This window comes from Lutra lutra, chromosome 2 (assembly GCF_902655055.1).
Source record: "Lutra lutra chromosome 2, mLutLut1.2, whole genome shotgun sequence".
NCBI lineage: Eukaryota > Metazoa > Chordata > Mammalia > Carnivora > Mustelidae > Lutra > Lutra lutra.
The window spans coordinates 89,247,910-89,485,674 of record NC_062279.1 but is presented as its reverse complement, the minus strand read 5'-3'; the positions used below and the strand labels follow the sequence as shown (position 1 = coordinate 89,485,674).

General features: G+C 38.9%; 4 protein-coding genes, 2 long non-coding RNA genes and 2 other non-coding genes across 15 annotated transcripts; 7 read left to right on the top strand and 1 right to left on the bottom strand.

Annotated features, from left to right (window-relative positions):
- Window positions 1–14,310: 14,310 nt before the first annotated feature.
- On the bottom strand, window positions 14,311–37,727 carry NUDT9 (nudix hydrolase 9). 2 transcript variants are annotated; one of them, XM_047717932.1, is made up of 8 exons: window positions 37,334–37,725; window positions 32,144–32,383; window positions 29,599–29,694; window positions 26,639–26,725; window positions 21,540–21,651; window positions 17,568–17,714; window positions 15,655–15,739; window positions 14,311–14,826 (listed from the first exon to the last, which is right to left on the bottom strand). In XM_047717932.1, the coding sequence occupies exons 1-8, from the start codon at window positions 37,438–37,440 to the stop codon at window positions 14,642–14,644; spliced, it is 1,059 nt and encodes a 352-aa protein (XP_047573888.1). In that variant the 5' UTR covers window positions 37,441–37,725; the 3' UTR covers window positions 14,311–14,641. The 2 variants fall into 2 exon arrangements, with proteins under 2 accessions (XP_047573888.1, XP_047573889.1); XM_047717933.1 differs by lacking the exon at window positions 29,599–29,694 and having other exon boundaries at window positions 37,334–37,727.
- An 8,800-nt stretch (window positions 37,728–46,527) lies between these two features.
- On the top strand, window positions 46,528–82,624 carry HSD17B11 (hydroxysteroid 17-beta dehydrogenase 11). The gene is made up of 7 exons (XM_047717935.1): window positions 46,528–47,098; window positions 54,749–54,856; window positions 57,653–57,784; window positions 59,911–60,017; window positions 64,713–64,850; window positions 76,433–76,549; window positions 81,764–82,624. The coding sequence occupies exons 1-7, from the start codon at window positions 46,889–46,891 to the stop codon at window positions 81,852–81,854; spliced, it is 903 nt and encodes a 300-aa protein (XP_047573891.1). The 5' UTR covers window positions 46,528–46,888; the 3' UTR covers window positions 81,855–82,624.
- Window positions 82,625–90,598: 7,974 nt separating this feature from the next.
- HSD17B13 (hydroxysteroid 17-beta dehydrogenase 13) lies at window positions 90,599–109,275 on the top strand. Its single transcript, XM_047717931.1, has 7 exons — window positions 90,599–90,924; window positions 94,423–94,530; window positions 95,544–95,675; window positions 97,835–97,941; window positions 99,785–99,922; window positions 102,972–103,088; window positions 108,198–109,275. Exons 1-7 carry the CDS (start codon window positions 90,715–90,717, stop codon window positions 108,286–108,288), a joined length of 903 nt encoding a protein of 300 aa, XP_047573887.1. The 5' UTR covers window positions 90,599–90,714; the 3' UTR covers window positions 108,289–109,275.
- A 6,204-nt stretch (window positions 109,276–115,479) lies between these two features.
- Window positions 115,480–115,642, top strand: LOC125094421 (U1 spliceosomal RNA). The gene has a single exon (XR_007125500.1). It is a non-coding gene; the product is annotated as a U1 spliceosomal RNA (small nuclear RNA).
- Window positions 115,643–118,690: 3,048 nt separating this feature from the next.
- LOC125093148 (uncharacterized) lies at window positions 118,691–138,007 on the top strand. The gene is made up of 3 exons (XR_007125166.1): window positions 118,691–118,868; window positions 119,364–119,502; window positions 137,913–138,007. It is a non-coding gene; the product is annotated as an uncharacterized LOC125093148 (long non-coding RNA).
- LOC125094424 (U1 spliceosomal RNA) lies at window positions 125,331–125,494 on the top strand. Its single transcript, XR_007125502.1, has one exon. It is a non-coding gene; the product is annotated as a U1 spliceosomal RNA (small nuclear RNA).
- A 1,674-nt stretch (window positions 138,008–139,681) lies between the features above and the next one.
- Window positions 139,682–144,986, top strand: LOC125093147 (uncharacterized). 2 transcript variants are annotated; one of them, XR_007125165.1, is made up of 4 exons: window positions 139,682–140,027; window positions 140,175–140,778; window positions 140,869–140,941; window positions 144,184–144,986. It is a non-coding gene; the product is annotated as an uncharacterized LOC125093147 (long non-coding RNA). The 2 variants fall into 2 exon arrangements; XR_007125164.1 differs by having other exon boundaries at window positions 139,682–140,778.
- A 29,792-nt stretch (window positions 144,987–174,778) lies between these two features.
- KLHL8 (kelch like family member 8) lies at window positions 174,779–237,542 on the top strand. Of its 6 annotated transcripts, XM_047717926.1 has the most exons (12): window positions 174,779–175,015; window positions 184,973–185,120; window positions 193,102–193,202; window positions 205,950–206,309; window positions 214,421–214,969; window positions 216,414–216,600; window positions 223,391–223,534; window positions 224,751–224,862; window positions 231,670–231,838; window positions 232,049–232,208; window positions 234,278–234,479; window positions 234,722–237,542. In XM_047717926.1, exons 4-12 carry the CDS (start codon window positions 206,088–206,090, stop codon window positions 234,843–234,845), a joined length of 1,869 nt encoding a protein of 622 aa, XP_047573882.1. In that variant the 5' UTR covers window positions 174,779–175,015; window positions 184,973–185,120; window positions 193,102–193,202; window positions 205,950–206,087; the 3' UTR covers window positions 234,846–237,542. The 6 variants fall into 6 exon arrangements, with proteins under 6 accessions (XP_047573882.1, XP_047573881.1, XP_047573883.1 ...); XM_047717925.1 differs by lacking the exon at window positions 184,973–185,120; XM_047717927.1 differs by lacking the exon at window positions 193,102–193,202.
- The last annotated feature ends 223 nt before the right edge of the window (window positions 237,543–237,765 follow it).

Sequence of the window (237,765 nt, the reverse complement as noted above, 5' to 3'; positions counted from 1 at the left end):
GAGAAATTTTGTTTTCATTTGAACTCTTTCTTCTTTGATAACTATTAATACAGTAAAGGCTAGATTGCAAAAATAATAAGATACCATGATAGAGCTTTTTTCAAGGTCTGAACCAAAGCAGTAAAAGAACCTGACACCTTCTATATTCTACTTAACAATATTTAAAAGAAAATAAAATGGTTTTAGTTACATATTTTCCTATCTGAAATGGAAGATGATCAATGCAATTGTCTTTTTTTTTTTTTAAATAATCAAAAATGTGTCATCGTGGTTGTTAAGAGCTTTGTCTATTGTAGTCACTGAGAGAATCTGCCCAAGAAATTTCATCTGAAGGAACTCTTGGAAAAGCTTGCTTTTTAACAGGATAATTTTCTCTGATTAACTTCAAAATCATATTATCTATTTTCTTAGCTTTGTGAGTCACTTGTTCTTAACCAGACCACATCACACCCATCATTTCTAAATAATTAAGTTCAATTTGATTAATCAAAATCTAAATATTATATATAATTTTCTCCAGCTACAGAAATAAGTTTAGAAATTATTCCAAAATTCAGAATGTTTTTATTTGCAGCTGCAGAGAAATGACATGAGAAGTCTTAATTACAGTTGTAAATTTATGCATTTGCTAGGAACTGTGAAATTATATTTGGAGGTATTAGAACTAAATTACCACTTTAAATGTTTTAGAATAGTGAAAAGTGATTTTAATTATAAAGACACTGTTTATTTAAAATGTTTTATTTGAAAATAAGGTCATTTTGGACTGACAAATATTATTTAATAATAGAAAATTTTAGAACCTTAAATTTTCTGTCAACTAAGTCTCCCTTGTATATTGCTGCCCTACATGATATATTATAGACATACTTTAATATTCTTGATGGTCACAATTTTTTTAAAGATTTTATTTATTTATTTGACAGAGAGAGAGAGATCACAAGTAGGCAGAGAGGCAGGCAGAGAGAGAGAGGAAAGCAGGCTCCCTGCCGAGCAGAGAGCCCAACACGGGGCTCTATCTCAGGACCCCGAGACCATGACCCAAACCGAAGGCAGAGGCTCAACCCACTGAGCCACCCAGGTGCCGCATTGTGGTCACAATTTTTAACTGTGGTTTGTTTGTGATAAAGACATTGCTCTAATCCCAACCAAGGAGATGAAGTTATTTTCTCAGTCATCAGTCTTTAAGCCCTATCTCTATGTGAGATACTTTAGAAGTTGGACTTCTAGTCTGAAACTAGTTATTCAGTTTAGCTTTAAATCTTGTGACTCACATTACCCATGACCAGAAAGGCATTAGTAATATGACTTAAATACTAGATGGGGATACAGATTCTAGAAGATCACACTGCTCCTTGACTTCATTGCTCCGAGGGCCATTTGAAGCAAAGGTAATTAAAAAGATACAAGGTATATTCTGGACTGCTGCTATTGCACTAGGTAAAAGAAGGTAAAATTTTCTCGTGTCGTGTCGGGTAACTTACGATTTCTTCTTTTTTTTTTTTTTTTTAAGATTTTATTCATTTATTTGACAGAGAGAGATCACAAGTAGGCAGAGAGGCAGGCAGAGAGAGGAGGAAGCAGGCTTCCCGCTGAGCAGAGAGCCCGATTCGGGGCTCGATCCCAGGACCCTGAGATCATGACCTGAGCGGAAGGTAGAGGCTTTAACCCAGTGAGCCACCCAGGTGCCCCTAACTTACAATTTCTAACAAGCCCACTTATCGAAGAAGAAAATTCTAGGGTTTAGATCCCGAAGGAAGAAAGATCCAAAGGAGAAACCTGAAAAAGACGAGAAAGGTAAATAAGTTGCCTAATTTCAGGCAAAGTAAATTAGCATGAAGATAAGTCATAGTTGAGTTTAAAATAAATATATATATATAATAGTTGATGAGTGACTTTTATAAAGAGATATACCTTGCTTCAGATGCTGGTGAAGTCTTAATGAGAGTGTGATGAATTTGATTTTTCTTTCAAAATTCAATTCCAGAGCAGTGTTTTTTGGTTTGAAACTCACATGGTAAGTCAATTTGAATTAAATGTGATTTAAGACAGTAAAAATGCTTGCTTTCTGAATCTGCTGGCCAGTAAAGACCGCACTGATTTGCTTTTTTGAATTACTCATATTTACTCATATTGTACTATTGTCTATCAACCCACTATGCCTTATAAGATTTTCCCCCGATCGTTTTCTTCTTGAGAAATTATAATTGTCAGTAACAGCATCCAGCCTATGTAAAGATCTAGTAAGTCTCATGTGGGTAGAAGCTCAAGGTGGATTTATTTGTATATTATATAAGAAATCTAATTTGAGGAGTACTTGGGTTAAGTGTCTGCCTTCAGCTCAGGTCATGATCCCAGGGTCCTGGGGTTGAACCCCACATTCGGCTTTCTGCTCAGCAGGAAATCTGCTTCTCTCTCTCTCTCCCTCCCATTCTTCCTCCCTCCTCACTGCTTGTTCTCTCTCTCTCTCTCTCTCTCAAATAAAGAAATAAAATCTAAAAAAAAGAAAAAAGGAGAAAATCTCATTTGAGCCAGTGATGATATGTCCCCAATACGAAGCATGATGAAACGCTGGTGTTTAAAGATTGGTGGGTAGAGGTTACAAATTCAGATAACTTCAGGGACCAAATAGGTATAGGTTAAACTGTGAGATTATAGGGAAGAGTAGGAATTGTATGCAATGTTATCAGCCAGAGAATGCATGTCTTCTCTAAAGGCATTCGAAGTTTTTTAAAGCATTAGTCTAAGCTTGACAAAACCTGAATCTGGAGGCAGACTTTAGCTTGACCACTGTTTCAACCCCTCTAACTAAACAGCCTATTTACAACAGGAATAGGACTTAGAAAAAAACTAAAATGATTTTCTAACCCTTCAATTCCAGACTGTTCCTTCAGAATGCAATTTCTTGTCTTGGCGGGCCTTTTGAGTGCTGCCACTGCTCTGCCCATCCCCGTGAGTACACCTCCTCCATTGTCCACTCCATTTCCAGTCTAGAGAGAGTATTTCTGGGCTAGTATTTCTGGCTAGCATTTCTGAGCCTTTCCTGTATCTTTTCATTTCATGAAAGAGAAAGGTAGAGTCCAGGAAAACTAGAGTCAGGAATTTATCACTCGTCTTCAGCCCAGTGGTCTTCTCAGGACAAATCTCAGTCCCATGTGCCATCTGCCGTCTGACCTTGAGCAAGGGGCTGACCCATGGCTTCCCCGTCTGTAAAAGGAGTTGTAAGAACGACCTCAGAGTAGTGCAAAGATAATAAAAATGCATATGAAGCCAGATTTCCTCTGGCTCATGTTAGGACTAAAAAACAGGCAGCTCTCAAATAAACTTAGCAAGATAGAACTCCTATTTCACAGTGACCTAAGTCTTAATTATGCAGCTTGAATTGAGTTTCATTTACAATATCTTTACCCCAAACCGTCTCATGTTGACTATAGCCATGCCTTGCACATCTATACTAATGATTTCGACAAGTGTCATTTGTGTCAGCTGTAGTCTGAACATGTAGGACACCAAGTAGACAAGAAATCCTCTTTCCTGCACTCTTTCTAACCAAGGAGATTTCAAAGTGAGGGAGCATTCAAAATTTGTGTTTGGGGATACAAAATTTAAATTTACAGTACCACACTCCCTTCGCTTTTAACTTCGGAATGCTCAGAAGGAAGTTGAGAGCACTGTTGATTCAAAGGTAAAGAGACGCGCAACATGTAATGACTCTTACGAAATGTAAATAAAAACATTATTCGGAAGTAAGTTTAAAGGCAAAAAGTACACCTTTTAAATCACTGGACAAAATTAATTCGACCTTTCCCCATTAGATAGGCAACTGCTTTTCATTTCGGAAGTGAAGGTGCACCACTGGTGGGCATACTGCCAAATAGTGGCCTGTTACTGACTCTCATAAAATCTCTTTATAACGAACACTGCATTACCACATGTTGCCTCACCTTGTTGCTGTTGTTGTTTTACAAGCTTGAACAATTTGGAGGAAGTACCAGTGAACAGGTAAACTTCTCATTGTATTTTCAAATGCCGTGTTCATCATTTTTAAAGTTGACAGTTGTCTGAAACCACTGACAGCATGTTTCTTTTTACAGAGATTTGGCTTTTACCCACTGCCAGAACCGCCATTTTTTCCTCCGATCCTGTTTCCCCCACCTCCACCTCCACAACTGCCCTTGGTAAACATGGGTTTGAAGAATCTCAAATTCCAAAAAAAAAAAAATGTATTACTTAGATAATGGTTGTTAAATTTCCCCAATTTTCATACACTAATATGAGGCTTAATTTCAGGTTGCCAGGCATCATCAGCTCTTTACACCCTCACACAGCATAGCCTGTGGCCGAATGTGACAGGAGCCAGCAGATTTCCCCCTATGAATATTCAGTGACTTCTTCCAATGGCTCTCTCTCTCTATACTTGCCATCAAAAAGGTGCTCATACTGAATTCCTTTGACTATGGAGAGCCTAGTTGCTCTTCATGAAGAAAATACCTCTTTTAATATTTTCTTCTAAATCATCTTGCTTTTTTTCTCAAAAGTTGGTTTTTTTTTTTCTTTTGAGCTCTTTGTAACTTCCTCTCCACAGGTGAAACAATATAATTATTTTGCTCTTCCTGTTAATTCCTCTCCAATCTCTCCTAATATCTGGATTCTTTTTTTTTTTTAAAGATTTTATTTATTTATTTGACAGAGGGAGATCACAAGTAGACAGAGAGGCAGGCAGAGAGAGAGAGAGAGAGAGGGAAGCAGGCTCCCTGCTGAGCAGAGAGCCCGACGCGGGACTCGATCCCAGGACCCTGAGATCATGACCTGAGCCGAAGGCAGCGGCTTAACCCACTGAGCCACCCAGGCGCCCCTAATATCTGGATTCTTGTAACATTTGTAAATAAAGGCCGGAGAGTGCTAAATACGTACTAGAAATTCCTTCACTCTCTATGGAATAGTTACACTGGTACAGACAGGTAATGTTCATTTGATCAATATTTAGGCGTGTCTACTGCATGATAGGGTCTCTGGAGGGCAGAAATATAAAAACTATGAGATATGTTCACAGTAGGATGAGAGAGATGCATCAGTGTACAAATGTATGTTGATAAGTGCTTCTAGATGTAAATACAAGAGTTGATTTGGGCTGTGGATCAAAGACTTGATTCACAGAGGAGACGTGATCTGAGCCAGGTCACAAGGGCTGAGGAGTGGCTGGGATGCTGCAGGCAGAGGGAACAGTAAGTGTGCCCAACGGACCTGAGAGCACAGGACAATTTGGGCAAATGATCAGTACAATGAGGCTTTTGAAAAGTTAACACACATTTATGGGGCGCCTGGGTGGCTCAGTGGGTTGAGCCGCTGCCTTTGGCTCAGGTCATGATCCCGGGGTCCTGAGATCGAGTCCCGCATCGGGCTCTCTGCTCAGCAGGGAGCCTGCTTCCCTTCCTCTCTCTCTGCCTGCCTCTCTGCCTACTTGTGATCTCTGTCAAATAAATAAATAAAATCTTTAAAAAAAAAAAGTTAACACACATTTTAAAATAGCATCTTGCTCAACTTCTTGTCTACCACCTATTTTGAAAACAAACATGATTTTGTATAATTTTATATCTAAATGAAATGAATTTTATATCTAAATGAAATAAACACCTTCCTTTTGCTTATATTTAATTTCAATCTGTTTATTTTGCAACTTTAAGTAGGCTTTTGGAAATTTGTCACTGAAGTTACAGTCCTCAACAAAACAGTCTTTCCCTTTAATGTTTTTACATATCCTAAATTTCTAAGTACTTGCATTTATCATTAGTTGCTAATTAATTGCTAATTTTGGTTCAGTCAAAGCTAGAGCATTGTTTTCCTTTTCGTTTTTTGGCTGAAATTCAGTAAGATTTAAGTAATGCAAGATCCTGAAGTTTGGGGTTATAATCAGAATGTAGGAATCTCTGTTAACATCTTATGGAAATCTGTGCGGCAACAAATCACTAGTATTTGAAATGGAAACTTCCTTCCACCAGATGGCAGAGTGGTATTAAAAAGCAAAGGAAAAACTAATCCAGAAAAACTGGTAAATTTGCAAGCACTATCAAATGCGTAAGATTCCTTGGCTTTCAATTTAACTAAGCAAAAACAAAAACAAAAACAAAAACAAAACAAAACAACATACCTCTTGAGAGAAAAAAATAATTTAAAATCCATTAGACTCTAAGCTCCACCAAGTTGAAAGTGGGCTCCTTGAGAGGATAATTGCTCAATAAGTACTGATGGAGGATGGATGGATGGATGGATGGATGGATGGATGGATGGATGGATGGATGGATGATGGAAGGATAAATGAGTTAATGAGAAAAAAAGCTAAAACAAAATTTTGTTTTATTCACAATTCACTTTCTTCCCCCTCTTTTTTTGTAGATTCCAATTCCTCTTCCTTTTCCTCTTCCTCTTCCTTTTGATCCAAATCAGGTAAGTATACTTAATTTCCTTTAAGAAAGTATTTAAATGAATGAAACAAATGAAACAAAACAATAACTTGAAAATTCTTTAGATTTAATTGGAGAGAAACCTGATACCAAGGATTAATAGTCATCATACTCTTTTGGACCTTCAGTTATTGGCATTTTATCAGGTTTGGGTTATTTTATATACAAATCTCATATACCCTTGCAGACTGAACTACCTAAGACCTGAAACTTTCCTTGATAGTGTGGAAGGAACCCAGGAAACTAGTAGAAAAAGCATTTGAAGTCAAATAATCTAGGGATGCAAACTCTGTCATTTCATACTCTGGAGTGATCTTGAATTCCTTTGAGTCTTACTTTCTTCTAGAATATAAAATAATGAAAATGAATGACTTACAAAATCCATTTCCCCTCTAAAATCTTATGCTTATATCTACCATTAATGAGAGGAAAATGCATTCTTTTGAAATGAAATCCTTTAAACTGGATTTAAGATTATGACCATGTTATAAAAGGATTATTTAAATTTCACTTTTGACAGAATTTTGCTGGATGGGAGGACAATTACATATCATAAGATTGATTCAGTCACAAACCAAAAAATAAGTTATCTAAATTAAAACATATTAAAACTAAATTTGTTAATGATACTCCTATTACAATGATGGGAAATGACATTCATTAAGGTTTTCTTTCATAAAAAAGTGATCCTAAAATATCATCTTTTTCCCAACCTAGTAAGCATAAGTTTAATGACTTTTTCAAGAAGTCCCTGCTATGTTTGGAGACCACAAAAGAGAAAATGTGGACTCTATGCTTCCAGAGACAGTAGAGAAGAGAGTGGGGGGAGTACTCACAGGAAGAGAATGGGGGGAGTACTTAAGATATTAAAGAATATGATTCTTAATGACAATTTTTAGAAATGTAAGAATTCTAAAAAGCATGTTTTCATTAATCAATCTAATATAAAATGATTAACATAGACAAGATAGACAAAATGCTGAATTACAATTCCTTCATTATTTGATTGTTTCCTTTATTCTAGGTCCTGACACTTAATGATCTCATAAAGGTAAATATATCTGCCCTATTAATGTATAAAGTTCAAAAAATGCCAATGCAACTCCTTATATAAGATGAGAATTACTATCTTTATTAGTCTGATTCATTTGGAAACAAAATAAAGCCCAGCTGTTAAATTCAAAGCGAAAAAACAATCTCAATGCATATGGACAGTTCTACAGTCAATTCTTCAATTCATCCAGACTATAAACTGACAAAACCACCTCTTTGATCACGGATGAGGGTGAAATTGAAGAGTCAAAAGACTTAGACCTACAGGGTAAATTGCTTTAGAGAAATTAAATAGACTTGATTATTTCTTCATTAACAATCACTAGCATAAACACATAATACACTAAAAATTATCAAATCTAAATTCCAACAGATAATACCTTTTTAACTGAAATGCACAAATTCAACTTTTTTAATGAGGCCCTTTATTGATACAGTAAGTTATTCAGAATCTTAGTTTATGAAAACTCAGGAGAAATACTTGAGTGGATTTTATAAAAGAGAACACTAAAAAATTCCATTTCCTCTAAAAACATACTTTTCATATTTAACCATTTTCTGAAATCAAGACAAACCTTGCAATAGATACATACTTTTATTCTAAGATCTTTTTCTTTAAAATGCCATCATTAACTAAAATGTACATTATACAATCGGTGGTATATTAGAATCAAGGACATGCATGTTTTGTAAAAATGTCAAAAACTTGGGCCTAAATCATTTGTGTGCCTGAGAGAAAAATTTTCCAAGTTGAGACTATTTAAAGCCAGCCAACTTGAGGAATATTTAAGTGTCCCAGAAACGAGTTCAAACAGCTTCTGAGTCTAACCAATGAGAACTTTAGTCTCTTTAGTTCAAGTGCTAGTGCTCTCCCCACAATCCACTCTGTTTAAGCAACATTATAGTCCATTTCCAAATGGCAAACAATAAAAATTCTTGCATATTTCTAACTAAAAATGTTTTCGGAAACTATCTTCCATGATTAATTACTGATGATTACAAAAATAGTAAGTTCACCTCTACATCAAACATGGCTGAAAGACCACTGGCCTGTGGTTAGAAAGCTTCTAAGCCCACCTTTGCAATTAAATTATCTGTGTGACCGTGGGTAAAAGTATAGTTTACCTCTAAAGTCTCTCCCAGTGAAAATACTGACTCCTCAGACACATGACTCATTCAGATGACCGGATCTGAACACTTAATACCTATTTATATTTCCTTTACTGAACTTCTTGAAAGTATTATGGGCTGGGACATCTGGCTGGCTTAGTCAGTAGGGTGTGTGATTCTTGATCTCAGGGTCATGAGCTTGAATCCCATGTTGAGTGACTACTTGAAAATTAAATCTTAAAAAAAAAAAAAAGTGCTGTTGGCCGCTACTCATCCTGTGAAGAATTCTGACAGAATAACTTATAGAATTGCCTTATCTTCATAGCCATAAGAATTTTTTTTCTCCCAGTGTTCCTAGTTAAGTCAGAAAGCAGGAAGAGGCCCCCTAAGAGAACAAACACTACCTCAGGTATTATTCTTGCCTAAGAGAAAATTGGAATAGTTTTTAGCTTACATGTCTTGCATATGCGCTGGGGTGGACAGCTCTGCAAATAGAGGGATTAGCCTTCTTTCTGTGGTCAATTCCTTCAGCAAGCTGCCGGTCTATTAAAACAGAAGGAACTGTGGAAGCTACAAAGCGGTACTTTTCCAGTGAAACTGCTCGTCTAAGGAGACCCTCAAAGCAAAGTATTCATAGTTGTCCTAAAATTTTGGTTCAAGTATCATTCACATAGGGAGCTTGCATAATTTAAGAAAAGTAGCACTTGCCTGGATGTGTACACAGCGAGGATTTTTTTTTTTTTAAGATTTTATTTATTTAAGAGAGAGTGAGTGTGTGTGTGTGAGAGAGAGAATGAGAGGAGAGAGGTCAATGGGAGACGCAGACTCCCCACTAAGCAGGGAGCCTGACGTGAGACTCGATTGCGGGACTCCAGGATCATGACCTGAGCTGAAGGCAGACGCTTAACCAACTGAGCCAACCAGGCACCCACACAGCAAGTTTCTTAACCATTCACATCAATCCTATCTTTTAGATATAGTGAATATAGTTACAAGAAAATAGTTTTTTGAATTAAGGAAATTTATATCTAGATATTGTATATTTATTTTAACATTTACATCATATAAATAAAGCACTAAAAATGGAATTAATTTTTCAACAAAACAAAGATTTTTCATATGGAAAATATTTTAGCTTACATGTGGACCAAGTTAAAAATAAACCCACTGACAGTTCTAGCACTGATCATTGACTTTTCCTCTTTCAGTTAATCACTTCTATTTTGAACCAACTCGGGGTAAGTTCATATTAACTTTTAAGCTATTGTAAACTACAAACCTATTTAATGGACTGAAGAAGTCTTTTTTTTTTTTTTAGGGTTTCATTGGGGTAAGACTTTATTTCTATGATTTTATTGATAAAAGTAAGTGACATTTAATCTCAGAAAAGGTAAGAATAATTCTCCTGAACTATAAAAACATATGGCATAGTCAAACCCAACTGACTTACCCAAATTAGAACTTCTGAATTATAAACTCTAGGCTCTTTAGATCACAATTTCTGTATGTCTAAAAATGTATTATTTTCATAATGCCCATGGTATGTGACAAAATTTCAGCTTACAGAAATATATGCAATAATAGGTTAATAAATTTCAAACAGTAAATTTTACCTCAACCTTGTTGTTTTATGGACAATTCATAGTAAGCAGTGAGAAAAGTCTGCTGTGAAACTACCACATCTAGAAATGGCCTGATTTCAAGGCAAGGCAACACATCTCCGTAACACAAAAGCTTCAGCTTGCTGGATGGCAAGGCTACAAACCTTGAAACTTCCCACTTTGATTCTCATCCAAGTTTGTTTTCATTTAAAATACATATAAAAAGTAGGTATGTTCCTTTTTTAAATATCTGAATTAATGTCAATGAAGTCTATACAGTATTTATTTATTTTAATCTACCTTGAGAGAAGCGGAGTCAAAATAGTCCCAATCCCAATTTTGAGAAAGAAATTGGATTTCACCCAAGTTTTCCTTCTGACAAGTTTCACTGCCCTAAAACATAAATTTAGTATTTCTTACCATTTCAAATGCTCTTATCAGGCTATCGGAAGGCCAGATGGGAGAAGTTAAGCCCTTTGTTGCAGAAAACCCAGTTGAGGGTTCAATTTATCAGTGCTTCCGGTGTAACAGAACCACATTATTTTCTACCTCCCAGTACATGTGATTACACCAATACTAACCCAACAACAATAAATTAACTGTAGGATGGGAGACATGAGTGGAAGCAAAGAAAAAATTATGGCAAAATACCTTCATATAATAACTGTAGTCTGTACTGTTTATTTTGGCAGAAATAATTCTCTATGTCAGAAGTTCTATACGGTAAGTACAATCTCCAAATATGTTTCAAGCACTATTACACATTTTAAAAATATTTTTACCTTATGAGTTTAATAGTCTCAGGTCATGTCCATATTGATAAATTAATAGTTTGAGGAAAGGTGTACTGATGAAAGCAGGTAATTAATTAACCTAGTCAAATTCATTACAAAGGCTTTCTTCAAAGGATGCATTTTTAAATCAGTTTATTAAAACTTCACAAATATGTTAGAGTGTAATACCACCCACCATTTCTTATACTATAAGAAAATACAGCATTTAGCCTCTAAAAGTGGTTAGAATTTTCAAGTGCCCTCTTTAGCTACCAAATATTTAGGTTTTGGATAATTACGGTCTTACTATGTAAGTCCAGCATATTGCTTCCGTTTGAGTTTGAAACGCTTTCAAAAGCTTCAGAACACCCGCTGGCAAGACGAATACTGGTTGCTGCCACTTATCCTTAAGATGTTACCAAATAAAATGTCTCTGAGCCAAAATTTCAATTTCAACAATGCTACTAGCTAAACCACACATGGCCCTAAAGTCAAGTCATAAACTCTAACTCTATCAATATGGATAAAGTGAGCAGTCCTTAAGTAATGTATAATCTTCCGAACTGCATGCTTAAAGTAACAAAGCTTCTTCTCCTTAGTAAGGAATACAATACAGAAGAGCTTTATGAACAAGGCAGACCTGGATTCAAATCCGAGCTCTGTCCCTTTCTGAATTAAGCTTGGGACAATTTTTCTAAATATCATTTTCATCTGTGAAATGGAAATAATACCACCTAACATCATGATTGTTGTGGAGGATTGATGGATAGAATGTAGATACTCAGTAAGTGGGATCTGTTAATACTTTTTTGCTAAATATCTCTTTTAGACAGAAGTATTTCAATAGTATTCCTTATACCTAAAATATAAGAAAAGCAAATATGGAGGTAATATCACCTAGTAATATAGGAGCAGATATTCCTCCATAAATGTCTTAAACTAAAATTTTAATCTGGTTTTTCTTATTATAGATGATGCTGGATATTTAAAACACTTATCAGAAGATTATCTGCTTCTATGCTATCTATAGTTTATAGGAGTTTTATAATTCTGCATACTTTGTATGTCCCAGAGAAAACTCCAAAATGCCATGAAGAATTTATCTACAAACCATGTGCTTTAGTATTTCTTTAAATAAAGTGTTGTATTATCTAATATCTTTTCTAATGTCAATGTAAATGTTTCAACACTATTACACATAAGTAAATGTTGATCTTCAGAGAATTGCTCAAACTTTCTTAAGAGCCTTAGTAAGCAGCTTCAATTTAAAGAATTCCATTTAGTGCCAGGAAAAAGCAATCTCTTCCTGCCAAACAGTAAAAGTAGAATCCAAACTGTTCATTCTAGAAGAAGGTCATCCTACATACCACCTAATGAGCAGGTCATCCTAGTCAGCACAAGTCCCTCATTACATAACCAGGGACCAGGATTTTATGGATTTTAGAAAATTAATGTCATATTGAAACCTTATAATGCTTCCGGAACGGTCTGAAACAACACCCTGAAATCAAACATTCTAATGTTTCTCAGCAAAACTTATAGTCACAGGAATGGGGAGAAAGCTTCCTGTCAGTTCAGCTCAGGTTTACCACCAAAGTAGTTTTGATACTAAATTGGGGGGAAAAAAACCTTTTGATTTAACTTAGCCCAGTTTTGTCCTCAAGCTACTATAATACTTTTTCCAAATATGTGAAGAAAGGGAAACAACCATGTCTTTTTTTTTTTTTTTTTTAAGATTTTTTTATTTATTTACTTGACAGAGAGAGAGAGATCACAAGTAGACAGAGAGGCAGGCAAAGACAGAGAGGGGGAAGCAGTCTCCCTGCTGAGCAGAGAGCCCGCCGCTGGGCTCAATCCCAGGGCCCTGGGATCATGACCTGAGCTGAAGGCAGAGGCTTAAGCCACTGAGCCACCCAGGTGCCCCAACAACCATGTCTTTATCCCCTAAACCTCCTTTTCTTCAGAACCCCCCTCTGTAGTCCAGCTGGAATAAAGGAATTATGATGGTCCCCACTTTAGGTTGACAGGACTAAATACCACAGGACTTTCCCAATGGACATCGTATAGCCAGAATGTGATATACCTGCCCACTCAGACAAGTATTCTTTTCCTTCCTCTTCCCTGCCTCCATGAACACCCAGACCATCAAGAACTCTTTCCTTTCCTCAAATCATATTAACAGTAGGCCTCTCAAAAACCTATTCAAATCCTTATCGTTCCCTTCCAAAAAAAAAATTAACTCTTAAAAGACCTCCGTCTGTCTCATTTCAATTCCTTTCTGAACATTTATTTATTAACATATACTGTACTGTTTCAGGGGTACAGGTCTGTGATTCATCAGTGTTATACAATTCACAGCACTCACAACACATACCCTCCCCAGTGTCCATCACCCAGCCACCCCATTCCTCCACTCCAGAAACCCTCAGTTTGTTTCCTGAGATTGAGTCTCTTATGGTTTGTCTCCCTCTCTGGTTTTGTCTTGTTTCATTTTTCCCTGCCTTCCCCTATGATCCTCTGTCTTGTTTCTCAGATTCCTCATATCAGTGAGATCTTATGATAATTATCTTTCTGATTGACTTATTTTGCTTACCATAATACCCTCAAGTTCTAGCCACGTCATTGTAAATGGCAAGATTGTCTTTTTGATGGCTGCATAATATTCCATTGTATGACCATCTATTCTTAATTCACTTATGATACATGCAGTTATAGTAGAGTGAAATAAACATATCATTTTACGATTCTCTGAACATATCTTTTAATTCAGAATTTTTGGGGTTTTTTGGGGTTTTTTATTTATAAAGATTTTTATTTATTTATTTGACAGGGAAAGAAAAAGAGCACAAGGAGAGGGAGCAGCAGGCAGAGGGAGAGGGAGATGCAGGATCCCCACTGAGCAGGGATCCTAATGCGGGACTTGATCCCAGGAACATGGGATCATGACCTGAGCTGAAGGCAGGCGCTTAATGGACTCAGCCACTCAGGCATCCCTAATTGAGAATTTTTGAAAAGTGAGAACATGAGCTCTTGTTCATTGACTCTTGATCTTTACTGACTAAAAGAGTGACTGAAACTTCCTCAAAACACTGATGATTCTAAAGTCAAGAAAAATATATAAGGTTTCCATTTTGAAAATTCCAAGATTACATAAAACAAAATATGAGGCAAATAATTTAAAGATAGATTAGACAATGGTGATGCTCCTCCTAAAGGAGCCTGATGTGGCAGGAACATCCTTCAGACACCAGAAGATCAACAGAAAAAAAAAAAAAAAGAACTGATGAATAAGAACTAGATGAAAAACAGAAGTTATGGCTGACCATAAATTTATCTTTATTCAGATTATGATTCTTGAACGAGCATCCGTTGTTTAGACTTGGTTTAAGCTATGCTTAATTAGAACACATACAAAATGATTATTTATATTTCTTTTGATTGGAAAGCAAAAAATTCTGTATTGCATTTCACCATATTTACTAATTATATTCTGATACGAACTTCTAAATGCAAATAGCTTTGAAAGTGAAAAAAATAAATTCCAAGTGACCAACCCTGCCCTCTTGTAGGACGAGCTCTGAGATGCCGCCTTCTTTTCAGCACATGCCCCGTTGCTGGCTCATGGCTCCCACAGTGATGCAGGCTACAACCCGTGGCACTCAGTTTCAGTTTCAGAGTCCTCGCTCCAGTGTGCATCTCGCTTCTCGGCCACCAGTTTGATGAACTGAGAGTGACTGGCATAAAGCTGGAGTTGATCACTGATGTCCACCCATTTCACTTTTCCAGCATCATCACCAGCTTCTAGGGTAAGGTTATCCATTACCTCACCTGTTACCAAAGAAAAAAAAAATCACCAAGAAAAAGTAATTCATTTATTTATTTACTTTCAACATAATTCTGTAGCTTCAAGTAAATGTGGCCCAGTCCATTAAAAACTAGAATGTTCCAAATCTTCAAAATGCCCCAATTTTAATCAAGTTTCTAAATTTTTTAAAGAAAGATTTTATTTACTATTTACTTGAGACAGAGAGAGCACGAGCAGGGGAAAGGGCAGAGGGACAAGCAGACTCTGCGCTGAGTGCGAAGCCCGAAGTCAGGCTCGATCCCAGGACCCTGAAATCATGACCTGAGCTGAAGCCACTTAAATGAGCCACCTAGGCACCGCCCCCCAAGTTCCTAAATTTTAAGTAAAGGCACAAATAAGGAAGCTTTTCTCTTTAAAAAGAATATCAGCCTTTAAAAAAAGAGTTCTATTAAATTAAGTATGAAAACTTATGTCAAAATAAATTCTAGAGGGATTAGAGATTTAAATGTATAAAAAATAAAACAAGTATTGGGAATTCATTTTACACTATTAAGGTAAGTGGGCCTTTCTAAGCATGACCCAAACCAGAAATTATAAATGAAAATATTTATAACTGTATTTACAAAAAAAATATAAATATTAAAATAATATACTTATCAAAAAATTAAAAGTAATGCTGCTCTCATTCACTATTGTACATTCATTACATATGAATGTAAATGGCATATTTCTGTAAGAAAATTTGCCAATGCTATCAAGAGCTTTGAAAGAGCAAATGCTCTTTGATGAGCATTCATTCCACAAGTATCAGGGTGCATCTTACCCAGTCTAATGAACATAAGTCAGTTTACCTGTTTCATCATGGTAGTTCACAGCCTCTGTCTCCATCCACGCATTATCAGTGTTTCGAGGATCATCAACATATCCCTTATATATCTATTTTTAAAAGGAGGCAGAAAAAAAGTGTAGAATGAAACACAAATGGGGCAAGCAGATGTGTGTTACCTTCATTGGAATCAGAAATGTAAATATCCTGTTGCAAAACAGTGTGCAGAGTCAGGAGGCAATAATTACGCATTTATTTAGGATCAAAGAACAGCAACTAAGGGTACACAGATTTGGGTAGCAACCCACTGTCCCACTAGGGAGCAAAGTCGGGTTTTTTATTTTTTTATTTTTTTATTTTTTTTAAGATTTTATTTATTTTGACAGAGAGAGAGAGCACAAGCAGGAGGAGCAGCAGAAGGAGAAGAAACAGGATCCCGGCTGAGCAGAGAGCCCAAAAGGGAGTTCGATGCCAGGACTCTGGGATCATGACCTAAGCCAAAGGCAGACGCTTAAATGACTAAGCCACCCATGTGCCCCAATTCAGGCTTTTTTAAAGCTAGAAAGAAAATGCTTGTAGAAGTTGTTTACAAGGAATTCTGACGCATTGGTACAGAAAACCAATCGTGGCTGAATATAATCGGTTGCTGAGCCTATCACTAAGCAAGTCTGTTCTTTAGCAAGTTGCAGGTGTTTGTGTAGTCTTTGGAGTATTTGTGGTTTGGCCCAGTTTAAAAGTTCAGGGCTCCACCTGGTGAAGTGCACAAGGCCCAGCTCCTAAAGGCCTCTTAGCTCCATTTTAAAACCCCTTGACGTAACTGACTCCATTATTTCACCTTTCATAAAGAAATGTAAATATCACAGAACCTTTCATGTAGCATTCTATATGCTTGTTTTAAATTTCCCAGGAAACAATATTGTCCAGAACCATTTGAGTCAGCTTTAAAATTCACAAAACCCTCAGGGCGCCTAGGTGGCTCAATTGGTTAAGCATCTCACTCTTGATTTCAGCTCAGGTCATGATCTCAGGGTTGTGGGACTAAGCCTGGCATTCTGTCTCCCTCTGTCCCTTCTCCCACCTCCCACCCACTCATGTGAAAATAAAAAATTCACAAAACCCTCAACTCCACAGACTTTAATTTCATAATTTGGGAATTATGAAATTCCCAGTCACATTTGGGCCGTATGACTTTTTTAAAGGCTCTATAAGTATTTTTCTGTTTTAGTAATTTCTGCAATTATAGTTTCAGACATACAAAGATTCTTTTAGTTATAAAGAGATCTATAAATAAATTTGGTAAAGACTAATATCTAAGCTCTTAATACATGAAAAGATTTGGATCTAGCCATCTAACACAAATGTGACCAAAAACCTGAACATAAATAAGAAATCCCAATTCTAGAAAGAAAACATAGCAAGTGGAACAAAAGCCAGCATAAAACAGAAGAAACTCTGTAGTACTTTTTCTTATCATCAGTACACATATACTGATGTGTACTTTTTTTTAAATTACAAAGGGTATGTAGACAAAACAGAGGTAATACTTAAATGGTTATCCACCAAAAAAACTCTAAATAATATAACTTAAAATGTAAATGTCTTTGTAAACAGCCAAGCTCATATAAATTTTTTTTTAAAGGTTCTCTGATGGATGGGTGAGCTCAGGGTCACATTAGCTCACATGTAGTCCAAAGAAAAACTCAGAGGAGATAAATGTATTCTAATGTAATTGACCTAAAGTTGGGCTATAAAACTTTAAGCAGAACTGTATTTCGGTGAAGATCTACTGAATTTAAGTTGTGTTTAGGAATATGTATTTCAAATACACAGGTAATTCACTTTATTCAGAGAATAAACTACTGGATTTCCAGGTGAACTTTTAAATAATTTTCACTCATCCATGGGGCTAAGTCCCTTAGAGGAACTACCTTTTCTTACCACTAGATGTTCCTGGTTGAAGAGCTTGTGCAACTGTTCCTCTAATTCTCTCTTTTCCGCTCCAGATTTCTGTAAGGAGTTGAGAGCTTCTTCGCCAAACTCTCTTTTAAGTGTAGCACTAATCTTCTCTCCAGGATCCACCATCCCCTAAGAGTCACATTTTAAGGGGAAAAAAAGTCATACGCTTTAACTCATGCAACAAATACTTACTGGATGATACAGTAAACATTGTTCTAGCTGTCCGTAATCATGATCCCCATTCTCTTGTGCTATGTTCTTCTATAAACCATTTGATTCTATGAGAAGCAGCCAGTCAGGGTATCCCATGTATTTGACCACAGTAATTGGTTCGAGGTTAGCCTATGGTAAACTGAGCCAAACAGACCTCATTCCTGGTACCTTCCAAACTCAAGCTAAGGTGGAAGGCCTGGAGGCAAGGAAGAATACAGCAAGCTAATACTTCCCCATTGTTCATTCCAAACCATTTTTGTCCTACAATGGAAAAAACCCTTCTTGCAGATAGCAGTATATGTATAAAGAATCATCCTCTTACCAAACTCTCTCCATTTCATAATATGGCATAAAATATAAAATCCTCTACTGCTAAAAAAATTTTTTAAATGTAAAAAAAAAACTGCTGGGGGCACCTGGGTGGCTCAGTTGGCTAAGCTACTTCCTTCAGCTCGGGTCATGATCCTCAGGTCATGGCATGGAGCATTGTGTTGGGCTCCCAACTCTAGGGAGTCTGCTTCTCCCTCTGCCCGTCTGTCTCTCAAATAAGTAAACCTTAAAAACAAAACAAAACAAGGGGTGCCTGGGTGGCTCAGTGGGTTAAAGCCTCTGCCTTCGGCTCCGGTCATATCTCAGGGTCCTGGGATCGAGCCCCGCATCGGGCTCTCTGCTTGGCGGGGAGCCTGCTTCCTCCTCTCTCTCTCTGCCTGCCTCTCTGCCTACTTGTGATCTCTATCTGCCAAATACATAAATAAAATCTTAAAAAAATAAAAATTTAAAATTAAAAAAAAGAACCTCTGTTGTACAAACACCCATTTTACTTTTTTAATAATTTTTTAATTTTTTATTAACATATAATGTAGTATTAGCCCTAGGGGTAAGCTCTGTGAATCACCAGGTTGACACACTTCACAGCACTCACCATAGCACATACCTTCCCCAATGTCCATAACCTAACCATCCTCTCCCTACCCCCCTACCCCCATCAACCCTCAGTTTGTTTTGTGAGATTAAGAATCTCTTATGGTTTGTCTCCCTCCTGATCCCATTTTGTTTCATTTTTTTCCTTCTTTACCCCCTAAGCCCCCAACTTTGCCTCTCAACTTCCTCATATCAGGGAGATCATAATTGTCTTTCTCTGATTGACTTATTTCACTCAGCATAATACCCTCTAGTTCCATCCACGTTGTCGCAAATGGCAAGATTTCATTTCTTTTGATGGCTGCATAGTATTCCATTGTATATATATAATGCATCTTCTCTATCCATTCGTCTGTTGATGGACATCTAGGTTCTTTCCATAGTTTGGCTCTTGTGGACATTGCTGCTATAAACATTCAGGTGCACGTGCCCCTTCAGATCACTGCATTTGTATCTTTAGGGTAAATACCCAGTACCACCACTGCCGGGTCGTAGGGTACTACTTTTAACTTTTTGAGGAACCTCCATGCTGTTTTCCAGAGTGGTTGCACCAGCTTGCATTCCCACCAACAGTGTAAGAGGGTTCTCCTTTCTCCGCATCCTCGCCAGCATCTGTCGTTTCCTGACTTGTTAATTTAGTCATTCTGACTGGCTGAGGTGGAATCTCATTGTGGTCTTGATTTGTATTTCCCTGATGCCAAGTGATATGGAGCACTTTTTCATGTGTCTGTTGGTCATCTGGATGTCTTCTTTGCAGAAATGTCTGTTGATGTCTTCTGCCCATCTCTTGATTGGATTATCTGTTCTTTGGGTGTTGAGTTTGGTAAGTTCTTTTATAGATTTTGGATACTAGTCCTTTATCTGATATGCATTTGCAAATATCTTCTTCCATTCTGTTGGCTATCTTTTGGTTTTGTTGACTGTTTCCTTTGCTGCGCAAAAGATTTTAATCTTGAAGTCCCAACAGTTCATTTTTGCCCTTGCTTCCCTTGCCTTTGGTGATGTTTCTAGGAAGAAGTTGCTGCGGTTGAGGCTGAAGAGGTTGCTGCTGTGTTCTCCTCAAGGATTTTGATGGATTCCTTGAGGTCTTTCACCCATTTGGAGTCTTTTTGTGTGTGGTGTAAGGAAATGGTCCAGTTTCATTTTTCTGCATGTGGATGTCCAATTTTCCCAACACCATTTATGGAAAAGACTGTCTTCTGTCCATTGGACATTCTTTCCTGCTTTGTTGAAGATTAGTTGACCACAGAGTTGCGGGTCTATTTCTGGGCTCTCTATTCTGTTCCACTGATCTGTGTCTGTTTTTGTGCCAGTACCATACTGTCTTGATGATGACAGCTTTGTAACAGAGCTTGAAATCTGGAATTGTGATGCCACCAACTTTGGTTTTCTTTTTCAACATTCCTAGGGCTATTCGGGGTCTTTTCTGGTTCCATACAAATTTTAGGATTATTTGTTCCATTTCTTTGAAAAACATGGGTGGGATTTTGATAGGGATTGCATTAAATGTGTAGATTGCTTTAGGTAGCATAGACATTTTCACAATATTTGTTCTTCCAATCCATGAGCATGGAACATTTTTCCATTTCTTTGTGTCTCCCTCAATTTCTTTCATGAGTACTTTATAGACTTCTGAGTACAGAATTCTTTGCCTCTTTGGTTAGGTTTATTCCTAGGTATCTTATGGTTTTGGGTGTAATTGTAAATGGGACTGACTCCTTAATTTCTCTTTCTTCTGTCTTGCTGTTGGTGTATGGAAATGCAACTGATTTCTGTGCATTGATTTTATATCCTGACACTTTACTGAATTCCTGTACAAGTTCTAGCAGATTCGGAGTGCAGTCTTTTGGGTTTTCCACATAAAGTATCATAACATCTGCAAAGAGCAAGAGTTTGACTTCTTCTCTGCCAATGTGGATGCCTTTAATTTCTTTTTGTTGTCTGATTGCTGAGGCTATGCTGAATAGCAGTGGTGACAATGGACATCCCTACCGTGTTCCTGACCTTAGCGGCAAAGCTCTCAGTTTTTCTCCATTGAGAATGATATTCGCTGTGGGTATTTCATAGATGGTTTGATGATATTAAGGTATGTACCCTCTATCCCTACTTAAGAGTTTTGATCAGGAAAGGATGAGGTACTTTGTCAAATGCTTTTTCAGCATCTACTGAGAGTATCATATGGTTCTTGTACTTTCTTTTATTAATACAAACACCCATTTTAAAATACCACTTCAAATATACACGGACATGAACATAAAAAAATACACTATTCCTAATGATATTATGGAACTTTTTTAAAACTACAAGAAACAGTAAGTAATAAAAGTTATCTTTTTTTAATGTCTAAAGTTATCAGAATTCAACAAAAGAATGCTCTCAGTTTTACTCGGACTTGAAGTAGAGGTTGAATTCTGAAATGGGATCCACCATTTATGAATACCTACTTTACGTCAGGTGCTTTATCACTAGTAACCCCATGAAGTAGATACAATTATCTTTATTTTAAAGAGAAGGGTTTGAACTCCAAATATTCAGCTCAGAGTGGAAAGACCAGGATACAAGCCTATGTCTAACTCCAAAGTCCATGCTATTTTCCAAAGGTTTTATAATTAGACTCAAATTTTAACAACTTTGATGCATCATCTTACACTTGCTGTTGACAGTGAGACTTCACTGCAGTGAGGAATGACAAAAGAATTCCTAAAGTGGGGAAGGAGGGAAGATAAATGAAGGGTAAAGATCCACACACAATAACCTTGCAGCAAATGAAGCAACTAAGAAGGACTTAAAACATTAATTTGATTTAATTTTAATTCTTACCCCTGGGATTGCCCATTCTCCACAGTCTTTCCTTTTTATTGCCACAAACTGTAAGATGTTTTTCCCAGAAATGGGGTGGGTGATTTTATTTCCACTACTATCCCTTTTCCACCTATAAATAGTAATAGAAAATCATAACTGATTTAGAGCAAAGAAAAGGAACTGTCTCAAGCTTGAGACAAAGTTATAAAGATATATTTTTCTTTATAACAAGACATATTTAAGTTTACCTCAAAATAGCTAGTTTTACCAAAAAATTATTTTATAATAGAAACACTCTGTATTTACGAACCAAGCCGGATATCTACTTTCCATAAAAGATACTGTATTCTCTGGAATAAGAATTCAGAATATAAATAGTTTTTACTACTTAAGTACTGTCAAAAAAAGAAGTTTAAAAGCTGAACAGAATTTAGAGACAGGGGCGTAAACTTAAAAAACAGTCCAAGGACATTTTTTTAAGAATCACAAGTAGTATATGGGCAACTGGGTGGCTCAGTCAGTTAAGTGTCCGACTCTTGATTTCAGGTCAGGTCATGATCTCAGGGTCATGGGATTGAGCCCCACATTGGGCCCTGCACTCACTGCAGAGTCTGCTTATCCCTCACCCTTTGCCCCTCCCCCTGACTCTTGCTCACTCTCTCAAATGAATAAAATATTTTCAAAAAAATTTTTAAATAGATAATTCCTTTCAGAATGCACTTCTTCTAACCATATCTTCTTTGTCAGAAATGCTGATACATCTCCCCTTTCCCTTCTCTACCCCCACCACAGCCACCCTCAACACCCAATTTTAAGAATTATTCTAATACCAACTTAGGCAAAGATCAAGACTTTGAACTTCCAGTACTAAACCAAAAAAGAAAGCCTAGTATCTAATCACTGTATGGCATCAGATTCAATGAAATAAATGAAGTGGGTTTTTTTTTTTTTTAAGATTTACTTATTTATTTTTTAAAGATCTTATTTATTTATTTGACAGTGATCGCAAGTAGGCGGAGAGGCAGGCAGAGAGAGAAGGAAGCAGGCTCCCCAATGAACAGAGAGCCCAATGAGGGGCTCAATCCCAGGATCCCAGGATCATGACCAGAGCCGAAGGCAGAGGCTTTAACCCCCTGAGCCACCCAGTAGCCCTACTTATTTATTTATTTAAGACAGAGAGACAGATAGGGACAGAGGTAATGGGAGAGAGCACAGGCAGGGAGGGGGGGGAGAAGCAGCCTCCCACTGAGCAGGGAGCCCGACATGGGGCTGGATCCTAGGACCCTGAGATCATGACCTGAGCTGAAGGCAGATGCTTAACTGACCGAGCTACCCCGGTGCCCCTAAAAAAATGAGTTTAAATACGAGCTTCCAAATTTATTTATTCATATATTTATATATATATATATATATATACCAATTCCATCCCATAATTCCTGCCTTGAGTGAGCTCATAGTCTAGCAGCAGAGCTAGACATGTAGGTGAATAAATAATAAGAGAGAATGACAGTTTGAGGAGTAAATAGAAATGAAAGAACAATTAGTACAAGACAGCATCAATTTTTTTTTTTTAAGATTTTATTTATTTATTTGTCATAGAGAGAGAAGCGAGAGTGAGCACAGGCAGACAGAGTGGCAGGCAGAGGCAGAGGGAGAAGCAGGCTCGCTGCCAAGCAAGGAGCCCGATGTGGGACTCGATCCCAGGACGCTGGGATCATGACCTGAGCCGAAGGCAGCTGCTTAACCAACTGAGCCACCCAGGCGTCCCAAGACAGCATCAATTTTTAAGGATGCCAGACACAGGCATTACATGAGGAAGAAAGAAAGGTGTAAAATAGTATGTTGTATAGGTGGAGTCTGGCTATATATGGCCATCAATGGGGGCAAGAGGTGTGATGAGGCTGGAGGAGTAGGCAAAGAATTAAACAAGGTCAGCTGCTTAGAGAGCCAGAGAATATTTTCAAGTAGAGTAAAGCCATAAGCAACTGGTATTTTAGAAAGTTCACTCACTCTGACAAAAGTATGGAGGCTGGTTTGGAGGGAAGCAAGACTGGAGACTAGAAAAGTGTTAACCATGATCCAGGTACATGATGATGAGGATAGGACTGAAGGCAGACATGGTAAGAACAGAGAGAGCACGGGTTTTACTTTTATCTCTTAAAAACCATTTATACACCACTTATTATATACCTGATATTGTTTTAAGTCTAATGTATTTATTCATTTAGACCTCAAAACAACCCTATAAGTAGCTGATTACCTTTAATTTACAGACAATGATATTTCTACATACTGATATTCCCTCCCCACTTCTGATAGCCCACACCTTCCTGTCTCACAAACTACAAAGAAAATGTTAACACCATTAACTTTTGATCTGATTTTATTCACAATAATATATTAACGCTTCCCAACACATTTTCATTTTAAAGGATCTAAAGGAATGTCAGATAGTTGTACACGTAGAATCCTAGGAGAGGCATCTGGGAAGAGAAAAATTTAACACTTGCCCTGGAGAGTATGGACAAGAACATTTGTGAAATTCTATACTATACAATGCTGTTCTAAACCATGAAGTACTTGAAAAAAAAGGGAATGGAATCTTTAAAAGTGACTAGGTGACTCTTAGGATTACTCATTAGTGAAAAACTGGTATAAAAGAGAACACGCACAATATCCAAAAACAAATATCCCTGATTCAAATTTCAGATCTATAAGATTTAGGTGAGTCACTTAACCTCAGTGAGTCTTCATTTTCAGATCTATCAGATAGGTTAATACCTACTTTGAGGAGTTTTGTGAAAAACAAATGGACAAACTAACTTTCTACATTCTTCTCTTCCCTCCATTTCTACTGCCCTCTTCAATTTAAAGGGACTCGTTGGTTAACAGATCCATTACCTAGGCAGCAAAGAGCATCAACCTAACAACACAGCTGAAAGCTAGACTCTGCCATCTGTGGGCTCTTTCACAGCTGTGGACCATCTCAAAGCCTTCAGGCGTCTCATTTGTATAAGGACAGAATTAAGCTCAAAATGTCTATTATTTTGAAACAATGCAACACAATCACCACCTACACTCCGTATATTTGTTCCACCAAAGATAAAAATAAGCTAATGAGAAGCTAACTTTCTCTAGCTTCCCTTTTCTTCCTGGCCCCTTATTAGCATTCCTGCTTCAAATGTTTCACACCTTCCTCATTTTAGCTAGTCTCAGCAAAACTGGAAAGACTGTCATTATATTTTTTACTTACATTCATTAATAAAAATGTATTAACTCTTCCCATTTCATTTGAACCATAAAGCTTCTAAAGGAATTTGAAACTGATAGGTAGGTTGGCAGGTGGATACGTAGGTAAGCAGATGGGGAGGGAGGTAGACTGGCAGGTGAGTAGGTGGATAGATGGATAAAAGGTAAGTCTGGGGCGGGGTGTGGGGTAAAGATCTCTTTTGACAGGAAAACTGAAAGGGCAAGCAGGCAAATAAGATGGGACAAATATTGGTGCCTCTTCCAGTAACTTGAAAATAAGGGAAATAAGCTACTTTCCTACAGTTAAACTATGAAATCATATTCTTAGATCAGAGAAAAACAAAGTCTCCTGAAATAAAGAAAGGCCCTTAAAATATCAAAACTAAAGAAGTAAAAATATTGAGGGTATTTGCATTATTTAAAGGGAAGTAACGGGCACCTGGGTGGCTCAGTGGGTTAAGCCTCTGCCTTCAGCTCAGGTCATGATTCCAGGGTCCTGGGATTGAGCCCCGCATCGGGCTCTCTGCTAGGCAGGGAGGCTGTTTCCTCCTCTCACTCTCTGCCTGCCTCTCTGCCTACTTGTGATCTCTGTCTCTCAAATAAATAAATAAAATCTTAAAAAAAAGTAAAATAAAGTAAAAAAATAAGGGGAAGTAACAATTACATGTGAGAAGGGAATTGGTAAGTGAAGACATCCTAAAAATAAAGAAATTAAAAGAATGACAGAGATGATACAATATTCCAGATGTGCATGATCCCTATGGAGACAGTCAAGTACATATAAACACTGGATTCACCTACCTTCTTTATTCTGATTCATGCTCACCAAGGGGCCTTCTGAATACAATCTGGCTTACCAGACAGACCTCCCTCAGGAAGAGAATGCCTGTCCCCTGTTCTGAAATCTTCATTGGCTCCAGTTCACACTCCTTAACTCTGGCATTTAATATTCTCCACAAAAATTAAATAAGCTTAATTACCCACTATTCTACAAAAATCTTCTGCTTCAACCAAGCTGGTCTTTTCACTGGCCCTCAGTACTCAGATACTACTATAAGCCTTCTTCTTGGCCCTCCTGCTGTCCTGCTATCCAAGCTTCAAGCTCAGCTCAAGTCCCCTTCCTTAACAACACCTTTCTTGGGTGCTCCAGTGTACCATCATCATGACCCACATCTAATCTAACGGCGGAGGGGGGGCATAGGAGGAGAAGGAGAGAGAAGAATTTAAGCAGGCTCCAATGCCCAACACAGAGCCCAATGCAGGGCTTGAGCTCAGGACCTGAGATCATGACCCAAGCCAAAATCAAGAGTCAGACACTTAACCTATTGAGCTACCCAAGCACCCCTCATCTAATTTTTTTTTTTCTCATCTAATTTTCTAAAGCATCCTGTTATCACCCATGTTACCTGACATGTTTTCTTTTTTTTTTTAACCTTGACATGTTTTCTTATTTCATATTTTTCATCTTGCAAATGAAACCATAGCTCTTCTGTGACAGGGAACTGAAACTTAAGATTCTTTTACTTTTTTATATCCTCCAAAACACCTACTCAATTCTGTGAACAAAGAGATGTTCAGCAAATACCAGGTGAGTTAACTTTGTTATGCCTATGTTATGTTATGTTTGATAATGCCTAAAACTATAGCTTCACACTTTTATCAGTATGATTTCACATGAAGTCCCTTTAAAATACAGATTTCACAAGTATACCTATATACATACATGTATATATACAATCACACATACTTATGCAAGTATACATTATATATACACAAACATACATACATTTGTATATGTAAACACGTGGTTACAGTCCGTATTTCTCCAATCACTTGGCTCTCTGCTACTGAAATGTTTTCATTCTTACCTGGTTATGATGGGATCCGCAGCATGATTTGGGCCCCATCGCCCCAAAAGCCCCCGGCCAACCAATCCTGTCCGTCCTGCAGGATTTCTGGGGCAAAAAATGTAAAATCAATTGAATGTGTCCATCTTTTTAAATGTAACTTGATATGGCCCAGAAGAAGGCAGTAAGTACAGTAAGAGGGAAATAATATCTCATCTCAAATCCACTAGCATTATCACATATCTGGCGCTAAAATTACATATTTCCTTATACTGTTATTTAACTTTTTTGTGTGCATGTCTGAGCTCTGAGCTTGAACCAGGAGAAGATCTCATTTTCAAAGTTGTTCTCAATATGAGAACTTTTTCAGTTTTCATCTATATTCCTAAATTTAAACCAGCACTTTTCTGGACTCGTACAACAGGGCAAACGAATGGTCTGTACCTAGTCATCATCTATCTCTACAACAGTGACGATTTATCTTTCAAGATACCCATTCTCATCTTCACTTTCTCACCACTCCCTTAACTCCCATCTCATACAATCCTTCTCATGAAGTAGTTTTGTTACTTTTTTAAAATTCATTTTAAGTAATCCTTATGCCCAATGTGAGGCTCAAACCCATAACCCCAAGATCAAGAGTCACACATTCTTCCACCCTTATTTTTGTTACTTTTAAAAGTCCATTTATTCTCAGTGGATTCTGGATGTTTATTACCAATAATATATATTTTGTTGCATATAATGAGGTATTAGTATTATTGAGGGTTTCAATATTTTTAAAGAAAACAATTTTATAGGGGCACCTGGGTGGCTCAGTGGGTTAAAGCCTCTGCCTTCGGCTCAGGTCATGATCTCAGGGTCCTGGGATCGAGCCCCACATCAGGCTCTCTGCTCAACAGGGAACCTGCTTCCTCCCCCTCTCTCTCTCTGCCTGCCTGTCTACTTGTGATCTCTCTCTCTCTCTGTCAAATAAATAAATAAAATCTTAAAAAAAAAAAAAGAAAACAATTTTATAAAAATGCCAACTTACTGTTTAACCAAATAGCACAACCCAATGTTAAAAAATCTATCAGGTAAACATGGCAGCCCTCACGCGTAATTGTATTCCAGTCATTATTCCTTAAATGTTCAACTTCCATTATGTACCAGTAAAACACTGTAACCTACAGTCTTACCTTATTATGATTTTATCTTTTGTTCTCCCAATACATGAAGGTAAATAAACAAAGAGCTCAAATTTTCCCTATCGTCCATCTCTTTTTATTCTGGTCTTCCCTGTGACTATTATTCAAGTTGAATGAGTTTTGCTATTGTTTCTGTACCAGGCTCTGAAATATTTCAGCAAGACTTACAAATAAAGACAAGACACCTGGCCAGGTGACAACAGTTTTACTTTTCAAGCTCACAGGGGGAGGGACAAGGCAGCCAACAACTATGTTTTATTCCATGTAACCAGACACCCCTGAATAAAAATGATCAAAACCAGTATTAAGAGAGAGAATGTTAGATTTGTAGATGGCTAAGCCTCTAACTTGCACATCAGAAACTATGGAAAATACACATAGACTATCCTGTAGCCTGAGAAGCAGAAAAAGTTGTTTGCAGTGAAAGAGAAATAACTGCAACATGTAAAGAAAGCAGAGATGGATTTTCAATTCCACCCTTTCCTAAAGTTAGCTGCATTTATGCTTCAGGCTCCTTGAGATGATCCTATCAACCTAAAGTTCACCTGTTACTCAGGCAAGCTAGAATTGTTTCTATTAGTCAGACTCTTGGCTAAAACAATATGCTATCTTGCCTTTGCTGCCTTTCCTTTTACATGGGTATGTATCTTTTAACATATATCTTTTAATATATCTTTTAATATATTTTACCCAGAAAAAGAACCCAAGGAATAAGTCAAATGCAATGTTATTAAAAAGATCCAATAAGAGGCACCTGGGTGGCTCAGTGGGTTAAAGCCTCTGCCTTCGGCTCAGGTCATAATCCCAGGGTCCTGGGATCAAGGCCAGCGTTGGGCTCTCTGCTCAGCAGGGAGCCTGCTTCCCTTCCTCTCTCTCTGCCTACTTCTCTGCCTACTTGTGATCTCTGTCTGTCAAATGAATAAATAAAGTCTTAAAAAATAAATAAATAAATAAATAAATAAATAATCAAAAGATCCAGTAACACAGAAAAGTGAAGCTATGACCAAAGACTGAATTTAGCAGAACTGAAGGACCAGGTTATGGTAAGAGGAGCACTATCACTGCCTTATCCTTGAGAAACTAAGAATACAAATCACACTTTTCCAAGGTAAGAAGTGTGACTATAGATCTCTGCTCTTTTTTTTGTTTTAGTTGAGGCATGCTAATTTTCACAGTTCTTCCTAACTTTTTTAAAGTAATACCTACACCTAACGTGGGTCTCCAACTCACAACCCCCAAATCAAGAGTCACATGCTCGGGGCGCCTGGGTGGCTCAGTGGGTTAAGCCACTGCCTTCGGCTCGGGTCATGATCTCAGGGTCCTGGGATCGAGCCCCGCATCGGGCTCTCTGCTCAGCAGGGAGCCTGCTTCCTCCTCTCTCTCTGCCTGCCTCTCTGCCTGCTTGTGATCTCTCTCTGTCAAATAAATAAATAAAATCTTTAAAAAAAAAAAAAAAAAAAAGAGTCACATGCTCTACTGACTGAGCCAGCCAGGCACTCCTCCATTCTCTGTTCATTAACTCAATTATTTCCACCTTCAAAGTGGAGTTACAAAAAAGTGCATTCAAATCCTGCTTCTCCCACTTACTGTATGCAAACTACTTACATTCTCTCTCCTTATCTATAAATGGAACTAAAAATATCCACCCACAGGGTTATTGTAATGTTTTAATTAGATCACACGTATAAATTCTTCTGTACATTGTCTGGCACATACAAGCACTCAATAAATATTAACTGGGTTTTCTACCCTTTGAAGACCCATTATTGTAAGATATCCATCCCTAGTACCTACCTGGGTCTTCCATTTTCAATCTCATACAAACCATTCTGGCTTTTTCTCTCAACATGCCCATCTTTCTCATTAAACTTGGGAGAGAAGTTACTTTCACTGGAATGAGAATACCAAAGCAAAATAAGAAATAATGGCCTCATACTACCAAGAGCTCACTAATGCCAGTCAATCTGTTATTTATAATAAAGTATGCCTGAAACTTAATTTAAGAGCCAGTTTTCATTTACAAATCCATCTTATTCCTTCGAAACAGGTTCTTAAAAAAAGTGTTTACCAAAATACCTTATAATACAAGGATGTGTATTATAACCCCTCCAGGAAGGACTATACAGAAAATCTGCAGCTCCTTCCACAAACTACAAAAAAAAAAAGTCTACGTTACTATTAGCAAAGAGGAATTGTCTGTGGGCACAATACGGCAACTGGTGGTTCCTATGTGGTCCCCAAAATAAGACCCTTTCTGATATCTTGATGTTTTTACTGTCTCAAAGTAATTTTAATTTCCTCAAATATATACTAGCTAATATTTTCATCAAAGTAAACCCACAAAACAGTGAATTTACCCTAAAACTTAGTAACAACTATGATGTAGACTAAAATAGATATATGCTGGAAATGTTCTAAATCTTGATCTCCATGGTAAAGCCATATAAACATAAAATCGTTCTGAGCTATGGAAGCATACATAAGAAATGTGCACTCTATTGTATCCATCATTCCTCAATAAAAATATTTTTAATGTAAATGTAAGTAAACTACTTCCCTCACCATTAGGAAACCAGTGACATAACTGCATTGATAGTAAATAGTTGTACAGCACTACATTGTTCATAGGCAGTTTTGACCTAAGTTTTGGGTTTTTTCTTGCTTTAATTTCAGTAAGTGAACAAAGAAGTATTTGTGCTCTATTATGGAAATAAGTTCCAATTTGAATGATCAGACATTTTTTCAGGACTTCTAACCAATCTTCCATCTAACACACAAACAAAAAGAATTAAATGGTAAAAATCATGAAATTATAAAACCAGTGTTACAATGCTTTTGGGACTCCAGAAACTCACCATTGGGGGAAAAAAGCATGAAACTAATCATAATTGAAATATTAATGTTAGTAATAAAGCTTGACTTCTATAGATGGTGATATAAATTCAACTCTTAAAAAATAAACTGAATGAAAATGTAAGAAAATGTATTCAATCTTCCTCTGTTTACACTATATAGCACCCTTGCTGACAACCATTAATTTTAATTGTACATGATGTATATATAAAATACTCTAAAATGGGGGAAGTAGAATTCCCTGAAGCTAATGATATCTCCACAAGTTAGCTTCATGATTAATAATCCAAATACTATCACAAAGTTACAAGTACATCTTCAGATAAAATTAAAAAATTGTAGGTCAACGGGCGCCTGGGTGGCTCAGTTGGTTGAGCGACTGCCTTCAGCTCAGATCATGATCCCAGACTTCCAGGATGGAGTCCCGCATCAGGCTCCCAGCTCCTTGGGGAGTCTGCTTCTCCCTCTGACCTTCTCCTCTCTCATGCTCTCTCTCACTCATTTTCCCTCAAATAAATAAATAAAATCTTTGAAAAAAAAAAATTGTAGGTCAAAATCAAGTCACAGCAGTGAGACCATGGTAAAGTTTAACCTAATGAACTAACTAGCAACATTTTTTACTTATCTGACTAATAATCCCTTGGGAAACATTTATAATAAATTGGCCCATTAAATCAAATTTATAAAACTGTTCTAAAACCACGGTAGCAGTTTAGCAGAGTGGTTAAAAAGTTCAAGTCCAGCTTGAGTTCAAGTCCAAGCTTCACCATCTACTGGCTCTGTGACCAGATGTAAAGGGCAACCTTTCTGTGCTTCCATTCTTTGTGTGTGTTTTTTCTACAAAGCAGAAATAACAACCCTGTCTATCTTCCAGAATAATTATAAGAATAAAATAATGCTTATAAAACACTTAGTGCAATACTTAGTTCATAGTACATTAAAAAGCTCTATCATTATATTCATTAAAAGAACATAAACATAAAATGTGAATTGATGTACTTCCATGAATTCAGTCAAAGGATTTTTGCTTGAGTGTTTGTTTTCTTTTCTATCCTTTATCTATCCCCTTTTATTTTTGTCCCACTGCTCTAATTTTATCATCCTCCTGTTCTTAGTAATCTGAAAAAATTCTGAAAAATATTTTCACTACTTCAATGGTGCAAAATAACCACAAAAGATATTCTACTGATAACCTAAACAGAACAAATGAAAATAAGTACCACCACTTGCCATTCTATAAAACAACTCCATAATAAAACAGATTTACTTTTTTGGAAGAATCATCATAAAACCCCCAAGAGAACAGCAAACATGGACTATCTTGCTTTAGCAAGAATTCAAGCCAATGTGGAAACTGAGTTCTGACAAAGTCAAACACTAGGTAAAAATAATTTTTCAGCTCTGTCAAAATGGTAACTTACAAATACAACCATTCTCTTCACCATCTTACACCCAGCTACCAGCTAATGCCAGCAAATCTGCTCACCTGATCTGAGGATCTGCCCACCTCGGTCCTGCCAAGACAGAAACTGCAGTGTACTCCACAGGATTATAGTCTTGCCACTCAACAAACCAGCCTACTTTCTCATTAGGAACCTGGCTGCGTTGGACTTTTGAACCCGGGTAAGGAGATGTCCGAGCCTTGTTGTGGGAACTCTCTTTGGCACCATTAGAAGTAGACATGATGTTCGAGCTAAGATGAAACCCACAAGATGAAAATGCGTTTCTGAAAAGAAAAAAAGAAAAAAAAATATTTTACATAAATACCAAAAAAAAAAATAAAATAAAGAACCTAACTCAAAGACCCAAAAACATACTTTTCAATTTCAAAGTATACAAGTCTAACATCTATGAGAAAATTATTTTCAAATATGAAAATTGTTTAAATATTGCCAAATTTTATTAATTGGAACCAACTCACTGTATTTCTTTTAGCTGAGAAAAAGGAACAGAAGCTTACTTTTTTTCACACAAAAGTTGGGGAAGTTTGTTATGAAAATTCAACCATAAAAACAAATGTAAAAGACTTTTTTTGAAAATAGCCTGTAGTCTAACACATGTATAAAATGTATGGCAAAAATGGCACAAAAAAGAACAAGAAATACTACTGAATAATACTACGTAATACTACATAATACTACGGAAAGTCAGACTATGATAAATATACGAGTTCTAAACTGATGACAGCATCCCTGCCCTGTTCTCACAATATCAATGATCAGACAAACACCAACTGGCTAGGATGGTGAAATGAGTCAATATGCTGTGTCTCCTTGTATCATACACTGGTAAGTACACTGTCATCATTTCTGAGGTTTTCCTTATCAGAATGTATGACCAGAATCAAAAACATGAGGAAATAATAGAACAGAACCAGTTCAAGGGACAGCTTGCAAAATAAATATGTGTACTCTTTCAACGGGTAACAACATCATGAAAGACAGAGGAACTCCTCCAGATAGATGCAGACTAAAGAGACATGAAAACTAAATGCAATCAATGATCTGGGATTGGTTCTTGAACCAAAAAAGGAAAAAGAAATTTTTTTTGCAAGACAGTCGTGAAATTTGAATGGGGTTATATAAATACTATTATTTTTTTTTAAGATTTTATTTATTTATTTGACAGAGAGAGAGAGAGAGATCACAAGTAGGCAGAGAGGCAGGCAGAGAGAGAGAGAGAGGAGGAAGCAGGCTCCCCGCCGAGCAGAGAGCCCGATGTGAGGCTCGATCCCAGGACCCCGGGATCATGACCTGAGCCCAAGGCAGAGGCTTAACCCACTGAGCCACCCAGGCGCCCCAAATACTATTATTTTTTAAAGGATTTTATTTATTTGTCAGAGAGAAAGAGAGAGCACAAGCAGGGGGAGCAGCAGGCAGAGGGAGAAGCAGGCTCCATTGTGGGGCTCAATCCCAGGACCTCAGGATCATGACATAGGCCAAAATAACAGATGCTTAACCGACTGAGCCACTCAGGCATCCCTATAAATAATTTTAAAAGGTGATGCAAAAACCGTATTTATTTACTCCTGACAAAGAAACACTTGGGAGACAGCGGCTTTGTTGGTGAATTCTATGAAACATGTAAAGAATTAACAACAATCCTCCTCAGATTCTTCCAAAAAAACTGAATATATCCAAATTTTTTCTGTGAGGCCACCATTATTATCCCGATATCAAAGCCAAAGACACTACTAGAAAACTATAGACCAATATCCCTGATGCATATCGATGCAAAAATCCTCAACAAAATAATAGCAAACAAAATCAAGAGCACATTTAAAGGATGAGAGATGATGACCAAGTGAGATTTATTGCAAAGATGTTTAAACATATAAAAATCAGGGATGCCTGGGTGGCTCAGTCAGTTAGACCGCTGCCTTCAGCTCGGGTCATGATCCCAGGGTCCTGGTATCGAGTCCCGCACCAGGCTCCTTGCCCGGCAGGGAGCCTGCTTCTCTCTCTGCCTCTGCCTGCCACTCTGTTGTGCGCTCTCTCTCTCTCTCTGACAAATAAATAAATAAAATCTTAAAACAAAAACAAAAACAAAATCAATCAACGTAATACACATTAACAGAACAAAGGAAAAAAACACTCGATCATCCCTACTTATACGATAAAAGTCTGCCATAATCCAACACCCTTTCACAATAAAAACATTCAAAAAACTAGGAATAGAAGAAAACTACCTCGAATAAAAAGCAAAAAAAAGAAAAAGAAGAAGAAGAAGAAGAAAACTACCTCAACATATTAAAGGCCATATACAAAAAGCCCATTTTTTGGTGTGATAGTGAAAGACTGAAAACTTCCCAAGATCACAAAGAAGGGACCCCAAACAGTCCCTTGAAAACGAAAAAGTTGAAGTGACATACTTCCTAATTCCAAAACTTACTACAAAGCTATAGTAATCATAACAGTGTAATACTGGCATAAACACAGACATATAGATCAATAGGATAGAATGGACAGCCCACATATAAACCCTCACACAGACATTCAAACGATTTTGACAAGGGTGCCCAAACTATTTAACAGGAAAGGACAGTCTTTTCAACAAATGGGGCTGGGAAAATTAGATATCCACATGCAAATGAAGATGGTCCCTTACTTTATAGCATATGTAAACCCTAATGCAAAATGGATCAAAGACCCAAACATAGACCTAAAACTATAAAACTCTTAAAAGAAAACATATAGGGAAAATTTCATGTCATTAAACTTGACAATGATTTCTTGGATATAACCAAAAGCACAGGCAACAAAGAAAAATAGATAAATTGGACTACAACAAAATTAAAAACTTCTGGGCATCAATAAGCAGTCACTGGTTTTAGATATACCTTCACATCACCCGGGGTTCCCAGTATTATAAAAATGAAGAGTAACCGGGGTGCCTGGTCGGTTAAGTGTCAGACTCTTGATTTCAGCTCAGGTCATGATCTCAGGGTCCTGTGATGGAGCCCCTCCTTGGCGCTGTGCTCTGTGGGGAATATGTTTGAAGACTGTTCTTTCTCCTTCTCCCACTGCCCTCTCCCCCCATTAACACACAATCTCTAAAATAAATCTAAAATAAAATAAGTAAATCTTAAAAAAAAAAAAGAGAGAGAGTAACTGGTAAGCAATTTTACATTGTTCTAGTGGCATCTATCAAATATAGCCCTCCTAACTTCCAAAGAATATAGTTTGGTTTTTTAACTTGGTATATTTGTTTATTAATTTTTTAAATTTTTACTTTAATTGGAATTTGGTTGACATTTGATGTTATATTATAAAAAGCATAGATGTTTATTCCTTCCCTCCCAAATCCCACTGAAAAGAGATAAAGATGTACAAAAGGTAACAAAATCCACAGCAGGAGAGAGAATAGAACACTCTAAATAAGAGTGTTCTGAATAGAACATCTCTGAATAAGAGATTGTAACCAACTCTGGAACACTGAAAAGAAATTTAAAAATTAAATAAAAATTTTTAAAAAAAGAGATTGTAACCAATTTTAGGTAGAAAGTGGATGGGTTTATACTGACCTACAAACCAAAATACAACAAATTATATTTGAGAATATGCACAAAAAGCTGGGGGAGAGATGCCATTCCTAAAAGAGGTGGCCTGAGTGGTTTCAAGCTTGAACCAGTGGGCCCAACTGTCCTAAGTGGGCAGTGGGGCAATAACCATGGAAATTGGTCACCCTCCTTCCCCAAATAAAAAGTTGGCATTAGTTATGTCTGCCCCTAGAATAAAGCCAAAAAGTTAAAATGGAAGACTAGAACCCCTATTGTGAATATTGGTGTTATAGACTACAGCAGCAATTTAGGCTTAAAATCACCACAGTTCACACGAGGATACACAGTTAAGGCAGCTATGCTAAGCAGAGAATCCGCTCCACTAGTATAAAGCCTGGAAAGGGGAAGGCGAGCATTCCCAGGTGTGCACTGGCCACCTGCTCACACACACTCACCTGAAACCTTCCAGTCTATGTGCCAATGTTCTATCAGTCCTCCCATTTAGAAAAAACAATGTCTATTACCTACATTAATCAAAATATAAACCAATAACTGGTGTCCATCAGACGTTTAAGAAAAAAACAGAAGGAAAAAGGACTGAAAAGTAACAGGACCATTGACACCTAACAGTTAATTCATGAAATAGAAGATAATTTATTTTAATTATCATTTTTACAGATTCAGAAATTTTTATATCCATAAAATACGAAAAGGCTGCTATTAAGAAGAGCAATTAGAGAAAAAGAAGTTCTTGTCAAAATTGGCAACTCAATAGAACAAATGACATAATAGACGAAGTCTGAATTAGTAATCTGGAAGATAAATTTGAGTAAAATCTCTAAGAACACCGTACAAAAAGGACAAACGAATAGAAAATGAGAGAAAAAGAGAACCAAGAGGTTCAACCCAGAAGGTCCAACAGTTATCCCAAGAGTCCCAGGGTGGGGGGAGGGGGGAGACAGGACAAAAATGGGGGGAGAGGGGGGAACAGAAGAAAATTTCCTTTTGCTCAAAGTAAACATGACATGCCAAACGAGAAGAATTTCTTGAAAACCATTCCTAGAGACATCAAACTCGTTCGTTACTCTGTACCTGGCATAATGTCTAGGACCTCGTGTTTACTGAACAACGAATTAAGAGAGGGGGAAAAAAAAAACAATATAAAAGTAGGAAGCAGTATGAGATACCATAAATCCCTAAATTTATCCCGGGATAAAGAGAGAGATGATAAATATATTTTTAAAACTAGAGGTGGTGAGGAGGAATGACGACTTATACTTTTCATTTTACACCATTTATACTGTTCACATCTTTAAACTATATGCATGTATTAATTTCCATCACAATGTTTTAAGTATCAACCCGGGGGGAATGGCATGGGACACCACCACAACCGAACAAGTGCTATTTAAACTCTCGGAAAACAGTTAATACCGTTGACTTATGGAGGATGACATATTTCAGCATCAGAGACGAAGAAAAATTACTACCACCATTTTTCCTCAAAAGGTAAATAAAACATTTTGGAGCCTTTGTGAGAACGTGAATACCGCGATAAAAACTCAGGATGCATCAAAGCCTTCAGGATGCAAGCAAAGCCTACAGAAGCCGCAGGACGGGACGCTGGCTCCACCCACAACCCGAAGACTCAGAAGGCAGCACTATGAGAGAAAATACCTGCACACCGGAATGCTGCAACAGCCCGAGGACTTGACAGTCACAGAGGCCAAGGCCACAGAAAGAGACACTGTGGCTAAAGTCTTTCCCAGGATGCGTTCAGCCATCAGCTGCCCGCGGGCGGCTTCGCGGAGCGAGGTCACGCTTAGCTGGTGCCACAGCGTCCGTCCGCCCCACGCACGGCCCCAATTATCTAGCGGGCACTAGGACCGGGCCGCCCTTCGGGGAAGGAGTATCTACGCCTTTCACAGAAACACAGAAGACCGGGAGCTCTCCCCAAATAATCCCCCGCTGGCACCAGTGAAACGAAGGGAACCAGAGCCGCCGGCGACGCGGACGGCACCCGCGCCAGCAGCCGCGGACGGCACCCGCGCCAGCAGCCGCGGAACGGCGACGCGGATCCCGTGACCTCCCGCGTCCGTAACAGCGCTTTACAACCACGCCGTAAAGCAAGAACAGCGCCGGCTTCGCAGCGCTCTGCTTTTTCGACCTCCCAGTGTGCGCAGGCGTACTTGGGGTGGAGTGGGGGAACTGTACCGAAAAAGCGCCCGAAAAAGGAGAAAGTGAAAGAAGGGGAGCTGGAAGGGGGGAAATGGGGAAGGAAAGAAAAGTGATTGAGAGAAGGTTGTTTACCTGTTTTTATTTTTGTTTATCGGCAGGAAGGAGTTACAGGCCCCTCACCCGTAGTGAACAACGGGTGTCCTAATCCTGTCTGAAGAAGTTGGTGGCAAAAGAGGTACTTAAGAGGTTTGCAATCTACTTAAGGCTTTTCTCTTCCTCTTCTACCAAGTCGCTAAATTTGACAGAGCTTTGCCGGATGTGGCCCTGGCAAACCCTTGGAGGAGCAAACCAGCTGTGAGCCAGCTGCTCAGCTTGGAGCAGGAATGCAGAGCAACACCCAAGACAAACAAGGGGCAAAAATTAACCAGACCTCCAGACTGAAGATTAGTAATTCATATCTGTAAAAAACAGTTTGTAATCTGGCTTTTTAATTTTTTATGTTCATTATGTTCTTAATGTGGCAAATATTTAACTTTTAAGTACATAATCCAGTTTTTCAAGCGTGTGGTATAGACAAACATTATAAAACTTTGACTATCTCAAAAGCCAGATTAATCAAACTTTGGGAAGAATTGTTCTGAAAACTGAAGAATGCAGAACTTTTGGCATATAACAGCTCCATCACAACCTCTACATTAAGAGACTTGACAATACTAATAGGATTTAAGCACTTTGAGGCCTTGTCCCTACACTTGTCCCAGAATAACCCTTAAAATGCCTGTGTGGAAAAGCTAACAGTGCAGGAGAATTGACTGTTTCAGGCAAAATTTCCTGATAGGCAGTACCTACACCTCTCTCTCAGAGCAGTTTCTTTCAAAAGTTGCAATTATAAATCCTTTCTCTGCCCTTTGTGTTAAAAATCTGCTATGCAGAACTATTTCCTCAAGGACCTGAGAGCCCCTCACTTTAAAATGCAATCATTCAGAGAGAGAGAACTCCCCAGTCCCTGTGGGAGAATATGGGCTTAACTTTAATGGACATCTTTCTTCATCCTGGACTGCTGCCTCTTGTCATAAAGATAGAAGTTTTTTTCTCTGACAGGCACCAGCTAACAAACCAGATGGCCTACTCATGTGAATCAGCAACTCACCCCCTTAACACCCCTCAGTGCCTTTCCCTTAGCACACTCCAGGCTTTAAAAGTCTCCAGCCTTCTGTTTCAGGGAGGTTTTTATTCACACAGTAGTTATTACTGAATAAAATGTGTCCTTAGCTAGTATCCAGGTTTGTTTATTTTTAACAGTTCTTTCAGATAGTAGAGTACTATTATTAAAATGAGTTTGCTTTTTAAAAAATAAATTTCTGAATTTGGCTTCCTCTGGTCAGATACACTTTGCCCTCATTGTTGACAGCCATTAGCCTCTGCTTAAACCAGAAATCTAATTAGGTGGGCTCTGTTTAAAATGTTCAGCTCTGGGGTTCCTGGTGGCTCAGAGGGTTAAGCCTCAGCCTTCAGCTCAGGTCATGGTCTCAGGGTCCTGGGATGGAGCCCCACATCCGGCTCTGTGCTTAGCGGGGAGCCTGCTTCCCCGTCTCTCTCTGCCTGCCTCTCTGCCTACTTGTGATCTCTGTCTGTCAAATAAATAAATAAAATCTTTAAAAAAAAATGTTTAGCTCCCCTGAAGTATGCTGACAAATGAGTCATTAGGAAGAAGAGAAATAAGGCAGTGAGCCACAAAACATTTGACCAGAAACAGGAGAGAGACAGTTATTCTCACAGAACTTTCCTCAAGATCTAGTTTTCTAACTACATTCCATAAGGAGAGATTGGAATGGACTTAGCTTAAAGAATTAATGCAACCGTGCAAACAAAACCAACTCCTCGGTAGTAGGATATACCACAGTTAGCTCAGACAGCAGGTCTCGATGTGGGAGGGGGGAGTTTCCACCCTTTGGGAACATCTACTAGAGTGTGCTAGAGTGTAGCGAGCATGGCTGTTGCCCACTCGTGGGCAGAACCGAAATGCCTTCTCTAATATTTACTGTTTTATACTACCTTCCACTTATCTAAATCCCAAAGAAAGTGGGTATCATTAGAACATAAGTAGAGAGAAGTGAGGGCTTTTGTATTTTATTTAATTTTTTTATTTAGTAACCACAAACTATCTTTAAGGGCTTCTTGCAATAGTTTGTGAGATAGGCAAAAGATGCTGCCTAATGAATGTTTCTAAATAGGAAAGCAATGTATGTGACTACCGGAATTGATTTCAGGCATACTAAAATTGAAAGTGATTAATAATTTCAACTGTTTCTCCCTTGTTCTGTTCATTTCATTACATAACAATATTTATGGATTGCTATTTACCAAGCAGTGGTCTATGTTCCAGGAATAAAGTTGTGAAAAGACAGACAAGGTCCTGCTCTCATGAAACTTACTGTCTAGGGAAGGTAAATGAACTATAAATAACTAAACAAACTAGGAATTGGCTATTAGGAAAAGTGTTATGAAGGGAGTAGACAACTTGCTGCATAAAAGAATAATAGAAACTGGAGTAACTATATTATAGGAGAAGAGTGTCAGCAAAGACTTCTCTGAGGAGATCACTCTTTTTTTAAAATTTTTTATTAACATATAATGTATTATTAGCCCCAGGGGTACAGGTCTGTGAATCGCCAGGTTTACACATTTCACAGCACTCACCATAGTACATACCCTCCCCAATGTCCATAACCCAACCACCCTCTCCCTACCCCACTACCCCCAGCAACCCTCAGTTTGTTTTGTGAGATTAAGAGTCTCTTATGGTTTGTCTCCCTCCCGATCCCGTCTTGTTTCATTTATTCTTTTCCTACCCCCCAAACTCCCACGTTGCTTCTCAACTTCCTCATATCAGGGAGATCATATGATAGTTGTCTTTCTGAGGAGATCACTCTTGAGAAATATTTAAGGATATGAAGCCACCAGCCACTGGAAAACCTGGGGGAAAAGTATTCCAAGCAGTGAGACTGTAAGTGCAAAATCTCTAAGGTAGAAAAGAGCTTGGCCATAATCAAGGAACAGACAGGTCAATGTGCTAAAGCATAGTAGTAAACCAGAAAGTGTGATCTGCAATGAAGCCAGAGAGGTAGCCAGGATGTTGGATGCAGCAGTCTGTTTCCCAATACCCATTTATTCATTCTTCTTTCTTCCATGTCATATGTAGAAATGTGTCCAGTTGGGGCACCTGCATGGTTCGGTCAGTTAAACATCTGCCTTCGGCTCAGGTCATGATCCCAGGATCCTGGGATGGATGGAGCACCACGTCTGGTTCACTGCTCAGTGGGGAGACCGATTCACCCTCTCTCTCAACCCCCCCCCCTCACTTTCTCTCTCTCTGTTGAATAAATAAATAAAATCGGTGTTTGGGTTTTTTAAAATCTTAAAAAAAAAAAAAACCTTACCCCCTATGGCAGCTAAGGGGGCCACATGACCCTTAACTGGCCAATGAGATGAATGTGGTAGCCTACCATGTGGGTTTTCTGGGAAGACTATTATTTTCCTGGCCAAAAGAGACTGGTGATTTATTAACTTTGCAATTTCCCCTCTCTCCTTTATTCCACTTGAAAGGAGGGCACATTTCCTAGAGAAGGAGCAGCCGTCTTGAGATTCTAATGACAAAAGCCATACACATGGATGACAGAATAGGGTACAAGAAAGAACCTGAGGATTGGGGGGGGTTGTTTGTTTTTTTTTATTGTTGTTGTTGTTACTTCCTCAAGTAGTTGCACCAGACCCGCGTTGGCTGCTTCTGGGCTGATAAGGAAAATAGACCCCTTTATGACTAAGCTACTATAGGTTTATTTTCTGTAAAAATCTTGACCCAAGAACCAAATCATAAAAGGTCTTATAGGCTAGGTAAGGAATTAAGCAGTTTACCCCAAGTGCAATGGAAAGGCATTAACATTGTACCAAACTTTATTCCTCAAAACATGGAGAAGTAGACATTATAGAAGTTAGAACTGGAGAAACAGCAACATAGCAATAAAGGTTGGAAGGAGAAGTCTTGTTACTAGACTCTTAATACTTGCCTCTACTGCTGTCCTCTCTCCTTTTCTATAATCCCCTGGGTCAGAAGTAGCCTACTTTTCTCTTTCCCTTATGGTAAGGCTTTTCTTAGTATCTTTTGTGTTCTTTCAATCAGCCACTGGTCCTGTCTCAATAAGTTAATGCATGTTGAAGGAAATTTAAACAAAGAATTTAAATGACTTGTTGAAAATCACACAACTAGAGAGTGACAGCTGGAATTCCAACCTAACTTTAGAGTTTTTGCTTTGATGTTATGCTGCCTCGGTCTTCATAAAGGTCAAGGATGAATAGTTTTGAGTTGACTCTGATTTCTTCTAGTCCAGTCTGCCCCAGTTCGTCTAATGACAGCCTCCTGCTGAGGAAGGCCACTATTTAGTCATAAGAATGTAAATGCTATCTGTTGATTTTTGCTTTCAGAATCAACATAGACCAAGCACTGAAAATGTTACAGTTACAAAATATAGATATGATCAGTCCTGAAAATATGAAAGTAAACCAGATATGACTAGGTAGGAATGGACAGCTGAGGAAAACAATAGGGCTTACCCTACATTAACAGAATGGGAAGTCAGAAGTTTCATCATACGGGGGCAGGAATAAGACATAAAAAGTGTACAAGTTTTAAATATAAACAGGGAAGGCTGGTGGCTTAGTCAGTTAATCCTCTGCCTTTGGCTCAGTTCAGGATCCCAGGTACTTTTCCCTCTCTGGCTCCCCCTGCTTGTGCTCTCTCTCTCTCTCTCTCTCTCTCTGCTAAATAAATAAATAAAATCTTTAAAAAATAATTTAAAAATTTTTTAAATATGGCCAAACAAAAGTAGTGAGAATAGTGACATAATTGTATTGGGAATATATAGGGAGAAGGGTGTTAGGAGTGGAATAAGTGAACTATATCCTCAGCTGTCATGGAAGAAAATCAATTAGTCATGTCTAGTATTAAGAAATGACACTGTAAGCCTTTCTTAGGAGCATAGATGTCAACTGTACAAGAGACAACTAAAAGGGTTGCAAGTGTTTAATCTGAAGAGCTAGACAAGGGTGGGACTGAGGACTATTGGTTTTTATCATCGACCCTGCTGAACCATGTTTTTTAGATTTTATTTATTTATTTGAATGAGAGAGCGAGAGTGGTATTGAGAGAACAAGTCGGGGGAGAGGGAGAAGCAGACTCTCCTCTGAGCAGGGAGCACAATGTGGGACTCGATCCCAGAACCATGGGATCACAACCTGAGCCAAAGACAGACGTTTAACAGACTGAGCCATCCAGGTGCCCCTTGTCAAACCATTTTTATCTTATATATTTACATATATATAATATATATGTATAATAATTTATAAATATATAAAAATAGTTATATATGTATATAACTATATAACCATTTTTATTTTACATATTTTTATATATTGAACCAGATATATTATTTACTTTGAATTCATAGATTCATTGCTTTTAAAAAAATGTGGTTGAACAAGCTAATATTTAAATCCCTCCAGCTCTAAAAATCAGACGTCAGAGCCAAGTATGAAGGTCATTCTATTCTAGAATGACTGAAAAACTCTTGGAAGACCTCCTTTAGCACAGTCTGGCAATCATTTCTGAATATTCTTCCTCAGTGTTCTTTAAAGTAACAGGGAAAAGAAAAGTGACTGTTCTTAACTGGCCTATGTAATTGCAAAGTATGGTGGCCTTTCCTTCTGAATCCACTAGGACTCTACAGAGCCAGCCTGGCAAACATAAATCTCTTACTTATGATTGGTTAAAATACAGTAGTAACTGTCATTCATTAAGTACATTTGTATGTAAGATGTCAGCTCTGTGCTTTTTAAATATCTCATTTACTCAACCAAGCTGCTAGTGTATCCATTTTACAGATGAATTAACTGAGAACTCAGGAAAGGGTAAGTAATTAACCAGCTATCACGTAGCCAATAAAAAGTTGGCAGGAATTCAAAATCCTAGTTTTAAGGGTGCCTGGTGGCTCAGTCAGTTGAGCATCCGACTCTATTTCACCTCAGGTCGTGATCTCAGGGTCCTGAGATTGAGGCCCAAGTCAGGCTCTGCACTTAGGATTCTCTCTCTCCCTCCCCTGCTACAACACACACACACACACACACACACACACACACACACACACGCACGTGCTTGCTCTCTCTCTAAAAACAAATAAAAATCCTTGTTTTAACAGCTATACTCTATTGCCTGTTAATTAGGAATTAAGTTACCTAATGGTATGAGGGGGAGGTGTTATGAATGCTGTAGAAGTTATGAACAATAAAAGGTATTATGAGTAATAGTTTTTATCCTTTTGAATTTTTCAAAGTGATTTAGCGGTGGCTTGGCTTTTCTCCTTTGCCCTAAGAAAAAAGGCAACATAGCATAGCGATAATGGCCTAGATCTAAATTCAGCTCAACCATTTATACTATGACCTCACGCAATCTACTTATTTCTCTTAATCCTTTGTTTCTTTATTCATGAAATAGACATCCCATTGAAGCTACTTCTTTAGAGTGTTGAGAGGGTAAAATGAACTGTGACTATATGTGAAACACTTGGCATAATGCCTAGTCATAGTGAGTGCTCAAATCATATTGAAGGGCTCTTTATTATCTTTACCTACACCCCCCTTTTTAATGTCACTTCAACATCTGGGAGGGCAGCATGTAATTAAGATGCTCCACACAGAAAACATTTTAAACTTTCTCAATGAGAGGTATTTTTAAAAACCGCAAATATGTAAACTTCCACACGTCGCTCCATGTCAGTTTAGTAGCTAATTATCATTTACAAAACCATCCACATTATAATTTTATTAGTGCTAATTATAACTTACATTATAATGGATGGGTAGTTGATAGAGCACTGTGCTTAATGCTAACTCATTTGAGCTTCACAAGAATCCTGTAGGGTAAGTATTAATAACATCCCAATTTTACAAATTAAGAAATACCCTCAGGGAAGGAAGTCACATACCCATATTGGATTCAGGTGTGACTGTTTTCAAACACTGCATTCTTTTCCTAGACCAAGGGAACTGTGGTCAACTTAGTGGGTCAAAACTACATGGTTCTCTTTAAATACAATTTTCTTTTTCTTTCTTTTTTTTTTAGGATTTTATTTTTTTATCCATTTTTTTTTTTTAAGATTTTATTTATTTGTCAGAGAGAGAGAGGGAGAGTGAGCACAGGCAGACAGAATGGCAGGCAGAGGCAGAGGGAGAAGCAGGCTCCCCGCCGAGCAAGGAACCCAATGTGGGACTCGATCCCAGGACGCTGGGATCATGACCTGAGCCGAAGGCAGCTGCTTAACCAACTGAGCCACCCAGCCGTCCCAGGATTTTGTTTTTTTAAGTGATTGCCACACCCAAGGTGGGGCTTGAACTCCTGAGTCTCATGGTCTCCCAACGGAGCCAGTCAGGTCCTCCAAATACAATTTGCTTAATAAAAAATATTAGAGACAGAATTTACATATGTGAAAGCAAACACACATACACATATAAAGTGTATTTTCTTCCCATAGATATTGGACAAAAAGGTCTGACAAAGGCTGAACCTGTCTCTAGCCCCAGTTATGCATTTATTTGTTGAGGGAGCTTTAAACTTTTTTTTTTTTTTAAGATTTTGTTCATTTATTTGACAGAGAGAGATCACAAGTAGATGGAGAGAGAGATCACAAGTAGATGGAGAGAGGGAAGCAAGCTCCCTGCTGAGCAGAGAGCCCAATGCGGGACTCGATCCCAGGACCCTGAGATCATGACCCCAGCCAAAGGCAGTGGCCCAACCTCACTGAGCCACCCAGGCGCCCCTGTTGAGGGAGCTTTAAAAAGTTAATCCAACTGATCTATTCATTTATAAGATAGGGAGATAAACAGTTTTCTTCTCTACTTCCTAAGAGACTTTTTTAAAAAAATCTAATGAGATAATATATGTGGGAAAAAGCTCTGGAAACGGAAACTTTCTATGCAAGTATTTGTACTATTGTAAACTTGGATTTGAAAACCATAAGAAAAAGTTGTAGATGATAGATGTATGAATTCTTTGTGAACTTCATTTTCTTTGTGATTTTCCTGCCTCTTAAAGTGACCGTCAGTCATCCACATGGTAGAAATCTCTTTCCAAGCACTGTAGTGTCACACAATTTGAATTACTATCAAGATAATCTTTATGCAAGGTGATTTTCTATTTTATTATTCATTCTGGAAGCAGTGATTTATTAACCTGGATAAAGATACAATTACATAAGTGTCACATGTTGTGTTTTTTTTTTCCCACAAATTGCAACAGGTTGAGTGAAAAAGGTTATCCAAATATACTGCTCTTCCTTGTTCAAACAAGGGTCGTTAAGGATGGTATGATACGATTTTTCCTGGCCCTTGATTATCGCTGCCCTTGAAAGGACAACATTTTCTCTGCCCTCCAGAAATCGCGTTTAGTTCACACTAAAATGTGAGACATAATATCTCGGGGTGGGGGGGCGGGGGCGGGGGCTTGTGGAACAACTGACCTTCTCCCCACGTTCCTTTTAAGACAGGAAACTGCATTTGCATCCCTTCGCTAGTGGTGAGCATCAAGTTTCAAAGAAGCATCTGGACTGCGGACACTGTCAGCTATCTTTGGAACTTGGGAGAGGAAATACATTTAGGAAAACAAGCGGGAGCTGTGCCCCGAAGGTCGGCTCGCATGACCCCGAGGTGGTGGGTCAAAGAGCAGCCGACCGCGAAGCCGTGCCCTCCTCTGGACTTTGTCCCTCCCAGATTTCTGAGCCGGCGAGCAGCCACTCCGCACTGCAGCCCGAACCAATTGTGAAAGACCTAACCAAGCCCAGCCCAGCGGAAGGAACGGTGTCAGAGTTGTTTGTTTCTCTCCGATAAAAGGAGCCCTTCCTCACCCTGGCTTCTGTGCTCGCCCGCGTGTGACGGAACCACCCCCCAGAAGCAGTTTGGAGGGACTGGGGGAAGGAAGCGCGCCCACAGCTCGTGGCAACGAAAAGGATGAAATTCTTTCTGCAGTGCCTCCAGCTTCTGCCTTTACTCGTCATCTTCACCTTAGAGTCTCTCCTGAAGCGTTTTATTCCTAAGAAGAGAAAATCAGTTACTGGGGAAATCGTCCTGATTACTGGAGCTGGACACGGAATTGGGAGACTAACTGCCTATGAATTTGCCAAACGTAAAAGCAAACTGGTTCTTTGGGATATAAATAAGGTAATAATGCTTCTTGTGTTTTACCTTCTGGCACCTTTAATTGTAGTCATGGATGCATTCTGTAGGCAACAAGCCCGTACAGCATCTCTATGAAGTAGGGAGAAGAAAATGACTATTGGCATTTTATAGATCCGTTAATGTTTATGATTACAGGATAAATGGACCTAGAGGACATAAGATTCGCGGTTACTACCCATCACTAATTTTGCATTGTAAATGTCTTACTTTTGCCCAGAAAAGAATTTGTGATCTGCTCCAGAGCCTGATTTCACTGATCCCTCTCTCTTAAACAAATGGAAAGAATAATGGTTTTAAGTTAACCTATTAAGAACTTTGAACCTATTAAGAGAAAAATTCTACTTGCCGTTACTGAGCTGAGTGGGTTTAAAAGATACCCAACAGAAAAGAACATTACTGTATCATAGCAATTGCCAAAAAATAATTCTTAAAATCATGTTTTAAAAACAATAAAAAAAAAACAAAAAAACTCTTTGGGGTACCCGGCTGGCTCAGTTAGGAGAGTGTGGGACTCCTGATTTCGGGGTCATTGAGTTCCAGGCCTATGTCGGGCATCAAGTTTACTTAAAAAAGTAAAATTAAACAAAACAATTTTTAAATAAAAATAAAAGGAAACACTCTTCAATACACATAATGTTTTACAAGAATAAAGGTGTAGGCTTAAGGAAAAGAGGAGGATTTAGAATCTAACCTTTTACATGGCCAGTGTTGGATGGGCAGAGGGATTTCTGCGAGGCACCTGAAGGCCTGAAAAGCCATCTCTTACCCATTAGTCAATATCCAGCACTGTAGCTGTAAACAAAAATTCGGGGAATGTGCCATTAATAAGAGTTCTCCCAGTGAGTGGATGATTGAGATAGCAATCAGCAAGTACTTATTGAGTATCTGTTGCGGGATAGTAAGTACAGAGCAAACAGGCAAACAATCTTGTAGGGAAAATAGACTTTAAATAATTATACATGCAATGGAAGATACAAAGGAGGCCCAGTCTAGTCTGATGCGGTCATCGGTGGTGAATGTCAGGCATGGAGGTAGGTCACAGTTGGAGGAGCCCTCCACCTCTTCATAAGCTGCCTTCTGACTTCTAGAGCTTTAGATTCCTTTTCTGCAAAATGGGTAAAATAACAGTACTTACCTTAAAGGTGTGGGAGGCTTATACCAAAGAGTACCCATAGTGTCTAGCAGTGTTTAGCAGTGTCTGGTATATGGTCTGGATAATAACACGTTTGTTACTATCCATTCACAAAGTGAAGTTTAAGCTAACATTGCAGGACTTAGGGTTAAGAATTAGGTTACACATCTGTGTTACTGGCTCCCAATACTCTCTGCTCTTTCATACAAAATTTTCTCTGATTTGAAGTGGAGTGCATTTATTCAACAAGTATTTATTGAGTGCCTACTATGTGTCAGGCACTGTTGTAATGCAGAACGAAGGACACAGCAGTAAGAAACACAAACTTCATGAACAAGGGACAGTAAACAAGATATGCTGTATAATAAATTATGTAATTGCTAGAAGGTGGTAAGTATAAAGAAAAGTAAAATATGAAAGGGGGTAAGGACTCTGTATGGTGGTGGCTGGGGGTGGGACAGGGAGGAACATGTTGATCTTATACAGAAAGCCTCCCAAGATGGAGATAGTTGAGTCAAGATCAGAAGAGGCAGGCAGCCCCTCGCATATCTCTGCAGGATCAGCAAATTCAGAGCATGGCACAGAGTGAGGGAAGGGAGAGAAATAAAAGAAAAATCTAGATCTGTGCTTTTCAGTATAGTTGTGGCTACTAACCACTGAATGGGTGTTGAGCCTTTTTTTTTTTTTTTAAAGATTTTATTTATTTATTTTACAGATAGAGATCACAAGTAGACGGAGAGGCAGGCAGAGAGAGAGAGAGAGAGGGAAGCAGGCTCCCTGCCGAGCAGAGAGCCCGATGCGGGACTCCATCCCAGGACCCCGAGACCATGACCTGAGCCGAAGGCAGCAGCTTAACCCACTGAGCCACCCAGGAGCCCGGTGTTGAGCCTTTGAAATGTGGCTCCTCTGAATTGAGATGTGCTGTCGATGTTATTACACCCAGGATTTCAAAGACCGTATGGAAAAAAGGAATGCTGAGTATCTTACGAACAACTTTTATATAGATTACATGTTGAAATACAGTATTTCATAATAATAACAAATATTCCAAAATAATATTTTGGGTATATTAAGTTGAATAAAATACACTTCTTAATGCTATTTTTTCAAGTGTGGCTACTAGAAAAATTAAAATTAAGTATGTGGCTCACATTGTATTTTATGAGACAGCACAGGTCCAGAAACTTCTGCAGCACCTCCGGATCATCAGGGTTCCTGGCAGCTTACTGTTTGTGCTTCTGCTTTTTATGGGGGAGCCAGTGCAAGGTTTGGAGCTAGATTCTAGGGTGTTGGGTTGCAGGGAGAAAGAGCAGTTAGGAGACTGGTGGTAATCCAGGCCAGAGATGACAGCTGGTTTTGCGGACCAGGAAGTAGTAGAGGAAGTGGTCAGAAAATTAAGGACAGTGTAGTGAGTATTTATTATGTTAAATTCATCTCATTTAAATAAGCCATCTATTATTTTAAGGTTATATCCTCCCCGCTTGTTTTGTGGGTGAAATACACCATATATTTCGTGAAATTACAACGATATTAACTGGTAGTTTCTGTGTTGGTGTTAATGTCCTTACTTGGCTAAATAAAAAGATGGGCAGTCCTAGTTCAGTATATATACTGCAGTCCACTGGTACTGAAATTCTACAGGTTTAAAAATTATGAAAGTGTGAGAACCACTAAACCTGACTGGGGAGGGAGAGTAAGGGTGGAAATTTCAAGCAGTCCAGGCAGCAGAAGCTAGAGATGTCCAACTTTGGGGCTGGTGACGAGGGAGAATGAGTGAAAAAGAGGAAAGCTTCAGATTGTTTTTAGATCCTGCTGGAAGGGCAGGGAGGGGCCAGTTCAAATTCTTCCCCTCCCCCGCCTCTGCCCCAGGGTTCAAAGACAAATTATCTCCAGAGACAAATTTCTCAGATTAAGTCAGGCTGCAAGGATAGTAATGCCCAAAGATACCCTTCTCGGGAGGTCGAGGGCAGACATCTTCCTCTTCATCAGGAAGTCCACAGAAAAGGAACATGAATTTAGGGAGGGATTCATGGTAGCTTCCTCTTCGTTGTTCAACTGAGACGGGCAGCATGAATTTTTTATTGTTTTATGTAGATAATCACATTTCTTGACCAGTCACCCCCATGCCTGGTTAGTTGAATTTGTGAAGATAAATTTATAGCAAGTGGTGAGCACCTATAATATACTCAAAGACTATTTATCAGATGGAAAAGTGAATTAATGAATGAAAAAAAGCACTGGAAACAATCAGAAAAACATGTAGACGTTTAGTAGTCTAAGTAATGGGCAGAGAGCTTTAGTTGCGGGGATAAGAGGGCAAAGAAGGGTAAGTAAAGACTTCAGAGCGAGCCCAGGATTAAAAATTGAGACTAAGTACAGCACATTAGGGAAAAGGTTAACAAGGCAAGTGTTGAAGAATGGTGAGCAGGTCCACTGTGCTGAGAAGAATTTTAAGGGTCCACTTACTTTTTATTTCTCACCAAATGAATATGGAGACTGTCTAAAATTTTTCGTGGCAGGATTTCCAACTTTAATTTGCTGCATAGTTCAGGAGGTATGGAGTGCAGACTTTGGCCCTAAATGAGGAAGACCAGGGGAATAGGCGAAAACGCATGATTGCAGATGTAAAGGACAGGTATGTTTGTTGCTACACATTCTGCCCATTGACAGAGACCAGTACTAAGCAAATCTCCACCAATGGAATAAAGGGCAAATGGAGCTTTATGTAGACTTTGTTTCAAGTAAGGATTGAATTTTGTGAATACCCAAAGAATCAGTAACATATACTTTTAAAACTTTCTTTATTGCAGTAAAATATGTATTACATAAACCTTTCCATTTTAACATTTTTTTTTTTTAAGATTTTATTTATTTGTCAGAGAGAGAGGAGAGCGAGCGAGCACAGGCAGACAGAATGGCAGGTAGAGGCAGAGGGAGAAGCAGGCTCCCCGCCAAGCAAGGAGCCCGATGTGGGACTCGATCCCAGGACGCTGGGATCATGACCTGAGCCGAAGGCAGCTGCTTAACCAACTGAGCCACCCAGGCGTCCCCATTTTAACATTTTTAAGTTTCAGTTTAGTTGTGTTGACTACATTCACATTGTTACGAAATGACCTCTGCTATCCGTCTCCAGAACTTTCTCGTCATCACAAAATGGATCTTTGCACTCACTAAAGTTACTCCCCCAGTCCTGGCAACCACCATTCTACTTTCTGTCTCTGTGTATTTGACTATGCTAGGTATCTCACACAGCTAGAATTATGCAATATTTGTCCTTTTGTATCTGGCTTGTTTTACCAAGCTTAAGATCATCAAGGTTCATCCATGCTGTGGAATGTGGCAGCATTTTGGTCCTTTTGAAGGCTGAATAACATTCCATCATGTGTATATACTACATTAATGAAATTATACTTTCAAAGGAAGGGGCCAGAAGCTGCCTGTCAGGTACAGGAGGGCAACATAAGGTTTACTTGAGATGTTCCAATGTCCTTTGGGGAATAAGGGCTCCTCATCAGAGGACAAACAGCAGTTTGTGGGAGAGATTTCAGCAAAAGGGAAAACACCCTATTTCCTTTTACTGTCAAACAGTAAGTTCACTGAGCAAACTGAATTTTTTCCATAACTGTCCAGATTTGGGTTTTTCTGCAAGAGGAGTTCAAGTTTACCAGCAAATTCGCACACTAGTGTTCTGCTCTGCCATTCTCTCTGTGGGTAAATGTAGTAAGTCTGTCCACTTGTGCGTTAGTTGACAGTAATTTCTTGGCTTGCAGAGCTCACGGACTAACCCTCAGTCCAAGGTATGGTTTGAGGCATTCTTTACAATGAAAAAGCTACAAAACTGGTGAAGGCAAACCAACAAACAAGCACAAACGGAAACAAAAAAAAAAAAGAAAAATGAAAACAGAACCCCTAAGGTCTAATCATGAGCTTCAGGTGACAAAATCAACACTCCAGACTGGGCTTGTCATCATTCCTTTTCTCAGATCCGCTCCCCTTGTGACTTCCATCTGACTGTTGCAACACTATGTCACCATTTCCTCCAACTAAAAAGGAAGCACTTCAGCTTCAGTTCTTCCCACCTTCCTCATCTAGCGGCCAAGACCTGCTGAGTTTGCCTCCTGAAGATAGGTTGTAAGGCTCAGCCTCTTCTCCTCATTCTTTCCAGTTGTACCACAGCTCAAGCTTCTACCATCTGTTGGCTGAATCATTGTAGGCTCCCTACTAATGTTTATCTCTTCCTGCAGTGTTGCCCCCTAAAATCTGTCCTCCATACGTTAGCAAAAATAATCAAGATAATATACAAATCTGATTCTGTAATTCAGTCAGTGCCCACCCTCCCCAACTTTTTGGATAAAACCTAGTATGACACACAATGTCCTTTGATCTGGACTCCTGCTGGCCTTGAACTTTATGACTCAGCAACTCCAATCTGCTAATATTTTCCCACTGGACCTTCCTACTGTCCATCCCTTTGTTTACACTCTGCCTGCCTGCCCTTGCCTCCCTTCTCTTTACCTGTCTGTTCTACTCACCCTGGTACCTTTTGTTCTAGAATTGTATTTCATGCCCCTCCTCTGTGTTCCCATAACTCTCTGTATATTGTTTTGTTATTATACTTATCATGGTGTATTAGTTTGAACCATATGAAATGGCCAGCATTCAGTCCTTTATTCCGACATAAAAACAATTTCATGTGTCCTACCTACCTATGCTTCCTTTATGTATCTGCTAGACTGTGAGCTTGCTGAGGTTAATACTCTGTCTCATTCATATTTCTGTCTGTAAGGTTGTTCTTTTTTTTTAATATAATTTTTTATTTGTTTAATTAACATATAATGTATTATTAGCCCCAGGGGTACATGTCTGTGAATCACCAGGTTTACACACTTCACAGCACTCACCATAGCACATACCTTCCCCAATGTCCATAACCCAACCACCCTCTCCCTACCCCCATCCCCTGGCAACCTTCAGTTTGTTTTGTGAGATTAAGACTCTCTTATGGTTTGTCTCCCTCCCAATCCCATCCTGTTTCATTTATTCTTTTCCTACTCCCCAAACCCCCCAAACCTCTGTAAGGTTTTTCTAAGCACCATGACTGTGACCTACACATTAAAATGTTAAAAGAATGAGTGAATGAATGAATGAATGAGTTAACCCCTTTTTATCTTGCAGCTAGAAAATTGATACTTGTGAATAGTTTTTATTGACCGTTTTTTTTTTTTTAATTTTATTTTTTATAAACATATATTTTTATCCCCGGGGGTACAGGTCTGCAAATTGCCAGGATTACACACTTCACAGCACTCACCATAGCACATACCCTCCCCAATATCCATAACCCCACCCCCCCCTCCCAACCACCCTCCCCCCATCAACCCTCAGTTTGTTTTGTGAGATTAAGAGTCACTTATGGTTTGTCTCCCTCCCAATCCCATCTTGTTTCATTTATTCTTCTCCTACCCCCTTAACCCCCCATGTTGCATCTCCTCTCCCTCATATCAGGGAGATCATATGATAGTTGTCTTTCTCCGATTGACTTATTTCGCTAAGCATGATACCCTCTAGTTCCATCCACATCGTCACAAATGGCAAGATTTCATTTCTTTTGATGGCTGCATAGTATTCCATTGTGTATATATACCACATCTTCCTTATCCATTCGTCTGTTGATGGACATCTAGGTTCTTTCCATAGTTTGGCTATTGTAGACATTGCTGCTATAAACATTCGGGTGCACATGCCCCTTCGGATCACTACGTTTGTACCTTTAGGGTAAATACCCAGCAGTGCAATTGCTGGGTCATAGGGTAGTTCTATTTTCAACATTTTGAGGAACCTCCATGCTGTTTTCCAGAGTGGTTACACCAGCTTGCATTCCCATTATTGACCGTTTTTAATGGAAGAAAAAGCTCAATATTTTTTAAAATCCTGATAGTATTTATCACACATTCACATTCATTCATATGAATGTGTCATATCACAATGTGTGTCATACCGCACCTATTCACAAAGTTAAAATTCGTGATGAATACAAAACCAGTATTTTAAGATTTTTATGTTCTTTTTAAATTATTTTTTAAAGATTTTATTTATTTATTTATTTGACAGAGAGGTAGAGAGAGAGAGCACAAGTAGGCAGAGCTGCAGGCAGAGGGAGAAGCAGGCTCTCCGCAGAGCAGGGAGCCTAACATGGGGCTCGATACCAGGACCCTGGGATCATGACCGGAGCCGAAGGCAGCCGCTTAAGCCACCCAGACACCCCAGATTTTTCTGTTCTTTTAAAAAGCTTGCTTTAACTTTGGTTCCAAATAAAAAACTAGTCAGAGTACTAAGAGCAAAGTGTAACCTATATCCCTGCCAAAGATCTGTCCAGTTAAATTCTTGCCCAACGCTAGTTCAAACAATCTGACTGTCCTTAATTTATTTTCAGCTGTTGATATAATATGTTCATGTCATTTACGTTGTTCTCTTTATCAAATTTTTGTTGCCTTTTCTAGCATGGAATTGAGGACACAGCTGCTGAATGCCGGAGACTGGGTGCGAAGGCTCATGCCTTTGTGGTAGACTGTAGTAACCGAGAAGATATTTACAGCTCTGCGAAGAAGGTGAAATTTTGCATTTGGTTAGAATTGGATCATGTCAGAGCCTGGAGGGATTCTGGAGCTGACAGGGTCACGATGCAGACAAAGTAGCAGAAGTTTTGTCATTTGCCCACGATTGTGCAGTCAGCTAGTGGCGGACCCACAACTAGAACCTAGAACTGAGTTTCCCAGACTTCAGTGTGTTCTAGAATCTTCCAGAGAGCCTGTTAAAAAATGACGCCCCCGAGGTTTGCTTTCGTGGATCAAGCCTTTGGCCCAGGAATCTGCCTGTTTAGTACCCCACATACCCACACCTCACCCATGTGATTCTGCTACAAGTAAATTCTTGGATGACACTGCAAATCACTGACAGGGTCTTCAGACGCCCAAAGAACTGGGTTAAGGAGTTAGGATAAATTTAACTTTATCAGGCTCTGATCATAGATAGATTTAACTCTGTAAAGCAGTATTTGCCTCTTTTATATACAACTGAGATGTGCTGTGTATATATAATGGTGCCTCACTCCGAATGCATTCATACATGTTCTTGTTAACTGAATGTCAAAATAGTAAGAAAGCAGTAGGATTATCTGAGCAAATTCCTTAAAATACACATTCCTGGACCTTATCCCTGGATAATCTGATCCATTACAGTATAAAGATTCTGACTGAACCAGCCTTGAGAACCTCCTTGCTTGGGGACTTTTAGATTTGCAGACATTTTTAACTTCTAATTTTGAATTGTAACCTTGTATCTCAAGCTAATGCCTCTCTTACTGGTGAGGCCCGAGCTAAGTAGACAAGAAACATCTGCATTTAACCGTCACTATTTTACTTAAATTAAGGACGATTTTCTTATAGAGAAATGTACACTCTTCCAGTTACTACTGGCTATATGAGTGCAAGTTACTTAACCTTTCTGTGCCTAAGTTTTCCCAGTTATAAAATGGGGATCACAGCAGTACCCGCCTCAGCGTTGTTAGGAAGATTAAGTGAATTAATGATGTAAAGTTTTTGGATCAGTACCTGGCACACAGTGATCCCTCCTCAACTCATCTAGGAACAGGCTGTTCTGGAAAAGGCGATTTCATTATTTGAACCCATTCCATGTGTTTTAACCCTACAGATGTTTTTACTGAAATTGCTGAAGGAGAAGCGATATGCTTAAACAAAATATGCCCCATGCTGTGTGATGATCAGATATTTGGAAGTTATTTTGATGTGGCCACTTTAGTATCAGGACATTTTTATGTCACATTGTGGAGAGACAATAGGTGATGACGGGGAGCTCAAGGACGAAGGAAGGGATAAGTGTTTCTGGGCAGATTCTTCAGCAGGATAAAGGAGTGGTTTATATTTTCAGTCGTGCTAGTTTGGACGCATTACAGCAGCTCCATCACGTCAGCCACACACCCTGTCCTGTTCTTCTCCATATCTGAGGGGCATGATTCGGAACAATGGTTTTCAGATCGTGCTAGAGATGCGGCTATAGGTACAGATAGTGTTGCTCAAGGGCCCAGTATCTTAGCTTGACTCTTCCATACCTTCAGTACAACCTGATGAAGTTCATTTCTGGCTGACAGGCCTTCAGCATTTGGCACACTGGTGTCCTGATGGGTTTTCCACCTCCCGGCTTCCTTTCTGTTTGAGCTTTGAGGTTTGTCTTGGCTTCTGAGGTCTGAAGATCTGGGAGAGTCTCAGCTCCAGGGGACCTTGAATAGTCATGTGACCTTGGTCAAGGAAGAGCCATTCTGTGTATCATGTTCCTCCTCTCTAAAGTGAGCATACCCAGAGTTGCCAGCTCATAGAATTATTGTGAGAATTAAATGAGATAAATAATGAAATCATGCAAAATGCTTAACACAATGAAAACCTTTAACAAGCGATTTGCTACCTCCCCCTCAGTCCCCCAGCACACCCCAGCACTATCTAAATATGATAACTCCTAACAGAAGTTAGCTTTTATTTGGAACACAATGTATAACAGAATGCATTGTAACTCTAGGGTCTATCCATCAGGAAGCTTATTTACCCAAAGAACCGTAAAAATATCAGATAAGATATTCCAGTGTTGCCAACTGCCACCTGCAGGAGGAAGGCTGGCGAGGAACAGAATGGAGTGACTACAAAAATAAAGAAATAGAGGGTGTGACCAGCTTGATGGTATAATCAGTTTTACAGAGACCCCCAGATAGTCCATGCATTTACCAACTCATTAAAAAAAATTTTTTTGCTGGGGCGCCTGGGTGGCTCAGTGGGTTAAAGCCACTGCCTTCAGCTCAGGTCATGATCCCAGGGTCCTGGGATCGAGCCCCACATCGGGCTCTCTGCTCAGCAGGGAGCCTGCTTCCCTTCCTCTCTCTCTGCCTACTTGTGATCTCTGTCTGTCAAATAAATAAATAAAATCTTTAAAAAAAAATTTTTTTTTTGCTTACTTTTTAAGTAGTATTTAAAAAATAAATGCTGGGGGTTTTTTTTGTTTTGTTTTTTGGGGTTTGTTTTTTTTTTTTTTTTTGCCACTGATTACATTTTTATTAGCCAAAGGCCTCTCAAGGTAAAAATCAACAGAGCAAAGTCAAGAGACTAAATTGTAAAAGAAAACTTCTACCTTAACCAAGACTTAACCAGACTTACAGGTAGAGCTCTTTTGAAACTAAGTAGCTAAGATTAAAAGGTTCTTTTTTCCATATTGGCACATAGATTACAGAACTACTTTTCCCCCCACATCTAATAGAGGAACACATAGTTCTTTAATAATCCTTGCATGCAAACCTTCCTTCAGTGTTCTTCATGATGCAGACAATTGTCTTAATTTTAAAGGTGAAGGAAGAAATTGGAGATGTTAGTATTTTAGTAAATAATGCTGGTGTCGTCTACACGTCGGATTTGTTTGCAACACAAGATCCTCAGATTGAAAAGACTTTTGAAGTTAATGTACTTGCACATTTCTGGGTAGGTATGACTTCTTTTATGAACACATTCCCTTTTGTAAAACCCAAAGACTATGTTTAAAGTGGAGAGTTCAGGACACCTGGGTGGCTCAGTCGGTTAAGTGTCTGCCCTGGGCTCAGGTCATAATCCTAGGGTCCTGGGATCAAGTCCTTCATCGGGCTCCTGCTCAGCAGGGAGCCTGCTTCTCCCACTGCCTGGCTTTTCCCCTGCTTGTGCTCTCTCTCTCTCTCCCTCTCTGACAAATAAGTAAAATCTTTAGAGATTTCAGCAGACATAAAAATGTATCAGATTAATACTGAAGTTTTTTCTAGATACTAAGGATAATATGCAAAGAGGTCATTTTTCAGGGTGCCTGGCTGGCTTCTTTGGAGGAAGAACATGAGACTCATGATCTTGGGGTTGTGAGTTCAAGCTCCACATTGGGTTGAGATTATTAAGAGAAAATAGACTTTAAAAAAACAAAGAGGTCATTTTTCATGCTCTGACAAAATCTCATCAACCATTCTTCTTCCACCCTTAAAAATATTAATAGCAGTAATTAATTAACCATAAACTTTAGGTGTTATATTCTCACATCTATGTGATCTTGTTTATGAAGAAAAGGATTGGGGGTTATCTGAGTCCTCTTCTGTGGTTCTATTAAAGGTGAGCCGGGTTTACTTTCAGATTCTCATGAGACTCGGGCCTTGAGTATTGTCTGGCCCCATAGTTGCAAACTTTATCATAAACCTCACCAGTTAAGGTCTATAGCTACAGATACATATACATATATATAGAGAGAGAGTTTCTGAAGAGGCTAAAAATTGCCCAAATAGTTAGTTCCTGAAAGGGTCCCTTAAAGTTTTGTTGGATGTGAGTTTGGAATACATAATCTCTAAAGAATATTGGAGTTAGTGAAATGTGGTATTATTTATGTCAATATTCTCAAGTTATTAGCATCTGTCTTTATATCTTCTTTTTGAAGATTTTATTTATTTTTTAAAAGGTTTTATTTATTTATTTGACACAGAAAGAGAGATCACAAGTAGGCAGAGAGGCAGGCAGAGATAGAAGGGAAAGCAGGCTCCCTGCTAAGCAGAGAGCCTAATGTAGGGCTTGATCCCAGGACCCTGAGATCATGACCTGAGCTGAAGGCAGAGGCTTAATCCACTGAGCCACCCAGGCGCCCCTGAAGATTTTATTTTTTATTTGACAGAGAGAGAACACAAGTAGGCAGAGTGACAGGCAGAGGGAGAGGGACAACCAGCCGCCCCCCAAACACTGCCAAGCAGGGAGCCTCATGCAGGGCTTGATCCCAGAATCCTGGGATCACGACCCGAGCCAAAGGCAGAGGCTTAAGGGACTGAGCCACCCAGGTTAAAGATACCCAGTGCATCTTTATAACTGATGAATCTGCCTGTCTTTCTGCCTTTATTAGGATGTAGGGCATTGCCTTAATGTTTTGAATCCCCGTCACATAGTAGGTGCTCAATAAATATTTATTGCATGAACCGTTCAGTGACTACTGGAAGATTGCTATTCATTTCAGTATTTTAATGACATATCCAAACTATTTTCTAACAATTTCACATTATACATAAATTCTTTGATAAGTCTAGTTACTATATCTATTCAATATATGAAATGATAGAAAACATCAGTGACAAAAGACGTAGAGGCTCAGGGGTTATTAGAAGTTAACAATTGGGGGCGCCTGGGTGGCTCAGTGGATTAAAGCCTCTGCCTTCGGCTCGGGTCGTGGTCCCGGGGTCCTGGGATCGGGATCGGGCCCCACGTCTGGCTCTCTGCTCAGCGGGGAGCCTGCTTCCCTTCCTCTCTCTCTGCCTGCTTCTCTGCCTACTTGTGATCTCTGTCTGTCAAATAAATAAATACAATTTTTTTAAAAAGTTCACAATTGTAGTGAAATGGATTCTCAAAGTTTTCAGTATCCGTTGCTTTGCTTAGTTTTTCCAATCTAGGTATCATATCCAGGTGCCTTAATTTGCCACATTTGGCAATTAATTGGGTTTTTTTCCCCCTTTAGGAAAAATGTTACCAAAATATAGTTTTGTTTGGAAATATTCCCAGTGGGTCTGCAAATGCGAAATAACAGTATATCTTTTTTTCTTCATAAACACTATTGCTAGACTGCAAAAGCATTTCTTCCAGCGATGATGAAGAATAATCACGGCCATATTGTCACTGTGGCTTCAGCAGCTGGGCATACTGGGGTCCCCTTCTTACTTGCTTATTGGTAAGTGAGCTTGTGTTCCCTTAACTTGTTTCTGTGTTTAACTTGTGTGTGATTTCTTATCCTGTCTAATGAAAACTACCATTAATGATGATAAACTTGAAGTTGCCCAAATAGAAAGTAGCACAAAGTCTCTTGCACAGCAGCATTATCAACCGTTAATCCCCTCCAGGCTGACCGTTCTAGAGGTGGCTGCAGGGAAGTTATCCAATTAGAAGCCAGCTCTTTTTTTTTTTTTTTAATGTTTTGTTTATTTACTTGAGAGAGAGAGAAAGAGAGAGAGCACTAGAGAGAGAGCAAGCACAAGAGGGAGAAGCAGGCTCTCTGCTGAGCAAGGAGCCCAGTTCGGGACTCTATCCCAGGACTCTGGGATCATGACCTGAGCCAAAGGCAGACACTTAATGACTGAGCCACCCAGGGGCCCCAAATTTTACATGAACATTTGGATGTTAATACATATATGTGCAATGTCATTTTCATTTTTTGCATGCTATGCCGCTGCACATATGTACCACTGTTTGTGCAAATTATCCATTATTGTCGCGCAGTTCATCTGTCAGGACTCTTTCGGTTGGGAGGGACACAACACTTACACTGCTTCGGACCAGAAGAGGGTGTCGTTGCCCCCCCCCTGTGGTTCCAGAGTGTCAGGTAGGCTCTCTGCCTCTGTCTGCTGGTGAGGTAGCTACCAGCAGTTCCCAAGCGATATCCTCGCAATAGCCAGCAGATGGGGGAAAAGCCGTGATTTCTCAGCAATGCCTTCCAATGCTCTAGTTGCAGAGATCACTCCAGGTGGACCCAGCCACTGGACAGGGGCCACCTGTGGCAGGCTAGTGACAGAGTGAGGTCTCCAGAATAAGGAAATAAGAATACCAAAGGGCAGGGGCCCCTGGGTGGCTCAGTGGGTTAAGCCACTGCCTTCAGCTCAGGTCATGATCCCAGGTCCTGGGTTCGAGCCCCACATCGGGCTTTCTGCTCAGCAGGGAGCCTGCTTCCTCCTCTCTCTCTCTGCCTGCTTCTCTGCCTACTTGTGATTTCTCTCTGTCAAATAAATAAATAAATCTTTAAAAAAAAAAAAAAGAATACCAAAGGGCAAAAACAAACAGCTGTCCACTCCACACGGTTTTTTGGGGTTTTTTTTTTTGAGATTTTTATTTATTTGACAGAGATCACGTGCAGGCAGAGAGGCAGGTAGAGAGGAGAAAGCAGGCTCTCCACGGAGCAGAGAGCCCGATGCGGGGCTCGATCCCAGGACCCTGGGACCATGACCCGAGCCAAAGGCAGAGGCTTTAACCCACTGAGCCACCCAGGCGCCCCCACTCCACACGTTTAAAATGGTCTCCACCTATTGGCCTTCATGAACTATATATCCCAGAGACTAACCTTGAATATAAATCTTTAGGAACACGACCGATTATTTCTTTGGGATAAATACTTGTAAGAGAAGGACTAGATCTAAGAGCATGGTGTATTTTTAATGAATTTGATACCGTTTGCCAAATTGCCTTCCAGAAAAAGTTGCCAATTAGCCTGTGCTTTAGAAAATAGAAAGCTGTGGAAAGTCCTCTCTCATCGTTTTGTTATTTGTTTTCATTTTTATTTTTAAGCTTAGACATATATTGAAGGCTTAAAGAGAAAAGATTCCTAGTTCAATGATTTAAAATGAAAACATTCTGTACTTTGAAAAGCAACTCTAACAAATAAAAATTTCTTCATATCCTCACCATTACTGCTAGGCAAAAATCCCATCTTATTTTATTTATCTTTTCAAATTTTTTTTTAAAGATCCTATTTATTTATTTGACAGAGAGAGAGAGAGAGGCAGGGAGAGAGAGAGCACAAGCAGGGGGAATGAGAGAGGGTGAAGCAGGCTTCCTGCCAAGCAGGGAGACTGATGCAAGGCTCCATCTCAGGACCCTGAGATCATGACCTGAGCCAAAGGCAGATGCCTAACGACTGAGCCACCCAGGCGCCCCCCCCAACTTGTTTTAGTTTGTGTTTATTTTATTCCTGAAATAACACATTTTTATATGCATACACCCATTGGTATTTTTATATTGTGAATTTCCTGCTAATGTCCTTCAGCCGCTTATCAACTAGAGTACTGTCTTACTCATTTATAAAGTTCCCTGTATTAACCCTTACCCATGGCTTACCTGTTGCAACTGCTTTACCAGTTTGTCATTTGCCTCTCAACTAGGGCGGGAGCTAATGAAGTTTAGAGTACATCTTATAGAGGCCTGGTTTATTGGCCCAATTTAAAGCCCGATTCTACCACTTTGTTTTGTGTCTTTGGGCAAGTCCTGTAACCCTGTTGAGGGAGCTCGTCCAGAAGACGTGACCTGCGAGCTGGACCTAGGCAGTTATAGGCTCCTCCCCACCGCCCTGTCCTTGGAACAGTATCCAACTGCCTTCCCAGTTCCCAAAAGCTGCCCCAGGGACACAGCCTTGAGATAGAAGTGTGGTGTTGAGGGACGTCTGGGTGGCTCAATTGGTTAAGCGTCTGCCTTCGGCTCAGAACATGATCCCAGGGTCCTGGGATCAAGTCCCACATCGGGTTCCCTGCCCAGCGGGGAGTCTGCTTCTCCCTCTCCTGTCATTCTCCCTGCTTGTGCTCTCTCTCTCTCTCACACTCTCTCTTGCAAATAAACAAGTAAAAATCATTTAAAAAAAAAAAAGGAAAGAAAAGAAAATTGGTGTCAAGACTATCTGGATGGTATATATGCTGAACCCAATTAAGGCCTCTATATCAAATTTAAAGATTCTGGCAGGTGGTGTGGGAATCTACTCACCTTACAGCTGCCCAAGATGAGTGTCCCAAGTTCCCTTGCTTCTTAAGCCTGCCACCCACCAATACGGAGTGGTCCGCCTCTTTCTTTGGCCTCCCTACCCTGTGTGGGCAACCGGGGCAGCTTCAGATTATACCCAACCAGCTCCCCCACCCCAGTGCCTCAATTTCCTTTCTGGTAAATGGGGATCATAGCCACAGCTATTGCAAAGAGTCATTGTGGAGATTCAATGCAATAATACATCTGAATAACTGAGGACAATGTCTGACAGGTAGTGATCAATTTTACATATGATTATTTTTGTGTCATTTTCAAGGTAAGATTTATATCTTAACGTAAGTAAATCTAGCCATCTTTTAAGCTTTCAGTATATGTGTGAGTTCTAAAAAAAAAAAAAAAAAAAGGTTGAGGGAACTTTCCACAGGTTTGCATTTTCCAAAGCACAGGTTAATTGGCAAGAATTTACAACTACTTTGTATAATCGCTAATAAATACAGACTTACAGAAAAATAATCTGGTAATTAATGTCCCCAAACTGCACACTTAAAAGTGGTTAAAATGGCAAATTTTGTTATATATATTTTCACACAATTTTTAAAAATTAAAATAATGTCAGATTCCAAAAAACATTGAATTGTACATTTCAAATGGGTGGATTATGATATATGAATTTAATTCTCAATAAAGGTATTTTTTAAAAACCTAATTAGAAAAATAATATCTGCTTAGAATATGATTAATTTTCTTCTCTTCCCAAATGAAGGAGCTGTAATGATAAGAAGTGCTTTGCATTTTTTTTTTTTAAAGATTTTATTTATTTATTTGACAGAGAGAAATCACAAGTAGGCAGAGAGGTAGGCAGAGAGAGAGGAGGAAGCAGGCTCCCTGCTGAGCAGAAAGCCCGACGTGGGGCTCGAACCCAGGACCCGGGATCATGACCTGAGCCGAAGGCAGCGGCTTAACCCACTGAGCCACCCAGGCGCCCCAGAAGTGCTTTGCATTTTGATTCATTCATTTGACAAATATTTATTGAGTAGCTATTATAAACCAAGCACTGTGTTAGGCCCTGGGGATTTATTGGAAACCAAAATAATCATGAAGCTTATAGTAAAAGTATGAGGGACAGATGTTAAAAAAAATTCACCCCAATGAATATTTAATCACAAACCCTAAACAGGCTATCATGAAAAACAGAAGATTACTATATAGTGCGGAAATAATTTAGTCTAGAGGTCAGGGGAAGGCCTCTTTGAGGAAGTGAAGTTGAAACTTAAAGGGAAAAATAAGAGTTGTCCAGGGGAGTTTTCCCAGGAATTCCTGGGTATGTTAGATAATTAACAGGCTATGGTGACATTAACTTTTAGGGAAGCAACAACAAAAGCAAACACTTTGCCAATTTTCCTAGCGAGACCTTTGAACCTACTCAGTTCTCACTTCAGTAAGTGGTGTGGGGATGTAGTAAGTGTTCTTTGCCAATGCTTCTTAGACTTTAAAGATTGATTTATTGATTTATCTTTGAGAGAGAGAGATCCACGCACTTAGCACAAGCAGGAGGGACAGAGGGAGAGGGAAAAAGAATCCTAAGCAAGCTCCGCTCTGAGTGCAGAGCCCAACCTGGGCTCCATCTCATGACCCTGAGATCATGACCTGAGCCAAAACCAAGAGTCAGACGCTTAACCAACGGAGCCACCCAGGCGCCCTCCTTCTTAGACTTAAATGCCTATAAATTTACCTGAGACTCTATACTGCGAGTTCCGATTCTGTAGGTCAGGGCTGGACCCTGAGATTCAGCTGATGGCCATGAGGCCAGACCCAGGAGCACACTTAACTTGGGAAAACCGACAGCGGAATTAAGTAGATGCAGCAGCTTCCTTGACTACTTTTGTGACCTCTCTCTGTTTATTTCCAGTTCAAGCAAGTTTGCTGCTGTTGGATTTCATAAAGCTTTGACTGAAGAACTGGCTGCTTTAGAAAGAACTGGAGTCAAAACAACATGTCTCTGCCCTAATTTCATAAACACTGGCTTCATCAAAAACCCAAGTACTGAGTAAGTTGAGACAAGAGGGTTGGTGATTACCATGAATATCAGCCATTCTGTGGGTTTTCTTAAATATTTTAATCCTTTAAACCTGATATCTGATGCCCTTAGCTCATCTCAATTTCAGCTCCTATACAGTGTGGGAAAACAGGTGGAGAGACAGAGGGAGGGAGAGAATGTATATAAACAGATATGAGTTAACTCAGGTGAACTTGCTAATCCTCCTTTTTTTTTCTTTTCCTGGGCAGTGGTTCTCCGACTTAAGTATACATACATTTCCCCAGGAGTGCTTGGGAACCATGTAGAGGGTCCCACCCCCAGAACGGTTGATTGCCTGGATTTGGCTGGGAGAGGGTGGTGGTAGGGAGGGAGCCTTGGGGCTCTCTTAAACAAGCACCATCAGCAATTCTGATACAGATAACCCAGGACCAAGGTGAAAAACACCTTTCTTTGGTAATAGAAGTTATCCTCCAAAATGAGTACCAGTCTTTACTTGGTTACAAAATAAAATGACAGGGCCGCCTGTGTGGCTTAGGTGGTTAAACTTCTGACTCTTGAATTCAGCTCAGGTTGTGATCTCAGGGTCAGGAGATCAAGCCCTGCATGTGGCTCTGAGCCGGGCATGGACCCTGTTTAGGATTCTCTCTCTCCCCACTCCCTCCGCCCCTCCCCCACCCATCTCCCTCTCTAAAATAAACAAATGAATAAATAAAACTATAAAGGATCAGTTCTGAGGTTAACTTTTAATTTTTCTCCTCTTTGGGAATAGTTTTAATGTCTTTATAAACATGATACGTACTTTTTGAAAATTCCCATACATAAAAAAATACAAATAAGTAGGAAAGTTTCTTTTTGAGTTTCCTTGAAACCCTCTATCCAGTGCAGAATACTCAACATTTTGGTGAACTTCCTTCTAGACATCTCTCTGTATACTGTTTAAATGTCTGAATTTTATGTAAATGGTGTATATTACAATGGGGTTCTGAAGGCTGTAAGTCAGGTATTTAACTTCCCTCAGCAGTATGACGTGGATGTCATTTCCTGTCAGTAAATACAGAGTTTTACCATAAATTGCATTGATTACTTAATCTGAACTGTTGTGTCTACTAGTGATCTTTTCCCCTGGCACAGCTGTTTTTTGTTTGTTTTGTTTTGTTTTGTTTTTGACACAAAGCTTAATTTAATAGAAATTTTGTATGTAGTTCTTACATTCTTGATGTGAGCCAAGCTGGAACCCACTGCTCCATCCAGAAGTGGCCCAGTCCTGGGCACAGAGGAAAAAGGGAGGTGGTGGGAGGGGGGGGGGGGTCAGAGTTCAGGGGTTAGGAGCCCTCTTCTTCCTCAGTGCTGGAGGCTGGGGATGCCACCCTCTTTTCCTGCCCCCACTCTGGGATCAGGAAGGAAAGCAGATGGAATCTTGGGCCTGGGGCTTCTCTTCCACACTTCCCTGCCCAACCCTCCCCCCCCCCCCCCAGGTTGGAGGGGAACTAAGGGATCTGGGGAGAGAAGGGGACAGAGGAGGGCAGAGATCTAGTACCACATCCTAATGCCACACATTTTCACATTTTGGTACCATCTCCTTCAGGTAGACTGGATTGGATTGAAATGAAATTTTTTTTAATTTTATTTATTTGTGAGAGAGAGAGAGAGCACGAACGGGGTAGGGGCAGAGAGAGAAGGAGACTCTCCACTGGGCAGGGAGCCTGGCATGGGGCTCCATCCCAGGACCCTGAGATCATTCCTGAGCTGAAGACAGACGCTCAACCGACTGAGCCTCCCAGGCACCCCTCCTTCGGGTAGATTTTAGAAGTGGGGTTACTGGGTCAGAGGGTAATACAAATTTTAATATTCCTGTCTACTGCCCAGCTGCCTGGGGAGTGCTGCACGAGCCTGTACCACGGTGCGGGGAGAGCACCTCCACTTCCTGCTTCCTCACTGGTCTGCCTGCTGTGCATGTTCTGCCCTTTTCCCTCTGTGAAGGATCGTCTTTGTTTCCTGATGACCTAGTAGCTAGATTCAGGTGTTTTCTTTGGGTTTTCGGTAGTTTGACTTCTTCTGTGAATTGCCTGTTTCATGGCCTCTGCTCATCTTTTCTACTGAGCTATCGAGTTTTGAAACTGGTATCTAGGAGTGTGTTGTACATTCAAGGTGCCCTTTTATATGTCATAGATGTTGCATATATTTTTCCCCAGCTGGCTATTTGCCGTTAAACTTATTTTTATTTAGTTTTAAATTAAAACTTCTCAGGTTTTTTTTTCCCTTCATGGCCTTTAGGTTCTGCGAGGGGTTTATAAAGGTCTTCCTCTTCCCAAGCTTATGAAATTATCCACCTATATCTTTTTTCTAGTACTTTTATGGTTGCATTGTCACATTTAGACCTTTGCTCCACCCATATTTACTTTAAGAAATAAGGTCATGGTCCTGCTTGTTTTTCCCAAATGATTAATAAGTTATTTTGTACTATTTATTAAATACTATATCATTTATTTCAGTGCTTTGAAATGCCATCTTTAGAATAAACCTCCATATTTATTTGGATCTACTTTTAGATTATCTATTGTGCTAACATTCGATTTTTTTTTAAGATTTTATTTATTTATTTATTTGACAGACAGTGAGAAAGGAAACGTAAGCAGGGGGAGTGGGAGAGGGAGAAGCAGGCTTCCCACAGAGCAGGGAGCCTGATGTGGGGCTTGATCCCAGGACCACCAGGATCATTACCTGAGCAGAAGGCAGATACTTAACAACTGAGCCACCCAGGCACCCTTAGATTCCATTTTTAAATTTTATTTTGCCTTCTCAAATTTTTCCCCTCTTTCCCCCCATTCATCTACCTTTAATGGAAATATATTTTAAGTTAATGAAAAATATGCATTGTGGCACTTAGGGAAAATAGCAGGTTCTATTTAAAAACACCTTAACCTAAATATGTCTATCCACAGGTAGAGTAGAAAGTCAACATCGGTGGAAATTTGGTAGCTGTCCAAAGATCTCACACCCCCTGAAGAATCTATCAAATTGTCCAAGAGCCCATCTTTTAAAATTTATTTATTTTAGAGAGAGAGCATACAGGGAGAGGGGCATTGGGAGGAGAGAGAAACCCAAGTAGACTCCAGGCTGAGAGTGGAGCCCAGTGCAGGGCTTGATCCCATCACCCTGAGATCACAACCTGAGCAAAGCCAAGAGTTGGACACCCAACCGACTGTGCCACCCAGGTGCCCCCAAGAGCCTATTTTTAAGATACAATTTTGTTAGAAAACAAAAGTGAGCATATTTACTTCAGAAGGCCAGTGTTTTAATTCATCTGTATTAAACAAGTAAACCCTAATGGGACTCTGAAGAAAGAACATATAGGACAAATTAATATGGGGGTCTGAGGAGTAGAGCTGACCAGGAGGAGTAGAAAGAAGATAAAACTTCACTAACCTGTCAGACAAGTACTATATGATCTCACTTATGTGTGGATCTCAAAAAGCTGGACTCATAAAAACACAGAGTAGAACAGTAGTTGCCAGAGGCTAGGATGGGAGCACTGGGGGGTGGGGCGGTGGGTGGGAGCACTAGGGAGCTAATCATTTCAGAGCATAAACTTGTAACCAGTAGATGAATAACTCCTGGAGTTTCAGTATGCAGCATAGTGATTGTAGACAGCAATACTGTATTATAAACATCAAAGTTGCTAAGAGGCTAGATCTTAATTGTTCCCATGACCCCCCCACACAATCAATCATGTGGTAGGGGTGTTAGCTAATTCCATGGTAATCATATTGCAATATATAAATGTATCAAATCAACACATCATACACCTTAAAGTTATATGTGTTATATGATGTGTTGATTAGCTCTCAATAAAAATAAATAACTTTTTTTTTTTTTAAAGAGTCCATTATAATTAAAAGGAAGGGTGAAAGGAAGAGGTGAGTTCCATCCTCAAGGATAAGATTTGCCAGTTTCCTCCATTATTTTCAGGAGGAAAACCCTCATGGCGCCCTGATACATTTGGGTCAGTTTTTTTCACCCAGGCTGTTTTTTGGCAGTTAAAAACAGACACCATATTTCTTAAAATTGTATTTGAGTTTTTTAACCTTGCTCCCAGGACAGGGTTGCCCAAACTAACCTTCCTTGTGGGCAAGAGTGCCCTCTTCTGGCAAAGCTGTACTAGTGACATTTAAAAAAATAATAGGGACCCCTGCAGTGTATATATGTAGATGTGCGTATGTATCTTTGCTCACTTTTCTAACCATTTTGTTACTTTTTTTTTTTTTTTAATGAAATTGCAAAGAGTAGGAACTTACTTACTTTTGATAGATTTATTAGATTGCCCTTCAGGATTCTCCTGAGTACTTTATACCCCATTCCCCTTACCTTTGCCAGCTTTGAATATTAGCACAAGTTTATTTTTTTTTAAAGATTTTATTTATTTATTTGAGAGAGAGAGAAAGAGAGAGCAAAAGCAGGGGGAGGGACAGAGGGAGAGGGAGAAGCAGGCTCGTCACTGAGCAGGGAGCCCAATGTGAGGCTCCATCCCAGGACCCGGGGATCATGACCTGAGCCGAAGGCAGATGCCAAACCAACTGAGCCACCCAGACCCCAATACACGTTTAATCTCTGTCAATATGATGAATAAAAAAGTACTTCTGTGTTATATTAATATATTTTTAAAAGATTTTATTTATTTATTTGACAGACAGAGATCACAAGTAGGCAGAGAGCAGACAGAGAGGCAGAGGGGAAGCAGGCTCCTTGCTGAGCAGAGAGCTGGATGTGGGGCTTGATCCCAGGACCCTGACATCATGACCTGAGCCGAAGGCAGAGGCTTAACCCACTGAGCCACCCAGGCACCCTGTGTTATATTAATATTCTTTGATTATTAGAAAAGCTGATGGTCATCTTTTCATATTTAATAAGTCCTGTCATTTTCTTTACTCCACTCTGCTTATGCAAATCAAGCTGCAGCGTACAGGCACTTGCGAAATCAGCTTAAGGAAGTGACCTGTGTTCCTAGTTTGTTGAGTGCTATTTTTTTTCCCCCATGAAAGCATGTTGGATTGTATCACATGCTTTCTCTGTGCCTATTGAGATGATCATGTGGGACTTTTCATATGATACATTATAATGATTGATTTTTATATGGTGAACCACCTAGCATTCTTGGAGTTTTTTGTGTGTTCTTTTTATTTATTTATTTTATTTTAGAGAGAGAGAGAGAGAGGAGCTGAGGGGAGGGCCAGAGGGAGAGGTCGAGAATCTCAACAGACTCCTCACCAAGCCTGATGGCAGGGCTCAATTTCACGACCCCGAGATCATGAGCTCAGTTGAAACCAATAATTGGACGCTTAACCAACCAAGCCACCCAGATGCCCCCACCTTGCATTCTTGCAGTAAATCTCATTTGGCTATGGTATATAATGCTCTTTTTTTTTAAGACTTTATTTACTTACTTGAGAGAGAGAGAAGACAAGCAAAGAGGGTCAGAGGGAGAAGGAGAAGCAGACTCCCTGCTGAGCAAAGAGCCTGACACGGAGCTTAATCAGGGACTCCAGAATTATGACCTGAGCTGAAGGCAGATGCTTAACCAACTGAACCACCCAGCAACCTTTATAATCCTTTTACTATGATGCTGCATTTGGTTTGTTGCTGGATTTTGTTGAGGATATTTGTATCTATACTCATAAGAGATACTGTTATTTAGTTTTCTAGTGATACCTTAGTCTGGCTTTAGTTACAGGGTAATTCTGGCTTATAACTTTAAGAAGGACTGGTGTTAATTCTTTAAACATTGAGTAGTTTCTCGCGAAGCCATTTGGTCCTGGGCTTTTCTTTGCCGGCAGGGGTTTGTGGGGTTTTTTTTGTTTTGTTTTTTTGGGTTTTTTTTGGTTACTGATTCAATCTGTTATTAAAGGTTACTCAGATTTTATATTTTTTCCTGAATTAGTTTTAGTGCTTTATGTGTTTCTAGGAATTTGTACACTTCTTCTAGATTATCTGATTGTTGGTATACAGTTGTTCATAGTATTCTCTTATAACCCCTTTTATGTCTGTAAGGTGGGCAATAATGTCCTCATTTTCATAATAATCTATCTTCTCTCTTGGTCGGTCTAGCTAAAAGTTTGCTAATTTTGTTAATCTTTTCTCAGAGCCAACTTTTGGTTTCATTTATTTTTTCTACTATAATCTATTCTCCATGTCATTTATCCCTGCTCTAATCATGATTTCTTTCATTTTGCTTGCTTTATATTTAGTTCTTTTTTTTAGTTTATTAAGGTGAGAAGTTAGATTATGGACTTGAGATCTCGGGTTTTTTTAAATGTAGGAACTTATAGCTATAAATTTTCCTCTGAGCACTGGTTTTGCTGCATCCCATAAATTTTGATATGTTGTATTCTTTCACTCATCTCGAACTATTTCCTAATTTCCTGTGACTTCCTCCTTGTCCCACTGGTTAATTTCCACATATTTGTGAATTTTCCAGTTTTCCTTCTGTTACTGATTCCTGATTTTATTCTGTTGTGGTTGGAGAATATATTTTGTATGATTTTGGTCTTTTTAAAAAATTTCACAAGAATTGTTTTGTGGTTTCACGTACAGTCTGTCCTGGATGATGTTCTGTGTGCCATTAAGAAGAATGTTTTTGGATGGAGCATTCTCTAGATGCTGTGAGGTCCAGTTGGCTTATACTATTGTTCAAGTTCTCTGTTTCTTTGCTAATGTGTCTAGTTGTTCAAGTCATTGTTGAAAGTAAGATTAATGTCTCCAGTTCTTATTTTATTTTATTTATTTCTTTTCAGTGTTCCAGAATTTATTGTTTATGTACCACACCCAGTGCTCCATGCAATACATGCCCACCATAATAGCCACTACCAGGCTCACCCAACCTCCATCCCCCTCCCCTCCAAAACCCTCAGTTTGTTTCTCAGAGTTCACAGTCTCTCCTGCTTCGTCTCCTCTTCCAGTTTCCCCCAACTCCCTTCTTCTCTCCATCTCCACATGTCCTCCGTGTTATTCCTTATGCTCCACAAGTAAGCAAAACCATATGATTCCAGTTCTTATTTTTAAACTGTGTTTTCCCTCAATCCTGTCAATTTTTGCTTCATGTATTTTGGAGCTCTGTTATGTATATGAACAATTTTTAATTAAATAGTCTTTCCTCACATAAGTTCTCTCCCTCCATTCCCAACAGTGTAGCATAATCTGAATTTTTTAGATTTTTTGTTCAACATCCTTTTTTTTTTTTTTTTTTTTTATTTGTCAGAGAGAGAGAAGGAGAGAGAGCAAGCACAGGCAGACAGAATGGCAGGCAGAGGCAGAGGGAGAAGCAGGCTCCCTGATGAGCAAGGAGCCCGATGTGGGACTCGATCCCAGGACGCTGGGATCATGACCTGAGCCGAAGGCAGCTGCTTAACCAACTGAGCCACCCAGGCGTCCCTTCAACATCCTTTTAAAAACATCTACTCTCCTACATGAAATATACATAAAAATTTTTCTCTCTCTTTTTTTTTAAAGATTTTATTTATTTGACAGAGAGAGATCACAAGTAGAGAGAGAGAGAGAGAGAGAGAGAGAGAGGAGGAAGCAGGCCCCCCGCCTAGCAGAGAGCCCGATGTGGGACTCGATCCCAGGACCCTGAAACCATGATCCGAGCCGAAGGCAGAGGCTTAACCCACTGAGGCACCCAGGCAGCCCCGTAAAATGTTTTAAGAGTTTAATTTTCGTCTGTGCTACACAAAGATAATAGTTTTTGTAGCCTAGTACCATACAAAAGAAAATGTTATGTAAGAAGGTGACAACATTTGTATAGTATGACTGTGTACAGTGCTTCCATGCACATGAGCAGTGGCCTGCTGAAGCCAGCTTATGTTCATTTAGTGACACCGCGTTGAGAGCTTGAAATCCACCCTGATGAGAGTATTTACACCACAGAAAGGAAATGCTACAAAATGGGGAACTCTGTGCCCTAGAGAGCCAGTTGCAAAACATTTACTAGCATATCACTGCATTAATCCCATTTTCAGATTAGATACAAAAACCAAAACCTCTAAATGTTGAAGAGTAGAAAACTTACTCAACCACTTAAGTGGTAGCTAGATAAACATAGTCCTTCTACCTGAAAATACTCTTTGTCCCTAAGGATCCCTGTACCCCCACATGCATTCTCCTTCCCTACACCAACAGAGAGGCCTGGAGTATTTTGGGACAGTTTCTACAAAATCCATCATGGGCATTTATTTAATAAGATTTGCAACTCTTATTAATATTAGACTGTCAGGGAAAAACAATTTTCCATGTACTGATATTTTAATGATTAAGATTTTATTCTGCCAAGATAGTATTTTCTGAAAGCCTTTTCTTTTTGGCCTTTTAAAAATCGTGGTATTGGCCAGCCATTAAATTCAATGAAAATTTCTTTGGCAGAGGCTGAGACTTTGAGTAAAGCGATCAAGTACACTAAGAAGAGTTTAGTCAGTGCAACACCATTTGACCGGTAGGCTCACAAGGCCACAGTGTGAGTGGGGAAGTATGCTGTATTGCACACACAGGTGTCTGTGCGTTTTCATGGAGCGTGGGAATAGTGAAGTCTGGTAGCAGTATGCTAGGAAGTGAATTTCCTCCTGAACACTTGAAGGCACAAGCATCTTTCAGTTTCTGAGTTCATCCTTGTTGGCACTCTGCTTATACCACAGGCCAAAGGAGGGCTTAGTCTTCTTCAGGCTTCGATTGCCTTTCATTTTTACCTCCTCTGGACCAAAAGCTGTCGTCTTTGTTATTATATTTCCTCTTCTGTTGCATCTCCACATTTTTCCTATGTAATACTTCAGGATCCAGGAGGAGCACAGTATTTTCATAAATGACTGCCCTATGCTGAGAATGAAAGATCATACCATATATATTTTAAACTCTGCTCTCCTTCATATATTTAATTATCATGCTCACTTTTTAACTGAAATTCAATTAGCCAACATATAGCAGATCCTTAGTTTTTGGTATAGTGTTCAATGATTCATCAGTTGTGTATAACACCCAGTGCCCATTACATCACGTGCCTTCCTTAATGCCCATCACCCAGTTACCCCCATCCCCCCACCTACCTCCTCCACAGCAACCCTCAGTTTGTTCCTGGAGTCAAGAGTCAGTCTCTCATGGTTTGGCTCCCTCTCTGTTTTCTTCCCATTCAGTTTTCCCTCCCTTCCTTTATGATCCTCTGCATTGTTTCTTATATTCCACTTAGGAATCATGCTCACTTTTAAGTACAATACTGTAGAATTTTATATATATATATATCACACACTAATACTATATAATACTATATAGTACTATATAATACTATACTATATAACACTATATATACTATATAGTACTATATAATACTATACTATATAATACTATATATACTATATAGTACTATATAATACTATACTATATAATACTATATATATACTATATAATACTTCTCAACTGTCCTGATCTTACTTCACCGCATATTTTTTCTCTCCAAATGAACTATTCTATATTTGTTCCTAACAAATCTCATCCAATTCTTTCTGTCTCAATTCTCTTAACTAGTCACACACATTTAAAAATCTGCCTCCCCAGAATGTTTACTCAAATAGTTTGGTGATGTTGGCAGATTTCATGAGTGTAATTAATTATGTATCTTTTTTTCTAAGTCACCACCAAAATTTTAAAAACTGAGGGCCAATTCTTGCGTAACACCATCCTAAGTGCACATGATCTAACCCGCAGATGGCAAAGGCCACCTTTTCGAGACCTCCTGCTACTCCATCGTTAGTATGCCAGTGTGATTATACAGTGAGGATGCAATACGGAACTAAGTAATAAGGCTGAAAAGTAAATCAAGACTTAGTAAATATAAGGGCTCCCTATGGAGATGAAGGACCTAGAGCTGGGCACATTTTTGTTTTGTTTTGTTTTTAAAAATATTTTTATTTTATTTTTAATTTAAATTCAATTAATTAACATATATTATTTGTTTCAGCGGTACAGGTCTGTGATTTATCAATCTTATATAATACCCAGTGCTCATTACAATACATGCCCTCCCCAGTGTCTATCACCCACTTAACCCATCCCTCCACCCCTCTCCCCTTCAGCAACCCTCAGTTTGTTTCCTAAGATTAAGAGTCCCTTATGGTTTGTCTCCCTCTCTGGTTTCGTCTTGTTTCATTTTTCCCTCTCTTCCCCTATGATCCTCTGCCTTGTTTCCTAAATTCCACGTATCAGTGAGGTCATGTAATTGTCTTTCTCTGATTGACTTGTTTTGCTTAGCATAATACCCTCTAATTCCATCCATGTTGTTGCAAATGGCAAGACTTCATTTTTTTATGGCTGCATAATATTCTGTTGTGTATATATATACACCACATCTTCTTTATCCATTCATCTGTTGATGGACATCAAACTATAGACATTGTGGACATTGCTGCTATGAACATTGGGGTGCAGGTGTCCCTTTGGATCACTACATTTGTATCTTTAGGGTAAATACCCAGTAGTGCAATTGCTGGGTTGTAGGGTAGCTCTATTTTCAACTTTTTGAGGAACCTCCATGCTGTTTTCCAGAGTGGCTGCACCAGCTTGCATTCCCACCAACAGGATAGTAAGGTTCTCCTGTCTCCACATCCTCGCCACCGTCTGTCGTTTCCTGACTTGTTAATTTTAGCCATTCTGACTGGTGTGAGGTGGTATCTCATTGTGGTTTTGATTTGTATTTCCCTGAGGTTGAGTGATATGGAGCACTTCTTCATGTGTCTGTTGGCCATCTGGACGTCTTCTTTGCAAAATGTCTGTTCCTATCTTCTGCCCACTTCTTGATTGGATTATTTATTCTTTGGGTTTTCAGTTTGATAATTCTTTATAGATTTTGGATACTAGGAGCCAGACACATTTTTATATTTTAATTTTCTCTGACACTTTAGAAATTGTTTGCTGATGAGTCTTGGTATATAATAAAACTTGTATAATGATATTTGACTTTTTCCCCAAGATTTCTAAAGATTCATTTTAAGATTTCATTTATTTATTTGAGAGAGGGAGAGAGAAAGAGAGCACAAGCAGGAGGAGAGGGAGAGGAAGAGGGAGAAACAGACTTCCCACTGAGCAGGGAGCCCACCGATATGGAGCTCCCTCCCAGGACTCTGGGACCATGACCTGAGCTGAAGGCGCAGATACCTGATTGACTGAGCTACCCGGGTGCTCCAAAACTTCTAAAGATTTAGAAGTGAATTTGTCAGTCCTAACCCAGTTCAGTTATTTTTGACTCCTGGTTACTTACATAATTCTCATTTGCAAAATAGGGACTGTAGCCTCTCTGTCACAGGTTGTTGCAAACTTCAGTGAGAGGACCTATGGAGCGTGTTTAGTACAGTGCATAGTACATGATAAGCACCAAATAAGTGGATGTTGTTACTATTCATGCTAAAGCAGCTACTATTTTTGAGCACTTCTAATGGGCCAGATGCTACAAGGCTGTTACATTACGATTCCTGTGGTAATTAAACTTCTTTGTTCAGCACCTAACTGAACTAGATGCTTCCGTGAAATGTTTTCTTGCTGACGACTGCTTCTGATTTCAGTTTGGGACCCACCCTGGAACCTGAGGAAGTAGTAGACAGGCTGATGAATGGGATCCTGACTGAGCAGAAAATGATTTTTATTCCATCTTCTATAAGATTTTTAACAGTGGTGGAAAAGTAAGTGACATTTACATTTATCAGCGTTAGAAGATTTATGTATTACATGTTTTTATTTAGATTTAAACCAGACATGTGATAAAGTACAATTAAATGGAATTAAGTTTTTTAAAAAAAAAGGTAAGTTTCAACGTCTATCAGTTGTTTTTTCTTAAAGATTTTTATTTGTCAAAGAGAGAAAGAGAGAGAGAGAGCACAAGCAGGGGGAGCAGCAAGAGAAATAGCAGAAGGAGAAATAGACTCCCCTCTGACCAGAGAACCTGGTGTGGGACTCAGTACCAGGACCCTGGGATCATGACCTGAGCCAAAGGCAGACGCTTAACCAGCTGGGCCACCCGGGCATCCCAATCCACATCAGTTTCTAAAACCATGTTTGTTAATCCTTGAAGCAGCGTTTGAATAGCAGTTGAGTAAATGAACTCAATAATTTCCACAAGTTTTTAAGTGTTCTTTCTAGAGAACGAAAGGTGTATATTTCTGAAAGTCTTGTCTCTTGGATGAATGACTATAGAGAAGTATAGTTTTTAAGCATTATTACATAATGGAATCCTAGAACAACAATATTGGAAGAGACCATAGTTAGGTTTTAGGTATTCATCTAAATACACAACGATAATCATCAAGCTCCTATTTTGTGCAAAGTCACACTGAGGGATAGGAATTGTTAAATACACTTTTATAATTTTAAAGATCCTTGAGCCTTACTACTTGCATGGACCAGTGGCATCAGCATCACCTGGGGGTTTGTTAGAAAAACAGAATCTCTGGATATCCTGAGTCAGAGTTTGCATTCCTGTAGGATCCACAGCTGATTTGAATGCATATTCAAATTCGAGAAGCATTTCTTTAGGGCAGTAGTGCTCAGCTTTGGTCATGTTGGAATTCGCTTCGGAGTTTTCAAAATATTAAGGCCTGGGACCTGCTCCCCACTACTGATGTAATTGGCCTGGAGTGTGGGCTGGTCTCTGAGAGATACAACTTTCCAAGTGATTCTCATGTACAGCCAAGATTGGAACCCACTGGCTTAACTACCTTCCTGATAACACATTGCCTTGTTACATGGGAACACTGTGTGGCACCTAGGCTGGTGCAGGTCGTGAGAGGAATGTGAAGAGGTGACTTAGGTTAGAAGAGGGAAGGAAGGAGAGAAGGAAGCCAGCCAGCCAGCCAGCCTCTTGTTCTCTGTTACTACAGTTGGGCTTCTGCAACATGGTGGGATATCAGGATCGCTTGGGAAAATAATTTTTTTTTGAAGATTTTATTTATTTATTTAAGAGAAAGTGAGAGAGATAGCGGGAGAGAGCACAGGCAGGGAGGAGAGGGAGAAGCAGGTTCCACGTGAGCAGGGAGCTCGACATGGGGCTCGATCTCAGGACCCTGAGATCATGACCTGAGCCAAAGGTAGAAACTTAACTGACTGAGCCACCCAGGCACCCTGGGAAGATAATTTTTAAAAATAGATGCTTTGGATCTCACCTCTAAAGGATTTAATATAGGATATTTTGGTTGGGACCCAGACATCTGTATTTTAACAGGCAACTGTCACAGGCAGTTGGTTCAAGATTGTACTTTGAGAATGACTTAACCTAGAAACTGAAGAAATTTCAAGAGCTCAAAAGCATACATGACACATGTCAGGCTTTTTAGCCCCTATTGTAAGGAGCTATAGTTGTACATCCCTTAGAAGTTTAGGTGGTAAAACTCAAGGATCTCCTGGGAATAACCAGGTTAAAACCTGTGATGTATTTAGCATTATTTTTGTTAAATTTCATAAGCACTCAGTGACTACAGTCCCTTAGAATGTAAGTCTATGAGGGAAGGAAGTTCACCTGTTTTCATCACTGTGTGTAACCCCTATACTTTGAAGAGTTGATGGACATATGGGGGGGCACCAAAATGTTTGTTGATTTAATAAATTAATTCTATTTCCTAGACCATTAGTGTAGAGACTCAAATTTTGTGCTTTGGAGTTAGAGGAAGCTGTGTTTGCGACTTGCTCACCACATGAACACAAAATGAGTTGTTTAACTTCCTTTTTTTTTTTTGTTTCAATGTATATCAATATTTATTTATTTATTTATTTATTTTTACATTTTTAAATTTTATTTTTTTATAAACATATATTTTTATCCCCAGGGGTACAGGTCTGTGAATCGCCAGGTTTACACACTTCACAGCACTCACCATAGCACATACCCTCCCCAATATCCATAACCCCACCCCCCCCTCCCTCCTTTTTTTTTTTTTAAGGTTTTATTTATTTGTCAGAGAGAGAGTGTGTGTACACAGGCATGAGTGGGGGAGGGGCAGAGGAAGAAGCAGGCTCCATGCTGAGCAAAGAGCTCAATGTGGGACTCAGTCCCAGGATTATGACCTGGGATTATGACCTCAGCCAAAGGCAGAATCTTAACCAAGCGAGCCACCCAGGCATCCCAAATTGTTTAACTTCTTTGAAGCTCATCGTCTTCATCTGCCACATAGTAAGACATTAGAGGATCATGAGAAATAAATAAAATGATGCATTTAAAGTATTTAGTATATTATAAATACTCAGTAAATGTTACATACAGCTATTATTATTATAATTAACACTGTTATTAGCATTGCCCTGATTTTTCTCTGACTGAATCAAACTTTGGTGCTCAGTTGCCAGGCCTTTTTTAATGCCATCTGGTCAGATGTCTGTATATTCAGCTGACCCTGTACAGCATGGCTTTGAAATGCAGGGGTCCAGAGATGGATTTTTTTTTTTATACAGCACAGTATTGTAAATGTATTTTCTCTTCCTTATGGTTTTCTTAGTAACATTTTCTTTAGTTTACTTTATAGTAAGAATATAGTATGGGGAAGGGGAAAGACAATATAGTGTATAATACATATAACATGTAAACGTGTTATTAACTGTTTAGCTTCTCAATAAGGCTTCCTTCTGGTCAACAGTAGGCTTTCAGTAAAGTTTTTGGAGCATCAAAAGACACATGTGTGTTGTGCAAGGTCAACTATAGTTATGGCGACTTACATGTTCTGTTTAGATTCTCTCAGTCTTACTGGAATGTGATGAATTCCTCAATATTCTTAAGTACCGGCATATCTCATTCTATTGCCCTCCATCTCACTGTACTCTCAGATACTGTGTTTTTTACAAACCAAAGGTTCGTGGTAACCCTGTATCAAGCAACTCTACCATTTTTCCAACACCATTTGCTGACTTCCTGTCTCTGTCACATTTTGATAACTCCTGAACTATTTCACACGTTTTCATGACTATATTTAGAGTGATCTGTAATCGGTGATTACAGGTCACTGAAAGCTCAGATGATGGTTAGCATGCTTTAGCAATAAAGTATTTCTTAATTAAGGTCTATAGACTTTTTTAGACATAATGCTATTGCACACTTAATAGACTATACTATAGTGTAAACATAATTTTTATATGTACTGGGAAACCAAAAAATTCATTTGACCTGCTTTATTGTGATATTTGCTTTATTGCAGTAGTTTGGCCCCAAACCTGCAGTATAGGGTGGAAGGGAAAAAAAAATTAGACCTACTATGTGTCCGTCATGTACAAAATAAAATGTTTAAAGCATTTTATATTAACACATTGATTCTTCACAAGAACATGTAGAGCAGGCGTTAATTTTTCCATTTTCCCATGGGGAATTTAAACTCACAAGTTAAATAACTTGTTCAGCATTATGCTCAAAACCAAGTGCTTTATCTGCATTTTCATTTAGTAGTTCTCCCTCAGTCTCTCAGTGGAACGTTTTAATAATATTTTGAATTATAAAGTATAAAATTAGTTCTGTTCTCACTTCCTTTACAACGTCATGTTTCTTATTTTAAAAGACTTTAGCCTCTCAACTCCTCAGTTCTAGGCACCTCCTCTCTCAGATCTTCTGAGAAACACAGGCATGTATCTGTTTCAAAAATTAAGTATTTCAAGTCACTCCTACCCTAAAGGAGTTGAAGCCTCCTTCCTTTTCTTTTTGAAAAAGAAATGGATTTAGGGATGCCTGGGTGGTTCAGTCAGTTAAGCCACTGCCTTCAGCTCAGGTCATGATCCCAGGGTCATAGGATCGAGTCCCACATCAGGCACCTTGCTCAGGCAGAGCCTGCTTCTCTCTCTGCCTCTGCCTGCCACTCTGCCTGCTTGTGCTCTCTCTCTCTCTCTTTCTGACAAATAGATAGATAAATAAAATCTTTAAAAAAAAAAAAAGAAATAGATTTAATTGGAAAGATCATAGAGGAGTGACTCAGAGTTAAAGCTCCTAATCTTAAAACTAATCTTGTTTAATATAATACATGGTAAAGGATACACCCAAACTATAGATTACAGATATGGTTGAGAAACTACTGATAACAGACCCTGCTATGAATGTGGTAATGTCTTCCTTCTCAGTCTTATGTTAGCTATCATGCAGCACTTAAATCTGTGAGAAAATAGTAGTTAAGGGGAGTAAGAGACAAATCATGCCTTCGGTGTTTAGACAAGGCTTATAGGAGTCCTCGTCTGAGGCTCTCCAGAGACCATAGGATGGAAAGCTCCATCCTACAGGCATTTCCATAGTGGATAGATGAGAAAACAGCACTATAATGGGGAGACTTTACAAATACCCATTGTTAAGTGGGGACTAGGGCAATAAGACTGAAGTCTGGGGTTTTTTTAAGAAATATCCAGAAAACTTCCTTATTCTTAAAGAGAGAAAGAGAGAAAAAAGAAAGAGAAAAGAAGAAAGAAAGAACAACAAATAGTTTCCTTTTTTTTTTTTTTTTTGACAGAGAGGAAGATCACAAGTAGGCAGAGAGGCAGGCAGTGGCGGGGGAGGGGAGGAAGCAGACGGTTGGGGGGCGGCAGGCTCCCTGCTGAGCAGAGAGCCCAATACAGGGCTCTATCCTAGGACCCTGAGATCATGACCTGAGCTGAAGGCAGAGGCTTAACCCACTGAGCCACCCAGGCGCCCCAAAATAGTTTCCATCTTGTATGTGCCTATTCCTCCTTCCTCTGTTTGTGTGTGATTATATTCCAGTATCTGATTTATACATTACATGTAGCTGCTTCATACATAGAATGTAACTAAAGCTCTTTTTCTCATACAAAAAAAATGATGATACATGATAAATGTAAGTATTTTAAAAGAAGAGATATTTTACAAATGCACTTAATGTTAATTTCCTAATTATTTTCATGTACCTTTTTTCTTCTTTTTTTAGGATCCTTCCGGAGCGTTTCCTGGCATTTTTAAAACGAAAGATCAATATTAGGTTTGATGCAGTTATTGGATATAAAACTAAAGGACAATAAGTCCTACACTGACTACATTCCACATTTAGTTGATGTAAATACGTATCTTCAAAAATACCAGCTTTCCAAAACATCATTATATTTAAGTAGCATAACTTAAATTCTTCTTCATACATTAGCTATAAATAAATAGAACTGATTTACTAGGGTTAAGTTGATTTCATCTAATACTAATCAGAACTTAAACGAATGCTTAGACTTCTGCTTTTCCTAATTAACTTTTCTTCTTCAGTATCATCTTTTGAGGCCCTGTAGGTCCTCATTTATTATCACTTGTCCTTAAGGTGAAAGCTAATTTCATATAATACAAAGAGGGGAGTATCTTAGGAATTGACCTTATAGAAAATGGAGAAAAGGAACAAAAATAATTTTATAATTTCTAAGATTTCGTGCCTTGTGAAGTCTTTGCAAAATTTGTACTATAAATGTTTAAGATATATTTTTATTTCTATTGCACTTAAATTTTATATAATTCACATGTTTCCTTTTCTAGTCTCCATAAAAACAAAAACTTCAGGCTCTCTAAATGCAATGAAGGACTGTATCTGCTGGCATTTCACAATGAGTTTCATGTGATGTAAGAAATGTCACTGAAACATTTCATCTTACACATTACCACTCTGTTTCCTGAAAGCTGCCTCACATTCCAAAGCCAAACATTTCAGCTCAAGGAAACTAGAGATCCACACGTGTTGCAGGTATAAAAGCATCACTGGCAGAGAATTAGGAGAATGTACCCACGGTGGCAACAATAAACAGATTTAAACTTTTGTCTCCATCTTTTCATCTTGAACAGAACTTTCCCTAACCTTCAAATGAAAGGAAAATGGATTATGTAATCAAAGGTCTTTTTTTTTTTTATACCCAGAAATTTCTCGGATATGAGTGATGCTCAGTGTGATGAGAATTTAAGATCCAATCTATAAATGGAAAAACTAAGCAGGCTTGTTGGATTTCTGTTGAAGAGAAATATTTCCAAGATGGTATTAGACACATACACAAATGAGAGAACTTTGGTCCTTGTGTCAGAAGGTCCATACTCAGAAAGCATATAAATCAGAATACTCACCCTTGTGAAATGGACTAAATGGGTCACATTAGGTACACAAACTTCAGGGTAAAAGATCATAATTTTGTTTCTACACAGAAACATATTTATTTAATATTTAATACTTATTGATTTACCTCCAGGAATTCTGTGTAGCAGGTAAAGTTGAAGGCATTGTTGAAATTCCTGTAGGGAGCAGGAGCCCAGAAGAACCTTACAGGTTGGAGCCCCAGCTCTGCCGACAGCTTAATGAATACTATACAGGGTTCCGGGATTTTGTTCTCTGCTGTCAGCATGAAGGTCTCTTCATGAGACTCAACATGAGACTCTAGGTCTCAAAACTTGTAACATATATTTTAAGTCTCAACACTTGACTTAGTCAACAAATTAAGTCATCTCATCAGTGCCACTGCGGATTAGAAGGATCGTAGGATAATCTGCTTAAGGAGGTTATACTGGAGATTCTATAATGAGAGAATTTCACAGCAGGTATTCCTACAATACATTTCTCCTACCTATTGGCTTCCTTCTTCTGATAGAGAGAATCCAAATACAGTTGCTGTCAGACTACATTCTACATTCAGTGGGTATCTGAGCCAGGAATACCTGCCTCCAAAAACGTTGCTACATTTCTTTCTTTCTTTTTAATATTTTATTTATTTGACAAAGAGAGATGCAACGAGAGGGGGAATACAAGCAGGGGGAAGGGGAGACGGAGAGGGAGAGGGAGAAGCAGGCTCCCCACTGAGCAAAGAGCCTGATGTGGGGCTCGATCCCAGGACCCTGGGATCACGACCCGAACCGAAGGCAGATGCTTAATGACTGAGCCACCCAGGTGCCCCAACACTGTTATATTTAAATAACATAATTTGAGATTCTTCTCCACCCATGAGTTGTACTGTGGGAGCACTCTGTTAGAGAATTTGTGAATAACCCCAGAATTCATAGATTTGCCTCAACCCTGTCCTATTAGCAGAGACTCACAGTAGAGGGCGGAGAGTCTCTTACAGTCAGCTTAGAAGTCATCTGAAATAATATCATGTTTGTTCTTTTCATTACGTGATTCCTGTCCAGCTTGCCAAGCAGAACAATGAAGGAAGCGAGGAGAACATCTTCAGCAAACACTTCAGGAAGATAACTAAGGCCCCAAATATACAGATAACTTTCCTCTTCTCACAGTAAACATGTTCAGCTCTTGTCCCCACACTTTGGTGGGGTCTGGCATTAACCATGACTATAAGTAAGTACTATTTGGATAGGATGTTGACAGAGTGGGACTTGGTCCCTTTTAGGAACGTTAGCCACATGCTAGCACAGTTTGCCATTTAATTCTCCAGCAGTTCTGTGTAGCAGGCGATGTTGAAGGCACTGTTGAAGTTCCCGCAGGGAGATTCTTCCCTAGAAAATCTTAGAGGCTGGAGCCCCAGCTCTGCTGAGAGGTTAATGAATGCTGTAGAGGTTCCGGGCTTTTATTCTCTGCCCTGTTTCCAAAAAAAAAAAAAAAAGTTTGCTCTGATTCACTAACATTGGGCAATTACTGCTGTGACTCTAGGTCTGAAAACTTTTAACTGTTATTCAAGTGAATGAATTCTAACTCTGAACCCACTTCTCCACAATTTAGTGGAAAATTCTTCTCAGCCATCCATAGGGCTACCTCTGAGAGTCACACCAAAATCAAAGAGGCTTACAATGTCTTGGGGTAAACAGGAAAGACTTCTCTAATTGTCAACTCATGGTATTCTGTGATACTAAACTAAGACCTTGAGGTCAGATGGCTTTCTTTTTTGTGGGGTAGGGAAATTCTGACTGTTGGCAAGGAACCAGCCCTCGCTGGACACACCATAAAGCCTTCCTGAGCCCTTGCTATCACCCTGGGAGCCTCGCCATGGGATGACTAGGACTCACTGGCCTTCCCCAGCCCCTTAGAGAATACTCCCAGGCTTGCCTTTAAACACACTCTTCCCATTCCCTGTCCCTGTGCCACCGATCTTCCCTTGCCAGATCCCTGCTTTTTAATGGAAATGAGGATTAGAAAGAGTGAGGAATCAGGTCTAGGCAAAGGGTTAAAACTGACTCTTAGTAGGTTCTCAACACCAGCTTGGCTAGTGTGTGAATAACTCATAAGAGTTTTGCTGTGGGGAAGGGGGCAATTGTGAAGAGCTTCCTCTCCCAGGCTGGGTGATAGATTGACTCCCTTGAAGAATTCTGTGTGGTAGACATCGTTCTTCCCATTTTATAGCCCAAAGAGATCCAACAAATTTAACCTAAAATCACACAGCTACTGAGGTCAAGATGAGGCACTGGGTGTGGTGCATGAACGATGAATTTTGGAACACTGAAAAGAAAATTATATAAATGAGGGGGCGCCTGGGTGGCTCAGTGGGTGAAGCCTCTGCCTTCGGCTCAGGTCATGATCTCAGGGTCCTGGGATCGAGCCCCGCATCGGGCTCTCTGCTTAGCAGGGAGCCTGCTTCCTCCTCTCTCTGCCTGCTTCTCTGCCTACTTGTGATCTCTGTCTGTCACATAAATAAATAAAATCTTTTTTTTAAAATTATATAAATGAAAGAAAAATGAACGCAAGTTTGCTGATCTCACTATTCCAGCGTCAGGGGAATTCTTGGAGAGTTGAACTATCACCCTAAACACTCCCTTACTTCCTTTTACCCAAGCTTTTCTTGGTATTCAAACAATATTCCAATATTAGCCAATGATAATCTCTGATTGAAGCTCGTTCATCTAGGAATTATTTTAAAGTGGAACAAAATGTTACATGCAGATACCCAAGTATTCTACCTGAAAAAAGTCTAGCCTGGACTGGCCCAATATCACAACAGTCTAAAGTTTCCTGAAATTAAAATGCTGAGCCTGAAAATACTGGGATAGTCTTGATCTGCCGTGGACATCACACCCTTCCCCAAAATACATACGAATTCCCACTTGACCATAGATCCAAACTGACCACTCAAGTTATTTTATTTTTTCTCTTTCATTTCTTTTTTTTTTTAATTGGTATAGGGATGACTAGACAATCTAGGGATAGAGAGAGATGTGCCTTTTACTTTCATAGTCTTCCCTATAATTACAAGTGGCCTGGTATGGCCAAAAGAGCACTGGGCACTCTAATTCAAGCTAGCCATGCTGGAACCTCCATTTCCTCATCTGTAAAAGGACTGAATTAGACTGTATGATCTCCTCCACTATCTCCAGTTCCAGTTACATAAATGTCTTATAAACAATACACGCAAAATCTAGCATCTTCTCTAGACCCTCCGTGTTCCCTGACAGAGACTACCAAGTGTCCAAGCTAAAAACCTAGAATTACACCTGCCTCCTCCCCCCGGCTCACCTTCATCCTTCACCTCACCCAAATCCTCTAACCTCTGGCACATAACATTCAATATTGTCATCATTCCCACATTTCCAGCCTGAATCTCTCCTCTGAATGCCGCACACATAAGCAATCACCTTCTTGATGTCTCCGCAGGTATGACCAACAGACCTTTCACTCAATGATTTCTGAAACTGCGTGGGTGTCCCAAACCTATTCCAAAACTGATGGTGTCCCAAACCTATTCCAAACCCCATTATTCCAATTGCTCAGGCCAAAAAACTTAGTGTCACCCTTGACTCCTTCCCCATTCATTATAAAAGCAGTTCTGTTTGCCCTACCTTGAGAATATGTCCAGAATTCTATCACCTCTTATTACCCACCCCCTGCCGCCATCACCTCCTGTTCCCCCCAGCACAGCAGCCCAAATAATTCATTAAAAAACACAAAAATTGTTAAAATAGGCTGTATGCCCAGTGTGGAGCCCAATGTGGAGCTTGAACTCAAGACCCTGAGATTAAGACCTGAGCTGAGATCAGGAGTTGGACACTTAACTGACTGAGCCACCTAGGCACCCCCAGAATGAGTCTTTAAAATATGAGATCATGTCATGCTTCAGCTCAAAATCCCCCATTAGCTTCTCACCTAAAACTTAAAGCTAAAGTCCTTACCATGAATTAGAAGGCCTTATGTAATCCAGTCTTCTTACCCAACCTTACTACCTGCCTTAGAGTTCTTCAGAGAAACAGAACCAGTAGGAGATTTCATATACATACCTACATACATACATAAAAGGAGGGATAATATTTCAAGGAATTGAAGAATTGGCTCACATTATTGAGGGAGGCTAGCAACTCTGAAACCTGTAGGAGGCTGGCAGGCTAGAAACTCTTGGGCAAAAGTTGATGCTACAGTCTTAAGGCAGAATTTCTTCCGACTCAGGGTGTCTGAGTCAGTTCAGGCTGTTACAGCACAATACCAAAGACCAGGTGGATTTTAAGCAACTCAAATTTTCCTCCCAGTTCTAAAGGCTGGGAGTTCCAAAATCAAGCCACCAGGACTTAACATCTGGGGAAAGCCTGCCTCCTGATTCACAGCCAACCAGCCTGTCTTCTTGCTGTGTCCTCACATGGCAGAAGGGACAAGGGAGCTGTCTGGGATCTCTCTAACCCCATTCATGAGGGCTCCATCCTTTTGAACTAATCATCTCCGCATACCATTACTTTGAGGATTAAGTTTCAATATACAAACATTCAGTCTACAGCACAGACTCCTCCCAGTCCTTGGATGTTCCATGATCTCTCACCTCCCAGTGACTCTACACGTGGTTTCCTGTATCTGGAACATCCTTCCCCATGTGGCCAACCCCTACCCCCCCCCCCCGTTAGGTCCCATTTAAGACTCAGCTCCTACCCTCCCCCCATCCTCAGGTCTGGTGATGCTCACAGATCACCTTACATTTAGGACCTTCATAGCCCTTTGCACCAGGTGGAGAGTAAAGAGGCAAGAGATTTCTCTCCTCCTAAGGAAATGGGGAGCCAGAAAACAGAGGTGATCACTGTGTAATGCTTTGACGGTATGATATGAAAGATGGGATAGCAAACAGGAGTGGGGAGGAAAAACCTTTTGCATAGAATATTTTTACAATGGTAGAGAACAGAAAGTAGTTTAAAGCCAAAGAGACAAGTCCTGTAGGTAGGAAGAAGTTGGAATTGATAGGGAAAGAATAATCAGAGGAACAAGGAAAGAAATATTGAGACGTACACTCTAGAGATCAAGACCCTCTCTTTGCTACCATAAGGAAAGAAGTTGGATTGATATGCAGAGGTGAAGCAAGGGGTTTCATAAATTAAAAATACACTGAGAATGGCCATGGTCGCCAAACTGTGGAAAGAACCAAGATGCCCTTCAATGGACGAATGGATAAGGAAGATGTGGTCCATATACACTATGGAGTATTATGCCTCCATCAGAAAGGATGAATACCCAACCTTTGTAGCAACATGGACGGGACTGGCAGAGATTATGCTGAGTGAAATAAGTCAAGCAGAGAGAGTCAATTATCATATGGTTTCACTTATTTGTGGAGCATAACAACACAGAGGACATGGGGAGATGGAGAGGAGAAAGGAGTTGAGGGAAATTGGAAGGGGAGGTGAACCATGAGAGACTATGGACTCTGAAAAACAATCTGAGGATTTTGAAGGGGCGGGGGTGGGAAGTTGGGGGAGCCAGGTGGTGGGTATTAAGGAGGGCACGTATTGCATGGAGCACTGGGTGTGGTGCAGAAACAATGAATTCTGTTACACTGAAAAGAAATAAAAAACAAAACAAAACAAAAATACTCTGGGGCTGAACATGGAGCTTGTTTGGATAGAAACTAGGCTCCAGGACACCTGGGGGGGCTCAGTCGGTTAAGCATCTGCCTTCAGCTCAGGTCATGAACCCAGGATCCTGGGATAGAGCCTAGTCAGGCTCCCTGCTCAGTGGGGAGTTTGCTGTTCTCTGTCCCTCTGCCCCTCGCCACTGCTTGTGCACTCGCTCTCTCTCAAATAAATAAATAAAATCTTAAAAAAAAAAAAAGACAAACTAGGTTTAGGAGCCTCAAGAAATTTATAAGACATTTAAGATTACCTAATACTGCTTTATCAGTTTGGCAATATGCAGAACCTTTGACGATGTACTAATGAGCTCTCCAGAAAGGAGGGAAGAAGTATTTATTTGAAGAGATTTTTTTAAAACATTATTTTAATTGACATATAATGTATTATTTGCCCCAGGGGTACAGGTCTGTGAATCATCAGTCTTATACATTTCATAGCACTCAGCATAGCCCATACCCTCCCCAATGTCCATAACCCAGCCACTCTATCCATCTCCCCCACCACCCAGCAGCCCTCAATTCGTTTTGTGAGATTAAGAGTCTCTTATGGTTTGTCTCCTTCCCGCTCCCATCTTGTTTCATTTTTTTCCCCTCCCTACCCACCATGACCCCCCGCCCACCTCTCAAATTCCTCATATCAGAGAGATCATATGATAGTTGTCTTTCTCTGATTGACTTATTTCGCTCAGCATAACACCCTCTAGTTCCATCCACGTCGTTGCAAATGGCAAGATTTGGGGGGTTTGTTGGCTGCATAGTATCCCATTGTATATATATACTACATTATTTGAAGAGATCATATTCCTCAACTTGAACATGGCAGATTACTATAGTTAGACTAAGCAAACAGTGGATTATAGTAATGTACATAAATCCTCTTTCTCATTTCATGGTCTCCAAAGAAAGAATGGTATTTCCTGATAACTAAGGTTCCAAACTCTCTGTCCCTGTGTATTTGACTAATTTAGGTCATTTAATTGGAGTCATGCAATATTTGTCCTTTTGTGGCCCTCATTTCACCTAGCATGTTTGGAAGGTTCATGAATGTTGTAGCGTGTATCAGAAATGCATTCATTTTTAGAAAGGAATAATATGCCCTTGTATGTTTCTAATACATTTTGTTTATCCATTCATCCGTTCCTGGACACCTGAGTTGTTTCTACTCTGGGGGTGTCGGAAGTCACACCACTTTTATTGCTTCTCGGCCTTTTGGCTAAGACCAAGTGCAAGTCATACCACTTTTTTTAAAAATTATTTTATTTATTTATTTGAGAGAGAGAGAAACAGTGAGAGAGAGCATGAGCGAGGAGAAGGTCAGAGGGAGAAGCAGACTCCCTGTGGAGCTGGGAGCCTGATTTGGAACTTGATCCCGGGACTCCAGGATCATGACCTGGGCTGAAGGCAGTCGCTTAACCAACTGAGCCATCCAGGCGCCCGCAAGTTGTACCACTTTTAAGTGTAGTCTTGGCTCCTGAGCCAATGCTCATTCCCATAGTATCACAGAGGGAACTGATTGCTTTATAGAACCTCCAATCTCCTCCAAATTTAAGAGGTTTTCAGAGAAATTAGCACCTCCTGTAAAATAAGTAGTTCACAGAAATATTGATGCTGAGCTTTCCTGAATAAATGAATCACACTAGGGTTGGCTGGCCCGTATTTAAGTCTCCTAAAGATAGTATTTCTCCTTTCTCCTTTTCCTTCAATTAAACACACACACACACACACACACACGTTTACAGAGAGATACCAAGAGACGGGCAAAACACCATTAGCTGATGAGCTCTCTCTGGAATTATTTCTAGAGGGGAAACTTCCCTGTGCAACATAGCACACAACTGCTTCTCAGTAAGCCAGTCCAAAGAGCACTTCTTCCAGGATTCCATGTCCCTGTGCCAAGCTTTCAGTAACAATTGCATCACTTCCAAACTCAGGTGTTTCTAATCTACTAGAACACGTGGACAAAGCCTGCAGCAAACCTGGCTTACTTCTGCCAGGGCCATCCACACTTGGAGCACAGCTCTTCCCGGGAGCTCTGTGGAGAGGGTGGCTCTCTGCTGGCGTTAGACGAGAATAGAGCCAGAGAAGAATACAGAGCAGAGCCATGAATATTATTCTGGATCTCCTCCTGCTCCTGCTCACCATTATCTACTCCTACTTGGAGGCACTGGTGAAGGTTTTCTTTCCCCGAAGGAGAAAATCGGTGGCTGGGGAGATCGTTCTCATTACAGGAGCCGGGCATGGAATCGGGAGGTGGACTGCATACGAATTTGCAAGACGGAAGAGCCGACTGGTTCTGTGGGATATTAATAAGGTAACGCATTCACGTGCCCATCTTTTGAAGTCACAAGTAAGATATGTTGTAAAAATTATTTAACTTAGCAACTGCTTACCTTTGTATTTTTCTTTTTCAACGTTTAATAAACTCTCCAGTGCCATATTCTACATATGTATTGGGATGGTTTGACAAAGGGAATATAATTCAGAACTAAGCAGTGTTTGTTTTTTTTTTTTTAATGCCATGATATGCAGGTTGATAACACGGACTCGGAACCAGGCTACTTCCAAGCTTCCCCGTTTCCTTATCTTTTTTTTTTTTTTTAAGATTTTATTTATTTATTTGACAGAGAGAGAGCAAACATGAGCAGGGAGGAAGGGTTGGGAGAGGGAGAAGCAGGCACCCCGCTGAGCAAGGAGCCCAGTGCAGAACTCAATCCCAAGACACTGGGACCATGACTTGAGCTGAAGGCAGATGCTTAACCAACAGAGCCTCCCAGTTGCCCCACTGTTTCCTTCTCTTTGAGATTTTTTTTTAAGATTTTTTTTTAAATTTTATTTGACACAGAGAGAGAGATCACAAGTAGGCAGAGAGGCAGGCAGAGAGAGAGGGGGAATCAGGCTCCCTGCTGAGCAGAGAGAGCCCTATGTGGGGCTCGATCCCAGGACCCTGGGATCATGACCTGAGCCGAAGGCAGAGGCTTCACCCACTGAGACACCCAGGCGCCCCTAGGAATGTTTTTTACATTGTTAAAAGCATGTCAAACAAGGCAAAAACCAAATAAAGAAACAAAGAAGAACATATGATAGAACCTCTTAGTGCCTTCCCTCACATGCACACCATCCTAAAATATTTACTCTGACAATTTACACAATAGTTTGTGGACTCCTGGGCAAGAGGATTAAACAAGTGAATATTAAACAAGTGAATGCTAGGCCATAGTAAACATTAGTCGTGTTAAATAAAACCTACAACCAGTGGGTCGGGCTTTCTCTTGAGCATTCATATTTTTCTTGTACTGTTATTTGTAAACACTATATTAGCTACTCAAAACTGAAATAACTGAAATTTTGTATCATTTCCCCTAAACTTGTGAATTCTGGTAAGGCCATGAAAATATACACAGAAAAATGTTGCAGGATTTTAAGATTGGAAAAACTGTAAAGTTTTTTTTTAAGAATCAGGTTTTCCACAAATCACAGTGAGATCTTAACTGCCATCGTATTACTACTCTCTGATGTTCCTTGCTATCGTGTCCAGTTGGCCCCTGCTTCTTAAAGCCTTCAGAAATGTCACGTGGGGGCACCTGGCTGACTCAGTCGATGGAGCACATGACTCTTGATCTTGGGGTTCTAAGTCCAAGCCCCACACTGAGGGTAAGAGATTACTTAAAAGTAAAATCTCTAAAAAGAAAGGTCACTTGAACTTAGAAAAGTAGTTCTTCTCTGGTTCTTTCCAGACACTAAGGATACTATACAAGGAGAAGTTGACACATTTCTGTGTAACAGACCCAGACATTTAATAGATGAGTTGATGTACATGAAAGTGATTTGGCTTCAGTTTGGTCCTTGAAGATTCCAGTGCAGTCTTTAGAAGAGGACAAGAATTTAAATTGAGAAAACTTGTCTGCTGTTCTCAAGCACTCATCAAAAAAAGAGAACTAAGTATAAATCCATGAAAAAGACTTGATAAAATCTAACCTTTGGATCTTTCCAGATGTGTTTCGGGGGAGAGAATTCACACTTAATTACATTTTTAAAGTTCCAGTGACAAAGAAAAAAAAATTGACTTATTTAAGATTCTGCCTGAAGGATGAGTTGCCTCACCTCACAGGATTTCTTTGAATCCTTGAGTTTTATGGTTAAACATTAAAGGTATTAAACGATTCACTCTAGGGCTACAAATGTAACTCAGATCTTCTTTACCTGTGGAAGGTCCAACTCCCTTTTTGTTACGGCTGGCTTCTTTTGCCTGACCTAATGAATCATCTTAGCAGTTTCCCTCACTCAATCTGAACTGTTGCTTTAGGAAAATTCTGGAAAGTGGAGTAAACAACGCAAGCTGGAGTTGAAGCTAAAGCAACTATTTTGTTTATGAAAAGACAAGGCATTACATTTTGTAGTTCTATAGCTCAGTTTTAAGACTGACAAATTTTTAATTCTTCAATCAAAGCCTCTGAGGAAAGCTCTGGTGACCAGTGCTCTCTACTGACTGTGAATCTAGAGACAAGAGAATGCATGGTGGTTCCTGTAATTGGGCAAGGAGCAAGCTACCAACTGAAGTCAAAATTGGGGAAAGAGCGCCTGTCCTCCTTTACTCCTCTGCAACTCCCAAAAGACTATGAGGGGACATTGACTCTGTGACTATGTGTCCTAATTTCTGTTCAGGTCTCTTCTTTGGGATTTCAAGCTACTGCTCTGGGGCAGAGCCTGAAGTATTGGAATATGAAGGACCCCAGGGAGACAGGGCTGGCTAAGGGAACCCACCTGTCACTCATTCAGGGACTGCCCCTCTCCCCAAGCAACAGCCACACAACTAACAACCCATTGTGAGAAAAGGGCTTTCAGGTGTCCTTGCCTCTTAATCACAAAGAGTCTATAAATTGTGAGAGGAAAAAGTGGAATTTTTAAAACCTTATAATCTTAATAAAATCAACAGAAGTCAAAACTTGAAAAGAATTCTAATTTTCCAGAAATGCAGGTTGAGAAACAACAGGACAATTTTATTTTAGGAAGAAGTTCTTTGAATTCAGGCTGAAAATAAGTTTCTCCCTCTCCATGTCCTGGAATAGTTACAAAGTTACCATAAAGTTACTACATTTGCAAACTTGAGAAGACTATCCAGAGGCCCTCCCCCATTTTCACTACAGAACACTCCCACACAAGATTATGTCCCCAAGAGTAGTTTGTCTCTCCTATAAAAGTCTTCCTCAAATAAGGATCCTTCTTTCTCCTTCCCTCCTAGAGGGTTCAGTTAGAATCCTCGAGAAAACTATGACAGGCAGAGACATAGACTTTAAAATTACCATCGTTTAGAATTGCTTTGCTACCTATTAAATGGTTGGTGCTCAATAAATATATGTAAAATGAAAAGCTGAGTTTTCTTTTCTCATGTCCTCGAACATCTCCATTCATGACCCCACCAAGAGCAACATCTTTCAAGCGTGTTCTAGCTGTGAGAGTAGCCTGCTTTAGAAAAACTGCCTCCTGGAGAACCCTCTAACCCAAGATAAAAAGCTAGAAAAACATGAAGGATTCCCCCACCCCCCCAACTTTGACAAAGAACGGCTGTTGAGAACAAAGCCAAACAAGGTGAAAACCCGTGACGGATGGGAGCACTGGCTGGCAGAAAAGTCAGGTAAAATCTCTTTGCACATTAGGCAAGCAGCGGCTCTCCTGAAACTTTCTTACAAACGAGGGGGCATTTTGGACATGAATTTTAATCTTTAAAGACGTTTCTTCTCCAGTTCTTTCTCTCCCACTCTTGTCCCCTAACTGACCAACATCTTTCTGCGTTTATCCTTTCCGAGTACAGCGCGGTGTTGAGGAAACAGCAGCCAAATGCAGAAAACTGGGGGCCACTACCCATGCCTATGTGGTGGACTGCGGTAACCGAGATGACATTTATAACTCTGTGAAGCAGGTGAGACTTCAGATGACACATTTCTTCAAATGATTTTGTATCCATTGACATGGAAAATGTAAAGTTTCTTTCTGACGGCCTGATTTTGATTACAACTGAGGAGGCTGCGTGAAGAAGGAAGGACATATATTATCTCCACTCAACTCTGGCTATTCCTATTGTTAAATATTAGGGTCAATTTCTTTGTGCTCAGAAGTTTGAGCAGTGGTGCGGAGTGACAGAGAAGAGTTTTATCCCCAGGAGAAAGGATCGCTTTCTAGTTTCGTTTTAGTCCTATTACTTTGGCACTAATTCCTTTTTTTCTCTGCAGTTTTTTTCCTCTGAGGGATTTTATTTATGTTGCTGGTAACCTAGCCTTCTATAGAAAATGTAATGTTAATAATATGACAATGTTTAAAAGAGTAGATATCAAATACAGTGAACTGAGCACACTGATAAATGACTGCAGGCTTTAATCTCCCCAATAACCCTATTGACCTCATTTGACAGATAAGCAAACTGAGGTTCACAGGGGTTAGGCTGTCTGTGGGCACATGGCTAGTAGGTGGTAGGACCAAGATTACTTAGTTGTTGAAAAAACAGTTTCTCCTGGCTTTATGACAGTGTTCCCTTGACATCCACTTTTCTTTTTTTTTTTTAAGATTTATTTATTTGACAGAGATCACAAGTAGGCAGAGAGGCAGGCAGGGGGCGGGAGAGGGCTGGGGGAAGCAGGCTCCCTGCTGAGCAGAGAGCCAGATGTGGGGCTCCATCCCAGGACCCTAAGATCATGACCTGAGCTGAAGGCAGAGGCTTCACCCACTGAGCCACCCATGCGCCGGACATCCACTTTTTGACTCAAGTTTTTGTCCTGCCTGAACTCTGAGAGATCTGATGGAGTGCAATAAAGAATCTAATCCCTGAATGGCCTCAGCCCTGAAACTTTGTTTCTTTTCTTTTTTTCAAAACATTGAGTTTCTATAACACATCCAGTGAATGTGTTTTGTTTTGTTTTGTTTTTTTCCATTTCAAAGGTAAAGAAAGAAGTGGGAGATGTGACCATCCTGGTGAATAACGCTGGGACAGTATATCCAGCTGACCTTCTTAGTACCAAGGATGAAGAGATCACCAAAACTTTTGAGGTCAACATCCTGGGACATTTTTGGGTGAGTGTGAGAAAAGTTTCTGGTGTGTGGATATCTCACACTCCTCTTTAGGTGTAGTTAAGTTCACACCTTTATATTTGCCTTAAATCAAGAATCACCAAATTAATTTGAGTGGGAGAGTCTCTGACAGAAGGGCATGGAGTTTGAAGGGACACAACTCACCAGAATGTAGGCTAGTTGGTCCGTCTTATACACCAGAACCTAAAACAAAACATGACCTGGATGGACCAAGTGCTCAATATATTTGTGGAGCTTTACTAAGGGTTGTCAGTGTACATCTTTTCAGTGCTTTAGAGGAAATATATACAATATACATTCATTTGTGACCTCCTACCATGGAATTTTAGAACTGAAAGGACAACATAAATCACTACTTGAATGTATATAGGGGTTAGGAACTTTTCTGCACGGGACTCAGACAAGCTCTAGATCCGTGACAAAGTTAGATATATGGCTCTACAGACCTCTTATAATTGATTATCGGAAGACCGGAAGGGGCGCCTGGATGGCTCAGTCGTTAAGCAGCTGCCTTTGGCTTAGGTCATGATCCCAGGGTTCTGGGATGGAGCTCCACACTGGGCTCCCTGCTCAGCAGGAAGCCTGCTTCCCCCTCTCCCACTCCGCCTGCTTGTGTACCCTCTCTCGCTGTGTCTGTCAAATAAATAAAATCTTAATGGGGAAAAAAAAAGGAGACTGAACTATGAGTTTGTAGAAAGCATTTACATGGATTTATCTTCCAGTGCCCCAATATTAAATCTAGAGCCTAGAGCAAATCTGGATTCTGGAAGAGAAGGAAGAGATGTGTCCCCATCCCCTGCATCTGCCCAACCCCCACACGTGCTAGTGAGGATTGATTATTATACCCACCAAACTACATAGGGACTCATGTGTTAGTTATCTATAGCTCCATAGCACATTATATCAAATTTAACGGCTTAGAGCAACAATAAATGTTTGTTTTCATTTCAGAGTTTGTGGGTCAGAAATTTGAGAGTGGCTTGGTTTGGCAGTTCTGGCTGTGAGAATTTGCCATAGGGTCCGTAGGGTGTGTTTATTTCGTAAAATAGTGATACTTCTCACAAAACAGCAAAAGCTTTTTGGAGACAAAGAATGGCTTTCTGTTTCCTGTAACATCAACATATAATACACAATGTCACAAATAGGGGGATACTAAATGTAATCATGATAGACCATGATTGTGGATAGGACAAAACTCAGCTTTTTCTACTTAACTTGATATAGTAACACAAGGTTTCAATTCTTCTGATTAGAATGATAAAGCTCCAAACCAAAAAGAAAAAAAGAAAAGATAAAAAAAAAAAAGTTACATGACGCCAGATTACCATAGGGGATATTTTCAGTTCTGAAAACACTAAATTTTTCCCTTGATATTATTCAGTTGACCTATCCATAAAAGAGATACTTGATTCCTTCTGAAGGGACAAGAGAGGAATTTTATTTTTAAGATTTTTGTTTATTGGGGCACCTGGGTGGCTCAGTCGGTTAAGTGTCTCCCTTCAGCTCAGGTCATGATCCCAAGGTCCAGGGATCAAGCCCCCAACCGGGCTCCCTGCTCAGCAGGGAACCTGCTTCTCCTTCTGCCCCTCACCCCACTCGTTCTCTGTCTTTCTCTCTCTCTCTCCCTCTCTCTCAAATAAATAAAATCTTTTAAAAAAGATTTTTAAAATGTATTTATTTAGAGAGAGAGGGAGAGAGAGTGTACAGGAGCCCACAAGCACAGGGAGAGGCAGTGGGAGAGGGAGAGAAAGAATCGTGAGTACACTCTGCACTGAGCCTAGAGCCCAACAAGGGCTCCATCTCGTGACCCTGAGATCGTGATCTGAGCCAAAATCAGGAGTCAGACACTTAACCGACCGAGCCTCCCAGGTCCCCCAAGGAAGAAGGGGGCATATTAAAATGAGTTCTTAGCATGTGATATTTAGTACACAGTCCTCAATGCCAGCTTAAACAAATACATTTCAATCTTTTTCATTTCTGTCATTTACATAGAAGTGATCATGGAATATTGACATGTATTTCACGTCATCTTTAAAGTTGTCTCAAATGTTATTTTTTCTTAAAAAGAAAACTACCTAATTTAGAATCCTAATACCTGTGCCATGTTTGTTTGTTTTTTTCTTTCTGCAATGATCTTTAAGATCACAAAAGCACTTCTTCCATCCATGATGAAGAGAAATCATGGCCACATTGTCACAGTGGCTTCAGTGTGTGGCCACGGAGTGATTCCTTATCTTATCCCATATTGGTAAGTAATATTTTCCAGCAATGACATATATATATATCATGTCTTTTAAGGGTTTATTAGACCTTAGATTCCAATCCTCGTCGCAGGGTTATTTACAGAATTTACATAGTCATCTAGAATAAACTTTTAAAATGTCTCTTCCTAAAACAGTGAAACTGGTTGTATTGTTAAGATAGATTTCTGGGGCGCCTGGGTGGCTCAGTTGGTTGGGTGACTGCCTTCGGCTCAGGTCATGATCCTGGAGTCCTGGGATCGAGTCCCGCATCGGGCTCCCTGCTTGACAGGGAGTCTGCTTCTCCCTCTGACCCTCCCCCTTCTCATTCTCTCTCTCTCAAATAAATAAATAAAATCTTAAAAAAAAAAAAGATTTCTGAAAGCTCCTCTGTGAAGCAATGAAATGTAATGCCTAGTATGTTTCCATTGTATCCTGGAAAGAGTTCATGTTGATAAAAGAAACGGGGACCCACAGACTAAGAAGTAAAACCTACAGTAGTCCAAATGAGCATAAATGGGTGCCGTCACCTGCATGCCCAAGATCAGCTCACCAGAGCGAACCCTGGCCCAAAACATTTTCCAGTGTGCTTGTGCTACGAAAGATGGTGTATGGATGAAAGAGAGAGAGGGACTGAGCCTCTAGCTGATTAAAAGGTGCAGATAGTACATTCCATGATCTACCCCTTGGTAGACCAAAGAGAAAAGATTGGGGGCCCCCGAGGATATACTCTTTGCAAAATCTTTTTTTCTTGTAAATTCCTTCAATGGTATCTCTTTTCCTTACTTCGGCTTCATATCGACCTCATCGAAAAACTTACTAACAGTTGGTCCAGTTCTTTTTATAACAGGCAACATATGAGTCTCAGTGGGAGGGTGTGGGTAATTAATAGATTTATTATGTACCTGGACATCATGATCAAGGTTAAACCGAGTCAGGGACAAAACTACTTCTGACACTGAAAGTAGCACCATAGTTACATTTCAATGTCCGGGGTCATTGCACACACATAAGGGTTGTTTCAAGCTGCCTCTGCTATCTTAAAATATAAGAATTTCACAGATTAAACATTTGCTATTGTTTTAATGTTTAGAAACGTGGAAACCCAATGTCATAATACTTTTCCTTTTTCGCTTCTCCCTTAAGAAAGCAGCTGGCCTTTAATTTTACTGTTCTTATTGTCAACTGATTCAAAAATACAATGAACATTTATATAGATTCTTACTAATGAAGTTATAAGGCATATATGCCAAACAATTTAATCCTCAAGTCAGCCCTATATTTTATTACTTTCATTTAAAAATCAGAACATCAAAGAAGATAAAGTGATATGCTGAAGGCTGCACACACAGGCACCCCCACGCCACCTGAAGTCTTTTCATTTACTCCAGATTTTCACAATGAAATTAAGAAGCCAAAGTGGCCTCTAAAGTCAAGAGGGAAACTAGGAACTCACTCAGCAAGAAAGAAGAAATGTGTAGAGTCCCACAGAAGTTGCAGTGTAAATATTAGTTATGTCGTTTTTCTAAGTATGTCTTTCCTGTTTCGTACATTTTCAAAATAAAAACAACAGTTAAAACTGATCAGAAAACAGCCTGACCAGAAAACCTTACTCTGGGTAGAAATGTGAGCAGTAAATCAGTTAATACATTACTAGGATCCATTATTGCTATCATTGCTAAGTAAGAAATTGGTACATTCAGAATTCTTTAAAATCATGTTAAGAAAACGTAGATGAAAACTGATGACCAAGTGGAAGATTTAGGATGTTGGCTTCTACTTGTTCTCAAACCAAATCAGCGTTGCCTTCTTACAGAAAGCTAGTAATGATGGTGGGTAATTCTCTTGCAGTGCCAGCAAATTTGCTGCCGTTGGCTTCCATAGAGCTCTGACATCAGAACTTGAAACCTTGGGGAAAACTGGAATCAAAACCTCGTGTCTCTGCCCAGTTTTTGTGAATACTGGGTTCACCAAAAACCCAAGCACAAGGTGAGATCGAAGTCAAGTTAGGATGAGAATATGGCATGAGAAATTGATATGAAATCTGTACAAGAAATCTTTAGGTGGATCAACTGAGAAAAATATGGAAAAAATGAACAAGGAAAAATATTTCTTCTTAATATTGTACTACCTTTAAGTTTTCACTTTGAAATTAGATGAATAAAGGGGGAAAATGCATTGATGACTAGCAGGAGTGACCGGCTGCCAACGAGTTAGGCAATGGGGTGTTTATTTGCATCCAGGTGAAAGGTTCAACACACTCAGGTGCCAAGAGGGAACGAGAGGGGGGTGGGACAGGCTGGAGAGGTGTGCTCAAGGATGTCAAGAGTGTCCTCTCCTAGAAGCCCCACCCCTAAAATGGATATTATGTAACATCCCCCTTGCCCATTCATGGTTTGTCCTCCTCAGACTATGGAAAAATACAAGTATACGCCCCCTTTCCATCTTCCATGCTGCTAGCATGAAGTACTCCAACATTTTTCAAACTGCTCTGATCCTAAGAATCCTCACCTGGGCTTCCATAGGAAATAAATGTTCTATCGGTCTTCCTTAGAAATTCTGATTGAGTAGGCCGAGATGAGGTCCGAGAATGAGACGTTTTGCTTTGCTTTGCTTTGCTTTGCTTTACAAGCATACCTATACCTACCAGATAAGTCTGGAGACAGGTTTGAAGAACACTGATGTATTAAATATAAGCACAGCATTTGATCACCATTACCTCCTTGTCCTCCATAAAAATGCAAATGCTCCTAGGAGCAGCAGTAAATTGAGCCCCTAGCCCTTTTATCAAGATGAATTTCTATGAGAACTTTATCTCTGGTAAGGGAGGATTTGAAACCGTAAGAGAGGAGAAAATGGTCCTGAAAGGAGACGGGGCGGGGGGGGGGGACACCAAGGCAGAAAGGTAAGGAGATAGTCCCTAAAATTCAGATACCCTCACAGATTTGCCTCGATTCTGGTATATATTCTGCTGCAGGTTAACAAAAGACACTAAGCTTGCTCATCTGAAGCCAGTTTGGTACTAAATGGGAACTAGTCCTCGATATATTCCTTCACAAGAGCTAACAAATTCTCCTTAAAACTTAGCCTCCTTTGAAGCCACTGACTCAGAGCTCCAGACTAGCTGTGTGGCCCCTGGAGCTGTGGTCCCCTGCAGGCAGTGCAGTTTTTAATAGTGCTAGACTACAGGCTCTTATCAAGTACACAGTATTTAACTAAATACCGTGGTATGACTGGGACTCTGGACTCAGTTTGCTTAAACTGCAAATTGGGCCAAATTAAACCCTTTTGGTAAGCATTCAGGACTAGTGTGCGCCAAGAGGACCAGGTCCACTGGTGGGGAAGACCCAGTAGATGAGAAGAGTAAGGCTAATGCGATCCCAGAGAGTGTGGAGGCCTGAGAGTGTGACCCTTAGGGGCTGATAGGCAATGCTGAAGATTGACCCAGAAAGCTGGATTCCGAATCCCCTTGACAAAGGCTAAAATATTTATATACTAATGTCAAGCTTGGCTCAGACACTGGGTTAAAGAAACCAGGTAGGAAAACTCAGGGAGGGAAGAGGCAGAACCCAATAATTTAGAAAGGTATTGATTTATATTACTCTGTGCTGACTTGCTACTCAATGCCACGGAAACCTCCATCCCATAATAATCTGGAGTAAATCACAGAACATGTCAGGAAAGGAAGTTACAACTTAGCTCTTCTACCTTTTTCCATTCAGCCTGTGCCCAGACTTCTTAGTTTTGATGTAACACTTTCAGTCCATTTATATTTTAATTTCTTGTCATCATCTTGCACTAGTGGGTCTTCCACTCTGAGCCTGTGGTTTTTTGTTTTTTGTTTTTTTTAAGATTTTTTATTTATTTATTTGACAGAGACAGAGATCACAAGCAGGCAGAGAGGCAGGCAGAGAGAGAGAGGAGGAAGCAGGTTCTCCGCCGAGCAGAGAGCCCGATGCGGGGCCCGATCCCAGAACCCTGAGATCATGACCTGAGCCGAAGGCAGCGGCTTAACCCGCTGAGCCACTCAGGCGCCCCTGAGCCTGTGGTTTTAAATGCTTCTCGGGAACTCATGTACACAGTCTTCAGTATGTACAAGGTCACACCTCCAGAATGCAGTATACTCCCTGTGCGCATCTTGAACTCTCATTAAATTGTAACATAGGCAGTTCAGAGGTGGACCGCAAGAATTAGATGCCTTCAAAATAACCCACTTTTGGGACGCCTGGGTGGCTCAGTCAGTGGAGCAGCACCTTCGGCTCAGGTCATGATCCCAGGGTCCTGGGTTCGAGTCCCACATCCAGCTCTCTGATTGGGAGAGAGCCTGCTTCTCCCTCTGCCTTCTCAGCCTGCTGCTTGTACATGTTCACAGTCTCTCTCTCACACACACAAATAAATCTCAAAACAACAACAACAATCCAGCTTTATGGGATAACTCCAGTAGAAACAAATTATGCTTAGCAATAGCCTTGTATCCCGGAAGCCCTGAAGAAAAATGTCAGATATTTCCTTTCTGTCCCAAAAATAATTCTACCCACTACTCTTCCTTGCCTGGAACCTCTTCACCTCTATCATCTAATTCCTCTTCACCACTTAATAAATTTTTTAAAGATCTGTTTATTTATTAGAGAGCATGAACAGAAGGGACAGAGGGAGAAGGAGAGAGAAAATCCTCCAGCAGACTCCCTGCTGAGAGTAGAGCCCATTACGAGGCTCCATCCCAGGACCATGAGATCATGACCTGAGCAGAAACCGAGAGTCGGATGCTTAACTAACTGAGCCACCCGGCGCCCCTCCACCCTTTTGATATTTTGAGGGAGTGAGCCATTAAACATGCCCAGTGGATGGGAAAGTTTAAGATTGTGAGAACAAAACATTCCCATGTCATATGTGGGGCGGGTGGGAGCCAGTGGCATTTCTTCAGTGAATCCTAGAAACTTTTAAATCCTAATTTGGTATCATGATAAGTTAAATTTCCTGCCTTTGATAATTAAAGCAAAACAACAAAAATAACCAAACTTTTTTCTTCTTATCACAGACTGTGGCCTCTCTTGGAGACCGATACAGTTGCAAGAAGTTTGATAGACGGAATACTTACCAATAAGAAGATGATTTTTGTTCCATCCTATTTCAATATCTATATAATACTAGACAAGTAAGTATAGCACGAAACATCTAAAATGCTAAAAACACCGATAGAGCTGTCATTATGGTGAAGAGTATTTCAGCTGTGAAAGTTGCTGTGGAAACCCTCTCCCAGGCCCGGGGAGAACAGTTAAGTTTTCTCTGTTACTGCCTTATTCAGTCCCCCCAAAAAAGAATGATTCATTTTCTCTACCGCATCTACCATCTCACTTTAATCTTTGCTAGAGACCATTCCAACTGAAGGAAAAACAGTTTAAAGAAAATGCAATATAGCTGAAAATAAAGGGTCTGTTTAAAAGCCTACTGGAGTTTTGATGGAAGTTGCACTGAATCTATTGATCAATCAGGGAAGAATTGACATTAACAATAGTGAGTCTTCCAATCCAAGAAAACAAAGAACATAAAATAACTTTCCTATTTTTTCTCTTACCTTCTTTAATATCTCTACACAACATTTTATCGTTTTCAGCATACAGTCTTACACACTTTTTATCAGATGCATCCCAAAATTTTAATATTTTTGATGTTATTGCAAATGGCATTAAAAAAATTTCCTATTTCCCATTGTTACTAATATATGTTTGATTTTTGCATTTTGATCTTGTATTTAGCACCCTTGCAAAATTCATTTCTAGTAGTTTTTGTAGATTTTAACAGATTTTTTTTTTACAGATTATTTCAGATGATCATATTTTCTGCAAATAAAGGCACTTTTACTTCTTCTTTACATCCAAGTATTCCTCTTAAGCTTACGAGTATTAAGTATTTCACAATTAAGTATAACATTAGCTGTAGATGTTTTTTCATAGATGCTTTTTATCATATTTAGGAAGTTCCCTTCTATTACTATTTTGATGAGCGTTTTTATCAAATGCTTTTACTAACTGTATTAAGATCATATTTTCTTTCATTTTCATTTCCATTTGTTGATATGGTACATTTTGCTGATTAATTTTAAAGAATAAATTACCCCTCCATTGTAATGTGTTTGTCTGATTTTTTATCAGTATAATATTGACCTCATAGAATGAGTTGGAAAGTATACCCTCCTCTTCCCTTTTCCAAAAGAGCTTCTGTGGGATTGGTATTATTTTTTCTTTAAACTTTTGGTAGAATTCACTAGTGAAGCCATCTGGGCCTATTTTCTTTGTAGAAAAGTTTTAACTACAACCTAATTTCTTTTAAAACCTATAGGGCTATTCAGGGTACTTATTTGTTCTTGGTAATGTGTATCCTTCAGGGAACTTGTCCATTTCATCTAAGTTGTCAAATTTATTGGAATAAATTTATTCATAATTTCCCTTATTGTATTTTTAATATATTTAGAACATCTCATGCCTGATATTGGTAATTTGTATTTTTTATTTTCTTCAGTCTATCTAGTGGTTTATCAATTTATTGATTTTTTCCAAAGAACTAGCATTTGGTTTTTTTTTTTTTTAAGGTTTTATTTATTTGACAGATCACAAGTAGGCAGAGAGGCAGGCAGAGAGAGAGAGAGGGAAGCAGGCTCCCTGCTAAGCAGAGAGCCCGATGCGGGGCTCGATCCCAGGACCCTGAGGTCATAACCTGAACTTAAGGCAGAGGCTTAATCCACTGAGCCACCAAGGCACCCCAATTTTTTTACGTATTTTTTAATTTTTCATATGTTCTATTTCACTAACTTCTGGTCTTTATTATTTCTTTTATGATAACTATTTTCCATGTAATTTTCCCTTCTTTTTCTAGTTAGTGTGGAAACTGAGTTCATCTATTTTTTTTCTAGTATAGGCACTTAATGCTATAAAGTTCCCCTGTGTACTATTTTCAATTCTCTCAATTTCTAACATATTATGTTTTCATTTATAGTCTGTTCAGAATACTTTCTGATTTCCCTTTTGTATCATGGGTAGCTTAGAAATGCATTTTTTAGTTTCTTTTTGGAGATTTTCCTGGTTTCTAATTTAATTACTTTTTAATGATATATTTGACAAGACACATTCTATGACTTTGATATATGAGACAAGGTTAAGCTTGGAAAATGGTTTATTTTGGTAAGTGTTCCATGTGTACCCAAAAAGAATGAATACAGTATTCCTTATTGTTGAGTGTTCTATAAATGTCAGCTTAGATCAAATTGATAGTGTTATTTTCTGACTACTTTATCAATTATTGAAAGGAATCTCAATCTTTAACTATAATTATGAATTTGTCTATTTTCTTTGCTTTTCATTTTTGCTTCCTGTATTTTGAAGTTCTGTTATTATGTGCATTGCAATTAGGATTATTATGTCCTCTGGATGAATGAACTACTCTGTTATGTTGGAAATAACCTTATTTATTCCTGGAAATATACTTTGGTATGAAATCTACTGATATTAATACAGCCACTTCAGCTTCTTTAGATTAATGTTCTTAGTATATCTTGTTCTTTTCTTTTCATCTATTTATCTCCTTATATTTGAAATGTGTTTTTGTAGGCAGTATATAGTTCTTTTTTTTTAATCCAATTTGGCAATCTATGCCTTTTAATTGGGGGTATTTAGACTCTTTACATTTAATATGAATATTGACATAGTTAGATTTAAATCTAGGTGTAAAGCTTGCTATTTGTTTTCTATTTATCCCATTTATTCTTGGTTCCTTTTTCTCTTTTTCTGCCTCTTTTTGGTTTAATTAATTTCATATTTCCATTTTATTTCATCTTTTGGCTTACTAACTATAATTCTTTGTTTTGTTACTTTAGTTATTGCTTTGAATTCATAGTATGTGTCTTTAACTTATCACAGTCGATCTTCAAATGATATTATACCACTTTCTGTATAGTCTAAGAACCTTACAATGGCATACTTCTATCTCTCCCCTCTGACTTATGCTATGATTGTCATACATTTTAATTCTACATATGTTAAAAAACATACATTATGTAGTTTTTGTTTGTTTAAACAGTCAATTTTTTTTAAAGATATTTAAATAACCAGGTAAATTCTTAAATGTTATCCATTGGTTAACATTTCTGGTGCTCTTCATTCATTTGTGTAGATCCAGACTTCTATTGGGTTTCATTTTCCCTCTGCCTGAAGAGTATCCTTTAACACTTTCTCAGAGAAGTTCTGCTGGTTGTGAATTCTTTTGCTTTGTGTATGTTTAACAAATTCTTTATTTTGTCCTAAGCTTTGAAAGATATGTTTACTGAGTATAGAATTCTAGGTTGGTAGTTTTTTGTTTTTCGGTACTTAAATGACATTCTCTGTCACCTCTATGACTTCCGTATCATCTCTGCTGGAGGCTGTTCTAACTAAAGCAAAGATTGTTTTTAAAGGAATATGGTAAAGTGATTAAGAATGAAGGCTCCACCGAAGATTAAAAACTGCTTTACCACTTATGGAGTGTTTTGACCATGGATGAGTTATTTAACCTCTGTGGCCTCAGGTTTTCCATATATAAAATGCAGATGGTGTTAATACCTCCTCTCTAAGCATACCATAAAAATACCAGAAGACAAGTGAAGCCCCTGCCATTAAAAACAACAACAACAATGCAGAAGTCAGATATTAAAGGCTTAGGAAGCAGAACTTGCATAACATTCTAGGAAAAAGGGCATCTGGATGGCTCAGTCTGTAGAGCATGCAACTCTTGATCTTGGGATTGTGAGTTCAAACCCAACAGTGGGTGGAGAGATTACTTAAAAATTAAAGAAAATATTTAAAATATGCTAAGAAGAGATAGGAATATTTACCCAGAGAAGATAATCTCAGCTTTCTCTTGAAGGGCAGTTTATGATCGACTAAAATTGTATCAATGAGAAGATAACAATGCTAACTTCACGAGGCCTTGGGTCATTTTGAAAGCAATCCACATAAACGGTGCTACCTTGGAATGGAACAATCCAAGAATGGGGACAAACTTCATTGCTACATCAATTTCAATCTTCCATTTTAGCTTAAATAGACTAACTTAAATTAACATAACCTCAGCCTCATGGTAACATCATCGCAAGGATTGACTAAAGGTCTTGTTGCTAAGCAAATGTAAGAAAGGAGTTTCATGGGATTCCTCCTCTCTTGGGGCTCAAAACGGGTCATGTTAATGTTGAAAGAAATCAAAATCATAGCATATTTTCTTATGAACAAGATACTAAGCATAGTCATCCTGTCAGGTTTGGAGAATAGGTATCCTTGTACAAGAAACAAGAGTCTCAAAGTTTTTGGTATTATTGTGGAATTGTCATGATGGTTACGTAGCAACAGGGACTTACCATTTATCTTCTTCACATATAATTCCTTTTACAGAGATAGACAATGTTGTGAGCAGATGCAGTTACTAGCATGGAAGTTTCTTTGTGAGAATAGTTAAATAGTTATACTTGTCTTTTTCCCAGCCAGAACTTCCTTGCCCCTTTGCTTATTCTATCCATTCAACCCCAGGCAAGGATGTAAATCTTGTATTAGTCAACACCAAAATGATTTTCTATATGACTTTCTTTGCAGAATGTGTTACACCTTCCTTCTTAAATTCACACATACGCTCTTCCTTTCATCTGCCTACTCAAATCTTACTCATCCTTGAACACTTTTGAAGTTTTCCTTCACTATTCTAACCCACATGAATTCTCCTCACAGTTATAGCCCTTAATTAGAGAAGGTTGGTATTTCTCATTCATTGCCTCCTATTAGCCTCTTAGCTCAACAATAAGCTGCTCAGGCCATAGGTGAGTACCTTCTTATAAGGTGTGTAACAGATAGTAAATATTTAAGGAGAAGTGAAGGGATGTAGGTTCGGCAGTCTTTCTGTGAATGCTTCCTTTCAGGATTCATTGACAGTTTCAGCAATAAGTCCAGCCCTTCAGTTTCACATCTTTATCATATAAAATCTCCTTTAATATTTCATTAATATGAGAAGGTTTTAAGAGTAGTATATGTCAGTGCTTTCTTTATATGTCCACAGTATTTGAACTACGAGTGTTAAAAGACACACGCACACACAAAAGAGAGAGGGGTAGATGTGAAGGGAAAAAGGAGAAACACAGGAAGACTAAATGCAAACCAGATAATGCTCCATAAATTTTAACGGACAACAAAAAAGAACTCTCATGTCAGAAATTTTTAATTGAGAATTTTTCATCTTTTTTTTAATACAGATTTCTTCCTGAACGAGCCTTGGCGGCTATAAATCATTTACAGAACATTCAGTTTGAAGCAGTGATTGGCCACACAACCAAAATGAAATGAATAATTGAGCTCCAGCCAGAGATGTATGCACCTTAACAATGTAAATCTAAGTTTAGAATCAATGCATCAAAGCTTAATTTCACATTTTTCAATACTGTTAATATTAAAAACATTGGTTTGACATTAGCAGCGCTCAAATGAACAAGACTAATTACCTGTCTTTCTCAAGAATATTAATGTAGCTCTAACAAATCCATTTTTCATCCCATGCCTCTTAATAACTTCTGTGCTTACATACACATACTCAAAAAGCCACTCTTCTTAAGATATTGTATTTCTTTTCTTTCTGCTTTGAGGGGAACAAGGCTACCTCCCTGAGAGTAAATACAAAGTGAACTTATTTACGCAGGAAAGGCCTAAGACCTTGTCAACACGTACGCCATGTGAGCTAGCAGTTGGAGATGAAATTTAAGAAGGCGGTAGTCCTCCAAAGGACAAAGAGGTTAGTTCTATGAAATTCAACATTTGGAAGCTTTCTCTAGCTTTTCATCAGCCATTTCATCAGCCCAAAACAGTGCAACTGGTTTCTTGCTTGATTCTGTCCTTTGTATAGCTCTTATGTCCACCAGGAGTAGACACTCTGTACTTTCTGCCCTTTTCATAACCTCTTAAAATACTGTGCCATACAAAAGGTGACCCTCTCTTGAATCTCAGGATATCTGAAATTTTAACCCCATGATAACTTCCTTCTTTGTAGCTTGTGCTTTCACATATCATTGGTACCAGAGATGTTTAGATAGTTTTGAGCTTCAAAAATAAAAACTAACAGAGAAAGGAGTTAGACTGACTACCTAATACTAGACAGTGGATGTAAGAGATGAAAGAGTGGTCTCTTTTTTAAATAGAAAAAAAAATCTGATTCCCACTACATCAAGAGTAATCTTATTTCAGGGTTTTTCTCATACGATGCTTTTATATCAACTATCTGCCTGTTTTTATTTAAAATGATAGATTAAAAACTAATCATTAATAAAAATTTCTTAAAAACAAATGACAAGTATGTTGTGCTTTTAAAAAATAACCTCTTGGGTGCTTGGGTGGCTCAGTTGGCTAAGCAACTGCCTTTGGCTCAGGTCATGATCCTGGAGTCTCGGGATCAAGTCCCACATCGGGCTCCCGGATCACCAGGGACTCTCCTTCTCCCACTGACCTCTCTCCTCTCAGCTTTCTCTCTCTCATTCTCTCTCTCTCAAATAAATAAGTTAAATCTTTTAAAAATTAAATAATAACCTCTTGTGGTTATTAAATAGAGATTTGATTTCTAATCTCTCAGTCTCAATGAATCTCCTTCAGAAAGCAAGGATCTGGATGGTGACAGCTAGAACCTGCAGATACTAACGGGTCCTGGGGTTCTCTCAGCTTTGTCTTCTTTGACAGCAGGAGTGTTGGTTTATCAAATGACTTACTGAATCCTTTCTGTGTGTGGCACTGAGTGAAGTATTATTGTTTGAGATTTTTTTTTCCTAGCTACTTTGGCAATAATTTTTATTCATGATGATGTTTTATTTTTTTAATTACTTTTTAAATATTTTATTTGTCAGAAGAGAGTACAAGCAGGGGGAAAAGCAGGCAGAGGGAGAAGCAGACTCCTTACCTAGCAAGGAGCCAAATGCGGGACTCGATCCCAGGACCCTGGGATCATGACCTGAGCTGAAGGCAGACGGTTAGCTGACTGAGCCATCCACGTGCCCCCGTGATGACATTTTAATTCCTTGTTTTAAAACTAAGAACTGTAGGGACGCTTAGGTGGCTCTGTTGGTTGAGTGTCTGCCTTTAGCTCGGGTCATGATTCCACGGTCCTGGGATCGAGTCCCACGTCAGCTCCCTGCTTAGCAGGGAGTCTGCTTCTCCCTCTGCCTGCCTCTGTCACTCTCTGTGCTCTCTCTCTCACTCTCTGACAAATGAATAAATAAAATCTTAAAAAATATTAAACTAAGAACTCTATAAGTGAAGCTTAAAATGTGTTATTTTAAAAGTATGATTACAAAATTTCAAAAGAGAAATATGTAAAGTAGAAAATATAAGCCTACCCCCCACAATCCCATTCCTCAGAGGTCAGGCTATTAATGCACAACCTTCTGGTCACTTTTTAATGCATATATATGATAAATACATTACATTCTTTTATTATGTGTTATTGTATGTGTTACATAATAGGTTGATAACATGCATTATATTCTGTAACGTGTTTTTTTTAACTTACCAATGTATCACAAACAGCCTTTTCTTTCAGTAGAGTTTAACCTCATCCTTTTTCTTGGGCTTACAGTACTAAATGATATTATAATAAACAATCCCTTTGTAACAGACATTTTTAATGTTTCCAATTTCTTATTGCTCAACAAATCCAAAAAGATTGAAATAATACCATGCATATTTTCCAACCACAACAGTATGGAACTAGAAATCCGTCACAGGAAAAATCTGGAAAGAATACATATATATGGAAGTTAAGTAACATGGTACTAAACAATGAATGGATCACCCAAGAAATCAAAGAGGAAATAAAAAAAAATACATGGAGACAGGGGCACCTGGGTGACCCACTCAGTTGAGCATCCAGTTCTTGATTTTGGCTCAGGTCATGATCTTGGGATCGTGAGATGGAGCCCCGTGTCAGCCTCTGCACTCAGCCTGGAGTCTGCTTGAGATTCTCTCTCCCTCTGCCCCTCCCCACCAACTCTCATAGTCTCTCTCTCAAATAAATAAATAAAATCTTTAAAAAAAAATACATGGAGACAAATGAAAAGAAAATTACAATGGTCCAAAATCTTTGGATGCAGCAAAAGATGTTTGATGAGGGAAGATTACAGGGGTACAGACCTACCTCAAGAAGCAAGAAAAACCTCAAACAACCTAATCTTACACCCAAAGGAACTAGAAAAAAACAAAAGCCAGTAGAAGAGAGGAAATAACAAAGATTAGAGCAGAAATAAATGAAATAGAGACCCCCCCCCCAAAAAAAAATCAAAAACAAAACAAAAACTCGAATAGGGCAAGGAAACCAAGAGCTAGTTCTTTGAAAAGATCAGGGAAACTGATAAACATTTAGCCAGACTCATGAAGTGTTGGGGGTTGGGTGGGCATCAAATAAAATCAGAAACGAAAGAGGAGAAATAGCAACCAACACCACAGAAATACAAAGGATTATAAGAGAGTATTCTGAAAAGTATATACCAACAAAATGGACATCCTTAAAATAATGGATAAGTTCCTAAAAATATATGACCTTCCAAAACTGAATCAGGAAGTAGTAGAAAATGTAAACAAACTGGTTATAGTTTGTTCAAATGAAACTGAATCAGTGATCAAAGACTCCCAACAACAACAAACTCCCAACAACAAAAGTCCAGGACCAGATGGACTCACAAGTGAAACTATCAAATATTTAAAGAAGAGTTAATATCTATTCTTCTCAAATTATTCCAGAAAAACAGAAGAGGAATAAAAGCTTCCAAATTTATTCTACAAAGCCAAGATTGCCCTGATACCAAAACCAAAAAGAGACACTACAAAAAAAAAAAGGAAAAAAGAAAACTACAGTCCAATATCTCTGATGAACATAGATGCAAAAATCCTCAACAAAATATTAGCAAACTAAAAATAACAATATATTTTTAAAAATCAGCATGATCAAGTAGGATATATTCTCAGGATTCAGAGGGTGTTTCAATATTCACCAATCAATGTGATACATCTCATTAGCAAGAGAAAGGATAAAAAACCTATGATCATTTCAATAGATGCAGAAAAAGCATTTGACTAGATTCAACATGTATTCAAGATAAAAAAAAACTCTCAATAGAATGGGGCTAGAGGGAATATACCTCAACATAATAAATGTTGAATATTTAAACCTATAGGTAACATTATAATCAATGGTGAAAAACTGAGAGCCTTACTTCTAAGATCAGGAACAAAACAAGGATGTCCACTCTGACCACTTTTATTCAAAATAGTACTAAAAGTCCTAGGTGCAGCAGTCAAGCAAGAAAAAGGAAACAAGTGTATCCCAATTAGTAAGGAAGAAGTTAAACTATCACTATTTGCAGATGACATACTATTTATAGAGAAGTTTAAAGATTCCACCAAGAAACTACTAGAACTGGGGCACCTGGATGGTTCAGTGGGTTAAACCTCTGCCTTTGGCCCAGGTCATGATCCCAGGGTACTGGGATGGAGCCCCGCATCAGGTTCTCTGCTCAGCAGGGAGCCTACTTCGCCCTCTCTCTCTGCCTGCTTCTCTGCCTACTTGTGATCTCTCTCTCTCTCTGTCAAATAAATAAATAAAATCTTTAAAAAAAAAAAACTAGAACTGAAAAAAAATTCAGTAAAGTCACAGGATATAAAATTAATGTACAGAAATCTATGGCATTTCTATGCACTAAAAATGAAATAGCAGAAAGAGAAATTAAAGCAATTAAGAAATTAATTAGTAATTAATAATAATTAAGAAATTAAGAAAGCAATCTTATTTACAATGGAACCAAAAAGAATAAAACACCTAGAAAGAAATTTAAGCAAGAGGTGAAAGACCTACGCTTTGAAAACTATAAAGCTTTGATGAAAGAAATTGAAGATGACCCAAACAAATGGAAAGATATTCCATGCTCATGGATTGGAAGAACCAATATTGTTTAAATGTCCATACTACCCAAAGCAATCTTCAGATTTAATCTTCAGACCTTCAAATTTTATCAAAATACCAATAGCATTTTTCATAAAACTAGAACAAATAATCCTAAAATGTGTACGGAACCACAGAAGACCTAAACAAACAAAGCAATCTTGAAAAAGAAGAACAAAGCTGGAGGCAACACAATCCCAGGTTTCAAAATATGTTACAAAGCTGTAGTAATCAAAAACAGTATGTTATTAGCACAAAAATAGATGCACAGGTCAGTAGAACACAATAAAGAGCCCAGAAATAAACCCACACTTACGTGGCCAATTAATCTACAACAAAGGAGGCAAGAATATGCAATGGGAAAAGATAGTCTCTTCAACAAAAGGTGTTTGGAAAACGGATAAGCTTCATGCAAAAGAATGAAATTGGACCATTTTCATAGACTATACACAAAAATAAATTCAAATACAGATCTGAAACCACAAAACTCCTAGAAGGAAACATAGGCAATAATCTCTTTGACATTGGTCATAGAAATATTTTTCTATGCCTATCCCCTGAGGCAAGGGGAACAAAGGCAAAATTAAACTACACTAAAATAAAAACTTTTGTACAGTGAAGGAAATCGTCAACAAAACAAAAAGGCAATTTACCAAATGAGAGCAGATATTTGCAAATGATACATCCAATAAGGGGTTAATACCCGAAACATATAAAGAATTGATATAACTTAGCACCAAAAAAATCCACAAATAATCCAATGAAAAAAATGGGCAAAAAACGCAAGAAGACATTTTTCCAAAGAAGACATGCAGATCACCAACAGATGCATGAAAAGATGCTCAACCTCACTTATCATGAGGGGAATGCAAATAAAAGCCACAGTGAGCTCTCACCTCACACCTGTCAGAATGGCTAAAATCAAAAAGACAAGAAACAACAGGTGTTGGTGAGGATGTGGAGAAAGGAACCCTTGTGCACTGTTGGTGGGAATGTAAACTGGTGCAGCCACTGTAAAAAACAGCATGGAGGTTCCTCAGAAACTTAAAAGTAGAGATACCATATGACACTGTAATCCCACTATTCTGTATTTACCCAAAGAAAATACTATTTCAATACTAAAAACGCTAATTAAAGAAGACATAGGCACCCCTATGTTTCCTGCAACATTCTTTATAGTAGCCAAGATATGGAGGCAGCCCAAATGTCCATTGATAGATAAATGGTTAAAGAAGCCATGGTGTGATATATATAGATACATAGATAGATAGATATTTATTTAATTATATTTATTGAAAAATATATATGTCTATTATATATAATATTCCATATATGTGAATATATATGGAATATATATTTATTTATGGATTTATAAATCCATATGGATTTATGGAATACTACTCAGCCAGAAAAAAAGAAATCTTGCTATTTGCAACAACATGGATGGATCTGAGGGCGTTATGCTGAGTGAAATAATAAATCAATCAGAGAGAGACAAATACCATATGATTTCAGTTATATGTGGAATTTAAGAACAAAAACAAATGAATAAAAAGAAAAAAAAATAAGACAAACCAAAAAACCCAAAACTCTTAAATATAGAGTTCGTGAGATATATATGTTGAATTTGTGATCCTTACATATAGAGATCACAAGTAGGCAGAGATGAGGGGCTTGATCCCAGGACCCTGAGACCATGACCTGAGCTGAAGGCAGAGGCTTAACCCACTGAGCCACCCAAGTGCCTCTACAAATGATTTTTTTTTTTAAGATTTTATTTATTTATTTGACAGAAATCACAAGTAGGCAGAGAGGCAGGCAGAGAGAGAGGAGGAAGCAGGCTCCCTGCCGAGCAGAGAGCCCGATGTGGGGCTCGAACCCAGGACCTGGGATCATGACCTGAGCCGAAGGCAGCGGCTTAACCCACTGAGCCACCCAGGTGCCCATACAAATGATTTTTTTAAATTTTTTTTTTTATTTAAAAATTCTGGAAAGATATACACTGAAATACTTCCAGTGGATGGTAGGATTTGAGATGATTTTTAATTTTTTTCTATTGTCATCTCTATTTTCAAGGTCTTTCCAGACTTCTATTTGTCTGTCTGTCTGGGTTAGGACTTTTTTTCCTCTTTCATTTCGACAATTAACATTTAAAATATAAAATTTTCACAAGAAAAGTTTTTCCATTTTGGATCGGGAGTGCTCTGTGATTAGAAATTGTGCCAGAAGGGGCACCTGGGTGGCTCAGTCAGTTAACCATCCAACTCTCAATTTCGGCTCAGGTCATGATTTTGGGGTTGAAAGACTAAGTCCCACGATGAGTACCACAGGGCTCCTCATGAGTGTGGAGCCTGTCTGAGGTTGTCTCTTTCCCTCACCCCCTGCCCTTACCCTGCCTCTAAATACATACATACATACATACATACATACATACATGGGGGGAATTAGAAAAAGAAATTATATAAAGAAAATATTATCCAGGAGTTAAAGACCTTTGTATTTTTTTTCTTGGCTTTTGATTATATAGATTTATAAAATATACATAAAAATAGTATAATGAATGAATACTTACCTGGCAGGGGAGATACCATGATCACGAAGGTGGTTTTCCCAGGGCGAGGCTTATCCATTGCACTCCGGATGTGCTGACCCCTGCGATTTCCCCAAATGTGGGAAACTCGACTGCATAATTAAAAAAAAAAAAATAGTATAATGAATCTCTTTTCCCATCAGGCAGGCTCTCCAAGTTCTCAGCTCTTGCCAATTTTTTTTTTTAAGATTTTATTTATTTATTTGACAGAGAGATCACAAGCAGGCAGAGAGGCAGGCAGAGAGAGAGGAGGAAGCAGGCTCCCTGCTGAGCAGAGAGCCTGATGCGGGGCTCCATCCCAGGACTCTGAGATCATGACCTGAGCCAAAGGCTCAGGCTTAACCCACTGAGCCACCCAGGAGCCCCTCTTGCCAATTTTTTGATCTGTATTTCCACCCACTTTCACCTCTTCTATTATTATTTTTTTTGAAGATTTTATTTTATTTATTTGACAGAGAGAGAGTGGGAGCAGGAACATAAGAAGGGGCAGTGGGAAAGGGAGAAGCAAGCTTCGCACCAAGCAGGGCAATGTGGGGCTCCATCCCAGCACCCTGGGATCATGACCTGAGTCAAAGGCAGACACTTAACAACTGAGCCACCCAGATGCCCTATTATTTTTTGAATATATGATTTTTAAAACCACCTAACACTGGGGCATCTTGGTGGCTTAGTCGGTTAAGCGTTCACCTTCAGCTCAGGTCATGATCCCAGCATCCTGGGATCAAGTCCTGCATGGGGCTCCTAGCCCAGCAGGAAGTCTGCTTCTCCTTCTGCCTGCTGCTCCCCCTGCTTGTGCTCCCTCTCTCTGACAAATAAGTAAATAAATCTTAAAAAAAAAAATGGGGGGATGCCTGGGTGGCTCAGTTGGTTGGACGACTGCCTTCGGTTCAGGTCATGATCCTGGAGTCCCGGAATCGAGTCCTGCATCGGGCTCCCAGCTCCACGGGGAGTCTGCTCCTCCCTCTGACCTTCTCCTCACTCATGCTCTCTCTCACTGTCTCTCTCTCAAATAAATAAATAAAATCTTTTTTTTAAAAAAAAAGTGGGGATCCAAGGGGAGCCTGGCTACTCAATTGAAAGAGCATGTAACTCTTGATCTCAGGGTTGTGACTTTGAGCCCCACGTTGAGTGTAGAGATTATTTAAAATCAAATTGATATTGAAGCTCACCAATTTATGTTTCCAGAGTTAGGACAAAACAAATATCCCATTCAAGCACTAAAACTGGATAATATATAGAGAGATTGCCTTAACATGATAACTTTAGATTTTCACCAGTATCAAAGTTTGCCCCAAGACTACAAAAGACTATAAACAACCCAGATGGTAAACACGTTTTAGAGAAAAATTCTTAAATCAAAAAACTGTATTTTATCAGCTATATCTTATTAAAACTCAATTCTGACATTTTTAATTTTTTATTCAAGTATAATTAACGTACAGTGTTATATTAGTTTCAGGTGTACAATGTAATGATTCAACAATTCTATATATTATTCAGTGCTCATCATGGTAAGTGTGCTCTTAAACCACTTCTATTCCACCCACCCACCCCCTTCTCCCCTCTAGAAACCACCAGGTTGTTTTCTATGTAGTTTGAATGTTTTATTTTTAAGTTTATTTTAGTTTGAACACTTTAATATCAGTGAGATAACTGGCAAAATTTGAATAAGTTTCCCAGTCTTAATCATTGTACTATGGTTTATGTAAGATATTAACATTTGGAGAAACTGGTTGAAGGTTATACTTGTACTATGTTTATCACAATTACGTAAATCTGAAACTATTTCGAAGTGAGTGCTAGTTTCTCTATAAGTAGTTGACATCTGAGTAAAACTTGGATTTTCCCTTTTAAAATTCCAAGCTTGATGGGTTAGAGATTGAGAAATGAACCCTGTGAGAAGGTCAGGCTAAAAGGATGATGGTCTTGGTCATTCTACATTCGAGTAAGCATCAGGGAGCTTGCTGAGATCTTGCTGCCCAGAGACCCAGCCACCTTTCTGATGTGTAAAGGAGGGCCAAGTGCCAATAACCAAACTGAGACACCCACAAAGCCCTTAATCTTTGACTTTTTATATAAAATAGAATTTTTTTCAGGGTGCCTAGCATCTGCCTTCAGCTCAGGTCATGATCTCTAGGTCCTGGGATTGAGCCCCAGTGTGGAGCTCCCTGCTCAGTGGAGAGTCTGCTTCTCCCTCTCCCTCTGCCCCTTCTTCCTCATGCCCACTCCCCTCAAATAAAGAAATAAAACCCTTTAAACAAACAAACAAAAACGGAATTTGCATCTGCAAAAAGACAAACTAGGGTGCTTGGGTGGCTCAGTCATTAAGCATCTGCCTTTGGCTCAGCATGATCCCAGGATCCCAAAGATTGGGTCCCACATCAGGCTCCTGCTCCACATGGGGTCTGCTTTTCTCTCTGCCCTTCCTCCTACTTGTTCTCTCTCTCTCTCTTTCTCTCTCTCTCATTCTCTCTCAAATAATAAATAAAATCTTTAAAAAAAAAAAAGATGAACTAAATATGAAACTTAGAGCCACCCAGAACACAGGACAAAGGGGATTTAGAGTCACTTATCATTAGCATAAAGGAAAATATACAAGTTAAATAAACTTTACTTGTTTTCTTAATAATTGCACATTATTACATTTTTATGAATTTCTTCTCCATGCTTTCTTCCTCTGTGTCTGCATGAGCTTATCACAAGGTCTCCTTATGTTTGATAAATTTGAGCTAATGCCTGACCCTTTCTTGTGCAATTAATACCATCTTTGAACCTGATATTTAAAACTACGAGTAGCTATTAATTTCATAGTAGTTACTGTCCTAACTAAGCAAGCACAAGTCTTATCTTAAAGATAAAGCCCTAGGCGGGAGAGCCAGGTACAAAAGAAAACTGAGCTAAGTTGATATAACATAAAGCAAATAGATGGTCTAAGAAAAATTCTAAGTGACCATTTCACTTAAATGGTGCCCAAGATGCAATTTTGGTCAACCAGATGGTTTTCTATCATATAGACACTACCTGAATATAAGTTCCTTTTCTAGCTTTCTAGTCATGCCGATATGTTGAGGACAAGATGAGCTTTATGGAAATGAAATCTGTGGAGCTGCTGAAGGCCCCGTGCTCGGGAGGGCCCCACAATTGCTTTCATACTCTGCTGTCACCATCTTGAAACTCATAGTAATTTTAAAACAGGAGATCCCCTGTTTTCATTTTATGCAGGGCCCTGCAATTTGTGGGTCTGCTCCTGGCTGAAGGCACCTCCAACTATCAATCAGCTGTCATCCAGGACAAGATTTTGTAGACATCATGGCTCTCAGTGGCTAAAGCCCAGCCCCAGCCCCTGTCCCAACAAATTGAAAAGTAAGATTCCAGCCTTAAGACTATTAACATTTATCTAAAAGGTACTTGGTGAATGTTAATTTCCATCCCTTTCCCTCACTCCTTCGCATTTTTCTTTCCCCTTTCCCTCTTCCTTGCTTTATTCTCCTTTTCTCCTTCCATTTCTTCCCCTTCTGATTCACCCACCACCTTACCAATTCTTCCTCCTTCATTCTGCCTTCTGTCTTCCATTTCTGATGCTTCACATTCCCACCCCTCTCTCTCCCTTTCCTTTCTCTTGAATCCTCTCCCACCCCCACACCCCGTTCAGGGTGAGATCGTCAAGAGCTGGTACCCTGGGAGCCAGCATGGCAAGCGACAATCAGGCTTAGCATTTCCGCTAATGCCAGCACTGTACTCCTCATGTGACCGTGCTCTCAGGTCCTTTCGACCCTGCAGAGATGAAGTCAACTACTGTCCCTTGACTTTTCCAATACACATTTAAAATTTGTATCTCCGGCTTTCTAATTTTTCCAGACTGAATGCCAGGAAAATCCACCTTTCAGTTAAAAGATGTGTTGGAAGACAAGTTGTTCTTTGAAATGATGTAAAGAGGAATCTGAGGGAGACGAGGTAGACCAGACACCTGGAGGCTCCTGGAATTTTGGAATTCTGGGTAAGCCAGTCTGACTGTAGTCACTCTTGTCAGCATGGAAACTGTTAATGTGTTTTATTCACTCTTACGTAACCTGTCACCAGATGGGGTTAAGATCAGTCTGTACGTGCTTCACAGAAGGAGCTGCCCTCTTTTTTCAAAACCTTGCTAAATATGAGAAAGGTAAGCATTATACATTTTGGCTGAAGGAGCTTAAACAAACACATCTGGGGGTGGTGCCAACACAAATGGCAGAAGTTGCTCTTGATTTGCCAGGACCTCTGCCAAGTGAAGTCCTGACGATTTTGGTCTGAAGGACTTTGTGCAGTTTCATTAAAGAAAATGCATTATTTGAACTGAAACATGACCCAAGATTGCACAGAGGAATATCTTAAGTTCAGTCAAGGTAAGAGATGCACTAGTCTTCAGTAGGGTCTGGAAAAGAAGTCCAAATTCTTACCCTTACTGATGGGGGAAAAGCACAAAGACCTCCTTCAATATTGCTTGCTTTTTTATTAAGGGACTGTGCTTTTCTATTTTTTTAAAGTATTTATTTATTTGAGAGAGAGAGATAGAAAAAGTGGGGAGAGGGGTAGAGGGAGAAAGACAAGCAGACTCCCTGCTGAGCAGGGAGCTCAACATGGGGCTCGATCCCAGAACCCTGAGATCATGACCTGAGCCAAAGTCAGACTCTTAACCAACTGAGCCACCCAGAAGCCCCAGGACTGTGGTTTTCTAGAGGCAGAGGCATTGTGATAGTAGAGAGAGGGGGAAAATATTATTTTTGTGGTTCAGTGACCAAAAGTATTTTGTCAAGTCAATAAAGGTGTATGAGTACTCTGCAGTAACACAAGATGTTGTAACAAATAAACTCCACATTTCCAGTGGTTAATTAATACCATGAAAATGTGTTTCTTACTCTTATAAAGGACCCAAGCAGGTATGCCTGGTCAGAGGGCAGTTTTCGGTTGTTTCAGGGTACAATTCCCTTCCTTCTTGAAGTTTGTCTGTTTTCCAAGATCTCAGGGCTTTCTAAATCAGATGGTATAAGAGAGAACTGGAGAAGCCTCATCCACTTCTAAAATTCCTGTAGCCCATCTGAATATCTATCAACAGATGAGTGGCAAAACCAAATGTGATAGATGCACACAATGGAATATTCCACCTTTAAAAGGAAGGAAATTCTGACACATACCACAATATGGGTGAACTTTGAAGACATCATATGAAGTGAAGTAAGCCAGAGGAAAAAGGACAAATATTATAATTCCAGTTATATGAGGTGCATAGACTAGTCAAATATGTGTAGACAGGGCACCTGGGTGGCTCAGTCTATTGAGCATCCAACTCTTGGTTTCACCTCAGGTCATGATCTCATGATCATGGGATTGAGGCCCATGACAAGCTCTTTACTCAGTGGAATCTGCTTCAGAGTCTCTCTCCCTGTCTCTCTCTGCAATAAATCAAATCTTTAAAAAACAAAACAAAACAAAAAGACCAAATGTGTGTAGACAGAAAGTAGAACAGTGGTGGCCAGGAACTGGTGGGAGGAAGGAATGAGGAGTTATTGCTTAAAACATACGGAGTTTCAACATCATTCATCATCAGGGAAATGCAAATCAAAACCACAATGAGATATCACCTTATACCTGTCAGAATGGTTAAAATTAAAAAACACGGGGCACCTGGCTGGCTCAGTGGGTTAAGCCTCTGCCTTCGGCTCGGATCATGATCCCAGGGTCCTGGGATGGAGCCCCGCATCAGGCTCTCTGCTCAGCAGGGCGCCTGCTTCCTCCTCTCTCTCTGCCTGCCTCTCTGCCTACTTGTGATCTCTCTCTCTGTCAAATAAATAAATAAAATCTTAAAAAAAAAAAAAAAAAGAGGAGTGCCTGGGTGGCTCAGTGGCTTAAAGCCTCTGCCTTTGGCTCAGGTCACGATCCCACAGTCCTGGGATCTAGCCCCGCATCAGGCTCTCTGCTCTGCAGGGAGCCTGCTTCCTCCTCTCTCTCTCTCTCTGCCTGCCTCGCTGCCTACTTGTGATCTCTGTGAAATAAATAAATCTTAAAAAAAAAAAAAAAGAAAGAAAGAAACAAAACAAATGAACGAAGGTGGAAAAAAAGAGAGAGAGAGACAAACCAAGAAACTGACTATAGACAACAAACTGATGGTTACCAGAGAAGGGGTGTGGGGGGGCTGGGTAAAATAGGTAATGGGAATTAAAGAACACATTTATCATGATGAGCACTGATAATGTAAAGAATTGTTGAATCAGTATATTGTACACCTGAAATTAATATAATCCTGTGTGTTAGGTGTACTAGAATTAAAATTAAATTTTTTTAAAGCTTAAAAATAATAAATATATATAAAATATAAATATATATATATATAAACTGAATAGAGCTTTAGTTTGGGATGATGAAAAAGGTCTAGAGATGGTGGTGATAATTGTGCCACAATGTGAATGTACTAACCAACACTGGACTGTAGCTGAACCATTTAAAAATTGTAAAAACAGTAAATTTTGTATTATGTATATTTTATCACAATAATACTAATACTAAAGCCTTCAACCAGGAACTAGTTTAGAAAGCCTGGGGACAAAGAGCCCCTGGCTGGATAGTGAGTGAGACAGCATGCTGTTAGAGGAAGCACAATGTTTGGGTGGACAGCTAGCCTTTTCTGCCATCACCAGGAAGGGAAAGGGGCAAAGCACTCAAGTATTTCTTTTTCAAAAATGATCCCTGCCTGATCCTCACTCATCCCAATTCAAATATGATGTTTTCTGGGTCATGATTTGATCTCAGTGTGAATAGTTTGTTCTCACCTTTTAAAATATTGCCTCTGTAGCTAATATTTATCGAGCCCTTACCATGCTCCAGCCAGTGCTCTAAATGGCCTGCACATATTAAATTATTTAACCAGGGGCACCTGGGTGGCTCAGTGAGTTAAGCCTCTGCCTTCAGCTCAGGTCATGGTCTCAGGGTCCTGGGATCAAGTTCCTCATCGGGCTCTCTGCTCGGCAGGGAGCCTGCTTACCCTGCCTCTCTCTGTCAGCCTCTCTGCCTACTTGTGATCTCTCTTTCTGTCAAATAAATAAAATCTTTTTGAAAAATAAAATAAATAAATAAATAATTTAACCATAGTAAAACCTTTATGAGGTAGATACTCTTGTTATCCTTAAAGTACAGGAGCTGAGAGGTGCCTGGGTGGCTCAGTCGGTTCAGCGTTCAACTCTTGATTTCGGCTCAGTTCGTGATCTCAGGGTCATGAGATCGAGCACCACATCAGGATCAATGCTCTGCGCAGAGTCTGCTGGAGATTCTCTCACTGCTCCTTCCTCTGCTCTTCCCCCGACTTGGGCTCTAAATAAATAAGTAAATAAATGAAATCTGCAAAAAGTAAAATAAAATACAGGACCTGAGGCACAGAGAGATTCTGTAGGCAGGCCAGGATGCACAGCTACTGAATAGCATAGACAGGACCGGACCCACTGTCCAGTGGATCCTGTATTCTTGACCACTATATGGTACTACCTTCTGGAAGCTGTGGTATATTGACTGATCAGTGCTATATATGGCTAAGCCAGTAGTTCAGCTGCTCCTAATACTGGCTTACAGAATAGAGAAGGTTTAATTTCTCTTATTTTAAAAGTAGTCTAAGGTGTTGGATGGTCCAGGAGAAGAAGCCAGCTCTGCTCTACAATGTCATTTAGGGACTCAGACTCTTTCTTTTGCCCCACCTTCCCTGAAGGTATATCCCTTGTGCTCCAGCATGTCCTGGTTCTAGACCAAAGGAAATGGGAAAGAGGAAGAGGAAGGAAAGCAGCTTCCTTCTAAGTATATGGTCTGGAAGTCACAAATGCCACTTCATTCCTATGGCTCAGCCATAATTTAGGTGTATTGTTACACGTAGCTGTAAGGGGAGCTGAGAATTTAGTGTCTACCTAGGCAGTCATGGACACATTTGGAACTTAGGGGAGATTTGATTATAGCAATCTCTGCCATGCATGGTCATCACGTAAAAATCCTGTGCTTAATCATCAGAGCTTAGGTGTAACCAGGTACCAGAGATAGAGACTTCCTAAGAACAGTTTGTATTGAAAGCAAGGTGGAAAAATTCTAGGTCATAGAGAGTAAGGTGAAAAACAGTCTGTAGAAGAAGGTAGGACAGATTGGTGCTGGGATGAACCCTGATTTTGGATTCCAAAAGACTCAGGTTCTAATCTGCCTCTTCCATTTACTAGTGTGTGAGGATGGGCAACTTAGTTAACTTCCCTCAACTCTGGTTTTTCTCATCTGTAAGATGAAATTGACAATAATACCTACTTTCAGAATTATTTTGGCAATTAATAAGATGAGTCATATAGTGTCTAATAAACATATCAAGTTTAACATCTCCCAAACCAAGCTCTCAATATTCATTCTTAAACTAGCTCTTCATGGGGTCTTTTCTATCACAGCAGATGGCAACCTCATCCTTCTGAGTCTTGGGCTAAAATCCCTGGAGTTGTCATTGATTGTCATTTTCTTTCTTCATATCTGAATCATCAGCAAATCCTGTCTACTCTTCACTCAAACTACATCTGAAATTCAGCCCCTCCTCACCATGTGTCCTCTGCTGCCACCCTGGTCTAATTCATTGTCTCACTTTGCCTGGATTACTTGCAACAGCCTCCTAAATTTCTCCTGGCTTCTATCTGGACATCCTACAATATTCCCCAGCAGCCAAAGTCACCTTTTAAAATACAAGACTGGGGGTGCCTGGGTGGATTGGTGAGTTAAAGCCTCTGCCTTTGGCTCAGGTCATGATCCCAGGGTCCTGGGATCGAGCCCCACATCGGGTTCCCTGCTCAGCAGGGAGCCTGCTTCCTCCTCTCTCTCCCTGCCTGCCTCTGTGTCTACTTGTGATCTCTATCCGTCAAATAAATAAATAAAATCTTTTAAAAAAACACAAGACTGATTCTGCTCAAGGTTGTTGACCCTGACAGCCAGCTCTTTCCCAGCAAAATAGTTTTTTTCAGAAATAGCAAAGGAATTGCCAGTCAAGATATTCAAACTATGGCAAACCATAAGCAAGTCTGGAGATGAAGGGACAGAAACCTTTATAGAGAAAAGGAGGAAACTGGGAGGGACTGCTTTGAATTAAAGTCGTTTGGAGGAAAGCAAGAGATCCGGGTATTGATGGTTTCTCATTGGCTGGGTTGTGGTATTTTTTTTTTTTTTTTAATTGATTGAGGTTGTTGCTGGGCAAGGAGGCAAGGAGGCAAGGTATGTCTCTTTCTGTTGGGTCTACAATTGATGACAAGCAGTAGGGTGTACGAGGTTCCCCTCTGGCCTCCTTACTCCATTTTAAATGAGGTTTCTTTTATTCAGTTTCACATTTCCCCTTTTTTTTAATTTTTTTTAATTTTAATTTTATTTTTTATAAACATATAAAAATATAAACATATTTTTTAATTTTAATTTTATTTTTATCCCCAGGGGTACAGGTCTGTGAATCGCCAGGTTTACACACTTCACAGCATTCACCATAGCACATACCCTCCCCAATGTCCATAACCCTACCCCCCCCAACCCCCCTCCCCCCATCAACCCTCAGTTTGTTTTGTGAGATTAAGAGTCACTTATGGTTTGTCTCCCTCCCAATTCCATCTTGTACATTTCCCCTTTTTGATCCAGATTTTCTCCAAAGTAACACTGGTCAAGAGTTTGGTTTTCTGCATTTAGTGGTTTTTGTCCTTTGGTGCCAGGAAGGACCTATTCCGGTTGTTATGTCCCACATCAGAGGGCAAGTGCATAGCAGTTGGAAACCATTTAAGGCCATAACTGGTCTCAAGGGAGGTTAGGATACTAACATGGCAGGGGAGATACCATGATCATGTAGGCTGTTTTCTGAGGGTGAGGCTCATCCTTTGTATTTCAGATGTGCTGACCCCTGAGATGTCCCCAAATGTGGGAAACTCAACTGCATAATTTGTGGTAGTGCAGGACTTGTTTGCACTCACCCCTGGGCAAACACACACACACACACACACACAAAACAAAAAAACAAGGTTGGTTAGGAGAGAGAACTCTCAGGAAGTTCTTATTCGAAGTCTATATCTTGTCAAGGTCATAAATGTCAGAGAGCATATTAAAGCACTGAACTGGTGTCACCCTACAGAATTTATTTCTACAAAGATTTGCCAAGCAGCAGGCGCAAGACTTAAAAATAATTATGCAAAGCAGAATCAAAAGTAACATGACAAATCTAGTTTTTATGATGGTTCTAAACCAGGAGCCCAAACCTGAAGGTAACGTGCTAAGTAGGTCGAAAGATTGACGGGGGGTGGTGGTCAATAGGTGAAATTTGTTATAACCAACGGGCTTGTTCCCTGATCTCATGTAATTGAATTTCTACACCTTCAGAGGCATTTATCCATGTGCAACAGCTGGATTTGTGATCGTACAAATGCCCCCTTGTTCAGCAGTTAGGTAATCAAGGGCTCTGGGATTGTCAAAAAGTACTTCGGTCAAGTCAGGTGATCGTGGTTCGGCTGCTACTGCTCTAGCTGTGGAATCAGTTAGCTATCTTATGTTAGGGAGAGATTTCTAAGGATTCATTGGCATGTACTCTGATTCAGAGCAGAAAGTCTTATTTTGAAAGAATATTAGAAAGGAAGTTTTCATTTTGGAAAATGCTTCTTTTCCAAAGAAATGTAGCTGATGCATCATTCAAGCCTCTGCCCAAATGTCATATCGTCACAGTGTCCTTCCATGAGCACCCCATCTATACCAGCCTCTACATCCTGCTGGTCTTCACTCTGTCTTATTTCTTTCCTAGCACCTCCTCCTATCTGACCCTGGTTACTATTTATTTGCTTACTCATTTAATGGCTGTCTCCCTTCCATGAGAATATAAGCTCTAAGAGAGCTAGCACCTTACCAGTCTTACTACTGCATCCCAATGGCTTGATACAGCGGCTGCTCTTTACTTGTTGTTAAATATTTTTTAAATTAATGAACGTGTGAGGGGCGTTGGGCTGGCTCGGTTGGTGGTGGAGCTTGTGACTCTTGATCTTGGGGTTATGAGTTCAAGCCCCACATTCGGTGTAAAGATTACTTTAAATAAAGGAATGAATGAGCCTGAAAAAAATAAAAATAAAACAAATGGAGGTGCAGGACAGTTTCGTGAAGAGGTGTATCCATTAAGGTAATAGTAACCATTGTAACAGATAAATCCACATATCCCTGTGGCTTGTAGAATAGTTGATTCACCATTTAAATGAAATCCATTCAGGAGGGCAAGCTATTTTGTGTGTGTGTTTCTGTTTTCTTACTGGGCTTTCCTGTCCTCCACATTTGGTCAGCAGAGGGAATAAGAGGCTGGTGAATCACCAGTGAAAGCTTTTGTAGGCTAGAGGTGACATACATTACCTCCTCTTGTTTTATTTTGGCTGGCTCTCAATTATATGGCCGCTTCATTCAAAATCTGTAAGTTTGAAGCCTGTTCAAAATGTCTGAGTTGAGCGGCGACTGGCTGGCTCAGTTGGTGAGCATGTAATTCTTGTTCGCGAGGCCATGAGTTCAAGTTACACCATGAGTTGGGCATAAAGCTTACTTTTAAAAAAAATTTTTTCCATCATCACTTGCTTTTTAAATTTTTTTTAAAGATTTTATTTATTTATTTGACAGAAATGGAGAGAGACAGTACAAGCAGGGGGAGCAGAAGGCAGAGCCCCCTGCTCAGCAGGGGTCTAATGCAGGGCTAGATCCTAAGTTCCTGAGATCACAATCTGAGCCCAAGATCAAGGCTGAACCAACTGAGCCACCCAGGCACCCCCAGACACTTTCTTAATAATGAAGCAAACTTTTATATTTCAGTTGTGAATTGTATTCTGATGTTGAAAAATCATTGGTTGGTAATAATAAGATGAATTAATGTTTTTAAAAAATGTGAAACTGTCATTGATTAAAGAATGAATCAAGTCAGTCACAGAAACACTAAAGTGTCTGCTCTTGTCCTGATGTTCCCAAAGACAGTAACAAGGTCAAACACAAAAAACCTAAAGATAAATTGTTTATGTAAAATGCATTCATTTATAACAGAATTGCCATAAATTTAAGGGAAAATAAAATTATAAAGTTAACTTTTAGTAAATACTTATGGCAATTGTAAGTTAAAATATCACTTTTTTTTCTAATAAGCTATGGTCAGGATATTTTTCTTGGGTGTCCTTAATGACGTCATATTGCCTTCATCTTCTCTATGACCATCTATAGAACAATCTCTACAAAATCAGTTTCCCCATTTATAACACATGTCTTCCTCCTCAGGCAAACAGTATTATAATTTAACCTTAAATACTGCATCTACAAGATGATTTTGGGGGGAAGAAACCAAATTATTAATCCCAGAAAACTAAGGACACCAGAGGAAAAGGGAAATGAAGCTAATAGTAGGGCAGGCAAGAGAACACAACTTTGATCTAGTGGTGGAAATGGGAAACGGGACAGGAGGTGGGTGCCTGTGTGGCTTGTGCCTGAGTTGGAGATGTGATAGTGTTTAATCACTTCTGGACAAAGTCACGTCTTCTTATAACCTTTCTACACTGGATTACAACTGTCTGTTGCTCTCCTGCTTCCCCACTGGATCAAGTTCCTTGAGTTTAGGAACTTTGTCCTTTCTTCTTCAGATTCCCAGCTCTTCCATGATGACTATACACAGGAAGGCCTCAATTCATGTTTAAATGAGATTCTATAATAAGACTGTTGAAATGACCTTGAGAGAGGAACACTTCCCACATCCTTCTCCAGATGGCCGGCCATCCCCCGGGCAAGAGATTGGTAGCTATTTCTTTAAGAAACTGAACCACACAAGAGCAAAGTTATATAGATTCTGACATGTGGCAGTCCAAAATGGAAAAATCTGATAGTCCTCTGAAAAAACCACAGTGAACCAGCCGATGTCTCCAGAATTTCTATTTGATTTTTTAGAACTGGGGACACAGGATTGCCAGGCATTTGAAAAATATGCCTCCTACATGACAGATAAAGACCATAAACAACTTTTTAAAGACTGAACATAAACAATAAAGAAAGGAAAATAAAAACTTTAGCTTTAATTGATATCCTCAGAGAGATATGAAAAGATACTGCATATAAGAAACAAAGAGGATATTATTAAAAGGAAATAGCAGAGAATAAAATGAGTTCTTAACAATCACAGATTAGATGACAGGCATAAAAAAATTCTGTGAAAACTTTGGCAGGTGAAATTGAGAAAATGGCTAGAAAGAAGAACAAAAAGAGAAAAAAAAGAAAAGGAAGAGGTTTTTTTATTGTTGCTTTTGTTTTTAGTCTATCCAGCACACTCAATATCTAATAGGAAGAAAATAAAGATATACTTAAAAATAAGAAAGTGAGGGGCACCTGGGTGGCTCAGTGGGTTAAAGCCTCTGCCTTTGGCTCAGGTCATGATCCCAGGATCCTGGGATCGAGCCCCACATCGGGCTCTCTGCTCACTTGGCAGGGAGCCTGCTTGCTCCTCTCTCTCTGCCTGCCTCTCTGCCTACTTGTGATCTCTGTCTGTCAAATCAATCAATCAACCAATAAATAAAATCTTTAAAAAAAATAAGAAAGGGAGGAAATTTCAATAAAACCAAAGAAGAAAGGTAACTAGAATTGATGGAAATAATTGTCCAAACTGAAAGGACAACTTATATGTGAGTGTCCAGATTGAAAGATTGCTACTAACACGGAATGAGAAAATATTTATAAAAAAGTGCATGATCACCCTAAAGATACAAACGTCGTGATCCGAAGGGGCACGTGCACCCGAATGTTTATAGCAGCAATGTCCACAATAGCCAAACTATGGAAAGAACCTAGATGTCCATCAACAGATGAATGGATAAAGAAGATGTGGTATATATACACAATGGAATACTATGCAGCCATCAAAAGAAATGAAATCTTGCCATGTGCAATGACGTGGATGGAACTAGAGGGTATTATGCTTAGCAAAATATGTAAATCAGAGAAAGACAATTATTATATGATCTCCCTGATATAAGAAAGTTGAGAGGCAACATGGGGGCGTTGGGGATAGGAAAAGAATAAATGGAACAAGATGGGATCAGGAGGGAGACAAACCGTAAGAGACTCTTAATCTCATGAAACAAACTGAGGGTTGCTGGGGGGAGGGGGGTTGGGAGAGGGGGGGTTGGGTTATGGACATTGGGGAGGGTATGTGCTATGGTGAGTGCTGTGAAGTGTGTAAGCCTGGCGATTCACAGACCTGTACCCCTGGGGTTAATAATACATTATATGTTAATTTTTTAAATCTTAAAAAAAAAAAAGTGCATGATTGCAAACCACTAAGGACAGAGATGATTCTTAACACTCATGGAGAGAAAATCACTTCACATTTAAAAGTTTGATGAGGAATGCCTCGGTGGCTCAGATGGTGAGGCATCTGCCTTTGGCTTGGGTTATGATCCCAGCCAGGATCCTGGGATCAAGTCCCACATCAGGCTCCCTGCTCAGCCAGGAGCTTGCTTCTCCCTCTGCTTGCTGCTCTCCCTGCTTGTGCTCTCTTTCTTTCTCACTGACAAATAAAATCTAAAATAATAAATAAAAATAAGTAAAAAATAGAAGTTTGAGGAGATAGGGTGCCCAGGTGGCTCAGTCAGTTAAGCAACTCACTCTTGGTTTCAGCTCAGGTCTTGATCTCAGGGTGGTAGGACTGATCCCCACACGGGGCTCTGTATTCAGTTGTAGAGTCTGCTGTCCTTCTCTCTTTCTCTCTCTCTCTCAAATAAAAAACTAAATAAAACCTTTAAAAGAACATTTGAGGAGATAATGGTATCACACTTCTCAACAGCAACATTAGGGAGCTAAGAGACTAGGGAGCGATGCCTATAAATTTCTGAGGAGACCTAGTTTTAAAACTAGAGCTCTATAAGAAAATTATCAGGGAAATATTGGGTAGAGGGAGACATTCTCAGGCAAGTTTGAAAATGTAGATGCAAACAGAATTGAAAGCTTGTCAACCTGCTATATGGCCTTTCTCAGGAAATAACGAGAAGATACGCTTCATCGAAATGACAGGATAAATTAATACCTACTTCAGGGGTACCTGGGTGGCTCAGTCGTTAAGCGTCTGCCTTCGACTCAGGTCATGATCCCAGGGTCCTGGGATCGGGCCCCAAATCGGGCTCCCTGCTCAGTGGGAAGCCTGCTTCTCCCTCTCCCACTCCTCCTGCTTGTGTTCCCTCTCTCACTGTCTCTCTCTCTGTGTCAAATAAATAAATATTTAAAAAAAAATTTTTTTTAAATACCTACTTCAAGAATTAGAAGAAAAACAGGGAAATACAAGAGAGGTGAGGTTACAGCAGGCCTACAGAGTGACAAGAGCAGATTGGAACACGAGCAGAAGAGTTCCTGGAGGACCATTTCCATGATGTGCCAGAGCCAACTTGTATAGGCTCACAAGAAGACACTGTGTCCTTCTCTTTCCAACCCTGCAGTCAGTGACATCACGACTGGTAGCTTGAAGTAGGTCCTGTGTAAATCTGTATTTACACAATGAAAGGGGAAAAGCTAAACTTCAGAGTTCAGTTGCCCCTACCCCACCTCCACCCCAGGTCAGTTGTTAATCATTTACCAGCCCTCTCCGGAACTTAGCAGATTCCCTGTTACGTTTACTATGTGGAAATTTATAGTAAGAAGTATTTTACAAATCTATTGGGAATGTGGGAAACTTTAGCCGTAATTTCAAAACTAAGCAAGTGGGGGAAAAATGACGTAGTTACTATCTCTAGGAAATACAAAAAGTACACAGTAAAAATAGTATAATACAATCTCTGGCTCAGCTATGAGCAAATTTTATGGAATTGTAATAATGACAACCCTGAATATGGATGTAATCAAAATTGGAGTATCATTATACTGGAGAGAAAAGATGGAAAAGGGTCTGTGAAAGGGAGCTGAAATCTTCACCTGTCATACTGGAAGTGGAGGCAGGCATGAGAATGTCCCTTCTCAGATTTCTTTTTTTCTTTTTTTTTTTTAATTTTTTATTTCTTTTCAGCGTAACAGTATTCATTGTTTATGCACCACACCCAGTGCTCCATGCAATCCGTGCCCTTTCCAATACCCACCACCTGGTTCCCCCAACCTCCCACCCCCCGCCCCTTCAAAACCCTCAGATTGTTTTTCAGAGTCCATAGTCTCTCATGGTTCACCTCCCCTTCCAATTTCCCCCAACTCCCTTCTCCTAACTCCCCATGCCCTCCATGCTATTTGTTATGCTCCACAAATAAGTGAAACCATATGATAATTGACTCTCTCTGCTTGACTTATTTCACTCAGCATAATCTCTTCCGGTCCCATCCATGTTGCTACAAAAGTTGGGTATTCATCCTTTCTGCTGGAGGCATAATACTCCATAGTGTATATGGACCACATCTTCCTTATCCATTCATCCGCTGAAGGGCATCTTGGTTCTCAGATTTCTAACTGCGGGGAACACACGCATATCCATCCAATGGGCCCAGTCGCTGCGCTTTGAAATCCATCACTACCTTTATGCCGAGTCTGTCCTTCCCAGCGGCTGCTCCCAGCAGTGACTGAGAGAGAAAGGGAAATTAAGTTCAACTGGTTTCTGGGAGAGAGGGGATTTCTCCAATGGGTGACCATGATTCAGAGAGTCCCCAAGGGCCTTGCTGACTTTTCCTTCGAATTGCTCTGCACTATAAAGTGAATCTGCCTAATCTTCCCCCTTTCCCTCTCTCTGACTTAGGAAGCCCTGCAGAACCGTCTGACAGCATTTCAATTTTCCCTTTGTTCCCTCTCCCTTTGTCCTTAGAGGCATTGTCCTAATAAATTTCCCACTTTTGTGTCTGCCTCTTGGAGGGTCTAGACTAACCCAGAAGTCGGTTAATAATACCGAAAGTTAATCAAAAGATGGCTGTATATACCTTATTTTCCTAGAATATGCATGTAACTGTCAAAAGAAAAAGCAAAAAAAAAAAAAAAAGAAGAAGAAGAAGAAAAAGAAAAAAACTAAAAGAAGTGATAAAGGGGCATACATTTTTAGAAGTCTTCAGTATGACTCGACTTTTTAATGTGTGTATGTATTAACTTTGTAAGTAAATTGTCTTTAAAATGACAGACCACTACGGTAAACATTGCTTGCTTTAGATTATTGAGGGAAACCGAGATTTTATCTCGATTTTATCAACTGTACTTCTGGGAGATGATCAGTCCCTGCAATGACTCCTTGCACTTTCTTTTGGGCGTTAGTGGTTTCAGGCTCTTTCATTAAACTCCTTGCAGACAGCGCCACCAAGAGGGAGCGAAATTATCTGCCATCGAAGGGCCTATGCTGAAATGAAAGCACTATTTGCGTTGTCCTTGAGTTGTTTCTGTGTTTAATATGTATGGAACAATAGTTTTTAGAGATGTTATTTTTTCCCCTTATCTCCTCCCTATTTTGGGTAGACAAGTGCTTAGTATTACTTTGCCTTAGAATTTCTGCAAAGGCCATCAAAAGTGGTATAAATCCTCACTAAAACTTTAAAATAAAATCCAGGAGAGTAACTTTTCACACTTATACAAAATGTTTTATATGCTGTGACCACTTATTAAAACATTTTATTTTATTACCTAAAAACAATAACTCATTCACCATCTTCATGATCAAGATTATTTTTCCATGCTGTGTTCAAGTCTTCATAAAAAAACTTACCCAATCCCAATCCTTTAAAGTTTTCAGTGAGAATGTAGTGGGAAATTCTGGTTAAATTGGTAGATTGAGACATAAACTTACCACCATTCCTTTTCATAATTTCTCTAAAATAGCAATTAAGGAATCTTTAAAAACTCTAAAAGGACAGGGGCGCATGGGTGGTTCAGTGGGCTAATAAGCCTCTGCTTTCGCCTCTGGTCATGGTCTCAGGGTCCTGGGATTGAGTCCCGCATCAGGCTCTCTGCTCAGCGGCGAGCCTGCTTCCTCCTCTCTCTCTGCCTGCCTCTCTGCCTACTTGTGATCTCTCTCTGTCAAATAAATAAATAAAATCTTTAAATTAAAAAAAACTATAAAAGGACAGAATTTTTAAGAAAAGAAAAAAGACTACAACAGAGAAGAGAATGTAGAAAGCAGATGGATGTGTGCTAAGTAACTTAGTAGAACAGAAAAAATCTGAAACCTAAAACCCCAGAGGGTAAACCAAAAAGAAGCAGACTAACTTTTTCACCTAACTTTTGAGTAAATTAAAGTAAAACAAGTAAACAAGTGTGATATCCTCAAGCTTTAAGATACGTGTAGGACATAAGATATTCTTAGAACAAGAAAAATGTACTAATTTATAAAAGGAACATTTTGAGGGGTACCTGGGTGGCTCAGTTGGTTAAGCATCTGACTTCGGCTCAGTTTGTGATCTTGGGGTCCTGCGTTTTAGCCCCAGTCAGATGTAGTGCTCTGCAGGGAGTCTGCTTGTCCTTCCCCCGACTTGTGTTCTCACTTCCTCATTCGCTGGCTTGCTCTCTATTTCAAATAAATAAATAAAATCTTAAACACACACACACACACACACACACACACACACACACACACACACACACACACAGGTTTAGAAGGTAAAGCCAAGGAAATTCCACAGAAATTAAAACAGAGACAAAAAGATCTAAAATAAAAGAAAGAACAGATAAGAAAACAAGAGAACCAGAAAAGTTCCAAATAATAAAAGAAAGAGAGGGAGGAAATTAACCAAAAAAGTATTACCAAAAAATTCCCCTATTCATTTAGTCATGAATTCATTTGTTCATATTTAGTGAGTACCTATGATGTGCCAGAACCTGGGGGACACAGCAGTAAAGAGTAAGGCAGTAAAATTCCTGATCTTCCGGAGCTTACTCAGAAATGAAGGTTATAACTCTTCAGATAGAAAGAGCCCACTGAATATCATAGCCAATAAATTTTAAAATATTGGCAGTAAAGCACATCAACATGAATTTTCAGAACACCAGGATGATGATAATATCCCTAAATCTTTCAGAAAGAGAAAAAAGTTTATATACAAAATCTTGTGAATGGAAAAAACAGGCTTCTCAACATACAGGAACTAGAAGACAATGGAACAATGTCTTCGTAATCTCAGAAGAAATTATTTTCTACTGAAAATTAAGTTCCCAGCCAAATCAACGTGAGGGTGGAATATAGTCATCTTCAAACATTCCAAGTTTTCAAAACTTTATTTGTCATGTAGCTTTTATTGGGAATCTACTTAGAAGAGATTCTCCACATGATGGAAAGTTAACTAAAAAAGACGAGACGGGGCGCCTGGGTGGCTCAGTGGGTTAAGCCGCTGCCTTCGGCTCAGGTCATGATCTCAGGGTCCTGGGATCGAGTCCCGCGTCGGGCTCTCTGCTCAGCAGGGAGCCTGCTTCTCTCTCTCTCTCTCTCTCTCTGCCTGCCTCTCCATCTACTTGTGATCTCTCTGTCAAATAAATAAATAAAATCTTTAAAAAAAAAATAAAAAAAAAATAAAAAAAAATAAAAAAGACGAGACGTAGGATCTAGGGAACAGGGAATCCCACACAAGAAAGGCAAAGGAAGTTCCAGGATGATAGTTGCGCATCAGACCTAGAGAGCAACCAATCCCAACTGGAACAGAAGGCCAAGGAGTTCCAGGGGTGGCTATTTGCAGAAAGAGTGAGAGCGAGAGAGAGGGGTTGCAGGGAGTAAATGGCTTACCTGATTCATATGTATAACTTAAGAGGACATTTACCCTGCTATCAAGCATTATGAATGAATGAGTAAAGGATGGATGAATAAAACAAGAATATGCTAAAAACAAAAAAGGCAGGTTTTTGGAGGTGTAATATAACTAATTGGTTGAAAGTAAATAAGAATATGTAAAATAGGGGCACCCGGGTTGCTTAGTCAGTTGGGCGTCTGATTGTGGTTTCCCCTCAGGTCATGATCTTCGGGTCATGAGATGGAGCCCCCTGTTGGGCTCTATGGTGAGCATGGAACCTGCTTGAGATTCTCTCTCTCTCTTTCTGCTCTTCCTGTCCTTCATGCGCATGTGTAAAATTGGAGAAAAAATAGTAGAGTGAACCTGTTATTTATCAAGAAATAAATAACTGTCAGTCCCATTAAAATTGAGTAGGTTTTTTGTTTTTTTTTTTTTTTTTTTTTTTTTTTTTGCTCTTGTTTCCCTTCCCTCAGGGGACATGCCTAGAAAAATTTTGCTATGGCCAGTGTCAAAGACATTATTGTCTGTGCTCTCTTCTAGGATTTTCATGGTTTCAGGTCTCACATTTAGGTCCTTAATCCATCTTGAGTTTTGTTTTTTTTTTTTTTTTAAGATTTTATGTATTTATTTATCAAAGATTAAGAGAGAGAGAGAGAGAGAGCCCGAGCAGGGGTAGCAGCAGGCAGAGGGAGAAGCAGGGTCCCCACTGAGCAAGGAGCCCGATGCAGGACTCAATCCTACAATCTTGAGATCATGACCTGAGCCAAAGGCAGACACAACCAACTGAGCAAACCAGGTGTCCCCATTTTGAGTTTATTTTTGTGTGTGGTGTAAGAAAGTGGCCCAGTTTCATTCTCTCTGTAGTAGTCCAGTTTTCCCAACACCATTTGTTGAAGGGACTGTCTTTTTCCCTTTGCATATTCTTGCCTCTTCTTTATTGGGACTACATCAAAATAAAAAGCTTCTGTACAGCAAAGGAAATAGTCAACAAAACTAAAAGACAACCTACTGAATTGGAGAAGATATTTGCAAATGACATATCCAATGAAGGGCTAATATCCAATATAGGGGATGTTGGATATTAACATAGAGAACTTGTACAACTCGACACTACAAAACTCAGATAATCCAATTTAAAAATGGCAGAAGATGTGAACAGACATTTTTCCAAAGAAGACATACAGATGGCCAACAGACATATGAAAAACTACTCAGCATCACTCATTATCAGGGAAATGTAAATCAACAATGAGATGTCACCTCATAGCTCTCAGAAAAGCTAAAATAAAAAACACAAGAAACAAGTGCTGGTGAGGATGCAAAGAAAAATGAATCTTCTTGCACTGTTGGTGGGAATGCAAACTGGAAAATAGTACGGAGGTTCCTCAAAAAATTAAAAATAAAACTATCCTAAGATTCAGTAATCACTCCACTGGGTATTTACTCAAAAAATACAAAAACACTAATTCAAAGGGGTACATACACCCCTGTGTTTATTGTAGTGTTATTTACAATAACCAAATTATGGAAGCAGCCCACGTGTCCGTCGATAGATGAATGAATAAAGAAGATGTGGTATATATAGACAATGGAATATTATTCAGCCAGAAAAAAGGAATGAAATGTTGCCATTTGCAACAACATGGGTGGAGCTAGAGAGTATAATGCTAAGGGAAGTAAGTCAGTCAGAGAAAGACAAATATCATATGATCTCACTCATTTGTGGAATTTAGGAAGCAACGAATGAACAGATTGGGGCGGGGACAGATAAAAAAACAGACTCTTGACTATAGAGAACAGGTGGTTGGTTACCTGAGGGGAGGTGATGGGGGATGGGAGAAATAGGTGAAGAGGATTAAGAGTACACTTATTAGGATGAGCACTGAGTAACGTATAGAATTTTTTAATCACTATATTGTACACCTGAAACTAATATAACATCGTATGTTAACCATACTGGAATTAAAAAAGAAAAAAACAAAACCCAAAAACCCTCAGAGATAGACACTGAACAGTGGGGATGATTGTGGTGGTGAGGGTGGGAGAAGAGGAAGACTTACGCTTTTTATTTTATTTTAGTTTAGTTTTAGTTTTTCTGCTAATTCCAGCTGACAGATCTTGAAGTCAGTGTCTATTAATTCCTGTTTTTCTTGATTTTGTGTTCACTCTTTACTACTTCTTGATATGTCTAGAAAAATTTTAGTTTTGTGCAAAACATTGTGAGTAATACATTGTTTAAAATTTTTTTAAATAAGTAAATGAGTGGGGCAGAGGGTACTGCTTTTCATTACAGGTCTTGTTAAAATCTGAGTACATGTCTTTCTCCAATAAAAATTTAAATTATAGGGCACCTGGGTGGTTCTGTGGGTTAATCATCTGCCGTTGGCTCAGGTCATGATCTCAGGGTCCTGGGATCGAGGCCCGCATCAGGCTCTCTGCTTGGCAGGGAGCCTGCTTCCCTTCCTATCTCTCTGCATGCCTCTTTGCCTTGTGATCTCTCTCTGTCAAATAAATAAATAAAAATATATTTTTAAATAAAATAAAAAATTTTAAATTATAAAAATATAGTTAAAATTGATGCTACTTGAAACAGTTGTCAAACAGTATATAATAAAATAGAAAAATGATTACTTGATAAATCTATTCTATTTAACAAATTTTTTAAAAAGTGTGCTCTTCTGGCTAGTTCAGGTACTCACTGAATTTGAAGAAAGAGCAGAGGAATAAGTCATCCATGAAAATAAGTCTTGGTCTATTACCCTAGAACAAAGAGAAATCAGGTAACTATACGTATCATGTGAGCATTTCATAACGTGCAGAATTGTTGAATCGCTACATTGTGTTCCTAAACCTAATGTAACATTGTCTGTCAACTATAATTCAACAGTAAAAAAAAAAGTTTTATTTATTTTTATTTATTTATTTTTAAATAGGCTCCATGCCCAGTGTGGAGCCCAGTGCAGGGCTTAAACTCACAACCCTATGATCAAGACCTGAGCTGAGATCAAGAGTCAGATGCTTAACTGACTGAGCCACCCACGTACCCCAATAGTTTAAAAAAAAAAAATTAAATCAGGAAAGACCTAAAGCAATTTAGACAGTGGGTTAACAACAGATCATTAAATAAGCACAAGGTTCGGATCTGCCTTCTGCTCACCATCTCTCATTTTTCATGCAAGTCATGTTTGAAAGGGAACCCTGAGGAACACCTAGGTGGCTCAGATGGTTAAGCGTCTGCCTTCAGCTCAGGTCATGGTCTCAGGGTCCTGGGATCATGTCCTGCATCGGGCTCTCTGCTCAGCGGAGAGTCTGCTTCTTCCTCTCCCTCTGCCTCTCCCCCTATTGGTGCTCTCTCTCTCTCAAAAGAATAAATTAAATATCTAAAAAAGAAAAAAAAAATTTAAAAAAGGGAACCCTGAGTCATTTTGCAGCAAGATTAGACTCATATTCTCCTTACTTCCTAAAAAGAAAGTGGTATAAAATTCTCAGTGTCTGAAGATGTAAGAGGAAAAATGTTAAGTATTTGTAAAGCATTAAAAACAGGGGATAAAACTGGAAAAGGGAGAGAGAGAGCACAAGTGCACTAGAGAAAATTTTATAACTTGGCAATTTTTATTATTATATCAACCTTGGGCAAATGACTCTGAAGTCTCATCTGAGATGGATATAATACCAATCTAGGAACATAACTCTGTAAATTCCCAAGCATTTAAAATAAAAAAGTATTCTTTAAGTTCTTTCATGTAAAGTGTAGCTAAATAAGTAAAACACAGATTCTCCAAGAAAGAAAAAGAGTGGAATAAATAAAAGGACAAAACCTCCTATCCTCCCCTCAATGATTAATGATACAATAAAGATGAAAAAAAATGCATTTCACTATAATCCATTCTTGGTCATGTACCCATTAATAGTTTGTCCTCCCCTTCACATACTAACCATGCTTAATAATGGATATGAAATGGACTGGAGACTAGCTTTATAGCACATAAGGGAAAACAGCAACAGTGATTGAGTAGCCCCTCTCCTCCCTCCTTCCTTTTGTTCTTCCTCTTACGCTTTCTCCTTCTTTTCAAACAATCTAGTTGGTTGGGTTTTTTTTATTTTTTAAGATTTTATTTATTTACTAAAGAGAGAGAGTGAGTGAGAGAGAGTGTGAGAGGGCAGAGGGTCAGACTCCCCACCAAGCAGGGAGCCCAATGTGGGACTCAATCCCGGGACTTGGGATCATGAACTGAGCTGAAGGCAGTTGCCCAACCAACTGAGCCACCCAGGCGCCCTCAAACAATCTGTTTAAATAGGGCCAAGTGGATAAGCAGAATAAGGAGAATTCGAGCAATGAGCGCAGGGAGTATCCCAGCTATGCTTTTCACAACAGTAAAGAGAAATTCTTTCATTACCCTGGGAGAGATTCTACATCAAATTAGAGTCTTCAGGAGAGGAGAGGCAAAGAGAAAGCATTACCAAATCAACACTATTTGAGTTAAAGGTGAAGTAGTTCTCTGTCAAGGGAGCCCTTAAAAATTATTCCACCTAGGGCTATTTGAAGCTATTTGGCAAAACCAACTAAAAAACAAACAACAAACAGACTACAAAAGTAAAGATGAAAAATTACCTCCTCCCAAAATATGGCACTAAGTAGTTCTGGCCATAGCATGACCTTTCCCAATCTGTTTTTCTAGTGCATTGGAGTGGAAAAGTCGAATTCATCAGAATTCCCTTCGGGGAGGGTGCTGTATTTGTACAGAAGACAAGCCTGTGGAACCTGTGTATGTTGGAAGCTCAGAAATGGAGAGTGTCTGCTGTGGGTAAAATGCCCTGTGTAGGACAGGGAGATAGGTCTTGTGGTAGATTCAGAAAAGGAAGAGAGGGAGACAGAGAGGGGATAGATGGAGGATAACAAAAGCCCACGAGGTGACATCTCTTTAAGACTACCACCACCACTCCTCAGGCAGATCTACTGGAAAAAATCATGAAAGGCTTGAGGTGAGTGAGTTGAAAGTGGTGGAGGGACAGATCTCCCGTCCAGGATCTCCTGGGGGCTGATCAGAGATGGACCTGAAGGGAATGGAATGCCGAAGGCAGAGGAAAGCACGAGGAGTCGAGAGGACATCGGACCCTCGCAGACCGTGATATTGGGGTTTGGATCAAGCTTAGCCAACTCTTTGAGGGGCCAGGTGCCCAAATGACATATAGGTAACACATTATTTGTTTGTCAACTGAGAAAAGAAGCAGAGCAGAAATAAAACAAAAGTATTTATTTGGGGGTCTCAGAATTGCCATTCAGGGAGCACAGACATGGGTAGCAACCCAAATTGTGTGCCCCTAGGGAACAAAAATCAGGGGTTTTAAAAGACCAAAGAGAGTGCTTCTATGAGTTGTTGACAAATAATTTTGATTGGGGTTGGGGCAGACAACTAACCTTGGCCGAACATAATGGGTTGCTAAGGCTGTCACGAAGCAAAGCAGCAAATCACAGGTGCTCGTGCCGTCTTTGGGATCTCTGCAACTTGGACCAGTTCAGTAGTTCATGGCTCCGTCTGCTGAGAACATGAGTAAGGCTCACTTCCTTAATGGCTCCTTGACATGAGTGCCACCATTTCACTTCATCTTTCACAGTTTTATTTTGTGCTTTTGCTTTTCAGCTTATTGAGGCTGCTTTGAACGAGGGTGAAACCCCCAGTTTGATCTCAGATGAAACCATCATCTTAGAACCAGGTACGCCCCTCACAGTTACTGCCAAACTGGGAGACGCCTAGAGGACGAAGAGGGGGCATGAGCTGTAAGAGCTTCAGAATTCAACCTGTGTCGCAGGGAAATTAAGGACACTGCTGAGGTAGTGATTACAGACTGGGATAGGGGAGTGAAAGGTACAGTTTAAGAGAGAATATTTCAGACAAGAAGCCCAGCCATACCCAGTGTGCTACGAGCTTCCTGGAATCCCAAAGTCCAAGAAACTCTTGATGACCTCGGAGGCTGGGTGTTGCTATCCCCCCTAGCCCTTATCCTACTTTACCTACCTAAAAAGGATTTTCAAAAGACTGATTGGCTTCTGTGGAGCTAGTGATCAGGCACATACAGGGAACCCTGGTCTAGGCTCCAGTTACTAAAGACAATTTGGAAGAAAACAAGGATAGGACAGAAGGCTTTGGAGTTCTAAGCAGAGCATGCCACTGACATAAAGGAAAAAATGGCCATAATATAAAATGGGCCAGGTCCAGCACTGGGAACTGGCAGTGACTCAAAGGCAACTACACATTTCTACTGGTGACAGAATGCTTGCTAGAATTTGAGAGAAAATTGCTACAACTCGTATGCCAGTTTGGAGGCTATGCACTAATGGGAACTTGGAAAGGTCTCTACATACGTGTCAATATTCAAAGGACTTTTGCTGTGAGAGATGGCAGGGAGCATAATTTGGAAAACAGGGCCAGTTGGAAGACATTGCTCTCATAGTGATTTAAGTAAAACATTATTGTAAAGATCAAGTTCCAAGGATCTCTTTCCCTGCCCCACCCAAGGTGAAATGGTACACCATTTCAGATTCAGAAGTAATATAGAGGTGACTCAGTCCCCCTTGCTGCCCCTCATCCCTGATAGCTAATTGCACATCCATGTAGAACCAATGGCTGTGTAACCAATAAATGGTGTTCCCATATGTAAGTCCTTCACCTAAGAAACCCCACGCCTTGCAGATTTGATTCTTGGCTCTCTCTACATATTCAGCAAAGAGAACATGTCCTTACTTCTGGTCTCTCCTCTGGCACTCTGTCCTAGACCAGAATATTGCTTCCTTTGTACAGATCTCTGGCGGGAGCACAATTACTATCTTAGGTAAGGATTCCCTACTCTTGCTCCTGGACCCAAGCCATAAAGAGAGGGCATCCAGATGAAAATCAATATTTATGGCCTTAAAGGCCCAAATAACAACGTTCAATAAACATTAGCAATATGTAAGGTATAACGAGTCTTTCTCCAAGGTTCCAACACCTGAAAACATAAAAATCTGAGGAATACACCTAAAACAAAAATGCAGTATACAAAATACTCTAAAATAGTCCCAACTTGTGCCTGGCAAGTGTTTTGCTTGAATCCCAGCCTTTCTGATATTTTTCTGTCCTTGAAATAGTCTCAGGATCGTTTCCAAACAGTCCTTGCTATGGCAGGCCAGATGGAAAAAGAAAAGAAAAAAAAAAAGAAAAAAAAAAAGAAGAGAGGAGAAGAAGGAAGTCACCTTCATAATGTAGATTACAAAATTGAATCAGCTAAAGAGCAGTGATCTGAAAATGTCCTAACTTGCCTGACAGTTTTATCATGTAAAGGGAGTGACTAGGGGAATTGCTACTCTGTGGCGAACTCTGACCAACAGGGAGGAATTTGTTGTTGAAGTGGAAATGACAACACTTTCTGGAGAAAGTTATATGTCACTCAGGATTGGAAATCTACAGCGTGAAGGAGCAGAGTCTCAGGGAAGCACACAGTGGCTGTCTTCAAGTATTTGAAAAACATCCATGTGGAAGAGAGACTCAGATTATTTTATTTCTCCCTAAGAAGTAGAACTGGCGGGCGGGGGGCGGGCGCCTGGGTGGCTCAGTGGGTTAAAGCCTCTGCATTCGGCTCAGGTCATGATCCGGGGTCCTGGGATGGAGCCCTGCATCGGGCTCTCTGCTCAGCAGGGAGCCTGCTTCTTCCTCTCTCTCTGCCTCTCTCTCTGCCTGTCTCTCTGCCTACTTGTGATCTCTCTCTGTCAAATAAATAAATAAAATGTGTTTTTTTTTTTTTAAAGAAGAAGAAGTAGAACTAGGTCCAGAGCACCTGGGAGGCTCCATCGGCTGAGTGCCCCGCTCTGGATTTCAGCTCAGGTCATGATCTCATGGGTCATGCCATCGAGCTCCATGTCAGTCTCTGTGCTCAGGGAAAGTTGCTTGAAGGTTCTCTCCCTCTATGCTCCCCTCACTCTCTCTCTCTCAAATAAATAAATAAATCTTTAAAAAAAAAAAAAGTAGAACTAGGTCCAATGAATAGAAACTACAGGGGAATAGATTTCAGTTGTTATAAAGAAATAAGTTTCAAATATACTCATCATAATTTAGAGATTTGATAACTATAATGATCAGAGCCATGTTTGGGGGTTTTGTTTTGTTTTTAATCTCATATTACAGAAAAGTAGAGAAGATTATTATTAAGGGTAGGGGTTCTGTGTTACTAGGGGTGTCTCTAAGCTATGGCTGGAAAGCCCCTTGGTCAGAATTGGTCCTGTGAGCACTGGGAAGAGTATCAGTTAGTTATTGCTACAAAACAAACCACTCCAGAGTATACTGGCTTAAAACAAAACTAATTTAAATCTGGGGGTCAGTGCTTTGAGCTAAGTTAGTTGGACAATTCTCCTGATCTTGGCTAAGTTCAGTCAACTGCTGGGTCAGTTGGGAACTGGGACATTGTCTGCTCTGACGTTGATCCTGGAGCTGGCTAGCTTCCCGCAGCAGAGAGGAAGGTCCCAGCAGAGCAAGACGAAGTGTGCTAAGCACTAGCATACCGTCAAGTCACAAGGTCAACCAAGATTCAAGAAGTGGGGAAAGAGACTTCACCTCTTCACAGGAGGAGATAAAAAGTCATATTGACAAGGGTTGAGGCACAGAGAGGAGTGAAGGATTGTAGTCATTTTCACTGTCTTGATAGAAAGTCACTCAAGGATGTTTAGCAGAAGAATAATGCAGTTGAATAAGCCTTATAGAATGATCGCCCTAACATTATGTTGAGAGCCATTGTTTTAACATCCCTCAAATTATACCACAGAAGACACACACGTTCTAGACAGTCTTCACTTTCCATGGTTCCGATATGCACAAAATTCAGTTACTATGGGTTTAAGCTCAACAGCATCATTCGCCAATGCTCTGGCAGCAGGGTCTAGTTACCGCCTGATTATATAAGGTATCAACTCCATGCTTGTTCTTTAGTCCACAGATCTCTGTGTAAGTCACAGATGCCCATGACGATCACTGACCCGTCACATCACTGTCTTCAAAGTCTGTCAGTGATCGGTCACTGCTCATCTGTAATGTGGGTCACGTGCAGCCAGGAAAGCATGTAGTTGTGGAAGCTTCTCGTCTCCCGGTAATAAACCCATGTGATACTTGGTATAATACAAAAACATATCATTGAAAGAGGGAATTGGCCAAGAAAGATGAAAGTACCAGCCAAGAAACAAAAAGCGGTAACCTTCGATGCCAAATTCAAATGAAGCAGAAGGGGATCTCTAAAGAAATAGCTGACCACGGGCCTGGTGACATTACGTATGCAGCTAGAGGAACGGAGCAACAGCAAACTTGTAGCCATAAACGAAGAAAGTCGTTTTGACGGAAAGGAAAAAGATGTCCCAGGGGAAATGACAACAGAAAAAAAAAAAATCTTTTATGTTAATGCAATTCTCAGAGCTATTTTATAACACTGAAAGCACGAAGGTTAATATGTGGATCCCAACTTCAGAAAGAGTATGGGAATTAGTTGAAGTGGAGAAAAGACAGTCGTTCACATCATAAATTATACGATGAGGAGAAGGCAAGTGCTAGTCAAAATCCCTGTGATAAGTTTTTTATAAATCTCCTAATACTCAACCTAAGGCTTTAAATTCAGTGGACTAAATAAATATTAGTTTTACTGTTCTTTTTCATTTCTATATACATTTATAACCAACAGTGAGACAATTTTTAATGTTTTCACAAAAGGTCACAGAACAGTTGTAATTCTTCCCATTGATTATTAAGAATGCTTGGCACGGGGGCGCCTGGGTGGCCCAATGGGTTAAAGCCTCTGCCTTCGGCTCAGGTCGTGATCCCAGGGTCCTGGGATCAAGCCCCACATGGGGCTCTCTGCTCAGCAGGGAGCCTGCTTCCCTTTCTCTCTCTCTGCCTGCCTCTCTGACTACTTGTGATCTCTGTCAAATAAATAAAATAAAATCTTTAAAAAAAAAATAGAATGCTTGGCACAATTTCGGTCTGCATAATTATTTTTATGGTCCCATAGTAGTGTGCAAAGGGAGGATTGCCTGTTTAAGAAGATTCCTTATCAGTTAATGATTAGTTCCTTATCAGTCAATCCAAGTTTGAAATTGTTTTGGGTGTAGTAACTCTGTAATTAATAAACAAAGAAAAACTTGGATGTTAGGAAAACAAATTGAGTTTTAGTAGTAAAATTATTATTTTTTTTTAAAGATTTTATTTATTTATTTGTCATAGAGAGAGAAGCGAGAGTGAGCACAGGCAGACAGAGTGGCAGGCAGAGGCAGAGGGAGAAGCAGGCTCCCTGCCAAGCAAGGAGCCCGATGTGGGACTCGATCCCAGGACGCTGGGATCATGACCTGAGCCGAAGGCAGCTGCTTAACCAACTGAGCCACCCAGGCGTCCCAGTAAAATTATTTTTAATTAGTAGTAATCCCAAGGGTAGGAAAGGAATAAATGAAACAAGATGGGATCAGGAGGGAGACAAACCATAAGAGACTCAATATCACAAAACAAACTGAGGGTTGCCGGGGGGAGGTGGGGAGGGAAAGGGTGGCTGAGGGAAAGGTATGTGCTATGGTGAGTGCTGGGAAGTGTGTAAACCTGATGCTTCACAGACCTGTACCCCTGGGGCAAATAATACATTGTATGTTAATAAAAAAATGAAAAATTAAAAAAAAAAAAAAAAAGGAAGTAATCCCAAGGGCGCGCCTGGGTGGCTCAGTCTGTTAAGCATCCAACTCAGGTCATGACCTGAGACGGAGTCCTACATTGGGCTCCATGCTCAGTGGGGAGTTGGCTTGAGATTCTCTCCCTCTGCCCCTCCCCCTATTCATGTGCGCTCTCTCTGTCTCTCTCTATCTAAAAATAAAGTAAACAAATATCTTTAAAAAAATAATTTTAAAAAATCTTTTTAAAAGTGTGAAGTGCTTTAAGATCTACTAAATTACTCCCAGAAGGAACACTGAGGATATGCTTTTCCCTAAACATTACTTCAGAGACAGTGGTAATGACGCAAAATGAGCAACAAGAAGAACTTTATCAAGAATAAAGGCTTTCTGCTTCAACACAAAAATCTGTTACACCTCATCAAAAATGATAGCTTCCAATTCTTTGGAGGCTGCCAGTGCTTTGGGGAATGGGGGCTCACTACCAACCTTGGAACAAGCATACTCTCTTTGTGTTGGTCCCTCTGATCATCTGAACTAGAGGATTAAACAAAAATATCTCAAAACCAATTCTTCCATTACCCTCCTATGCCCTTATGGTCTGGTCCAAAAATGCCAGTTGTGAAAGCATTAAGGGTAAACATCAAACTGTGTGCCCAACAAACCAAGCTCATGCATCCAAAAAAATGTTGAAAAAGATAAATGGTTAAACCATAGCTCTCCTCCCTCCACAATTAAATGGATAAAAATGAACATCTCTCTTTTTTGAGAAAAAGAAGAGGAAAAGAAGAGACAGGGAAAGGACAAACATGGGCCTTGCATGTGTTACAGGTGTTTCTTCTGAGAGTCTCTTCATACTAAATTACCCTAGCAAACTAAATCTGGACTTGTTTTAAGGTAATAAGAAAACGGCCATATTTGTTTTTGTTTTTTGTTTTTAAGATTTTATTTACTTATTTGAAAGAGGAAGAGAGTGAAAGAGCACAAGCAGCGGGAAGCAGTAGAGGGAGAGGGAGAAGCAGACTCCCCGCCCAGCAGAGAGCCGGATGCAGGACTCCTAAGACCCCGGGATCATGACCTGAGCTGAAGGCATATGCTTGACCGTCGGAGCCATCTAGGCACCCATATTTGTTTTTTGAACAAACACCTACACTGTGCCAGACACTGTCCTGAGCACTTTGTGAATTTTCACTCAGGGAAGCATATCAACAGTTCTTTCAGGTTTTCCTATTTCTCTCTCTTTATAGATGTAGAAATTGAGGCACAGCAAGGTTAAGTAACTTGCCCGGTATCACATAACAACTAAGTAGCAAAGCTGAAATTTGAGCCCAGGTAGACTCTTCACCGAGTCTGTGCTGTTTGTCACTGGACTATGACATGTGATTGTTTCCACCCAAGGTTTAGTTTGCTGTGTTTTTATTTTACTTATCTGATCCCTCCCACTGACTTGTTTGTTCTGCTGAAACTTGGAAAACATTATCATCTTTACCCCTGTATAAGAACTTGTACCTGATGGCAGATCTATGATTTTCATTCAGTTCAATGGTCCGTGAACTTTGGGTGAGATCGCATTCTACATAGGACATAAATGTGCCTTTGTTTCTTGAAGAAAGAGAGGATAATTTTTATAAACTGACAGTCTTTGAAGAAATAGTTATATTTGGGGTGCCTGGGTGGTAGAGTTGGTTGAGCTGTGGACTCTTCGTTTTAGCTCAGGTCTGATGTCAGGGTCCTGGGGTTGAGCCATCCATTGGGCTCCATGCTGAGCACGGAGTCTGCTTGAGCCTGACCCTAGCTGGATCCCACAACCCTGAGATCATGACCTGAGCTGAAACCAAGTGTCAGAGGATCAACCAACTGAGCTATCCAGGCGCCCAATAAAGAAAATCTTAAAAAAAAAAAAAAAAATGTTATACTCTCTCAGTTCTGATGTTAATATGAACCAGGCTATGTGCTAAGCACATTTATGAGCAGTTTCTCCCGAGCAACACACAGCTCTAGGAGGTAAGTACCATTATAATGTCCATTTCATATATTAGAAAACTAAGGTTAAAGAGGTTAAGTAAGGCTCTAGGGCAGCGGTGCAGGCTGGGTAGGGGCAACCGAGAGTTCCTGATGCCATCTCCCAGGAACTTGGGGAGCTGCGGCAGCATTGTGCTGGGTAGGGAGAGGCAGATCACAGGGACCCCTGCCTCCCCCTGCAGTTCAGGCATGAGAAAGAGGCTGGAGGGAGTTCAGGGACCTGGGTTCAAGTCCTATTTCCGCCAATACCTCACTTTGCTGTTGTTGGGCCTCAGCTTTTTAGTCTAGGAAATGAACACCGTTCTCTGGGTCCTTCCTTCCACAGGTGGTGGTATAAAGGCACAGAAGCTCTTCAGAAGTCGCAGTCTGCAGCCTTCGAGTTCACCCACAGATGGCAGGGAACAGCAGAGGGGTCCGGGATCCCCTGGGTTTGGAGCACAGCCTGGAAGGGCAGGTGTGTAATCAGTATGGAGTTTAAGAAGGGCCCTGCTCATCTACTCCCAGCAGGAATTTAGGACCCTCAGCCTTGAGTCTTGACTTTACAGATGCTACATTTGGAAGTGAGGAGTCCTTGGACCAGAGGAGGCATGAACCTGGGTTCCCACACCCACTCGCATGGGCAAATCGCTTTCCTTCTTTGGGTCCCAGTGCTTTTGAGCTCTAAGGGAGAGCTTGAACCCTAAGTCTGAGAGCTTGAACCCTAAGTCTGGCTCCCAGGATTCCTAAAGCCTCCACCATATATCTGAAAGGAGGAACAACAAACTGACTTTCTGTTCTTAATCTGTCTGTGGTTCTAAATTATACAAGTAACATTGTGAGCGTTTGACAAGAGCCTCTTCCTAAGACAAAGGGCTGAGTGGGAACTACCCATTTCCTACCCGAGGGCCTGGTCTGTTTTAGCCTGGTCTGGGACAATCTTTCCAGATGGAAAGATGGAGGAGAGTATTAACTTGGAGGAGAGTATTAGCAGACTGCGACTTCTGAAGAGCTTCTGTGCTACTAAAAGATGGAGGAGAGTATTAGCTTGGAGAGTAGACTCTTTAGATCGGTGGACAAACTAAGACCAGGCCCACCTGAGTGGTTTTCACATGTTTTAATCACTGAGAAAAAATGAAAAGGATACTATTTTGTGACATGTGAAAATGATAGGAAACTGAAATTTCAGTATCCATAAATGAAATATTTGGGGGAACACACACACACACACACACACACACACACACACACACGAAGAGGTTAAGTAACTTGTTCAAAGGGGCAGAGCCAATAGATGTAGAGCATGGACTTGAAGCCAAATTTCTCCGAATCTGAAGATCATTGTTTTGTCCACAGCCTATGTCATTCTGTGTCATTTTCCACGATGGGTTATTTCCTTACAAGAATAGTCAAAGAAATGGGGCGCCTGGGTGGCTCAGTGGGTTAAGCCTCTGCCTTCGGCTCAGGTCATGATCTCGGAGTCCTGGGATTGAGTCCCGCATCGGGCTCTCTGCTCAGCAGGGAGCCTGCTTCCTCCTGTCTTCTCTGCCTGCCTCTCTGCCTGCTTGTGATCTCTCTCTGTCAAATAAATAAATAAAATCTTTAAAAATTAAAAAAAAAAAAGAATAGTCAAAGAAAGAGCTTGGGGAACAACAGAAGCCAGGTGCTGTTTTACAAATAAAATTCTTCCCCTGAAAAATGGTAAGCTACACAGTGACTAACCACTGATAAATAAATACTAGAAAACAAAATTTAAATGGAAGTTTTAAAATCAAACTGTAATGCAGCATCTCTTCAAAGGCGTAATTGTCACTAATATTTCTTACCTCTTCCAGAGCATTTCTCAGAAAAGACATACACTTTACAAACCCCTGACATGAGTCCTCCTCAACACACTTAACAGTTCTGAATTTTCCAAAATAATTTTTCAGAACCTAGACTGTTTCCATAGTGTTCAATGGCCCCTGTGGGTGTTCAATACTACACTGTTTTCATTGTCTCTGCTTTTCTCTATTTCCCATTATCAGTGAATGAAGAGAACACTTCAGGAAATAGGCCCTATACCCTTTCAAGCATAATGTCCTTGAAAAGAGATAAAAAGAGAAAGCCAAAGGAAAGAGTGTATGTTAAATGGATTTTAAACACTATCCCTGATGTTTTTTTCACGATGGATTGAATAACTTATAATTTGGAGGCCATTCTACATGTCTGTTTATAATTTGCCTATTTTATTGTAAATAATTTAAATGACTTTCTATATTTATGTCTTTCTTTTTCTAAGTTATTTTACTTATTATTATTACTTTTCTCAGGATCCCAGTGTTCCCAAGTAATTATCTTTGTCTCGTTGTGGAGGGATGTGGGGGAGACAAGGGTTGCTATTTCATTTTTTTCCTCTTCAGTTACAAGTTACTTTCCCCCTCTTCCCCTCTCCCTCCCCCCCAAAAGAGTAGTAACTTTTGAAAAGTAAAAGCTCCATTCGTTTTGGAAGAGTTTGGTTATGAACTTTTAACACAAACTTTACCTGTTCCATTAGGAATTTATCAAAATACACTCAGGGAAATAAAAAAGAAAAACAACACACCTGATTTAAAATGGGATGTTTTATTATATTTCACATTAACCATAAGGTATCTATTTATTAATTCAGCAATCCTTAATTCTCAAATTTTCCTCAAGAATAACTCCTTTGTGTTTCTCCCCTACTCCAACCATGGCTTCATGTTTTTTTAAAATTTTGAATATTCAACAAAATACATTTTTAAGTAATAAAGAATTTCCTCCATTTTTAGGTGTTGGGCACGTTACCCAAAACTGCATTCCTCTCCTGCAGTCAAGCCAAAAGTCACAAGCAAGCCGAAGAACAGGAAAGGGAAGGGTATACTTGCAACATGCAAAGGAGAACGCTGGGTATTTCCTAAACAGTGTCTCCTTGAACAACAAAACTGGGTAAGTGTTGAGCTAAGGGTGCATACATATACATGAAGGAGCTTGAGCAAGGGGGAGGTCAGCATGGAATTGGGGCATCATCAACTCTCTGGCTCCCACTGGTCTGGTATCTGAGTGCTCACAGGAGGTTCAGTCCTGCAAAATTAACTCAAGAATGTGTGTCAGCTCGGTCTCTACCTTTGAACCAGCACTGAGAGTTTTACTCTTGATTTATTGTCCCTGATATGATTAGATTATCTCCTGGCCTGATAGCGGCTGTTTGTTCTCACCTTCTCTTGTTCTTTTAGAGTCATTGACTACTGAATCATTGCAGGTCTATTCTGCAATTTCAGCCTGTCCCAGGAAGTTCTGCAAGAAATGCGCTTGGGGCGAGGAGTGCCGGTCAGACGTAGATCACAAGGTGGGGGGATGGGGGCTCAAATGACTTTTCTTATGTCAGAAAGCTATGTGTCATCTTTCTTTTTCTGGGGTCCCCTGACTCTTTCTGCCTACAGACAGAGGGATGTAAGTGCTGACCATGTAGTTTTCCCCTCAAAGCCATGGGTCAAGCCTGCACAGAGGGTAGAGAAAGAATGAAGCATTAAGCTGAATTGAACTGAGTATTATTTTTTTTAAGATTTTATTTATTTATTTGAGAGAATGAGAGAGAGAGAGAGAGAGAGCATAAGAGGCAAGAGGTCAGAGGGAGAAGCTGACTCTCTCCCCCTCCCCGCTCCAAGCAGGGAGCCTGATGCAGGACTTGATCTGGGACTCCAGGATCATGACCTGAGCTAAAGGCAGTCGCTTAACCAGGCAGCCTGAACTGAGTATTATTAACTAAAATGGGTCTGGCAGGGATTCGTTGAGGCAAGGAAGCATCTTTGCCCTCAAACAGTGGTGAGAAGACAAATAGTTCATCAAGGGCAACCGGAAAATCTCCCTCAACATTCATTTACACAAATCCACAAATACACCCTTTTCTGATGCCTTTCCTCCAGTCTTCTCTTCACTGGCCCAAGATGTCTAAATCAGTTGTTTTTACTTGCATAACCTAAAGTTCACATGAAAGGTTGAAGCATTTCTCTACACATCCCTAAAAAGCACACTGAATGTGGCATCATTTTTCTCAGCATTCATTCCTCTGGTAAAAACACCCACATGGATAAAATGAAGGTAGCCACCCCCTTTCAAACCAGACCAAAGAAAAAGTGCAGTCTGCACCCCCCTTCCTACGGCCACCATCCATCTTCATGCATCACTCCCTGAAGCTCTAGCATTACAGGGAGTTACAGCTAATGCTAGATTGAAGGGTTTAATGGGTGGAAGAATTAAACGAAAACAAAAACAAAAGAGCCATCACAAACTGCAAATTAAGGGATCAGCAAAACCCCTGCTGCTTTAAAAAGTCCATTGGACCTTGCCAATACACTAATTAATATAATAAAACACACAAAGATCTTGCTTAAAATTAAGCGAGCAGGCTGCCCACGGCTTGCTGCCCACTCTCTGAGCAGGCATGTGCTTAGAATGCCACCAATTGTCTCCTTGGGAGGTTAAAGGAAGGGAGGGGGAAATTGCTTTGGCAGAGGCTAACAGTTAACTATGCCCCTTTTGAAAATAGAATTCTTACCCTGTTTTTAATGCCAAGCACATACGATGTCAAGTAAATTGGTCTCGATACAACACATGACAGAACCGCAGCAAATGCAAGAAAGCGCTCCTACTTACTCTAACAAAAATAATAGGAAAAAATATATATATGATTAATCTCAAATGCTCACCAGTATTTGAAAATTTTCTTCTTTCCAACTTTCAGAACTCTTTTGTGCCTCGAACAGAGCGTTGTACAGATAAACACGGGTTTCATAACTCTGGTAGAAAACCAGACACCTGTTGACATTCCACAGACATTGTTCATGTCAGCAATTCAGTATTAGTTCCTGATGTCCAAACCCAGAGGCCAAATATCTTGTTTTGCTTTGTTCAATCAAGAGTCATTTATTATACCCATTACCGTTCTAGGCACATAAAGAATTTAAAAAAAAAAAAAAGCTTCTGGGGCATCTGGGTGGCTCAGTGGATTAAGCCTCTGCCTTTGGCTCCGGTCATGGTCTCAGGGTCCTGGGATCAAGCCCCGCATTGGGCTCTCTGCTCAGCAGGGAGCCTACTTCCCCCCCCTCCCCCCGCCTGCCTCTCTGCCTACTTGTGATCTCTCTCTCTCTGTGTCAAATAAATAAATAAAATCTTAAAAAAAAAAAAAAAAAAAAACCTAGGGGCACCTGGGTGGCTCAGTGGGTTGGGCCTCTGACTTCGGCTCAGGTCATGATCTTAGGATCCTGGGATGGAGCCCCACACCGGGCTCTCTGCTGGGCGGTTAACCTGCTTCCCCTACTCTCTCTGCCTGCCTCTCTGCCTACTTGTGATCTCTCTCTCTCTCTGTCAAATAAATAAAAATAAAAAATCTTAAAAAAAAAAACAACTAAAGCTTTCTTTGGCAGTTTCCATTCTGGTCTGCAAGAAACAGTGCACAGGTAGGAAAAGTTCAGTAACACTACAGAGAAATAAGAACTGAGCAACTCATCAAGAGTAAGGTGCTGTACTTCTATTACAGTTTCTTACACCATTTTTTAAGTATTTTCTGTGTGCTGGCCATTGTGGTAGGCCACAGACCTACAGGATTTCATTTGGTTCTCCTGTTGTGCTTCAGAGATTTTATAATCCCTAGTTTTATAGAAAAGGAAATAGAGACTCAGGTCACTCAAGGTGATGCTGGTAGGAAAAAAACGAGTTCAGGATTGCAGATATCTCACTTCAAAGATTATACTCTTTCCAAGATGTCTTGCTGTCTCCTGTTTTTCAAACTTATAAAGTATGTTTGTGCCCCTTCTCAGAGCTACAGAGATATTTAGGAACCATATAATAAATTGCCAAGTACTCATCGTCCATTGTCAGTAATTATCTCCTTGTAGCCAACCTCATTTTATTTATACCTGCTCACTCCTCCCCTCACTCATTAGATTATTTTTAAGCAAAGTCCATATACCATGTTGTTTCACCTGGATTTTAGGATGTATCTCTAAAGGCAGGGGCTGTTGTTAAAACAACAACAACAAGAAGAACCCATAATCGCAATATCATTATGACACTTTAAAAATGAACAATAAGGGGCGCCTGGGTGGTTCAGTGGTTAAAGCCTCTGCCTTCAGCTCAGGTCATGATCCCAGGGTCCTGGAATCGAGCCTCACATTGGGCTCTCTGCTCGGTGGGGAGCCTGCCTCCTCCTCCTCTCTCTCTGCCTGCCTCTCTGCCTGCTTGTGATCTGTCTGTGAAATAAATAAAAATCTTTAAAAAAAAATGAACAATAATTCTTAATCCAAATATCCAATCCATGTTCAAGTTACTCCTTTTGCCTCATAATTCTTTTATAGTTGTTTTGTTCGATTCAGAATCCGATCAGAATTCACACTTTGCTTGTGGCTCCTAGGTCTCTTGAGTTTCTTGAAACTTGTGGTTCTCCCTTCAACACTTTCTTGGCAGTCTGTTGTTGAGGAAACCAGAATAGGAGACGGGCTCAGATTCACAAGCATACAAAGGGATTCATGGGCCATGGTGAGAACTTGGGGTTTTCAGTGCTGTGGAAGGCCACTAGGAAAGTAAAATGTGATCTCGATTTTATCCAGCCTCTTTCTAGCTACCGTGTGGACAGTGGATCTGGGGGTGAAAGTGGAACCAGGAGAATCATTGCCATCTCCGGCATTTAGACACTGCTCTTAATCTTGTGTCCCTCAGCCATGACTTCATGCATGACTCAGCATGAAGATTTTCCTGTTTTCAAGATTATCAGCAACTACACTGGATGTGGACATTTCCTACCAAACAGCTCTCTTTGGGATTAAGAGACGACTTTCTTTTCAGGATTCTCGATAACGAACATGAGTGAACGTACAGCAGATGAACCCTTGGCATGGCCGAGAACCAGCCCTCGCTGGCTCTGAAGTGCTCCCCTCTGTGCAGAGACAAAGTGGACCTCGGCCAGACTCGCCAGCATGAACTGAACCCCACTGTTCACAGCAGCTTGTAGCACAAGCCTCACTGAGTCTGCTTGAGTTGGCAACATTAAAAGAAACTCGGCCCTTGTTAATTATGAGGGCTAAATGCCCCATCCTGTTTTTTCCAGCCTCCACTTTGAGAAAAAGGGAATATTTCTAATTCTCAAGAAGTTAATAAAACACACCTCTCAAAGAGAATGAATATGGAAGCTTTTGGATTTGCATGCTGCCAATCACATCTGAAATGTAAGCGTCAGGAAAGGGCCTTTCCTATACCCAGCTAATTAATAAGAAATTGTTTTATTCTTCTCTTTAAAAAGGTTACATTTCCCGGGGTGCCTGGGTGGCTCCGTCATTGAGCGTCTGCCTTCGGCTCAGATCATGATCCCAGAGTTCTGGGATCGAGTCCTGCCTCAGGCTCCCGCTCCGTAGGAAGCCTGCTTCTCCCTCTCCCACTCCCTCTGCTGTGCCTCTCTTGCTATGTCTCTCTCTGTCAAATAAATAAATAAAATCTTCTGAAAAATTTAAAAAATTTAAAAAATTTTAAAAAGATTCAATTTCCCAATATCCTCTAGAAGGCATAGTAATTTTTGTCACCATGAATTATTTTTTCTAAAATTATTTCCTGTTTACCAGTTCCTTAGGAACTCTGTGGCATAATGACACTGACAAGCCAAACAAATGTACTTACTGAAGGGACTTTCATGTCAGACTGCTTGGGTTTGAATCCCAGCTCTGTGTCTTTCTTAATTGTGTGACCTTAGGCAAGACATTTAATCTCTCTGAGTTCAGATTTTCTCCTCTAAAAACTGGAGATAGTAATGGGACTATATCATAGGTTTGTAATGAGGACAAAACTGAGTTAATCTCTCTAATGGATTTTGAACACTAACAATAGTGCTATCAAGAATTAACGGTTATCGGGACGCCTGGGTGGCTCAGTTTGTTGGACGACTGCCTTCGGCTCAGGTCATGATCCTGGAGTTCCGGGTTCCGGGATCTAGTCCCGCATCGGGCTCCCAGCTCCACGGGGAGTCTGCTTCTCTCTCTGACCTTCTCCTCGCTCATGCTCTCTCTCACTGTCTCTCTCTCAAATAAATAAATAAAATCTTAAAAAAAAATTAAAAATTAAAAAAAGAATTAACAGTTATCAAGTATTATATCACATTATCAAGTATTATATATATCAAATATTATATATCAAGTATTGCTACTACAGTTAGCAAAAACAATATCAAATATTGTTATTCACTGCCTTCAAAGTTTTAAAATATTTTTGAGGCTATATTTTTTTCTTTTTGAGTTTAATTTTTTAAGTACATAATTCAGTGTTTTTTGGAATATATACCAAGCTGTACAACCATCGCCCTGATGTAATTCCAGAACATTTTCATCACTGCACAGAGAGATTTCTACATGTTACCAGCCACTCCCCACCCTCTGCAGTCACTCATTTACCTTTGGTCTCTATGGACCTGCCTGTTATGGACATTCTGTATAAATGGAATCATAGAATGCATGGCCCTAATGTGTCCAATTCTTTCAATTATTACCATAGTATTTTCAAGGTTCATCCATGTTCATTTCTTTTTATGGCCAAATATACTCCATTGTATGGACATACCACATTTTGTTTATCCATTTGTCGGTTGATAGATATTTACATTGTTTCCACTTTGGGGCTATTATGAATAATGCTGTTATGGATATTCATATACAAGTTTTTGTGTGGAAGTAAGTTTTCAGTTCTCTTGGGTAAATACTTAGGAGTGGAATTGCTGTGTCATTTGATAACTTTATTTTTAACATTTTTGAGGAGACTCCAAACTGTTTTCCAAGATGATCACACCATTCTATAGTCCCACTAGCAATATATGAGGTTTCCAATTTCTCCACATTCTCATCAACACTCATTATTGTTTGTCTTTTTGATTATAGTCATCCTAGTAGGTATGAAATGGTATCTCACTGTGGTTTTGATTTGCAATTTTGTTAAGGACCAATGGCATTAAGCATCTTTTCATATGCTTATTAGCCATTTGTTTATATTTTGTGAAATGTTTATTCAAGTCCTTTGCCGGTTTTAAAATTGGGATGTAGGGGCGCTTGGGTGGCTCAGTGGGTTAAGCCTCTGCCTTTGGCTCAGGTCCTGATCTCAGGGTCCTGGGATTGAGCCCCATATTGGGCTCTCTGCTCAGCAGGGAGCCTGCTTTCCCCTCTTTCTCTGCCTACCTGTGATCTCTCTCTCTGTTAAATAAATAAAGACTTTAAGAACTTAAAAAAAAAATTTTAAAAAAAATAAAATTGGGATGTAAATATTCTTTATACATTCTGGTTATAAGTCTGTAATCAAGTATATAACTTGCATATATTTTTCCCCATTCTATGAACTGTTATTTCACTTTCTTGATAGTGTCCTTGAAAGCACAGAAGTCTTTATTGTTGAGGAAGCCCATTTAAAAAATTTTTCATTTTGTCTTTTATCATTTATGCTTTTTATATCATGCCTAGAAACCATTGCCTCATCTAAAGCCACAAAAATTTATGCCTAGGTTTTCTTCTAAGTGTTTTATTTATAGTTTTAGCTTCTACATTTAAGTATGTGATCCATTTTGAGTTAATTTTTGTGTATGGTATGAGACAGGGATCCAAATTCATTCTTTGGCATTCTGGATAGTATGTCTATCCATCTACCAGTACTACACTGTCTTGATTACCATAACTTTAGAGTAAGTTTGAAATTGGGAAGTGTGAAACCTCCAACTTCATTCTTTTTAAGATTGTTTTTGCTACTCTGTGTGCCTTGCACTTCCATACGAATTTTAGGATCAGCTTGTTAATTTCTCCAAAAACAGTAGTTGGGATTATATTGAATTTCTGGATCAATTTGGGAAGTATTGACATCTTAATGGTATTGACAGTAAATCTCCAAACTATTAACATAAGATTATTCTATTTATTTAGGTCTTTTTTCATCTTATTTAGCAATGTTTTATAGTTCTCAGTGTACACATCTTATATTTCTTTTGATTTTACTATAAATGGAATTGTTTTCTTAATTTCATTTTCAGATTGATCATTGCTAGTGTATAGAAATACAACTAATTTTTGTATATTGATCCTAACCCTGCAAACATATTGAACTCATTTATTAGCTCTAATAGTTTTGTGTATGTATGTGGATTCCTTAGGATTTTCTATGTATAAAATTATGTTATTCACGAAAAGGGTAACTTTTACTTCTTTCTAAAATGCATTTCCAATGCATTTTACCTCTTTTTCTTCGTTAATTACCCTGGGTAAACCTCTAGTACAATGTTGAATAGAAGTAGAAGGAGGGAGCATCGTTGTCTTGTTCATACTCTTAGGAGACAGCTTTTAGTCTTTCATTATTAAGTATGATATTAGGGGTGCCTGGGTGGCTCAGTTGGTTGAGTGTCTCACTATTGATTTTAGTTCTGGTCGTGATCTCAGGGTCATGGGATCCAGCCCTGTGTCAGGCTCCATGCTCAGCCGGGGATCTGCTTGAGATTCTCTCCTTCTCCCTCTGCCCTTCCCCTACTCACTGTGTCTCTCAAATAAATAAACAATTTTTTTTAAAGCATGATGTTAGCTGTGGGTTTTTCATAGATACCCCTCTTCAAGATGACAAAGTTCTCCTCTATTTCCAGTTTGTTGTGTATCTTTTATTATAAAATGTTGTTAGGTTCTCTCAAGTGTCTTTTTCTACATGTATTGAAATGTTCATGTGTTTTTTTTTCCCCTTTCACTTTTAATATATTAAATTGATTGGTTTTCATATATTGAACTATCCTTGCATTCCTGAGATAAATCCCACTAAGTCATGGTGTACAATCTTTTTTTAAAAACGATTTTTTTTATTTATCTTATTTTGGAGAGAGAGCATGGCATGGGGCTTGATCTAATGACCCTGAGATTGTTACCTGAGTCAAAACCAAGAGTGGGATGCTTAAGTGACTGAGCTACCCGCTCATACCCCAGTCATACCCTGGTGTATGATCTTTTAAAAATGATGCTGAATTCAGCTCACCAGTATTTTGTTGAGGATTTTTGTATCTGTATTCATAAGGGATATTGATCTATAGTTTTCTTCTTTGTGTTGTCTTTGTTGGTACTGGAGTGATACCTTATAAAATGAATTGGGAAATTGGGACAACTATAGGAATCTGTTCATTCATGTAGGTTATCTAGATCTATAATTAACATTTAATCATTTATAGTATGTCTTTGTAATCCTTTTTATTTCTGTAAGTTTGGTAGCAATCACCCTGCTTTCACTTGTGATTTTAGCAATTTTAGTCTTCCTTCTTTTTATCTTAGTCAGTTTTGTTAAATCTTTGTCACTTGTTACTACTTTTTAAAAAAACCTTTAGGTTTCTTTGATTTTTCTCTTTTGTTTTTATATACTCTAGTTCATATATTTCCGCCCCCTTATTTTTTCCTTTCCTCTACTTACTTTCAGTTTGATTTTTTCTTTGTTTTCTAGTTCTTTCATGTATTCAGTTAGGTTACTGATTTAAGCTTTTTTTTCTTCTTCCAATATAGGCAATTGCAGTTATACATTTTTTTTTCCTGCCCTAAAAACAAGCTTGTTGAAAAATCATTCAGTGCAAAATGCATGGAATATAAGATGTAATGCTTAGCGTCTGAGGCTCCAAGAGGTATTATTAACGACACGGATTTGTGTTTCTGCAAGAGGAGCAAAAGCAGAACTCATTTCTATTATCAATGTTCACTTTGTATTATTATCTTCAGTATACTAACCAAAAGCTATCAAACCTGACATTATTTTCAGAAGTAGGATATAAACAATACAATCTATTACTCTACTAGTTTCACCCTATCAATCAGCCAGTGTTTTTCTTGATGTCGGTGCTGATATATCTATCTCGGTTTAAGAGTTTGTTTATTTAACCGATGGTTACATCTCTGGGTTGTTTGTTAGGCCTGCCAGCGAAAGAAACTAGAGCTAAACTAACTTTCTGTTCTTCTAATTATGTTTTAAAAAAAACATTTTTGGAAGACAGTTTCTCCTGAGAACAGCTAAATAAACAGCTTTAAGAAAGAAAAATGTACTGACAAGTACTTCATCCCTCAAGTCCCAGTGAAAATACAACTTTTCTTTGAAGCCTTTCCTGATCTTCCAGAAGATTACGTGTTCCCGTAATTTTCCAATTCTGTCTTACTTTATAGGATTTGCCATGTATTAGTGTTGTTATTTGTGTTACAGTGTCTTCTCTGGTAGACTGTAAGACTGTGAATTCTGGGAGGTTGTTGAACATGCTTTATTCATCACCAGGGCCTGACGCAGTGCCAGGGACTCAACACTATTCATCTGGGAACATGGTACCAGCCAGTGATGGGATTTTAGCCATGAGAATATGTGACACCTCAGAAGTTCGTTTTGCCTCTGTTGCCTTGTCATTTGCTCTCCCATTATCAAAGTGGTTGGGATTGATATTGTTATTTTCACTTTAAAATTGGGAAGACATGGTACAGAGAATTTAAGTCAATTCCCACAAGTTACCTAAAAAAAGTCTTAGCTTTCATTTAAATTTTATTTATTTATTTACTTATTTTTTAAGATTTTATTTATTTGTCAGAAAGAGAGAGGGAGAAAGCACATAAGCAGGCAGAGAGGCAGGCGGAGGCGGAGAGAGAGGCAGGCTCCCTGCTGAGCAAGGAGTCCGATGCGGGACTCGATCCCAGGACCCCAGGATCATGACCTGAGCGGAAGGCAGCGGCTTAACCCACTGAGCCACCCAGGCGTCCCTAAATTTTAAATTGTACTTAAATTTATGTAGGATAAATTTTCTGGCATCAGCCTGGAAAAATGATGCTACTCCCTTCTCTAAGGCTACCTCCCATAAGGTATCTATTAGCAAATCAAGTTCATGTTTTTCCCTAGTATAAGGCAAATATTCCTAAAGTAGAAGGAAAAGTGACAAATTTTACCAAAAACCCTAGAGGAGGGACTGCTGTTGTTTTAAACTTTTCCTTGATCCTAGTATCAGAGCTAACTCTGAGAGAGCCATTTGTTTCTTTTTGTTTCCATTCCTTTCACCCTGAAGGTGGAGGGCTTCCTCCGCTACTGCTCCTTTACGAATATACTCCAGCAGAGGGAGCTCCAACTGCTTTACAACTGTTAATGGAGCCTTCTACCTCCCTCTTCACCTATCCCAGAGACAAATTTTGGTCTAATTCTGGTGCCCAGTCATTGAATGGGTCTCTGACTTTTCCCTAGGGATACATTCGAAGCTGATAGGTGTGAACAATTTGAAGAGAAAGACTGTATTACATCATTCATCTCCATATTCAATTAAGGTCATATTTAAATATTCATTATGAAGTACGGAACATAATTTTTTTGAAGATTTTATTTATTTATTTGACAGAGAGAGAGAGGTCACAAGTAGGCAGAGAGGCAGGCAGAGAGAAGGAGGGGAAAGCAGGCTCCCTGCTGAGCAGAGAGCCCAATGCGGGGCTCGATCCCAGGACCCTGAGTTCATGACCTGAGCCAAAGGCAGAGGCTTAACCCACTGAGCCACCCAGGCGCCCTAGAACATAATTTTTAATGCTTGGGTTTGCTAAAGTTAGAGATCATGATAGATGACGATTAAATGATAACAACCGTGCTTCCTCCACACACCCCCCCCCAAAGATTCAGCTTGTCCAATTCATATCAAAGGATGACACATACACGATTTTTTTTTTTCCTGGTAAAACAGTACTTTTTAAAGACAACATGCTCTATGCTTCACAATCTCATCACTAGGTCTAACCACTGTTCAGTATGCCTTATAACCAGAATTTCTATGCATAGACAAACATGTTTGTTTTTATAAGGTAGGGATTAGGGGCACCTGGGTAGCTCCATGGATTAAAGCCTCTGCCTTCGGCTCAGGTCATGAACTCAGGGTCCTGGGATCAAGCCCCGAGTTGGGGCTCTCTGCTCAGCATGGAGCCGACTTCCCCCTCTCTCAATGCCTGCCTCTCTGCCTACTTGTGATCTCTGTCTGTCAAATAAATAAATAAAATCTTTATAAAAAAATAAGGTAGGGATTATACTCTATGCTCTTATGTCTACCTTTCTATTTATTTATGTATTTATTACTTTTTTAAAATTCCAGAATATACACACTCTCTCTGTCAAATAAATAAATAAAATCTTTAAAAAAAAAAAAGAGTCTGGGTTTTTGGTTTGTACCCCCTTTTTTTTCCTTTGTTTGTTTGTTTTGTTTCTTAAATCCCACATATGAATGAAATTATATGGTATTTGTCTTTCTTGTACTGACTTATTTCACTTAGCATTATACCCTCCAGATCCATCCATGTTGTTGCAAATGATAAGATTTCATTCTTTTTTATGGCTGAGTAATATTCCTGTTTTTTTATGATGAGTAATATTCCTGTGTGTGTGTATAAAACATTTTCTTTATCCATTCATCTATTGATGGACACTTGGGTTGCTTCCATAATTTGGCTGTTGTAAATAGACAAGAATATTTTTACATTTTTTTCATTTAGTAGGTCAAATCCTTAAAAATAGCTTTATATCTACAACATGGACCCAAAACTCATCCCACTCTAAATGTACTGATCCATTCAAGAGTTGAATGTTGAATGCAGTAAATTGTTGTCTAGCTTGTGATTTTGGTAGTTAAGCAATGTCATTGCTTAAACAATGACAAAGAATGCATTATGGAATGCTTCTAAAAGATGCATTTAGTTTGAAATAAACATTTAAAAATATAAGTATTTAATAAATCAGGAGCAGCTGGGTGGCTCAGTTGGTTAAGCATCTGACACTTGATCTCAGCTCAGGTCTTGATCTCAGGGTCCTGAGTTTGAGCCCCACATTGGGCTCCACACTGGGTGTAGAAACTACTTAAAAAACAAATGAAATAATAAACAATGGAAAAATACTGAGTATCTTCTACAGGCTGGCTATGATGATAAAAAAATGCATTTATAAAAATTACTGAGGCTGGGTGGCTCAGTCTGTTAAGCGTCTGCCTTTGGCTCAGGTCATGATCCCAGGGTCCTGGGATCCAGTCCCGGTCTAGCTCCTTGCTCAGCAGGGAGCCCAATTCTCCCTCTCCCTCTGCTTGCAGCTAGCCTTATGCATATACAGGCGCACTCTCTCTCTTTCTGTCTCTCTGACAAAAAAATAAATAAAATCTTTTTTTAAATTGTATATTTAAAGGTTTGTTAACTCTGAATTCAGATAAGTCATTCTGACAGAATGTGATAGGTTTAAATTAGAATAATGGTTGTAGAGATAATGTGTTAGGAGAAAATGAGATCTTGTGAACAAAGAAACTGCATAATCATGTTTGATTGGATTTGAGTACAAAAAAGAAAAAAGATTAAATACAGATCCCCTATTTCAAATTTTGGAGGCCAAGAGAATTTGGTTGTCACTGAGAAAGTTGGGAATAGTAACTGATTGGAAGTCAGGGCTCAACATGCAAATATTCAATATTTTGATAGGAGAGCCAATGGAGAGATTCAGTAAGTTATAGAAAGACTCATATGAGGGGCACCTGACTGGCTCAGTCAGTAGATCATGAAACTTACGATCTTGAGGGTGTGGGTTTGAGCTCCACATTGGGCATAGAGCTTAAGGGAAAAAAAAAAAAAGACTCATGTAAGGGGTCATTGGTACAGAGCATAAGGTTAAACTTCAACGTGCATTAGATACCTGAGGCAAGGAGATGTCAGAGGCCTCTATTAGACAGGTCTGCTCTTAGAGGAAGAATAGCTGAGCAACAGAGCATTATAGCATGACCTTCAGTTGGTACTACAGCAATGTCTTCCTATAACTATCCTTATGTCTAGAAATAAGGCAGGTCATTAAAAAAGGAAAAGACTGACTAACGGGAACATTAAAAGTTTGTCATTATATTTTTAAAGATTATTTATTTATTTATTTATTTGGGAGACTGCATGAGCGAGAGTATAAGCAGGGGCAGGGGGTGGGCAGAGGGAGAAGAAGACTCTCCACTGACCAGGGAGCCCAACTCAGGGCTTAATCCCAGGACCCCTGGATCATGACCTAAGCTGAAGGCAGATGCTTAACCGACTGAGCCACCCAGGCGCCTGGTTCGTCCTTATTATTAATCAAAGAAATAAAATTAAATATTTGCAAGGACTATACCAAGAAAATAGAATTGATAAAGTTGTCAGGAAATAAACACTCTCATCATTGCTAGTAAACCTTCCTAGGGCCTAGGGCCTATTTAGATTAAGATATCACAAATCTTTTGACTTTGTATGTCCTCTGATTTCCTACATTTTGGGAAATATTTTGATGATTTAGCTATAAGTTATACAATCTAATCATCTTTTTTGAAAACCAAAAAACTCAGAACAATAAAAAATGAAAGTTTGGTTAAAGGGATAGTAAGAGGGGCACCTGGGTGGCTCATTGGTTAAGGGTCAGACTCTTGATTTCTGTGCAGGTCATACTCTCAGGGTTGTGCAACAGAGCCCTACATTTGGGCTCTGCACTCAGTGGGGAGTCTGCTTCTCCCTCTGGCCCAACTCTCCCCACCAAAACCAGCTTATGTACTCATTCGCGTTCTCTCTTTCTCAAATAAGTAAATTTAAAAAAAAATTTTTAAATAAAAGGATAGTAATAGTAAATCCATATAGTGAAACAGTCTATAGTAATTTTTCAATGTTGTTAAATATAAATACTTTTTAAAAAAAGATATTTACTTGACAGAGAGAGAGAGCACACAAGCAGGGGGAGTGGCAGGCAAAGGGAGAAGGAGAAGCAGGCTCCCCGCTGAGCAGGAGCTCCATCCCAGGACCCCAGGGTCATGGCCTGAGCCGAAGGCAGACGGTTAACTGACTGAGCCACACAGGCACCCCTATAAGTCTTTTCTGACAAGTTATTCGGTATATATTCTCAAGTGAGAAAAAAAACAATAAAAAAAACTAATATTAATTCATGTAAAGAAAATGATTCGAAGGATACACAGCAAGACATTAACAGTTACTATTTTAGAAGAGTAGTATTATTTTCAAATTTTCAACAATAAGCATATGTTGCTCTTATAAGATAACACTAACATTTACTTTTAGTTTTTAAATATGTGTTTGTAATTTTCCTCTAGTAGTTCAGAAACATGTTTAGATACCATGAAAGCAAAGGAAAAGGAAAATATCAGGGTAGAGAATTTATATCAAACAACGCACATCCTTTGCATATTCCTGCTGTAAGTGAGTTGACTATCTTTGGTATATCTTATCATTCTACCCTAGAATTGAACCTGAAGATCAGAATTTAAGTCAGACTTCTTTCATTTGGGAGATGACTCCAAGAAGCATGGGCAGCAGAAAGGGGGAATGAGAAAGAAAAGAGAAGAAAGCTATTAAATGTGCCTTATCATGCAGAATACCGCTATGGGCAACTGAGTTCAATCCCCAGAGGAATTCTGGGAAACTATGTAGAAGGTACCTCAGAATGGCCCCTCATCATGTAGGTGAGTTTGCTGTGATTTTAGTTACCAACTCCCTTAGTCACTGTTGAGAGCTATTTGTAAGAGAAAGGGAAGACAGCTAACTCCCCAGCATGGCTAGCCTCCCCTGCCTGCGGGTAAACCAGGCAGACCAAGAAGTCCACACCTAAAAGCCTAGGTTCTAGCTGCCTGTTCACTGCCCAACTTCAGGAAACACCCCTACTGATGCACTTGTGTAAAAATCCCAACATCTAGAGGTCTTATCCTTTCTAATACTGACTAAATGACCATCCCCACCCCCAACCACTGAATGTCCACATAGCAATACAAAGATAAAACATGAAGGAGTAAGTAGGGTGTGATGATAAAAAGAGGGAGAGGATTAAGAAGATTGCAGTTTGTGTCAGCCGCTCTTTGCCGAACACTGTGTTAGATGCTGTGGAAACAGAAAATGAGTATAATTTCTAAATTTTGGTCCACAGAGCTTACAATAAAATGGAATACGTATATACATGTGAAAGTTTAAAGTGATAATAAAGGATGTATATAGTTCAGTGTCTGTGCCAGTGATACAGATAACATGCTGAGGAGAGAGGCATTTCCATATTTAAAAGTGGGTCATACACTGACATAGCCCAGACCAGAGGATTATATTAAAATTGAGAGTGACAGCACTCTAGGTGATAAGCCCAGCGTGAACAAAAATGTAATAGCAGGTGTGCTGAATATCTTCCAGTTATCTCTATTCCTGCTTTGTGCCAGAAAAGCTGACGTTTATGAACAAAATTAACAGATTTCCTTGTCCTCTGGCTTCAGCAGCTGCCTTTGGCAGGGGCTTTCACTTGAGGTCAGAGAGAAGGAGAGAAAGGTTGGAGAAAAGTTCTATCCCAACTTCCTTCTCTCAGGGTCACGGTGAGTTAGCTGCTTTCCTTTAGGAAGTCTTTATTATAATCAGGAGGCTCTCTACACATAGCTTTCTCTCCTCTCCTCCTTCTAGTAACTCTCTCCCTCTTTTTTTTTTTATAAGTTTGTGTGTGTGTTTTTTTAAAAAAAGATTTTATTTATTTATTTGACAGAGATCACAAGTAGGCAGAGAGGCAGGCAGAGAGAGGAGGAAGCAGGTTCCCCGTGGAGCAGAGAGCTCAATCCCAGGACCCCGGGATCACGACCGACCCGAGCTGAAGGCAGAGGCTTTAACCCACCCAGCTACCCAGGCGCCCCTACTAACTACTCTCCTACTAGCTCAGGAATATTGCACTGTTCCTAGGAGGTTTTCCTAGAACCTATCTATACTTTTATTAAATTCTCAAATTGCTCCTCAAATGTACTGTGGGTTTTCTGTCATCTGTCTAATTAAAAGGATGGAAAGGGGCTCCCTTGAGAGAAGAGTGAAATATTTGGCAGAGTTTGAGGAAAGAGTTCATGTCGTGAAGTAGAGGCAGGTAAGACAGACATTTTAATTTGTTTTCCAAAGAAAAATGACACTACAGATTTGAGGACAATATTCTGAGTGAAGTGTAAACATTCTTGACTGACGTGTAAATGGCTGCTTGCCAATGAGCACGAGTCACATGTTCTTTATTCTGAGCCCTCTTTGGCCTCTTCTGTTTTTTGCTCAACAGTTGTGAGCATAAAGGAACTCTTTCTGTGGCTATCTCAGCCAGGTAGGTACCCATCCAATTACCCTCTGCTCTTCTATGATCCAAGCTTCAGCTGATGATAAAAGTAGCAGCTGAAACCTTCCAAATAGGCTGAAAAACAGGCTATTCTATTCTAGTAGTCCAGATTGCCTCTGAGGAAATTGGCTGAAACTTTCACTTCTGATTCTGCTTCCTTAAAAAATAAATGAACTTATAACAAATTTTCTTGTTCAGTGTTGACTTATAAACTCCCAAAGAGAATCAACTACAAAGAGGATCTGTCAACATGGGGGGGCTGGGGGGATAGGAAAAGAATAAATGAAACAAGATGGGATCGGGAGAGAGACAAGCCATAAGAGACAATCTCACAAAACAAACTGAGGGTTGCTGGGCAGGGGCGGGAAGGGGGGCGGCTAGGGAGAGGGTGGTGGGGTTATGGGCATTGGGAAAGGTATGTGCTATGGTGAGTGCTGTGAAGTGTAAACCTGGCAATTCACAGACCTGTACCCCTGGGGCTAATAAAACATTACATGTTAATAAAAATTTTAAAAAAAAAGAGCATCTGAAATTTGAGCTACCTTTTGTATCATCTGTGTAAGGATAATGGGTGCATGAGTTCTAGATGATGGCTACACCACAGCCAGCAAGTCCTTCGGGGAAAGAGTTACAACATCTTCAAAAGGTTGCAATGAGATAATCTCAGAGTGTGGACTTAAAGTTTCTATGAAAAATGGTCAAGGCCTAGTGAAGTAAATTCACATACTCTGTCTGATTACTCAACCTTGGTTTGTCATTTTTAATCAGTGGTTTCCATCTGCTGATCTCTTCTTGGCTCCTGACTATTGTACGATCTTTCTCTGCTGACCCAGTGAAAAAGCAGTTCTAAGTTGCTAATTAATAAGGAAAGAAAACCTGCAGGCCTGGGCAGGCCACTATGCCAGTTCCAAAATTTGGAAGCAGCCACGTTTTGTTTATCAGAGAGAGATATTATTCCTTTTACAACTGGAAATTCTCATCCCTCAAGGCCTGTAGTGAGATTGTTTTGGTGGTTTGATGGTCATCAGGGCTCCTTCTGTTCTTTTTTCTTTCTTTCTTTCTTTTTTTTCTTTAAGATTTTATTTATTTATTTGAGAGACAAAGACCACAAGTGGCCAGAGAGGCAGGCAGAGAGAGAGGAGGAAGCACACTCCCTGCTGAGCAGAGAGCCCGATGAGGGACTCGATCCCAGGACCCTGAGATCACAACCTGAGCCAAAGGCAGAGGCCTTAACCCACTGAGCCACCCAGGCACCTCTCTGTTCTTTTTTTTACCATCTTATACATGACTCAAATAACCTCTTGGTCCAAGATGGCTGCTAAAACTCAAGCCATTACTTCCAGGAAGAGAGAAGGATGAGAGGATCCTCCCAGCTGAATCAACACTCCCTTTAAGCAGCCATCCCCCAAATTCCATGCAACACTCTAATGAATAGAACTTACTTTGTCAGAGAGGCTGAAAGATATTTGTTAGCTAGGTACATAGCCATCCCTCAAAAAACATGGGGTTCTCTTATTCACAAAGAAGGCAAGAAGATACAGTTTAAGCACCCAACAGTATATGCCATGCTGCATTTGTTTTAATTTAAATAAACTAATATTTCAAAAAATAAACTTTTAAGAGATAGACTCCATTATGACACTGAAGATGTTATCAGAAATCTAATGTAATGTAGATCTATATCTTTAATGAAACAAGTACTTCTCTTTTTAAAAAATTTATCTTTAAAAAAAATGTTTATTTATTTGACGCAGAGAGAGAGAACACAAGCAGGGGAGCAGCCGGGAGGGAGAAACAGGCTCCCTACAGAGCAAAGAACCCAACGTGGAGCTCAATCCCAGGACCTCAGGATCCTGACCTAAGCAGGATCATGGCCTGAGCCAAAGGCAGATGCTTAACCAATTAAACCACTGGGCACCCCTAAATTTATTTTCTTATTTATCTTTTTAGTAATCTCTACACCCAACATGGGGCTTGAACTCATGACCCCAACCAAGATCAAGAGTTGCACATTCTTCTGTTTGAGCCAGGCAGGTGCCCCAAAACAAGTGCTTTTCATATTTGTTTCACTGTGTCAGTTTCTACCATGTATATGGATACAATTTTGCTCAGAAGTGTATTGCAAGTATTTCAAACATAGATGTTGGAAGAAAGAGTTTCTCTAAATGTATTTTCTGATGACTAAAGTCACAGTACTTATAGAGTCAGGTAGGGATGGAGGCAAATTGCTCTCATTCTGTCCTTTCCCTTTTTGCTCTGGAGAGAATTCCACAGCTCCCCACATATGCAGCTTGAGTTCAACTGTGTGTAGGCAAGTTCACAGGAAACGGAAAGTGATTTGACCTGGCAGGATTGAGTAGCAAAAGTGAAATGTTAGAAATGGGGAAAACCCGGGGCGCCTGGGTGGCTCAGTGGGTTAAAGCCTCTGCCTTCGGCTCAGGTCATGATCCCAGGGTCCTGGGATCGAGCCCCGCATCGGGCTCTCTCCTCAGCGGGAAGCCTGCTTCTCCCTCTCTCTCTCTGCCTGCCTCTCTGCCTACTTGTGATTTCTGTCTGTCAAATAAATAAATAAAATCTTTAAAAAAAAAAAAGAAGAAATGGGGAAAACCCAGGTTAAATTATAAATTGTAAAAACTCACAAACATAAGTAATTTGAACTTAATGCACAAATTGAACTAGCAGTGGTCATACCAAGGATGCAGGATGCTTTCTGTTTTAGCTCCGTCCACTGACCTGCCCCAATACTTATCACTCTAAACAAGAACTGTATATCAACTGTGTAAATATATCCTCAAGTAATGTTCTGTAGCCCAGAGCTGCACCCACACTCCTTCTACTCATTTTTTTTCTTATGTCAAATTCTGTCTTTTAGAGATATTCTGAAGCCACCAGTGGGAATTAACTACTGTCCTTCAGGAAGCAGAATTGTATAGTTGTGACAGGATCTTAGAGCCTACAAGCTATAAATATTTACTATTTAGCCCTTTACAGAAAATATTTGTTCTTTATTGCACAAAGTTTATATATATTCATTTATTGCCTGAGTGCTTTTTTTTTTTTTTTTTTTTGCCTGAGTGCTTATTAAACAGTTACTCTATATCAGGTACTAGGCTCCTACTTTCTATTTAAGAGTCTTTCAGATAGGGGCGCCTGGGTGGCTCAGTGGGTTAAGCCTCTGTCTTCGGCTCAGGTCATGATCCCAGAGTCCTGTGATAGAGCCCCACATCAGGCTCTCTGCTCAGCGGGGAGCCTGTTTCCCCCTCTCTCTGCCTGCCTCTCTGCCTACTTGTGATCTCTCTCTCTCTCTCTGTCAAATAAGTAAAATCTTAAAAAAAAAAAAAAAGTCTTTCAGATAAATGAAAGAGGTAGATAACTAATTAAAATGCTCACTGATAAGTGTTACATTTGGGGCAAAAATAGGTTAGAGTGTGAGCATAATTGTAAGGAACTAACCCAGAATTGAGGAGAGGGCACCATAACCAGGGAAGACTTCCTCATGAAAATAGTATCTAAGTTAATATTGAATGATGATCGGGTGGTAGTGAGGCAAAGAGGGAGCAAGCACAGCAAATAAATATAAAGGCCCAGAGAAAATTAAGGAAATGCAAGTATTTCAGAGCCCACAATGTAAAAAGGTTAGCAAAGGTTTAGAGATAGTTACATCAGATTATTGGCAAGAGTAATGGATGTTAGAATGGTCTTAAATTAACTAAAATAGTTATAAGCTGGGCCACTGGACAAAGGCCAGAAAATGCAGGCATCTGGTGTGTTGTGGGGCAGAAGGCAGGAAGTGATGGTTGTGAAAGGGAAGCTGCAGCACTACAGTAAATTTGGGTCATGGAAGAGGGTGATAAGATATGGGTCGAGGAGTTGCAGGACAAGCCAGGGACTCTCTCTGACTTGGACCAGGAGAAGTGGTCTTGCTAGTAGTGCTCAGGGTCTTTAAGGATGTTCTCATGTTCTGGCTGTCTCTAGGAACCTGCCCTTTGGTTGCAAAGCTGTGCCTCCATTGCAAATGAAGATAAAAATTGTCCTCTTCATTAATCTTCCCAAATCCCTCTGTACGCCCCAGCTGAAATTCTTTTGGAGATTATAAAGCCTTTTATTTCAGGATTAGAGATAAAGATGCCTTCTATTTTAGCTTAAAATGCAAATGTCCATTAAAGTTAAAACACTAAGATTGATTCAGACCAAAGTACATCAGACAATGAGTCAACAGATATCAGACTTTTTCCAGTTTTAATTTATGGGACTTTGTGGGATTTAGGGAAGGGAACTCTTCACTTATTAAGGCAAGTGCTGTTTATTCTCAAAAGGAGCTAGAGAGGAATCAGTAAAAGCTAAGAAAATATTTGTTGTCAGATGTAGGAAATATGTGTCCTTTTCTTTCAGTTGAGGTTAGGGAGGAAAAAATTTTCCTTGCCCCTCCTAGGATCCCTGGCTGGGTCTGAAGATGAAACTGACCTGAAGAAGTGACCAGAGCAGGAAGCTTTGTACCTTTTAGACAAAGAAGTAACACATTTCTGACAAATTGACAAGACAAAGGGATTTGGGCTGGGGGTACTAAATAGTGAAGTAAATAGGAAGATAAGGGTAAGTTTAACAAGGTTTGTTTATATAGGCTTCTTGGCCTTAAATTCCATTCCTGGTGATGAAAATGTCTTCCTTTGGGGCATCTTGGTGGCTCAGTGGGTTAAAACCTCTGCCTTCGGCTCAGGCTCAGGTCGTGACCCCAGTGTCCTGGGATGGAGCCCCACATCTGGCTGTCTGCTCAGTGGGGTGCCTGCTTCCCCCCCTTCCCCCCGCCCCCGCTTCTCTGCCTAGTTGTGATCTGTGTCAAATAAATAAATAAAATCTTTAAGAAAAGAAAGAAAGAAAGAAAGAAAGAAAGAAAGAAAGAAAGAAAGAAAGAAAGAAAGAAAGAAAGAAAGACGTCTTCTTTCTCCTGGTGCAGGGAGGGCTCTATTTACATGGCAGTTTCTTTTTTGTTTTGGTTTGGTTTTTTAGATTTTATTTGTCAGAGATAGAGCACACAAGCAGGGGGAGAAATAGGAATTTCTATAATAGAAATAGAAATAGGCAGAGGGAGAAGGCGTCCCTATATGGCCATCTTGTGAATGTTTCAGGTAAGAAAGGTGAGAGGGTGAGCTGCAGAGAGACCTTCCTCCTTCTGCCATTTTTTTCAAATTCCTTCAGCTTTATTCAATACACCAACATACTATATATGGGGGGTAGCATGTCCTGAACCCCATAAAAGGGATATCTTGTTTTGTGAGATACATTTTTTTAAAATAATTGAGAGCATTTGGGGGTATATATTACTTTCTGGAGAAGGACTCTTTTCCCCTACCCCTAGTTTATTGACATTTGTTTTGAAAATTTCATTTAATTTTCAGATTTTTGGGGGGGGGGCGTGATTCTTCTCTCCCAACAAAAAGTTCTAGATTGGTGTACCTTGTATGCTCCCCATTTCCCTTATCGCTCTATGCATACCTTTTCATTTGTTAGTTTTCTGCCCCCTCACTAGAGTGCTGGGACTATTTAGTTTTGTTCACTGTGTTATTTCCCATTTCCCAACTCAGTGTCTAGCTCATAGTTAAATGTTCAGTAAATATTCTTGAATAAATAAATGGAAAGAGTATTGAAATTTTGTTTGTATTTCTTTGATGTAGTTGGTAATTACAAGTAACCAATTGCTTTGTATATGTCAGTAATAAGATAAAAAGCCACTCTGCACTATAAGCATTTTTTATTTCATTTTAATTTTTTTTAAATAAACTCTAGGCCCAACATGGTGCTTGAACTCATGACCCTGGGATCAAGACTCACATGCTCTATCAACTGAGCCACCCAGGCACCCCTATACAGCATTTTTAAGGAGACACAGTATGCCTGATTAAAAAGAAAAGTTCATATTATATAAAAAATTCTATTATATGAAATCTTGCCATTTGTGATGACGTAGATGGAACTAGAGGGTATTATGCTTAGCGAAATAAGTCAATTGGAGAAAGACAACTATCATATGATCTCCCAGATATGAGGAAGGGGAGATGCAACATGGGGGGTTTGGGGGTAGGAAAAGAATAAATGAAACAAGATGGGATTGGGAGGGAGACAAACCATAAGAGACTTTTAATCTCACAAAATAAACTGAAGGTTGCAGGGGAGGGGGGTAGGGAGAGGGTGGTGGGGTTATGGGCATTGGGGAGGATATGTACTATGGTGCGTGCTGTGAAGTGTGTAAACCTGGTGATTCACAGACTTATACCCCTGTGGCTAATAATACATTATATGTTAATAAAAAAATTCTATTAGAACATTGTTTTTTTAATATATATTGTATTGCATCATGCTTCCAGACAAATTTTATGAGTGTGTGTGTGTGTGTGTGTGTGTGTGTGTGTGTATACTTTAAAACTGGTCTTGCTCTATTTTTCTAAGGGCATTGACATTAAATTTGCAAAATACAATGCTCTGAAGAGAAGTATTTCCAAATATTAAGGATTATTTCAATTTATTATGTAAAAAAGGTGATTTTTTTTAAGAAATGAAATTTCTAATTAAGTAGTCATTTTGGGAGTTTTACGTAAGATGATATTTTTATTTTATTATTTTTAAAAGATCTTATTTATTTGTCAGAGAGAGAGAATGTGAAAGCATTAGAAAGGAGAGTGGGAGACAGAGGGGAAAAGCAGGCTCTCTGCAGAGCAAGGAGCAGGAGGAGGGACTGGATCCCAAGACCTGGGATCATGACCTGAGCTGAAGGCAGAGGCTTAACACTGAGTCACCCAGGCATTCCAAGATGCTACCATTTTTATTTTTTTTTAATATTTTATTTATTTATTTGACAGAGAGAGATCACAAGCAGGCAGAGAGGCAGGCAGAGAGAGAGAGAGAGAGGGAAGCAGGCTCCCCGCTGAGCAGAGAGCCCATTGCAACCCTGAGATCATGACCTGAAAGGAAGGCAGAGGCTTAACCCACGGAGCCACCCAGGCGCCCCAGATGCTGCCATTTTTAAAAAACCTCTTTTTCTAGTAAAATCAATACAAACCTATGTTTAACATTCATAAATGTACCTAGGGTTGAATTTATTCTGAAGGAGATTGCTGGGGTTATAAAAGCTTGAGATTGTTCTAACAAAAGACACATTAGGAGAACATTTAAAAATTTTTTTCTTTGCTCTCTCTTAATCTCCCACCTCCACATTCCACTGACTTTATTGAAAAATTGTTATGTTTCAACATTTTTACTAGCAATGGTTTTTGGCAGTGTCTGCTTAGGTCCATTAACTGCTTCTTTAGGTTTGTAAACTGTGCGTCTGTATTTATAAACACGAGCTGCTGTTTATATCCTCTGCAGAGCATGTGGGCAAAGTGACAGAGGAATAAAAACGGAAGTCCTCCCCCTCCCCCACCATTTAAAAAAAGATATAATCCCAAGGAACACTCAGCGCTCGAGAGGGGGAGTTGATGGATATAAAACGAAACTAAATTCTGTATGGCCACTGAAGTGCAGAAACGGAGAACTTCAGAGATAGTGATGCGGTATCCCACCCAGAACTGTTTTGAAGACATCCCCCAGGCTCTGGTCTACCTTCCCCCAGCAGAACCGCACCGCAAGTCGCCGGAGCACTCCCGACGCCCACGAGCGAACGGGGGTGGCGAGGACGTGGGGGCGGGCCCCCGGAGGAGGTAACCAGAAACCACACCTCCCAGAGTGCAATGCGCAGGCTCCGGCGCGCGCTCCGCTCGCAGCCCCAGAGGCTGCCGTTCTCGAGGCTGAGCCGTGAGGACGCCGGGCACCCGCCGGGGCTCTACGGGGCCGCGCAGCAGAGCGCGCGCCCGTCTGGTGCTCGCGCGGGGCTAGTGCGGCGCTGCTGGGTGCTGCGGGAAGGCGCTGGGCTGCGGGAGCCTGGCAGGGCAGCCGCAGCCTTGGCGAGGCCGGCAGGAACCGAGCGGAGGGACGAGCCGGGGACCGAGGTAACTGCGCTCATTCTCCGTCGCTCCTCTCTTCCCTTTGTGCGATGCTGTCTGTTCACGCCGAGCCCTCCCTTACCCCAGTCCGAAACCCTAACGCCACCCGGGCTTGCGCCTCCGGCTCGCGGAAACTCCAGCCCTACGAGCAGTAACTAAAACTCCACAGCTGAGAGGGTTTGGGGCCCATTAAACCGCTGTACGTTTTCCGTCGCTCCGGTTGGGGGGGGGGGACGGGGTCGCATTTCCCGGAGGAAATCCCCCGCCTCTGGCTCTGTCGGCCGCGTCGGTGGCCCCCTTGGCTCTCTGCTCTCGGTCCTTCGAAGAGGAGAAGGACAGGCAGGTGTTTGGTGGGGTGCAAGGAATCAGCAGGAGCGGGGCGGCCGGCGGGCCGGCTTCGGGGCCGGGGGAGGGCGGCCGGCCTGTGGGCGCGCGGCAGGTGGGCTGTCTCCTGGCCCTGCGGCACGGGGACTCGCCGCCCGCCGGGGGCGGGCCTGCCCAGGGGACTTGTCGCGGGTCCGGGACTGGCCGGCCGGAGGGGCTCGCTGCCTGTCGGGGACTTGCCTCTCCGTGGGGCTCGCTGCTGGTCGGAATTGCTGTTGTCGGGGGTTTGCTGCCCGCGCCAGGTGTCCCTTCCGCGGTGGTGGAGACCTTGTCCAAGAGTGCCTCCTGGTGTGACACCAGCAACTGCAGCCCCTTTCAGAAGGCGCAGCCGCTCCACGGAGTTTGTTCTACTGCCCCAGAGCCCGCTGTTTCTTCCTTCCACTCAGTTACGGGCTGAGTTAATTTGCTGGTTTCTTCAGGCAGGGCTATTAGTCTACAGAGTTGGCAGTTTTCTAGCCCCGGGCTTGTCCTTTACTGGATTTGCACCGTCGTAGCGTTTGCACACCTGGGTGTGAAAAGCGTTTTACGTATATTCCCGCTGGGCAGGGTTGAATCAGATGACTTTGATGAAATTGAACCATTCTCAGTATTCCTTTTAATCTGCTGTAATAGCATAACTATTTTTGGCCCTTTATGCTAATGTTACCACTGTGGGTGGTTACCACGTTTGGAAGACACTTTGGGGAAAGCTTCTTGAAAAACCTGGGTTGACACAAGTATGCTATCTACTAGTTGCACTTTTTCGTTTCTATTTGCATTGTTCTTCTTTCTTGTAAGTCGATAATTGTTTCATTCTTACTGTTCTTCATGCTCACTCTATGAGGATACTCTTTCTGCATCTTCCTCGAATCCTGACCCCGGCAGAGGATCGACTTGGGGGAACAGAGAACCTCTGCTCCGCGGTGGCTTTTTTCATTGGCTCCTGCTTTTCCTCCTCCTTCCTACAGGCACTCCTTTTAGTTTGTCAGTCAACCCGTGACCCGCTTATACTTTTAGTCCCTTGCTATATTGCCATTGCTTTTTAAAATATCAAATAACATGAACATAAATATAAAAAGGAGTCTTAAGATAACCATACTCACATGTGCACTTAGTTTCATATTAACATTTAAAACTAATTCTTTTAGCATTTGATAAGATTACTGTTAATGGTTTTTTAAATGATTATATATGCTGTAATAATTGCACGTTCTGTATTCTGGCAGGAAACTTAATTCACAGGGTAATTTTTAGAAAACAATTATTTCCTCATTTGTTAAGAAAATGAGGTGAATTTTGACACATCCGCCCCAGCCCTTTTGCAAAATAGAGTTTATATTTAGGGCAGTTTTAGGTTCACAGCAAAATTGAGTGGAAGGTACAGATTTACTGTATAGGCTCTGCCTCCATATGCCCCCTGCCTGGCTCCACATAGGCACAGCCTCCCCCACCATCAAAATGCCCACATAAAAATGGCACATTTGTTACAACCAATGAATCTACATTGACAGATCATTATCACCTAAAGTTTATAGTTTACAGTAGGGTACTGTATATCCTATGCATTTAGACAAATGACACTTTAAAAAAAATCAAGATTTTAGGAGTTGTAGAGAATGGAAATGAGTATTGTTATTTAAAAAATGTCTTACAAGGAATATTTTGAACATCCTAAAAATTAATTTCTAATAGTTTTTGTGTTTTAAAAAATGGATGTTTAAACTTTCAGTTTCTTATATTTACATTTTCAGGAGTTATTTATTTTTGTATATTAGAATTGAAGAGATGAATAAGAAGGAATGCTTCATAAAATAACAAAATGTCCTTATTTTTCAGTCCTAAAACTCATTAGCTTGACCATTTATTTTTCTGAAAACCATGTTTTATGTTAACCAATGAAGTGAAAGGAAATCAAACATTTTAAATACACTAATTTTTCTTTATTGATGCCAAGATATATCTACAATAGAATGACCCCTTAGGCTTTCTTTCTTTCTTTCTTTCTTTTTTTCTTTTTAATCTGTTTTCTCTCTCTTGAGGGTTTTTTGTGGAAGCATCAGGATATAGTAATATACTAAGTAAGCTCAGTTCTGGAACTAGACAACTCAGTTAGAATCCCAAGTCTCCATTTGTTGGCTGTATGACCAGGTCAAGTTATTTTCTGAACCTCCATTTTGTTAGCTATAAAAGGGAAATAAAAGTATTAATTGTTATAATAATGTGAAATCATTCTATAAACTGTAATACACTGTAATGTTTATTGATATCACTAGTTACATGTTGTGTTTTAAAATGCTGCCAGTATATTTTCAGGTGAATACTGCTTAAGTAAATACTATCAAACTTTTTTTTTTTAAGGGCTGTTTTTACATGAGACTTCATTGTCTGGTTATGAATGATTTAGTTGGTTCTTATGAATCAGAAGTAAAATTATGAAAGAGAGTCAAAGGTGCCTTGAGAAAATTTCTGCTTCATCTGTCTGGTTCTTAACCTAGATCTTAACACGCCTATGGGCGTGTCCGTAGTCTTAAAAGAATCTGAACTCTGTATAACTGTACATTGTGGGGAGAAGACCCATAGCTTTCAACCCCTGTTCAGAAGGGGTTCTTGGACAACCCCAGCAAAAGTTCTAAGAACTATTAACATAAGTTATCTAGGCAGGCTTCTTTACTAAACAGTTTGCAGATTATTATTATTATTATCTTTAAAGTGGGTTCCACGCCCAGTGTGAAGTTCAACTTAAAAAAAACCCTCAAACTTACAATCCTGAGAGCAAGACCTGAACTGAGATCAAAAGTTGGATATTTAGGGGCGCCTGGGTGGCTCAGTGGTTAAAGCCTCTGCCTTCGGCTCGGGTCATGGTCCCAGGGTCCTGGGATCGAGCCTCACATCGGGCTCTCTGCTCAGCGTGGAGCCTGCCTCCTCCTCCTCTCTCTCTCTGCCTGCCTCTCTGCCTACTTGTGATCTGTCTGTCAAATAAATAAAAATCTTTAAAAAAAAAAAAAAGTTGGATATTTAGCAGACTGAGCCATCCAGGCATCCTTTTCATATTATTTTTAATATTAGGGGTTTTTTTTGAACCACCATGAGTGCCTGTTTTCTTCCAGAACTAGAGGCTGATATTAATGTTATACTATGTTCATATGAACAATAGTGCTGCTGCTTATATATGGAGATGACGCCACTGATTATTGACACCATTATTTTTAGGCAGATAGTGTCCGTTCCTCCCCACCTGTCTTGATGGGCAATAGAATACTTGGCAAGGAATGATACCCTAATACAATCTAGCATGTTAGAATATTATTTTGAAATGCTAAAAGATAATTTGGTTTCCTTAACCTAAAATTTGAACATTTTTTTCTTTTCTCAACAGAACACCAAATGCTAAAGAAAATTAAATATTTTGTCTTACAAACTACATAATGATATTTACGTAACGTATTTGTTGTTATATGATATTTCTTCCTACATAGCACAGAGTGTAATGTTTTATTAATTCTTAATTAATGGTTATTTTGACTTTCAGAATTTCTGGTTCAGAAATAAAATTGACAATCTGCTTATGAAGATTAGATTATAATTGTAATTTTAGGACATTGAAGATTAATCTTACTTGCATTTGGCGAATTTTAGAGTTAGTTTAGAGTTCTAAGTTTGGGTTCATTCTTGTAAGAGTTTGGAAGTGAGCTACATCAAACTACCCTATGTTTCTTATTAGTATTAGGTTGAGCTTTGGGGCTTTACAGTACGAAGCCAGCTTCTCTTCTGGATCAGTTACCAGTAGCATTCATAGGGCTGGAAGAGTATAAGGTGAATGAGGTAATGCAGCACAAACTTAAGAATAAACCAATGCAGGGGTGCGTGGGTGGCTCAGTTGGTTAAGGAACTGCCTTCGGCTCAGGTCATGATCCTGGAGTACTGGGATAGAGTCCCGCATCAGGCTCCCTGCTCAGCAGGGAATCTGCTTCTCCCTCTGACCCTCTCCTCTCAGATGCTTGTTCTCTCTCTCTCTCTCTCTCTCAAATAAATAAATAATCTTAAAAAAAAGAATAAATCTATGCAGTCGAGTAATGTCTTTTGGTCTTTTTTCTCGAGGTATTTTTTATTTTCCCCTTTAATATTGGTCAGTATTTTTTTTTTGTCTTTTTCTTTTTAAAGATTTAATTTTTTTATTTGAGAGAGAGAGCGTGCATGAGAAGGGTGAGGTCAGAGGGAGAAGCAGACCCCCCACTGAGCAGGGAGCCCGATGTGAGACTCAATCCCAGGACTCCAGGATCATGACCCGAGCCAAAGGCAGTTGCTTACCAACTGAGCCACCCAGGCACCCCTGGTCAGTATTTTCATTTGAACTGCAAAGCTTTTCAAAGCTCAGGTTCCAAAACAATACTTACTTGCTTTTTATAAAATTAGTCTGAGCCCTATATAAATCTCACAGATCAATTAGAGGTGAATGCCAGCCAGCATTGAGTAATACTTTATGTGTACAAGATAAATCACTATGCTGCGTCTTTAGTTACTTTAATGTTGAGGATTGCTTAATACTTCAATAATGAAAGTTTGAGTTAAATTAATTGGACATAATTTAAAAAGAGGAATCATTTCAGGAAAATTTTTACTTAGGGGAAAACTATCGTTTTCAGAAGGTCTATGATTTTATGTGTATTTTATTACCCTTGAACTTTAAAAAATTAAAAAACGTTTCCTATATAGGGAGATTATTATTAATACCCCTATTTTAGTTCTTAAAAGTCATTTGAATATACCATACAGAAATATAGTTAATGTCATCTTTAGCCTTGTGGGAAGAATTTTGGCTTTGTAGTCAGGCAAGCCTATGTTGAGTCCTGGGCATTGCCACTTAATCACTGGTGACCTTGGGTAGGTTTCTTAGCTTCTCTGAACCTCATTATCTATAGCTGTAAATATAGGAACAGTACCTGTTCAGGTTGTCTGAGGACTGAAAGAAACAAATGTTAAGTATCTAACTCAAATAATAGCAGTTACTTTTATGGTTTATGTGCCAATTTATTAACTCATTTAATTCTTATAACAATCCTATAAAGTTGGTACTATTGTTTTCACATTCTTCAGGTGAAGAAAAATGAAAGGTTATATAACTTTACCAAGGTCATAGAGCTAGTAAGTAGATAGTATGCACTCAAAGCTGACTATAGTCATTAAAAAAAAAAAGTCAAAACAATAGGAAGATAGGGTACTATAGCCAGTCCTCATCTTTTGCTTTAGTGAAAAATGCACCTGAATGTAGATAATTATAAAGCATATTTTATTTGTTTGCTGGAAAAAATGGAGTACTGTGTTCCTGACCAAGGACTCAGGATCATATAATTTAAAAAAGTGAACTTGTAATAATGTAATATTATGTAATATGTTATATGTAATATAATGTCATATATTAATGTAAAGTTATTACAAAATTAATAAAATTCATTGATTGAATGTTTATTGTATATAGATACAGGGTTAAATACTTTATACATTATTACTTCATTTAAGCTCTAAAAAAAAAAAAGTTTTGCTAATTTAAGTGGTCTCTACCCCTGACATGGGACTCAAACTCACAACCCCAAGATCAAGAGTTGCATTTTTCTTTCAACTGAGGTAGCCAGGCAACCCCCCTAATATTAGTTCATTTAAACTTCACAACAACCTTATAAGAAAGCTAAGGCTCAAAGTGATTTTAAGCAACTTGTCCAAGGCTAATAGCTAATAGAGAATCCTATAGCTGTCTGATCCTAAAGTCTTCTGTTAATCACTAGTTTATGTGCCCTGTTAGATATGGCTAACAAATTTCTCTAAAAATCAAAAGGCAAACAGGGTGCCTGGGTGGCTCAGTAAGATAAGTGTTAAATTCTTGATTTCACCTCAGGTCATGATCTCAGGGTTGTGGGATGGAGCCTGCTTGGGGTGCTGTGCTCAGTGGGGAATCTGCTTGAGATTCTCTCTCTGCCTTTTGCCCTTCCCCACTGCATGCATGCGTGCTCTGTCTCTCTCTCAAATAAATAAATAAATCTTTAGAGGGGCCTAGGTGGCTCAGTTGGTTAAGCGTCTGCCTTTGGCTCAGGTCATGATCCCAGAGTCCTGGGATCAAGCCCCAACACCTGCTTCTCCCTCTCCCTTTGCCCCTCCACCTGCTCATTCTCTATCTCTGTCTCAAATAAATAAATAAAATCTTAATAAATCTTAAATATATATATAATAATAAGATAACAGCTTAGGAATTTTATTTTTTTAAAGATTATTTATTTATTTGACGAGAGAGAGATAGCAAGAGAGGGAATACAAGCAGGGGGAGTTGGAGAGGGAGAAGCAGGCCCCCACTGAGCAGGAGCCCAATGCAGGTCTTGATCTCAGGACCCTGGGATCATGACCTGAGCTGAAGGCAGACGCTTAGCAACGGAAGCCACCTAGGCACCCCAGGAATTTTAAACAGAAAAAAAAAAATACTCTTATATTTTGGAAGTAAACAGTGATTACCTAAAACTAGGGTTTTACTTGCTTTCACTTCTGTTAATAAAGTTTTATTGGAACACAGTCACACTTATTTCTTTACATATTGTCTTTGGCTGCTTTCATAATACTATGGCATAGCTGAGTGGTCATTAAAGAGACTATATGGCCCACAAAGCCTAGAAAGTTTACTGTTTGGCCCTTCACAGAAAAGAATTACTGATCCATGACTTATCAATCCTGTTCTTTTATAAATGAAGAAACAGATTTGGATAGATGAGGTAACTTTGTAAAAAATGTAGCTAGTTAAAATCCAATTATCCTGATACCTAAGTCACTGTTTTATCTGGTATACCGTACTACCTCTTTATTTTTTTATTTTTATTTTATTTTTAAGATTTATTCTAGAGAGAGAAAGTGAGAGTGCACAAGTGGGAGGGGCAGAGGAAGAGGGAAAGAGAATCTCAAGCGGACTCTGCTGAGTGTGAGCCTGTCACTGAGCTCTGTCTCATAACCTTGAGATCACGACTTCAGCCAAAATCAAGAGTGGGACATTTAACTGACTGTGCCACCCAGGCACACCCCTATTTTTGTTTTTTAAAGTTTTAATTTATTCATTGACGTCCTCTACACTGAACATGGGGCTTGAACTCATAACCTCAAGTCACATGCTCTTCCAGACTGAGCCAGCCAAGTGCCCCATACTACCTCTTTAAGTTCTATAAAATCAGTAACTGTATCTTATGGTCATTATATAAGCGACATTAAAGCATTACAAAATGTTTATGACCTAAAAGAATATTTAACCTAGCTAAAACAGGCACTGTAGCTGTAATAACAGTAAATATTTAGTCATTTCCCTTTCATTCTTAGAATTTGAAGAACTTTTGGGAATATACTGTATATGCCCCATTCCGTAAATTTCTGTGACCCACTTTAAACTTAGGTTTTCTTATTTTCCTCCACAGATTTTTCTATAATAAATAGAGACTTTTGGATTCATTTCATTAATTGATTCCAAAACAGCAGTTGCTGTTGGAACTATCCTGTGGTTGGAAACCTACCACATATGCATCTTTATAAAATAGAGATCATAAGATCTTGTATCCAGTTTTCTTTCTCCTTACTTTTACATTATTCATGGAATTTTTTTTTTAAAGATTTTATTTATTTATTTGACAGAGAGCACAAGTAGACGGAGAGGCAGGCAGAGAGAGAGAGAGAGAGGGAAGCAGGCTTCTTGCTGAGCAGAGAGCCCGATGTGGGACTCGATCCCAGGACCCTGAGATCATGACCTGAGCCCAAGGCAGCGGCTTAACCCACTGAGCCACCCAGGCGCCCCTATTCATGGAATTTTTTAACATTATTCATGGATTTTTTTTTTTTTTTTTAAGCATTGAGGTGCTAGGATCTGATTTGAATTTGGGAATGATAACTGGCAGCAGTAGGAAGGATGCCCTGGTGAGAGAACAGGCTGTTGGGAGGCTATACTCATAGTTGTGAGATGATGGGGCCTGGGACTAAAGTGATATTGCTGGAGAAGCAGGGCCAACAATATGAGAGGAATTGAGGAAGTAGAATGTATGAAACTTTGTTATAGTTGGGTAGAGTGGTATGGGAATTTTGAGTACATGGGAGCTTTCACATTCAGTGGGGAGTCTTGATCTTCCAGGCTAGTTTGGGTTCTCCTATAATATCCAGCATTACTCTTTACTATTGCCTTTACTACATTATTATTATTATCTGTTTTGTCCCAACTGGATAATTCAGGCTCATTAATGGTAGGAATTATGTCATGTCTTAATCATCTTTTTTAGGGGAGACTTATCTTAGATAACCTTTTTTAAAGATTAGATTACTTTTGTGTATACATTTTCTTTTAAAGGAAAATAGTAGAAATAGAGAGGTTAAGGTGTTCCGAAATTTCTTCACATTTAGAATCTGATTCTTTCAAAGCAGTTTTTATCTCAGAGTCATTCGTGTTCTTTTTTTGTTTTGTTTTGTTTTGTATTTTTTCATACAACATAATCTCCTACTGCCCCTAGTGGATAGATGATGCAGCCTTTAAATGTGTTCTGTCATCATTCTTCCAGTTATGTCACCAGTCTTCCAATTTTGATGCAGGTATTTACTTACTTGATATTTTGTGATACACATTCTTTTTGCCTGTATCCTCATAGCAAAATATAACACCCTCATCTATTGTGGATATCTAACTTTCTGAGTCTTCTGAAGTAGTGCTTTTCTGTGTGGTGAAAGACCAGTTTGTGAACTGAAATTTTTATAAAAGACAACAAAAACTAATTACTAGAAAAATTAAAAGAAATGGATGCATAAAATATAAACTTCAATTTTTCAAAATATAAACTTCAATTTTTCAGATTCAAAGGGCATCAATTTATTCTGTCAAATATAAATTTCCTGTAAGAGTTTCTCAACACTCCATTTTTGTACTTACCTCATTGCAGACCTGTTTAAAAAAAAAAATTGTGGACCAGACTCACTTTGAATAGCACTGCTATAAAGCACTTGTTGAAGCGCCTGGGTGGTTCAGTGGGTTAAAGCCTCTGCTTTCGGCTCAAGTCATGATCCCAGGGTCCTGGGATCAACCCTGCCTTGGGCTCTCTGCTCAGCAGGGAGCATGCTTCCTCCTCTCTCTCTGCCTGCCTCTCTGCCTACTTGTGATCTCTGTCTGTCAAAGGAATAAATAAAATCTTTGAAAAAAAAAAAGCACTGTTTGTTGCTGTTCATATTCCTCTTTGAATTAACATAACCTGGGGTATATAAGATGTGTTGACTGACTGATTAAATGAATGTATTGTAAGACAAGTGGTATTTCCCCTTAACACTGACAATATTTCTTTTTTTATTGCAATTTCTTGAAATGTGATTATAAAACTATATGATTTACATATACAGTATGTATATGTATGTGTGTGTTGGTTTATGTACTTACCTTCTGAAAATGAAAGGAAGTTTCCACACTCCTAGGAGAAGACTAATTCTTGTGTAGTCATGTTAACAGCAGTTTTAAAACTGATTTGAGTGACTTATTGAATAAATGACAGTTCTTTAGAATTGTTTTTAAGTCCGTGTAGTCATTCAGCAACAACCTGCTTTAATGAACAGGATTTTGCAAGCCAGCCAGTCAGTGGTAGCCCTTCCAGTAACCATGTTTTGAAGCTGCTGAAAATCCAGTTTCCTCCTAAACCCAATATAAAATTAGCAGTCTACTGTACTAAAAGGGACTGTGCCTGACAAGCCTAGCTTTCTCTAAGTAAGTAATTATTATCTAGCTTTGTGTTTTTTGTTTCATTTCAGATATTGAATGGGAATTACCTTTTCACCCATAGAAACAATTTATTGGTCAGTTTATTTTTTGGTAGGTATATAATTTTGATTCAAATAATTACCATTTATTATCTTTAGGTACACTCCTGTGACTTCTGTGACATTCTTAAACAAAACTAATAAGTAATAGAGTCCCTACCTAAGAGAGAGTTCATACATGTTGTTCATATACTTAGGTAAAATTCAAGTCTTCTTAAAAAGTTTTTTGTTTCTTAGGGGTGCCTAAGTGGTACAGTTGTTTAAGTGTCCCAACTCTTAGTTTTGGCTTGGTTTTGGCTTAGGTTGTGACCTCAGGGTTGTGGGACCAAGGCCTACATGGGGCTCCATGCTTTGTGTGGAGCCTGCTAAAGATTCTTTCTTCCTCTGCCCCTCCACTCTTCTAAAAGTAATATATCTTTAAAAATAAAATAATTTTTTTTTACTACTTAATACTAGACTTCCCAATGATTATGACTATAAATTATGTAATCCAGTTCAAACAAATGATTATGGTAGTGAAATGTTAATATTTGGCCTTATTAATAAAGCAGATTCCAAAATAGAAATAGCTTACAAAGTATTCAATGCAGTGAAAATGTTTATAGTCTCTGGAAATGACACTAGTATTTAACAAGCAAACTTTGTTAACAGTTGTATCTAATATATGGTAATGCTAAGAAAAACAAGTTTTAAATCACAGCACTAAATTGTTAGAAGTCATATATATCTTGACTACTGTAGGAACTACTGTAACTGTAATCCAGTTTGTCAAACAGCACCTTCTCCTTTCGTTATTGGCACAGTGTATTTTCTTTTGGACTGCTTGATTCAGAATTTAAAATCTCTATTCGTTGCTTTTGTAAATAGAAATGAAATAATGAGTATAGCCTATCAGATACTGTATAGAATGTATTATTTTGTATCATCTTAAAATCTTCACCTAACTGAATCATAGAAAGTACAAACTACAGTTATTTTAAAGAAGAATGAATCTAGACTTTCTAGAACAGGAGGTTGGGAAGATGACAGAGTAGGAGAATTCTGAACACCCCTCTCATGGACACATCAGGGTGCAACTACATAAAGTGCAACTCCCTTTGAAAATGACCTGAGGACTAGCAGAACAGCTCTTCCACAGCTTAAGACATAAAGAAAAGATCACATTGAGAAGGGTAGGAAGGGCAGAGATGTGGCTGGGAACCAAACCTCTGCACAGTGGAAGGGATATCACAAGGAGGTCCTCCTTGAGGAATGAAGAGATCAAGCCCCACACTGGGTACCCCACACCCCGGAGATCTGTACTGAGAAACTGAGCCTCCATAACATCTGGCTTTGAAAATCAGCCTGGTGATGGCTATTAAGGAGGGTACATATTGCATGGAGCACTGGGTGTGGTGCATAAACAATGACTCTTGAAACACTGAAAAAATAAAATTAAAAAAAAAAAAAAAGAAAGAAAATCAGCAGGGCTTATCTGTAGGAGAGCTAGAGGGCTATAGGGAACAGACACTCTCCTTTTAAAGGGCCAGCACCTATATTACTCTCTCTGATACCCAGCACAGAGACAGCAGTTTGAAAAATGCCTAGCATATATGTGAAGGAGATTTATTGACTGATTTTAGTGAATGTGCTGGAGAGGTTGAGATCTGTAAGAACTTTCTCTGAGAGTGAAAGTGCTGGCAGGTATCATTTTTCTTGCCCCCCCCGCCCCCGCCCCTAGCCTAACTGGCCCAAAGCTGGTGGGAGTCAGTTCTGATACTATCCACTTACCCTGCTAGTACTGCTCCTCTGCCCAACATTCTCTTGTGGATCTACCTCCCCTGCCTCCAATCTGCAGGTGTGCCTCTAAAGCAGCTTACACCCTGCTATACCTAGTAGGCAGCCTTAGTGTCTTCCCCCTTCCCCCAAAGCAATTACTGCCCCCTCATACCCAGCAGGCAGTTCTTCCCAAGTGATTCCTGCCCACCAGCACTCCCACAACAGTTGCAGCTAAGCCTCTAGTCATCTGTACCAGGGGCTAACCCCACCCACCAGCATGCCCATAGTAGCTGCAGCCAGGCCACTCAGCCAGCTGTACTAGGGGCCAGCCTTGCTCTTCAGTGTGTCCATGGTAGGTGAGGCTGGTCAATGTACTCATCTGGGTGGGGACCAGCCCACCCACCAGTGTACTTGCAGCAGTCATGGCCCAGTAACAATGGGAGGGCACATGCAGCCCACACAGGTGACACCCCTGGAGTGCCTGGTTCTGGTGACCAGGGGTGGGATTGTTCTACTAGGCCACATAAGAAGCCCTCCACACAAGTCCACTACTTTCAAGACAAGAAGACCTATCTGACCCACTTGACACAGACAACATGAGGGGAGAGAGGAATATGTTAAAAAAAAAAAAAAGAGAGAGAGAGAGAGAGAGAGAAACCTCAGAAAAAAAACTAAGTGAAACAGGTGAGCAATCTACCTGATACAGAATTAAAAATAATGGTCATAAACATGCTTGCCAGATTTGAGAGAAGAGTAAATGAACTGAGTGAGGATTTCAACAGAGGGTATAAGAAAGAACCAATCAAAGCTGAAGGGTATAATAACTGAAATAAAGAAGATGCTAGAGGAAATCAATAGCAGATTAGAAGATGCAGAAGAATGGGTCAGTGATGTGGAAGGTAGGGGAGTGGAAATTATCCAAGTTGAACAGCAAATAAATGATTGAATGAATGAACGAACGAATGTTAAGGGACCTCTGGACAATATGATGCATACTGACGTTTGCATTATAGGGGCTCCAGAAAGCAAAGAGAGAGAGAAAGTGGCAGAGAACTTATTTGTAGGAATGATTGCTGAAAACTTCTTCAACCTGAGGAAGGAAACAGGCATCCATGTCCAGGAAGGACAAAGGACCCTAAACTTGATGAACCCAAAGAGGTCCACACCAAGACATATACTAATTAAAACATCGAAAGTTAAAAATAAAGAGAGTCTTAAAAGCAAGAGAAAAGCAACTAGTTACATGCAAGGGAAACCTAAGGCCATCAGTTGATTTTTTAGCAGAAACTTTTCAGGCCATAAGAGAGTAGCATGGTATATTCAAAGTGCTAAAAGAAAAAACCTATAACTAAGAATATGCTCCCCAGCAAGATAATTCAGAACTGAAAGAGAGTTAAAGAGTTTCCCAAACAAAATTTGGAATTCATTACCACTAAAATGGCCTTACAGGAAATTTTAAATGGAATTTTTAAGTGGAAAAAAGGCCAAAACTAGAAATAAGAAAATTATGAAAAAAATTCTACCAGTAAAATCAAACATATAGTAAATATAGTAGTTCAGTCACTTATAATGCTAGTATGAAGGTTATAAAAGTATTAAAATTAGTTATATCTACAGTAATTAGTAAAGAGATACACAAGTTTAAGACATGTGAAATATGACACTATAAGTATAAAACATGGAAGGGGGAGAATAAAAGTATAGTGGTTTTAGAGTGACTGTCTTAAGTGACTTAAGTGACTGTCAACTTAAAATAGACCACTATATGTACAGGATGTTAAATATGAACTTCAAGGTAACCACGAATCAAAATCCTATAATGGATACACTAAAGATAAAGGAATCCAGTCATACAATTGAAGAATGTCATCAAATCACAAAGGAAGAAAGCAAGAGAAGAATGAAACAGTGAAAAATTATAAAAACAACCAGAAAAAACCAAATGTACATAATAAGTACAACAATAAGTACATATCTATCAGTAGTCATTTTTTTTTCTTAAGATTTTATTTACTTATGAGAGTGCTCACGTGCAAATTGGGGAAGGAGCAGAGGGAGGGAGAGGGACAGGCAGACTCCATGCTGAGCACAGAGCCCAACATAGGGCTTGATCTCATGACCCCGAGATCATGACCTGAACTGAAACCAAGAGTTGGCTGCTCAACCTGCTGAGCCACCCAGGCGCCCCTATCCGTAGTTATTTTAAATGCAAATGAACTAAATGCTCCATAAAGACATAGGGTGACTGAATAATGAGTCAAGACTAATCTATATGCTACAAGAGACTCACTTCAGACGTGAAGATGCATACAGACTGAAAGTGAAGGGATGCAAAAGATACTCCACATAGGGGCACCTCTCAATCTCTCTCTCAAATCATTTTTTTTCCTTAAGATTTATTTATTTATTTTAGAGAGAGAGTGTGTGTAAACAGGGGGAGGGGGAAAGGAAGAAGGCGAAAAGTAGACTCCCCACTAGTGCAGAGCCCCATGTGGGGCTCAGTCTCACAACCATGAGATCATGATTTGAGCTGAAACCAAGATTTGAATGCCTAACTGGCTGGGCCATCAAGGCACTCCTCAAATAAATTAATCTTAAAAAAAAAAAAATATATATATATATATATATATACACACACACACACACACATATATATGTGTGTGTGTATGTATATATACATATATATTCTATGAAAATGGACGTAGGAAAGCTGGAATAGCAATTCTTTTTTTTTTTTTTTAGGAGTAGCAATTCTTATATCAAACAAAATAGACTTTAAAACAAAGACTATAACGAGACAGAGAAGGATATTACATAATGATAAAATCAATCCAACAAGAAGATATAATTATGAATATCTATGCATCCAATATAGGATCACTTAAATATGTAAGGCAAATATTAACATACATAAAAGGAGAAGTTGACAGTATACAATAAGAGTAGGGAATTTTAAAACCCTTCTCACATCAGGAGACAGATCATTTACATAAGGAAACAGTGGTTTTGAACAACACATTAGACCAGATGGTCTTAACATATATACACACAACATTCCATCCAAAAAGGGCAGAGCACATTCTTTAAAAGTGCACATGGAACATGTTCCAGGATAGATCATGTTAGGTTACAAAACAATTATCAATATACTTAAGAAGGTTGCAATCATCAAGTATCTTTTCTCACCATAAAGGTATGAAACTAGAAATTAATTACAAAAAAAAACCACTTGCAAAAACATAAACATGGACGCTGAACAACCTGCTACTAAACAACTAGTGGGTCAGTGAAGAAATAAAAAAGGGAATTAAAATATACCTGGAGACAAATGAAAATGGAAGCACAATGCAAAGTCTCTGGTATGTGGCGAAACCTATTTCAAGAAACAAGAAAAGTCTCAAACAATGTGACCTTATACCTAAAGGAACTAGAAGAAGAACAAAGCCCAAAATTAGTAGAAGAAAAAAATAACAAAGATGAGAGCAGAAATAAATGAAATAGAGACTTTTTTTGTTGTTATTGTTTAGAGATTTTATTTGACAGAGACAGCTAGAGGGAACAAAGGGGAAATGGGAGAGGAAGAAGCAGATTTCCTGCTGAGCAGGGAGCCTCATGCGGGGATCAATCCCAGGACTCTGGGATCCTGCCCTGAGCTGAAGGCAGACACTTAATGACTGAGCCACCCAGGGGCCCCTGAAATAGAGACCTTAAAAGATGGTAGAAATGATCAATGAAACTAAGAACTGGTTCTTTGAAAACATAAAAAAGAGGACTCAAGTATTTAAAATCAGAAATGAAGAAGAGGTTACAACCAACACCACAGAAGTACAAAGGACTATAATGGACTACTATGAAAACAAATTGGACAACTTGAAGAAATGGTAATTTCTAGAAGCATAATCTTTCAAGACTGGATTAGGAAGAAATAGAAATCTGAACAGACTGGTTACTAGTAACAAAATTGAATTGGTTATCAAACTCGCAATGAACAAAAGTCCAGGACCAGGTGGTTTCCCAAACAACTGAATTCTACCAAATGTTTGAAGAAGAATTAGTATCTATTCTTATCAGATTATTCCAAAAAATAGAGGAAGGAGTACTTCCAAATTTATTTTACCAAGACAGAGACTCCACAAAAAAAGAAATCATAGGCCAGTTACTCTGATGAACATAGATGCAAAAGTCCTCAATAAAATATTAGCAAACCAAATTCAACATTACATTAAAGGGATTGTTCACCACAATTAAGTGAGATTTTTTCTGGGTATACAACAATGGTTCAATATTCACTACTCAATCAATGTAATATGTCACATTAACAAGAGGAAAGACAAAAATCATGTGATCATATCAATAGATGCAGAAAGAGCATTTAACAAAATGCAATATTTGTTCATGATAAAAACTCAACAAGGTGGGTTTAGAGGGAACATATCTTAATATAATAAAGGCCATATATGAAAAACAAGGAGAGGACCTGGATAGACATTTGTCCAAAGAAGACAGATGGCCAATGGGGTCATAAAAAGATGCTCAATATTATTAGCTATCAGAAAAATGCAAAGTAAAACTGGAATGCAGTATCACCTCATACCTGTCAGAATGGCTATTATCAAAAAGACAAGAAATAAGGGACTTCTGGATGGGGCAGTTGGTTAAGTGTGTGACTCTTAGTTTTGGCTAAGGTTGTGATCTTAGCGTTATGAGATTGAGCCCCACTTCGGGCTCCATACTGAGCACACAGTCTGGGACTCTCTGTCCTTCTCTCTCTGCCCTGCCCCCAACCCCATGTACACATATGTGCTCTCTCTCTAAAATAAATAAATCTTAAAAAAAAAAAAGGTTTTGCAAAGTTACGAAGAAAAGAGAAGTCTTATGCCTGTTGGTAATATAAATTGGTACAGCCACTATGAAAAACAGTATGGAGGTTCCATAAAAAATGAAAAATGGAAAAAAAAAAAAAAAAACTTTAAAAAAAGGGGCGCCTGGGTGGCTCAGTGGGTTAAGCCGCTGCCTTCGGCTCAGGTCATGATCTCAGAGTCCTGGGATCAAGCCCCGCATCGGGCTCTCTGCTCGGCAGGGAGCCTGCTTCCTCCTCTCTCTCTGCCTGCCTCTCTGCCTACTTGTGATCTCTCTGTCAAATAAATAAGTAAAAATCTTAAAAAAAAAAAAAATGAAAAATGGAAATACCTATGGAGCACTATGTTTATTGCAGCATTATTTACAATAACCATAATATGGAAGCAGTCCTAGTGTCTATCAACAGCGAGTGAATAAAGATGTGGTATAAGTACAGTAGAATATTACTCAGCCATAAAAAAGAACAAAATCTTGTGACCTAGAGGCTATTATGTTAAGTAAATGGTAAGTAAAATCAATTAGGAAAAGACATATACCATATGATTTCATTTATTTTGGGAATCGAAAAAACAAATGAACAAACAAAAAACTAAAGAGACTCTTAAATACAGAGAACAAGATAGTGGTTGCCAGAGGTAAGGTTGGGAGCAGGGAATTGGTGAAATAGGTGAAGGGAATCAAGAGGTACAAATTTCCAGTTATAAAATAAATCACAAGAATGAAAAGTATAGTATAGGAAATATAGTCAATAATGTAATAACTTTGCGTGACATATGGTAACTACACTTACTGTGGTGAGCATTGCATAATGTGTAGAACTGTTGAATCACTATATTGTGCACCTATAATATGTATGCCAACTATACTTTGGTTAAAAAAAAAAACAAAACGAAAGAAGAATGAGTCTAAGAGTACCATTGTGCCCTGTAGTAGGTACTGCAGCAGTGTCATTTGGAGTTCCTCTTTCTACTTAGTACTGTTCTGATTAATGTGTAGTGTAAAAGCCACTCTGCTGACAAAGACTTAAGCTATGAGAACAATGAGTATGAGTTAAAGCAATATTGTATGTAATGTTATTATATATTGATAGTACATGCTGATATATGATACGGATTATAAGTACAAAGAAATTAGAAAAAGGAGAATAGAGTGTCTTAACGTAGTGTCGTTATGCTTTTCCGGGAAACTTTGTTTTCTGAAATTCATTATAAGTCGTGTTTAAATGTAAAAACACATTAGTTTCATTATGTATTCTCTGCACTGAACCAGTAAAACCTATCTGCTTCTGGTTGAAATATTTTTTTCTTCAGAACTTATTTTGTTGATTGAGAATGACTTTACTAGAACTTAAGAGGAACACCAAAAAAAATGGTCTCACTTCCTGTCTGCTTCAGTGTCAAAATACACTATGGTATGATAGAAACAGACTTGCGTGTATCATCTTTTTTTCTTTTTTTAAATTTCTTAATATATTGGGGAAGGGGGAGTAGTCTGTTTTTTCCTCCTAAGGGTCAGAACCTCAGATACATTTTTTAAAATATTTTGGGTTAGATTGAGTTTTACTTTCACTTAATAGAGTCTTTATGAGTCCCCAAATCTGTGAAGTTCGGTAGAGGAGTGAAATATCCGGATAAATATTCTTTTCCTGATCTTGTCTTCCTATTTTATTTATATATGATAAATTTGTTTAAAAAGTTGAGGACAGACATTGCATTCTTTGAACAGACCATTTTAAGAGAATTTGGTATAGAAATTTTTGAGCTGTTGTGTCTTGCCCAAATCTGATATCAATGTAAAAATATCTTGATAAAGATGAATAATAATGCCCTTTTCATAGAACAATCCTCTGACAAAGGAAATAGTTTTGAGACAACAGTAATAAGTAAAGCCTTTCACTAAACAAGCTATGTTGGTTTGATATAAGGGAAAATGTGTATGATAGTTTTGAATTGTATGTATGTAAACAGTGAAATTTAGAAGTAACATATTAGTAATGCTTGCCATCCTAATACTTAGACTCTTAAGGCACAAAATATGGTATGATGAAAGTTCTGGATGAAAGAAGACTCAATAGCTTAACCAATAATGAAGAAATTGACTCAGTTCTTTCATATTGGGGGAAAAATATACAGCCCACAAAATTCATACTGACTTAATCACTTATGACCCAGGTTTATGTGGGCAAGATACATGGATATTATTAAGATACATTTCTCTGAGAGTTAACACTGTATTAAGTAGACAAGTCTAGAATACAAAAGGAATGAAGTTAGAGGAATACATTGTACTATGTGGGCTCATAGAAAGGTGATCACACCCCCTGGGAGAATTTAGAGAAAGCTTCATGCAATTCAGAAACATTTAAGTTGGGCCTACACATTATTCCCTTGGAAGAAATAGCTTGAATAAAAAAATTTAAAAAAAGAAAAGAAATAGCTTGAGTACTTGCACATATATTTGAGAAAAATGGAATAGTGATGTCTGACTTAATAGAAAAAGAATGGGCTTGGGGCGCCTGGGTGGCTCAGTGGGTTAAGCCGCTGCCTTCGGCTCAGGTCATGATCTCAGGGTCCTGGGATCGAGTCCCGCATTGGGCTCTCTGCTCAGCAGGGAGCCTGCTTCCCTCTCTCTCTCTCTCTGCCTGCCTCTCCGTCTACTTGTGATCTCTCTCTGTCCAATAAATAAATAAAAATCTTAAAAAAAAAAAAAAAAAGAATGGGCTTAATCAGAGCTGAATTGAAATCCTAGCTCCCATGTTCCACTGTGTTGCTTTGGGCAAGTCCGGGATGTTTAGGCCATCTATAATGTATTCAGGATGCTTAAATGAGAAAGTTTATATAAGATTTCTGACAAAATATGTGACACATAATGGTTTAGTAAGTAGCCTTTCCCCCTTCTTTCCCCTACTTTATGTCAAAATTAATGGAGGAAAAGACTAGAAGATGAGTTGGAATCAGAACAATGAATGCCAGGATAAGCAGTTTGAACTACATACATCAGTTTGAAATTGACACTGAAAGCTAGATAAGTCTGGCACATTGCCCATAATAGATGTTTAGGGATGATAGGGGCATGGTGATTGGTTAATGGGGTCTATTAAAACCCAGGCAAGGTTTGTACATTTCAGAGTACGGTAGTCCCCCCACCCCTCCTTTATCCATGGCTTCATTTCCTGCCATTTCAGTTTTGTGAGGTTACCTGCTGTTCAGAAGCATATGATCCTGCTGACATATCATCAGGTTAGTTGTAGCCTAACCGTATATTGTAATGCCTGTGTCATTTATCTCACTTCATCTTGTGTAGGTGTTCTGTCATCTCACATCAAAGAATTGTGGGTATAGTACAATAAGATACTTTGAGAGACACATTCACATAACTTTTATTACCATATATTATCGCTTCTCGGCCTTTTGGCTAAGATCAAGTGAACTTTTATTACCATATATTGTTATAATTGTTTTATATTTGTTGTTGTTACTCTTTTACTGTGTCTAACATACCTTAAACTTCATCATAGGTGTGTATGTATGTTCATCAAAGATATTGGCCTATAGTTTTGTCTTTGTCTTTTTCTTGTAGTGTCTCTTTTTTTGGTGTCAGGACAATGCTGGCTGTTGAGAATAAATTTGAAAGCTTTCCTTCCTCTTCTATTTTTTGGAATAGTTTGAGAAGAATAGGTACTAATTCTTCTTTAAATATTTGGTAGAAAACAGCTCTGAAACCATCTGGTCCTGGACTTTGTTTTTTGGGGAGCTTTTTGATTACTGATTTAATTTGATTGCCAGTAGTCAGTCTATGCAAATTTTATAATACTCCCTGATTCAACTTTGCAAGGTTATGTTTCTAGGAATTTATCCATTTCTTATAGGTTGTTTCTTTTAGGTTGTTCTTATTTGTTGGCATATAATTTTTCCTAATACTCTCTTACAATCCTTTGAATGTCTGTGGTGTTATTTCTCCTTCATTTCTGATTTTACTTCTTCTTTTTTCTTTTTTGGTAAGTCTGGCTAAGGGTTTATAAATTTTATTGATCTTTTCAAAGAACCAACTGCTGGTTTTATTGATTTGGGGGGGTGGGCTTCTATTTCATTTCTGCTCTAATCATTATTATTTCCTTCCTTCTATGGTTTTGGGCTTTGTTCTTCTTTTTCTAGTTCCTTTAGGTGAAAGGTTAGGTTTTTTATTTGTGATTTTTCTTGCTTCTTGAGGTAAACCTATACAGCTATAATCTTCCTTCTTAGAACAGTTTTTGTTGCATCCCAAAGATTTTGGACCATTGTGTTTTTATTTTCATTTGCCTTTGTTTTGTTTTGCTTATTTAATAACCAATAACAAAATTGTACAGAGAAAGCCTATACAAAACAATACAGTAGAGGCTCAGATTGTGGTGTTCTCTCATGCAAGGCTGAAGATTTGTCTCTGGTATTTGGAATTTAGGCTGCAGTTTTTGTTTTTGGATGGACCACTGGGTGTGTGATGTGGTCCATGCTTTTAACGAGATATGACAGAAGAATGGCCACTTGGCCTAGGTAGTAGAAGATGAAGTGTTTGGTTTCATGTGCTGCATAACTACTGAAATTTCTTCCCCCAATGCTGTGCAAGATGGGATTTACTTCTTGTTAAACTCCTTAATGTGGGTTGTAGTGTCCTTCCCTATATTCAGTGTCTGAGCAGCACACTCCACTGAGTCCTGTTGCATTTCCTCTGACATCCTGGCAGTTTTGATTACACACTTTCAGTAAGCACATAGTTATGGAGGAGCAGGGGTAGTGGACTGCTAGTGGCCTCCTGGGAGAGAGGCTCGTGACACAACTGGTGGGAGCTACTGTGCTATTGAAGCCATGGCATCTAAGGAGCTCTATGCCAGCTGCTGCCATCTAGTCTGTCTCTATGTATTTTGTGATTTCCCCTTTGATTTCTAGATTAGCCCATTCATTATTCCATTGTTTTGGTATGGAATGTTCTGAATACATCCGAATGTTTGGGGATGGAATGTTCTGAATACATCTATCTGATCCAGTGTGTCATTCAGAGCCGCTGTTGCCTTGTTGATTTTCTGTCTGGATGATCTATCCATTAATATAAGTAAGGGTGTTTGAGTCCCCTACTATTAATGTGTTACTGAAATTCTTTATGTCTCTTAATAGTTTATGTATTTATTTATTTTTTATTATTATTTTTTATATTTTATTTATTTGACAGAGAGAGATCACAAGTAGATGGAGAGGCAGGCAGAGAGAGAGAGAGAGAGAGAGAGAGAGGGAAGCAGGCTTCTCGCTGAGCAGAGAGCCCAATGCGGGACTCGATCCCAGGACCCTGAGATCATGACCTGAGCCAAAGGCAGCAGCTTAACCCACTGAGCCACCCAGGCGCCCTCTTAATAGTTTATGTATTTAAATGATTTCATGTTGGGTGCATAAATATAATTGTTACATTCTCTTGTTGTGTTGTAGCTGTTTATCATTATGTAGTTTCCTTTGTCTCTTGTCACAGTCTTTGTTTTAAAGTTTATTTTGTTCAATATAAATATTGCTACCCACCTTTGTTTTCATTTTTAAAAATCTTAAAATTAAATTCAATTTAATTAACATAGCATATTATTAGTTTCAGAGGTAGAATTTAGAGATTCATCAGTTGCATATAACAAACACCCAGTGCTCATTCCATCAAGTGCCCTCCTTAATACCCATCACCCAGTTACCCTATCCCCTAACCCACCTCCCCTCCAGCAACCCTTAGTTTGTTTCCTAAGATTAAGACTCTCGTATGGTTTGTCTCCCTCTCTGGTTTTGTCTTGTTGCATTTTTCCTTCTCTTCCCCTATGATCCTCTGCCTTACTTCTTAAATTCTACATATCAGTGAGATCATCTGATAATTATCTTTCTCTGATTAACTTATTTTGCTTAGCATAATACACTCTAGTTCCATCCACATCATTGCAAATGGCAAGATTTCATTCTTTTTGATGACTGTGTAATATTCTGTGTGTGTGTGTGTGTGTGTGTGTGTGTGTACACATATCACATCTTTATCCATTCATCTGTTGATGGACATCTGGGCTCTTCCCATCTTTTGGCTATTGTGGCCATTCCCAGCTCTGTAAAAACAGAAAGTAAAAACTTCTGTTTGTATGATAAATGTTTTTTCATCCCTTCACTTTGTCTTAGTGTGTCTTTAGATCTGAAGTGAGTGTTTTGTAGGCAGTGTATTGATGGATCTTGCTTTTCTATCCATTCAGTCACCCTGTGTCTTTTGATCACAGCATTTAGTTCATTTATATGCAAAGTAATTATTGATAAGTATGGACTTATTGCCATTTTGTTACTTTATATGGTTGTTTTCGTAGTTTTTTTCTGTTCCTTCCCTTGCTTCCTTTCCTTGCAGTTTGATGGCTTTCTTTAGCAATATGCTTGAGGGTTCCTTTTTGTTTATTTTTTGCATATCAATGACAGGTTTTTGATTTGTGGTTACCATTAAGTTCACATGTAACATTTTATGCATATACTAGTCTATATGAAGTTGATGGTTGCTTAGTTTGAACCCATTCTAAAAGTACTAAATCTTTATTCACCACATTTTATGTGGATGATATAATACTTTACATCCTTTTGTGAATTCCTTGACTGACTTTTATAGAAATAATTGATTTTACTACTTTTGTGCTTTAACCTCTGTACTGTTTTTTTTTTTTAAGATTTTATTTATTTATTTGACAGAGAGAGATCACAAGTAGGCAGAGAGGCAGGCAGAGAGAGAGAGAGAGAGAGAGGAAGCAGGCTCCCTGCTGAGCAGAGAGCCCGATGTGGGACTCGATCCCAGGACCCTGAGATCACGACCTGAGCCGAAGGCAGCGGCTTAACCCACTGAGCCACCCAGGCGCCCCTCTGTACTGGTTTTATAACTGATTGATCTAGTACTTTCATTATGTTTGTATTTACCTGTGAAATTTTTTCCTTCCCTGGTTTTCTTGTTCTTGATTAGAGTTTTTCCTTTTCACTCAAAGAATTCACCTTAACTTTTGTTGGTGTGGGAAGCTCTTTATCTCTCTTCTGTTCTGAATGATAGCCTTGCTGGGTAGAGTATTCTTGGTTGCAGTTTTTTTTTCTTTTCAGCACTTTCAGTGGCATGACATATCATGCCACTCCCTTTTGGCCTGTGGTGTTCTGCTGAAAACTCAGCTGACAGCTCTATGGGGTTTCGCTTATATACAAGTAATTGTTTTCTCTTGGTGGTTGGTTTTTGTTTTTTTTTAAGATTTTATTTATTTATTTGACAGAGAGAAAGATCACAAGTAGGCAGAGAGGCAGGCAGAGAGAGAAGGGGAAGCAGGCTCCCTGCTGAGCAGAGAGCCTGATACGGGGCTCGATCCCAGGACCCTGAGATCATGACCTGAGCCGAAGGCAAAGGCTTAACCCACTGAGCCACCCAGGTGCCCCTCTTGTTTTTTTTAAAATTCTTTTTCACTACTTTTTGTCACTTTGTTATGTGTTGTGGTATAGGCCTTGCTGGGGTTGAAATTTTGGGGAGTTTTCTTTACCTCCCAGATGTGGATGTCTCTTTCTTTCCCCAGATTTGGGAAGTTTTCAGCTATTCTTTAATCAAATAAGTTTTCTTTCCCCTTTTCTCTCTCTTCTTCTGGGATCATTATAATTTTGGTGTTGTTATACTTGACAATGTCAGTCAGTTCTCATAGCCTATTCTAATTTTTATTACTTTCTTTTTTTCTGTTCAGCTTGGTTGCTTTCCATTACTCTTTCAGTTTGCTTATCCATCTTCTGCCTTTTCTAGTCTGGCATTGATTCCGTCTAGTATGTACAATTTTAATTTCAGATATTGAGTTCATCTTTGATTCGTTCTTTTTATCTTTTCTATCTCTTTGGTGACAGTCTCACTGAGATCCTTTACTATTTTCTCAAGTTTTATAAGTATCTTTATGACCATTACTTTGAATCATTTATAGGTGTGTTGTTCATCTTCATAATTTCATTTAGCTCTTTTGCTGTGATTTGTCCAGTTCTTTCATTTGGGACATATTCCTCTGTCTCCTCATTTTATCTAACTCTGTGTGTTTGTTTCCCTGTATTGGAAAAGTCAGTTACATCTCCTGTTCTTGAAAGTGTAGCTTTATGAAGAAGAGGTCTGGTGGTGTCCTATAGTACAGCATCCCCTGTTCACCAGAACCAGGCACTTCAGGGGTTTCTCCTATGTATGTTGCATGCACCATCCTATGGATGTTGTGGCTGAGCTGTGTTTGCCTTAAGTTCAGTTGGTTGGAATGGCCCAGTTTATCTGCTGTTTGCAGGGTTTTGGTTCCTGTGCTGTTAAGTGGCTAGTCTGGGGCCACTGTGGACTTGTAGTTGGGTGATGTTAGTAGGTCAGACCAGATACCTGCCCTCAGCTTGTGTGCTGCAGCTGTGATAACATTGAATTTCAGGACCCTGAGAGGCTTTTGTTGGTTGGCAGGACTGCAATCAGACCAGATGCCTGCCCCCAGTAAGTCTTCTGAGGCTGCAGTTGCACTGGTGTGTGTTGTTATCTGCCCCCTCCCCAGTGCAGGGGTCACTTTGGAGTGGTGCTGTTCCCCACTTGGGCTGTTTATAGGATGTTTTGCAGCAGGAGCTCCTTTGGAGGGATGTTTGCCGAGTGGGACAGTGTTGGGTGGGGGAGATCTGCAGAGAATGCAGGGTCAGGGCATATGGTGTTAGCAAGCTAGATGGAGTGTATTCCCAGAAGTGTCCAGCAGTCTAAGCCTGGGGTGGGAGGAGAAATGGTACCTGCCAGCTCTTTCATTCTTGAAGAAGTCTCCTTAAGATCCCTGCCTCTCTAGTGTATGTTCTGAGATTAAAGGACTTTTCTTCCTGCATACCCCAGGTACTTTTGAAATTGTTGCTTTTATGCTGGGTGTTTCAGGACAAGGACTCAGTTTCCTATCATCTTCTAGCTCTCCCAGCGCCAGGCCTTGCTGATTTTAAGTATTTGGAGTTAAGCCCCAGTGATTGTAAAAACTCACGAAGTTAATCCTTACTGGTTTTCAAAGCCAAATGTTGTGGGGATTTGTTTTTCCAGTGCAAGTCTTGATGTGGGGTCTGCCCTTCTCCCTTCTCTGTGCTTGTGGAAACCCTCCCATCTGTGGTTAGTCTTGCCAGTTTCCTCCTTAACACTGCTTTCACAGTGGCTACTATCAGTTTTGGTATCTTGTGTTTTTGTTTTCATTTGCTAGGTATTTTCTTTTCTTTCTACTATTATTATTAACATGTATTATTTGTTTCAGGGGTACAGGTCTGTGATTCATCAGTCTTATGCAATTCACAGCACTCACCCATAGTACGTACCCTCCCCAGTGTCCATCACCCAGCCACCCCAACCCTTCCACCCGCCTCACTCCAGCAACCCTCAGTTTGTTTCCTAAGATTAAGAGTCTCGTATGGTTTGTCTCCCTCTCTGGTTTCATCTTGTTTCATTTTTTTCCTCTCTTCCCCTGTGATCCTCTGCTTTGTTTTCTCAAATTCCACATATCAGTGAGATCATCTGTTACTGTCTTTCTCTGATTGACTTGGTTTTTTAAAAATATTTTTAATTTTTAAAAAATAAATAAAAAAAAAACAAAAAAAAAATATTTTTAATTTTTTAAATTTCTTTTCAGTGTACCAGAATTCATTGTTTATGTACCACCCAGTGCTCCATGCAACACGTGCCCTCCACAATACCCACCACCTGGTTCCCTCAACCTCCCACCCCAGCGCCCCTTCAAAACCCTCAGATTGTTTTTCAGAGGCCATAGTCTCTCATGGTTTGTCTCCCCCTCCAGTTTCCCCCAACTCCCTTCTCTCCATCTCCCCATGTCCTCTGTGTTATTTCTTATGCTCCACAAATAAGTGAAACCGTATGATAAATGACTCTCTCTGCTTGACTTATTTCACTCAGCATAATCTCTTCCAGTCCCGTCCATGTTACTACAAAAGTTGGGTATTCATCCTTTCTGTTGGAGGCATAATAGTGTATATGGACCACATCTACCTTATCCATTCGTCCATTGAAGGGCATCTTGGTTCTTTCCACAGTTTGATGACTGTGGCCATTGCTGCTATGAACATTGGGGTACAGATGGCCCTTCTTTTCATTACTCTGATTCACTTGTTTTGCTTAGCATAATACCTTCTAGCTCCATCCACATCATTGCAAATGGCAAGAGTCTATTTTTGATGGCTGCATAATATTCCATTGTGCGTGTGTGCATGTGTGTGTGTACACACACCACATCTTTATCCATTCATCTGTTGATGACTATCTAGGCTCTTTCTATAGTTTGGCTATTATGGACATTACTGCTATAAACATTGGGGTGCACATGCCTCTTCAGATCACTACATTTGTATCTTTGGAGTAAATACCCAGTAGTACAATTGCTGGGTCATAGGGTAGCTTGATTTTCAACTTTTTGAGAAACATTCATACTTTTTCCAGAGTGGCTGCATGAGCTTGCATTCCCACCAGCAATGTAGGAGGGTTCCCCTTTCTCTGCATCCTTGTCAACATCTCTCACTTCCTGACTTGTTACCTTTAGCCATTCTGACTGGTGTGAGGTGGTATCTCATTTGTGGTTTCCCTGACTCCAAGTGATGTTGAGCACTTTTTCATCTGTCTGTTGGCCATCTGGATATCTTTTTTGCAGAAATGTCTGTTCATGTCTTCTGCCCATTTCTTGATTGGATTATTTGTTCTTTGGGTGTTGAGCTTGATAAGTTCTTTATAGATTTTGTATTCTAGCCTTTTATTTGATATGTCATTTGCACATATCTTCTCCCATTCTGTCAGTTGTCTTTTGGTTTTGTTGACTGTTTCCTTTGCTGTGCAAAAGCTTTTTATCTTGATGCAGCCCCAATAATTCATTTTTGCCCTCGCTTCCCTTGCCTTTGGTGCTATGTCTAGGAAAAATTTGCTGCAGCAAGGTTGAAGAGGTTGTTGCCTGTGTTCTCCTCAAGGATTTTGATGGATTCCTGTCTCACATTGAGGTCCTTCATCTGTTTTGAGTCTATTTTTTTGTATGGTGTAAGGAAATGGTCCAGTTTCATTCTTCGGCATGTGGCTGTCCAATTTTTGCTAAGTATTTTCCTCTTTTCCCTTGGGATTTCTCCTTTGAGTCATTGGTTGTTTAAAATGTAATGATTTTTCCAGTCCCGCCAATTTTCCATTTCTCTTTTGTCATTGATCTCTAAATTCATCCGTTGTATTAGAGAAGATATTTGGTTTGCTGTTTATCTTTTTAAATCTATGAGACTTAATTTGTGGCCTAACAATGGTCTGTTCTGAAAATGTCCCATATGCACTGGAGAAGGATATGTTGGGCATGTTGTTGGGTAAAGTGTTTTTATGTCTTAGACCTAGTGGGTTTATTGTGTTGTATTGTTCTCTATTTCTTCTGTCTGGTTGTTCTTTCCGTTTCCATTTCCATTTGTTTCCAGTGACAAAACAGTTCCAGAATAAGAACTGGTGACTGGAGTATGGAGTCTCCAGTTCTTATTCTGGAACTGTTTTGTCACTTCATTTCTATTAGCTTCTGCTTCATGTATTTTCATGATTTGTCATTATATGCATAAATCTTTGTAATTACTATATCTTCTTGCTATATTGATCTTTTGTTAATATATATTTGTTTCTTGTAATATTTTTTGACTTGAAGTTTATTTTATCTGGTATTAGCATAGCTGTATTTGCTCTATTTTGGTTACTATTTGCATGGAATATTTTTCTCAGTCCTTTCCATTTTAACTTGCTTGTGTCTTTGGATACAACTAATTATTAAATTTTGATTTGAAATTTTTTATTTTTTATTTAGTTTAAAGTGTCCTCTTCCCTTAAGTTGTATAGGAAACAAGATTTGGTGTTACAAATGAAAGTTACACTAATACCAGCTTTTACATTAATAAATGCTTTTTCTTCTTTACATATATTAGTCTCTTAAATCTGTAGAAAACAAAATGTGGTTACAAATCATTACTACAGTAATACTAGCTTTTGTAATTATCCATGTGTTTACTTTTTCTGAACTCTTTATTTTTCCATATGGCTTTGAGTTACTGTTCAGCATTCTTTTCATTTAACCCTGCAGGACTCTCTTGAATATTTCTTACAGGCTAGGTCTAATGGGTCACAAACTCTTCCAGCTTTTGTTTATCTTGGAATGTCTTAATTCCAAGAATAGGTCCCTCACTTTAGGAGACCATTACTGCCAGATATAATATTTTGACAGTTTTTGTCTTTTACTACCTTGGACATATCTGCCCACCCTCTCTGGCTTCTGGAGTTTCTGATAAAAAATCTGCTCCTTCTCTTATAGAGGAATCCTGTATTTGACGATTCACTTTTCTCCTATTGTATTCTTTTAATCTTTGGCTTTTAGAAGCTTGATTATAATGTCTTTGTGTGTTTTCTTCGAGTTCCTCTTATGTAGAAGTTCTTAAATGTTTATATTCATGTTTTGCATCAAATTTGGGACGTTTTCAGTCATTATTTTTTTAAAATATTCCCTCTTCCGGGGGCGCCTGGGTGGCTCGGTGGGTTAAGCCGCTGCCTTCGGCTCAGGTCATGATCCCAGGTCCTGGGTTCGAGCCCCACATCGGGCTTTCTGCTCAGCAGGGAGCCTGCTTCCTCCTCTCTCTCTGCCTGCCTCTCTGCTTACTTGTGATTTCTCTCTGTCAAATAAATAAATAAAATCTTTAAAAAAAAAATATTCCCTCTTCCCCTTTATCTCTTTCTTACTCTTCTAGGATTCCCACAGTGTATATGTTGGTCTGTGTGATATTTCACAAATCTTTTAGGTTCTGCTCAACTTGCTTCATTTTTTTCCAGAGGGCTGATAATTTCCATTGTATTGTCTTCAAGGTTGGTAATTCTTTCTTCTGCTGTTCAAATCTGTCCTGAGTCCCTCTAGTGAATTTGTCATTTCAGTTAATTTACTTTTCAGTTCGGAAACTCTTTTTGGTCTCTATTTAGTTTTATGTTTCTTTGTTTGAGGGTATTGGTTGTTTTCCTGACTTCCATATCTTCCTTTAGTTCTTTGAGCATCTTTGAAAGAGTTGTTTTTAAATTTTCATTTAGTATAAATCCCGTTAGTTCCTTTTTAGGACAGTTTGTTGTTTGTCTGCCTGCCACCCCACCCCTCAATGTGTTCCATCATATGTTTTGTGATTTTTTTTTTGTTGAACACTGGACATTTGAATCTAATAATGTAATTCTGGAAATCAGTGTCCAGATTTAACCCAATTCTTCTTTAAGGTCTGCTATTTTTTGTTACTTTCCCCTCCTCTTTTTTATTATTGTAGGCCATCTGTGTGCTGAAGATCAACCTGAGATATAATTTAAGGTCTTCTTAGGTCTTTTCTGAGCATTTCCCTTGGCATGCGTTGTCACTTTCTAATTTTCCTTGTATATACTCTTGTTTTTTATGTCTTGCTTCTGAAAAGGGAAAACCAAAACTGAAACAAAAATTGAGTGGAAAGGAAGGACACAAACCTTTTAAATTCTCTGGAAGTCACTTCAGCCAAGAGGGAGGGACTTATAACAATAGGTGAAAGTGTATTAACAATGGCTATCTACCTCTTTTATCTACACCTCTGTGATCAGAAGCAGTAGTCAGCAATCAGCAGAGATCCCTGATATTTGGAGAACTGAGTCCTTTTTGTTCACTCTGACTCTTAAAAATTGTGCAAGCTCTCAGGAACATGCACACAGCTTATTACTTGCAACCTGACTGAGGATGTGGAGATGGGCTGCTGCTACTGCTTAAATTGACCAAAATTAAACATGTCAGTTTTTCTGTGGAAATTGCAAGTCTTCAACAGACTCCACAGAGTTCCAAAATAGTTATAGCAGGCAGATTCAGCCAGTGCAATTGTTGCCTAAGTGGGGAAGACAGATTCCTGATGCTTCTATTCCACCATCTTCCCAGAATTTTCAAATTAGATTTTAAAGGAGTCCCTTCACTGGAGTAACTGAGGTAACTTATATGACATTTACCATAAAGCTATGAAGTTAATTGTTCTTTTTAAAGTAATAATTTATGTAGTCATTTTATATATGTAGTTTGGTAAACAATAATTACTAATGATTTTTTTTCTTTGGTGTTTTTTTATGTGTTTTATTTGCTTTTTAATCTCAGGAAACTGGACAACATCAATTTGAGTGGATTTTGAAAAATGTCTAAAGGTTAACGGGTAGCATCTACATTCTGCCTTCTCCCCACTCTTTACAAAAGAATAAATGAGATGTTTGAGAAGAGAGCTATATTAAAAGAGCAATGTTGCAAATGGCTTCAGAATCTGTGAATGCAAAACAAGCTAGGAATCACTGCACAAAGGTGAAAAGGCAGCAGCATCAGCAAATAAAGAATAGGTCTTCAATTAGTGATGGTGATGGAGAAGACTCCTTTATCTTTGAAGCAAATGAAGCTTGGAAAGATTTTCATGGTTCCCTTCTCCGGTTTTATGAAAATGGAGAACTCTGTGATGTCACACTAAAGGTGAGACTCCTTTTTTCTTTTTCAGTCTCTTTATTGCATTATGAAAAATGAGGGTTTCTAGAACCACACAAGGCAAATTTTTGGTGCCATACTTATTACAGTCAAGATGATTTTAGTCTTAGTCCTTTTTTATTGAAGGTGAAAGGACATTAGGAAAGGTACATAAAGGGAGGTTAGCATAAGATAAAATTATTGTACTAATAAATGTTAATATTATTTCTTAGTTAATTTAACTTCTGAGAGTTCTGGAACCTTAAAATGTTAAAGTTAACTATTAGTGAAATTCATAAATTGCTGTAGACCAATAAGCTTTTAACTCATGAATTTAGAAATTACTTAGAAAGGTAGGAAGTCTTGGTGTTTATTCTGTTGCACTAGTGTTTTAGTATATGTTCCTATCCGGTAATTTACCCTCTACCTTAAAACAATTGTCCCTTAAGTGAGATTATCTATATCTGATAGTGAAGTAGAATCTATTCAGACTTGGATAAAAAAGTGTAGTAAATTCTAAGTCTGTGGTCTATAGAATCATGCTATTCTGTTGCAAAAGACAATTTTAGTAAAATTGGAAAAGTGATAAAGCAGTGTGGAAGAACCCGTGTTCTAATTGTTCCTCACTTGTTTAAGGTGATTTTTTACTATTCTTATATGTCACTGTAATATTAAAGATTTTTTGGTGATTCATATGCATTCATGCAGCATTTTCCACCTTTATTTTGCCACTTTGGAGTTTCTTAGATTTTGCTTTCCACTCCTGATCAGACAAGTTTTTAGAGCTGAGTCATAGGGCTTGAAGGCATACTTGAAGAATCAGATCAGAGGACACTCAACAAAAGTCTATAATAAGCTGAAAGCATAGGCTTTGAGTTTCAGGTCCATAATGTCTGGGAGTGTACTATTACATTACAAATAAATGAGCTATATTTTCTTTCCTTAAACTTACTGTCCTTACGTATTTCTGGGCCCTAAGATATTGAGAAGAAAACCATTATATAATTCTAGTTCTGTGTGAAATTTAACCATGTATATGTTTTAATGTAGGAACACTTAAGTTTTTTGTTCTGTATGGTATGTGTAATATTATATATACCATTGTTCTAATTTTCACCTTTGTTGTGAAATTCAGGGACCCACACTAGCTTTGGCAAAAACAAGAAATGTAAAGTCGACTATTTGAATTCAATTACCATTCAGCATATCAGTGTATGAATGGAAAATAGAGTATTACTGATTTTATAAATTTTATGATTGAATTTTAGAATGATATTTACAACATAGTACAAATTTCTTAAGTAAAAAATAGGGATATAGCCATTTTGGGATGAGTGAGAACTAAACTCATAACTTTGTTGTGTAACTTGGGCAATAGATTGAAATAAAACTCCCATACAAACAGTGGTTAAAAACTAAAATACTGTTTTAAACAATGACAGAGATCTTTTGGGAATGAGAAATGCTTCCTTAATTTAAAGGGACTATCATTTTTTCAACTGTACAATAAGAGTGATGGTTTTTGTGAGGGATAAGTGAATTGATACAGGTGAAGTCCTTATGGCAGTGCTTGGTATAGAATAGATAACAAATATCAGCTATTTGGATCATTATGTGTACTATCATTGTTTTTTTCCAAGGGTATCAGATAATTCTGCTATGGTATATTTTGTTCCTATTCATTAGAAAGTGTTACAACTTGAGATGCCTGGGTGTCTCAGTTAAGTGTCTGCCTTTGGCTCAGGTTATGATCCCAGGGTCCTGGGATCAAATCCCTCATCTGGCTCCCTGCTCTTCAGGGAGCCTGCTTCTTCCTCTGTCCATCTCTCCCCCTGCTTTTGCTCTCTTTCTCTGTGACAAATAAATAAAATCTTTAAAAAAAAAAAAAGTGTTACAACTTAATCTTTTAACAGGTCTGTTATTGGATTTCTTTTTTTTCTTTTTCTTTTTTTTTTTAAAGATTTATTTATTTATTTATTTGACAGAGATCACAAGTAGGCAGAGAGGCAGGCAGAGAGGGAGGGGGGAAGCAGGCTCCCCACTGAGCAGAGAACCCAATCCGGGGCTCGATCCCAGGACCCTGGGATCATGACCTGAGCAGAAGGCAGAGGCCCCAACCCACTGAGCCACCCAGGCGCCCCTGGATTTGTTTCTTAATTCTAAGTCAACATTTCTTTAACTGTCATAGAACAACTAAGTCAAATGGGATTATGGACAATTTATAATGCTCAGTTCAACATAAACTTCACCTTCTGTATTCATACAACTTTGAGGATTATTATTTAATATGAAGTCATATTTACATTCTTTTATTAGTATGTTTCCTTCAACCATTATTGCTTTTAGGGCAAACATTTTAGAAAGACCATTGAGCTGGCTAAGTCATTGGAGTGTGTGACTCTTGATCTTGGGGCTGTAATTTAAGCCCTACTTTGGGTATAGAGATTACTTAAAAATAAAATCTTTAGGGGCGCCTGGGTGGCTCAGTTGATTAAGCATCTGCCTTCAGCTCAGGACATGATCCTGGATTGTTGGGATCAAGCCCTGCATTAGACTCCCTGCTCAGTGGGGAGTCTGCTTCTCCCTCTGCCCCTAACTCCACTCGTGCTCTCTCAAATAAATATTTTTTTAAAAAATAAAATCTTTTTAAAAAGGCAGTTGGCCAGATTTATTTTACTATTTGTATATAATGTCATTAGCTGATTTTTAAATTCCAAAATGAGCACCGTTTTATAAATAAATAAGTTTATGTTGGGGAAGGTATGTGCTATGGGGAGTACTGTGAATTGTGTAAGACTGATGAATCACAGACCTGTACCCCTGAAACAAATAATATATGTTAATTTTAAAAAGAGTAAAAAAAAAAAAGTTTATTTAGTATATATTTACTAAGGTCTTACTTACCCTTAGTACATGGAGGGTATAAATAAACTTGGAATTTGAATAATATTCTATTCTTGCTTTGAAGGCATTTGAAGATTTTAGGTATTTATTTGACAGAGAGAAATCAGAGGCAGGCAGAGAGAGCAGTGGGGGCAGGGGTTGTGGGGGGGATGCAGGCTCCCTGCTGAGCAGAGAGCCCAGTGCGGGGCTCCATCCCAGGACCCTGAGATCATGACCTGAGCCGAAGGCAGAGGCTTAACCCCTGAGCCCCCCAAGGCGCCCCATTTGAAGGTATTTGAAATTTAGCCAGAAGATAGGCACAAACACAGCTAACAAGGGTATAATTTAGTGATTGTCATTTTTGTGTTATTTTTTGGGTAGCATAGGAGAAGATTTATAAATTATGCCTGAGAAGTGATTGGAAAGCCTTCACATAAGAAATTATTATCTTGAGGTCATTCCAGGGAGAGGTAAAACTCATTTTTGTATTATTTTGTTTATTAGTGAAAACATTTTAAACTGTATATCCAGTAGCAGATATAAAATTATATAGCGGGCAAGCTTCTTAAGGGCAACAATTTGGTTGGATAAAGGATGGGGAAATTTTTCTTGCAAGGGTATTGCGTGGCACTCATAATGCTTAAATTATACATTATAGATCAATAAGTAACATTTACAAAGATGCTTATACTCACGCTTTATGTAGTTTGAGGAAATGTAATTATTCTTAGTAAAGATCATAGATAATTTTACTTAAAGAGGCTAACAGATTATTAGAGGAAGGAAACCCTCTACATCACCTGTTGATGCAATCACTGAATATGTATTATTCATAATATTTGGCTTTTTTTTTTGAAAGTACAGGTTTCTGTACTTTTTTTAAACAAATGTTTATAGGATTCTAATAAATACTTTCAAGATTAAGTGTCATTATTTTTTGGTATCAAACTTCTAAGTGACCAGGTTAGACAAAGTCCTCCAAAAGATTTCAGGGAAAAAAAAATATATGAACTATATTATAATAGCATACTTCCAGGGGGTAGAAATGATAAAATTATTAGCCTTATAAATGTAACAGATAACTCCTGACTGGAAGGCAGACATAATCTAATAAAGAGAAATGAAAAAGGAGGAGGTGATTTTATATTTAACATTTAAGCATTCTATGTTAATTAGTGTAATAAATGATGGCTTTTACTTTCTGACATTCAAATAATAAATTGATATTTTGATTTTTTTTCCTTAAATTTGAAATTTATTTATTTCATTGTTTTTGCAAATAAGGTATTTTCACCCCATTTTTTTCCAGAAGTTTTTTATTGGCATATATTTAGGCCTTTGTTTTCTATATATGGATTTTGTATATAGCTACCATATTAAGGTCTTTTAAATTTGTAACAGTTTCTTTTTTTTTTTAATTTTATTTTTTATAAACATATAATATATTTTTATCCCCAGGGGTACAGGTCTGTGAATCACCAGGTTTACACACTTCACAGCACTCACCATAGCACATACCCTCCCCAGTGTCCATAATCCCACCCCCCTCCCAACCCCCCTCCCCCCATCAACCCTCAGTTTGTTTTGTGAGATTAAGAGTCACTTATGGTTTGTCTCCCTCCCAATTCCATCTTGTTTCATCTCGCCATTTGCGACGACGTGGATGGAACTAGAGGGTATCATGCTTAGCGAAGTAAGTCAATCGGAGAAAGACAACTATCATATGATCTCCCTGATATGAGGGAGAGGAGATGCAATATGTGGGGTTAAGGGGGTAGGAGAAGAGTAATTGATTATTTTTTAAAAGATTTTATTTACTTATTTGAAAGAGAGACAGTGAAAGAGAGCATGAGAGGGGAGAAGGTCAGAGGGAGAAGTAGACTCCCCATGGAGCCGGGAGCCCAAAGCAGGCCTCGATCCCAGGACTTTAGGATCATGACCTGAGCCGAAGGCAGTTGCTTAATAACCAACTGAGCCAACCAGGCACCTGATATTTTGATTTTTTTCATGTTCAGGAAAGGAGGTATTTAAATATTTGTATTTGTAGATCCTTATTTATTCATCTCTAAAATATTATCCATTGTTTCCATTACTCAGGTTTTTAAAAAGATTTTATTTATTTGTCAGAGAGAGAGAGAGCAAGTGAGAACACACAAGCAGGGGGAGTGGCAGGCCAAGGGAGAAGCAAGTTCCCCACTGAGCAAGAAGCCTGAAGCAGAACTCAATCCCAGGACCCTGGGATCATGACCTGAGCCAAAGGCTTAACTGACTGAGCCACCCAGGCATCCCTCATTTCAAAATTGCTAACTAATGGTGTACTGTATGGTGACTAACATAACATAATAAAAAAATAAAAATTTTTTAAAAAGAGAGGAGAAAAAATAAAAAAATAAATTTCTGATGAAATGTTTTGGTAATTTACTTTTATGTACCAGAACAGAAAATATAGAAATAAACTTCTGGTAATATAATGAAACTTTATAACGTCAAAGAATTAATGCATAGAAAGCCAAATAGTTTGATGTTGCTATTTCATACACATGGCTCAAAGACCTTTTTAAAATTAAGATGGGTATTTATTCTAAAAGGGCATATAGGGGATGTGATTGTATGTATGTGTATTAAATATTCAAGTTTTAGTTTATATGAATCAAAGTAAAATAGCTATTGAAGGACAAAGCCTTATGAACAATATGAAAATAATTTGTGGTCCATTGATTTATACAGCTTGGATAAGAAAGCAGTGTTAATGTTTAACTGGAAATTGTAGAATACTATTTATGTAATGACAGGTTGTTGAAGCAGATTTACGTCACGTGAGATTTACAAATATTTGCATAAAAACTAAATCCCAGTCATGGCATATGCAGATATTCTTAAAAATATATATATATTTTTAGCCTGTTTTAAAAATGTTTAATATCAGGTTTCAGATCCCGCTTTAGGGCTAAAGTAAATTTGAGAACATGCCAAGCTTTCTGCTTTAGTCTAGGTTACACCTTGAATCTCAATAGAATCTAAATCTTGCCTTATAAATTCTTTTTAAAAAATTAAATACAGTATAACTAACAGAAATGATAATCTTGTATTTGTTGAAGGGATATTCATTTTTCCTCCACATTAGTGAAAAAAGGTCAGGGAGGAAGATTTATTAAAAAAAAACCTTTATACATTGTAATACTCCTCAGACCTTTTTCTTTAGAAGTTCTCATTTTAAAATTAATTCCTAAATAATGAGTCTCAACTATAAGTGTATTTATATAGTCAAAATGCTACATGCAAACAGGAAAATTGGTAAAACACTATCCTATTACTTGTACTTAATGATTATTTAACATAAAGTGCTGGGAAAACTGGATACTCAGTACCAAAACCTTCCCCAGATGGAAATAAAGATGTAAGTATTAAACAGTAAAATCATAAAAATACTGGAATACCTGAAGTTAATATTAATGGAATATTAGAATAGTTCCAATTTTAAGCATAGCACCTAAGGCAGAAATCATAAAGACAAGGATTGATTTGATTGTATAAAAATCTATAGGGGGTGAATAAAAACGTACATCATAAAAGAGAAAAGCTTGAAATATATATGACAGATGATTCACACTAAACATATGAGGAGTTCTTAAAAATACATATGAAAAAAGTCATAGAAAAAAGTTCATAGAAGAGATACAGATAGCCCAAAATTAATGAATGATTCAGTATTAGTAAAAGACAAACTGAAACAGTGGGATAATATTTTCATTCATCAAATTGACAAATATTTTTAAATAAGTTACAGCAAAAATATGGCACAAATATTGTAGGTAGATTAGAAATAGACAATTTATCAGTATGTATCCAAACTGCACCTAAACTTTGAAATACCATTTCTACTTTTAGAAATTTATCTATAGGTGATAATGGAGTGTGAACAGGTTCAGTGACAGCAAAGTTTATTGTGTCATTTACAACAGCAAACTATTAACAGTAGTGTAATTTTTTATCAAATAAGGTGCTAAGATTTCATCACTTTTTATTATATTATTTCAAAATAATTTAAGAAATGAAAAACTTTAGTTAAGCTTATAGTAAATACTGCTAAATAATGGTTTATTATTTCTGTGCTTCGGTGTTCTCACTGATAAATTGTGAATCTTTTTTTTAAGATTTTATTTATTTATTGGACAGAGAGAGAGAGATCACAAGTAGGCAGAGAGGCAGGCAGAGAGAGAGGAGGAAGCAGGCTCCCCGCTGAGCAGAGAGCCCGATGCGGGGCTCGATCCCAGCACTCTGGGATCACGACCTGAGCTGAAGGCAGAGGCTTAACCCACTGAGCCACCCAGGCGCCCCAATTGTGAATCTTAATAGTACCTACTTATATAGGGGCATTGGGACCATTAAGTGAGTTAATACATGAAAAGCACTTAGAATAGTACCTGACATGGTGACTATAATTAATAATACTGTGTTGTATATTAGAAGTTGCTAAGAAAAGAGATCTTTTTTTAAAATGAAATTGTTTATTTATGTGAGAACAGAGTGCATGTCCCAGCACAGGTAGGGGGTGGGGTAGAGGGAGAGAATCCCAAACAGACTTCCCACTGAGTGTGGAGCCCAACTCAGGGCTTGTTCTCATGACCCGTTGGAGATTAGGAACTAAGCCAAAACCAAGAGATGGGTGCCCAACTCACTGAGCCACCCAGATGCCCCTAAGAGAAGAGATCTTAAAAAGCTCTTATCACAGGGAAAGAAAAAGTTGTAATTATGTGAGGTATTAGTTACTAAATGTTGTAGTATTCATTTCATGATATATATATGTATGAAATGACTGTGTTGAACAACTTAAATTTACAAAATGTCATGGTCAGTTATAGCAATAAAACTGGAAAAAAGTTTTTTTAAAAAAGGGACACACAGATCAAAAACAAGAATAGTGCCCAAGTAGTGCTAGAGGATGTGTCTTCTCATTCATTCACAGAATGCTCCTGAAATTTGAGATAATATAAAAATCATAGTTTATGACTTTAGTATATATACATAAATAGACAATATATAGATGATAAGTGGCTTATTTGGAAGAAAAAAATTGCAACTGGCCTACATTAAAATAAGTGACCAAAGGATTGCATTGTTAGAACAAATATACTAAATCTGTGTGGGTTTTGTCCCTGCTACCACATGCTCAATGCTGATCTAAAACTGATTTTTATATTAAACTGAGTCTCCTTTTGTTTTTTTGTTTTGAATAGGTTGGCTCAAAGCTCATCTCTTGTCACAAACTAGTATTGGCTTGTGTTATCCCCTACTTCAGAGCCATGTTTCTCTCTGAAATGGCTGAAGCCAAGCAAACACTGATTGAGATCAGAGATTTTGATGGTGATGCAATAGAAGACTTGGTTAAATTTGTCTATTCTTCACGGCTCACTTTGACTGTTGACAATGTCCAGCCTCTCTTATACGCAGCCTGTATTCTACAGGTTGAACTGGTGGCTAGAGCTTGTTGTGAATACATGAAGTTACATTTTCATCCCTCCAACTGCCTGGCAGTGAGAGCCTTTGCTGAAAGTCACAACCGAATAGACTTAATGGACATGGCGGATCAGTATGCCTGTGAGCATTTTACTGAAGTAGTGGAGTGTGAAGACTTTGTAAGTGTGTCACCCCAACATCTCCATAAGCTTTTGTCCTCCAGTGATTTAAATATTGAGAATGAAAAGCAGGTCTATAGTGCAGCCATCAAGTGGCTTCTTGCAAATCCTCAGCATCATTCCAAATGGTTGGATGAAACACTTGCACAGGTAGGGACTGAAATAAGATTGTGTGTAGAAATGAAGTGATATGGAAGCAAATTAGAGTGTTTGGTTGATCATGAATAGTGTAGATTATCCAAAGGAATGTAGAAATCCTTGTGTAATACAATGTGAAAAATGGCTTTCTCTTTACTTCACTATTTACTCACTGTGCTATTTAAGGATAAGTCTGAATTTGTTACATTTAATTAGAAATATCATTCTTTGTTTTTTAACCTGAATGTTGAAGTAGCACTTTGAAACTGTAGTAATAAATATTTTATTTATGCTGATAGAAACAGGTTCTGAGGAAACAGCTCTAAGTAACTATTGTTTTATAATGAAGTTTCTAAATTGTAGTGAATTACTTTCCTATCTGGAAAGAACCACAAGACATAACTTTCCATTTTCTTTCCTCACCACAGTTTCACTTCTGTAATCTCAGAAACGTGGCTTTTTTCTTACTTACTTATTTACTTATTTACCTACTTACTTACTGTCAACGGGGTAACCTGGGTAGGGAGATAATAAATGGGCCTTAGAATTACTTTGAGGAGCACCTGGGTGGCTCAGTGAGTTGAGCCTTTGCCTTCAGCTCAGGTCGTGATCTCAGGGTCATGGGATCGAGTCCTGTATCAGGCTCTCTGCTTGGCAGGGAGCCTGCTTCCTCCTCTCTCTTTGCCTGCCTCTCTGCCTACTTGTGATCTCTCTCTGTCAGATATATAAATAAAATCTGTTAAAAAAAAAAAAAAGAATTACTTTGAAAATAAGTTTGTCACAGAAACAAAAAGTTTCATTATTTTGCAGCTATCTTATTGGTGTGTATGCATATGTACTTTTAACTCCAAATCACATTACCTGGTTTGATCATCCCCTTAATCCACTAGAAAACCAGTGCATCTTTAAGGGAAGAAAGGTGAGTGCCTCTATTTAAAGTGGGGATGCATCCCTGACTTAATATATAACCTTCCAAGGTGACTGATTTGGAGAAAACAACACTGATTTCATATTATGAATGTTTCTGTGTTCAAGTAACAAAGAAATCCCGTTTCCATTTGGTCAGTTTGGCTTTAAAAGGCCAAAAAAACCCCAAACAAGGCAATTTTGTTTTGATTGTGCCTTTTCTCTAGCAGCAGTGGGGCCTTGTGATTATGACACTACCATTTTTGGAAGTGAGAAACTTGAATGAATACAACTGAATTATTTTATCCAGTCTACTTAGATCTGTATGTAAAGGGGGGAGGATGCATTTAATATGTAATCTGATTTCGTTAGATCATACTAGAAATCACTTTAGTACTTGGCTCATTGAACTTCTTCACATGTTAGAAAGGCTTTGTGTGGTAAATGAGTTTTAAAAAGACAACTCAAAATACTTAAAATACTACAAAGTAGAGTGTGAGCTAACTAATTACAAATTAAATTTTACATTTGTGATTATTCATGATCTTAGGTTCGTTTGCCATTGTTGCCAGTTGATTTTCTTATGGGTGTTGTGGCAAAAGAACAGATTGTCAAGCAAAATCTAAAATGTAGAGATTTATTGGATGAAGCAAGAAATTACCATCTTCACTTGAGTAGCAGAGCAGTACCTGACTTTGAATACTCCATTCGGACTACCCCAAGGAAGCGAACTGCTGGTAATTAAATTACTCATTTTATCATCTCTACTGGAAGGATTATATTCCCAAACTTAATTGTAAGATGATTAGTATCTGATTACCTTAAAGTGGTAGTAATTGGCAAGTAAGGTCATATGTGAATCTTACTAGACATGATTCAGGTAGTTTTGCCAATAAGCCAATTTTTTAAAAAGCCTTAAGTCCTGTGAACTTTGAAGAGCCTGCTGAAATAGCTCTCTCTTTCCCTCCTTTTTTAAAGGTTTTCTTGATACTTTCAGCAGAGTTAATTTCTCTATCATTTGTACTTTTAGAATACTTCGTTTGCACTTGTTTTATTTTACTGTGTTGCACTGAAATTTATTTGACATGTTTTGAGCTCTTCAGAGACAGGTAAATACCTTATTCACGTTTATATTTCTAGTGCCAAGGATGGAATGTGACACATATTTTGTGTTTAAATATTACTAGATTTTGTGTTTTATTAAAAGAAAGGCACTAGGGGTGCCTGGGTGGCTCAGTAGGTTAAGCCACTGCCTTCGGCTCAGGTCATGATCTCAGGGTCCTGGGATCAAGCCCTGCATCGGGCTCTCTGCTCAGCAGGGAGCCTGCTTCCTCCTCTCTCTCTGCCTGCCTCTCTGCCTGCTTGTGATCTCTCTTTGTCAAATAAATAAATAAAAATCTTAAAAAAAAAAAAAGAAGAAGAAGAAGAAAGGCACTAAATGGGGCCCCTGGCTGACTCAGTTGGAAGAGCAATCTGACTCTTCATCTTGGGGTCATGAATTTAGCCCCATGTTGAGTGTGCAGATTACCAAAAAATTTTTTTTAAAAACTGAAAGGCACTAATTACATTTAAAATTTGTATAATAGATTATGTTAGACTCTTAGAGTCTAAAGGTCTTATATTTAAGTAGGCATGCAGCTTTACCTTTATTTGCCATAATTTTCAAACTATATTTTCCTAATAGTTCATGTTCACTTATGTTACTTTTTACAAGTATGAAAAATATATTTGAGGGATGATGGAAAGGAAATGAAAATCCAGGAATTTGGGAAGTGGTACTTTGAACAGAGTTAATCTACATTTGTTTTGCCATCTAATATAATTATCAAATAAAGAGATCTGTGGAATAGCCTAAAAATAACAACAAAGGGGAGTACTTGATTATGAATAGTGGGATTTTATCTATGTAAAAAAAATGTGAATGTCATGTATGTACTTATGAAGAAGTAGTTCTTCTAAATAAAACTGACCGTTGAACAATACGGGTTTGAACTACATGCATGGGTCTACTTCTATGTGGATTTTTTCAGTACTATAAATCTATTTTCTCTCTTTTTTTTTTTAAGATTTTATTTATTTGTTTGACAGAGAGAGAGATCACAAGTAGGCAGAGAGGCAGGCAGAGAGAGAGGAGGAAGCCGGCTCCCTGCTGAGCAGAGAGCCCGATGTGGGGCTCTATCCCAGGATCCTGAGATCATGACCTGAGCCGAAGGCAGAGGCTTAACCCACTGAGCCACCCAGGCGCCCCTTTTCTCTTTTTTCTTATTGTATTTTTTATTTTAAGTAGGCTCCATGCCCAGCATGGAGCCCAGTGAGGGGCTTGAACTCACAACCCTGAGATCAAGACCTGAGCTGAGGTCAAAGGTCAGGTTAACTGACTGAGTGACCCAGACACCCCTCTTATGATTTTCTTAATAACATTTTCTTTTCTCTAGCTTACTTTAGTGTAAGAATATGGTATATAATATATACATAAAATATGTGTTAACTGACCATGTTACAGCATGTTAATAGCAGTAGGCTATTAAGTTAAGTTTTGGGGGAGTCAGAAGTTATATGCAGATTTTCGACTACACAGGAAGTTAGCATCCATTACTCCTGGGTTGTCCAAGTGTTAGCTGTAGTTTAACATGGAAAGGACTGCTTATTCTCCTTTTTTATAGGTTGATATCAAGAATTAAATTTTTTTGAAGTATAGGGTTTTTTTAAGTTGTGAATCCTGTTTTAGGAAGTCAAGGTATTTAATTAAATTCCTCTTTAAATTCAGTTTTGGGCACTTGGGTTGCTCAGTGGGTTAAAGGCTCTGCCTTCGGCTCAGGCTATGATCCCGGGTTCCTGGGATTGAGCCTCATATCGGGCTCTCTGCTTGGCAGGGAGCCTGCTTCCTCCTCTTCTCTCTCTGCCTGCCTCTCTGCCTTCTGTGATCTGTCCGTCAAATAAATAAATAAAATCTCATAAAAATAAATAAATACATTCAGTTTTAAATTTAAACAACACCTTGGTAGCCTGATTTATATGTATATAGTAGGCATATAGTAGACCCTTGTGTACATGATCTCTTACATGATTGCAAGAACTTAATGAGTAGGTTTTAGTGTAGGATTCAGTCCTTATTATGAGATAGATGGTTTTATTCCATTTTATGGATGAAGAGAACTCAGCATAAAAATGTGCCCAAGACCACACAGAGAAACAGTATAGAAAGGATTTGCATCCTGATCTTTTTGTTTCATTTTTAGCTTTTTTTCTTTCCATTCCATGTTCTTAGGTGAACTGTAAAACTGAAATACTAGTTTCTACTGAAAATCTATTCAATAATTGAGATTACAATCTGGGATTATAATTGCAGTTGTGCCATTTAATAGTGTAATTTGGGGCAGATTTCATAATATCTGAAGGCCTCAGTTTATTTATAAACAATTTTGATTTGCATAATCTTTAAAGCCACTTCCAACTTTAAATTTCTTTGATTTAAAGTATTGATTTAGTTGGAAAAGATGACACAAGCAATTTTGTACATTTTTTAATGCCATTATTCAGCAAATATTTATTTAGTACCTACCACATGTCAGGTTCTGGGTAGGCATCAGAAATGCAGATGCAGAGGGCGCCTGGGTGGCTCAGTGGGTTAAGCCTCTGCCTTTGGCTCAGGTCATGGTCCCAGGGTCCTGGGATCGAGCCCCACATCTGGCTCTCTGCTCAGCGGGGAGCCTGCTTCCCCCTCTCTCTGCCTGCCTCTCTGCCTACTTGTGATCTGTCTGTCAAATAAATAAATAAAATCTTAAAAAAAAAATCAGCTTTAAAAAAAAAAAGTTGAGGGAAAGTGGAGGGGGAGGTCAACCATGAGAGACTATGGACTCTGAAAAACCTGAGGATTTTAAAGGGGCGGGGGTGGGAGGTTGGGGGAGCCAGGTGGTGGGTATTAAGGAGGGCACGTATTGCATGGAGCACTGGTTGTGGTGCAAAAACAATGATTACTGTTACGCTGAAAAGAGATAAAAAAAAAAAAAAAGCAGATACACATAGAATATAGCCAGCCCTATTTTGAGAAAACTTGCAGTGCAATATAGGGAAATAGACATGTGAATAAATAAATGCAATGAAGTGGTAAAGGGATGTTGATATATTTATAAGGATAGTGGGGAACACAAAGAAAAGTTTGGCTGTTTTTACCTTGGAAGGGTCAGAAAAGGTTTTATAGACAAATCAAACCTCAGTCTTAGTTTTGAATAATAAACAAATGTTTTTCTTGGTGCCAGTTAAGAAAAGGGGTATTCAGTTCATTTTTCATCTGTTGAATGCCTAGTACGGGCCAGACACTGGGCTAGCCCTGATTAGTACAAAATGCTTAACACACAGTCTAAACCTATCTTAGGCTCTGGAGACAGATACAGCATAATGGATCATTTCTATACCGTGTTAAGTGAACGACAGTTACCAAAAATTGGCTTTGAAATATCAAGGATGAGCACTGTATGCATGTTGCAGGAACATGAAGTTTAAGAGAAACTGAGGGAGAAGATCGGATTAGACAGTGCGAGGCCTTTATGCTGTGCTTGGCTTTAACCTGTAGGACAGTGGTTCTCAAAATGTAAAGGAAGTGGTGACCCCTTCCCATTCCCTTGGGAACTTGTTAGAAAATAAATTCTTGAATCTACCCCATGCCTATTGATTCAGAAACTCTGGAGGTCGGGACCATCAATCTATGGTTTATGCCTTCCAGGTGATTCTTGAACCACATGGAAGTTTTTATTTATTTTTTTTTTTTAAAGATTGCAGTGAAATATGTATAATCTAAAAATTATCATTTAAACATTTTTAAATCTATAATTTAGTGGCATTGGCTAAAGCTTTTTAAAACTACTGATTTAGGTAATAGAAAGCTGTTGAAAAAATGTCTATGCTACCTAAAGCAATCTACACATTTAATGCAATTCCTATCAAAGTACCATCCATTTTTTTCAAAGGAATGGAACAAATAATCCTAAAATTTATATGGAACCAGAAAAGACCCCGAATAGCCAAAGGAATATTGAAAAAGAAAGCCAAAGTTGGTGGCATCACAATTCCGGACTTCAAGCTCTATTACAAAGCTGTCATCATCAAGACAGCGTGGTACTGGCACAAAAACAGACACATAGATCAATGGAACAGAATAGAGAGCCCAGAAATAGACCCTCAACTCTATGGTCAACTCATCTTCGACAAAGCAGGAAAGAATGTCCAATGGAAAAAAGACAGCCTCTTCAATAAATGGTGTTGGGAAAATTGGACAGCCACATGCAGAAAAATGAAATTGGATCATTTCCTTACACCACACACGAAAATAGACTCAAAATGGATGAAGGATCTCAATGTGAGAAAGGAATCCATCAAAATCCTCGAGGAGAACACAGGCAGCAACCTCTTTGACCTCAGCCGCAGCAACATCTTCCTAGGAACATCACCAAAGGCAAGGGAAGCAAGGGCAAAAATGAACTATTGGGATTTTATCAAGATCAAAAGCTTTTGCACAGCAAAGGAAACAGTTAACAAAACCAAAAGACAACTGACAGAATGGGAGAAGATATTTGCAAATGACATATCAGATAAAGGGCTAGTGTCCAAAATCTATAAAGAATTTAGCAAACTCAACACCCAAAGAACAAATAATCCAATCAAGAAATGGGCAGAGGACATGAACAGACATTTCTGCAAAGAAGACATCCAGATGGCCAACAGACACATGAAAAAGTGCTCCATATCACTCGGCATCAGGGAAATACAAATCAAAACCACAATGAGATATCACCTCACACCAGTCAGAATGGCTAAAATTAAGTCAGGAAATGACAGATGCTGGCGAGGATGCGGAGAAAGGGGAACCCTCCTACACTGTTGGTGGGAATGCAAGCTGGTGCAACCACTCTGGAAAACAGCATGGAGGTTCCTCAAAATGTTGAAAATAGAACTACCCTATGACCCAGCAATTGCACTGCTGGGTATTTACCCTAAAGATACAAACGTAGGGATCCGAAGGGGCACGTGCACCCGAATGTTTATAGCAGCAATGTCTACAATAGCCAAACTATGGAAAGAACCTAGATGTCCATCAACAGACGAATGGATAAAGAAGATGTGGTATATATACACAATGGAATACTATGCAGCCATCAAAAGAAATGAAATCTTGCCATTTGCGACAACATGGATGGAACTAGAGGGTATCATGCTTAGCGAAATAAGTCAATCGGAGAAAGACAACTATCATATGATCTCCCTGATATGAGGGAGAGGAGATGCAACATGGGGGGTTGAGGGAGTAGGAGAAGAATAAATGAAACAAGATGGGATTGGGAGGGAGACAAACCATAAGTGACTCTTAATCTCACAAAACAAACTGAGGGTTGATGGGGGGAGGGGGGTTGGGAGGGGGGGGGGTGGGGTTATGGATATTGGGGAGGGTATGTGCTATGGTGAGTGCTGTGAAGTGTGTAAGCCGGGCGATTCGCAGACCTGTACCCCTGGGGATAAAAATATATGTTTATAAATTAAAAAAAAAAAAAGTTGTTGAAAGAGTCTTTTAATCTATTCTGTTGAAGGTCTGCAAGCAAAAAGACTACTAAGTGATAAAGGACAGGATTTTGCAATAGTTGTAATAGCAGATGAAGGCCTGAACTAGAGCAGTGGCAGGGAGGGAGGGAGAGGGAGGGCAGGGCACCTCAGGGAAGGAAGAGGTTTCAGGTAGGTGAGGAAGAGAGAGCATTTGAGTATGTTGGGTTTTAGGTGCCTGTGGGACGTCAAGTGGAAATGTGGCTTAGATGTGTTGCTTAAAAGGCTAATTATGATACAGATGGAATTTAAAATCAAGGCATGTTCTTTTCCTGTGTGAACATGAAGTATGTGAGAAGCAGGCAAAGGATGAAACATGGGAAACATAGGAAAGAAAAATTATTGCAGACAAAGGAGACTTCAGTATTCTGGAAATCAAGAGAATTTAAGAAGTTTTCCAAAAAGCAGGGTGATCAACATATCGAGTTGCATTAGTATTCAATAAGAAATTAACTTAAGGGGCACCTGGGTGGCTCAGTTGGTTAGGCATCTGCCGTCAGCTCCACGTCAGGTTCCCTGTTCAGTGGGGAGCTTGCCTCTCCCTCTGCTGCTCTCTATGCTCATGCTCTCTCATGCTCTAGCTCACTCTCTCAAATAAATAAATAAAATCTTTAAAAAAAAAAGAAATTAAGAGTTTATTGAATGTAGTTTTGACCTTAGCAAGAGCAATTTAACAGAGTGGGTGAAGATCTAAACCATACCACAATGGGATGTTAGCAGAGATAGCTGAGGTATTGTGTTCTTTGAGATATTCAGATAAGGTGAAAAAAGAAAATTAGGTTTTTAGTAACCTAATGACATTGAAGTTATCCAAATAACTCATTTTTTTTTAGCAGTTCTTCAAAATTTTGACTTCCTAAGTATTTTTTCCACACTAATTTAAAAAAAAAATAGGGAGCTATAATTCTGATCTGTATTTTCTGGCTTTACCTTTAGGTGTGCTGTTTTGTGTAGGTGGTCGAGGTGGATCTGGTGACCCCTTTCGCAGTATTGAATGCTATTCTATCAGCAAAAACAGTTGGTTTTTTGGGCCAGAAATGAATAGTCGAAGGCGACATGTGGGTGTAATCTCTGTGGAAGGTGGGTCCATTATTGTCTTAAGTCATAGCACATAATGATAACACACTTCTAAATATTTAAACTTTGAGAATTTCTATAAGAAAGTTGCTAAATTATAAAATGTTTCACTATATCACTAAGATATTTGTGTGGTGACTGTTTACTTGCCTTATGCCCATAGATGCTCAACGAACAATCTCTTGCATGTAGGTGTTTATTGGGAGAGGAAAGTAGGGAAAAGGGAGTTAAAATAAAGAGTTAAACTCTTCTAAGTTATATTTGCAAAATAAACTAAAAAAAAGTATTGAACTCAAATAATAAATACATATCAGCTTTTTCTATACCTAATTATTATTGAAATGAGATTTTTTTTTTTAAACTGGTTACTGAAAATGAAATAATTATAGAACCATGGGTAAACTGTTAAGGGGACTTTAAAAAAGTAACTTTTTTTCTGATTATAGAAAATATATTTTTTGGGGGGAAAATATGAAAAGATTCTAATAAAAAGTAAAAATCATCTGTAATCCAAATACCCAGAAATAGTCACAGTTGACAATTTTGTATGTAACCTTTAGCGTTATTTATTGTATGTGTATTTTTAATAACTTCATTTAGAAAGTTTGATCATACTGTATTGAATTTTGTATTTTTTCATATAACATTGAGCATTTTTTAATTTTACTAAACATTCTTTGAAACCATGATTAGTGATTTCATTTATGTAATAAAAAGTTGGGAAACCAAAGGTAGGGATAGGTTTGAGCATTTAAATAACTTAATATAGAACACATGTTCCCAGCATTTTATTAAGTAGAAGTTTACAGTTATTTTTATTTGAGGGATGCCTGGGTGGCTCAGTTGGTTCGGCGGCTGTCTTCGGCTCGGGTCATGATCCCAGCGTCCTGGGATCGAGTCCCACATAGGGCTCCTTGCTCAGCGGGGAGCCTGCTTCTCCCTCTGCTTCCGCTGCCACTCTGCCTGCCTGTGCTCGTGCTCTCTCTCTCTCTCTCTGGCAAATAAATAAATAAAATCTTTAAAAACAAAACAAAACAAAAACCAATTATTTTTATTTGACTATTTAAGTGACATTATTCATGATGATGAACAGATGAATATTTGTTGAAAATTATCATGCTATTCTAATTATATGTTGATCTCATGTATACATTATATACATAAATAACTATCAATTTACTTACTTGGAATCAAATGAAAATGCCTCTCTGTTTGACAGGTAAAGTGTATGCAGTTGGTGGACATGATGGAAATGAACATTTAGGTAGCATGGAGATGTTTGATCCTTTGACTAATAAATGGATGATGAAGGCATCAATGAACACAAAGAGGTGAATTAGCATGGAAATTTTTTTGATTTATTGGTGGAAAATAAAGCTTCCAATAATTGAAAGGGCTAATTTTCTACTTTTTATGTTTTTAGAAACTTTAAATACTGCCTTAAACACATTTTGTTAAATTTAGCATCCAATGTGATGCTTTATTATAACTTTTTATAATTTCTTTCTTGAGAATGTATTTTATATTTTAGAATATAGTAACAAATAACATAGTTTCCACCTAAACCTGAGCCTGAACATTGGTTTTTTTTAAAGTTTTGAAATAATTTTAGACTTAGGGAAAATTGCAAAAATAACAGAGTTCCTACATTCCAGTGATTCTCAACAAAAGATGATTTTGCCTCCTCTGTGGAACACTTGTCAATATCTGGAGGCATTTTTGGTTGTCACAGTTTGGGAGTGGGGACGTTGGGGGAATGGCTGCTGGCGTCTAGATGAGAGAGGCCATGGATGTTGCTAAAAATCCTGTAATGCACAAGAAAGCCCTCCACAGCAAAGAATTTTCCCGATCCCAAATTTTAGTAGTGCTGAGATAGAGAAATCCTGCTGTATACTCTTAACCCAGCTCCCCTAATGTTGATATCTTACACCATCATAGTACAATTATCAGGAAACTAAAATTAATACGGTGGTATTAGTTAATATAGATCTTATTCAACTTTTGCCAGTTTTTCCACATATTCCTATGCTTTGAATTGGGTTTTCTTGTCTAATTATATTGCTTATTAATATAATACAATGTAAGTAGTAGCAGAGATGGTAGGTGTTTTTGTCTTATTTTTTTTAAAGATTTTATTTATTTGACAGAGACCGTGAGAGAGAACAAAAGCAGGGGGAATGGGAGAGGGAGAAGCAGGCTTCCCGCCAAGTAGAAAGCCTGATGTGGGGCTCGATCCCAGGACCCTGGGATCATGATCTGAGCCAAAGGCAGACGGCTATCAACTGAGCCACCCAGAGGCCCCCATTTTGTCTTATTTTTTATCTTAGTGGAAATGTCTCTAATGTTTCCCTATTAAATGAGATACTGGCTTTAGGACTAAGGTGTAGGTACTTTAACATACTAAAAACATACCCCTCAGGGCACCTGGGTGTTTCAGTTAAGGGTCTGCCTTCAGCGCAGGTCCTGACCCCAAGGTAGCGGGATCAAGTCCTCCTTCGGGCTCCATGCTCAGCAGAGTCTGCTTCTGCTCCTCCCCACTGCCTGTGCTCTCTCACTCTCTCCCAGTCTCTCTCAAATAAATAAATAAATTCTTTTTAAAAATAGCCCTAATTTTTTACTCATTCTTTATTATGGGCATTAATATTAATAATTTTCATCTACAGTAAATTGAATATATGTTGATAAGTGGATTAGTCTAAAGAAGAGGAATATTTTCCATAACATGACTTAGTAAATGTTGACTAGAATTTTTTTAATGACTTGAATATCAAATTTTCAGATATTTTATGGTGAACAGATAGCTAATATTTGATCAAATCAAGATTCAAAAGCATAGGGCTCCTGGGTGGCTCAGTGGGTTAAAGCCTCTGCCTTTGGCTCAGGTCATGATCTCAGGGTCCTGGGATCGAGCCCCGCATTGGACTCTCTGCTCAGCTGGGGAGCCTGTTTCCCTCTCACTCTCTGCCTGCCTCTCTGCCTACTTGTGATCTCTCTCTCTGTGTTAAATAAATAAATAAAATCTTTAAAAAAAAGAAAAAATTAACCATGTTTTCTTTATCCATTTATCTATCGATGGATACCTGGGATGCTTCCATAGTTTGACTATTGTAAATAATGTTGTAATGAACATTGGGATGCGTATATCCCTTTGAATTAGTGTTTTCATATTCTTTGGGTGAATACCCAGTAGTGGATCTTAGGGTAGTTCTATTTTTAATTTTTTGAGGAACTTCCATACTGTGTTCCACAGTGGCTGCACGAGTTTGCATTCCCACCAACGCACAAAGGGTTCCTTTTTCTCCACATCTTTGCTGATAGTGTTGTTTCTTGTGTTTTTGATTTTAGCCATTCTGAGAGGTATGAGATAGTATCTCATTGTGGTTTTCATTTGCATTTCCCTGATAATAAGTGATATTGAGCATCTTTTTATCTGTTAGCCATCTGGATGTCTTCTTTGGGAAAATGTCTACTCATGTCTTGCTCCCATTGTTTGGGTTTGGAGTGTTGAGTTTGATAAGTTCTTTATAGATTTTGTATACCAGCTCTTTATTGGTAAGTCATTTGTAAACATCTTCTCCCATTCAATAGGTTGCCTTTGAGTTTTGTTTATTGTCTCCTTTGCTGTACAGAAGCTTTTTATTTTGATGTAGTCCCTATAGTTTATTTTTCCTTTGTTTCCATTGCCTTAGGAGACATATCTAGACATATCTAGAAAGATCAGTGACAGAAAATAATGCCTTTGCTTTCTTCTAGGATTTTTATGGTTTCAGGTCTCACATATAAATTCTTAATCCCCTTTGAATTTATTTTTGTGTATGGTGAAAGAAAGCAGGCCAGTCTCACTCTTTTGCATGCTACTGTTAGGTTTTCCCAGCACCACTTGTAGACAAGACTGTTTTTTTCCATTGCATACTCTTTCCTCCTTTGACAGAGATTAATTGACCATATCATTGTGGGTTTATTTCTGGGCTCTCTATTCTGTTCGAGTGACCTATATTTCTCTCTTTATGCCAGTACCATACTGTTCTGATTACTACTTATTTGTAATATAACTTGCGGTCTGGAATTGTGACACCTCCAGTTTTCTTTTTCAAGATTGCTTTAGCTATTCAGGGTCTTTCATGATTCCATACAAATTTTAGGATTATTTGTTTCTAGTTCTGTGAAAAATGCTGTTGCTATTTTGATACAGAGTGCATTAAATCTGTAAATTGCTTTGAGTAGGATAGACATTTTAACAATTTGTTTTTACCCATGAACATGGAATATTTTTCCATTTTTGTTGTCTTAAATTTCTTCCAACATTGTTTTATAGTTTTCAAAGTATAGGTTTCTCACCTCTGGTTAGGTTTATTCCTAGGTATTTTATTCTTTTTGGTGCAGTTGTAAACAAGATTTTCTCTTAATTTCTCTTTCTGGTGCTTCATTTTTAGTGTATAGAAATGCAACAGGGGCTCCTGGATGGCTCAGTTAAGTGTCTGATTCTTGATTTCAACTCAGATCATGATCTCATGGGTTTACTTCTGTAGATTTTTTTTTTTTAAAGACTTTATTTATTTGAGAGAGCAAACAAGTATGAGCACAGGAGGGAGAGGGAGAAGCAGACTCCTGCTGAGCAGGAAGCCTGATGGGGTGCTCAATCCCAGGGCCCCGAGATCATGACCTGAGCTGAAGCAGATGCTTAATTGACTAAGCCACCCAGGTGCCCCAAGGGCAATAATTCTAAGTGTAGGGTAAGAAAAGGTTGCTTGAGAATGGGGAAAATCTTAAGGAAGTTCCATTTAAATTAAGATCTGAAGGAGTAGAAGAATTTATCCTAGGTAAGTGTTGGTGGGTAGAAGGGTGATGGGTGGAAAGAAATGAAGTCTGAAAATCTGGAGGTCAACATGAACAGAGAATATAAAGGAAGTCCAGTATGGTGAATGGTGTGAAAAATAAGGCTGAAATATTAGAAAAGGTTAAGGGACACCTGGGTTGCTCAGTTGATTAAGCGGCTGCCTTCAGTTCAGGTCTTGATCCCAGCCAGGGTCATAAGATCAAGTCCCGCATCAGGCTCCTTGCTCCGCAGGGAGACTGCTTCTCCCTTTCTCTCTACCTGCCTCTCCTCCAGCTTGTACTCTCTCTCTCTCTCTCTCTCTCTCTCTCTGTGTCAAATAAATAAATAAAAACTTTTTAAAAAAATAGGAAAGGATGAGGGCCTTTCAGGTTTGCCAGGAGTTTTTTTTTTTTTTTTAAGATTTTTTATTTATTTATTTATTTGACAGACAGATCACAAGTAGGCAGAGAGGCAGGCAGAGAGAGACAGGAGGAGGAGGCAGGCTCCCTGCTGAACAGAGAGCCCGATGCAGGACTCGATCCCAGGACCCTGAGATCATGACCAGAGCCGAAGGCAGAGGCTTTAACCACTGAGACACCCAGGCGCCCCCAAGAGTTTATTTTATCTGGTGAGCTTTCTCTCTCTCTCTCTCTCACACACACACACACATACTTTTTAATAGCAGGGGATTGAAATGGAGAAAGGATTTGAGGAGGACCAGAGTGAAAACAGTTTGGGAGACCAAGAGGGTTATTGTAATATTTTAGTCAAGAAATAATAGTGGCTTCGACTAAAGTAGGAAAATATGGGATACAAAGGACATATTTGAGAGATAATTTGGAAGTATACAAATCAAGATTTTATGATAATTAGATGTGGAAGGTGAAAAGAATAAGAAGCAAGGATGATCCTTCAGTTTTTGGCTTAAGTAGTTGGATATGGGTAGCGGTACAATTTTCTGTGTTAGGAAAAAAGAGATAACGGGATAAAATTTTTGTTTCCCTTGTGATGGGTGTATTCATTTTCTATTGCTGTGAAATATTTACCCCACACTTAGCAGCTTAAAACAGTACCTGTTTATTAAAGCTCACAGTTCCATAGGAAGAAGTTTGGCAGGTTTGACTGAGTTTTCCATTTAGGGTCTTACAAGGCCAAAATCAAGGTGTAGGGTGGGCTAAGCTGTTATCTGGAGGCTCTAGGAAGAATCTACTTCCGAGGTCATTTAGGTTATTGATAGAACTCTGTTCCTTGAGATTGTGGGACTAAATTTTTATTTTTACTGGCTGTTGCCAGGTGTCACTCTCAATTCCTAGAAGCCACTTTCAGGTCCTTTCCAGGTGCTCCTCTCTGTCTTTAGACAAGCAGTGGGATGCAGAATCCATCTCATTCTTTGAGTTTTTGAGTTGTCTCTGCTACCAGCTGGAGAAACCTCTCTAATAGGGCTTGTGTAATTAGATTAGGACCATTCAAGTAATCTTCTTTTTGCCATATAATGTAATAGGATCATGAGAGTAAAACTAGAGGGTGAATATACTGGGGGTGGGGGGGGTACATCTTAAAATTTGCTTATCACAGGGAAGTAGGCATGAGTTTCAGCTTAAAGTTAAGGTCGAAGAGGGGTGCCTTGCTGGCTCAATTGGTTAAGCATCTGACTCTTGATTTCAGCTCAGGTCATGATCTCAGGGTCAAGAGGGAGCCTGCTTAAGATTCTTTCTCCCTCATCCTCTGTTTCTCACCCCTGCCCCCCGCACCTCTCTTACTTGCAAAAAAGTAACGTTGAAGAGCTAGCATGACAGATTTAAGGTAAAAGTTGGATATATGTCTGGAAATAAACATTTGAGTTATCATAAATCCATGGAAAGAATGAGGTTGCCTTGGGAGAGAGCGTAAAATTGGTAGGAGGCCTTAGGCAACTTCATAATTTAATGATGGGGTAGAGAGGAAAGCACTGATAAAGGAAACAGAATAGCACCAGCCAGAGATTTAGGGGGAAATTCAAATGTGTGATTTCATGAAAATCAAGACGGTTTTGAGGAGTAGGAAATAACATTATTAGTTATTTTGGTTTGGGATGGTGAAGGGGAGGGAGAGGGAGGGACATTTACTAGGTACACGTCTGCATTATAGAACACCTGTATGTTCTAGAGTGCACACACATGTTCACACACCTGAAAATTTTTACAGCCACAGTATTTTATGTCATTGCTCTATACTCGAGAAAAGAAATTAGGGGGATTGAAAATGAGTAAAAACATTACCCTTAAGAATCCTCCCTAGGATTCTCTTTGGTAAACTTAGAATCTCGGTTGACCAGCTGCACTCTCCAGGAATATGGCTAATACATAGCTCTAAATATGGGCCAGTCACTGTTCTAAGTGCTTTACCTATATTATCTCTGCATCACAAATGGGTTACAGATGAAGAAGCATGGTAGAAGTTTATAAAGTACACTGTCCAAAGTACATACCAAGTTAGTGGCAATTTATAGTTTTAGAATAGTTTAATTTTTATTGCTGTGTTTTTAAAGAAATTGATATAATTTTTTTCTGATCACCATTACAGTGAATTAGCGTTGAAGAGGGCTAAGACTCCCTCTTTCCAAGAAGAGAAATAAATGCCCTTCAGAAGTAAAGCAATGTGGGCGCCTGGGTGGCTCAGTGGGTTAAGCCGCTGCCTTCAGCTCAGGTCATGATCTCAGGGTCCTGGGATCGAGGCCCGCATCGGGCTCTCTGCTCAACAGGGAGCCTGCTTCCCTCTCTCTCTCTCTCTCTCTGCCTGCCTCTCCATCTACTTGTGATCTCTCTCTGTCAGATAAATAAATAAAATCTTTAAAAAAAAAAAAAAGTAAAGCAATGTGATATAAAGCTTGTAATATAAAAATTGATGTTCTTTTGTGTGGTATCATGAAACCCTGCATCAAAACACATGCTCAGCAATGACTTGAATTTAGAAATGAGATTGACTTCTGACCTCTACAGCAAAACATTTCTGCCAATTCATTAATCTCTCATTAGGCGATGTTTTACTATTGAATGTTTTGGACTCCATTTATATTATTTTGTTGGGTTTCACTTTATTTCATTTGATTTTAAAGTAACCTGTGTAGACTGTGTGTTATAAAACTCCAGAGGGCACTGTTCACATACAGTCACACAATTTGGCAATCTTGTAGCCACCTATTCAGAAACTCTGATAAATCTAAAAATAATGGGAAAAAACCCTCATTGAAGTTAACAAAGTAAATGACTTCCTTTAGCATATTTTTACTACCTTTTTTCGGAAACAAAACCAGATACTAAAGTATGTTTTATTGTCTTTGCAGGCGAGGAATTGCCTTGGCCTCCTTGGGAGGTCCAATTTATGCAATTGGTGGGTTAGATGACAACACTTGCTTCAATGATGTAGAAAGATATGACATAGAATCTGATCAGTGGAGTACAGTGGCACCAATGAATAGTCCTCGTGGAGGAGTTGGCTCTGTGGCTCTTATAGTAAGTTATGTGGCAGTTTGCTCCTGGATTACATTGTATGACAGCCCTAATAAAGGTCTGCTATAGTCCTATCTCCAGGTTGCAGATAATGATTGTATGCCATATTATCTCATGAAACACTGCTTTCTTACACATTCTGGTCTACTGATAGGACCACATATAATTCAATTAAAAGTCTAATGTCACATTTTTTTTTCTTTCCTCATTTAGAACCATGTTTATGCAGTAGGTGGCAATGATGGAGTAGCTTCTTTATCTAGTGTGGAGAGGTATGATCCACATCTGGATAAGTGGATAGAAGTTAAAGAAATGGGTCAACGAAGAGCAGGCAATGGAGTTAGTGAGCTCCATGGTTGCTTGTACGTTGTTGGTGAGTGGATGGTATTTGTTTTAGTATATTTAGTTTAATTTATTGCAGTATATACAATGATAGTGTCAAAGACAACACACATTATATTGGATTTAGGCTCAAATGGAATAGTCCTAAGATTTGCTTTCGAATTACTAAGGTTCACCTTCATGTTTTTTGTTTATGCCTTCATCTTTCACATTTAAAATTTCTACCTTCGTATTTTTACTAGGAGTTGCAAATATATCTAAAGTAGAGGATTATATTTAAATACGTATTTTTTAATGTAAAGACACAAATGTGCTTTGCTAAAATCTTTAAAGATTTAAGAAATTTGTTTCTCATCTTCATTTCACGGGAATTATGTTGACTCCTTTAAGCAAAGCAATGGATATTTCATATTTCATATTTCATAATGGCTGTTGGTATCTCTACCTTGCTTTTTACTTACTGAATCGCAGAATTGGAAGGAACCACAGGCAGTGCTTTCTCAACCTTTAATATGCATATGAATATTCTGAAGATACTGTTCAACTCAGGGGAGGAGCCCAGATTCTGTATTTCTAAGGCTCCCAAGTGATAATCAGTGCTGCTTCTGGTCCATTCAGCACACTTTCGGTAGCAAGGTTTTAAAGAACTATGAGATGGGAATAATGATGAGAATTATCTTTGAGAGAATTATTCTAATAGAGGCAGTATACATGAAGCATCTCAAACTGCATCTGGTACTTTGTAGTTACCCTGTAAAATGGGTGGCAGTATTGTGATTAGTAATTCCCTCCTTTACAGAAAAAGAAATTGTTCAGAGAGGTTGTAACTAGCATATGTCACACTTAGGTTGATGTAAACTGTTTGGTATTACATAACTTACAGTTCTTGATAAGAGAGTGTGGGATGTTATTAGCATTGAAATATCTGCAAGTAATAGAAGTAATGCTGAATATTTCAGTGCTTATGTGTATTAAAAGAAATAACATAATTTACCTTTAGATCTTGTCTGATCCTTACAGCTCTGGGAGGTAGCAAAGATTCAGCCTGAATAAATTACCTTATCATCACATGCCTTCTAAACCAGTGACAAAGCTGGAATTTGAACTTGGGTCTATGAGAAATCACAGCTCTTGCAGGACACAGTTGTTATGTCTCACAGCTCCCTGTTTAGAACTAAACCCTTTATTATAATGAGAATGTGTTTTGTGGTGAAGATACTACTGTACACATTTGTTAATATTTATCAAATCATACACATAAGATTGGTGAATTTTAGTTCAATTACATTGATTTAATTAAACCCATTAGAGAAGTTAACTGTTGTGTATTGTTGCTTTTTTTTTACTGACCTGAATAGACTGATCATAATAGCAACACTTCCTGTCCTCAGGAGAATAGGCTTAGTTGCTAAAGAGGGTTATTACTCATGTAGACTGAGATGGAGTCTAAAAAGAGGCACACTTATTTTTAAGGGAAAGAACACTGTCCAAATAATAGTCTCTGTAACCTTCAGGAATATATTAAGTAACATTGTTAGAATGATGTATAGAGAGAACTGTCATCATCTAGATTATGTAGCATGAAGATGTAGTTTTGGCAAAAATTGGTGAGAATTCAGTCATAGCCATCTCTAATTATGACGACAATTACAGTATTAGGGGAAGCAGTTGGAAAACTTTTGAGTCAAGTGATTTCAGTGGTATTTTAGTCTCTTCTCAGGCCCTCTTACTATTTAAAAATATAATACACAATGTACACACAGAGAAGGAATCTCAGTACTGTCTTTGATCCCTCTAGGAAGTGAAGGACAAATTATGAATATTTGTGGGGTTTTTCTTCTCCAAAATTATCTGCTTAGATATGGGGACTTCGGTTTTTTCTATTTTAAGATTTTTAATCTTCGTATTGAGGTAAAATACTAAGTTATCTTGAATTGTAGAAAAACGTCTAATAGGAGTTGTGGGGTGAATTTTTTCCCTGATTTTCTCTTTTCTAAAATGTTTTTAAAGGATTGGGTTGTAGAAGCTACTGGATTGAGGTTTAATAGTTAATTTCTGTGACATGTACTATTTTTTAAAATCTTTTTTTTATATATATAGGTGGTTTTGATGATAATTCTCCTCTGAGTTCAGTTGAGCGGTATGATCCTCGGAACAACAAATGGGATTATGTAGCAGCACTTACCACTCCCAGGGGTGGAGTGGGGATTGCAACAGTGATGGGCAAAATCTTTGCAGTTGGTGGGCATAACGGCAACGCGTACTTAAATACAGTGGAAGCATTTGATCCAGTGCTGAATAGGTAATTTTCATGTTTCCTGTATGCTTTAATGGGATCTTCCAGTAACAGATTATTCCAGAGTGCTAAAATACTACTAGATATAGCTATTAATATAAAACATTAGGGATATCTTATCTCCCTGAGGAAACTTGCTGTCTTTCAGTCCCAATAACAGGGAGTTTTTAGCTACGGCTGTTGATATTTTGAGTAAAGTAAATCGTGCTTTGTTTTAAGATAACAATTTTTTTCTTCTGTCTTTTCAGGTGGGAGCTGGTTGGACCTGTGTCTCACTGCAGAGCTGGAGCAGGTGTAGCTGTGTGTGCCTGTTTAACCAGCCAAATTCGAGATGTAGGTCATGGATCCAATAATGTGGTTGATTGTATGTGATTTTGAGTTCCGGCCACCAACAATTTAGTCATAATTGATATGCAAGAAGGACAACCAGGATTTTGTATGACCACCTTTGAACAGTTTTCACTACTGCTGGAGTTTTATTTTAAATGAAAACTATTGTATTGTGACTAAGTGCAACATTTAGAATGGTAGCTAATGATCTGTTGTAATAAAAGTAAATTTGATACTTTCCACTTTAGCAAATAATGGGGTAGGGAAGAAAAACAATTTAACCTGAAACCATACCTCCTCTGAAAAATGTTTGAAGTAGTACCAGAACCTTGAAATCCCTCTTTAAAGACATTTGGATAAATCAAAATGTAAAATGGAATCATTTCCATTTTACCTGAGTTTTACCTTCTCTTTTGCCTAACAGTGTTAACTGTAGGCAGTGGACTTCTCCTAGAGGGGAGATTAGAACCTAGTCTTCAACACAAGTATATCAGGACACATAAGAGACCTGCTCCTTTTGAAGATCATTTCTACTTCGTGCTGATGAATTTATGCCTTGCTTTTTTTCTAGATGTCGATTTTTTAATTTCTTGGATATTTATAGAAGTAGAAAAAATGTTTACTCTTTTTCAGTGTCACTTGGCTGAATTTTCAGAAGCTTTATGGGCTTCTGCTGTAAGAAGCCCTTAATTACAGTTTGACTTATTTAGGGTACCAAACACCTACCTGAACTAATCCCATCTGAATAAATCTATACTTGTATTTTTTCATCTCATGCAAAAAGGACTTGTTTCATATTAGCAAAAATTGAACCAGAAGAAATATTACAGGAGAAGGCTTTAGAGTTGATATTATTCTGGTGCCCCGATGAGAGACCTTGAGAAGAAATGGTGCCGATTACATGACTCCCTGAGAGGAATTTGAAAATATGTCTCTTGTTTGATTTAATCATTTGGTTTTGAGCCTAGGATTATTATCTTTCCATTTTGCTCTTTTCCACCATCTTGGTTTCAAAAAAACCCGGAATTTGGATGTATTTATTACCAGAAAATGAATGCATTTTTACAAAAATTCTTTATAGATTATGGTTTACTGATTAGTTCAAATCCATTATTACCAATAAAAGATATTGTTACTAAAAACAGCAAGATTGAAATTTACTGTCTTTTCTGTTTAATGAACTTCAGTATATTTATTGAACTTCAATTGAAAATATTTCTGCGCATTAATTTGAAGCCAGAATATTGATAAACCTACTGATTTAACAGCTCTTCCTGGTTTTAGCCAATATTATAAAATGGCCTATTCATTATATGTAAATATTTGTGTGAATATTTATGAAGAATATTAAAATACTCTGTTTTGTATTTGGAATGCACTTTGGTACCTCTCTTCCAGGCTTCCTTGAATTTTCCTGTCATCATGCCTCCCAATTTAGTGTAGTTTATTGCTGGTTCACAAGGAAGCTGGGGTATTGAGGAACCCATCCAGCCAGCTCTGAAGTTGATTGCCTATTAACTCTGATGGTCCTCGTTAAAAGGTAGCCTTGTCCACATAGTAGAGTAGAAAGCCACATTACAAAAGCCAGTGTCTATTGAGTTTATTAGACCAAAAAAAGAAAAAACAATTTTTAAGAGGATCTCAGGCTAACAGATAAAGGTCTTTCATGAAGCAGATTTAAAAGTTCCCAAGTTAGGCCACTTTCTGCTGTCAGCAGCCTATAGGCAAGGTCATAAGTCTTTGCTGGAACTAAATCAGTGTTCTCTTATATAGCTATAACCATATTTCAGTCATTCCTCAAAACATTGAACTCTCTAGCACTCACTGGACTGGTTACCATTAGCTGGGTGTGGAGCATAAATGTCAGCACCTGGCTTCAACTGTCTCTTTCTTATGTCTGATAAGCTCTTATGTTATACTGCTTGTCTGGCTATGGTTACTAGTAGGTTTGTTATATTTATTTTGTGGAAGAGAGGATCATGGTCTTATTTCTAAGATTATTTAAAATGGTTTTTTTCTTTAACATATTTCTGCCTTTCATGTTTGCAGAATTTGGGAACATATAGGTATTAAATTTTTTTTTTTAAGGTGTTAAATTTCTATTTCTGGTTTTTACTATACCGTAGTCATCTAACATACTAACATACCCTAGCTACCTATAAAATAGGAACTACTCATAAGGGAAGTAAAGTGAAGTGAAGAAAACATGTTGGCTGTCTGTTATATTATGTGTAAATCATTAGAAACAGAGTTTGGGAGGACCTGACAATGGTTATGAAAAGACAAATAGTGGAACCAATATTCATAATTTATTAAAAACATTCATATAAAATGAGAATCAGGCTGAAGGAATCAATGCAATTGAAAAATGATTAAATTCACAGGAATAAAGAGATGACATTATTAAAAGAATATGGTTACTTAATTGTGAGGCCTTTCATTTTAACCTCAGATGTTAGTAAGAAAAGCAAAAAGTGATATAAAATTTTGAAATGATAGATGGGAGAAAAAGAAAAAGTGAAAATTTCCATATTATTATTTCTTCAAAAAGTATTATAGGTGCTTTTGTGTGATTCTCCCATAAAGTTATTAAAGCCACTGCTTTCCTATATTGATTGTGTTGCTACTTAAAAAAAAATTACCTAATATTGGTTTTGGTTAATTTCACTGTACTCTATGTAACTGATTATTTTAAATTATTTTAAATGTTTGAATAAACTTTGTATTCCCTCTAAGGAATATTATGTATTCTCTTAATTCCCACACACATTTTGAATTTATAATGCTGTTAAATGCCTAGATAAGAGATTGTTGAAATTATATAAACTCCTTTTGCAAATGGTAAACTTAAGAATTTTCTTTGTTACTTTTTTCTCCATTTCTTACATGATAGAGAATGCATTTAGAATCCAATACATATCTTATCAGTTAAGAATGTTTTCTGTGTTTTTTTTTATATCAG

Bases quoted from the DNA above. Each gene is read 5' to 3' on its own strand.
- NUDT9 (XM_047717932.1), bottom strand. From the start codon at position 37,440: ATGGCTGAACGCATCCTGGGAAAGACTTTAGCCACAGTGTCTCTTTCT. The intron at 17,715-21,539 runs GTAAGAATTAAA...TGTGACTCTTAG, and splicing joins GAGAATGGGCAATCCCAGGG to GGGATGGTGGATCCTGGAGA. The intron at 15,740-17,567 runs GTAAGAAAAGGT...TTTTAAAAATAG, and splicing joins TCAACCAGGAACATCTAGTG to ATATATAAGGGATATGTTGA.
- HSD17B11 (XM_047717935.1), top strand. From the start codon at position 46,889: ATGAAATTCTTTCTGCAGTGCCTCCAGCTTCTGCCTTTACTCGTCATC. The intron at 54,857-57,652 runs GTGAAATTTTGC...TTAATTTTAAAG, and splicing joins TTTACAGCTCTGCGAAGAAG to GTGAAGGAAGAAATTGGAGA. The intron at 76,550-81,763 runs GTAAGTGACATT...TTCTTTTTTTAG, and splicing joins TTTTTAACAGTGGTGGAAAA to GATCCTTCCGGAGCGTTTCC.
- HSD17B13 (XM_047717931.1), top strand. From the start codon at position 90,715: ATGAATATTATTCTGGATCTCCTCCTGCTCCTGCTCACCATTATCTAC. The intron at 94,531-95,543 runs GTGAGACTTCAG...TCCATTTCAAAG, and splicing joins TTTATAACTCTGTGAAGCAG to GTAAAGAAAGAAGTGGGAGA. The intron at 95,676-97,834 runs GTGAGTGTGAGA...ATGATCTTTAAG, and splicing joins ACATCCTGGGACATTTTTGG to ATCACAAAAGCACTTCTTCC.
- KLHL8 (XM_047717924.1), top strand. From the start codon at position 206,088: ATGTTGCAAATGGCTTCAGAATCTGTGAATGCAAAACAAGCTAGGAAT. The intron at 232,209-234,277 runs GTGAGTGGATGG...TTATATATATAG, and splicing joins TGGTTGCTTGTACGTTGTTG to GTGGTTTTGATGATAATTCT. The intron at 234,480-234,721 runs GTAATTTTCATG...CTGTCTTTTCAG, and splicing joins TTTGATCCAGTGCTGAATAG to GTGGGAGCTGGTTGGACCTG.